This window comes from Bufo gargarizans, chromosome 3, assembly GCF_014858855.1.
Source record: "Bufo gargarizans isolate SCDJY-AF-19 chromosome 3, ASM1485885v1, whole genome shotgun sequence".
In the NCBI taxonomy this organism is placed as follows: Eukaryota; Metazoa; Chordata; class Amphibia; order Anura; family Bufonidae; genus Bufo; species Bufo gargarizans.
In genome coordinates, this window is record NC_058082.1 from 1,996,994 (window position 1) to 2,268,570 (window position 271,577).

The following is a 271,577-nucleotide window of genomic DNA, read 5'->3' on the forward strand; positions in this document are numbered from 1 at the left end:
ATCATTACCTCACTTGCGGTTCCACGGCCGATAGCGGAAGTGAGGTCCTCAGGGCAGAGACGCGGGCTGCCTTTAAATACCAGCTTATCCCTCCTCCAGCTAGCGCCACTCTCACCAGCGGTACTTCCGCAACATACTTCTACAGAGCGCCAGTCTACTCTACTTCTCTCCATCACCAGCGGCATTACGTAAGCGCGTTCCGGACGCCGGTAGGTCATACAGACCTCAGGACAGCATGCCATAGTAATACTTTATCTGCGCTAGAGAGTAATAGTCTGCCTATACCTACTACGCTGTATCCACATTATTTTCCTTAAAACTGTATATTTTACCCCAGGCGATGGACGTGATATGGTGATGACCAGTTTAATGTATTGCGGTACCAGGACCATTTAATTCACTCTGCAAGGACTGATCTGTGATATTTATTTATTAACCCTTATCATGACGACCACTGTGGAACATGGTATGGGGTCTCTTGTTTTTGAGATTTCCCCTTGATTGGTTTGAGATGAATGTTTGACCAATATGTAAAATATATAGATGAAATTCTATGATATATATATATACTCCTGTATGTGAAAATATGATATATATGTTCCCCCGATGATATGTAATGTATACTGAAACAATGTATCTTATGCTTACGGCAGTCTGAAGAAGGCCAATAGGCCGAAACGTTACAACATTGAAGCCGCAAAATCTACTCAATAAAAAGTAACACAAACTTGCAAAATACGCTGGAGTTTGTCTATTTATGTTTAATTGGGGCGGCAATCCTTCTCCAAGCTACAACAGAGGGCGACAAGGTTACAACCAAGAGCAACTCAGAAGAGAGAGGACGGTATTACTCACCCCGGCCCCAGTAAGACCAAATAAATAGGCAGATCCCCTACCTGATACCCATACCTATATCTGGGGACTCTACAGAAGAGCGATCCTGGAGACGGTAAGGCCTGTAAGTACCCGTGGCACCAGTGGGCAGCTGAATGAGGATACAAAACACTCAGTGATAAGTGATAGACAACGGCCATGCAGCAGGTCGCTATAGGAAAGCATAGTCCTGTGATTAAGGACCCGACAAGTTATAGTCCTTCATGTACAGGAGGAATTATGGTAAATCTCTCACCACGAAGCCCAGCACATGCGCAATAGAGGACATATATGGCTGCCCTAATACACTGAGTAAGTGCAGTAAACTATGATACCTGGAGGAAAATAGCATCAAATATCCAGACATGTGCGTCGATGAAAGATATGCAGCGAATGGATAAGTATAAAGTATCAGAATGCGCAATTCGTAACCTGACGCATGCGTACTAACAGCAGGAGAGCGCGAAACTGGAGCAATGAGAGACTATGCAGCATAAAGTCTGCGCGCTGAATGGTGACGGCCCACTCGCTAAGTGCGCCATGAGAAGCGAATAGTGATTGGCTGGCCAGCCGGACCTAAAAGTAAAATAGACACATACTAGCTAGCGCAACAGTGACGCGAGCAGGGAGGTTTTAAAAGCCCGTTCCTGCCCCCAACACATTCACTGCCCATACCCCTGAAGACGCCAAGGCATTTGGTGAAACATGTCGGGGGCAGAGTGTAAATAGCCAGCGAGAGCCATGCTAAGCAAAGAAATGTGATCTATGAATCACTAAACACGAGAGGAGCAGTCGCTGTTAGGAGGCAGCGCGCTGTGGAATTAACAGTGCAAATAGACGCACAGTCCTAACTGAAGGGCGCCCTCTAGTGGCATTACTTTAGTATAACACCCTAACTACAGATGGATGATAGCCGGTGACGGAGCAGCACAGCTCATCATTTTAATTCAGTTCCAGTTAATTTTATGGACAAGTAATAAATGTTAAATTTTAGTATTAAAATAACACGTCTTAACCTAGAGACATTAATGGTCCAGTGACCAATTGTAAATAATTAGATGTTAGCTTCTCTCTCTATCAGACTGGGTATATGGAGGCTAGCTTCTCTCTCTATCAGACTGGGTATATGGAGGCTAGCTTCTCTCTCTATCAGACTGGGTATATGGAGGCTAGCTTCTCTCTCTATCAGACTGGTTATATGGAAGCTAGCTTCTCTCTCTATCAGACTGGGTATATGGAGGCTAGCTTCTCTCTCTATCAGACTGGGTATATGGAGGCTAGCTTCTCTCTCTATCAGACTGGTTATATGGAAGCTAGCTTCTCTCTCTATCAGACTGGGTATATGGAGGCTAGCTTCTCTCTCTATCAGACTGGGTATATGGAGGCTAGCTTCTCTCTCTATCAGGCCCCATGCACACTGCCGTGTTTCACAGCCGTGTGCGGGCCGTGGAACCGCGGCCTGGATCCCTCCTGAGAGCAGGAGCGCACGGCGTCATTGGTTGCTATGACGCCGTGCGCTCCCTGCTGCCGGCACAGTACAGTAATACACTGGTATGATCTATACCAGTGTATTACTGTACTGTGCCGGCAGCAGGGAGCGCACGGCGTCATAGCAACCAGTGACGCCGTGCGCTCCTGCTCTCAGGAGGGATCCAGGCCGCGGTTCCACGGCCCGCACACGGCTGTGAAACACGGCAGTGTGCATGGGGCCTCAGACTGAGCATATAGAGGCTAGCTTCTCTTTATCAGACTGTGTAAAAGGAGGCTAGCTTCTCTTTTTATAAAACTGGTTATATGAAGGCTAGCTTCTCTCTTCATCAGACTGGGTGTCTGGAGGCTAGCTTCCCTCTCTATCAGACTAGATATATGGAGGCTAGCTTCTCTATTAGACTGGGGATATGGATGCTATTGTCTCTCTCTCTGACTGGGTATATGAAGGCTAGCCTCTCTTTCTACCAGACTGGGTATATGGAGGCTAGCTTCTCTCGATCAGACTGGGTATATGGAGGCTAGCTTCTCTCTCTGTATCAGACTGGGTATATGGAGGTTAGCCTCTCTCTATAGGACTGGTATAGTAAGGCTCGCTTCTCTCTCTATCAGATTCGCCATATGGAGGCTTGCTTCTCTCTATCAGACTGGGTATACGGAGGCTAGCTTCTCTCTCTGTATCAGACTGGGTATATGGAGGTTAGCCTCTCTCTTTCAGACTAGGTATATGGAGGCTAGCTTCTCTCTCTATTAGACTTGGAATATGGAAGCTATTGTCTCTCTCTCTGTCTGTGTATATGGAGGCTAACTTCTCTACCAGACTGGGTATATGGAGGCTATCAGTTTTTCTCTATCAGACTGGGTGTATAAAGACTATCTTCTCTCTCTATTAGTCTGGGTATATGGAGGCAATTTTTCCCTCTATCAGACTAGGTTTATGCAGGCTAGCTTTTATCTCTATCAGTCTGGGTATATGGAGGCTAGCTTCTCTTTTTATAAAACTGTTTTATGGAGGCTAGCTTCTCTTTTCATCACACTGGTTATATGGAGGCTAGCTTTTTTTCTCTACCAGACTGGGTATCTGGAGGCTAGCTTCTCTATCAGACAAGATACTGTATATGGAGGCTAGCTTCTCTATTAGACTGGGAATATGGAGGCTATTGTCTCTCTCTCTGACTGGGTACATGGAGGCTAGCTTCTCTTTCTATGAGACTGGGTATATGGAGGGTAGCTTCTCTTTCTATGAGACTGGGTATATGGAGGCTAGCTTCTCTTTCTATAAGACTGGGTATATGGAGGCTAGCTTCTCTATTAGACTGGGTATATGGAGGCTAGCTTCTCTATCAGACTAGATACTGTATATGGAGGCTATCTTCTCTATTAGACTGGGAATATGGAGGCTATTGTCTCTCTCTCTCTCTCTCTGACTGGGTATATGGAAGCTAGCTTCTCTTTCTATGAGACTGGGTATATGGAGGCTAACTTCTCTATCAGACTGAGTATATGGAGGCTAACTTCTCTATCAGACTGAGTATATGGAGGCTATCAGTGTCTCTCTCTCTCTCTCTCTCTCTCTCTCTATCAGACTAGGTATATGGAAGCTAGCTTCTCTCTCTATCAGACTGGGTATATGGAGGCTAGCTTCTCTCTTTATTAGACTAGGTATATGGAGGCTAGCTTCTCTCTCTATAGGACTGGTATATTAAGGCTTGTGTTTCTCTCTATGAGACTGGGTATATAGAGGCTAGCTCCTCTTTCTATGAGACTGGGTATATGGAGGCTAGCTTCTCTATCAGACTGGGTATATGGAGGCTATCAGTGTCTCTCTCTCTCTCTCTCTCTCTATCAGACTAGGTATATGGAGGCTAGCTTCTCTCTCTATAGGACTGGTATATTAAGGCTTGCGTCTCTATCAGACTGGGTATTTGGAGGCTAGCTTCTCTCTCTATCAGACTGGGTATATGGAGGCTAACTTCTCTATCAGACTGGGTATATGGAGGCTATCAGTGTCTCTCTCTCTCTCTTTCAGACTAGGTATATGGAGGCTAGCTTCTCTTTCTATCAGACTGGGTATATGGAGGTCACCTTCTCTCTATCAGACTGGGTATATGGAGGCTAGCTTCTCTGTCTATCAGACTGGGTATATGGAGGCTAGCTTCTCTTTTTATAAAACTGTTTTATGGAGGCTAGCTTCTCTTTTCATCACACTGGTTATATGGAGGCTAGCTTTTTTTCTCTACCAGACTGGGTATCTGGAGGCTAGCTTCTCTATCAGACAAGATACTGTATATGGAGGCTAGCTTCTCTATTAGACTGGGAATATGGAGGCTATTGTCTCTCTCTCTCTCTGACTGGGTACATGGAGGCTAGCTTCTCTTTCTATGAGACTGGGTATATGGAGGCTAGCTTCTCTTTCTATGAGACTGGGTATATGGAGGCTAGCTTCTCTTTCTATAAGACTGGGTATATGGAGGCTAGCTTCTCTATTAGACTGGGTATATGGAGGCTAGCTTCTCTATCAGACTAGATACTGTATATGGAGGCTATCTTCTCTATTAGACTGGGAATATGGAGGCTATTGTCTCTCTCTCTCTCTCTGACTGGGTATATGGAAGCTAGCTTCTCTTTCTATGAGACTGGGTATATGGAGGCTAACTTCTCTATCAGACTGAGTATATGGAGGCTAACTTCTCTATCAGACTGAGTATATGGAGGCTATCAGTGTCTCTCTCTCTCTCTATCAGACTAGGTATATGGAAGCTAGCTTCTCTCTCTATCAGACTGCGTATATGGAGGCTAGGTTCTCTCTTTATTAGACTAGGTATATGGAGGCTAGCTTCTCTCTCTATAGGACTGGTATATTAAGGCTTGTGTTTCTCTCTATGAGACTGGGTATATAGAGGCTAGCTCCTCTTTCTATGAGACTGGGTATATGGAGGCTAGCTTCTCTATCAGACTGGGTATATGGAGGCTATCAGTGTCTCTCTCTCTCTCTCTCTCTCTCTTTCAGACTAGGTATATGGAGGCTAGCTTCTCTCTCTATAGGACTGGTATATTAAGGCTTGCGTCTCTATCAGACTGGGTATTTGGAGGCTAGCTTCTCTCTCTATCAGACTGGGTATATGGAGGCTAGCTTCTCTATCAGACTGGGTATATGGAGGCTATCAGTGTCTCTCTCTCTCTCTCTTTCAGACTAGGTATATGGAGGCTAGCTTCTCTTTCTATCAGACTGGGTATATGGAGGTCAGCTTCTCTCTATCAGACTGGGTATATGGAGGCTAGCTTCTCTGTCTATCAGACTGGGTATATGGAGGCTAGCTTCTCTATTAGACTGGGAATATGGAGGCTATTGTCCCTCTCTCTGACTGGGTACATGGAGGCTAGCTTCTCTTTCTATGAGACTGTGTACATAGGGTCTCTCTCTCTCTATCAGACTGGGTATATGGAGGTTAGCTTCTCACTCTATCAGACTGGGTATATGGAGGCTAGGTTCTCTCTCTATCAGACTGGGTATATGGAGGCTAGTTTCTCTCTCTACAGGACTGGTATATTAAGGCTTGCGGCTCTATCAGACTGGGCATATGGAGGCTAGCTTCTCGCTCTATCAGACTGGGTATATGGAGGTTAGTCTCTCTTTCAGACTAGGTATATGGAGGCTAGCTTCTCTTTCTTTTAGACTGGGAATATGGAAGCTATTGTCTCTCTCTCTCTCTCTCTGTCTGGGTATATGGAGGCTAGCTTCTCTCTCTATCAGACTGGGTATATGGAGGCTAGCTTCTCTCTGTATCAGACTGGGTATATGGAGGCTAGCTTCTCTCTCTATTATACTGGTAATATGGATGCTAGCTTCTCTCTCTATTATACTGGTAATATGGAGGCTAGCTTCTCTCTCTACCAGACAGGGTATATGACGGCTAGTTTCATGGCTGTGTCATGGTCTGGTGTAGTGGACCATGACACTTTTGCCGTGCATGCTTGTTGCTGGTGGCAACATGTTGTTGTTTTGCATGTTTTGACACTTCCCCTTTAAGTTGTGTGTCCCTTCCCATCCCGGTGTGTTCGGGGTTAGGATGTGCGGTTGGTGGAGCTGGTGTGGCCTCTGGCTCTTCTTATACTGTGTTGTGAGCCTGAAGGTCTTATGGTTGTCTGCCTGTACATGTGTTGGAGCTCTGCTCCTCTCTTTGGATGTCTTCTTTCCAGTGTGAGGGCCTCCTAGTCTGACATCGTCTGTCTCCCTTGTCTCCTTTCCCTTCCTCACCTGTTATGTTGCTTGGTGTGGTTCATGTTGGGGTTTAGTTGTCTATGTCGTGTTCCATGTCAGGTCGGTTTGGTGTTGTGATCTGCATGGATGTTTGATATTTTCCCGTCTGTTGTAATTAAACCATAAGCCTGTATGCAGCGCTGCCTGGAGCTTCCATGCATCTGGCGTTCGCACGGAGGTCCGGGTAGATGTTTAGTGCCATCTTTCTATCTCTGCTGCGGCAGGTAAGTGTTGGTTGTTGCTAGTGTTCTGTTGTTGCACTGTGTACTTACCTGCCGTCCAGTTGCTGCATATGGTATTTTCCCTTCTGTTACTAGACCTGTGGGAGACTCCAATTTATCAGTGTCGTGGATGATTCGGCCGTCTTATTCCCGACTTCCATATTGCAGGGACCGATAGGGTCAATAAGGCCCAGGTTCGAGAGTATGAGCCCCCCTACCATCGAGGGCGGCTCATACAGTCAGGAGGTCAGGGATAGGATTAGGGCAGCTGTAAGAGGTGACCTGCTTCCTATGCCTGTTTTCAGGCTTAGTAACAATTCCCATTAAACGGTGGGGGTTCCCCCCACTCCCCATCGTGACAGCTAGCTTCTCTATCAGACTAGATATATGGAGGCTAGCTTTTTTTTCTCTATCACAGTGGGAATATGGAGGCTAGCTTCTCTTTCTATTAGACTGAGTATATGGAGGCTAGCTTCTCTCTCTACCAGACAGGGTAAATGGAGGCTATCATTCTCTCTCTATCAGACTGGGCATATGAAGGCTAGCTTTTTTTCTATCAGAGTATATGAAGGCTAGCTTCTCTCTCTATTACACTGGGTATATGGAAGCTGACTTCTCTCTCTATCAGACTGGGTGTATGGAGGCTAGCTTCTCTATCAGACTGATTATATGGAGGCTAGTTTCTCTGTATCAGAATGGGTATATGGAGGCTAGCTTCTCTATCAGGCTGGGTATATGGAGGCTAGATTCTTTCTCAATCAGACTCTCCTTTTCTGATAGAGAGAGAGAAGCTAGCCTCCATGTACCCAGTCTAAAGCGATGCACTTTCTCTATCATCAGATATATAGGTATATGATATCCATAGGATCCTCAGAGGAATATGGTCTCTGCACAGTGGACCTCCTGTCCTTTGGTTATGGTGGGCAGCTTGTAGCCAACAGTGTTCCCACCACACACAGAGGAGGCTATAGCCAGATTAGCGGCCATTACCTTCTTTGCTTCAGTGAGCAATCCCTTTCTGTTGGCTTAACCTTCTGTAGATCGTCTCCCTTCTGAGGGTGGCACATAAGATGCTTGTGGATTGTAGGGGGTTGGAGTCTTCAGGAGCTGCTCCTCGACAGGCAGCCATTAACTCCAGAAGCTTCCTCCTAGAGAAGACGGGTGGAGCCGGCCCTGACTAGCCTCATGGGACCTCCCACTCCCTATACAACCTGCTGGGATTTGAGTAAGGTCATGAGTAAGAATCTTGCTATAATGATCCGAAATGCGGAGATGAAAGTGTATCTATATATGGGAGTTTTATCACTTGAAAAATAAAGACTACTGTTTTTATTGGGAAGCAGAATTTTATATTTTCTTTGCATTTGCATAACCTTCTGGGATTTGTAGTACATGCACATAATACATATAATATACTGATATTAATACTTTCAGTTCTTTGCAGTGTAATTCAGGACTGGACATATGCAGGACCTCAGTCGGGACACTTTCTGGGGACTCTTTAGGGGATCTTACAGATAAAAGTTACTCACCATTAGTTCAGGTGACCATGAAGGCCACGCCCTTTTCTTACCGCCAGTCTTCTTTGAATGTCACATAAACTCAGGGACATACGGTGCCTATGTGCAACGTATGGAAAGTCACCCTGTTCTACCGAGAGAAGCAATCCCCCTGCTGGTGATCACTTACCTGTGGACAGAATTGATGAAAGATGTCCATGTTTGCGGTCATGTTCACATTGTCATCCCTAGACCCACAATCCAAGTTTTGGATCATGAATGGCTGTTGATATGGCTAATTTGAATTTTGTGTATGCCTATTGTTCTGCGGATTAACAGATTGCCAGACAGAACATTCATCTACATTTATATCCAATACACCACACACTCCTGTTTATTGCCTGCCTTTAAAGCGTCTCTGTCACCAGGATCAACCCTATTAAACCTGGCATACTGCCTGTTGGGGCTCATCATGCTGACTAAAACAATAACTCTCTTATGTCTGTATGACAAACAGCTGCAGAGATAGCTACATTTTTATTTATATGCAAATAAGAAGTATGAGCACCAGGAGGCAGGGCTGAATCCTTGGAGCACTGCTTTGTAATGCCCCCTGTGCTCTGCACACTCTCCATCCCCTTGCTTGACAGGGCTAGACATCAGCATGCTGAGGGCAGAGCTGTGTCCTAGCATCTACATATCATATGCACTATGTACTATAGCTTCACCACACTGAGATCTGCTCAGAAAGCTCATCTACATATCACTGCTTTATTCACAGACACAATATATGATCATACAGACACCAGTAATATGTGTTATCTTATAAGTATAGGAAAGACATGCTGAGGGCAGAGCTGTGTTCTAGCATCTACATATCATATACACTATGTACTATAGCTTCACCACACTGAGATCTGCTCAGAAAGCTCATCTACATATCACTGATTTATTCACAGGCACAATGTATGATTATACAGACACCAGTAATGTGTGTGATCTTATAAGTATAGGAAAGACATGCTGAGGGCAGAGCTGTGTTCTAGCATCTACATATCATATACACTATGTACTATAGCTTCACCACACTGAGATCTGCTCAGAAAGCTCATCTACATATCACTGCTTTATTCACAGGCACAATGTATGATTATACAGACACCAGTAATATGTGTTATCTTATAAGTATAGGAAAGACATGCTGGGGCAGAGCTGTGTCCTAGTATCTACATATCATACACACTATGTACTATAGCTTCACCACACTGAGATCTGCTCAGAAAGCTCATCTACATATCACTGCTTTTTTCACAGACACAATGTATGATTATACAGACACCAGTAATATGTGTTATCTTATAAGTATAGGAAAGACATGCTGAGGGCAGAGCTGTGTCCTAGCATCTCCATATCATATACACTATGTACTATAGCTTCACTACACTGAGATCTGCTCAGAAAGCTCATCTACATATCACTGCTTTTTTCACAGACACAATGTATGATTATACAGACACCAGTAATATGTGTTATCTTATAAGTATAGGAAAGACATGCTGGGGCAGAGCTGTGTCCTAGTATCTCCACATAATATGCACTATGTACTATAGCTTCACCACACTGAGATCTGCTCAGAAAGCTCATCTACATATCACAGCTTTATTCACAGACACAATGTGTTATTATACAGACACCAGTAATATGTGTGATCTTAGAAGTATAGGTAAGACATGCTGGGGCAGAGCTGTGTCCTAGTATCTACATATCATATACACTATGTACTATAGCTTCACCACACTGAGATCTGCTCAGAAAGCTCATCTACATATCACTGCTTTATTCACAGACACAATGTGTTATTATACAGACACCAGTAATATGTGTGATCTTAGAAGTATAGGAAAGACATGCTGGGGCAGAGCTGTGTCCTAGTATCTACATATCATATACACTATGTACTATAGCTTCACCACACTGAGATCTGCTCAGAAAGCTCATCTACATATCACTGGTTTATTCACAGACACAATGTGTTATTATACAGACACCAGTAATATGTGTTATCTTATAAGCATAGAAAAAAACATCCTTCTCTATGTGGTAAGGCGATAGCTTGGTGGTAAATGGTCTTTCATGCATGTAGAAATCTTAAAGGGGTTGTCTCAATTCAGCAAGTGGCATTTATTATGCAGAGAAAGTTAATACCAGGCACTTACTAATGTATTGCTGTTCTCCATATTGCCTCCTTTGCTGTCTGGATTCACTTTTCATCACATTATGCACTGCTTGTTTCCATGGTTTTGACCACCCTGCAATCCAGTGGCAGTGGCCGTGCTTGCAAACTATAGGGAAAAGCACCAGCCTATGAGCAATCCCATGGTCCAGGCCACTTGAAAGTTTGGAGCTTTTTCTTATAATGTGCAAGCATGGCCACCGCTGCTGGTTTGCAGGGGGGTCGCTACCATGGAAAAGAGCAGTGTATAATGTGATGAAAAAAATAATCTAGCCAGCAAAGGAAGCAATACGGTGGATCACAATACATTAGTAAGTGCCTGGTATAAACATGTTCTACATAATAAATGCTATTTGCTGAAGTGACAAAACCCCTTTAAGTTCAAGACCCCAGAGAGACTTATATAAACTTTATATATTTTTTTCTTCTCTCATTTAACTCTTTATAAAACAGAAAGCTATAATTAATATCTAATAATAATATTATATTATTCTTATTATTAATAATTTTAAGGCATTACTATATTGAAAATAGTGTTTTTTTCTTAGAAACCCGAAACCTATTACTGGTTTATTCACATACATTATATGATAATAAAGAAATCAGTGATATTTATTAGCTTTCTAAAAAAAAAATGATTCTCAATATATTAAGGACATAGACTTTTCTTAGGAGTTAAGTGTGGAAGAAAAAAAAATTGTGAAGGAAAAAACCTGGTTTCTCCCAGGATTCAAACCTGGGATCTCTACATGCAAAACCAAATGCTTACCACAAAGCTAAAGCCTTACCAAATAAAGATTTTTCTATGCTTAGAAAGCTAACACATATTACCGGTATCTTTATAGTCATATATTGTGTCTGTGAATAGGGCCTCTTGTACACGACCGTATGTATTTTGCGGTCGGCAAAAAAAAGATCCACAAAAAATGCGGATGACATCCGTGTGCATTCTGTATTATGTGGAACGGAATAGCTGGGCCCTAATAGAATATTACTATACTTGTCTGTAATGCGGACAATAATAGGACATGTTCTATTTTTTTTTAGTACCTTCAGGTTTTTTTTCAGACCCATTGAAATGAATGGTGTGGCGAAACCAACCTCGCCACGGTGTTTTGGAGGGGGCTGTTTGAAGGCCTCTTGCCTCAGGATTATGGCCCATAGTAACTTTTGAACCCCTGAACCTATTCAAGTGAATTTTGGATAGGTTTGTCCCCCAAGTTATACTGTTTAAATTGATGTAAGTTATATGTATGGACAATTTAACCTCACAAAGTTGTAACCATTTATAATAAGTGTAACTTGTCAGCTTGGAAGGAATATGCTGGGTGTGGTTCTATTGTCCCATTGTGTGTTTGGGTGGTGATTCCTGTCCTGTTGTCTCCACATGTGTATTGGCGATCTCCCTTTGTCCTGAGAGATAATTGGATTGCCCTCGGTTCTCTCCGGGACAGAGAGGAGGAAACCATGATGCATTGTGGGGATGTGTTGTATCTGTTCTGTGTCGCAGTCTCCCTTCTGGTCCTCTAGGGGGCGTGAACGATTGGTTGCTGTACTTGCATTGTGTGTTGTAAGATATTGATTGGTTGGATTTCAAAACCCTGTGGGCAGTACTATGTTTGTTTTTTATGAATAAAAGAGGCTGTATCTGAAGTACAGTCAGACCACTGCTGACCCTCAACACGGAGCCTTGTCTCGTTATTGGGGGGATTCCCTGTATGCTGTTGGAGACTGATTGCCAGGAGTGTAAGCTGACTGTATGCTTTTCCTGTTCGTCTGCTGGCAGCTATTCGCGAGGTTCCAGTTTGGAGTGCTATTTTGTATCCAGTTCGGGAGGTTGGTGTTCTGCAGTAGCTGTGCCTGTCTCTCAGAAAGGGGCATATCGCCTGAAACGGATTTTAACCCCTTGTCTGCTGAAACGGTCCGTTACATTGGTGGCAAGCAGCGGGATCGTTCCTACAGCCAGAAGGACAGCTACAGGAGACACCATTTCTGTGGATTCTACAATTTAAGGGCAACGCATGTCCCAGTACAGCAACCCTAAAAGCAACAGGATGGAACCAGCAGTGTTATACGAGGAGGAGGACCTGGATGGCCGGGATGCATTAAGGAAAGGCATCTGGTACCAGGCCCTGGATAATGTACAATACCAGCGAGGTGAGAGTCTCCCCAGTGAAGAGCAGCGGTTGCAGAAGCAAGTGGCCCTGCGGATGCCCTTCCTGGGAGAGCAGCCCCTGGAGGAATGGGTGAAGGAACTAGAGCACCGGGTATGGCAGGAGCTATGGCTGGAGGATGCCTACCAGGCGCTTTGGTGGTATATGGCACAGTTTATACCCTGGACAGCTGAGCATGACAAGCCAGAGGGAGAGGAGTTTGATGGTCCTGGCTTGTTATGGGAGTCCTTTGCAGAGCCTGACTTCGGGAGCCCTGCACAGTCCAGACTTCAGGACATTTTCTAAGAGAGGGAGGCTAGGCAGAATTGGGATGACCCCCATGAGGTAGAGAAAGACCTGGCTCACCTAGCAACCCTGGAGTGGGAACTGGAGCAGGACTACCAAGATCTCTTCCACTCCATTGGGAAGGCTCAGCAGGACAGCAAGAAGTCAGACCCAGGTCCAGAGCCCTTCAGCTGGGAGGATATTGTGGATGTTTACTGGGAAGAACCCCAGGTGGCCGGTGGAGATGGGACCGAGGTCTCTCCACCGGTCCTGCAGGGAATTGGGAGCCTAGTCTCCATTCCCCAGCGGCAGGCTGAGTTACAGGGGGCAGAGGTAGTTGTTCCTGCCCCCCAGCAGCAGCATGATTTTTTGGGAATTGGGAGCCCAGTCTCCATTCCCCAGCGGCCGTGTGATGTACAGGGAATTGGGAGCCCAGTCTCCATTCCCCAGCGGCAGGCGGAGTTACAGGGGGCAGAGACAGTCGGTCCTGTCCCCCAGCTGGCAGAGTGTCCTACAGGGAATAGAGAGCCCAGTCTCCTTTCCCCAGCAGCAGGACACTGTATTGGGAGCGGAGGCGGTCGGTACGCCCTCCCCAGCGGCTGGAAGTATGTATGGGAGAGGAGCTCGTTACCCCCTCTCCCCAGCGGCAGCTTAACGCACCAGGGGGAGACAGTAAGCCCCACAACAGTGCAGATGGGACCGTGGTCTCTGCACTTACAGCACAGGGGGTAGGGACAGTTGTTCCTGTCCCCCAGCAACAGGGCTGTTTAGCCAAAGGGGAGACAGTCGGTTTCCCCCTCCAACAACCAGACTCCAACCAGGCTTCTTCCATGGTAGCGCTGGTACCAGGGCAGAGTCCCGCTGATCCCTGCCAACAAAGCAACCTCCACTCCAAGCCAGGGAGCAACTCAGAGACCGGGAGTACCAGCTACCAATATAACCTTGGTGGATTCACTGGACAGAGACAGCCTACTAAATTCAACAGGTCCAGTATTTGGTTGTGGGTGGGCTGCCAGACTAACTCAGGTACCGACCGGCGTGAGGTCAGGTATCTGGTTAGTCTTCCCTGGGGGGGGGGAGATTTGTGGCGAAACCAACCTCGCCACTGTGTTTTGGAGGGGCTGTTTGAAGGCCTCTTGCCTCAGGATTATGGCCCATGCTAACTTTTGAACCCCTGAACCTATTCAAGTGAATTTTGGATAGGTTTGTCCCCCAAGTTATACTGTTTAAATTGATGTAAGTTATATGTATGGACAATGTAACCTCACAAAGTTGTAACCATTTATAATAAGTGTAACTTGTCAGCTTGGGAGGAATATGCTGGGTGTGGTTCTATTGTCCCATTGTCCCATTGTGTGTTTAAATGGTGATGTCTGTCCTGTTGTCTCCACATGTGTATTGGTGATCTCCCCTTTGTCCTGAGAGATAATTGGATTGCCCTCGGTTGTCTCCGGGACAGAGAGGAGGAAACCATGATGCATTGTGGGGATGTGTTGTATCTGTTCTGTGTCGCAGTCTCCCTTCTGGTCCTCTAGGGGGCGTGAACGATTGGTTGCTGTACTTGCATTGTGTGTTGTAAGATATTGATTGGTTGGATTTCAAAACCCTGTGGGCAGTACTATGTTTGTTTTTTATGAATAAAAGAGGCTGTATCTGAAGTACAGGCAGACCAGTGCTAACCCTCAAAACGGAGCCTTGTCTCGTCATTGGGGGGATTCCCTGTATGCTGTTGGAGACTGATTGCCAGGAGTGTAAGCTGACTGAACGCTTTTCCTGTTCGTCTGCTGGCAGCTATTCGCGAGGTTCCAGTTTGGAGTGCTATTTTGTATCCAGTTCGGGAGTTTGGTGTTCTGCAGTAGCTGTGCCTGTCTCTCAGAAAGGGGCATATCGCCTGAACGGATTTTAACCCCTTGTCTGCTGAAACGGTCCGTTGCAAATGGTTCCATTTATGGTCCACAAAAATAATGGAACGGATATAGAAAGAAAATGCATTCGTGTACATGAGTCCTAAATCACTGAAATGTAGATGAGCTTTCTGAGTAGATCTCAGTGTGGTGAAGCTATAGTACATAGTGCATATGATATGGAGATGCTAGGACACACCTCTGCCCTCAGCATGTCTTTCCTATACTTATAAGATAACACACATTACTGGTGTCTGTATATTCATACATTGTGTCTGTAAATAAAGCAGTGATATGTAGATGAACTTTCTGAGCAGATCTCAGTGTGGTGAAGCTATAGTACATAGTGCATATGATATGTAGATGCTAGGACACAGCTCTGCCCTCAGAACGCTGTCAATGTGAGTGGGGAGTGTGCAAAGCACAGGGGTGTTACAAGGCAGTGCTCAAATGATTCCACCCTGTCTTTTGGTGCTCCAACTGCTCATTTCTTATTAATAGAAACATATATTTCTCTGCAGCTGTTTATCGTACAGACGAGACAGGCATGGCTTTAACCAGCACGATGAGCCCCGCCAGGCAGTATGTATATCTAATAGGGTTGATCCTGGTGACAGAGCTGCTTTAACTCTTGCCGGACTGCCACTCGGAATAGCTTCTGGTGAAGAGATTTTGGTATCTGCTGGGATAAATTTGTGTTGAGTTCGTTCTCATAATCATGTAAAATGCATTTGCTGAAACTGGAAGCTCTGTACATTAACCAGCAGAACAGTAGCATGCTTTTGTGAATGAGCCAGTGTGTACATGATTCATGGGGTCAGCCTGATTGTTCATCGATGCCTCATATGTCTTTGGTAATATTCTGTGCGTGAACACCAGGCTTCCTGTGTGTATCCTCATCTGTATGGGTTCTGCTTTATGCCTGGATCCTGAGAGTCCAATCTTGATTCTTTGTATTTGATCCGGTTTGCTTGTGACCCTGATTGTTGTCTGTTCGGTCTGCTTGGGTTCCAGTTTATACCTTGATGCTGATTCTGTGTTATTGTGACCCTGATTGTCTGATTGATCTACTTGGGTTCCAGCAGTGTGAACAGGTCCCTGCAGTGCTAACTGTTGGTGCTTGGACTAAGTCCCTGCACATAATCAGCATAGGGACGTCGTTTAGGATAGATCATCCAAGCAGGTAGTGACAGTGGTCGGGTGAGACTAGGGCTGCACTGTTCCCTGCCCTATGTCCAGTTTGATTCCGATTATCTTTGTGTTTTGCACCATATGTTTAGTCTTGTCGGTGAACGCTTCTCCAAATCCCTGAACATGACAATAGGCAGATACACTTGCCCCATTATAAGGACAACAAATCCCCCTCGACACAAATCTGACATTCAGATTAAATCTGGATCAATGTCCCATCTCAAGCGCCCTTTAACTTCAATATTTTCACATTCAAGAAAGGCCTAAAGTCCTTTTAACTTATACAATGAACTTGTACAATAAATCAGCTCACCACCTCGTAAGGCAGAGAATTCCATAGTCTCACTGCTCCTACAGTAAAGAGTCCATAGTCTCACTGCTCCTACAGTAAAGAGTCCATAGTCTCACTGCTCCTACAGTAAAGAGCCCATAGTCTCACTGCTCCTACAGTAAAGAGCCCATAGTCTCACTGCTCTTACAGTAAAGAGTCCATAGTCTCACTGCTCTTACAGTAAAGAGTCCATAGTCTCACTGCTCTTACAGTATAGAGTCCACAGTATCACTGCTCTTACAGTATAGAGTCCACAGTCTCACTGCTCTTACAGTAAAGAGTCCACAGTATCACTGCTCTTACAGTAAAGAGTCCACAGTCTCACTGCTCTTACAGTAAAGAGTCCATAGTCTCACTGCTCTTACAGTAAAGAGTCCATAGTCTCACTGCTCTTACAGTAAAGAGTCCATAGTCTCACTGCTCTTACAGTAAGAAGTCCATAGTCTCACCGCTCTTACAGTAAAGAGTCCATAGTCTCACTGCTCTTACAGTATAGAGTCCATAGTCTCACCGCTCTTACAGTAAAGAGTCCATAGTCTCACCGCTCTTACAGTATAGAGTCCATAGTCTCACCTGCTCTTACAGTATAGAGTCCATAGTCTCACTGCTCTTACAGTATAGAGTCCATAGTCTCACTGCTCTTACAGTACAGAGTCCATAGTCTCACTGCTCTTACAGTAAAGAGTCCACTAGTCTCACTGCTCTTACAGTAAGAGTCCACAGTCTCACTGCTCTTACAGTATAGAGTCCATAGTCTCACTGCTCTTACAGTATAGAGTCCATAGTCTCACTGCTCTTACAGTAAAGAGTCCATAGTCTCACTGCTCTTACAGTATAGAGTCCATAGTGTCCTGCTCTACAGTAAAGAGTCCATAGTCTCACTGCTCTTACAGTAAGAGTCCATAGTCTCACTGCTCTTACAGTACAGAGTCCATAGTCTCACTGCTCTTACAGTATAGAGTCCATAGTCTCACTGCTCTTACAGTAAAGAGTCCATAGTCTCACTGCTCTTACAGTATAAGAGTCCATAGTCTCACTGCTCTTACAGTAAAGAGTCCATAGTCTCACTGCTCTTACAGTATAGAGTCCATAGTCTCACTGCTCTTACAGTACAGAGTCCATAGTCTCACTGCTCTTACAGTAAAGAGTCCATAGTCCTCACTGACTCTTACAGTATAGAGTCCATAGTCTCACTGCTCTTACAGTATAAGAGTCCATAGTCTCACTGCTCTTACAGTAAAGAGTCCATAGTCTCACTGCTCTTACAGTAAAGAGTCCATAGTCTCACTGCTCTTACAGTACAGAGTCCATAGTCTCACTGCTCTTACAGTACAGAGTCCATAGTCTCACTGCTCTTACAGTATAGAGTCCATAGTCTCACTGCTCTTACAGTATAGAAGTCCATAGTCTCACTGCTCTTACAGTAAGAGTCCATAGTCTCACTGATCTTACAGTACAGAGTCCATAGTCTCACTGCTCCTTACAGTATAGAGTCCATAGTCTCACTGCTCTTACAGTATAGAGTCCATAGTCTCACTGCTCTTACAGTATAGAGTCCATAGTCTCACTGCTCTTACAGTACAGAGTCCATAGTCTCACTGCTCTTACAGTACAGAGTCCATAGTCTCACTGCTCCTACAGTAATAGAGTCCATAGTCTCCTGCTCTTACAGTATAGAGTCCATAGTCTCACTGCTCTTACAGTATAGAGTCCATAGTCTCACTGCTCTTACAGTAAGAGTCCATAGTCTCACTGCTCTTACAGTACAGAGTCCATAGTCTCACTGCTCTTACAGTAAAGAGTCCATAGTCTCACTGCTCTTACAGTATAGAGTCCATAGTCTCACTGCTCTTACAGTAAAGAGTCCATAGTCTCACTGCTCTTACAGTAGAGTCCATAGTCTCACCTGCTCTTACAGTATAGAGTCCATAGTCTCACCTGCTCTTACAGTATAGAGTCCATAGTCTCACTGCTCCTTACAGTATAGAGTCCATAGTCTCACTGCTCTTACAGTAAAGAGTCCATAGTCTCAGCTGCTCTTACAGTATAGAGTCCATAGTCTCACTGCTCCTTACAGTAAAGAGTCCATAGTCTCACTGCTCTTACAGTATAGAGTCCATAGTCTCACTGCTCTTACAGTACAGAAGTCCATAGTCTCACTGCTCTTACAGTATAGAGTCCATAGTCTCACTGCTCTTACAGTAAAGAGTCCATAGTTTCACCGCTCTTACAGTAAAGAGTCCATAGTCTCACTGCTCTTACAGTAAAGAGTCCATAGTCTCACCGCTCTTACAGTATAGAGTCCATAGTCTCACTGCTCTTACAGTAAAGAGTCCATAGTCTCACTGCTCTTACAGTAAAGAGTCCATAGTCTCACTGCTCTTACAGATAGAGTCCTAGTCCACTGCTCTTGACAGGTATAAGTCCATAGTCTCACTGCTCTTACAGTATAGAGTCCATAGTCTCACTGCTCTTACAGTAAAGAGTCCATAGTCTCACTGCTCTTACAGTATAGAGTCCATAGTGGTCACTGCTCTTACAGTAAAGAGTCCATAGTCTCACTGCTCTTACAGTAAAGAAGTCCATAGTCTCACTGCTCTTACAGTATATAGTCCATAGTCTCACTGCTCTTACAGTAAAGAGTCCATAGTCTCACTGCTCTTACAGTAAATAGTCCATAGTCTCACTGCTCTTACAGTATAGAGTCCATAGTCTCACTGCTCTTACAGTACAGAGTCCATAGTCTCACTGCTCTTACAGTATAGAGTCCATAGTCTCACTGCTCTTACAGTAAAGAGTCCATAGTCTCACTGCTCTTACAGTATAGAGTCCATAGTCTCACTGCTCTTACAGTAAAGAGTCCATAGTCTCACTGCTCTTACAGTATAGAGTCCATAGTCTCACTGCTCTTACAGTATAGAGTCCATAGTCTCACTGCTCTTACAGTATAGAGTCCATAGTCTCACTGCTCTTACAGTAAAGAGTCCATAGTCTCACCGCTCTTACAGTATAGAGTCCATAGTCTCTCCGCTCTTACAGTACAGAGTCCATAGTATCACTGCTCTTACAGTATAGAGTCCATTCTCACTGCTTCACGCTGGTTGCTATGAGTAGGAGTTAGTTTTGCTGTCAGTTCTGATAAGGACTATCCTGTGCAGGCCACAGAAGAGGAGGAGGTGAAATTACTGCTTCTTAACAGGGTTCTCCGAGCTACTCTCAGAGATTTCAGAAAAGCCAGGCAATAGTGTACGACAAAAAATCTCTTCAGCCCTGTCTCGAGCGCCTGTTTATAAACTGCACTTCTAGTATACTGCCGATGACTGCTGAGAACAGTCGTTGGTTGCAGCGGTTACGTGCCATCTGAAACAGAGAGCCGGTGTCCAGAATGTCACCACTGCAGCCAATCACCAGTCTCCTGCTCATGCGTGCTTGAACAGTGCATCATTGAATGGCCACTTCCGCTCCGGCAGGGACGCTAATCGGCTGGAGCTTGAGCCACATGGTGGAACGGCGGCACATGTTACTGGCTAGGTTCTGCGGCTCCTAGGCAGGAGAAGCCGTTTATCTCCCTGCAGCTGAGTGGACAGTTGTGGGTCATCACCTTCATAACACTTTACAAGAAGTGGAGCACGCACAGCTGACCGGGGTCGTGCACATCAGCTGGAAGGACGTCATTCAGGACATGATCTCTGGGTGGGGGTTGATATTGGGACTTTGTACCATGTTTTCTGGGCCATCTATTAGGTGTGACCCTTGTGCATCTACCAGAACGTCCAGTAGAAGTTTCCTTCTCTTTAGTGCTCCTCATGTTGCACCAGTTCCATGTCTGATGCTTTTTACTTCAAGCTCCTCCATCATCTCATCATCCAATTACAGAACATTTTTGGATTCTACGTGGTAGCTGTCAATTTGCGGCCACTGAACCCCCAGCACGCTGCCACGTGCAGTGGCTGGGATGTTGCTAGTAAATGATCCTGTGAGACCCACCTGATGGGGAGCGAGGTGCAGCAAGGCATCTGGTCTTCAGCTCCATATAATGCCCAAGACTTATCTCCAGTAAATTCTTATTTTCTAGTGAATCCCTTAAGGTTTAGTGCAAGACTGACAAAAAAAAAACGACACCAGGGCCGGACATGCCTTGTTGCAGCTTCACATATTCAGCCCTTGAGGGCGAGGATGTGCCGTCTCCATGCATGTCCCCACTGCCAGTAGAAATTACCAGTGTGGTCCAGAATGTTCCATATACTCATTCATTGACCTCTACAACATGAGGATCAAGGCACCTCATGGACCTCCTCGTGTTGCTGGAGAAGGTCAATAAATGAGTGTCTCAGAAGCTGGTGCAGAAAGGAAGGGTTTGGGTTCATGGAGAACTGGGCCGACTTCTCTGTCGGTTACAGAATCTACAGTAGGGACGGCTGCACCTCAATGGGGAGGGAGCAACTGCCCTGGGGGAAAAATGGTTAGATGGCTGGAGGAGCTGTTATACTAGGATGTGGGGGGTCATACTAATAAGGGGGTAGATAGTGTAGATAGAGAGTGGGTTATAGGAGGGGACAGTGGGGATTTAGTGGGGGGTCGGGGTTAGTGAGGAAAGTAAGGAGAAGACTGGGCAGAACTGTACACCGATATAACATAGAGCTGCTGGTAACAAGAACCTGTCACATACAAACATCAACCAAGGTAACCAAAAATCCCAGATATTCACTTTACAGGTAATAGTAATTTATAATGTATTTTCACAAATGCCAGAAGTCTAGCTAGAAAAATGGTGGCGCTCGAGGCTGTGGTACTAGAAGAGCACATGGATGTAGTTGGTGGGGCTGAGACGTGGTTGACTCCTCACATGACTGGGCTGTTAATATTGAAGGTTTCACACTATTTAGGAAAGACCGGGTCAATAGAAAAGGTGGTGGCGTCTGTGCCTGTGTGTGAGGAGTGAAGACAAGTGTGAAGGAGGCAATTGTGGGTGAAGATGTGGAAACCGTATGGGTGGAAGTTCATAGGGATAGAAATACAGAAAAAATAATACTTGGTGTAATCCATAGACCCCCTAACATCACAGAGGAGATAGAAGCTCAACTGTATAACCAAATAGAGCGGCTGCACAGGCGGGTACAGTGCTCATAATGGGAGATCTTACCTTCCCAGACATTGACCGGGGTCACGGTTCTGCCTCAACCGCAAAGGGGAGAAGATTCCTCAACTTGCTGCAGGACCACTTTATGGGCCAGTCTGTAGAAGCCCCCACTAGGTGCGATGCTCTGCTGGATCTGGGAATCTCCAATGACGCAGAGCTTGTTGGAAATGTTACTGTACAAGAAACACTAGGTAACAGTGACCACAATATAATTATATTCCCCCTAAACTATCAGAAGCAAACTCTGTCAGGCAGAGCAAAGACACTGGATTTCAAAAAGCCTAATTTCCCCGGGTTGAGGGCAGCATTTCAGGGCATAGACTGGGAGCAGCTCCTGTCACATAATAATACTAAGAAAAATGGGAGAGCTTCAAATCCACATTGAGGAATTGCACAGGGGCGGCTGTGGATGTAGTGAGGTGAGTAGTAGCCTGGACAGAGGGGTGGCTGTGGATGTAGTGAGGTGAGTAGTAACCTGGACAGAGGGGCGGCTGTGGGTGTAGTGAGGTGAGTAGAAGCCTGGACAGAGGGGCGGCTGTGGATGTAGTGAGGTGAGTAGTAGCCTGGACAGAGGGGCGGCTGTGGATGTAGTGAGGTGAGTAGAAGCCTGGACAGAGGGGTGGCTGTGGATGTAGTGAGGTGAGTAGTAGCCTGGACAGAGGGGCGGCTGTGGATGTAGTGAGGTGAGTAGTAGCCTGGACAGAGGGGCGGCTGTGGATGTAGTAAGGCGAGTAGTAGCCTGGACAGAGGGGAGGCTGTGGATGTAGTGAGGCGAGTAGAAGCCTGGACAGAGGGGCGGCTGTGGATGTAGTGAGGCGAGTAGAAGCCTGGACAGAGGGGCGGCTGTGGATGTAGTGAGGCGAGTAGAAGCCTGGACAGAGGGGAGGCTGTGGATGTAGTGAGGCGAGTAGTAGCCTGGACAGAGGGGCGGCTGTGGATGTAGTGAGGTGAGTAGTAGCTTGGACAGAGGGGAGGCTGTGGATGTAGTGAGGCGAGTAGAAGCCTGGACAGAGGGGCGGCTGTGGATGTAGTGAGGCGAGTAGAAGCCTGGACAGAGGGGAGGCTGTGGATGTAGTGAGGCGAGTAGTAGCCTGGACAGAGGGGAGGCTGTGGATGTAGTGAGGCGAGTAGTAGCCTGGACAGAGGGGCGGCTGTGGATGTAGTGAGGTGAGTAGTAGCTTGGACAGAGGGGTGGCTGTGGATGTAGTGAGGTAAGTAGTAGCCTGGACAGAGGGGCAGCTGTGGATGTAGTGAGGTGAGTAGTAGCCTGGACAGAGGGGAGCGGCTGTGGATGTAGTGAGGTAAGTAGAAGCCTGGACAGAGGGGCGGCTGTGGATGTAGTGAGGTAAGTAGAAGCCTGGACAGAGGGGCGGCTGTAGATGTAGTGAGGTAAGTAGAAGCCTGGACAGAGAGGCGGCTGTGGATGTAGTGAGGTGAGTAGAAGCCTGGACAGAGGGGCGGCTGTAGATGTACTGAGGTCAGTAGAAGCCTGGACAGAGGGGCGGCTGTGGATGTAGTGAGGTGAGTAGAAGCCTGGATAGTGGGACGGCTGTAGATGTAGTGAGGTAAGTAGTAGCCTGGACAGAGGGGTGGCTGTGGATGTAGTGAGGTGAGTAGTAGCCTGGACAGAGGGGCGGCTGTGGATGTAGTGAGGTGAGTAGTAGCCTGGACAGAGGGGTGGCTGTGGATGTAGTGAGGTAAGTAGAAGCCTGGATAGTGGGACGGCTGTGGATGTAGTGAGGTAAGTAGTAGCCTGGACAGAGGGGCGGCTGTGGATGTAGTGAGGTGAGTAGAAGCCTGGATAGTGGGACGGCTGTGGATGTAGTGAGGTAAGTAGTAGCCTGGACAGAGGGGCGGCTGTGGATGTAGTGAGGTGAGTAGTAGCCTGGACAGAGGGGCGGCTGTGGATGTAGTGAGGTGAGTAGTAGCCTGGACAGAGGGGTGGCTGTGGATGTAGTGAGGTGAGTAGTAGCCTGGACAGAGGGGCGGCTGTGGATGTAGTGAGGTGAGTAGTAGCCTGGACAGAGGGGCGGCTGTGGATGTAGTGAGGTGAGTAGTCGTCTGGACAGAGGGGCAGCTGTGGATGTAGTGAGGTGAGTAGAAGCCTGGACAGAGGGGCGGCTGTGGATGAAGTGAGGTGAGTAGAAGCCTGGACAGAGGGGCAGCTGTGGATGTAGTGAGGTGAGTAGAAGCCTGGATAGTGGGACGGCTGTAGATGTAGTGAGGTGAGTAGTAGCCTGGACAGAGGGGTGGCTGTGGATGTAGTGAGGTGAGTAGTAGTCTGGACAGAGGGGCGGCTGTGGATGTAGTGAGGTGAGTAGTAGCCTGGACAGAGGGGCAGCTGTGGATGTAGTGAGGTGAGTAGTAGCCTGGACAGAGGGGCGGCTGTGGATGTAGTGAGGTGAGTAGTAGCCTGGACATAGGGAAGGCTGTGGATGTAGTGAGGTGAGTAGAAGCCTGGACAGAGGGGCGGCTGTGGATGTAGTGAGGTGAGTAGTAGTCTGGACAGAGGGGAGGCTGTGGATGTAGTGAGGTAAGTAGAAGCCTGGACAGAGGGGCGGCTGTGGATGTAGTGAGGTGAGTAGTAGCCTGGACAGAGGGGCAGCTGTGGATGTAGTGAGGTGAGTAGTAGCCTGGACAGAGGGGTGGCTGTGGATGTAGTGAGGTTAGTAGTAGCCTGAACAGAGGGGCGGCTGTGGATGTAGTGAGGTGAGTAGTAGCCTGGACAGAGGGGCGGCTGTGGATGTAGTGAGGTGAGTAGAAGCCTGGACAGAGGGGCAGCTGTGGATGTAGTGAGGTGAGTAGAAGCCTGGACAGAGGGGCAGCTGTGGATGTAGTGAGGTGAGTAGAAGCCTGGACAGAGGGGCGGCTGTGGATGTAGTGAGGTGAGTAGAAGCCTGGACAGAGGGGCAGCTGTGGATATAGTGTTTCTGGATTTTACAGAGGCTTTTGATCCTGTCCCTCATAGACGCTTAATAAGTAAAGTAAGGTCAATAGGCTCGGAAAGTATAGTCTGTAATTGAATTGAAGACTGGCTGAAGGACCGTGTCCAGAGAGTTCTGGTCAATGATTCCTTTCAGAATGGTCCCGGGTTATAAGTGGTGACCCCAGGGTTCAGTGCTGGGTCCTCTATTATTTATTTGTTAATGATATCGAGGAGGGGATTATTAGCACCATCTCTATCTCTGCAGATGGCACTGAGCTGTGTAGAACTGTACAGTCTATGGAAGATGTCCACAAACTACAAGCTGACCAGGACACTGAGTGATTGGGCATCAACTTGGCAAATGAGGTTCAATGTGGACATAATGTAAAGTTCTGCATCTGGGTAGTGACAATCTCTGTGACCTTACAGGTGAAACTCGAAAAATTTGAATATCGTGCAAAAGTTCATTTATTTCAGTAATGCAGCTTAAAATTAGAATACTGTGAAAAGGTTGAATATTCTCGGCTCAAAGTGTCACCCTTTAGTCATTAATCCGTACCCCCTGAGCACAGGGGACCTGAGACTTTGGGGTTTTCATAAGGCTACTTTCACACTCGTGTTTTGTGCGGATCCGTTTGTATTACCTTTAACATAGCCAAGACAGATCCGTCTTGAACACCACTGAAAGTCAATGGAGGACGGATCCGTTTTCTATTGTGCCAGATTGTGTCATAGAAAACTGATCCGTCCCCATTTGACTCCGTTTCGTCAGTTGGACACCAAAACGCTGCAAGCAAAGCAGAATGCAAACTGAACTGAGGCGTTCTGAGCGGATCCTTTTCCATTCAGAATATATCAGAATGCAAACTGATCTGTTCTGGACGCTTGTGAGAGCCCGGAACAGATCTCGCAACCGGAAAGCCAAAACGCCAGTGTGAAAGTAGCCTAAGCTGTAGGCCATATTCATCCAGATCATAAGAAATAAAGGCCTGAAATATCTCGCTCTGCCAGTAATGAGTCTCATGTGTTAGTTTCATCTTTCAAGTTGCATTACTGAAATAAATGAACTTTCACAATATTCAAATTTTTCACGTTTCACCTGTATGTCCTAGGGGGGAGTAACACTGGAGAGTCACTTGTAGAGAAGGATCAGGTACTAATAATCTATATACATCACATGTCCTAGGAGGAGTAACACTGGAGAGTAACTTGTAGAGATGGATCAGGTACTAATAATCTACATACATCATAAGTCCTAGGAAAAGTAACACTGGAGAGTTACTTGTAGAGAAGGATCAGGTACTAATATTCTGCATACATAATATGTCCTAGGAGGAGTAACACTGGAGAGTCACTTGTACAGAAGGTTCAGGTACTAATATTCTGCATACATAATATGTCCTAGGAGGAGTAACACTGGAGAGTCACTTGTAGAGAAGGATAGGGTAGTAATAATCTACATACATCATATGTCCTAGGAGAAGTAACACTGGAGAGTCACTTGTAGAGAAGGATCAGGTACTAATAATCTACATACATCATATGTCCTAGGGGGACTAACACTGGAGAGTCACTTGTAGAGAAGGATCAGGTACTAATAATCTACATACATCATATGTCCTAGGAGGAGTAACACTGGAGAGTCACTTGTAGAGAAGGATAGGGTAGTAAAAATCTACATACATCATATGTCCTAGGAGGAGTAACACTGGAGAGTCAATTCTAGAGATGGATCAGGTACTAATAATCTACATGCATCATATGTCCTAGGAGGAGTAACACTGGAGAGTCACTTGTAGAGAAGGATAGGGTAGTAATAATCTACATATATCATATGTCCTAGGAGGAGTAACACTGGAAAGTCATTTGTAGAGAAGGATCAGGTACTAATAATCTACATACATCATATGTCCTAGGAGGAGTGACACTGGAGAGTCACTTGTAGAGAAGGATCAGGTACTAATAATCTACATACATCATATGTCCTAGGAGGAGTAACACTGGAGAGTCACTTGTAGAGAAGGATCAGGTACTAATAATCTACATACATCATATGTCCTAGGAGGAGTAACACTGGAGAGTCACTTGTTGAGAAGGATAGGGTAGTTATAATCTACATACATCATATGTCCTAGGAGGAGTAACACTGGAGAGTCACTTGTAGAGATGGATTCGGTACTAATAATCTACATACATCATATGTCCTAGGAGGAGTAACACTGGAGAGTCACTTGTAGAGAAGGACCAGGTACTAATAATCCCCATACATGATATGTCCTAGGAGGAGTAACACTGGAGAATCACTTGTAGAGAAGGATCAGGTACTAATAATCTACATACAGTCATGTGAAAAAATTAGGACACCCTTTGAAAGCATGTGGTTTTTTGTAACATTTTTAATAAAAGGTTATTTCATCTCCGTTTCAACAATACAGAGAGATTAAAGTAATCCAACTAAACAAAGAAAACTGAAGAAAAGTCTTTTCAAGATCTTCTGTAAATGTCATTCTACAAAAATGCCTATTCTAACTGAGGAAAAAGATAGGACACCCTCACATGTATTCCCTCTTAAATTGGCTCAGATCTCACACAGGTATATCACACCATGTGCACATAATTAGTAGATCGTTACTCTGCATGTTGAATGAGGCTTGCCCTATTTAAACCTCAGACATTTAGTTTGGTGTGCTCCTGACTGTTGAAGTGAGAGTGAGCACCATGGTGAGAGCAAAAGAGCTGTCAGAGGACTTCAGAAAAAAGATTGTAGCAGCCTATGAGTCTGGGAAGGGATTTAAAAAGATCTCAAAAGATTTTGAAATCAGCCATTCCACTGTCCGGAAGATAGTCTACAAGTGGAGGGCTTTCAAAACAACTGCCAACATGCCCAGGACTGGTCGCCCCAGCAAGTTCACCCCAAGAGCAGACCGCAAGATGCTAAAAGAGGTCTCCAAAAACCCTAAAGTGTCATCTCGAGAACTACAGCAGGCTCTGGCTACTGTTGATGTAGAAGTACATGCCTCTACAATCAGAAAGAGACTGTACAAGTTTAACTTGCATGGGAGGTGTGCAAGGAGGAAACCTTTGCTTTCCAAGAGAAACATCGAGGCCAGACTGACATTTGCCAGAGATAAAGTTGACAAAGACCAGGACTTCTGGAATAATGTTCTTTGGACAGATGAGTCCAAAATTGAATTATTTGGACACAACAGCAGAGGACATGTTTGGCGTAAACCAAACACAGCATTCCAAGAAAAGAACCTCATACCAACTGTGAAGCATGGAGGTGGAAGTGTCATGGTTTGGGGCTGCTTTGCTGCAGCAGGACCTGGTCAGCTCACCATCATAGAATCCACGATGAATTCTACTGTGTATCAGAAGGTGCTTGAAGAACATGTGAGACCATCAGTTAGAAAATTAAAGCTGAAGCGGAACTGGACCATGCAACATGACAATGACCCAAAACATACTAGTAAATCAACCAAAGATTGGCTGAAAAAGAAGAAATGGAGAGTCCTGGAATGGCCAAGTCAAAGTCCAGATTTGAATCCCATTGAGATGCTGTGGGGTGACTTGAAAAGGGCTGTACGTGCAAGAAACCCCTCAAACATCTCACAGCTGAAAAAGTTCTGCATTGAGGAGTGGGGTAAAATTTCCTCAGACCGATGTCGAAGACTGGTAGATGGCTACAAGAACCGTCTCACTGCAGTTATTTCAGCCAAAGGAGGTAACACTCGCTATTAGGGGCAAGGGTGTCCTATCTTTTTCCTCAGTTAGAATAGGCATTTTTGTAGAATGACATTTACAGAAGATCTTGAAAAGACTTTTCTTCAGTTTTCTTTGTTTAGTCGGATTACTTTAATCTCTCTGTATTGTTGAAACGGAGATGAAATAACCTTTTATTAAAAATGTTACAAAAAACCACATGCTTTCAAAGGGTGTCCTAATTTTTTCACATGACTGTACATCATATGTCCTAGGAGGAGTAACACTGGAGAAACACTTGTAGAGAAGGATCAGGTACTAATAATCTACATACATCATATGTCCTAGGAGGAGTAACACTGGAGAGTTACTTGTAGAGAAGGATCAGGTACTAATAATCTACATACATCATATGTCCTAGGAGGAGTAACACTGGAGAGTCACTTGTAGAGAAGGATCAGGTACTAATAATCTACATACATCATATGTCCTATGAGGAGTAACACTGGAGAATCACTTGTATCGAACGATTAGGTACTAATAATCTACATACATAATATGTCCTAGGAGGAGTAACATTGGAGAGTTACTTGTAGAGAAGAATCAGGTACTAATAATCTACATACATAATATGTCCTAGGAGGAGTAACACTGGAGAGTCACTTGTAGAGATGGATCAGGTACTAATAATCTACATACATCATATGTCCTAGGAGGAGTAACACTAGAGTCACTTGTACAGAAGGATCAGGTACTAATATTCTGCATACATAATATGTCCTAGGAGGAGTAACACTGGAGAGTCACTTGTAGAGAAGGATAGGGTAGTAATAATCTACATACATCATATGTCCTAGGAGAAGTAACACTGGAGAGTCACTTGTAGAGAAGGATCATGTACTAATAATCTACATACATCATATGTCCTAGGAGGAGTAACACTGGAGAGTCACTTGTATAGAAGGATCAGGTACTAATAATCTACATACATCATATGTCCTAGGAGGAGTAACACTGGAGAGTCACTTGTAGAGAAGGATAGGGTAGTAATAAGCTACATACATCATATGTCCTAGGAGAAGTAACACTGGAGAGTCACTTGTAGAGAAGGATCAGGTACTAATAATCTACATACATCATATGTCCTAGGAGGAGTAACACTGGAGAGTCACTTGTTGAGAAGGATAGGGTAGTCATAATCTACATCCATCATATGTCCTAGGAGGAGTAACACTGGAAAGTCACTAGTAGAGAAGGATCAGGTACTAATAATCTACATACATCATATGTCCTAGGAGGAGTAACACTGGAGAATCACTTGTAGAGAAGGATCAGGTACTAATAATCTACATACATAATATGTCCTAGGAGGAGTAAAACTGGAGAGTCACTTGTAGAGATGGATCAGGTACTAATAATCTACATACATCATATGTCCCGGAGGAGTAACACTAGAGAGTCACTTGTATAAAGGATCAGGTACTAATATTCTGCATACATAATATGTCCTAGGAGGAGTAACACTGGAGAGTCACTTGTAGAGATGGATTCGGTACTAATAATCTACATACATCATATGTCCTAGGAGGAGTAACACTGGAGAATCACTTGTAGAGAAGGATCAGGTACTAATAATCTACATACATCATATGTCCTAGGAGGAGTAACACTGGCGAATCACTTGTAAAGAAGGATCAGGTACTAATAATCTACATACATCATATGTCCTAGGAGGAGTAACACTGGAGAGATACTTGTAGAGAAGGATCAGGTACTAATAATCTACATACATCATATGTCCTAGGAGGAGTAACACTGGAGAATCACTTGTATCGAAGGATTAGGTACTAATAATCTACATACATCATATGTCCTAGGAGGAGTAACATTGGAGAGTTACTTGTAGAGAAGAATCAGGTACTAATAATCTACATACATAATATGTCCTAGGAGGAGTAACACTGGAGAGTCACTTGTAGAGATGAATCAGGTACTAATAATCTACATACATCATATGTCCTAGGAGGAGTAACACTAGAGTCACTTGTACAGAAGGATCAGGTACTAATATTCTGCATACATAATATGTCCTAGGAGGAGTAACACTGGAGAGTCACTTGTAGAGAAGGATAGGGTAGTAATAATCTACATACATCATATGTCCTAGGAGAAGTAACACTGGAGAGTCACTTGTAGAGAAGGATCAGGTACTAATAATCTACATACATCATATGTCCTAGGAGGAGTAATACTGGAGAGTTACTTGTACAGAAGGATCGGGTACTAATATTCTGCATACATAATATGTCCTAGGAGGAGTAACACTGGAGAGTCACTTGTAGAGAAGGATAGGGTAGTAATAATCTACATACATCATATGTCCTAGGAGTAGTAACACTGGAGAGTCACTTGTAGAGAAGGATTGGGTACTAATAATCTACATACATCATATGTCCTAGGAGGAGTAACACTGGAGAGTCACTTGTAGAGAAGGATCAGGTACTAATAATCTACATACATCATATGTCCTAGGAGGAGTAACACTGGAGAGTCACTTGTAGAGAAGGATAGGGTAGTAATAATCTACATACATCATATGTCCTAGGAGGAGTAACACTGGAACATCACTTGTAGAGATGGATCAGGTACTAATAATCTACATACATCATATGTCCTAGGAGGAGTAACACTGGAGGGTCACTGGTAGAGAAGGATAGGGTAGTAATAATCTACATACATCATTTGTCCTAGGAGGAGTAACACTGGAGAGTCACTTGTAGAAAAGGATCAGGTACTAATAATCTACATACATCATATGTCCTAGGGGGAGTAACACTGGAGAGTCACTTGTAGAGAAGGATCAGGTACTAATAATCTACATACATCATGTCCTAGGAGGAGTAACACTGGAGGGTCACTTGTAGAGAAGGATTTGGGTGTCCTTGTGGATGGTAGATTAAATACCAGCACAATGTCAATCAGCTGCTACTAAGGCCACCAGGATATTGTCATGCATGATACGAGGCATGGACTCGCGGGGCAGGGATGTAATATTACCACTTTACAAAGCGTTGGTCTTATCTGGAATATGCAACTAGAAAGGACGCCCTGGACCTGGAGAGAGTACAGAGGAGAGCAACTAAACTGATGAGGGGCCTGGAGGGTCTGAGTTATGGGGGGAGATTAAAAGGGTTTTCCGGGTTCAGAGCTGAACCCAGACATACCCATATTTTTACCCTGACAAGATGCTCTCCTTTGCCCTGTGCTGAATCGTGCAGGGCAAGGTCATTAAGGAGTTCTGGTGACTTACAGGCACTCCTTAGGGAAGGTCTGGAGCAAGTGTCATGACATGGGAAGTACTGGAGCTAGTGTCATGACATGGTAAGGTCTGGAGCTAGTGTCATGACATGGGAAGGTCTGGAGCTAGTGTCATGACATGGGAAGGTCTGGAGCTAGTGTCATGACATGGGAAGGTCTGGAGCTAGTGTCATGACATGGGAAGGTCTGGGGCTAGTGTCATGACATGGGAAGGTCTGGAGCTAGTGTCATGACATGGGAAGGTCTGGAGCTAGTGTCATGACATGGGAATGTCTGGGGCTAGTGTCATGACATGGGAAGGTCTGGAGCTAGTGTCATGACATGGGAAGGTCTGGGGCTAGTGTCATGACATGGGAAGGTCTGGAGCTAGTGTCATGACATGGGAAGGTCTGGAGCTAGTGTCATGACATGGGAAGGTCTGGGGCTAGTGTCATGACATGGGAAGGTCTGGAGCTAGTGTCATGACATGGGAAGGTCTGGGGCTAGTGTCATGACATGGGAAGGTCTGGGGCTAGTGTCATGACTGGGCCATACAAAAAATATGGCAAAAAGCTGTTCCATGTAAAATGTGCTCAAAAGATAAGGAGGCGCTGCCTTCGACTGGAGAAGAAAAAGTTCAGTCTCCAGAAGCGTCAAAGCTTATTTACTGTAAGAGCTGTGACTCTGTGGAATAGACTTCCTCAGGACGTGGTGACAGCAGGGACAGGGGACGAGTTTATACAAGGATTCTTTACTGTAAGAGCTGTGACTCTGTGGAATAGACTCCTCAGGACGTGGTCACAGCAGGAACAGGGGACGGGTTTATACAAGGATTCTTTACTGTAAGAGCTGTGACTCTGTGGAATAGACTTCCTCAGGACGTGGTGACAGCAGGGACAGGGGACGAGTTTATACAAGGATTCTTTACTGTAAGAGCTGTGACTCTGTGGAATAGACTCCTCAGGACGTGGTCACAGCAGGAACAGGGGACGGGTTTATACAAGGATACTTTACTGTAAGAGCTGTGACTCTGTGGAGCAGTCACCTCAGGACGTGGTCACAGCAGGAACAGGGGACGGGTTTATACAAGGATTATTTACTGTAACAGCTGTGACTCTGTGGAGCAGTCACCTCAGGACGTGGTCACAGCAGGAACAGGGGACGGGTTTATACAAGGATTATTTACTGTAACAGCTGTGACTCTGTGGAGCAGTCACCTCAGGACGTGGTCACAGCAGGAACAGGGGACGGGTTTATACAAGGATTCTTTACTGTAACAGCTGTGACTCTGTGGAGCAGTCACCTCAGGACGTGGTCACAGCAGGAACAGGGGACGGGTTTATACAAGGATTCTTTACTGTAACAGCTGTGACTCTGTGGAATAGACAGCTCAGGACGTGGTCACAGCAGGAACAGGGGACGGGTTTATACAAGGGTTCTTTACTGTAACAGCTGTGACTCTGTGGAGCAGTCACCTCAGGACGTGGTCACAGCAGGAACAGGGGACGGGTTTATACAAGGATTCTTTACTGTAACAGCTGTGACTCTGTGGAATAGACAGCTCAGGACGTGGTCACAGCAGGAACAGGGGACGGGTTTATACAAGGGTTCTTTACTGTAAGAGCTGTGACTCTGTGGAGCAGTCACCTCAGGACGTGGTCACAGCAGGAACAGGGGACGGGTTTATACAAGGGTTCTTTACTGTAAGAGCTGTGACTCTGTGGAGCAGTCCCCTCAGGACGTGGTCACAGCAGGAACAGGGGACGGGTTTATACAAGGATTCTTTACTGTAACAGCTGTGACTATGTGGAGCAGTTACCTCCGGACGTGGTCACAGCAGGAACAGCGGACGGGTTTATACAAGGATTCTTTACTGTAAGAGCTGTGACTATGTGGAGCAGTCACCTCAGGACGTGGTCACAGCAGGAACAGGGGACGGTTTATACAAGGATTCTTTACTGTAAGAGCTGTGAATCTGTGGAGCAGTCACCTCAGGACATGGTCACAGCAGGAACAGGGGACGGGTTTATACAAGGGTTCTTTACTGTAAGAGCTGTGACTCTGTGGAGCAGTCCCCTCAGGACGTGGTCACAGCAGGAACAGGGGACGGGTTTATACAAGGATTCTTTACTGTAAGAGCTGTGAATCTGTGGAATAGACAGCTCAGGACGTGGTCACAGCAGGAACAGGGGACAGGTTTATACAAGGATTCTTTACTGTAAGAGCTGTGACTCTGTTGAGTAGTCACCTCAAGACGTGGTCACAGCAGGAACAGGGGACGGGTTTATACAAGGATTCTTTACTGTAAGAGCTGTGACTCTGTTGAGCAGTCACCTCAGGACAATTGGTCACAGCAGGAACAGGGGACGGGTTTATACAAGGATTCTTTACTGTAAGAGCTGTGACTCTGTTGAGCAGTCACCTCAGGACGTGGTCACAGCAGGAACAGGAGACGGGTTTATACAAGGCTTCTTTACTGTAAGAGCTGGGAATCTGTGGAGCAGACTTCCTCAGGACGTGGTCACAGCAGGAACAGGGGACGGTTTATACAAGGGTTCTTTTCTGTAAGAGCTGGGAATCTGTGGAGCAGTCACCTCAGGACGTGGTCACAGCAGGAACAGGGGACGGGTTTATACAAGGCTTCTTTACTGTAAGAGCTGTGACTCTGTTGAGTAGTCTCCTCAGGACGTGGTCACAGCAGGAACAGGGGAAGGGTTTATACAAGGCTTCTTTACTGTAAGAGCTGGGAATCTGTTGAGCAGTCACCTCAGGACGTGGTCACAGCAGGAACAGGGGACGGGTTTATACAAGGCTTCTTTACTGTAAGAGCTGGGAATCTGTTGAGCAGACACCTCAGGACATGGTCACAGCAGGAACAGGTTTATACAAGGCTTCTTTACTGTAAGAGCTGGGAATCTGTGGAGCAGACTTCCTCAGGACGTGGTCACAGCAGGAACAGGGGACGGGTTTATACAAGGATTCTTTTCTGTAAGAGCTGGGAATCTGTGGAGCAGTCACCTCAGGACGTGGTCACAGCAGGAACAGGGGACGGTTTATACAAGGATACTTTACTGTAAGAGCTGTGACTCTGTGGAGCAGTCACCTCAGGACGTGGTCACAGCAGGAACAGGGGACGGGTTTATACAAGGATTCTTTACTGTAAGAGCTGTGACTCTGTGGAGCAGACACCTCAGGACGTGGTCACAGCAGGGACAGGGGACGGGTTTATACAAGGATTCTTTACAGTAAGAGCTGTGAATCTGTGGAGCAGTCACCTCAGGACGTGGTCACAGCAGGAACAGGGGACGGGTTTATACAAGGGTTCTTTACTGTAAGAGCTGGGAATCTGTGGAGCAGTCACCTCAGGACGTGGTCACAGCAGGAACAGGGGACGGGTTTATACAAGGGTTTAGATCAGGGATTCTCAACTCCGGTCCTCGGGGCCCACCTACCAGTCATGTTTCAGGATTTCCTTAGTATTGAGCAGGTGATACAATTAGTGTCCATGCATCAGGACTTACCACAGGTATTAATTCTGTGGGATATTCTCAAATCCTGACTGGTAGGCGAATCCCGAGGACTGCAGTTGAGAAAACCTGCTTTAGATGAATTCTTAAAAGTAAATGACATTAATATTTATGAAAACGTGTAGAAATCAGAGTCTCACTTCCTTCTGGGATTCGCGTCCGTATTAACTATGTCAGCATCTGGGTTCTGAGTAGATTTCGGATCCCAGCAAGACCAAAAGGGAACAGTTTTTCATCTGGTTCAGTTACAATCCCATTTTGTCCAAGTTCTGCCCCAAAGCATCAGAAAGGTGTCCACAACCCTGTTTGTACTCCAGGGGACAGAGATACAAGAGGCCATGGAGCCCGTTCTTCAGGACTTGTCCTCCCTATATGGACGGGACTGTGAGAACATCACTGCGCAGTGCAACCCGTCACATTACAATACAATGACCCCTCTATTGCTTCAGTGTGGCCCCTGTGCCGCCCTGCCTGCCACCTTCCCTGTATGAATATTGTATCTACTGTAGAAAATGAGACATTCATAGGAAACAATTCAAAGTCACCGCTTTATGGGAAAATTGGACTGAGCCTCAAAGGGGAGGGGTGCTGATGTGACGAATATCTCTCTACAGAGCTGCAGAACATATTGGCACGAAATCCATGTGGCAGCGCACAGCATCTCCACGCTTTGCTCTCCTCCAGGGATGAGGGCACTCCGCACATATTCTGGCTGAATATTAGCTGTAATTATCGCTTCAGACACAATGCTTTATAATAAAGAAGAAAGAGGTAACAATACAGAGACTGAGAATCCGAAGAGATCAGAGAGATACCATGGATGAAACCTCAGGAGGCTACTGCACACCTCCACACACCTACAGGTGGGCACCCCATTCCATTCACGACTACAATTCACAAGGTTAAGAGTCTACGTAACAAGATCCATCGGGGGTAATGAAGTCCGGCAGACAAGGAAAAGGCTGCTACTGATGCCCCCGTCCCCTCAGAGTCAGCACAGCTGAGCCTTTGAAGCAAGGCACTGAGAGGACGAGTAATCCTGCTGCAGTCATGATTGTGACGTCATGGGGGCCTTACAGTCAGAGATTTCTGTCAACACATTTTCAGCAAATCCTCTTCTGGGAGACAACAGTGTCAATGTATCACGACCAAAGGTGCGCAGGTATTGGCAAAGTGACCATTTCTGTTCCCAGGCACTGGAATTAAGAACATTTCTCCACCCAGCTACCGGCAATGTGACCATTTCACCACCCCGCTACCGGCATTGCGACCATTTCACCACCCCGCTACCGGCATTGTGACCATTTCACCACCCCGCTACCGGCATTGTGACCATTTCACCACCCCGCTACCGGCATTGTGACCATTTTCCCACCCACCTACCAACAAGGTGACCATTTCTCCACCCAGCTACCAGCGAGGTGACCATTTCTCCACCCAGCTACCAGCGAGGTGACCATTTCTCCACCCAGCTACCAGCGAGGTGACCATTTCTCCACCCAGCTACCAGCGAGGTGACCATTTCTCCACCCAGCTACCAGCGAGGTGACCATTTCTCCACCCAGCTACCAGCGAGGTGACCATTTCTCCACCCAGCTACCAGCGAGGTGACCATTTCTCCACCCAGCTACCAGCATTGTGACCATTTCTCCACCCAGCTACCAGCATTGTGACCATTTCTCCACGAGCTGCCAGCAACATGACTATTTCTCCACCCATCTACCGGCAATGTAACCACTTCTTCACCCACCTACTGGCAATCTAACCATTTCTACACCCAGCTACAAGCAACATGACCATTTCTCCTCCCAGCTACCAGCAATGTGACCACTTCTCCACCGAGCTACTGACATAGTGACAATTTCTACATCCACCTACCTGAAATGTGACCATTTCTCCACCCAGCTACCAGCAATGTGACCATTTGTCCACACAGTTACCGGCAATGTGACCATTTCTCCACACAGTTACCGGCAATGTGACCATTTCTCCACACAGTTACCAGCAATGTGACCATTTCTCCACCCAGCTACCAGTAATGTGACCATTTCTCCACACAGTTACCGGCAATGTGACCATTTATCCACCCAGCTACCAGCAATGTGACCATTTCTCCACACAGTTACCGGCAATGTGACCATTTCTCCACCCAGCTACCAGTAATGTGACCATTTCTCCACACAGTTACCGGCAATGTGACCATTTCTCCACCCAGCTACCAGTAATGTGACCATTTCTCCACACAGTTACCGGCAATGTGACCATTTCTCCACACAGTTACCAGCAATGTGACCATTTCTCCACCCAGCTACCAGTAATGTGACCATTTCTCCACACAGTTACCGGCAATGTGACCATTTGTCCACCCAGCTACCAGCAATGTGACCATTTCTCCACACAGTTACCGGCAATGTGACCATTTCTCCACCCAGCTACCAGTAATGTGACCATTTCTCCACACAGTTACCGGCAATGTGACCATTTCTCCACCCAGCTACCAGCAATGTGACCATTTCTCCACACAGTTACCGGCAATGTGACCATTTCTCCACACAGTTACCGGCAATGTGACCATTTCTCCACCCAGCTACCAGCAATGTGACCATTTCTCCACACAGTTACCGGCAATGTGACCATTTCTCCACCCAGCTACCAGCAATGTGACCATTTCTCCACACAGTTACCGGCAATGTGACCATTTCTCCACACAGTTACCAGCAATGTGACCATTTCTCCACACAGTTACCGGCAATGTGACCATTTCGCCATCTAGATACTGGCAATGTGAACATTTCTGCTGCAGGCACTGGAATCAAGATAATTTGCTCCATCAGGGCATCATCAATGTGATCATTTCTACTCCCAGCATTGTGATCACTTTTCCACACAGCTACCGACATTGTAACCATTTCTACACCCAGCTCCCGGCAATATGATTATTTCTCCAACCAGCTAGTGGCATTGTAACCATTTCTCAACCCAGGCACCGGCAATGTGATAATTTCTCCACCCAACTATCGGCACTGTGACCATTTCTCCACCCAGCTACTAGCAATGTGACCAATTTTACACTCGGCTCCTGGCAATATGATCATTTCCCTAACCTGCTCATGGCATTGTTAACATTTCTCCACCCAACTAATGGCACTGTGACCATTTCTCCACCCAGCTACCAGTAATGTCACAATTTCTCTACACAGCTACCGGCATTGTGACCACTATTCCACCCAGCTACCAAAATTGTGACCATTGCTTTACCCAGCTACTGGTATTGTGACCATTGCTTTACCCAGCTACTGGTATTGTGATCATTTCTTTACCCAGCTACTGGTATTGTGATCATTTCTTTACCCAGCTACTGGTATTGTGATCATTTCTCCACCCAGCTACTGGTATTGTGATCATTTCTCCACCCAGCTACCGGCATTGTGACCATTGCTTTACCCAGCTACTGGTATTGTGACCATTGCTTTACCCAGCTACTGGTATTGTGATCATTTCTTTACCCAGCTACTGGTATTGTGATCATTTCTTTACCCAGCTACTGGTATTGTGATCATTTCTCCACCCAGCTACCGGCATTGTGACCATTGCTTTACCCAGCTACTGGTATTGTGAACATTTCTCCACCCAACTACTGGTATTGTGAACATTTCTCCACCCAGCTACTGGTATTGTGATCATTTCTAGACCCAGCTACCGGCATTGTGACCACTTTTCCACCCAGCTACCAAAATTGTGACCATTTCTACATCCAACTACCAGCAACATGACCATTCCTGCCCCCAGACATTGGAATCAAGACCATTTCTCTACCCAGGCACCAGCATTTTGACCATTTCTCCACCCAGGCACCAGCATTTTGACCATTTCTCCAACTTGATATCGCCATTGTGACCATTACTCCCCCTAGCTACTGGAATTGCGACAATTTCTCCACTCAACTACCGACATTGTGACCATTTCTCCAACCAGCTCCCAACATCGTGACCATTTCTCCAACCAGCTACCGGTTTTGTGATCATATCTCCACCCAGCTACCAGCATTGTGACCACTTTTCCACACAGCTATAGACACTGTGGCCATTTCTCTACCCAGCTACCAACATTGTGACCATTTCTGCCCCCAGGCACTGGAATCAAGACCACTTCTATTCCCAGCTACTGGCATTGTGACCATTTCTCCAGTCAGCTACCGGCAACGTGATCATTTCGAAAACCCAGCTAACAACATTGTGACCATTTCTCCAGTCAGCTGCCGGCATTGTGACCATGTTTCACCCCAGGTACCACGTTGTCGCTATTTATCCCCTCCACGTACCACGTTGTCACTATTTCTCCCGCTCAGGTACCACATTGTCACCATTTCTCCCTCGGGTACCCATTTTCTGAAGATATTTTTATGGCTTCCATAAAAGTCATCAGTCTATAATATTTTGACCTGTAGTTTTTAGTTTGCACATGCCAAACCCTAAGCGGGTCAGTAAGTGGTGGGGGCAGGGGTCTACAGTAAAGGAATACAGCTGTGACATCTTGTACGTCAGCTTGATGCTAATGGCAGAAGGTCTGGAGTCTAAACTCCCAGTGATCCTTTCTCTACAGAAATCCATGTAGTCCTCAGGAGTCTATGACAATAAGAAGCTGCCGATCAGACGCCTACATACGGGATGCATGGACCGGGCGGCAGACACTAGATACCTGCTGCAGCACATTCCACTCCGCACAATACATCTACATGTAGGAGTTTTCCATGGAGTGAGTCTTTTGATGCGTCACTAGTTGGTAGCTCCAGCAGAAGCTGCGGCCACATTCGATGCAGGTGTATGGCTTCTCGCCGGTGTGAACTCGCTGGTGTCGGACCAGCTGATAGCTCCAGCTGAAGTTTTTCCCACACTGCATGCAGGAGTATGGCTTCTCCCCAGTGTGGGTTCTCTGGTGCTTGTTATAATCAGAGTTGCGGCTGAAGTTTTTGCCACACAGCAGGCACTGGAAGGGCTTCTCATTACTGTGGGTGACACGGTGCCGGTCACAGCCCACCTTATCAATGAAGCACTTGCCACATTCCGGGCAGGTGTATGGTTTCTCTCCTGTATGGATTCTCTGGTGGGTCACTAGCACTGACCTCTGGCTGAAGCTCTTCCCACAGGCGGTACATGTGTATGGTTTCTCTCCTGTGTGTATCCTTTGATGCATGACCAGCTTGGAGCTCTCGCTGAAGCTCTTGCCGCACTCGTTGCAGGTGTATGGGCGTTCCCCTGTGTGTGTTCTCTTATGTGTGATGAGATGGGAGCGCACACTGAAGCTCTTCCCGCAGTCACTACAGGAATATGGACGCTCTCCAGTGTGTGTTCTCTGGTGAATGACCAGCTTGGAGCTTTCACTAAAGCTTTTGCCACACTCGATACAGGTGTATGGCCGCTCACCCGTGTGGGTCCTCTGGTGGCGAACAAGTTGGGAGCTTTCGCTGAATCGCTTTCCACAGTCTGGGCAGGAAAAGGGCTTCTCTCCTGTGTGTATCTTATGGTGGCGAATGAGCAGGGAGCAGGAGGTGAACCCCTTGCCGCACTCCAGACATGGGTAGGGTCTCTCTCCTGTGTGGTTTCGGTGATGTTGGATGAGCAAGGATTTCTGGCTAAACCTTTTTCCACACACTGTGCACAGGAATGGCTTTGCCTTAGAACTACTTCTTTTTTGTGATCTTGGCGTCCTGTCTATGGAGTGTTTTTTCACATTTGATGCCATAGCAGACTCCTCATTGGCACCGTGGACCTCTGTTTTTATAGATATCGTAGTGTCACCCTTGGTGGCACCTATAGAGGGGTCATCAGCAGCAGCCACTTTGTCTGCAGCCAGCACAGAGCCTTCACTGCCAGAGTATAAGTCGCTGTCTTGCGGCCGGACAATAAATTCACTGCATTTCAATAGATTTGAAGACAGTCTTTCTGGGGAGCTGCTTGTCAGGCTGCGATGCGTTTTGGCTGGTTTTCGACGTCGTCTCTGTGGTTCTTTCTTCGGACACGTGCTGACGGTGCCATGTGCAGCATTTCTGTCTGTGGGATAATAATGAATCACATTTAGGTCAGGCTCATCTGTACAACTAGCTCTGTTACTGTGTGGAATGGACTGAGAGTATCCCGGAGATTCCCAACTGTGACTGCCACGTTACTGAGTCACCCCAGCACCGCGCCGCTACGTGGCCCTTATTAGCAGCTACAGCTTGTGGAATAGATTACACAGCACAAAGCTGCAGCACCATTGCCTGGGAAACCCATGAGCAACCATGAAAGATGCGTGTGCGAATGTGGAAGACAAGATGAATCCAATGGTGCCAGGAGGGGAAGTTATCACCAACATGTGGTTCTACGAGAAGCAGGTATTGTCCACCTACAGAGGTTTACTCGTCACTCGTCATGGAGTGGAGCGAACAGATTCCTAACGCTTGACCTTCTGATATGTATGTGACTGTGGATGGAAGAACGAGGTCTGGTTCACATGGATGAGCAGAGGTCCCTCAACACAATGCTGGCACCTACAGCCGTGATACCCACCGATGGATAAGGCCTGTGAGCGGCTCTTGGTCAGCTCTTCTGGGTCCTCCATGGTCCCTTCTCTTGTTTACGTGTCTGCTGGAAAAGTATAGAGGTTTATAGTGTTAATGAAAGTAGGAAAGTGAGATGAGAAGAAGAACAGTCACACAATATTATGTAGGTTACAGGCTGTGAAACCGATCCCCAAAACAAGGACAAGTCACTGGAAGATACCACGTCACCCCATCAAGTGGCTCTGTCACCAGGATCAATTCTATTCTGCCTGATGGAGGCTCATCATGCTGATTACTACTATACTGTATATTAAACAGCTTCAGAGATTTGTGTTTTCATTCATATGCAAATGAGCACATTGGAGCACCAGGGGGCAGGGCTGAACCCTTGGAGCAAAGCTTTTGTAACAGCCCTTGTGCACACTCCTCCCGCCTTTTGATTAAAGGGGTTGTCCGGGTTCAGAGTTGAACCCGGAAATACCCATAATTTCACCCAAGAAGCCCCCTGAGGCTAGCATTGGAGCATCTCATACTCTGATGCACTCCCTTGCCCTGCTCTGGATTGTACTCTTTTTTTTACAATAACACACTGTGGGCGGAAGCTTCCGCCCGGCAGTGTGTTCGGTGATGTTACCGGCCCTGATGGGCGGGCTTTAGTGCTACCCTAGCCATTTTACAGGCTAGGGCAGCACTCAAGCCTGCCCGTCAGTGCCGGTGAGGTCACCGGGCTTCTTGTCAGCCCCATGAGAGCCCGGTTCGTCACCGGAACTCCGGAAAATGCCTTTGCCCTGCGCGATTTAGCATCATAGCATTAACATCGGACACTATGTACTATAGCTTCACCACACTGAGATCTGCTCAGAAAGCTCCTCTACATATCACTGCTTTAGTCACAAACACAATATATGAAAACCACAAACAAAACTACACAGAGACACACATATACAGCACATACACACATATAGATACTCATTTAGGTCCAGAAGCAGTTATATAGATACATTGTACACATACAGGTCCAGACACAGTTATATAGATACATTGTACACAGACAGTTATATAGATACATTGTACACAGACAGTTATATAGATACATTGTACACATACAGGTCCAGACACAGTTATATAGATACATTGTGCACATACAGACAGTTATATAGATACATTGTACACATACAGACACTGTTATATAGATACATTGTACACATACAGGTCCAGACACAGTTATATAGATACATTGTACACAGACAGTTATATAGATACATTGTACACATACAGGTCCAGACACAGTTATATAGATACATTGTACACATACAGTTATATAGATACATTGTACACAGACAGTTATATAGATACATTGTACACATACAGGTCCAGACACAGTTATATAGATACATTGTACACAGACAGTTATATAGATACATTGTACACATACAGGTCCAGACACTGTTATATAGATACATTGTAAACATACAGGTCCAGACACAGTTATATAGATACATTGTACACAGACAGTTATATAGATACATTGTACACATACAGGTCCAGACACAGTTATATAGATACATTGTACACAGACAGTTATATAGATACATTGTACACATACAGGTCCAGACACAGTTATATAGATACATTGTACACATACAGTTATATAGATACATTGTACACATACAGTTATATAGATACATTGTACACATACAGTTATATAGATACATTGTACGCATACAGTTATATAGATACATTGTACGCAGACAGTTATATAGATACATTGTACGCAGACAGTTATATAGATACATTGTACACATACAGTTATATAGATACATTGTACACATACAGTTATATAGATACATTGTACGCATACAGTTATATAGATACATTGTACACATACAGTTATATAGATACATTGTACACATACAGTTATATAGATACATTGAATACATACAGGTCCAGACACAGTTATATAGATACATTGTACACAGACAGTTATATAGATACATTGTACACATACAGACACAGTTATATAGATACATTGTACACAGACAGTTATATAGATACATTGTACACATACAGGTCCAGACACAGTTATATAGATACATTGTACACATACAGACAGTTATATAGATACATTGTACACATACAGACACAGTTATATAGATACATTGTACACAGACAGTTATATAGATACATTGTACACATACAGGTCCAGACACAGTTATATAGATACATTGTACACAGTTATATAGATACATTGTGGACATACAGACAGTTATATAGATACATTGTACACATACAGACACTGTTATATAGATACATTGTACACATACAGGTCCAGACACAGTTATATAGATACATTGTACACAGACAGTTATATAGATACATTGTACACATACAGGTCCAGACACAGTTATATAGATACATTGTACACATACAGTTATATAGATACATTGTACACATACAGTTATATAGATACATTGTACACATACAGTTATATAGATACATTGTACGCATACAGTTATATAGATACATTGTACGCAGACAGTTATATAGATACATTGTACGCAGACAGTTATATAGATACATTGTACACATACAGTTATATAGATACATTGTACGCATACAGTTATATAGATACATTGTACACATACAGTTATATAGATACATTGTACACATACAGTTATATAGATACATTGAATACATACAGGTCCAGACACAGTTATATAGATACATTGTACACAGACAGTTATATAGATACATTGTACACATACAGACACAGTTATATAGATACATTGTACACAGACAGTTATATAGATACATTGTACACATACAGGTCCAGACACAGTTATATAGATACATTGTACACATACAGACAGTTATATAGATACATTGTACACATACAGACACAGTTATATAGATACATTGTACACAGACAGTTATATAGATACATTGTACACATACAGGTCCAGACACAGTTATATAGATACATTGTACACAGTTATATAGATACATTGTGCACATACAGACAGTTATATAGATACATTGTACACATACAGACACTGTTATATAGATACATTGTACACATACAGGTCCAGACACAGTTATATAGATACATTGTACACAGACAGTTATATAGATACATTGTACACATACAGGTCCAGACACAGTTATATAGATACATTGTACACAGACAGTTATATAGATACATTGTACACATACAGACACTGTTATATAGATACATTGTACACATACAGGTCCAGACGCTGTTATATAGATACATTGTACACATACAGGTCCAGACACAGTTATATAGATACATTGTACACAGACAGTTATATAGATACATTGTACACATACAGACACTGTTATATAGATACATTGTACACATACAGGTCCAGACGCTGTTATATAGATACATTGTACACATACAGGTCCAGACGCTGTTATATAGATACATTGTACACATACAGGTCCAGACGCTGTTATATAGATACATTGTACACATACAGGTCCAGACGCTGTTATATAGATACATTGTACACATACAGGTCCAGACGCTGTTATATAGATACATTGTACACATACAGGTCCAGACGCTGTTATATAGATACATTGTACACATACAGGTCCAGACGCTGTTATATAGATACATTGTACACAGACAGTTATATAGATACATTGTACACATACAGACACAGTTATATAGATACATTGTACACATACAGTTATATAGATACATTGTACACATACAGACACAGTTATATAGATACATTGTACACATACAGTTATATAGATACATTGTACGCATACAGTTATATAGATACATTGTACACAGACAGTTATATAGATACATTGTACACATACAGTTATATAGATACATTGTACACATACAGTTATATAGATACATTGTACACAGACATTGTTATATAGATACATTGTACACAGACATTGTTATATAGATACATTGTACACAGACAGTTATATAGATACATTGTACACATACAGTTATATAGATACATTGTACACATACAGTTATATAGATACATTGTACACAGACAGTTATATAGATACATTGTACACAGACAGTTATATAGATACATTGTACACAGACATTGTTATATAGATACATTGTACACATACAGACAGATATATAGATACATTGTACACATACAGACAGTTATATAGATACATTGTACACATACAGACTGTTATATAGATACACTGTACACACACAGTTATATAGATACATTGTACACATAGTTATATAGATACATTGTACACATACAGTTATATAGATACAATGTACACCGACAGACACAGATATATAGATACATTGTACACATACAGACTGTTATATAGATACATTGTACACAGACAGTTATATAGATACATTGTACACAGACAGTTATATAGATACATTGTACACAGACATTGTTATATAGATACATTGTACACATACAGACAGATATATAGATACATTGTACACATACAGACAGTTATATAGATACATTGTACACATACAGACACTGTTATATAGATACATTGTACACAGACTGTTATATAGATACATTGTACACAGACAGTTATATAGATACATTGTGCACACACAGTTATATAGATACATTGTACACATACAGTTATATAGATACAATGTACACCGACAGACACAGATATATAGATACATTGTACACAGACATTGTTATATAGATACATTGTACACAGACAGTTATATAGATACATTGTACACATACAGTTATATAGATACATTGTACACAGACATTGTTATATAGATACATTGTACACATACAGACAGTTATATAGATACATTGTGCACACACAGTTATATAGATACAATGTACACAGACAGTTATATAGATACATTGTACACATACAGTTATATAGATACATTGTACACATACAGTTATATAGATACATTGTACACATACAGTTATATAGATACATTGTACACATACAGTTATATAGATACATTGTACACAGACAGTTATATAGATACATTGTACACAGACAGTTATATAGATACATTGTACACAGACAGTTATATAGATACATTGTACACATACAGACAGTTATATAGATACATTGTACACATACAGTTATATAGATACACTGTACACATACAGACAGTTATATAGATACATTGTACACATACAGACAGTTATATAGATACATTGTACACATACAGACTGTTATATAGATACATTGTACACATACAGACTGTTATATAGATACACTGTACACACACAGTTATATAGATACATTGTACACATAGTTATATAGATACATTGTACACATACAGTTATATAGATACAATCTACACCGACAGACACAGATATATAGATACATTGTACACATACAGTTATATAGATACATTGTACACATACAGTTATATAGATACATTGTACACAGACAGTTATATAGATACATTGTACACAGACATTTATATAGATACATTGTACACATACAGTTATATAGATACATTGTACACAGACAGTTATATAGATACATTGTACACAGACATTGTTATATAGATACATTGTACACAGACACAGTTATATAGATACATTGTACACATACAGTTATATAGATACATTGTACGCATACAGTTATATAGATACATTGTACACAGACAGTTATATAGATACATTGTACACAGACAGTTATATAGATACATTGTACACAGACAGTTATATAGATACATTGTACACAGACAGTTATATAGATACATTGTACACAGACAGTTATATAGATACATTGTGCACACACAGTTATATAGATACATTGTACACAGACAGTTATATAGATACATTGTACACATACAGTTATATAGATACATTGTACACATACAGTTATATAGATACAATGTACACCGACAGACACAGATATATAGATACATTGTACACATACAGACTGTTATATAGATACATTGTATACATGTTACCTCTCTGCTGGCTCCTCCCCTCCGCCGCGCTCGGGTCACGTGACCTCTCCCGGCATCACTTCCGGCCCCCCCCTCACTGTGATAACTTTATTAGCACGGACAGCGAGCAGTGGAGCAGCGGTATCTCAGGGAAGAGCCGCATGATGTGTATTAATGTGTGCAGTGCGGAGTTTCCACCCGACACCCATAGCATTAATACCTCTTATACCTGCAGTGAATGGATCTGAATCCCGGCTCTAGAACTGACATTTATTGGCTGTTCTGTCTGAGGAGGCGGAAGAGCGGTGAGTGCAGGTAGGTGAGCGGTACCGAACCGGTACCAGACTGGTACCCGCAATACAGAACCAAGAAATACACCCCAGAACCGGACTGATACTGGAAATACAGCCCAGAACCGGACTGATACCGGAAATACAGCCCAGAACCGGACTGATACCGTAAATACAGCCCAGAACCGGACTGATACCGTAAATACGGCCCCAGAACCGGACTGATACCGGAAATACGGCCCCAGAACCGGACTGATACCGGAAATACAGCCCAGAACCGGACTGATACCGGAAATACAGCCCCAGAACCGGACTGATACCGGAAATACAGCCCCAGAACCGGACTGATACCGGAAATACGGCCCCAGAACCGGACTGATACCGGAAATACGGCCCCAGAACCGGACTGATACCGGAAATACAGCCCAGAACCGGACTGATACTGGAAATACAGCCCAGAACCGGACTGATACCGGAAATACAGCCCCAGAACCGGACTGATACCGGAAATACAGCCCAGAACCGGACTGATACCGGAAATACGGCCCCAGAACCGGACTGATACCGGAAATACAGCCCAGAACCGGACTGATACTGGAAATACAGCCCAGAACCGGACTGATACCGGAAATACAGCCCCAGAACCGGACTGATACCGGAAATACAGCCCAGAACCGGACTGATACCGGAAATACAGCCCCAGAACCGGACTGATACCGGAAATACAGCCCAGAACAGGACTGATACCGGAAATACAGCCCAGAACCGGACTGATACCGGAAATACAGCCCCAGAACCGGACTGATACCGGAAATACAGACCAGAACCGGACTGATACCGGAAATGCGGCCCCGGAACCGGACTGATACCGGAAATGCGGCCCCGGAACCGGACTGATACCGGAAATGCGGCCCCGGAACCGGACTGATACCGGAAATGCGGCCCCGGAACCGGACTGATACCGGAAATGCGGCCCCGGAACCGGACTGATACCGGAAATGCGGCCCCGGAACCGGACTGATACCGGAAATGCGGCCCCGGAACCGGACTGATACCGGAAATGCGGCCCCGGAACCGGACTGATACCGGAAATGCGGCCCCGGAACCGGACTGATACCGGAAATGCGGCCCCGGAACCGGACTGATACCGGAAATGCGGCCCCGGAACCGGACTGATACCGGAAATGCGGCCCCGGAACCGGACTGATACCGGAAATGCAGGACCTACTAAAAGGAATGACATTGTGGACGCCCATAGAGAATAAGGGAAATGTAATATTTGAATTAGAGAGAAAACCATGTGACAGATCTGATAATTATGTAGCGGCTTTTACTCTCCAAATTCAGTAGATTATTTCATGTTCAGATTAAGTGGAATTATCACTGTTTTCTGCAGAATGGCGAGGGTGACTGACACAAAGGACGCCCATAGACTGTAATGGGAAGTAAACTCTGAAGCCTTTACCGCCAGTGTTCCCGGGGTAGAGGAGCACAAGCCTTTACCGCCAGTGTTCCCGGGGCAGAGGAGCACAAGCCTTTACCGCCAGTGTTCCCGGGGTAGAGGAGGACAAGCCTTTACCGCCAGTGTTCCCGGGGTAGAGGAGCACAAGCCTTTACCGCCAGTGTTCCCGGGGTAGAGGAGCACAAGCCTTTACCGCCAGTGTTCCCGGGGTAGAGGAGCACAAGCCTTTAGTGCCAGTGTTCCCGGGGTAGAGGAGCACAAGCCTTTACCGCCAGTGTTCCCGGGGTAGAGGAGCACAAGCCTTTACCGCCAGTGTTCCCGGGGTAGAGGAGCACGAGCCTTTACCGCCAGTGTTTTTCCCGGGGTAGAGGAGCACGAGCCTTTAGCGCCAGTGTTCCCGGGGTAGAGGAGCACAAGCCTTTAGCGCCAGTGTTCCCGGGGCAGAGGAGCACAAGCCTTTAGCGCCAGTGTTCCCGGGGCAGAGGAGCACAAGCCTTTAGCGCCAGTGTTCCCGGGGCAGAGGAGCACAAGCCTTTAGCGCCAGTGTTCCCGGGGCAGAGGAGCACAAGCCTTTAGCGCCAGTGTTCCCGGGGCAGAGGAGCACAAGCCTTTAGCGCCAGTGTTCCCGGGGCAGAGGAGCACAAGCCTTTAGCGCCAGTGTTCCCGGGGCAGAGGAGCACAAGCCTTTAGCGCCAGTGTTCCCGGGGTAGAGGAGCACAAGCCTTTAGCGCCAGTGTTCCCGGGGCAGAGGAGCACAAGCCTTTAGCGCCAGTGTTCCCGGGGCAGAGGAGCACAAGCCTTTACCGCCAGTGTTCCCGGGGCAGAGGAGCACAAGCCTTTAGCGCCAGTGTTCCCGGGGCAGAGGAGCACAAGCCTTTAGCGCCAGTGTTCCCGGGGCAGAGGAGCACAAGCCTTTAGCGCCAGTGTTCCCGGGGCAGAGGAGCACAAGCCTTTAGCGCCAGTGTTCCCGGGGCAGAGGAGCACAAGCCTTTACCGCCAGTGTTCCCTGGGTAGAGGAGCAGATTGTAAAGTGAAAATTACCTTGGATTATAACCGCTTTCTATAGAATGCAAAGGTGATGGAATGCCTATAGGCTATAATGGGAAGTAAAACGGGACTTGGTGTCTGAACCATTCAACATATCAAATAAATCTTTTGCTCCTCTGCCCCGGGAACACTGGCGGTAAAGGCTTGTGCTCCTCTGCCCCGGGAACACTGGCGGTAAAGGCTTCTGCTGCTCTGCACAGGGAACACTGGCGGTAAAGGCTTCTGCTGCTCTGCACAGGGAACACTGGCGGTAAAGGCTTCTGCTGCTCTGCACAGGGAACACTGGCGGTAAAGGCTTCTGCTGCTCTGCACAGGGAACACTGGCGGTAAAGGCTTCTGCTGCTCTGCCCAGAGAACACTGGCGGTAAAGGCTTCTGCTCCTCTACCCCGGGAACACTGGCGGTAAAGGCTTCTGCTGCTCTGCCCAGGGAACACTGGCGGTAAAGGCTTCTGCTGCTCTGCCCAGGGAACACTGGCGGTAAAGGCTAATGTCCTACATAACAGATTTACCTGCAAATGAGCTCAGAGTTTACTTCCCATTACAGCCTATGGGCGTCCCTTGTGTCAGTCACCCTCGTCATTCTGCAGAAAACAGTGATAATTCCACGTAATCTGACCATTAAATAATCCACTGAATTTGGAGAGTAAAAGCTGCTACATAATTATCAGATCTGTCACATGGTTTTCTCTCTAATTCAAATGTTACATTTCCATTATTCTCTATGGGCGTCCGCTCCGGTCCGTTACTCTCTATGGGCATTCCGCTCTGGTCCGTTACTCTCTATGGGCATTCCGCTCTGGTCCGTTAATCTCTATGGGCATTCCGCTCTGGTCCATTACTCTCTATGGGCATTCCGCTCCGGTCCATTAATCTCTATGGGCATTCCGCTCCGGTCCATTACTCTCTATGGGCATTCCGCTCCGGTCCATTACTCTGTATGGGCATTCCACTCTGGTCCATTACTTTCTATGGGCATTCCTCTCTGGTCCATTACTCTCTATGGGCATTCCGCTCTGGTCCATTATAGTCTATGGGCATTCCTCTCTGGTCTATTACTCTCTATGGGCATTCCGCTCTGGTCCATTATTCTCTATGGGCATTCCGCTCTGGTCCATTATTCTCTATGGGCGTCCACTCCGGTCCGTTACTCTCTATGGGCATTCCGCTCCGGTCCATTACTCTCTATGGGCATTCCGCTCTGGTCCATTACTCTCTATGGGCATTCCGCTCTGGTCCATTATTCTCTATGGGCGTCCACTCCGGTCCATTACTCTGTATGGGCATTCCACTCTGGTCCATTATTCTCTATGGGCATTCCGCTCTGGTCCATTATTCTCTATGGGCATTCCGCTCTGGTCCATTATAGTCTATGGGCATTCCGCTCTGGTCCATTACTCTCTATGGGCATTCCACTCTGGTCCATTACTTTCTATGGGCATTCCGCTCCGGTCCGTTATTCTCTATGGGCATTCCACTCTGGTCCATTACTTTCTATGGGCATTCCGCTCCGGTCCGTTATTCTCTATGGGCATTCCGCTCTGGTCCATTATTCTCTATGGGCATTCCGCTCTGGTCCATTATTCTCTATGGGCATTCCGCTCTGGTCCATTATAGTCTATGGGCATTCCGCTCTGGTCCATTATTCTCTATGGGCATTCCGCTCTGGTCCATTATTCTCTATGGGCATTCCGCTCTGGTCCATTATAGTCTATGGGCATTCCTCTCTGGTCCATTACTCTCTATGGGCATTCCACTCTGGTCCATTACTTTCTATGGGCATTCCTCTCTGGTCCATTACTCTCTATGGGCATTCCGCTCTGGTCCATTATAGTCTATGGGCATTCCTCTCTGGTCTATTACTCTCTATGGGCATTCCGCTCTGGTCCATTATTCTCTATGGGCATTCCGCTCTGGTCCATTATTCTCTATGGGCATTCCGCTTTGGTCCGTTATTCTCTATGGGCATTCCGCTCTGGTCCATTATACTCTATGGGCATTCCGCTCCGGTCCATTATTCTCTATGGGCATTCCGCTCTGGTCCATTATAGTCTATGGGCATTCCGCTCCGGTCCATTACTCTCTATGGGCATTCCGCTCTGGTCCATTACTCTCTATGGGCATTCTGCTCTGGTGTATTATTCTCTATGGGCATTCCACTCCGGTCCATTACTCTCTATGGGCATTCCGCTCTGGTCCATTACTCTCTATGGGCATTCCGCTCGGGTCCATTACTCTCTATGGGCATTCCGCTCTGGTCCATTACTCTCTATGGGCATTCCGCTCTGGTCCATTACTCTCTATGGGCATTCCGCTCCCGTCCGTTACTCTCTATGGGCATTCCGCTCCCGTCCATTACTCTCTATGGGCATTCCGCTCCGGTCCATTACTCTCTATGGGCATTCCGCTCCGGTCCATTACTCTCTATGGGCATTCCGCTCTGGTCCGTTATTCTCTATGGGCATTCCGCTCCGGTCCGTTACTCTCTATGGGCATTCCGCTCCCGTCCATTACTCTCTATGGGCATTCCGCTCCGGTCCATTACTCTCTATGGGCATTCCGCTCCGGTCCATTACTCTCTATGGGCATTCCGCTCCGGTCCGTTACTCTCTATGGGCATTCTGCTCCGGTCCGTTACTCTCTATGGGCATTCTGCTCCGGTCCGTTACTCTCTATGGGCATTCTGCTCCGGTCCGTTACTCTCTATGGGCATTCTGCTCCGGTCCGTTACTCTCTATGGGCATTCCGCTCCGGTCCGTTACTCTCTATGGGCATTCCACTCTGGTCCATTATAGTCATATTTTTTTATTTTTTATTATTATTATTTTTTTAAATCTCTTTATTTCCATTTCGTAAAAACATATACCTTTGTACCCTAAACACATCAACTCAGCAATAGAAAATTCCATATTAACAATAAATAATAAAAATTTCAGTTTATCAAAACAACTGATTTTTCTATGCTTAAAATAATATATTTCCAATCCCCCATTTACCCACCCACCGCCCTTAGGGGGGGGACGTAGAAAGAAAAGAGAACCAATTATCCAGCCCTAAAGTAACCATTTTTTCCGTACTTCATCAACATTTAGTGATTTTTTTATTTTTTTTTTATTTTTTTTTTTGCTATGGCCCTCCATCACCCGTTCTTCTTTAACCACCTCCGGACCGCCGTACGCACGGATGCAAAAGAAGAGACCGGCACTCACTTATCTTCTGCTAATTCCATCGCTTTATTCGCCACATACAAGGTATTCTGTGACGCACGTTTCGGCTCTGATGCAAGCCTTTCTCAAATGGCATATGGTATGTGGCGAATAAAGCGATTGAATTAGCAGAAGATAAGTGAGTGCCGGTCTCTTCTTTTGCTTATATTGGTGGGACTTCTGTCTCGGACTCGTGCACCACGCTTCCTGAACGGAGTGCCAGCTGACCATTATTCGATTACTAACGCACGGATGCGTCCGGAAGGTGGTTGATTCATTCCTCCTGGACGCATCCGTGCGTCATCTTGCGATAGCCGAGATTTCCTGTGAACGCGCGCACACAGGAACGGAAGGTAAGCGAGTGGATCTCCAGCCTGCCAGCGGCGATCGCTCGCTGGCAGGCTGGAGATGTGATTATTTTTAACCCCTAACAGGTATATTAGATGCTGTTTTGATAACAGAGTCTAATATACCTCCTACCTGGTCCTCTGGTGTCCCTTTTGTTTGGATCGATCACCAGAGGACACAGGTAGCTCTGTAATAAGTAGCATCAAGCACCACTACACTACACTACACCCCCCTGTCACTAATTAACCCCTTATGTACCCCTGATCACCCCATATAGACTCCCTGATCACCCCCTGTCATTGATAACCCCCCTGTAAGACTCCATTCAGACGTCCGTATGCGTTTTGCGGATCCGATCCATGTATCCGTGGATCCGTAAAAAATCATGCGGATGTCTGAATGGAGCCTTACAGAGGGTGATCAATGACGGGGGGTGATCAATGACAGTGGGTGATCAGGAAGTCTATATGCGTGATCACCCCCCTGTCATTGATCACCCCCCTGTCATTGATCACCCCCCTGTCATTGATCACCCCCCTGTCACTGATCACCCCCCTGTCACTGATCACCCCCCTGTCACTGATCACCCCCCTGTCACTGATCACCCCCCTGTCACTGATCACCCCCCTGTCACTGATCACCCCCCTGTCATTGATCACCCCCCTGTCATTGATCACCCCCCCTGTAAGGCTCCATTCAGACATTTTTTTGGCCCAAGTTAGTGGAAATTGTTTTATTTTATTTTTTATTTTTTTTCTTACAAAGTCTCATATTCCACAAACTTGTGTCAAAAAATAAAATCTCCCATGCACTCGCCATACCCCTCACGGAATCCAAATGCGTAAAACTTTTTAGACATTTATATTCCAGACTTCTTCTCACGCTTTAGGGCCCCTAAAATGCCAGGGCAGTATAAATACCCCACATGTGACCCCATTTCGGAAAGAAGACACCCCAAGGTATTCCGTGAGGGGCATATTGAGTCCATGAAAGATTTAAATTTTTGTCCCAAGTTAGCGGAAAGGGAGACTTTGTGAGAAAATACAAAAAAAATAACAATTTCCGCTAACTTGTGCCCAAAAAAATAAATTCTATGAACTGGCCATGCCCCTCATTGAATACCTTGGGGTGTCTTCTTTCCAAAATGAGGTCACATGTGGGGTATTTATACTGCCCTGGCATCTTAGGGGCCCGAAAGTGTGAGAAGAAGTCTGGGATCCAAATGTCTAAAAATGCCCTCCTAAAAGGAATTTGGGCCGCTTTGCGCATCTAGGCTGCAAAAAAGTGTCACACATCTGGTATCGCCGTACTCAGGAGAAGTTGGGCAATGTGTTTTGGGGTGTCATTTTACATATACCCATGCTGGGTGAGAGAAATATCTTGGTCAAATGCCAACTTTGTATAAAAAAATGTGAAAAGTTGGCATTTGACCAAGATATTTTTCTCACCCAGCATGGGTATATGTAAAATGACACCGCAAAACACATTCCCCAACTTCTCCTGAGTACGGCGATACCACATGTGTGACACTTTTTTGCAGCCAAGGTGGGCAAAGGGGCACATATTCCAAAGTGCACCTTTAGGATTTCACAGGCCATTTTTTACAGATTTTGATTTCAAACTTCTTCTCACACATCTGGGCCCCTAAATTGCCAGGGCAGTATAACTACCCCACAAGTGACCCCATTTTGGAAAGAAGACACCCCAAGGTATTCCGTGAGGGGCATGGCGAGTTCCTAGAATTTTTTTATTTTCTGTCACAAGTAAGCGGAAAATGATGATTTTTTCTTTTTTTTTCTTTTTCTTACAAAGTCTCATATTCCACTAACTTGCGACAAAAAATAAAAAATTCTAGGAACTCGCCATGCCCCTCACAGAATACCTTGGGGTGTCTTCTTTCCAAAATGGGGTCACTTGAGGTTAGGGTTATACTGTAGAGCTGTGTGTGTACAGGCTTCATGCAGCAGTGTAGCAGAGCTGTGTGTGTGTACAGGGTGCTTGCAGCAATGTAGCAGAGCTGTGTGTGTACAGGGTACTTGCAGCAATGTAGCAGAGCTGTGTGTGTACAGGGTGCTTGCAGCAATGTAGCAGAGCTGTGTGTGTACAGGGTGCTTGCAGCAATGTAGCAGAGCTGTGTGTGTACAGGGGGCTTGCAGCAATGTAGCAGAGCTGTGTGTACAGGGGGCTTGCAGCAATGTAGCAGAGCTGTGTGTGTACAGGGTGCTTGCAGCAATGTAGCAGAGCTGTGTGTGTACAGGCTTCATGCAGCAGTGTAGCAGAGCTGTGTGTGTACAGGGTGCTTGCAGCAATGTAGCAGAGCTGTGTGTGTACAGGGTGCTTGCAGCAATGTAGCAGAGCTGTGTGTGTACAGGGTACTTGCAGCAATGTAGCAGAGCTGTGTGTACAGGGGGCTTGCAGCAATGTAGCAGAGCAGGAAGCCTGGCAGGGACTCGGTGACAGTCTCTGACTCATTTGATTCTTTTAACTAATAAACTCTTAGACCATTATCTAAATTCCTGCAATAGCTATACAGTGTAATGACATCAGTCTGCTCCACTGCAGCAGAGCTGTGTTTGCCAGGAGCCAGTCCCTCCTGACCTTCGGTTCACTTGAGAGCCGACTCAGCAAGTGAACCGAGGATTGGATGAGCTGCGCATGCGCATTGATCTTCAGTTCACTTGCCTCTGCCGGCTCAGGAAGTGAACCGAGGATTGGATGAGCTGAGCATGCGCATTGATCTTCAGTTCACTTGCCTCTGCCGACTCAGGAAGTGAACCGAGGATTGGATGAGCTGAGCATGCGCATTGATCTTCAGTTCACTTGCTTCTGCCGACTCAGGAAGTGAACCGAGGATTGGATGAGCTGAGCATGCGCATTGATCTTCAGTTCACTTGCTTCTGCCGGCTCAGGAAGTGAACCGAGGATTGGATGAGCTGAGCATGCGCATTGATCTTCAGTTCACTTGCCTCTGCCGCCTCAGGAAGTGAACCGAGGATTGGATGAGCTGAGCATGCGCATTGATCTTCAGTTCACTTGCCTCTGCCGGCTCAGGAAGTGAACCGAGGATTGGATGAGCTGAGCATGCGCATTGATCTTCAGTTCACTTGCTTCTGCCGGCTCAGGAAGTGAACCGAGGATTGGATGAGCTGAGCATGCGCATTGATCTTCAGTTCACTTGCCTCTGCCGGCTCAGGAAGTGAACCGAGGATTGGATGAGCTGAGCATGCGCATTGATCTTCAGTTCACTTGCTTCTGCCGCCTCAGGAAGTGAACCGAGGATTGGATGAGCTGAGCATGCGCATTGATCTTCAGTTCACTTGCTTCTGCCGGCTCAGGAAGTGAACCGAGGATTGGATGAGCTGAGCATGCGCATTGATCTTCAGTTCACTTGCCTCTGCCGCCTCAGGAAGTGAACCGAGGATTGGATGAGCTGAGCATGCGCATTGATCTTCAGTTCACTTGCCTCTGCCGCCTCAGGAAGTGAACCGAGGATTGGATGAGCTGAGCATGCGCATTGATCTTCAGTTCACTTGCCTCTGCCGGCTCAGGAAGTGAACCGAGGATTGGATGAGCTGAGCATGCGCATTGATCTTCAGTTCACTTGCCTCTGCCGGCTCATGAAGTGAACCGAGGATTGGATGAGCTGAGCATGCGCATTGATCTTCAGTTCACTTGCCTCTGCCGCCTCAGGAAGTGAACCGAGGATTGGATGAGCTGAGCATGCGCATTGATCTTCAGTTCACTTGCCTCTGCCGGCTCAGGAAGTGAACCGAGGATTGGATGAGCTGAGCATGCGCATTGATCTTCAGTTCACTTGCCTCTGCTGGCTCATGAAGTGAACCGAGGATTGGATGAGCTGAGCATGCGCATTGATCTTCAGTTCACTTGCCTCTGCCGGCTCAGGAAGTGAACCGAGGATTCGATGAGCTGAGCATGCGCATTGATCTTCAGTTCACTTGCCTCTGCCGCCTCAGGAAGTGAACCGAGGATTGGATGAGCTGAGGATGCGCATTGATCTTCAGTTCACTTGCCTCTGCCGCCTCAGGAAGTGAACCGAGGATTGGATGAGCTGAGCATGCGCATTGATCTTCAGTTCACTTGCTTCTGCCGAATCAGGAAGTGAACCGAGGATTGGATGAGCTGAGCATGCGCATTGATCTTCAGTTCACTTGCCTCTGCCGCCTCAGGAAGTGAACCGAGGATTGGATGAGCTGAGCATGCGCATTGATCTTCAGTTCACTTGCCTCTGCCGACTCATGAAGTGAACCGAGGATTGGATGAGCTGAGCATGCGCATTGATCTTCAGTTCACTTGCCTCTGCCGCCTCAGGAAGTGAACCGAGGATTGGATGAGCTGAGCATGCGCATTGATCTTCAGTTCACTTGCTTCTGCCGGCTCAGGAAGTGAACCGAGGATTCGATGAGCTGAGCATGCGCATTGATCTTCAGTTCACTTGCCTCTGCCGCCTCAGGAAGTGAACCGAGGATTGGATGAGCTGAGCATGCGCATTGATCTTCAGTTCACTTGCTTCTGCCGCCTCAGGAAGTGAACCGAGGATTGGATGAGCTGAGCATGCGCATTGATCTTCAGTTCACTTGCCTCTGCCGCCTCAGGAAGTGAACCGAGGATTGGATGAGCTGAGCATGCGCATTGATCTTCAGTTCACTTGCTTCTGCCGCCTCAGGAAGTGAACCGGCCGGCTCAGGAAGTGAACCGAGGATTGGATGAGCTGAGCATGCGCATTGATCTTCAGTTCACTTGCCTCTGCCGGCTCAGGAAGTGAACCGAGGATTGGATGAGCTGAGCATGCGCATTGATCTTCAGTTCACTTGCTTCTGCCGGCTCAGGAAGTGAACCAAGGATTGGATGAGCTGAGCATGCGCATTGATCTTCAGTTCACTTGCCTCTGCCGCCTCAGGAAGTGAACCGAGGATTTGATGAGCTGAGCATGCGCATTGATCTTCAGTTCACTTGCTTCTGCCGGCTCAGGAAGTGAACCGAGGATTGGATGAGCTGAGCATGCGCATTGATCTTCAGTTCACTTGCCTCTGCCGGCTCAGGAAGTGAACCGAGGATTCGATGAGCTGAGCATGCGCATTGATCTTCAGTTCACTTGCCTCTGCCGCCTCAGGAAGTGAACCGAGGATTGGATGAGCTGAGGATGCGCATTGATCTTCAGTTCACTTGCCTCTGCCGCCTCAGGAAGTGAACCGAGGATTGGATGAGCTGAGCATGCGCATTGATCTTCAGTTCACTTGCTTCTGCCGAATCAGGAAGTGAACCGAGGATTGGATGAGCTGAGCATGCGCATTGATCTTCAGTTCACTTGCCTCTGCCGCCTCAGGAAGTGAACCGAGGATTGGATGAGCTGAGCATGCGCATTGATCTTCAGTTCACTTGCCTCTGCCGACTCATGAAGTGAACCGAGGATTGGATGAGCTGAGCATGCGCATTGATCTTCAGTTCACTTGCCTCTGCCGCCTCAGGAAGTGAACCGAGGATTGGATGAGCTGAGCATGCGCATTGATCTTCAGTTCACTTGCTTCTGCCGCCTCAGGAAGTGAACCGAGGATTCGATGAGCTGAGCATGCGCATTGATCTTCAGTTCACTTGCCTCTGCCGCCTCAGGAAGTGAACCGAGGATTGGATGAGCTGAGCATGCGCATTGATCTTCAGTTCACTTGCTTCTGCCGCCTCAGGAAGTGAACCGAGGATTGGATGAGCTGAGCATGCGCATTGATCTTCAGTTCACTTGCCTCTGCCGCCTCAGGAAGTGAACCGAGGATTGGATGAGCTGAGCATGCGCATTGATCTTCAGTTCACTTGCTTCTGCCGCCTCAGGAAGTGAACCGGCCGGCTCAGGAAGTGAACCGAGGATTGGATGAGCTGAGCATGCGCATTGATCTTCAGTTCACTTGCCTCTGCCGGCTCAGGAAGTGAACCGAGGATTGGATGAGCTGAGCATGCGCATTGATCTTCAGTTCACTTGCTTCTGCCGGCTCAGGAAGTGAACCAAGGATTGGATGAGCTGAGCATGCGCATTGATCTTCAGTTCACTTGCCTCTGCCGCCTCAGGAAGTGAACCGAGGATTTGATGAGCTGAGCATGCGCATTGATCTTCAGTTCACTTGCTTCTGCCGCCTCAGGAAGTGAACAGAGGATTGGATGAGCTGAGCATGCGCATTGATCTTCAGTTCACTTGCCTCTGCCGGCTCAGGAAGTGAACCGAGGATTGGATGAGCTGAGCATGCGCATTGATCTTCAGTTCACTTGCTTCTGCCGGCTCAGGAAGTGAACCGAAGATCCGATTCATGAAAAAGATCCGAACTTCCCATCTCGAAAACTCAGTAGCAGCCGGGCGGCAGCGCAACTCCCTGACGTCACGCGTCTGCTCCGCCTGCTTCATTCATACAGCGGGAGGAGCGGTGACGTCAGAGAGTTGCGCTGCCGCCCGGCTGCTATGGAGTGTGTGAGTACAGAGAGGGAGAGGGTCGCAGGGGATTCCAAGTTGTCACATAGGAATATTAGTCTCCTGTCTTCAATTCAGTGGAATTTATTTCACCAGCAAAAAAAATGCGACGTTTCGACCGTAAAGGTCTTTCTCAAGCAACCTTTACGGTCGAACCGTCGCATTTTTTTTTGCCAGTGAAATAAATTCCACTGAATTGAAGACAGGAGAGTGCTGCGGTTTCTTCTATATGACGCATCCAAGGGGGAACTTCTGACTGGCTCCCAACATGGCTGGCACCACCACAAGATAAGACTTAAATTTTTCGTTGTGCTGCTATACGCATTTTTTCCTATAGGAATATTACTATTACAGTGAGCGGGCCCGGTGCAATAGAATACAGTGACTGCACCGGGCGCCGCTGCCATTACAGCACCAGATGCCGGTGTTCCGTTTACTTGACAGTATTATGTCTATATCGGGGGAGATAGTCTTACATGACCTCCAGCTTGAAGTGCTGACTAATATAACATTTAAAATCTTTATTTCTTTCCTTAAAACTATTTTCCACGATATAGACATAATACTGTCAATTAAACGCCTCCGGACCGCCTAACACAGGATCGTGGTCCGGAGGCGACAGCGCTGCGCAGTCACGCATATACGCGTCATCTCGCGAGAGGCGAGATTTCCTGTGCACGCGCGCACACAGGCGCGCGCGTTCACAGGAACTGCAAGTAAGAGACAGGATCTCCAGCCTGCCAGTAGCGATCGCTCGCTGGCAGGCTGGAGATGTGATTTTTTTTTTAACCCCTAACAGGTATATTAGACGCAGTTTTGATAACAGCGTCTGATATACCTGCTACCTGGTCCTCTGGTGTCCCTTTTGTTTGGATCGACCACCAGAGGACTCAGGTAGGTCAGTAATAAGTAGCACCAAGCACCACACTACACTACACCCCCCCTGTCACTTATTAACCCCTTATGTACCCCTGATCACCCCATATAGATTCCCTGATCACCCCCCTGTTATTAATCACCCCCCTGTAAGGCTCCATTCAGACATTTTTTGGGCCCAAGTTAGCGGAAATTTTTTTTAATTTATTTTTTTCTTACAAAGTCTCATATTCCACTAACTTGTGTCAAAAACTAAAATCTCCCATGCACTCGCCATACCCCTCACGGAATCCAAATGCGTAAAATTTTTTAGACATTTATATTCCAGGCTTCTTCTCACGCTTTAGGGCCCCTAAAATGCCAGGGCAGTATAAATACCCCACATGTGACCCCATTTCGGAAAGGCGGAAAAAAGTGTCACACATCTGGTATCGCCGTACTCAGGAGAAGTTGGGCAATGTGTTTTGGGGTGTCATTTTACATATACCCATGCTGGGTGAGAGAAATATCTTGGTCAAATGCCAACTTTGTATAAAAAAATGGGAAAAGTTGTCTTTTGCCGAGATATTTCTCTCCCACCCAGCATGGGTATATGTAAAATGACACCCCAAAACACATTGCCCGACTTCTCCTGAGTACGGCGATACCAGATGTGTGACACTTTTTTGCAGCCTAGGTGCGCCAGGGGCCCACATTCCAAAGTGCACCTTTAGGATTTACAGGCCATTTTTTACACATTTTTATTTCAAACTACTTCTCACGCATTTGGGCCCCTAAAATGCCAGGGCAGTATAACTACCCCACAAGTGAACCCCATTTTGGAAAGAAGACACCCCAAGGTATTTCATGATGGGTATGGTGAGTTCATGGAAGTTTTTATTTTTTGTCACAAGTTAGTGGAATATGAGACTTTGTAAGAAAAAAGAAAAGAAAAAAAGAAATCATTTTCCGCTAACGTGACAAAAAATAAAAAGTTCTATGAACTCACTATGCCCATCAGCGAATACCTTAGGGTGTCTACTTTCCGAAATGGGGTCATTTGTGGGGTGTTTCTACTGTCTGGGCATTGTAGAACCTCAGGAAACATGACAGGTGCTCAGAAAGTCAGAGCTGCTTCAAAATGCGGAAATTCACATTTTTGTACCAGTTTGTAAACGCTATAACTTTTACCCAAACCATTCTTTTGTTATCAAAGACATGTAGAACAATAAATTTAGCAAAAAATGTATATATGGATGTCATTTTTTTTGCAAAATTTTACAACTGAAAAATTTCATTTTTTTGCAAAAAAATCATTAAATTTCGATTAATAACAGAAAAATGTAAAATGTCAGCAGCAATGAAATACCACGAAATGAAAGCTCTATTAGTGAGGAGAAAAGGAGGTAAAATTCATTTGGGTGGTAAGTTGCATGACCGAGCGATAAACGGTAAAAGTAGTGCAGTGCCGAAGTGTAAAAAGTGGCCTGGTCATTAAGGGGGTATAAGCTAGGGGAGCTGAGGGGGTTAAACGTCACACAGGTGCTGAAGAGGTCTAGATATTTGCATTTTGTTAACCTTTATATTTTTTTGCGTTTTGTTAACCTCTACTGCGCCTGCGCCAGGTAGTCTTTTTCGCGCATGTGCAGTGTATTGGGGATCATTCACTCACAGGCACACTGTTATGGGGGGATCTGTGGATGACACATATATAGCATAAGGTGCTATATATGTGTCACCCACAGATCCCCCCCCACAACAGTGTCACCCACAGATCCCCCACAACAGTGTCACCCACAGAGCCCCCATAAGTGTGTCACCCACAGAGCCCCCATAAGTGTGTCACCCACAGAGCCCCCATAAGTGTGTCACCCACAGAGCCCCCATAAGTGTGTCACCCACAGAGCCCCCATAAGTGTGTCACCCACAGAGCCCCCATAAGTGTGTCACCCACAGAGCCCCCATAAGTGTGTCACCCACAGAGCCCCCATAAGTGTGTCACCCACAGAGCCCCCATAAGTGTGTCACCCACAGAGCCCCCATAAGTGTGTCACCCACAGAGCCCCCATAAGTGTGTCACCCACAGAGCCCCCATAAGTGTGTCACCCACAGAGCCCCCATAAGTGTGTCACCCACAGAGCCCCCATAAGTGTGTCACCCACAGAGCCCCCATAAGTGTGTCACCCACAGAGCCCCCATAAGTGTGTCACCCACAGAGCCCCCATAAGTGTGTCACCCACAGAGCCCCCATAAGTGTGTCACCCACAGAGCCCCCATAAGTGTGTCACCCACAGAGCCCCCATAAGTGTGTCACCCACAGAGCCCCCATAAGTGTGTCACCCACAGAGCCCCCATAAGTGTGTCACCCACAGAGCCCCCATAAGTGTGTCACCCACAGAGCCCCATAAGTGTGTCACCCACAGAGCCCCCATAAGTGTGTCACCCACAGAGCCCCCATAAGTGTGTCACCCACAGAGCCCCCATAAGTGTGTCACCCACAGAGCCCCCATAAGTGTGTCACCCACAGAGCCCCCATAAGTGTGTCACCCACAGAGCCCCCATAAGTGTGTCACCCACAGAGCCCCCATAAGTGTGTCACCCACAGAGCCCCCATAAGTGTGTCACCCACAGAGCCCCCATAAGTGTGTCACCCACAGAGCCCCCATAAGTGTGTCACCCACAGAGCCCCCATAACAGTGTGTCACCCACAGAGCCCCCATAACAGTGTGTCACCCACAGAGCCCCCATAACAGTGTGTCACCCACAGAGCCCCCATAACAGTGTGTCATCCACAGAGCCCCCATAACAGTGTGTCATCCACAGATCCCCCATAACAGTGTGTCATCCACAGATCCCCCATAACAGTGTGTCATCCACAGATCCCCCATAACAGTGCCATCCACAGATGCCCCCATAACAGTGCCATCCACAGATGCCCCCCCATAACAGTGCCATCCACAGATCCCCCATAACAGTGCCATCCACAGATCCCCCCATAACAGTGCCATCCACAGATCCCCCCACAACAGTGTCACCCACAGATCCCCCCACAACAGTGTCACCCACAGATCCCCCCCCACAACAGTGTCACCCACAGATCCCCCCCACAACAGTGTCACCCACAGATCCCCCCACAACAGTGTCACCCACAGAGCCCCCATAACAGTGTGTCATCCACAGAGCCCCCATAACAGTGTGTCATCCACAGATCCCCCATAAGTGTGTCATCCACAGATCCCCCATAAGTGTGTCATCCACAGATGCCCCCATAACAGTGTGTCTTCCACAGATGCCCCATAACAGTGTGTCATCCACAGATGCCCCATAACAGTGTGTCATCCACAGATCCCCCCATAACAGTGTGTCATCCACAGAGCCCCCATAACAGTGTCATCCACAGATCCCCCCATAACAGTGTGTCATCCAAAGATGCCCCCACAACAGTGCCATCCACAGATCCCCCCACAACAGTGCCATCCACAGATCCCCCCACAACAGTGCCATCCACAGATCCCCCCACAACAGTGCCATCCACAGATCCCCCCACAACAGTGCCATCCACAGATCCCCCCACAACAGTGCCATCCACAGACCCCCCCCCCCCCCCCAATGACAGTGTCATCCACAGAGCCCCCACCACACCTTTTCGTTCAAAATATTTTTTTATTTGGCTATTCCCCACCCCTCTTGTAATTGTTCCGCTACTTGTGGGCGCGCGGGAATGAGTTGATTCACTTCGGTGGGCAATCCCGTCCTTCAGCGCGTGATCCCGCAAGACCTGCCGCTGTAGGTCACGGGTCTCGCTGGGTCACGCGCCACAGGATGGGATCGCGCACCGAAGTGACTGAACTCATGCCCATGTAGCCCGCAAGTAGCGGATCAGTGGAACAAGTACTAGGTGGGAGGATGATCTGTGGGGTTGCCCAGACGGCTAGGCCCTTCACAGTAGTTATTAACCCCTTTCAGCAGTTCCCCATTCACTGAAGGGGAGACTGCTGAAAGGGATTAATAACTACTGTGAAGGGCCTCCCCCCCCCTTTCACAGTAGTTATGCCCAGATATGTGGCCCCTTCACAGTAGTTATGCCCAGATATGTGCCCCCTCACAGTAGTAATGCCCAGATATGTGCCCCCTCACAGTAGTAATGCCCAGATATGTGCCCCCTCACAGTAGTTATGCCCAGATATGTGCCCCCTTTACAGTAGTTATGCCCAGATATGTGCCCCCCTCACAGTAGCTATGCCCAGATATGTGCCCCCTTCACAGTAGTTATGCCCAGATATGTGCCCCCTTCACAGTAGTTATGCCCAGATATGTGCCCCCTCACAGTAGTTATGCCCAGATATGGTCTTCACTTCACAGGTGTGCCCTGTCAGGTGTAATAAGTGGGATTTCTGGCCTTATAAATGGGGTTGGGACCATCAGTTGCGTTGTGGAGAAGTCAGGTGGATGCACAGCTGATAGTCCTACTGAATAGACTGTTAGAATTTGTATTATGGCAAGAAAAAAGCAGCTAAGTAAAGAGAAACGAGTGGCCATCATTACTTTAAGAAATGAAGGTCAGTCAGTCCGAAAAATTGGGAAAACTTTGAAAGTTTCCCCAAGTGCAGTCACAAAAACCATCAAGCGCTACAAAGAAACTGGCTCACATGCGGACCGCCCCAGGAAAGGAAGACCAAGAGTCACCTCTGCTGCGGAGGAGAAGTTCATCCGAGTCACCAGCCTCAGAAATCGCAGGTTACAGCAGCTCAGATTAGAGACCAGGTCAATGCCACACAGAGTTCTAGCAGCAGACACATCTCTAGAACAACTGCTAAGAGGAGACTGTGTGAATCAGGCCTTCATGGTAGAAGATCTGCTAGGAAACCACTGCTAAGGACAGGCAACAAGCAGAAGAGACTTGTTTGGGCTAAAGAACACAAGGAATGGACATTAGACCAGTGGAAATCTGTGCTTTGGTCTGATGAGTCCAAATTTGAGATCTTTGGTTCCAACCACCGTGTCTTTGTGCGACACAGAACAGGTGAACGGATGGACTCTACATGCCTGGTTCCCACCGTGAAGCATGGAGGAGGAGGTGTGATGGTGTGGGGGGGGCTTTGCTGGTGACACGGGTGGGGATTTATTCTAAATTGAAGGCATACTGAACCAGCATGGCTACCACAGCATCTTGCAGCGGCATGCTATTCCATCCGGTTTGCGTTTAGTTGGACCATCATTTATTTTTCAACAGGACAATGACCCCAAACGCACCTCCAGGCTGTGTAAGGGCTATGTGACCATGAAGGAGAGTGATGGGGTGCTGCGCCAGATGACCTGGCCTCCACAGTCACCGGACCTGAACCCAATCGAGATGGTTTGGGGTGAGCTTGACCGCAGAGTGAAGGCAAAAGGGCCAACAAGTGCTAAGCATCTCTGGGAACTCCTTCAAGACTGTTGGAAGACCATTTCAGGTGACTACCTCTTGGAGCTCATCAAGAGAATGCCAAGAGTGTGCAAAGCAGTGATCAAAGCAAAAGGCGGCTACTGTGAAGAACCTAGAATATGACATATTTTCTGTTGTTTCACACTTGTTTGTTATGTATATAATTCCACATGTGATAATTCATAGTTTTGATGCCTTCAGTGTGAATCTACAATTGTCATAGTCATGAAAATAAAGAAAACTCTTTGAATGAGAAGGTGCGTCCAAACTTTTGGTCTGTCCTATGTAGTATATATATATACAGTATACTGTCTTTTGTAGTTTTTATATACATTGTACAGTCCTCTGTAGTGTGTGTGTATATATATATGTGTGTATATATATATATATAATGGAAAAAATTGGACAGCACTCCAGACGGTTTCTTCAGTAAAACAGGTAGTGTTTATTCACCCATGTGGTGGCAGCAAAAAAGCAACGTTTCTGCTCTACATGAGCCTTTCTCAAGCATGAGAAACACTGCACAGGGGAAATAAAGCGGGTCATTTTTTCACTTTATCTTGGAGTGCTGCCTCTTCTTTGAGACATCTATATATATATATAACAAAAAATAGATGAGCAGCACACAATTTTTCAATAGGTGCAAATCCTTGGAGCAGACCACGGACTTGATCCAAATTAGATATGTGTAGTAAAAAATCCAAGGCAGCGCACAAATATCCGTAAAAATCAGAGGAGAGTATACTGTATATATCTACTACAGAGTACAGTATACTGTAAATATACACTAGAGGACAGTATACTGTATATATACTACAGAGTACAGTATACTCTATATATACTACAAAGGAGAGTATACTGTATATATACTACAGAGTACAGTATACTGTAAATATACACTAGAGGACAGTATACTGTATATATACTACAGAGGACAGTATACTCTATATATACTACAAAGGAGAGTATACTGTATATATACTACAGAGGACAGTATACTGTATATAAACTACACAGGACAGTATACTGTATATACACTACAGAGGACAGTATACTGTATATATACTACAGAGGACAGTATACTGTATATATACTACAGAGGACAGTATACTCTATATATACTACAAAGGAGAGTATACTGTATATATACTACAGAGGACAGTATACTATATATACACTACAGAGGACAGTATACTGTATATATACTACAGAGGACAGTATACTGTATATACACTACAGAGGACAGTATACTGTATATATACTACAGAGGACAGTATACTGTATATATACTACAGAGGACAGTATACTGTATATATACTACAGAGGACAGTATACTGTATATATACTACAAAGGAGAGTATACTGTATATATACTACAGAGGACAGTATACTGTATATATACTACAGAGGACAGTATACTGTATATATACTACAAAGGAGAGTATACTGTATATATACTACAGAGGACAGTATACTGTATATATACTACAGAGGACAGTATACTGTATATATACTACAAAGGAGAGTATACTGTATATATACTACAGAGTACAGTATACTGTAAATATACACTAGAGGACAGTATACTGTATATATACTACAGAGGGCAGTATACTATATATATACTACAGAGGACAGTATACTGTATATATACTACAGAGGACAGTATACTGTATATATACTACAAAGGAGAGTATACTGTATATATACTACAGAGGACAGTATACTGTATATATACTACAGAGGACAGTATACTGTATATATACTACAGAGGACAGTATACTGTATATATACTACAGAGGAGAGTATACTGTATATATACTACAGAGGACAGTATACTGTAAATATACTACAGAGGACAGTATACTCTATATATACTACAAAGGAGAGTATACTGTATATATACTACAGAGGACAGTATACTATATATACACTACAGAGGACAGTATACTGTATATATACTACAGAGGACAGTATACTGTATATACACTACAGAGGACAGTATACTGTATATATACTACAGAGGACAGTATACTGTATATATACTACAGAGGACAGTATACTGTATATATACTACAGAGGACAGTATACTGTATATATACTACAAGGAGAGTATACTGTATATATACTACAGAGGACAGTATACTGTATATATACTACAGAGGACAGTATACTGTATATATACTACAAAGGAGAGTATACTGTATATATACTACAGAGGACAGTATACTGTATATATACTACAGAGGACAGTATACTGTATATATACTACAAAGGAGAGTATACTGTATATATACTACAGAGTACAGTATACTGTAATATACACTAGAGGACAGTATACTGTATATATACTACAGAGGGCAGTATACTATATATATACTACAGAGGACAGTATACTGTATATATACTACAGAGGACAGTATACTGTATATATACTACAAAGGAGAGTATACTGTATATATACTACAGAGGACAGTATACTGTATATATACTACAGAGGACAGTATACTGTATATATATACTACAGAGGACAGTATACTGTATATATACTACAGAGGAGAGTATACTGTATATATACTACAGAGGACAGTATACTGTAAATATACTACAGAGGACAGTACACTGTATATATACTACAGAGGGCAGTATACTATATATATACTACAGAGGACAGTATACTGTATATATACCACAGAGGACAGTATACTGTATATATACTACAGAGGACAGTACACTGTATATATACTACAGAGGGCAGTATACTATATATATACTACAGAGGACAGTATACTGTATATATACCAGAGGACAGTATACTGTATATATACTACAGAGGACAGTATACTGTATATACTACAGAGGACAGTATACTGTATATATACACTACAGAGGACAGTATACTGTATATACACTACAGAGGACAGTATACTGTATATACACTACAGAGGACAGTATACTGTATATATACTACAGAGGACAGTATACTGTATATATACTACAGAGGACAGTATACTGTATATATATACTACAGAGGACAGTATACTGTATATATACTACAGAGGACAGTATACTGTATATACACTACAGAGGACAGTATACTGTATATAACTACAGAGGACAGTATACTGTATATACACTCAGAGGACAGTATACTATATATACTACAGAGGACAGTATACTGTATATACTACAGAGGACAGTATACTGTATATACTACAGAGGACAGTATACTGTATATATACTACAGAGGACAGTATACTGTATATATACTACAGAGGACAGTATATATATATATATACTACAGAGGACAGTATACTGTATATATACTACAGAGGACAGTACTGTATATATACTACAGAGGACAGTATATATATACTACAGAGGACAGTTACTGTATATATACTACAGAGGACAGTATACTGTATATATACAGAGGACAGTATACTGTATATACACTACAGAGGACAGTATACTGTATATACTACAGAGGACAGTATACTGTATATATACTACAGAGGACAGTATACTGTATATATACTACAGAGGACAGTATACTGTATATACTACAGAGGACAGTATACTGTATATACTACAGAGGACAGTATACTGTATATATACTACAGAGGACAGTATACTGTATATATACTACAGAGGACAGTATACTGTATATATACTACAGAGGACAGTATACTGTATATATACAGAGGACAGTATACTGTATATATACTACAGAGGACAGTATACTGTATATATATACTACAGAGGACAGTGTACTGTATATATACTACAGAGGACAGTATACTGTATATACACTACAGAGGACAGTATACTGTATATACACCACAGAGGACAGTATACTGTATATATACCACAGAGGACAGTATACTGTATATATACTACAGAGGACAGTATACTGTATATATACTACAGAGGAAAGTATACTGTATATATACTACAGAGGACATGATACTGTATATATACTACAGAGGAAAGTATACTGGATATATACCACAGAGGAACAGTATACTGTTATACCTACAGAGGACAGTATACTGTATATACACTACAGAGGACAGTATACTGTATATACTACAGAGGACAGTATACTGTATATATACTACAGAGGACAGTGATACTGTATATATACTACAGAGGAAAGTATACTGTATATATACTACAGAGGAGAGTATACTGTATATATACTACAAAGGAGCAGTATACTGTATATAGACTACAGAGGACAGTATACTGTATATATACCTACAGAGGACAGTATACTGTATATACACTACAGAGGACAGTATACTGTATATACACTACAGAGGGACAGTATGCTGTATAATAGACTACAGAGGACAGTATACTGTATATATACTACAGAGGACAGGATACTGTGTATATACACTACAGAGGACAGTATACTGTATATATACTACAGCGGACCGTATACTGTATATATACTACAGAGGACAATATACTGTATATATACTACAGAGGACGATACTGTATATACACTACAGAGGACAGTATACTATATTACACACTACAGAGGACAGTATACTGTATATATACTACAGAGGACCATATACTGTATATATACTACAGAGGACAGTATACTGTATATATACTACAGAGGACAGTATACTGTATATACACTACAGAGGACAGATACTGTATATACACTACAGAGGACAGTATACTGTATATATACTACAGAGGACAGTATACTGTATATATACTACAGAGGACAGTATACTGTATATACACTGCAGAGGACAGTACACTATATATACTACAGAGGGACAGATAACTGTATATATACTACAGAGGACAGTATACTGTATATACACTACAAAGGAGAGTATACTGTATATATACTACAGAGGACAGTGTACTGTATATATACTACAGAGGACTGTATATATATATATATACTACAGAGGAGAGTATACTGTATATATACTACAGAGGACAGTGTACTGTATATATACTACAGAGGACTGTGTATATATATATATACTACAGAGGACAGTGTACTGTATATATACACTACAGAGGACAGTGTACTGTATATATACCACCAGATGGACAGTATACTGTTATACACTACAGAGGACAGTATACTGTATATATACTACAGGGAAGTATCTATATATAGTATACTACAGAGGACAGGGTACTGTATATATACTTATCAGAGGACAGTATACTGTATATACACTACAGAGGACAGGATACTGTATATAGGGGGGGGGTACTGTATATATACCTACAGAGGACAGTATACTGTATATATACCTACAGAGGACAGTATACTGTATATATCCACAGAGGACAGTATACTGTATATATACTACAGAGGAGACAGTATACTGTATATATACTACAGAGGACAGTATACTGTATATATACTACAGAGGACAGTATACTGTATATATACTACAGAGGACAGTATACTGTATATACACTACAGAGGACGTATACTGTATATACACCACAGAGGACAGTATACTGTAATATACACCCAGAGGACAGTATACTGTATATATACTCACAGAGGACAGTATACTGTATATATACTACAGAGGACAGTATACTGTATATTACTACAGAGGACATAGTATACTGTATATATACTACAGAGGACAGTATACTGTATATATACTCACAGAGGACAGTATACTGTATATATACCACAGAGGACAGTATACTGTATATATACTACAGAGGACAGTATACTGTATATATACTACAGAGGACATGATACTGTATATATACTACAGAGGAAAGTATACTGTATATATACTACAGAGGAGAGTATACTGTATATATACTACAAAGGAGAGTATACTGTATATACACTACAGAGGACAGTATACTGTATATATAGACTACAGAGGACAGTATACTGTATATATAGACTACAGAGGACAGTATACTGTATATACACTACAGAGGACAGTATGCTGTATATATAGACTACAGAGGACAGTATACTGTATATATACTACAGAGGACAGTATACTGTGTATATACACTACAGAGGACAGTATACTGTATATATACTACAGAGGACCATATACTGTATATATACTACAGAGGACAATATACTGTATATATACTACAGAGGACAGTATACTGTATATACACTACAGAGGACAGTATACTATATACACACTACAGAGGACAGTATACTGTATATATACTACAGAGGACCATATACTGTATATATACTACAGAGGACAGTATACTGTATATATACTACAGAGGACAGTATACTGTATATACACTACAGAGGACAGTATACTGTATATACACTACAGAGGACAGTATACTGTATATATACTACAGAGGACAGTATACTGTATATATACTACAGAGGACAGTATACTGTATATATATATATATATATATGTGTAGTAAAAAATCCAATGCAGCGCACAAATATCCGTAAAAAGCAGAAGGGTATTTTATTCCCCATGTGAAAACAGCCACGTTTCGTCTCTCTGTGGAGCCTTTGCCAAGCCATAGCATTCAGTGCAAACACAGCTGCTTATAAAGCTTACAGATTACTGTGTAATTTACACGATTACATTCCAATTAGTACAGAAAATCATAAAAAAATGAATATTAATTGTACAAATTCATAATATACATGTAGTAATCAAACCTTATAATATATCAACATCAGTGTCAAAATTGTGATCTATATAAAATCCATAATCCCGGTAGTGATAGTGCATAAACCTGATTATTGCTCACATGCTGTTGAAGATTGCAGGATTCACTCGGCGTCCGGAACTTGACACTGCGCATGCGCGGGACACAGGTCATACCGCGAGACTATCTATAATGAGCAGAGACAGAGGCCCACAACCAAGATGGCCGCGTGACAACAGAAGCGCACTGAGCATGCTCACTCCCAAACAAGGGGCGGACACGGATCGGCAGGCATAACAGTCACATGATGCACACACATCACGTCACGGACTTGTCTTAACATCAATTCATGGGTTACATTATCGTAGAGAAAAGGGGGTCCAGCGTTTTTTTTCAAAACGGTGGCAAAAGCCACTCTCATATTTCACCACCTCTCCCCATATTTAAATATTTGAAATTATTACCCTCCAAGTCCGTGCATCACATACATTCACACTTATGTCTCCTATACAGGTAACCTCCAACTGGGGACCAATCGGAGGCTACAAGCCTTAGAGGCACCAGCAGACAAAGATGTCACCGTAAGATGACTCCACATCCCAGTTACCTCATTAGGAGAACAAACAATTATAGTCATTCTACACATGTGTCGTGCACCTAATCTCCGTCCAGCCACATGTATATCTGGAAGAACGATGTCCCAGACCGCAATTGGTGCCTAGTTCCATCCATATTACCGGGCCCCAGGTAACTGCCCATGAAAAACACATTATTTGCAAAAATATATCAATGATATCAACTATTTAATGCCGGTAAGGTCCTGCCATCTTCCAGTATTCACAGAGATGATCCAATTGTAAGATGTGACTTCACGTTCATCTACAGAAAATATATAGAAACAGTATTAATTATCAACTTGTAATATAACGATTGCACTTGTAGACAACCTTGCACGGGGGACAAGTAGAATTTCCCAGAACCCCACATATAACTCTCAACACAGGGCAAACTAGACAATACAGGACCACCTACATTAATAACAAACATACAGGAAAAGGGAACAATTAGACAAGACTAAGAGACTCAGACCACCCTAAAATCAACATTGAGACCCCTTGGTTTTAGAGTCTTAAGCTCGAAAATCCAATAGAGCTCCCTTCTTTTGAGACGTATCGTCCTGTCCCCAGCACGTCTGGGTAAGGGCACTTGTTCAAGTATCCTAAACTTTAAATCCCGTTCTTGATGTCCTGCTTCTGTAAAGTGCTTAGGCACAGGTAAATCCAGCCTCTTTTTTCTTATAGTATATCTGTGCTGATTTAGCCTTGTTTTGACATCCCAGTTGTTTCCCCAACGTACCATAGTCCACAAGGACAAGATAACATATAAATTGCATAAGTTGAATCACATGTCAAATACTGCTTAATTCGAACTGTCTTCCCAGAGGCTGGATTTACAAATGAATCACCCCTAAGCATATACGGGCAATTCACACAATTGCAGCATGGATAGCAGCCCTTGCGAGTAGAGCCAAAATACATGCTGCAATCGACCCTCGCAGACCCAACGTCTGACTTGACTAGTTTGTCTCCTAAATTCCAGGTTCTCCGAAAGGAGCATAGTGAAGGAACTTTAAATTCTTCTATATTGTCGAAACCACTAGCTAGAATCGACCAGTGTTTCCTAACAATAGAGGAAACCTGAGGGCTACTGGTACAGTAATCGGTCACCAACAGTATCCTTTGTATTGACTCTTTAGATCTCACAAGGTCTCCATCTCTCATCTTAACTTTAGTTTTATGAATACTCTCTGAAACCAGTTTTTTGGGATAACCCCTAGCCCTAAATTTTCCAGCCATTTCTGTTAATCCTTGGTCCCTCACCGGGCCCTCACCAACTATCCTGGCCACTCGTAGCATCTGACTCAGGGGAAGAGACTTAATCATCGGCCGCGGGTGGTGGCTCTCATATCTGACAAGGGTACTTTTGTCCGTAGGCTTCACAAAGAGGTCAGTGGCCAGAGTATCACCCTGAATCACTACCTCTGTGTCAAGAAATTGTAATTTGTCATGAGAATGCATCAAGGTAAACTTGACACTAGGGTCAATCCCATTCAAGAACAAGTGGAAAGCCATGAGGTCATCTGTGGCGCCCACCCATATCAAAAAAACATTATCTATGTAGCGCCACCACCCCAGCACATGGCTGAAGTGGGGGCACCCATAGATATAGGAATCCTCCAAATACGTCATATATATATTTGCATAGGTAGGGCGCCACATTGGACCCCATCGCGGTCCCTCTTAACTGTACATAGTAATCATCCTGGAATAAGAAATAATTCCTACATAAAATAAATCTCAATAAGCCAAGTAGGAACATTCTGCACTCCTCTGGAGGAGACATAATTCCACTGCATGGAGACCTAATTCATGCTCCATTGACGTGTATAAGCTACACACGTCAAAAGAAGCAAGAATGGCGCCATCTGGGACCCTCAGATCCTTGATCTTCATCGAAAAATCATTTGTATCTCTGATATAGGATCTAGCGGATACCTCAAAAGGCCGCAAGATCCTGTCCAGAAAAATCGCCGGATTGCAAAACAGAGACCCCCTGCCGGATACAATAGGCCGGCCCGGGGGAGTCCGCAGATTCTTGTGTATTTTTGGATGAGTATATAATATTGGAGTTATCGGTTTTTCACATAAATAACTACACAATTTCTCGTCTATGATGCCACCAGATTTAGCCTGTAACAACATATCTCTAAGTTCCCTCAGTAAGTTAAATTTAGGGTCATTAGAGACCCGCTGATTTGTATCGGCTAACTGTGATAACATTTCTTGCACGTAATGATCCGTGTCCATTACCACAACCCCACCACCTTTGTCCGCAGACTTGATGGTGAGGCTGTGGTCCGCAGACAGATCATTAACGGCTCAAAGAATTCACCACCATTTCTTGTTTTAATTTTTCTATGTCTCGCCCTACCGCTAGAGGAAAAGCCTCAATAGCAGGATGGTGTGACACAGGATTGAAATCACTCTTCAAAAACAGTCCCGTACCCTGCAAACTTAATTCACTGGTTCTCATATTGTCAATCGGGGTCTGTCCTGTTGCTCAGAGGCCCACACCTTCAATCTGATCATACGATAAAACCTTTGTAGGTCTAAGACGTTGGGTCTGCGAGGGTCGATTGCAGCACGTATTTTGGCTCTACTCGTAAGGGCTGCTATCCATGCTGCAATTGTGTGAATTGCCTGTATATGCTTAGGGGTGATTCATTTGTAAATCCAGCCTCTGGGAAGACAGTGCGGATTAAGCAGTATTTGACATGCGATTCAACTTCTGCAATCTATATGTTATCTTGTCCTTGTGGACTATGGTACGTTGGGGAAACGACCTGGGATGTCAAAACAAGGCTAAATCGGCACAGATACACCATAAGAAGAAAGAGGCTGGATTTACCTGTAGCCTCCGATTGGTCCCCAGTTGGAGGTTACCTGTATAGGAGACATAAGTGTGAATGTATGTGATGCACGGACTTGGAGGGTAATCATTTCAAATATTTAAATATGGGAATGAGGTGGTGAAATATGAGAGTGGCTTTTGCCACCAGTTTGAAAAAAAAACGCTGGACCCCCTTTTCTCTACGATAATGTAACCCATGAATTGATATTAACCACTTAAGGACCACAGGTTTATACCCCCTTAGTGACCAGGCCCTTTTTTTACAAATCGGCACTCCACAACTTTAGCGGTTTATTGCTTGGTCATGCAACTTACCACAGCCTGATGAACGTTTAAAATAAAAAAACAAAGCTTTATTTAAAGTCTGTTTAAAAAGAGGGTGGGGAAACCCATATGTCACAATCTGTGACCATCAGGCAACTAATCTTAGAAATGTATACAGAGAGGGGAGCAAATATCTCTGCACATTAAGAAGATTAGGGTAAGACCCGACTTGCTAGCTGGAATAGCTATGTATCTGCAGGTCGGGATAAATGGACACTAAAGTCAGTGTGAATGGATGCACTATGTGTGTATCATCGGTGATCCTGTAGGATGTATATACACAGATAAGGTTGTGCCACCTGGTATATGTAACCAGGAATGTTCAATACATTAGATCGCACTGCCTCTGTCATATAACAGTCTCAAAGGACTTGCAGCCACTAACTGTAGTGCAGATGACAGATCAGTCTTTAATGTGTATTGCTGATGGTAAATACCTAGGTCACAGCCTTATATCCGCAGCCAGTATTGGCTAAATACAACCACTCAGAGCCAATTGATTAAGCTCCATTCACACACATAAAAGCCAGTATATTTTGGCTCATCCATCCATCACATGCATACTCCAAGGCTGACTAAAGGGTTAAATGCATCTAGTGCAGTCCTGCCTAAAGAGCTGTATCCTGATACAATGTATTAGCTCTACGCGTTTCCACGTGACCTGTTATTATCACGCATCTTCAGGAGCTTATTGTTTGCTAATGTCAAAACAGTAGAGCCGCACTGTGGTGTGCTATGGCTAATGGCGCTGTAATGGCCGCACGCGGCCGATAGAACGCCGAGTTCATATGGACGAGGCCCCGCCCACCAGGAGGCGTGTCCCAGTACCGTATCCAATCAGAAGTAGGGGCGGGCTCTCTAGCTCCGCCCCCTGACCGGCCGATGCCGAAATTGATTCCAACACTTCCTGACATGAATTGCGTTATACGCAGTGACAGGGGGAGTGAGATTCGCGGCCCATATACTGTCATTCCAGACCGGAGCAAATCCACACAAGGGGTGCCCTCATGATTCATAACCAGAAAAAAGACAGGTACCGCTCACACCCATGTCGTATGACATCAAAGGGGAGGGGTAAATTACAGCACTGATAGATTCAAAAGAAGCATCACTGTTGCACGCAGCTCAGGTTGGACATGCACATATACTATACATCCAGATTGTATAGATGCACATCGATATGTACATATACAGACCCTATTATACCAAAAATGGAAAAAACAAGATGCAACTTACATCATGTTATGTTATATTTATTAAAGATTTTTTTCTTCCTTTTGTTATTATTAAATTTCAAAGGGCAGCATATACATGTGTGCAGAGCAACTCCAAGGTTTAAATGTAAAAGGCAGCATATAGGTATATGCGACTCCAAAATCAGACATGCTCCAATATCAGACGTCCAGCTCTAATGTAGACCATCCCATGTATAATGGGGCTACTGTATTAGATGAAACTGGCGAAAGATATGGACTCGTTGAGCCCTAATGGTTGAACTGTCTGCAACTTGTATGTCCACATCGCTTCTTTTCTTAATAGGGGTATATCAATATCCCCTCCACGGACTGACATCTTTACTAATTCAATCCCTTGTACTTTTAACACATCAGGGTCACCGTCATGCATTTCACATACATGACGTGCCACTGATGTGTCCCGTTTGTTACGGATGTCCGACATGTGTTCGCCGAATCTGCGTCTCAACTCACGTCTTGTTTTGCCGACGTATTGTGACCCACATTGGCAACTGATTAAATACACAACACCCGCAGAAGTACACCTGATAAACGCCCGTATCTTGTACCTTTTATTTGTTATGTGGCTGGTGAAGAATTCTCCTCTCAGGATATTCCTGCAGATGATACACGAGCCACAGGGGAAGGTACCTTTGAGGGTATTTTTTAACCAGGTCTCAGGTTTGGGTTGTGTATATAAACTCTTCACCAAGTGGTCACGTAGATTTGAACTACGTCGGTACGTGATTGAGGGAAACTCTGGAATAAGCTTCCCAATATCTGGGTCAGATTGCAGAATAGACCAGTGATTTTGTAAAATGTCACGAACATTTTTGTGGGCCTTATCAAAAGTTGCGACAATTCTGGGCGTAGAGTCCGCAGTGTTTCTTGGTTTTGGAACCAGCAATTGGGTACGGTCTGTGCTCATGGAGTGATGGAACGCTTGTTTCAAAGCATATTGTGGGTATCCCCGATTGATAAATCGGCCTCTAAGGTCAGATGCAGCAGCCCTAAAATCACCTAGGCCTGAACAGTTCCTCCTGGCCCTGAGGTATTGTCCCTTCGGGATACCTCTTTTCAGGGCCAGGGGATGACCACTCTGCCAGTGTAGAAGGCTGTTAGTCGAGGTTTTTTTCCTAAACAGATTTGTGGTTATCTTTCTGTCAGTGCCGATGGTGATCATCAGGTCCAGAAATGCTATCTGTTGTTCTTGTACCTCAGATGTAAAAAATAAACCCATCTGATTCACATTTAATGCTGCCACAAATGCCGCAAATTGTTCTTGTGTCCCCTTCCACAGGATCAGCACATCATCGATGTACCTGATCCATAGTTGCACCTTCGATGTGTGCTGTTCCATCTCGTCGCCGAACACAACTTCCTTCTCCCACCAGCCCAGGTACAAGTTGGCAAAAGTCGGGGCACAGGGACTGCCCATCGCGACACCCCTGAGCTGGTGGTAGAAGCGTTGGTCGAAGATGAAGACATTGTGGGTGAGGACGAATTCCAGCAGCTGTAGCAAGAAGATGTTGTGCCGGCGACATTGTTCACCTCTCTGTTGGATGAAGGCCTCGACAGCCCTACACCCAAGATCATGGGGTATAGAGCTGTCCAAGGCCTCAACATCCAAACTAGTGAGGAGGACACCTTCCTCACACTGTATTCCATCCAGGCGTTGTAGCACATCCATTGTGTCTCGGGCATAGGATGGCAACGACATCACGAATGGACGCAAAATTGCGTCCAAATACGTGCTTACGTTGGCAGTAAGGCCACCTATGCCCGAGACAATGGGTCTGCCCTTCAGTACCGATCCTGCTTTGTGCAGTTTCGGCAGACTGTAAAATGTTGCCACAACCGGGGATTTAGGAAGAAGATAGTCCAATTCATTTTTGCTGATGAGTTTGTCTCCAAAAGCACTATTTAACAAACTCGCCAGCTCATGTCTGAATATGGAGGTAGGGTTAGTTGGAAGACGCTTGTATGTTTTGGGATCCTCAAGCAGGCGGAGACACATTAAACGATAATCCCCCTGCTCCATCACGACAATATTGCCTCCTTTGTCGGAGGGCTTAATAACAATGGACGTGTCCGTCTCCAGTGCTTCCAAGGCCTGTCTTTCAGCTGATGTAAGGTTATCCCTTCCCAGAGGTATATCCTCTAATTTTTGGAGGTCCTGTGTGACTACATACAGAAAAGTATCGATAGGGGTGGTATCACTAACCGGGGGAAATATTTTAGATGGATTTCTCAACTCCGTAAATGGACCATCTCCTATCATTTTGTCACCCTCTTCCGATAGACCTGCCAATAGCAGAACGTCTTGCAAATCCTCCACCTCAATACCCAGTTCATGACATCTTCTCCTGTCATGGATTTTAAAAAACTTTTTCCATTTTAATCTGCGTGCAAACAACTGTAAATCTTTAACCCAATTAAATAAGTTAAACTTCTGCAGGGGTACAAACGAGAGTCCTTTCTTCAAAAGACTCATCTCTGTGGTTGAAAGTGTACGTTTGGACAGATTGACAACTTGTAGTTCATCTACTTGGGGAGCTAAGGTAGTTTCTTGTGGCGCAGTAGGTAGTCGGACACTGGAGGGAAGTCTAAAAAACCTCCACGGGAACCTCTCCCTGATCTACCTCCTTGTTGAGAGCCACGTGCTCTACGATTTCCTCGTCTATAACTACCTCGTCCTCTTGTAGATCCACTATTCTGTTCGGCATCCGTGTCACATTCAGAGGACGATACTTCTGTATCCACCTCAGCCGCAACAGGACGTCTAGGTCCAAAATCAAAAATACGGCCCTCCCTAAAGTCACTAATATCTCTATTAAATAGATTATGTTTCCTCTCTTTCACTTGAGAGGTAAAGCGTTCGATGTTCTGCTGTAATAGAGATTCCTTCTTTGTGAAGTCAGTGTGATCCTTGAATTTCTGAGCCTGTGCTACAGCCTCTTTCAATTCAACCTCACTATTAGATAGATGTTTGCGCTCTTCCTCAGCCAATAATTTCATCAAACGAATGGAGCCCGCTATAGACTCCTGTTCCCACCTTTTGAGAAATTCGGGAGAGCGCAATCTTGTGACCGGAAGAATGGTATTTCTCAGGCCCCTTGGCACTATATTATTTTTCAGATAAGTGTCAAGTGTCTGTACTTCCCACCAACATTTAACATGGTTTTTGTACACCCTATTCAAATTCTTAAAAGAAGCAGTGATGCTAGTCTGAATAGACTGTGTGGGTAACTCTTTTTCTGAGAACACCTCACTAGGGTCCCCTAGCCAGGATTCAGAACTCAGGTCATGGGACAAAAAGCCTGCCATTTCCCAGACTAGAATTAATTCGAGTTAAATACAATACACACAAAAACAATTGGATTGATAGACGTTTCTATAATACTTAGATAATCACAGCCTGATGAACGTTTAAAATAAAAAAACAAAGCTTTATTTAAAGTCTGTTTAAAAAGAGGGTGGGGAAACCCATATGTCACAATCTGTGACCATCAGGCAACTAATCTTAGAAATGTATACAGAGAGGGGAGCAAATATCTCTGCACATTAAGAAGATTAGGGTAAGACCCGACTTGCTAGCTGGAATAGCTATGTATCTGCAGGTCGGGGATAAATGGACACTAAAGTCAGTGTGAATGGATGCACTATGTGTGTATCATCGGTGATCCTGTAGGATGTATATACACAGATAAGGTTGTGCCACCTGGTATATGTAACCAGGAATGTTCAATACATTAGATCGCACTGCCTCTGTCATATAACAGTCTCAAAGGACTTGCAGCCACTAACTGTAGTGCAGATGACAGATCAGTCTTTAATGTGTATGGCTGATGGTAAATACCTAGGTCACAGCCTTATATCCGCAGCCAGTATTGGCTAAATACAACCACTCAGAGCCAATTGATTAAGCTCCATTCACACACATAAAAGCCAGTATATTTTGGCTCATCCATCCATCACATGCATACTCCAAGGCTGACTAAAGGGTTAAATGCATCTAGTGCAGTCCTGCCTAAAGAGCTGTATCCTGATACAATGTATTAGCTCTACGCGTTTCCACGTGACCTGTTATTATCACGCATCTTCAGGAGCTTATTGTTTGCTAATGTCAAAACAGTAGAGCCGCACTGTGGTGTGCTATGGCTAATGGCGCTGTAATGGCCGCATGCGGCCGATAGAACGCCGAGTTCATATGGACGAGGCCCCGCCCACCAGGAGGCGTGTCCCGGTACCGTATCCAATCATACGGTACCGGGACACGCCTCCTGGTGGGCGGGGCCTCGTCCATATGAACTCGGCGTTCTATCGGCCGCATGCGGCCATTACAGCGCCATTAGCCATAGCACACCACAGTGCGGCTCTACTGTTTTGACATTAGCAAACAATAAGCTCCTGAAGATGCGTGATAATAACAGGTCACGTGGAAACGCGTAGAGCTAATACATTGTATCAGGATACAGCTCTTTAGGCAGGACTGCACTAGATGCATTTAACCCTTTAGTCAGCCTTGGAGTATGCATGTGATGGATGGATGAGCCAAAATATACTGGCTTTTATGTGTGTGAATGGAGCTTAATCAATTGGCTCTGAGTGGTTGTATTTAGCCAATACTGGCTGCGGATATAAGGCTGTGACCTAGGTATTTACCATCAGCCATACACATTAAAGACTGATCTGTCATCTGCACTACAGTTAGTGGCTGCAAGTCCTTTGAGACTGTTATATGACAGAGGCAGTGCGATCTAATGTATTGAACATTCCTGGTTACATATACCAGGTGGCACAACCTTATCTGTGTATATACATCCTACAGGATCACCGATGATACACACATAGTGCATCCATTCACACTGACTTTAGTGTCCATTTATCCCGACCTGCAGATACATAGCTATTCCAGCTAGCAAGTCGGGTCTTACCCTAATCTTCTTAATGTGCAGAGATATTTGCTCCCCTCTCTGTATACATTTCTAAGATTAGTTGCCTGATGGTCACAGATTGTGACATATGGGTTTCCCCACCCTCTTTTTAAACAGACTTTAAATAAAGCTTTGTTTTTTTATTTTAAACGTTCATCAGGCTGTGATTATCTAAGTATTATAGAAACGTCTATCAATCCAATTGTTTTTGTGTGTATTGTATTTAACTCGAATTAATTCTAGTCTGGGGAATGGCAGGCTTTTTGTCCCATGACCTGAGTTCTGAATCCTGGCTAGGGGACCCTAGTGAGGTGTTCTCAGAAAAAGAGTTACCCACACAGTCTATTCAGACTAGCATCACTGCTTCTTTTAAGAATTTGAATAGGGTGTACAAAAACCATGTTAAATGTTGGTGGGAAGTACAGACACTTGACACTTATCTGAAAAATAATATAGTGCCAAGGGGCCTGAGAAATACCATTCTTCCGGTCACAAGATTGCGCTCTCCCGAATTTCTCAAAAGGTGGGAACAGGAGTCTATAGCGGGCTCCATTCGTTTGATGAAATTATTGGCTGAGGAAGAGCGCAAACATCTATCTAATAGTGAGGTTGAATTGAAAGAGGCTGTAGCACAGGCTCAGAAATTCAAGGATCACACTGACTTCACAAAGAAGGAATCTCTATTACAGCAGAACATCGAACGCTTTACCTCTCAAGTGAAAGAGAGGAAACATAATCTATTTAATAGAGATATTAGTGACTTTAGGGAGGGCCGTATTTTTGATTTTGGACCTAGACGTCCTGTTGCGGCTGAGGTGGATACAGAAGTATCGTCCTCTGAATGTGACACGGATGCCGAACAGAATAGTGGATCTACAAGAGGACGAGGTAGTTATAGACGAGGAAATCGTAGAGCACGTGGCTCTCAACAAGGAGGTAGATCAGGGAGAGGTTCCCGTGGAGGTTTTTTAGACTTTCCTCCAGTGTCCGACTACCTACTGCGCCACAAGAAACTACCTTAGCTCCCCAAGTAGATGAACTACAAGTTGTCAATCTGTCCAAACGTACACTTTCCACCACAGAGATGAGTCTTTTGAAGAAAGGACTCTCGTTTGTACCCCTGCAGAAGTTTAACTTATTTAATTGGGTTAAAGATTTACAGTTGTTTGCACGCAGATTAAAATGGAAAAAGTTTTTTAAAATCCATGACAGGAGAAGATGTCATGAACTGGGTATTGAGGTGGAGGATTTGCAAGACGTTCTGCTATTGGCAGGTCTATCGGAAGAGGGTGACAAAATGATAGGAGATGGTCCATTTACGGAGTTGAGAAATCCATCTAAAATATTTCCCCCGGTTAGTGATACCACCCCTATCGATACTTTTCTGTATGTAGTCACACAGGACCTCCAAAAATTAGAGGATATACCTCTGGGCAGGGATAACCTTACATCAGCTGAAAGACAGGCCTTGGAAGCACTGGAGACGGACACGTCCATTGTTATTAAGCCCTCCGACAAAGGAGGCAATATTGTCGTGATGGAGCAGGGGGATTATCGTTTAATGTGTCTCCGCCTGCTTGAGGATCCCAAAACATACAAGCGTCTTCCAACTAACCCTACCTCCATATTCAGACATGAGCTGGCGAGTTTGTTAAATAGTGCTTTTGGAGACAAACTCATCAGCAAAAATGAATTGGACTATCTTCTTCCTAAATCCCCGGTTGTGGCAACATTTTACAGTCTGCCGAAACTGCACAAAGCAGGATCGGTACTGAAGGGCAGGCCCATTGTCTCGGGCATAGGTGGCCTTACTGCCAACGTAAGCACGTATTTGGACACAATTTTGCGTCCATTCGTGATGTCGTTGCCATCCTATGCCCGAGACACAATGGATGTGCTACAACGCCTGGATGGAATACAGTGTGAGGAAGGTGTCCTCCTCACTAGTTTGGATGTTGAGGCCTTGTACAGCTCTATACCCCATGATCTTGGGTGTAGGGCTGTCGAGGCCTTCATCCAACAGAGAGGTGAACAATGTCGCCGGCACAACATCTTCTTGCTACAGCTGCTGGAATTCGTCCTCACCCACAATGTCTTCATCTTCGACCAACGCTTCTACCACCAGCTCAGGGGTGTCGCGATGGGCAGTCCCTGTGCCCCGACTTTTGCCAACTTGTACCTGGGCTGGTGGGAGAAGGAAGTTGTGTTCGGCGACGAGATGGAGCAGCACACATCGAAGGTGCAACTATGGATCAGGTACATCGATGATGTGCTGATCCTGTGGAAGGGGACACAAGAACAATTTGCGGCATTTGTGGCAGCATTAAATGTGAATCAGATGGGTTTATTTTTTACATCTGAGGTACAAGAACAACAGATAGCATTTCTGGACCTGATGATCACCATCGGCACTGACAGAAAGATAACCACAAATCTGTTTAGGAAAAAAACCTCGACTAACAGCCTTCTACACTGGCAGAGTGGTCATCCCCTGGCCCTGAAAAGAGGTATCCCGAAGGGACAATACCTCAGGGCCAGGAGGAACTGTTCAGGCCTAGGTGATTTTAGGGCTGCTGCATCTGACCTTAGAGGCCGATTTATCAATCGGGGATACCCACAATATGCTTTGAAACAAGCGTTCCATCACTCCATGAGCACAGACCGTACCCAATTGCTGGTTCCAAAACCAAGAAACACTGCGGACTCTACGCCCAGAATTGTCGCAACTTTTGATAAGGCCCACAAAAATGTTCGTGACATTTTACAAAATCACTGGTCTATTCTGCAATCTGACCCAGATATTGGGAAGCTTATTCCAGAGTTTCCCTCAATCACGTACCGACGTAGTTCAAATCTACGTGACCACTTGGTGAAGAGTTTATATACACAACCCAAACCTGAGACCTGGTTAAAAAATACCCTCAAAGGTACCTTCCCCTGTGGCTCGTGTATCATCTGCAGGAATATCCTGAGAGGAGAATTCTTTACCAGCCACATAACAAATAAAAGGTACAAGATACGGGCGTTTATCAGGTGTACTTCTGCGGGTGTTGTGTATTTAATCAGTTGCCAATGTGGGTCACAATACGTCGGCAAAACAAGACGTGAGTTGAGACGCAGATTCGGCGAACACATGTCGGACATCCGTAACAAACGGGACACATCAGTGGCACGTCATGTATGTGAAATGCATGACGGTGACCCTGATGTGTTAAAAGTACAAGGGATTGAATTAGTAAAGATGTCAATCCGTGGAGGGGATATTGATATACCCCTATTACGAAAAGAAGCGATGTGGACATACAAGTTGCAGACAGTTCAACCATTAGGGCTCAACGAGTCCATATCTTTCGCCAGTTTCATCTAATACAGTAGCCCCATTATACATGGGATGGTCTACATTAGAGCTGGACGTCTGATATTGGAGCACGTCTGATTTTGGAGTCGCATATACCTATATGCTGCCCTTTATATTTAAACCTTGGAGTTGATCTGCACACATGTATATGCTGCCCTTTGAAATTTAATAATAACAAAAGGAAGAAAAAAAATCTTTAATAAATATAACATAACATGATGTAAGTTGCATCTTGTTTTTTCCATTTTTGGTATAATAGGGTCTGTATATGTACATATCGATGTGCATCTATACAATCTGGATGTATAGTATATGTGCATGTCCAACCTGAGCTGCGTGCAACAGTGATGCTTCTTTTGAATCTATCAGTGTTGTAATTTACCCCTCCCCTTTGATGTCACACGACATGGGTGTGAGCGGTACCTGTCTTTTTTCTGGTTATGAATCATGAGGGCACCCCTTGTGTGGATTTGCTCCGGTCTGGAATGACAGTATATGGGCCGCGAATCTCACTCCCCCTGTCACTGCGTATAACGCAATTCATGTCAGGAAGTGTTGGAATCAATTTCGGCATCGGCCGGTCAGGGGGCGGAGCTAGAGAGCCCGCCCCTACTTCTGATTGGATACGGTACCGGGACACGCCTCCTGGTGGGCGGGGCCTCGTCCATATGAACTCGGCGTTCTATCGGCCGCGTGCGGCCATTACAGCGCCATTAGCCATAGCACACCACAGTGCGGCTCTACTGTTTTGACATTAGCAAACAATAAGCTCCTGAAGATGCGTGATAATAACAGGTCACGTGGAAACGCGTAGAGCTAATACATTGTATCAGGATACAGCTCTTTAGGCAGGACTGCACTAGATGCATTTAACCCTTTAGTCAGCCTTGGAGTATGCATGTGATGGATGGATGAGCCAAAATATACTGGCTTTTATGTGTGTGAATGGAGCTTAATCAATTGGCTCTGAGTGGTTGTATTTAGCCAATACTGGCTGCGGATATAAGGCTGTGACCTAGGTATTTACCATCAGCAATACACATTAAAGACTGATCTGTCATCTGCACTACAGTTAGTGGCTGCAAGTCCTTTGAGACTGTTATATGACAGAGGCAGTGCGATCTAATGTATTGAACATTCCTGGTTACATATACCAGGTGGCACAACCTTATCTGTGTATATACATCCTACAGGATCACCGATGATACACACATAGTGCATCCATTCACACTGACTTTAGTGTCCATTTATCCCGACCTGCAGATACATAGCTATTCCAGCTAGCAAGTCGGGTCTTACCCTAATCTTCTTAATGTGCAGAGATATTTGCTCCCCTCTCTGTATACATTTCTAAGATTAGTTGCCTGATGGTCACAGATTGTGACATATGGGTTTCCCCACCCTCTTTTTAAACAGACTTTAAATAAAGCTTTGTTTTTTTATTTTAAACGTTCATCAGGCTGTGATTATCTAAGTATTATAGAAACGTCTATCAATCCAATTGTTTTTGTGTGTATTGCATGCAACTTACCACCCAAATAAATTTTACCTCCTTTTCTTCTCACTAATAGAGCTTTCATTTGGTGGTATTTCATTGCTGCTGACATTTTTACTTTTTTTGTTATTAATCGAAATGTAACGATTTTTTTGCAAAAAAATGACATTTTTCACTTTCAGTTGTAAAATTTTGCAAAAAAAAACCACATCCATATATAAATTTTTCGCTAAATTTATTGTTCTACATGTCTTTGATAAAAAAAAATGTTTGGGTAAAAAAAAAATGGTTTGGGTAAAAGTTATAGCGTTTACAAACTATGGTACAAAAATGTGAATCTCCGCTTTTTGAAGCAGCTCTGACTTTCTGAGCACCTGTCATGATTCCTGAGGTTCTACAATGCCCAGACAGTAGAAACACCCCACAAGTGACCCCATTTCGGAAAGTAGACACCCTAAGGTATTCGCTGATGGGCATAGTGAGTTCATAGAACTTTTTATTTTTTGTCACAAGTTAGCGGAAAATGAGGATTTTTTTTTTTTTTTCTTACAAAGTCTCATATTCCACTAACTTGTGACAAAAAATAAAAACTTCCATGAACTCACTATGCCCATCACGAAATACCTTGGGGTGTCTTCTTTCCAAAATGGGGTCACTTGTGGGGTAGTTATACTGCCCTGGCATTCTAGGGGCCCTAATGTGTGGTAAGTAGTTTGAAATCAAAATGTGTAAAAAATGGCCTGCGAAATCCGAAAGGTGCACTTTGGAATATGTGCCCCTTTGCCCACCTTGGCAGCAAAAAAGTGACACACATGTGGTATCGCCGTACTCAGGAGAAGTTGGGGAATGTGTTTTGGGGTGTCAATTTACATATACCTATGCTGGGTGAGAGAAATATCTTGGCAAAAGACAACTTTTCCCATTTTTTTATACAAAGTTGGCATTTGACCAAGATATTTCTCTCACCCAGCATGGGTATATGTAAAATGACACCCCAAAACACATTCCCCAACTTCTCCTGAGTACGGCGATACCAGATGTGTGACACTTTTTTGCAGCCTAGATGCGCAAAGGGGCCCAAATTCCTTCTAAGGGGGCATTTTTAGACATTTGGATCCCAGACTTCTTCTCACGGTTTCTGGCCCCTAAAAAGCCAGGGCAGTATAAATACCCCACATGTGACCCCACTTTGGAAAGAAGACACCCCAAGGTATTCAATGAGGGGCCTGGCGAGTTCATAGAATTTTTTTTTTTTGGCACAAGTTAGCGGAAATTTATTTATTATTTTTTTTTCTCACAAAGTCTCCCTTTCCGCTAACTTGGGACAAAAATGTCAATCTTTCATGGACTCAATATGCCCCTCACGGAATACCTTGGGGTGTCTTCTTTCCGAAATGGGGTCACATGTGGGGTATTTATACTGCCCTGGCATTTTAGGGGCCCTAAAGAGTGAGAAGAAGTCTGGAATATAAATGTCTAAAAAATGTTACGCATTTGGATTCCGTGAGGGGTCTGGCGAGTTCATGTGAGATTTTATTTTTTGACACAAGTTAGTGGAATATGAGACTTTGTAAGAAAAAATAAAATTATAATAATATTTCCGCTAACTTGGGCCAAAAAAATGTCTGAATGGAGCCTTACAGGGGGGGGGGGTGATCAATGACAGGGGGGCGATCAATGACAGGGGGGTGATCAATGACAGGGGGTGATCAGGGAGTGTATATGAGGTGATCACCCCCCTGTCACTGATCTCCCCCCTGTAAGGCTCCATTCAGACGTCCGTATGCGTTTTGCGGATCCGATCCATGGATCGGATCCGTAAAACACATGCAGACGTCTGAATGGAGCCTTACAGGGGGGTGATCAATGACAGAGGGGTGATCATCCCATATAGACTCCCTGATCACCCCCCTGTCATTGATCACCCCCCTGTCATTGATCACCCCCCTGTCATTGATCACCCCCCTGTCATTGATCACCCCTCTGTCATTGATCACCCCCCTGTAAGGCTCCATTCAGACGTCCGCATGTGTTTTGCGGATCCGATCCATGTATCCGTGGATCCGTAAAAATCATACGGACGTCTGAATGGAGCCTTACAGGGGGGTGATCAGGGAGTCTATATGGGGTGATCAGTGGTTCATAAAGGGTTAATAAGTGACAGGGGGGGGTGTAGTGTAGTAGTGATTGATGCTACTTATTACACAGCTACCTGAGTCCTCTGGTGGTCGATCCTAACAAAAGGGACACCAGAGGACCAGGTAGCAGGTATATTAGACGCTGTTATCAAAACGGCGTCTAATATACCTGTTAGGGGTTAAAAAAATCACATCTCCAGCCTGCCAGCGAACGATCGCCGCTGGCAGGCTGGAGATCCACTCGCTTACCTTCCGTTCCTGTGAGCGCGCGCGTGCATTCACAGGAAATCTCGGCTCACGCGAGATGACGCCTATTGGCGTTAGCGTAGCCTGGGAGAGCCGCCGCAATGACCCCTTTTGGCGTTAGCGTGGCGGCAAGCGGTTAAGACAAGTCCGTGACGTGATGTGTGTGCATCATGTGACTGTTATGCCTGCCGATCCGTGTCCGCCCATGTCTGGGAGTGAGCATGCTCAGTGCGCTTCTGTTGTCACGCGGCCATCTTGGTTGTGGGCCGCCGGTCTCTGCTCATTATAGATAGTCTCGCGGTATGACCTGTGTCCCGCGCATGCGCAGTGTCAAGTTCCGGACGCCGAGTGAATCCTGCAATCTTCAACAGTATGTGGGCGCCTGTAACCAATGAGCAATAATCAGGTTTATGCACTATCACTACCTGGATTATGGATTTTATATAGATCACAATTTTGACACTGATGTTGATAAATTATAAGGTTTGATTACTACATGTATATTATGAATTTGTACAATTAATATTCATTTTTTTATGATTTTCTGTACTAATTGGAATGTAATCGTGTAAATTACACAGTAATCTGTAAGCTTTATAAGCAGCTGTGTTTGCACTGAATGCTATGGCTTGGCAAAGGCTCCACAGAGAGACGAAACGTGGCTGTTTTCACATGGGGAATAAAATACCCTTCTGCTTTTTACGGATATTTGTGCGCTGCATTGGATTTTTTACTACACATATATATATATATATATATACAGTCCTCTGTAGTATATATACACTATACTGTCCTCTGTAGTATATATACAGTATACTGTCCTCTGTAGTATATATACAGTATACTGTCCTCTGTAGTGTATATACAGTATACTGTCCTCTGTAGTGTATATACAGTATACTGTCCTCTGTAGTCTATATATACAGCATACTGTCCTCTGTAGTGTATATACAGTATACTGTCCTCTGTAGTCTATATATACAGTATACAGTCCTCTGTAGTATATATACAGTATACTGTCCTCTGTAGTATATATATACAGTATACTGTCCTCTGTAGTGTATATACAGTATACTGTCCTCTGTAGTCTATATATACAGTATACTGTCCTCTGTAGTATATACAGTATACTGTCCTCTGTAGTGTATATACAGTATACTCTCCTTTGTAGTATATATACAGTATACTCTCCTTTGTAGTATATATACCGTATACTGTCCTCTGTAGTGTATATACAGTATTCTGTCCTCTGTAGTGTATATATACAGTATACTGTCCTCTGTAGTGTATATATACAGTATACTCTCCTTTGTAGTATATATACCGTATTCTGTCCTCTGTAGTGTATATACAGTATACTGTCCTCTGTAGTGTATATATACAGTATACTGTCCTCTGTAGTGTATATATACAGTATACTGTCCTCTGTAGTGTATATAATGTATACTGTCCTCTGTAGTGTATATATACAGTATACTGTCCTCTGTAGTGTGTATATATACAGTATAGTGTCCTATGTAGTGTATATATACAGTATACTGTCCTCTGTAGTGTATATATACAGTATACTCTCCTTTGTAGTATATATACCGTATTCTGTCCTCTGTAGTGTATATACAGTATACTGTCCTCTGTAGTGTATATATACAGTATACTGTCCTCTGTAGTGTATATATACAGTATACTGTCCTCTGTAGTGTATATAACGTATACTGTCCTCTGTAGTGTATATATACAGTATACTGTCCTCTGTAGTGTGTATATATACAGTATAGTGTCCTCTGTAGTGTATATATACAGTATACTGTCCTCTGTAGTGTATATATAGTATACTGTCCTCTGTAGTATATATACAGTATACTCTCCTTTGTAGTATATATACAGTATACTGTCCTCTGTAGTATATATAGTATACTGTCCTCTGTAGTATATATACAGTGTACTGTCCTCTGTAGTATATATATAGTGTACTGTCCTCTGTAGTATATATACAGTATACTGTCCTCTGTAGTATATATATATATACAGTATAATGTCCTCTGTAGTATATATACAGTATACTGTCCTCTGTAGTATTTATACAGTATACTGTCCTCTGTAGTGTGTATATAGTATACTGTCCTCTGTAGTGTATATACAGTATACTGTCCTCTGTAGTGTATATACAGTATACTGTCCTCTGTAGTGTGTATATATAGTATACTATCCTCTGTAGTATATATACAGTATGCTGTCCTCTGTAGTGTATATACAGTATACTGTCCTCTGTAGTATATATACAGTATACTGTCCTCTGTAGTGTGTATATAGTATACTGTCCTCTGTAGTGTATATATAGTATACTATCCTCTGTAGTGTATATACCGTATACTATCATCCTTTGTGCTAATTACTTTACAGTTTAGTGTCATCTGCTGACTCTGCATGAATATTTTTCTGTATAAGGCTTCTACCAATAAGCCGGTGCACTAGCTTGATTCCCACCCTGACAAGTTGCTGGTGGTGCAGTCGCTGCCATACCATGTAGTTGTGTCTGCTGGCTTTAGGGAACTGATGGCTTGCGCTCAGCCTCACTGTAAGATACTTAGCCGCCATTATTTCTCACAAAAAGTCCTCCCTGCCTGGTACTCTCACTTAGCCGAGAACGTGAGCTGCTCCTTGCAATTCTCACTGTGCAGCAATGTTCACACCTCGGTGGACACCTGGAGCAGCTGACACGGCAGGGACAGTACATGTCTCTCACAGCCCACTGGGTCAGTGTTTTTCATGGTGAGACAGCATTGCAACAGGTAGGCTGGATCTTATTGACACCGCCATATTTGTGAAGGTCTTATTCCCACTAGGATTGCACCGAGTATTGAATTATCGATACCCAATCGATACTTTTGTACCCGGATTGATTCGATAGTGGGATTTGCCTTTTGCTGATACTAGGCTGCGCTACTGCAGTCTCTCCCTCCCTCCCCACTGTGACGTGGCTGCCGCTGCCACCAGTGACGAGAGGGAGGGGAGGGGCTGTGGCCACTGTGCCACCAGTGAAGATAACTAACCCATTAATACAAATACAGGCGGCGGGTGCTGGATGCCAAATCACATAGCTGACACCTGTGGCACCTGAGGGGTTAGGCTACTTTCACACTGGCGTTTTGGCTTTCCGTTTGTGAGATCCGTTCAGGGCTCAGCGTCCAATACGGATCAGTTTTGCACTAATGTATTCTGAATGGAAAAATATGCTGCTTGCAGCGTTGTGCCGTCCACCTGACGAAGCGGAGTCACACAATGTAAGTCAATGGGGACGGATCCGTTTTCTCTGACACAATCTGGCACAATAGAAAACTGATCCGTCCTCCATTGACTTTCAGTGGAGATCAAGACGGATCCGTCATAAGACATAATACAACCGGATCCGTTCATGACGGATGCAGGCGGTTGTATTTTTGTAACAGAAGCATTTTTGCAGATCCATAACGAATCCGCAAAATACGCTAGTGTGAAAGTAGCCTTAACTGCTGCGGATGGCAGCGCCCTGTGATAGAGGCCGGGTGCTATGTGATTCTGCAGCCAGCACCCGCCTCCTGTATCTGTATTAATGGGTTCGTTATCTTCATTGGTGGCTCAGTGCACCCCCTCCCAGTATTAAAGTCATTGGTGGCAGTGGAAGCTTCTGATCGGAGCCCCAGCAGTGTAATCCTGGGGCTCCGATCGGTTACCATGGCAGCCAAGATGCTACTGAAGCCGCCCATGGTAATCTCCCTGCTGCTGTGTGCACAAAGCCCAGGGCAGCAGGGACAGTGTGAGCTCAGAGTGCTTAGGACAAGGGATGAATCCCAGGCTCTAGCCCCTCAGGGGGGAAATCGTTATTAAATAAAAAGTAAAAAAATAATAAAAAATATTAAGTATAAATCACCCCCTTTCCCAATTTTACATATAAAACATACAAAAAATAAATAAACATATTACATATCGCCACGCCCCAAAAAGTGCTAACTATTAAAATATAAAAAAATCTCCTATGTGGTGAACGCCGTAACAGAAAAAAAACTGCGCGATTCAAATTTTTTTTGTCACCTTGTTCCCCCAAAAGACAGGAAAGGACTGTTCTATTATGTGCCGGACCTTCCATAAAATGCAGAAGGCACGCGGCTTTTTATGGTATCGAAATCGAATCAAAATTTTGGTATGGTGACAACCCTAGTTCCCACACCATGTGCTCATCCGCCTCCTTCATCTCCTCCTTCATGGACGCCCTCCTATCCCCAATAGAAGCAGGGCAGAGCATTGCTTCCACTCTCTGTCATGGCTTCCCTGGCTGCTGCTTCCTCCGTGTAGCAGCAATGTCCGGGTGCAGACCGGCCCTCAGAGCCCAGGGCCAATGAGGAAGTCCACCCTGGCTCCCGAGCATCAGGGCACATGGGCGGCAGCTCCACCCGTTTTACATGCAAGCTTGTGTGAGTAGCCTCTCCCCAGTATAAAGGCAGTGTACAGATGCCGGTGAACTTTGCGGCGTCTGGATCCCCCTGATGGTGATTATTGTTGCAGACTCCCCTGGCTTTGATTTCTGGATAGGACTTGGGACTACGAATTTGGCTCCAGGCGTTCTGGTACGGTATTTGATGTCCCAGTTCTGACTCTTTGCCTCTGGCGTATCTGTACTGTGTTGACTGACTGACATTTGACCCTTGTTCCGTATGACGACTCTTACTGTGTTTCTGCCTCGGTCCCTGTTTGTGTGTCGCCCGTCACTTTCTAGGGTGATCATGCGGGTAGGTAGGGATAGTGGGTGTAACGGAGGTTGCTGACCGCCAATGTTCCCCTACTCACCGCTGCAGTCCTGGGCTCCGTGTTTGGGAAGCAATGTTCTTCTTGGCTGGCTCCGTCATTGTCTACTTCTGGCTGCATTATGGGGCAGGTAGCTGCAGTGATGTTTCCCATGTCTTCCCATTCACCGTTGCGATCCTGGGTTCTGTCCTTGCAGTCATTGTCCTTCCTGGAATCCGCTCCATGGTTTCCTTCCAGCCCTGCACACTGCATGCCTTCAAGCCTGTTCTTTAAAGGTTTGCACATGTGAACTGTGTGACCAATCCCAGCCCTCCTGCACCTATATACGTTAGTGGTCAAGCCCCCTTCCCATGGTGCCTGAGCATCAAAGGTCCTTGTGTCCTGCAAAGGTGGAATTTGTCTGTGCCTGAGTTCCTGTGTTCCTGACCTGTGCTTCTTCTGGATTCCTCTTCCTGTCTAACCCTTGCCTGCTATGTCTCCACTTTCCTGTTGCTGACCCAGATTGCTTGACCTGTATCTGTGCCGCCTGCCCTGACACATTGCTTTTACGACTACGCCTCTACCTCATCCTTGGTCTTGCTTTGCCTCGGCCTGTTGACTAAATCCTTACCTCTGATACCGCCTGGTCTGTCTGGACTAACTGCTTTGTGTGCCAATCCTCCTCAAGAGCTAGCAACCTGGTGGTCCTCTCGGGAAGGTTTATCCCCATCATCTGAGGTCCTGTGAAGAGCATGGGGTTCATTTAGACAATACCCTTAGAGGAGGTTGGTCACGTGGCAGAGTGGGGCTGGGCGGTTTACGGCTGCACTATCCCTGGTAATTGTTACCCTGACAATCCCTTTCCCTTTTATTATATGTGTAAAGTCAAGTGTTGCCAGGCGGTGTTGGAGCTGAGTAGCCGCACAGTCGATCACCTGCTAAAGTACATCAGCCAGTAATCCCACTAGCAGTCATCCCGCCAACTCCAACTGGTCAAGGTGGTCAGTGAAAACGACCAGAACATTGTGGCCATGCTGCATTTAGGGAGATAACACATGCTTCCTGCATGATGCATGGGATATCTCTAGTCATGACGCTTTTTGAAAATGTGCACTGGCTTGCAGAAGGTGTTGGCGATGTTTAGGAGACTGTCTTCACATTTCAACCATTCTTAATGTGGCGGGGAATGGTCTCCTGGACTTGGATCGACAGAACGGTCTAACCTTACACTGCTTAATCTGCAACTTGCTGAATTATGCTTAGCAGACGGTAGAGCGTCCGTAGGAGCAGTGTAAAGCGGTGCGTGATTTTGTCTCAGCAGGGAGCAGATGTTTCGAGGTCTGTTACCTGCTTAAGCCATTTGCAGAGACTACAAATTTGTTAGTAGGAAAAACTGTGACATAAAGAGGACCTTTCACTACTCTACAAACGAAAAACTAACTATATACCTGTGGGCAGAGCGGCGCCCAGGGGTCCCCCTGCACTTACTAGCAAGTCTGGGCGCCGCTCCGTTCGCCCGGTATAGGCTCCGGTGTCTGCGCTCCCTCTGACTGTTTTCTTGTAGGAGGCGTGTCCCTTGCTGCACTGCTGGCCAATCGCAGCGCACAGCTCATAGCCAGGCTATGAGCTGTGCGCTGCGATTGGCCAGCAGTGCAGCAAGGGACACGCCTCCTACAAGAAAACAGTCAGAGGGAGCGCAGGCACCGGAGCCTATACCGGGCGAACGGAGCAGCGCCCAGACTTACTAGTAAGTGCAGGGGGACCCCTGGGCGCCGCTCTGCCCACAGGTATAGTTAGTTTTTCGTTTGTAGAGTAGTGAAAGGTCCTCTTTAAATGATTCCATTCCCACATTGATGCAAGGGACGATGATGGAAGAAGGGTAGCTAACACATCTTGCTGTGCGCCCTGTCGTTGTTGGGGACCCACAAGGAAAAAGTTCAGAGGAGGAGGAGGAGTTGTTGATGGAGGAAGAGCAGGAAGCTTAATGTGACAATAAGACACCCAGTCATCGCAGCGGCAGAGCTGGAAAGAATTGGATCCTTGGGTACGCTGGCCAAAATGGCAATCTGCATGCATGCTTGCTTATGTACTGACAGGCATATCATTCACATGAAGCAGTGATGATTACTAGATAGCCATGCTTTTAGACCCTCGCTATCAAAGCAAAATGGAGGAATGTTTTACTCCCTTCGAAAGGCAGGCTAAATTACATTATTGCCAGGAAACACTGTGTACGCAGCTTGCTGCAGCTTTCAGCATGCAGACACTTGCCACCTTCATGTCTAAAAGGAAGGCCACCCTGCAGAATCATCCGCATCCCATCCTCTCTGCAGGCACAAGCATGTTGGAGCAATTGTTTCATGTGCCAAGTGGAGACCTACTACCTTTAGCACCTAGATTCAGTCCTACCTGGACTTTCTTCTGTGCATACTGTGTTCTCTAACCCTATTGACTACTGGGCAGTTATACTGGAACAGTGGCCCAAACTGGCCTGCTATGTTCTGTTTGTTTTCTCTAGCCCAGCCTCCAGTGTCATCTCAGAGAATGTTTTCATTGTGGTGGAGGCGTTGTGACACCCAAATGGACCAAGTTGTCCTCCACCAGTGTCCAAAGCATGGATCCGAGAGGATTTTCAGACTCCTCCAGCTGAGGCCAATTAATAGCTCTACCCTTGCTGACTGTGCCCTATCATGCCACTGGCACTGTGCTCTCTGCCTGCCTACCATCATGTTCTGTACCGTTTGGCCGCTGCTGCCTCCACTGGCACTGTGCTCTTTGCCTGCCTACCATCATGTTCTGTACTGTTTGGCTGCTGCTGCTGCCTCCTCTGGCACTGTGCTCTCTGCCTGCCTACCATAATGTTCTGTACCGTTTGGCTGCTGATGCCTCCACTGGCACTGTGCTCCCTGCCTGCCTACCATCATGTTATGTACCATTTGGCTGCTGCTGCCTCCTCTGGCACTGTGCTCTCTGCCTGCCTACCATCATGTTATGTACCATTTGGCTGCTGCTGCCTCCTCTGGCACTGTGCTCTCTGCCTGCCTACCATCATGTTCTGTACCGTTTGGCTGCTGCTGCCTCCACTGGAACTGTGCTCTCTGCCTGCCTACCATCATGTTCTGTACCGTTTGGCTGCTGCTGCCTCCTCTGGCACTGTGCTCGCTGCCTGCCTACCATCATGTTCTGTACCATTTGGCTGCTGCTGCCTCCACTGGCACTCTGCTCTCTGCCTGCCTACCATCATGTTCTGTACCGTTTGGCTGCTGCTGCCTCCACTGGAACTGTGCTCCCTGCCTACCATCATGTTCTGTACCGTTTGGCTGCTGCTGCCTCCACTGGAACTGTGCTCTCTGCCTACCTACCATCATGTTCTGTACTTCTTGGCTGCTGCTGCCTCCTCTGGCACTGTGCTCTCTGCCTGCCTACTATCATGTTCTGTACCGTTTGGCTGCTGCCTCCACTGGCACTGTGCTCTCTGCCTGCCTACCATCATGTTCTGTACCGTTTGGCTGCTGCTGCCTCCACTGGCACTGTGCTCCCTGCCTACCATCATGTTCTGTACCGTTTGGCTGCTGCTGCCTCCACTGGAACTGTGCTCTCTGCCTGCCTACCATCATGTTCTGTACCTCTTGGCTGCTGCTGCCTCCACTGGCACTGTGCTCTCTGCCTGCCTACCATCATGTTCTGTACCGTTTGGCTGCTGCTGCTGCCACTGCCATTCCCTTCCTGCTAATACTTATCTTACAGTTGCCAGTACTACTAATACCATCCCAGCTGCGCACACATCTACTGCCTTGTCTGTTCCATGTACATTAAATAGCACATAGGCCAGCACTACTCACTGTTGTTACAGTAGTTCCAATATGTGGTGGTGCCCGTAGCGTTGGATCCTGGTCCAGGGGTTCCTGTAATAGCCAAAAAATAAGTAGAATAAGCCACGGCACTCCAAATGGATCCAACTTCTTTATTGCACCTTGTGCAGCAACGTTTCAACCAAACGGTCTTTATCAAGCTCCCAGTACACAAATGACATAGTGACCATTAAATACTATCCCATGGCCTCGCATTGGTTACAGCTGAGCCCTACCCATTAACCCCCTACATACTTCCTAGAATCTTATACATATTATAGCATCACCATTATCCTTCCCCTATAACATACTTTTGCATGCCGCGCCGCCATGCTGCAGGAGACTCCGTCTGACCCTCTTCACTCAGGTGTGTCCAAATATTCAGTGATCAGTGAAACCTCGGCTTCTCTAGGTTCAATCTGCGCGTGCGCGATGTCCTCACTTCCGCCCTTCTATGCGCACTTCCGCCAGGTTATGCGCTTTTATGCGCCGAAATTCCGGTTCACATGACTCTACCGCTCCAGTGACGTAATGTCACCTGATCCTGCATCGGTCTCACGGCAACACCTATGTAGTAGCATAGCATCACCTGACCTTCCGTTATCATGCTGCAGGACGCTAAAGCGCAGTGACGTCAGATATAGAGACAACCTCTAGGCGGGGTCTCGGTTAAAGGGATTCTGTCACCTCCCCTAACCCAAAAAACGATTTTAAAGCAGCCATGAAGCACAGCTTACCTGGATTAGGCTGTGCTCTTTTATCTTGCAATCCGTCCAGCAGTTACTGCAAAAAACGACTTTTATTGATAAGGAAATGTGTCCTGAAGGTGCCCAGAGGGGCGTTTTGTTCCTCTTAGAGAGCCCAGTACCGCCCCTCTTTCAGTGCCCAGCCCGCCTTCCTTGCACTGTCTAACCGCCCCCAGCCTGCCACAGCCTCTCCTCCTCCTCCCCCTCCCTCACGCCGAACGAACTCTCGCACAGGCGCAGTACCCACTGAGGGCAGAGCGAGCATCGGACGTCACTGGGCTCGGCGCATGCCCAGTGACGAGGATGAAGCTCCTGCCCTCAGTCTCCTGCTGATCGCACAGGCGCAGCCCTCAGTGGGTACTGCGCCTGTGCGAGAGTTTGTTCGGCGTGAGGGAGGGGGAGGAGAGGGAGGAGAGGCTGTGGCAGGCTGGGGGCGGCGGTTAGACAGTACAAGGAAGGCGGGCTGGGCACTGAAAGAGGGGCGGTACTGGGCTCACTAAGGCCTCGTTCACACTTCAGTGTTTGGTCAGTGATTTCCATCAGTGATTTGTAAGCCAAAACCACAAGTGGAGCCTCCACAGACATGAGGTAGAAGGGAAAGATCTGCTCCTGTTCTGTGTTTAGAGTTGCACCTGGTTTTGGCTCACAAATCACTGATGGAAATCACTGGCCGAACACTGACGTGTGAACGAGGCCTAAGAGGAACAAAATGCCCCTCTGGGCACCTTCAGGACTCATTTGCATATCAATAAAAGTCGTTTTTTGCAGAAACTGCTGGACGGATTACAAGATAAAAGAGCACAGCTTAATCCAGGTAAGCTGTGCTGCATGGCTGCTTTAAAATCGTTTTTTGGGTTAGGGGAGGTGACAGAATCCCTTTAAGTGATGTAGGCGGCCTGGTGCACACCATAGAAGGACATTTAGAGTTAGACAACCATATATTAGATGCATCACCTGACCTTCCGTTATCATGCTGCAGGACACTAAAGCGCAGTGACGTCAGATATTGAGACAACCTCTAGGCGGAGTCTCTCGGTTAAGTGATGTAGGCGGCCTGGTGCACACCATAGAAGGACATTTAGATTTAGACAACCATATATTAGATATAAATTGTATAATGTAGAGAGAATCTGAATCGCACCTCCTCATTCCTATACTGATGACCACTGTACGTAATTTGCAGCATTTCGTTTGATAAAACATGGCTATACAGCACAAGTATCAATCATTTGCTGTGCACTAAAAGAGGCATTAGTATACAGTTTGATCAAGGAGCATAGGCCCACCTACCGCGACAAGGTGCTCTTTGATCAAACTGTATACTAATGCCTCTTCATAGTGCACAGCAAATGTTTGATACTTGTGCTGTATAGCCATGTTTTATCAAACGAAATGCTGCAAATTACGTACAGTAGTCATTAGTATAGGAATGAGGAGGTGCGATTCAGATTCTCTCTCTACATTATACAACATATATTAGATATATTCAATGTTATTCACAAGCCAATTCTTATGGGCAAGAAGAATAGTGTCAGAAGAAAACTTGGTAGATGATAGATTGAAAAAAATGGGACAAAGATTTAGGGATAGGAAGTATCCCAAAAAATTGGTAGACCGACATCTAGAAAAAGCTAGGAATAGCGATCGACAGCAACTACTAACAACAAAGAGGGAGGAACACAAGGCAAGTAGGAGACATACACAAGAATGAGCAATCGCATCTCTGACATATTGAGGCATAATTGGCACCTACTGACACAATCCTTCCCAAAGGTAATTGAATTCCACCCCCCCCCCCCACTGATGTCATATAAAAGACCTAGAAATATTAAAGCGAACCTTTCACCAGGATTTCACTTAATAAACTATTACCAGTACCTTATAGATCATCCTCATTGTGTTTCAATGCATTCTTGTGCCGCTTTCCTGGGATGGATATTCCTGAAAAAAACGACTTATAAAGTCCTCGTCTCCAGCTCCTGAAGTCAAGGGGGTAGCCCTCCCCTCACTCGGGGCTGTACCTCCCCTGCCCTAACCCCGCCTCTAAGCAGTGTAACTGACACCCGGCTCAGTCGCTGGGACCGCGCTTGTACAGGTGGCGCATGCGCCGTCGGACTCAAACGCGATCCTGTAACTAAATCTCGCGTGAGGAAGAGAAGACAGGCAGGCATCGGGGACGGCGCATGTGCGATTCAGTTACAGGATCGCGCTCGAGTCCGACTGAGCCGGGTGTCAGTTACACTACTTAGAGGCGGGGTTAGGGCAGGGGAGGTACAGCCCGGAGTGAGGGGAGGGCTACCCCCTTGACTTCAGGAGCTGGAGACGAGGACTTTATAAGTCGTTTTCAGGAATATCCATCCCAGGAAAGCGGCACAAGAATGCATTGAAACACAATGAGGATCATCTATAAGGTACTGGTAATAGTTTATTAAGTGAAATCCTGGTGAAAGGTTCGCTTTAAGGATAGTCTGACATCAGCTGAGGTTGGTAGAAGGGGCTGTTACCCTTGCTTGGGCTGCTGCAATTGCGGCGGCCTAATCAAGGGTGACTCCTTCTGCCACCCTAGAACGGGGAAAGAATACGACATCAGAGGACACTACACGTGCACTACGGATTTTGTCATCTACAGTTTGCAGTGCCCGTGTGGCCTTCTCTATATTGGAGAGACGACTCAGCCCTGTAAACCAGCACAGGTACACAATATGGAAGCTGTTAGCTAAAACCAGGAAAGTGAGGAAGAGGCGGAGGTGCCGCCGGTACCGGAACACGTTTGGAGACATAAACACAATGGGCCAGATTTATCATTAGCTCAGGTCAGAATAATGGAGGGAAAAAGTCCCAATCGCTTAAACTGCGCACAGATTTGCGACTTTTTTCTGCTCTGCACTGTGCTCGCCAGTTTTCTGAAAGTGGGCGTGTTTTCTTATGTAAATTAATCTCTAGACAGATTTACTATTGGGACTATTTAAAAAGTCGCAAAAAAGTCGCAATTTCACTCCAGTGAGGACCATGCTTATCTTATGAGACTTTTTAATAGAACATGCGACTTTTTCATAAAAACATGCGACTTTTGTAAAGCTGCTTACTGACGGATAAACTGCTACCGTCAAACCACATTTATTACAGTCTTAAAGGGCCGATCATAAATCTGACTTGGCTAAAACTGACATTAGCCATATGTGAAAGTGGAGTGAGCGTCAGAGTCGTGACAAATCTGGCCCAATGTCTCTCAGCTAAGGTATAGGATCATCGATGGTGTCCCCGTGTTGAGGAGGATGGAGACAGGGAAAAGCTGTTAGAAAGAGCTGAGGTGGATCTATGAGCTGGAGACCATGGAGCCAAAGCGCCTGAACAAGGAACTCAAGGTTGGCTCCCTCTTCTGAACCCGAGATATGCGTTTATATAACCTAAACACTAGGCTAAGTAGCCCTGTTTTTTATATATAAAACACCAAAAAACAACTATCTCATAAATATCTCGCATGGAGTTATTCGCATTATCACCTACACAGCTCAAGGAGCAGCCACACAGAGAGCAATTATTAATTAATTATTTCCTTTATTGGATATCCAAAAACATTGAATGGTATATCAATTAAAACATATACAAAAACAGCACATAATGGGAACACTACGGTGTTACAAATAATTTGTATAAAAACAGAGTAAGCTCCAAAGCAATAAGGGACTAGTATCCCCCCATACACAAATATAGAGCAGTATCCGCCCAGTGGGGCACCTATAGTGGTAATAGCACCCAGGACATGAACACTCCAAACATTAAAGGAGTGTGAGCCTGGGTGCAGCCAACACTGGGCAGGGACTGCAAAAGGAACGGGGGAAAAAGATCACAATTTAAAGTGCAAGTGCAATTTATACCTACTGACCCTGGTCTGAAGCAGCCGCCCGACGATCGTTTCGCTGAATTGCTTCCTCTTGGGGCATACTGACTTCCTCCATACTGGCCTCCTATATACCCCTGACATCTAGGTTCAGCCAATCCGAACACATCCATTAAGCTTTCCCTAATTGAGCCGATCAACTACTCCTTGCATAGGGGGGCGTGCCCAGTCAGTACCCGGCCAATAGTCAGTCATGTTCCGTCGCGTCATCGGTCACCTGATCTCAAAGTATTGGCACCGCCCACCTACCTCTCCGGACCCTAGCGCCGCATCGTTCAATCCTATGCATCAACCATTGCTAGTCCTCCCCTTCTATTAACCCTGTTTTTTATATATGTATAATATTTAACCCTCCAGTTTATTTTTGGCATCTCCATTTTTATGTAATCAGTTTATCTTTTTATCTTTTTTCCTTGTCCCTAGATGCAGCAGCACATACTGTGGGAGAACCGTATCTGGGAGATCTACAGCTAATCAGCGGAGTAGGAGAACCTACCATGTAAGTCTCTGGATGGTGATGAGAGGTTGCCGAGGTCCGCACCAGAAACAATACAGATAGTGCATGGAGACTGTAATCATAGGGATCTAGTTCTCATATCTTGGGGATAAGACTAATGTCAATGCAGTGAAATGGAGCTGGATACTGATATAGCGGCTCTAACCACAAGTGTTAGGAGGGTATGGGGGAATGAGGAGGACCTATCCAGTCAGAGGAGGGTAACCCCACACACTCCCCCTGGATGGGCTTGTGGACTGAGGGCTCACTACCCCCGGAACGCTTGCTCTATACACCAGCCACTGGATGAATGGTGGAGGACCTGCTAGAACAGCCTTTTGAATAAACACCATGCAATTCACTCTATGGCTCCACTGAAGCTGTGATGGATGTACCCCTAAAAGGATGTCACGTTGGATCCCTTCGTTGCAGTATCTTGTGAATAATATTGTATATATATAATATATGGCTGTCTAACTCTAAATGTCCTTCTATGGTGTGCACCAGGCCGCCTACATCACTTAACCGAGACCCCACCTAGAGGTTGTCTCTATATCTGACGTCACTGCGCTTTAGCATCCTGCAGCATGATAACGGAAGGTCAGGTGATGCATCTAATATATGGCTGTCTAACTCTAAATGTCCTTCTATGGTGTGCACCAGGCCGCCTACATCACTTAACCGAGAGACCCCGCCTAGAGGTTGTCTCTATATCTGACGTCACTGCGCTTTAGCGTCCTGCAGCATGATAACGGAAGGTCAGGTGATGCATCTAATATATGGCTGTCTAACTCTAAATGTCCTTCTATGGTGTGCACCAGGCCGCCTACATCACTTAACCGAGAGACTCCGTCTAGAGGTTGTCTCAATATCTGACGTCACTGCGCTTTAGCGTCCTGCAGCATGATAACGGAAGGTCAGGTGATGCTATGCTACTACATAGGTGTTGCCGTGAGACCGATGCAGGATCAGGTGACATTACGTCACTGGAGCGGTAGAGTCATGTGAACCGGAATTTCGGGGCATAAAAGCGCATAACCTGGCGGAAGTGCGCATAGAAGGGCGGAAGTGAGGACATCGCGCACGCGCAGATTGAACCTAGGGACGCCGAGGTTTCACTGATCAGCGCGCGAATATTTGGACACACCTGAGCGAAGAGGGTCAGACGGAGTCTCCTGCAGCATGGCGGCGCAGCATGCAAAAGTATGTTATAGGGGAAGGATAATGGTGATGCTATAATATGTATAAGATTCTAGGAAGTATGTAGGGGGTTAATGGGTAGGGCTCAGCTGTAACCAATGCGAGGCCATGGGATAGTATTTAATGGTCACTATGTCATTTGTGTACTGGGAGCTTGATAAAGACCTTTGGTTGGAACGTTGCTGCACAAGGTGTAATAAAGAAGTTAATTGGATCCATTTGGAGTGCCGTGGCTTATTCTACTTATTTTTTGGCTGCTACTGCTGCAGCCACATGCCACTATTACCCTACCCTTTCCACATCCACACTGTACTGCTACTTTAAACTGAAAGGGAGAATTCTTCAAGGCTTGTTCAGAACAAGACACTGTTTCTTCTGACAACGCTTGTGCGTGTATAAATACAGGCAGTCATCCTGCCCCCATTAAGGCTTTATTTTTTGATGCTTGTGCAGAACAAGCCGCTTTTTCTTGTGAGATTAACGTGTGTGTATAAAGAGGATTCTGCCCTCGTTGAGGCCTAATTTTTGGACACTTGGTCCCAACAATCCAGTTTTTTTGCATAACACCGTGTGTTTAAACACCATTTGCCCCATATAATGAAATATGAAGAAGCAGAGCACGTGTGATGTCGCAGCAGGATATTAAACACGCTATTCGTTAATGCAGTCACCCCTGTGTTTACCCATGGCTCTGTATGTAAGTGTCATTGCATTCAGGAGTTTAAAAGGGAAGGGTAGAGAGAAAAAGCACAAAAATCTGTAAACAATTTACAAAAAAAGATGACATGTTTTCATAAAAAGGAGACCAGAAGGAGGTTTATACCAAGTTTCAGGGCAATTGGATTAACTTCGATTTACATAGAATCAATTCAGATATAAAGCTAAGGTTTTCAAAAATTTGACAAATTGGACATGAAACGAATTTCAAGAATTTCACTCTTCCCCATTACAGCCTACTCTAGTATTATAATACTGGGAGGACTGGTCATGTCTTGTAACACTACAAATGTACTGGGGGGGGTCACAATGTTCTGGGGGGGTCACAAAGATTTGCCACACAAAAAACCACCCTGTTATTATATGTGGCACATGGTGGGTGGCCTCCTTTTGTTTATTCTGACTCTACATGTGATGGTGGTCATTACTTCCCACCATTGTGTTATAATACTGGGATTCTTTGAGTGGAAGGTTGTGGTATCATCACGCCACTAGAGAACTGTCCGGGTCTACATTTTCCAGTAGGTTCTGTCTCTTTTCTTCAGATGAGCGAGTCTATGGCCGATTGTGTTTGTAGCAGGAGGGTTCAGTGCTGGTCATTTCTTAAGGTGACGGCAGCTTCTCCTGTGATCTTTAGTCTTTGTGGTTCCTTTAGGTTTCCTGTAAGTGCAGCTATGGGTCTTTTTGGTTCTTTGGCCGCTTGTGTCCTCAGTCCCTGATTCACTTTGTGTTCAGGCTATAATTGAGGTGCCCATAAGTTCTGAGAGGGACTGACTTGTCACTCAGTAGTGAGCGTTCAGATGCTCTGCTGTCCTCTGAAGGATCTCCTTCTCGTTGGCATATAGGGGGATCTTGTGGTCCAGGAGCTGCCACCGGAGTGACACCTCAAAATCAGACTCTTTTAAGTTCTACAACAAAACAAATGTCATTAGTGGAAAGTACTCCGATCCGAAGAGCAGCTGATAAATGAGAGCAATACTGAAGTATTAAAACGTCCCAAGTGTATTTTCCATAAACAGTTTGCAGAATTATAGAATGACTTAGAACCTCTATAGACCCAACCATATGCTAGGACAGGCATCCTCAAACTGCAGTCCTCCAGCTGTTGCAAATCTACAACTCCCAGCATGCCCGAACAGCCTACAGGTATCAGCCTACAGCAGGGCATTGTGGGAGTTGTAGTTTTACAACAGCTGGAGGGCCGCAGGTTGAGCATGCCTGTGCTAGGACATCCGGGTGGGGTGGGAACTCCAGAGGACTACCACAGCCACATTATATTGTCTTTCCTTTTTGGTTGGTGGTGTAGCTGTATAATGAAGAGCTCAGGGATAACTCAATAGACAAATATAGAGACTAGAAGAAAGTGATTTGACCCATAGACGCGCTCCACCATTTCCCCCCACACATTCTGTCAGCCATTCTCTGCAGCAGGTGGGCATTTCATAGGGAAGTTCCATAGGGACCCAGCAAGGACTGAGCTGAGGAGTTTTCATGGATCAGTGGTGGAATGTTAAGGACACAAAGAGGGGCTCTATGCTGAGACAGTAGGCACAAGTGGCCCATATACCGGCTCTTGCCCAGGGGCCTCTGCGTTGTTGACTGTGGACCTAATTTCAGCTCTACTACAAAGTACTTTATATAAAATGTCCTGCAGCAGGAGAGGAGGAGTCATGGAAGTCGATAAAGACAATCGTGCAGAAGAGGGAATTGGTTCTCCATTATGCTTTGGTTTTTGTCGATTACCTGAATAAATCTGTTGTTAGATTCTTGAGTGTCAAAGTGAATATTAATGGCCAAGGTCTCGATCCAAGCATTATCCGTGTTTCGTGGATCATCCAGGTAACCATGGAAAATCTGAGGTAAATCCACATCACATTGGTCATATAAATTGTCAGACACCATATTGTCTTATATTTCCCACAAAGTTGTAAACTCTGGAAGCCCCATTCAAACCAATATACTAACCTCCGTCCCAGCACCAAGCAAGGCCAAGAACTCACTCAGATATCCACGATTGAGGAGGACTTGGAACTTAAGCGGAACCTGTTCCCCAGGTTCAAGAGTCCCCTGTGATGCAACATATAGAGTTACCCAGAATCCTAGGCAATCTTATACAGAGCTAGTCTTCCTCCTTAGCAAATAGTACATTCATCCTTGGCAGATCCCCACAGCTTACCCCTGGCAGTGCCCACAGCTCATTACCCCTCATCTTCACAACCAGGACCTCCAGCGTTCTCCGGGACATCTTCTTATTAAGACCACCCTCTTTGTTTCTACTCCACCTGTAGATGAAGGATAGAGACGCATGACGATCTGGCTAACACAATCCACAATCAGCAGCAGTACTGATGGGAATGATAGGACGATATTCTCTACAGACCGCCTATATGTCCCTATGGAGCATTCAGTTATGTGTATATCTGCCCCCTCCTTCATATACTGTCAGGGATCTAACATGTACCACTCATTTCTCCTCACCGGGTCAGTACTGGGTGCAGGGAGTGATTAGGTCCAAACCAGCGCAGACTCCCAACTCCTCTCAGTCCGGTTCTTCCCATTGGATTCCTGGGGGTTTGAGAATGAGATGAGAATGTTACCACAGCTTCTATCTTCATGAGGTTAATGTGGGATCCACAAAGAGAAAGTCAACATTGACCAGTGGATGAGGAGTAATCAGTCAGTGATGTTTGGAGTCTACACATCACCAGTCACACGTTATATGGAATAGCTGAGTTCCGTGATATGTGAGAAGGTGGAGTGGCGTGACCCTGGGCGGTGGAGTGGCGTGATACTGGGCGGTGGAGTGCCGTGATAGAGGGCGGTGGAGTGCCGTGATACTGGGCGGTGGAGTGCCGTGATAGAGGGTGGTGGAGTGGCGTGATAGAGGGCGGTGGAGTGCCGTGATAGAGGGCGGTGGAGTGCCGTGATAGAGGGCGGTGGAGTGGCGTGATAGAGGGCGGTGGAGTGCCATGATAGAGGGCGGTGGAGTGCCGTGATGCAGGGCGGTGGAGTGCCGTGATGCAGGGCGGTGGAGTGCCGTGATAGAGGGCGGTGGAGTGCGGTGATACAGGGCGGTGGAGTGCCGTGATGCAAGGCGGTGGAGTGGCGTGATGCAGGGCGGTGGAGTGGCGTGATGCAGGGCGGTGGAGTGCCGTGATAGAGGGCGGTGGAGTGCCGTGATGCAGGGCGGTGGAGTGCCGTGATACAGGGCGGTGGAGTGCCGTGATACAGGGCGGTGGAGTGCCGTGATACAGGGCGGTGGAGTGGCGTGATACAGGGCGGTGGAGTGGCGTGATAGAGGACTGGTGGAGTGCGGTGATACAGGGCGGTGGAGTGCCGTGATAGAGGGCGGTGGAGTGGCGTGATACAGGGCGGTGGAGTGCCGTGATAGAGGGCGGTGGAGTGGCGTGATACAGGGCGGTGGAGTGCCGTGATACAGGGCGGTTGAGTGCCGTGATACAGGGCGGTGGAGTGCCGTGATACAGGGCGGTGGAGTGCCGTGATACAGGGCGGTGGAGTGCCGTGATACAGGGCGGTGGAGTGCCGTGATACAGGGCGGTGGAGTGCCGTGATACAGGGCGGTGGAGTGCCGTGATACAGGGCGGTGGAGTGCCGTGATGCAGGGCGGTGGAGTGCCGTGATGCAGGGCGGTGGAGTGCCGTGATGGAGGGCGGTGGAGTGCCGTGATGCAGGGCGGTGGAGTGCGGTGATACAGGGCGGTGGAGTGCCGTGATAGAGGGCGGTGGAGTGCCGTGATACAGGGCGGTGGAGTGCCGTGATACAGGGCGGTGGAGTGCAGTGATACAGGGCGGTGGAGTGCAGTGATACAGGGCGGTGGAGTGCCGTGATAGAGGGCGGTGGAGTGCGGTGATACAGGGCGGTGGAGTGCCGTGATGCAGGGCGGTGGAGTGCGGTGATACAGGGCGGTGGAGTGCAGTGATACAGGGCGGTGGAGTGCCGTGATACAGGGCGGTGGAGTGCCGTGATAGAGGGCGGTGGAGTGCCGTGATGCAGGGCGGTGGAGTGCGGTGATACAGGGCGGTGGAGTGCCGTGATGCAGGGCGGTGGAGTGCCGTGATACAGGGCGGTGGAGTGGCGTGATACAGGGCGGTGGAGTGGCGTGATACAGGGCGGTGGAGTGCCGTGATACAGGGCGGTGGAGTGGCGTGATACAGGGTGGTGGAGTGCAGTGACGCAGGGCGGTGGAGTGCCGTGACGCAGGGCGGTGGAGTGGCGTGACAGAGGGCGGTGGAGTGGCGTGATACAGGGTGGTGGAGTGCAGTGACGCAGGGTGGTGGAGTCCCGTGACGCAGGGCGGTGGAGTGCCGTGACGCAGGGCGGTGGAGTGGCGTGACGCAGGGCGGTGGAGTGGCGTGACGCAGGGCGGTGGAGTGCCGTGACGCAGGGCGGTGGAGTGGCGTGACGCAGGGCGGTGGAGTGCCGTGACGCAGGGCGGTGGAGTGCAGTGAATATGTTCATTCTCCAGGCCCCTCCACACCGGCCCTGTCTTCTACCCGGTCACCACTGGGCACTTACAGGGGGAGTCCGTTCTCCACTTGATATGTTCCCAGGCAGCTGCGGAAATCCAGTAGTCCGTCCACACCATTGTATTTCCTCTTCTGCTGCTGCATTCTGTGGAGACATCACAAATATTATTGACCACCTGCCATTGCTCACTACACATCTATCTACTGATACTGACAACCAATGTCCTGCATGAGTTGTCACCCCCCCCCCCCCCCCCCCCATCTGCCGCTTCGCTGGATTATGGTTTTGTTTTTCCCTTTTCATAATCTTTGGATAGTTAAGCAATGACTCCACACTGCTCTCATCATGGCCACTCAGCTGGAGCATTGGCTCACTTCACTTACAGTGCCTTTGGAAAATCCTCACACCCTCTCAGTGTCCTCCCGCTCCTTGTGCTGTTAGTCCCCCATCGTTCTGCCCTCAGTCCTCAGAATGAGAAAGTGAATAGAGAAGGTGAGAAATATTTGCTGAGAGGGGAAAACTAACACCTCACACGGGCATAAGGCTTCGTTCACATCACCGTTCAGCCTTTCCGTTCTCCTGCTCTGTTTAGGAGAAGGCACATAACTGAGCCAAACAGAGCATAAGGACCCCATAGACTATAATGTGGTCCGTTATGTTTCCGCTCAGAAGATGATTTTCAAGCAAGAGACAAAAGTCCTACATGCACAACTTTTGTCTCCAGACAATAAGTCTTCAGACCCTTTACTCGGGACATAAGTCTTCAGACCCTTTACTCGGGACATAAGTCTGCAGCCCCTTTACTCGGGACATAAGTCTGCAGCCCCTTTACTCGGGACATAAGTCTGCAGCGCCTTTACTCGGGACATAAGTCTGCAGCCCCTTTCCTCAGGACTTAGTTGATGCCCCTTTGGCAGTGATTCCAGCCCCCAGTCTTCTTGGAGATTATGCCACAAGGTTTACACCTGGATTTTGGGATTGTCATTCACTTATATCTGCAGATCCTCTCCAGCTCAGTCAGATTGGATGAATGCCATCGGTGGACAGTCATTTTCAGGTCTCTCCAGAGATGTTCCATTGGGTTCAAGGCTCTGGCTGGGCCACCCAAGGACATTTTCTCTCCCAGAGTTGTTCCTAAGCCGCTCCTATGTTGTCCTGGCCGTGTGCTTAAGGTCATTGTCTTGTTGGAAGGTGAACCTTCGGCTCAGTCTGAGATCCAGAGTGCTTTGGATCAGGTCTTTATTTAAGAGTATCTATGTATTTTGCTCCATTCAGCTTTCCATCCGCCCTGACCAGTCTCCCTGTCCCCCCAGCATGATGCTACCACCACCATGCTTCACTGTAGGGATGGTATTGGGCAGGTGCTGAGCGGCACCTGGTGTCCTCCAGACATGACGCTTAGAATTGAGGCCACAAAGTTCAATCTTAATTTCATCAGAGCAGAGAATCTTGTTTCTCACAGTCTGACAGTCCTTTGGGTGCTTTTGTACAAACTCCAGGTGGCTTTTATGTGTCTTTCACTGAGGAGAGGCACTCTGCCATAAAGCCCAGATTGGCTGAGGCTTCAATGATGGTTGACCTTCTGGATCTGTCTCCCATCTGCAAACAGGATCTTTGAAGTTCAGCCAGAGTGACCACTGGGTTCATGGTCACCTCTCTTACCAAGGTCCTTGTCTCAGATTACTTATTTTGGGGGTAGCTCTAGGAAGAGTACTGGTTGTTCTTCCATGTAATAATTATAGAGGCCACTGTGACCTTGGTAACTTTCAATGCAGCAGAAATCCCCTTTGCCCCTTCTACAGATCTGTGCCTCCACACAAACCTGTCTGAGCTCTACAGGCAGTTCTTTTCTCGTTATAGCTTGGTTTTTGCTCTGTTCTGCATTGTCAATTTACAACAGGTGACTCCAATGAATGTGTAGAACATCTCAGAGATGATCCAGAGAAATAGGAGGCCCCAGAGCTAAATATCAAGTGTCATAACAAAGGGGCTAAAGACTTATGTCCTGAGTAAAGAGGCTGAATACGTATGTCCTGAGTAAAGAGGCTGAAGACTTATGTCATTGTGAGGTATTCGTTTTTATGGGATCGAGGGTAGAATGATGGAGGAACTGATAGCACAAGGAGCGAGTGAGGACAGTGAGAGGGTGTGAGGACTTTCTGAAATATCTAATAAAGATAGATCGTGTCTTACTCTTGTGCTGGGTTGTATGTTCCCCGGTCATATCTCTCTGCATTATAGAGTGGAGGATTGTAGTCAGGGAACTCCACCTGCAGGAAGAACATCACGTGAGAAAAGCCACCAATTTCCTCCATAGATGAGAAATAAAACAGAAGTCTGTGTAACATAAGTAACCACACGAATATATAGACACACGTGAACACACTTTTTGGTAGCCTTCCTTTAAAAGAAAGAAAACCCCACAATCGTCACCAAAATAACAAACTGACGAAAGTAATAAACAAAAATGTACTCCCAATCAGCAAATGAAAATCAGACATTGCTTTTCAATTGTGGTTCAACAGAATAATTTATAAAACAGACTGATGACCCTGGACAGAAATGATGGTTCCCCTAGAAAAGATTGAATATAATTTGACCATAGGGACATGTTAAACTAAGGTATGTGCTGTAATTAGCATCACAGGTTCTTGAGTTGTATTCAGTCCGTCTGCCTATTTAAAGGGTGAAAAGTGGTCACTGTGCTGTCTGGTATCATGGTGGATACCACACTGAACATGGACCAAAGAAAGCAAAGGAGAGAGTTGTCTCAGGAGATAAGAACATTCTAGACAAATATTTTATAGGTGAAGGCTATAAGACCATCTCCAAACAGCCTGATGTTCCTGTTACTACAGTTGCACTTGTTATTCAGAAGTTTAAGGTCTACAGGACTGTAGCCAACCTCCCTGGACTTGGCCGCATGATGACAAATTGAGGAGGTGGATAATATGAATGGTAATCAAAGAGCCCAGAACAACTTCCAAAGAGGTAAGAGGTGAACTCCAAGGTCAAGGTACATCATCGTGAGATTGCAAAATCTGACACAGTCAACGACCAAAGAGGAAACCCTGTTGAGAGCAAATCATAAAAGAGCAAGACCGAATTTGCCAAAATGCATATTGACAAGTCACAAAGGCTCTGGGAGAATGTCCTTTGGACAGATGAGACAACATTGGAGCTTTTTGGCGAGTCACATCAGCTCTATGTTCAGACACAACATGAATACTGTAAAAAGTGTGAAACATGGAGGCGGCTCAGGGATTTTTTTGGGGGTGCTTTGCTGCATCTGGCACAGGGTGTCTTGAATCTGTGCAGGGTACAATTAAATCTCAAGACTACCAAGGCATTCTGGAGCACAATGTGCTGCCCAGTGTCAGAAAGCTTGGTCTCAGTCACAGATCGTTGGTCGTCCAACAGCATAATGACCCAAAACACATCCAAGAATGGCTAAGAGCAAAGCATTGGACTACTATGAAGTGGCCTTTGTGAGCCCTTATCCTACTGAACCTCTGTGGAAGGAGCTGAAACCAGAAGTCTGGAGATGGCTCCTTCACACCTCAGACAGCTGGAAGAGTGTCCTCATGAGGAGTGGCCAAAATACCTGTGGACAGGAAGAGAAGTCTCATCGAGAGTTACAGAAACCTCTAAAGACTGTCGAGGAGAGTATTAAGGTAAGAGGCCCATCATCTCCAGGCCGGGGTCATTATTTAGTTTTAGAAATGATTCTGTTGAACCACAATTCAGAAGTTATTTCAGTGACCATTGTGGGTTTTTCTTTCTTTAACAGAAGGAACCACATTTTTGTGTACATGAAGATGACTCATGCCTGCAGCCATACATACACCTACATAACTCACATGTACAGATATATGGCCAAAAGTATGTGAACCCCTAATTATCTAATTCATGTGTTTAAACCACATTCATTGCAAGAAGCTGCTCCAGCACACGGGTAGAGCTCAGTGACTGTAAACCTGCCTCTGTCATATGATGCCACAAGTCAGTGTACATGGGAAGTACCCTAGGGTTAAAGGATAGGTGCCTAACTGTCAGCTACTGTCACGGCCATGGTCGTGACTCCTGAACCGCATGCGGTTGTCAGCGGTTTGGTCTGTTGTCAATCACAGGTGAGGGCTGTGGTATTTGCCTCACCTGTGGTTGCCGCTGGCAACAGTATTTATGTGGCAGCATAGCAGCCTGAGCTGTATCCTTGCAGCTGGCTATGTTGTGCATGCGGTTGCACTTTGCTTGTGTGTGTATGTTATGCACTCTGTATGTCTGGTGTGCATGAGGTCTTATGTTAGGTGTGCACTGTGACATCTTCCCTTCACTGTAGCTGCCCGTGGCAACGTTTGGTGTATGTACATGTGGTGGCAGTGTCTCGGCCTTTTGGCCGGCTCCCAGGACACGTTTGCCACACATGTCGTTGTCAACGGTAACAGCTGCAGTGAGTATTGCAGTGTGTTGTGCATTTGGACACTTCCCCTTTAAGTGGTTTCACTCCCTGGTTAGTGTTGGAAGGGTTAATTCCCTCTCCTTGTGTGTCTGTCTGGGTGTGGCCACTTTGGGCTATAAAGCCTCTTTGGAGATCAGAAGCTGAGGGGTTCTTCAGCCATGCTTTGCTGGAGATACCCTCCTGGTTATTCCATCTGCCAGTGGGGGCCACCCTTGTGGTCATAAGGTCACGGCTGAGGACGGGGAAAGCCCTCAGCCGTGCGATGCCAGAAGTAATTTTATATGTAATCTTGTTATATGTAATTTTGATGTCTTTTTATGATATAATAAAATATTTACAATAATTTCTATTTTGGCGTTTTGAGCTCCATTTCTTCTTCTTCTTCTGATCCATGCTGCTGATGTTGAGTGTGCCAGTGCCACCAATCATATTCCCCTCCCCCCAGCACATCAGTTACCTTTAGGAGGGGGGGGGGGATATGATTGGTGGCTATGTGCACACTCCACATCATCCAACCCCTAATGCCCCCCAAAATGCCCGGTGGGGGGGTGGTATGACAGGCAGGAGGAGCAATGTGTATGCGGGCCCTTGTCCTGCACTCGCTCAGCTGTGCTTGCATACATATCGTGCCCTGTGTCCACTGTCCTGTGCCCACTCTGCTAAAGCCTGGCATAGCCCAGCTATGCCCTGCTTTACCAGTGCAGACAGGCAGGAGCCATGTGGTGATCATATTTATTGTATGTATGTGTGTGTGTGTCCGTCCCTGTGTGTGTGTGTGTGAGACTGTCTGTGTGTGAGAGACTGTGTGTGTCCGTCCCTGTGTGTGTGTCCGTCCCTGTGTGTGTGTGTGTGAGACTGTCTGTGTGTGAGAGACTGTCTCCGTCCCTGTGTGTGTGTGTGTGTGTGTCCGTCCCTGTGTGTCCATCCCTGTGTGTCCGTCTCTGTGTGTGTGTGTCCGTCTCTGTGTGTGTGCTCGTCCCTGTGTGTGTGTGTGTCCGTCTCTGTGTGTGTGTGTGTGTGAGAGACTGTCTGTGTGTGAGAGACTGTCTCCGTCCCTGTGTGTGTGTGTGTGTCCGTCCCTGTGTGTCCGTCTCTGTGTGTGTGTGTCCGTCTCTGTGTGTGTGTGTCCGTCTCTGTGTGTGTGTGTCCGTCTCTGTGTGTGTGTCCGTCTCTGTGTGTGTGTTCGTCCCTGTTTGTGTGTTTCCGTCTCTGTGTGTGTGTTCGTCCCTGTGTGTGTGTGTCCGTCTCTGTGTGTGTGTTCGTCACTGTGTGTGTGTGTCCGTCTCTGTGTGTGTGTTCGTCACTGTGTGTGTGTGTCCGTCTCTGTGTGTGTGTCCGTCTCTGTGTGTGTGTCCGTCTCTGTGTGTGTGTCCGTCCCTGTGTGTGTGTTCGTCCCTGTGTGTGTGTTCGTCCCTGTGTGTGTGTTCGTCACTGTGTGTGTGTGTCCGTCTCTGTGTGTGTGTCCGTCTCTGTGTGTGTGTCCGTCTCTGTGTGTGTGTTCGTCCCTGTGTGTGTGTTCGTCTCTGTGTGTGTGTTCGTCCCTGTGTGTGTGTTCGTCCCTGTGTGTGTGTTCGTCCCTGTGTGTGTGTCCGTCCCTGTGTGTGTGTGTGTCCGTCTCTGTGTGTGTGTTCGTCCCTGTGTGTGTGTGTCCGTCCCTGTGTGTGTGTCCGTCCCTGTGTGTGTGTGTGTCCGTCCCTGTGTGTGTGTCCGTCTCTGTGTGTGTGTTCGTCCCTGTGTGTGTGTGTCCGTCTCTGTGTGTGTGTCCGTCTCTGTGTGTGTGTTCGTCCCTGTGTGTGTGTGTGTGTCCGTCTATGTGTGTGTGTTCGTCCCTGTGTGTGTGTGTGTCCGTCTGTGTGTGTGTGTCCGTCTATGTGTGTGTGTTCGTCCCTGTGTGTGTGTGTGTCCGTCTGTGTGTGTTCGTCCCTGTGTGTGTTCGTCCCTGTTTGTGTGTGTTCGTCCCTGTGTGTGTCCGTCTCTGTGTGTGTGTCCGTCCCTGTGTGTGTGTTCGTCCCTGTGTGTGTGTTCGTCCCTGTGTGTGTGTTCGTCCCTGTTTGTGTGTGTTCGTCCCTGTGTGTGTCCGTCCCTGTGTGTGTGTGTTCGTCCCTGTGTGTGTGTGTTCGTCCCTGTTTGTGTGTGTTCGTCCCTGTGTGTGTGTGTGTTCGTCCCTGTGTGTGTGTGTTCGTCCCTGTGTGTGTGTGTTCGTCCCTGTGTGTGTGTGTCCGTCTGTGTGTGTGTCCGTCTGTGTGTGTTCGTCCCTGTGTGTGTGTGTGTGTGTGTTCGTCCCTGTTTGTGTGTGTTCGTCCCTGTGTGTGTGTGTCCGTCCCTGTGTGTGTGTGTCCGTCCCTGTGTGTGTGTCCGTCTCTGTGTGTGTGTTCGTCCCTGTGTGTGTGTGTTCGTCCCTGTGTGTGTGTGTTCGTCCCTGTGTGTGTGTGTCCGTCTGTGTGTGTGTCCGTCTGTGTGTGTTCATCCCTGTGTGTGTGTGTGTTCGTCCCTGTGTGTGCGTGTCCGTCCCTGTGTGTGCGTGTCCGTCCCTGTGTGTGTGTGTGTGTCCGTCCCTGTGTGTGTGTGTGTCCGTCCCTGTGTGTGTTCGTCCCTGTGTGTGTGTGTTCGTCCCTGTGTGTGTGTGTCCGTCCCTGTGTGTGTGTGTGTTCGTCCCTGTTTGTGTGTGTTCGTCCCTGTGTGTGTGTGTCCGTCCCTGTGTGTGCGTGTCCGTCCCTGTGTGTGCGTGTCCGTCCCTGTGTGTGTGTGTCCGTCCCTGTGTGTGTGTGTGTCCGTCCCTGTGTGTGTGTGTTCGTCCCTGTGTGTGTGTGTTCGTCCCTGTGTGTGTGTGTTCGTCCCTGTTTGTGTGTGTTCGTCCCTGTGTGTGTGTGTCCGTCCCTGTGTGTGCGTGTCCGTCCCTGTGTGTGCGTGTCCGTCCCTGTGTGTGCGTGTCCGTCCCTGTGTGTGTGTGTTCGTCCCTGTGTGTGTGTCCGTCCCTGTGTGTGCGTGTCCGTCCCTGTGTGTGTGTGTCCGTCCCTGTGTGTGTGTGCGTGTCCGTCCCTGTGTGTGTGTGTCCGTCCCTGTGTGTGTGTCCGTCCCTGTGTGTGTGTCCGTCCCTGTGTGTGCGTGTCCGTCCCTGTGTGTGCGTGTCTGTCCCTGTGTGTGCGTGTCCGTCCCTGTATATGTGTGTCTCTTCCTGTGTGTCACCATGGCCACGGTGTTCCTATGTCTTGACGCAGCTGCTTCAGAACATTCTGTGCAAGAGAAGAAGAAGAAGAAGGAAGAGGAGGCAGCGCCGCCAGCATGAAGTCCGTGCGATAGACACAGGGAGGCACACTAAGGACTGCAGGTAACACTTCCACATGATCGACACTGGTGTTATCTGTGGTTTTACATAGGACTGCAGGTAACACTACCACATTATCAGCTCCAGTGTTATCTGTGGTTTTACATAGGACTGCAGGTAACATTACCACATTATCAGCTCTAGTGTTATCTGTGGTTTTACACAGGACTGCAGGTAACATTACCACATTATCAGCACTAGTGTTATCTGTGGTTTTACATAGGACTGCAGGTAACATTACCACATTATCAGCACTAGTGTTATCTGTGGTTTTACATAGGACTGCAGGTAACATTACCACATTATCAGCACTAGTGTTATCTGTGGTTTTACACAGGACTGCAGGTAACACTACCACATTATCAGCTCTAGTGTTATCTGTGGTTTTACACAGGACTGCAGGTAACACTACCACATTATCAGCTCTAGTGTTATCTGTGGTTTTACACAGGACTGCAGGTAACACTACTACATTATCAGCACTAGTGTTATCTGTGGTTTTACATAGGACTGCAGGTAACACTACCACATTATCAGCTCTAGTGTTATCTGTGGTTTTACACAGGACTGCAGGTAACACTACCACATTATCAGCACTAGTGTTATCTGTGGTTTTACACAGGACTGCAGGTAACACTACTACAGTATCAGCACTAGAGTTATCTGTGGTTTTACACAGGACTGCAGGTAACACTACTACATTATCAGCACTAGTGTTATCTGTGGTTTAACATAGGACTGCAGGTAACACTACCACATTATCAGCTCTAGTGTTATCTGTGGTTTTACACAGGACTGCAGGTAACATTACCACATTATCATTACTAGTGTTATCTGTGGTTTTACATAGGACTGCAGGTAACATTACCACATTATCAGCACTAGTGTTATCTGTGGTTTTACACAGGACTGCAGGTAACACTACTACATTATCAGCACTAGTGTTATCTGTGGTTTTACACAGGACTGCAGGTAACACTACTACAGTATCAGCACTAGAGTTATCTGTGGTTTTACACAGGACTGCAGGTAACACTACTACATTATCAGCTCTAGTGTTATCTGTGGTTTTACACAGGACTGCAGGTAACACTACCACATTATCAGCACTAGTGTTATCTGTGGTTTTACATAGGACTGCAGGTAACACTACTACATTATCTGTAGACTGTACTCAGAGATTTTTTTCCTCTTTGTGTATGTTTATGTGACCAGGGGTAAGGGGGGGGGGGGGGGAGCACCACAAGGTTAGCTCGCACCTAAGGCCGGCCCTGGCTACAGCAACACTTGGGGGGTTTAAGGGGAGACATGTAAATGTGATGGAACGGCCGAGTCACAGCCCAGATCTCAGTCCAATAGAAGATCTGAGGTCAGACGTAAAGATCGCTGTTCACAAGCGCAAACATCCGACCTGAAGGAGCCGGAGCCGTTCTGCAAGGAGGAACGGGCAACAATCCCAGCGGTCAGATGTGGCAACTGCTCCTAGAGACTTATCCAAAGAGACTTGGAGCTGTGATTGCCGCAAAAGGGTCTCTACAGAGTACTGACTTTAGGGGGTGAATAGTTATGCACATTGACTGTAGGGGGTGAATAGTTCTGCACACTGACTGTAGGGGGTGAATAGTTCTGCACATTGACTGTAGGTGGTGAATAGTTCTGCACACTGACTGTAGGGGGTGAATAGTTCTGCACATTGACTGTAGGGGGTGAATAGTTCTGCACACTGACTGTAGGGGGTGACTAGTTCTGCACACTGACTGTAGGGGGTGACTAGTTCTGCACATTGACTGTAGGGGGTGAATAGTTCTGCACACTGACTGTAGGGGGTGAATAGTTCTGCACATTGACTGTAGGGGGTGACTAGTTCTGCACATTGACTGTAGGGGGTGAATAGTTCTGCACACTGACTGTAGGGGGTGAATAGTTCTGCACATTGACTGTAGGGGGTGAATAGTTCTGCACACTGACTGTAGGGGGTGACTAGTTCTGCACACTGACTGTAGGGGGTGACTAGTTCTGCACACTGACTGTAGGGGGTGACTAGTTCTGCACACTGACTGTAGGGGGTGACTAGTTCTGCACATTGACTGTAGGGGGTGAATAGTTCTGCACATTGACTGTAGGGGGTGACTAGTTCTGCACATTGACTGTAGGGGGTGACTAGTTCTGCACATTGACTGTAGGGGGTGACTAGTTCTGCACATTGACTGTAGGGGGTGAATAGTTCTGCACATTGACTGTAGGGGGTGACTAGTTCTGCACATTGACTGTAGGGGGTGAATAGTTCTGCACATTGACTGTAGGGGGTGAATAGTTCTGCACACTGACTGTAGGGGGTGAATAGTTCTGCACATTGACTGTAGGGGGTGACTAGTTCTGCACATTGACTGTAGGGGGTGACTAGTTCTGCACATTGACTGTAGGGGGTGAATAGTTCTGCACACTGACTGTAGGGGGTGAATAGTTCTGCACATTGACTGTAGGGGGTGAATAGTTCTGCACACTGACTGTAGGGGGTGACTAGTTCTGCACACTGACTGTAGGGGGTGACTAGTTCTGCACACTGACTGTAGGGGGTGAATAGTTCTGCACACTGACTGTAGGGGGTGACTAGTTCTGCACATTGACTGTAGGGGGTGACTAGTTCTGCACATTGACTGTAGGGGGTGAATAGTTCTGCACACTGACTGTAGGGGGTGAATAGTTCTGCACATTGACTGTAGGGGGTGAATAGTTCTGCACACTGACTGTAGGGGGTGACTAGTTCTGCACATTGACTGTAGGGGGTGAATAGTTCTGCACATTGACTGTAGGGGGTGAATAGTTCTGCACATTGACTGTAGGGGGTGAATAGTTCTGCACACTGACTGTAGGGGGTGAATAGTTCTGCACATTGACTGTAGGGGGTGACTAGTTCTGCACATTGACTGTAGGGGGTGACTAGTTCTGCACATTGACTGTAGGGGGTGAATAGTTCTGCACACTGACTGTAGGGGGTGAATAGTTCTGCACACTGACTGTAGGGGGTGAATAGTTCTGCACACTGACTGTAGGGGGTGAATAGTTCTGCACATTGACTGTAGGGGGTGAATAGTTCTGCACACTGACTGTAGGGGGTGAATAGTTCTGCACATTGACTGTAGGGGGTGACTAGTTCTGCACATTGACTGTAGGGGGTGAATAGTTCTGCACACTGACTGTAGGGGGTGAATAGTTCTGCACACTGACTGTAGGGGGTGACTAGTTCTGCACACTGACTGTAGGGGGTGACTAGTTCTGCACACTGACTGTAGGGGGTGACTAGTTCTGCACACTGACTGTAGGGGGTGACTAGTTCTGCACACTGACTGTAGGGGGTGACTAGTTCTGCACACTGACTGTAGGGGGTGAATAGTTCTGCACACTGACTGTAGGGGGTGAATAGTTCTGCACATTGACTGTAGGGGGTGAATAGTTCTGCACACTGACTGTAGGGGGTGAATAGTTCTGCACATTGACTGTAGGGGGTGACTAGTTCTGCACATTGACTGTAGGGGGTGACTAGTTCTGCACATTGACTGTAGGGGGTGAATAGTTCTGCACACTGACTGTAGGGGGTGACTAGTTCTGCACACTGACTGTAGGGGGTGAATAGTTCTGCACATTGACTGTAGGGGGTGACTAGTTCTGCACACTGACTGTAGGGGGTGACTAGTTCTGCACACTGACTGTAGGGGGTGACTAGTTCTGCACACTGACTGTAGGGGGTGAATAGTTCTGCACATTGACTGTAGGGGGTGAATAGTTCTGCACATTGACTGTAGGGGGTGACTAGTTCTGCACACTGACTGTAGGGGGTGAATAGTTCTGCACACTGACTGTAGGGGGTGAATAGTTCTGCACATTGACTGTAGGGGGTGACTAGTTCTGCACACTGACTGTAGGGGGTGACTAGTTCTGCACACTGACTGTAGGGGGTGACTAGTTCTGCACACTGACTGTAGGGGGTGACTAGTTCTGCACACTGACTGTAGGGGTGACTAGTTCTGCACACTGACTGTAGGGGGTGACTAGTTCTGCACACTGACTGTAGGGGGTGACTAGTTCTGCATACTGACTGTAGGGGGTGACTAGTTCTGCACACTGACTGTAGGGGGTGAATAGTTCTGCACACTGACTGTAGGGGGTGAATAGTTCTGCACATTGACTGTAGGGGGTGACTAGTTCTGCACACTGACTGTAGGGGTGACTAGTTCTGCACACTGACTGTAGGGGGTGACTAGTTCTGCACACTGACTGTAGGGGGTGACTAGTTCTGCACATTGACTGTAGGGGGTGACTAGTTCTGCACACTGACTGTAGGGGGTGACTAGTTCTGCACACTGACTGTAGGGGGGACTAGTTATGCACACTGACTGTAGGGGGTGACTAGTTCTGCACACTGACTGTAGGGGGTGACTAGTTCTGCACACTGACTGTAGGGGGTGACTAGTTCTGCACACTGACTGTAGGGGGTGACTAGTTCTGCACACTGACTGTAGGGGGTGACTAGTTCTGCACACTGACTGTAGGGGGTGACTAGTTCTGCACACTGACTGTAGGCGGTGACTAGTTCTGCACACTGACTGTAGGGGGTGACTAGTTCTGCACACTGACTGTAGGGGGTGACTAGTTCTGCACACTGACTGTAGGGGGTGACTAGTTCTGCACACTGACTGTAGGGGGTGACTAGTTCTGCACACTGACTGTAGGGGGTGACTAGTTCTGCATACTGACTGTAGGGGGTGACTAGTTCTGCACACTGACTGTAGGGGGTGAATAGTTCTGCACATTGACTGTAGGGGTGACTAGTTCTGCACACTGACTGTAGGGGGTGACTAGTTCTGCACACTGACTGTAGGGGGTGAATAGTTCTGCACACTGACTGTAGGGGGTGAATAGTTCTGCACACTGACTGTAGGGGGTGAATAGTTCTGCACACTGACTGTAGGGGGTGACTAGTTCTGCACACTGACTGTAGGGGGTGACTAGTTCTGCACACTGACTGTAGGGGGTGACTAGTTCTGCACACTGACTGTAGGGGGTGACTAGTTCTGCACACTGACTGTAGGGGGTGACTAGTTCTGCACACTGACTGTAGGGGGTGACTAGTTCTGCACACTGACTGTAGGGGGTGACTAGTTCTGCACACTGACTGTAGGGGGTGACTAGTTCTGCACACTGACTGTAGGGGGTGACTAGTTCTGCACACTGACTGTAGGGGGTGACTAGTTCTGCACACTGACTGTAGGGGGTGACTAGTTCTGCACACTGACTGTAGGGGGTGACTAGTTCTGCACACTGACTGTAGGGGTGACTAGTTCTGCACACTGACTGTAGGGGTGACTAGTTCTGCACACTGACTGTAGGGGGTGGGGTGACTAGTTCTGCACACTGACTGTAGGGGGTGACTAGTTCTGCACACTGACTGTAGGGGTGACTAGTTCTGCACACTGACTGTAGGGGGTGACTAGTTCTGCACACTGACTGTAGGGGGTGACTAGTTCTGCACACGGACTGTAGGGGTGACTAGTTCTGCACACTGACTGTAGGGGGTGACTAGTTCTGCACACTGACTGTAGGGGGTGACTAGTTCTGCACACTGACTGTAGGGGTGACTAGTTCTGCACACTGACTGTAGGGGGTGACTAGTTCTGCACACTGACTGTAGGGGGTGACTAGTTCTGCACACTGACTGTAGGGGGTGACTAGTTCTGCACACTGACTGTAGGGGGTGACTAGTTCTGCACACTGACTGTAGGGGGTGAATAGTTCTGCACACTGACTGTAGGGGGTGACTAGTTCTGCACACTGACTGTAGGGGTGACTAGTTCTGCACACTGACTGTAGGGGGTGACTAGTTCTGCACACTGACTGTAGGGGGTGACTAGTTCTGCACACTGACTGTAGGGGGTGACTAGTTCTGCACACTGACTGTAGGGGGTGACTAGTTCTGCACACTGACTGTAGGGGGTGACTAGTTCTGCACACTGACTGTAGGGGGTGACTAGTTCTGCACACTGACTGTAGGGGTGACTAGTTCTGCACACTGACTGTAGGGGGTGACTAGTTCTGCACACTGACTGTAGGGGGTGACTAGTTCTGCACACTGACTGTAGGGGGTGACTAGTTCTGCACACTGACTGTAGGGGGTGACTAGTTCTGCACACTGACTGTAGGGGGTGACTAGTTCTGCACACTGACTGTAGGGGGTGACTAGTTCTGCACACTGACTGTAGGGGGTGACTAGTTCTGCACACTGACTGTAGGGGGTGACTAGTTCTGCACACTGACTGTAGGGGGTGACTAGTTCTGCACACTGACTGTAGGGGGTGACTAGTTCTGCACACTGACTGTAGGGGGTGACTAGTTCTGCACACTGACTGTAGGGGGTGACTAGTTCTGCACACTGACTGTAGGGGTTGACTAGTTCTGCACATGACTGTAGGGGGTGACTAGTTCTGCACATTGACTGTAGGGGGTGACTAGTTCTGCACACTGACTGTAGGGGGTGACTAGTTCTGCACACTGACTGTAGGGGGTGACTAGTTCTGCACACTGACTGTAGGGGGTGACTAGTTCTGCACACTGACTGTAGGGGGTGACTGGTTATGCACACTGACTGTAGGGGGTGACTAGTTCTGCACACTGACTGTAGGGGGTGAATAGTTCTGCACATTGACTGTAGGGGGTGACTAGTTCTGCACATTGACTGTAGGGGGTGACTAGTTCTGCACACTGACTGTAGGGGGTGACTAGTTCTGCACACTGACTGTAGGGGGTGACTAGTTCTGCACACTGACTGTAGGGGGTGAATAGTTCTGCACACTGACTGTAGGGGGTGACTAGTTCTGCACACTGACTGTAGGGGGTGACTAGTTCTGCACATTGACCTTGTCTGTTATTTTGTCCTATTTGTTGTATTTGTATCTTCGCGGTTGTCGGCAGGTGCTGTAATTACATGATGCAGATCCTCATACAATCCATGTTAGTTCCAGGTTTCAGACTGAGTCTCAGCTCTCTTCTAGAATGTACCTACCGTTCCTAAGATATTCCCCAAAAATGTATTAGCCAATAGGAGCTTGCAGGTTGACTCACATTCTAACTGACATTCACACAGTCACATGACTCTTATTATCCAATAGAAACTCGCAGGTCCTTCAGTCCTTGACATGCACAGTTACACCAGGTTTCCATAACAACTCAGCCATTTTTCTTCACTGTTAGAGGTCACTCTTAAGGGAGTGTGGTGCAGTGGAGGTCACTATTAAAGGGTCGTGGTGCTGTAGAGGTCAATGTTAAGGGGGCGAGGTGATGTGGATGTCATTGTTAAGGGGGAAGACTGCTGTGGAGGTCAATGTTAAGGGAATAGGAGAACACTTATGGGGGCTGTGGAGATCACTATTAAGGTAGAGGGTGCTGTGGAGATCACTATTAAGGGGGAGGGTGCTGTGGAGATCACTATTAAGGGGGAGGGTGCTGTGGAGATCACTATTAAGGGGGAGGGTGCTGTGGAGATCACTATTAAGGTAGAGGGTTCTGTGGAGATCACTATCAAGGGGGAGGGGTGCTGTGGAGATCACTATTAAGGTAGAGGGTGCTGTGGAGATCACTATCAAGGGGGAGGGGTGCTGTGAGATCACTATTAAGGTAGAGGGTGCTGTGGAGATCACTATTAAGGTAGAGGGTTCTGTGGAGATCACTATCAAGGGGGAGGGGTGCTGTGGAGATCACTATCAAGGGGGAGGGTGCTGTGGAGATCACTATTAAGGTAGAGGGTGCTGTGGAGATCACTATTAAGGGGAGGGGTGCTGTACAGGTCACTGTTACGGAGAACACCATGGATCTGCACCAAATTTGGCACATAGGGACATCAGGTGTCCAGGAAGGTTTTAGACCCGGTCTCAGCTCTCTAGGATTCACATCTCCCGAGATAGAGGTGTTGTGATGATCTCCTTGACTGTGGAGGTGGGAGGAAGGTGTTGAGGCCATGTGTGATGGTCTCCTAGTTGGGAGGTGGGAGGAAGGTGTTGAGGCCATGTGTGATGGTCTCCTAGTTGGGAGGTGAGAGGAAGGTGTTGAGGCCATGTGTGATGGTATTCTTGTTGGGAGTGGTAAAGGAAGGTGTTGAAGCCATGTGTGATAAACTCCGGGTCAGGGGAGGTGGGAGGAAGGTGTTGAGGCCATGTGTGATGGTCTCCTGGTTGGGAGGTGAGAGGAAGGTGTTGAGGCCATGTGTGATGGTATCCTTGTTGGGAGTGGTGAGGGAAGGTGTTGAAGCAATGTGTGATAAACTCCGGGTCAGGGGAGGTGGGAGGAAGGTGTTGAGGCCATGTGTGATGGTCTCCTGGTTGGGAGATGGGAGAAAGGTGTTGAGGCCACGTGTGATGGTCTCCTGGTTGGGAGGTGGGAGGAAGGTGTTGAGGCCATGTGTGATGGTCTCCTGGTTGGGAGGGGTGAAGGAAGGTGTTGAGGCCATGTGTGATGGTCTCCTGGTTTTGGAGATGGGAGGAAGGTGTTGAGGCCATGTATGATGGTCTCCTGGTTGGGAGATGGGAGGAAGGTGTTGAGGCCACGTGTGATGGTCTCCTGGTTGAGAGGGGTGAAGGAAGGTGTTGAGGCCATGTGTGATGATCTCCTGGTCGGGGGAGGTAGGAGGAAGGTGTTGAGGCCATGTGTGATGGTCTCCTGGTTGGAAGGTGGGAGGAAGGTGTTGAGGCCATGTGTGATGGTCTCCTGGTTGGGAGGGGTGAAGGAAGGTGTTGAGGCCATGTGTGATGATCTCCTGGTTTTGGAGATGGGAGGAAGGTGTTGAGGCCGTGTGTGATGGTCTCCTGGTTGAGAGGGGTGAAGGAAGGTGTTGAGGCCATGTGTGATGATCTCCTGGTCGGGGGAGGAAGGTGTTGAGGACATGTGTGATGGTCTCCTGGTTGGAAGGAAGGTGTTGAGGCCATGTGTGATGATCTCCTGGTCGGGGGAGGAAGGTGTTGAGGACATGTGTGATGGTCTCCTGGTTGGAAGGAAGGTGTTGAGGCCATGTGTGATGGTCTCCTGGTTGGGAGGAAGGTGTTGAGGCCATGTGTGATGGTCTCCTGGTTGGGAGGGGTGAAGGAAGGTGTTGAGGCCATGTGTGATGGTTTCCTGGTCGGGGGAGGCCATTCCTGAGAACTGCTATTTTGGATTATAAGTAGTTCTCCACCTGGATCTTTGCTGTATATGGCATCCTTTAGTTGTCTCCAGTCACACGGGGACAGGTAAATAAAAGTGGCATGTATATAACGCATACACACGGCTAGCTCATACATGTAGGGAAATCAGAAATGCAAACATATACATGTGTATAAGTCATACATGCAGATGTACATACATAGGTGACTCGTACATGCATGCACATCCTACATACCTCCCATGGCACAAGTTCATCTGGCACCGGCTGACGAGCTGCTCCAAAGTCGGGATACTGCAGGATCCTGGAGTTCACGTGGTACAGACACTTCTTCTCTCCATTGGTGGCCGGTGTTGTCTTCACCTCAGACTCTGTAGAGTTGCTGTGCACTGCCGAGAGGAGACAGGTGACAACTATGTCATCTACAGGAAAGTGTGGGTGGTCATGTGGACCTGTGATGTCTGGTCACACTGCTCTACTATAATACGATAATTTTCACCTCAATGGAAGGGGAGCTTCTGTGTTGGGGGAGAGAATTCATTCTCAGGTGGCAATGCATTAAAACTAGGGACGGGGGGAGGGGGCTATAAATATGGAGGTAGACAGGTTAGAGAGGGGTCAGAATACATTGGTAGTCGAGGATTAGAATGGATAAGGAGATCCGTCAGTTACAAACCAACTCTGAAGAAAGAAAAAAAGTATATAAAAAAATAAAAAATACATTTCCTAAAAGCATAAAATTTGATGCAAACAGAAAGGGAGAGCCGGAGGCCGTGGTACTGTTGTGGCTGAGACAGTGCTGGATGCTTCTCATGATGGGAGAGCTAGAGGCCATGGTACTGGTGTGGCTGAGACAGGGCTGGATGCTTTTCATGATGGGAGAGCTGCAGGCCTTGGTACTGGTGTGGCTGAGACATGGCTGGATGTGTCTCATGATGGAAGAGCTGATGGGCTTGGTATTGGTGTGGCTGAGATGTAACTGGACGCTTCTCATGATGGGAGAGCTGCAGGCCTCGGTACTGCTGTGGCTGGATTCTTCTCATGATGGGAGATCTGGAGGCCTTGGTACTGGTGTGGCTGGATGGTTCACATGATGGAAGAGCTAGAGGCCTTGGTACTGGTGTGGCTAAGATGTGGCTGGATGGTTCACATGATGGGAGATCTGGAGGCCTTGGTACTGGTGTGGCTGGAAGCTTCTCATGATCGGAGAGTTGGAGGTCTTGGTACTGGTGTGGCTGAGATGTGGCTGGATGTTTCTCATGATGGGAGAGCTGAAGGCCTTGGTACTGGTGTGGCTGGATGCTTCTCATGATGGGAGAGCTGAAGGCCTTGGTACTGGTGTGGCTGGATGCTTCTCATGATGGGAGAGTTGGAGGCCTTGGTACTGGTGTGGCTGAGATAGGGCTATATGCTTCTCATGATGGGAGAGCTGGAGGCCTTGGTACTGGTGTGGCTGAGACATGGCTGGATGCGTCTCATGATGGGAAAGCTAGAGGCCTTGTTACTGGTGTGGCTGGATGGTTCTCATAATGGGAGAGCTGAAGGCCTTGGTACTGGTGTGGCTGAGACATGGCTGGATGCTTCTCATGATGGAAGAGTTGGAGGCCTTGGTACTGGTGTGGCTGAGACGGCTGGATGCTTCACATGATGGGAGAGCTAAAGGCCTTGGTACTGGTGTGGCTGAGACAGGGCTGGACGCTTCTCATGATGGTAGAGCTGGAGGCCTTGATACTGGTGTGGCTGAGACAGGGCTGGATGCTTCTCATGATGGAAGAGCTGAAGGCCTTGGTACTGGTGTGGCTCAGACATGGCTGGATGCTTCTCATGATGGTAGAGCTGGAGGCTCTGGTACTGTTGTGGCTGAGACATGATTAGGCTGTAAGTTTTCAAGGTTTTACATTCTTTAGAAATGACAGGGCTGTCAAGGAGGGTGTATTACAGAGCATACAGGGATGAAGAATGGGGCACTGATCCAGAGGACTTTATTGTATCATAGGGAAATCACTCCACAGAACAAGGCGGAGCACTAACTCACATGGCTTACTCTGAAGCAACAATGACTGAATCCCGGGCTGCCACCTGCTACTCCGACGCCCGCAATTTATCCCCCAGTCATCCTGGGTACTCTGTTACTTGAAGGACAGCTCCCTTCAGCCAAGGGTGGATGGTAGACGATCCCCAGTCTCTTCTTGTGGCATCAGGTCCTAGTCCATTCAAAGCTCCCTGTACACTACAACAACCCCCAACCTCCTCATAATTCCACCCTGGCTGATCAGCCTAGGGCAGACAAGGGGCGTGAATAATTACCAGCCCCCAATATCCCCTCTACTGACCAGTCCAGCACCTTATAGAAGATTCCTAGGCAATAGCCTTCCTCCCTCCTCTTTCAAGAGGTCCTGTCTCCGGACCGTCCGTCTAATGTTGATTTATTGAAGCCCCCGGTAACACACCTCGGTGACAGCGACCACAATATAATTATATTCACACTAAACTGTAAAATAACAAACTCGGGTCAGTGGGGCAAAAATACTTAATTTTAAAAAGGTGAATTTCCCAGGGTTGGGCGCAGCACTTCAGGACATAGACTCATAAGGACACTGATACTAAAGGCTTAGGCCTCCCCTGTCACATCCTCAAGGCTTCGAAGGGATCTTGACATAGGGACCACTTAATATGGTGGCTCTGGTGATCTCTAGAGTGGGCACACCCTTTGCTTGGTTTTCCTTCAGATGGAGAGATTTCTGGCTTTCACTGTGTTGAAGACCCAAAACTTGGACTTCTTGGTTATTTTGCATATTACTGATGCTAAATTCGAGTGCTGCTTTACATCTACTGTGGAGAAGTATATTGTTAAATACATTCCTACAGGTAACAAGTAAGAGAAAAAAATGAAACCCTGCGTGACTTACAAATAGTGTAAAAAGGGCAATAAATGAGAAAAAGAGGGACTTCAAGAAATACAAATCGGAGAGGAAAGCTGCAGCCTTTACAACATATAAAGAAAGAAAGAAAATCTGTAAGGGGGTAATAAAATCCGTGAAAATACACAATGAAATGCAGGTGGCCAAAGAAAGTAAGAACACAAATACATAAATGCAAAAAACCAAGGTCAGAACACGTCGGCCCCCTAAATGATGGCATCATATGTCCTAGGAGGAGTAACACTGGAGAGTCACTTGTAGAGAAGGATCATGTACTAATAATCTACATGCATCATATGTCCTAGGAGGAGTAACACTGGAGAGTTACTTGTAGAGAAGGATCAGGTACTAACAATCTACATACATCATATGTCCTAGGAGGAGTAACACTGGAGAGTCACTTGTAGAGAAGGGTCAGGTACTAATAATCTACATGCATCATATGTCCTAGGAGGAGTAACACTGGAGAATCACTTGTAAAGAAGGATCAGGAACTAATAATCTACATACATCATATGTCCTAGGGGGATAAACACTGGAGAGTCACTTGTAGAGAAGGATCAGGTACTAACAATCTACATACATCATATGTCCTAGGAGGAGTAACACTGGAGAATCACTTGTAAAGAAGGATCAGGTACTAACAATCTACATACATCATATGTCCTAGGAGGAGTAACACTGGAGAGTCACTTGTAGAGAAGGGTCAGGTACTAATAATCTACATGCATCATATGTTCTAGGAGGAGAAACACTGGAGAGTTACTTGTAGAGAAGGATCAGGTACTAATAATCTACATACATCATATGTCCAAGGGGGAGTAACACTGGAGAGTCACTTGTAGGGAAGGATTGGGTACTAATAATCTACATACATCATATGTCCTAGGAGGAGTAACACTGGAGAGTTACTTGTAGAGAAGGATCAGGTACTAATAATCTACATACATCATATGTCCAAGGGGGAGTAACACTGGAGAGTCACTTGTAGGGAAGGATTGGGTACTAATAATCTATATACATATGTCCTAGGAGGAGTAACACTGGAGAGTCACTTGTAGAGAAGGATCAGTCATAAGAGGTGAGAAGCATTCTTTACAGTTAGAGCGGTGAATCTCTGCAGGAGCGGCTGATAGCACATACAGTAGAAGCTTCAGAGAAGGGTTTATGACTTTCTATCTCACGTATAGAAATCACCTTCTACACAGAAACGCCCCGTTACTATTTATGTATGTAACTATATACTACTGTATGTGATTATATACTATGTAACTATATACTACTGTATGTAACTATATACTATGTAACTATATACTACTGTATGTAACTATATACTACTGTATGTGATTATATACTATGTAACTATATACTACTGTATGTAACTCTATACTATGTAACTATATACTACTGTATGTAACTATATACTATGTAACTATATACTACTGTATGTAACTATATACTATGTAACTATATACTACTGTATGTAACTATATACTATGTAACTATATACTACTGTATGTAACTATATACTACTGTATGTGATTATATACTATGTAACTATATACTACTGTATGTAACTATATACTATGTAACTATATACTACTGTATGTAACTATATACTACTGTATGTGATTATATACTATGTAACTATATACTACTGTATGTAACTATATACTATGTAACTATATACTACTGTATGTAACTATATACTACTGTATGTGATTATATACTATGTAACTATATACTACTGTATGTGATTATATACTATGTAACTATATACTACTGTAACTATATACTACTGTATGTAACTATATACTATGTAACTATATACTACTGTATGTAACTATATACTATGTAACTATATACTACTGTATGTGATTATATACTATGTAACTATATACTACTGTATGTAACTATATACTATATAACTATATACTACTGTATGTAACTATATACTATATAACTATATACTACTGTATGTAACTCTATACTATGTAACTATATACTACTGTATGTAACTATATACTATGTAGCTATATACTACTGTATGTAACTATATACTACTGTATGTAACTATATACTACTGTAACTATATACTACTGTATGTAACTATATACTATGTAGCTATATACTACTGTATGTAACTATATACTACTGTATGTAACTATATACTATGCAACTATATACTACTGTATGTGATTATATACTATGTAACTATATACTACTGTATGTAACTATATACTACTGTATGTAACTATATACTACTGTATGTAACTATATACTATGTAACTATATACTACTGTATGTAACTATATACTACTGTATGTAACTATATACTATGTAACTATATACTACTGTATGTAACTATATACTATGTAACTATATACTACTGTATGTAACTATAAACTATATACTACTGTATGTAACTATATACTATGTAACTATATACTACTGTAACTATATACTATGTAACTATATACTACTGTATGTAACTATATACTATGTAACTATATACTACTGTATGTGATTATATGCTATGTAACTATATACTACTGTATGTAACTATATACTATATAACTATATACTACTGTATGTAACTCTATACTATGTAACTATATACTACTGTATGTAACTATATACTATGTAACTATATACTACTGTATATAACTATATACTACTGTATGTAACTATATACTATGTAACTATATACTACTGTAACTATATACTATGTAACTATATACTATGTAACTATATACTACTGTATATAACTATATACTACTGTATGTAACTATATACTATGTAACTATATACTACTGTAACTATATACTACTGTATGTAACTATGTACTATGTAACTATATACTATGTAACTATATACTACTGTAACTATATACTACTGTATATAACTATATACCATGTAACTATATACTACTGTATGTAACTATATACTATTTAACTATATACTACTGTATATATAACTATATACTACTGTATGTAACTATATACTATGTAACTATATACTACTGTATGTAACTATATACTATGTAACTATATTTTACTGTATGTAACTATATACTATGTAACTATATACTACTGTAACTATATACTACTGTATGTAACTATATACTACTGTATGTGATTATATACTATGTAACTATATACTACTGTATGTAACTATATACTATGTAACTATATACTACTGTAACTATATACTACTGTATGTAACTATATACTACTGTATGTAACTCTATACTATGTAACTATATACTACTGTATGTAACTATATACTATGTAACTATATACTACTGTATATAACTATATACTACTGTATGTAACTATATACTACTGTATGTAACTATATACTATGTAACTATATACTACTGTATATAACTATATACTACTGTATGTAACTATATACTACTGTATGTGACTATATACTATGTAACTATATACTACTGTATGTAACTATATACTATGTAACTATTTCTGTATGTAAAGCATTACAATGTAACAATTACCTAAAATCCGGGTTTTACTGCTGAAACCTTTCTCAGTCAGGGCAGCAATAATCCAGTGGAGGTACTGTGCGGACTTATCCATCTGTGGGAGAGAGGGGGCGTTACCACTTAAAAATACATGCCCTCAGCAGCACAGAGGATATCAGGATAAGGGTGTGCTGTTCTTGTGGAGGTCACAGGATGAGAGTTACATAGTGGAAGGAGCAGGGTCCCAGCAGCACAGAGGATTTCAGGAAAAGGGTGTGCTGTTCTTGTGGAGGTCACAGGATGAGAGATGCATAGTGGAAGGAGCAGGGTCCCAGCAGCACAGAGGATTTCAGCAGAGGAGTGTGCTGATCTTGTCGAGGTCACAGGATGAGAGTTACATAGTGGGAGGAACAGGGTCCCAGCAGCACAGAGGATTTCAGGAAAAGGGTGTGCTGATCATGTTTATATATAAACCGAACCCATAAAATTTAGGGACCGCCCCCTCCAATGCAAACCTGCATATCCCCTGAGGACGCCGAAGGCTCGGCGAAACATGTAGGGAAGCGGGAGCATACATTTTACAATCAGATTGAGCGGAGTGAGCCCTCATAGCAGAGATTTAGCTGCAACTAAATATAAAGTTGCCATAAAGATTTAGGGATTTGGGCAAGCCCTGAGAAGTGTATCAGGAGCTATCCCATCCAGTGACATATACCAAGAGGGGTATATAAACATATACAATAGTCTCACCGCTCATTCTGAGGACTTTTAATCAAATCTAGAGTTCAACTTTTAAATAGTAACAATAAAGATATAAGTTTTATGCACTTAAAATAAAAAATTAGTCAGTGGGTGGTTCAAGCCACGCTTAGGTCGTACGACCCTTGAAAAATTTAGCTGATCATGTTTAGATCACAGGATGAGAGTTACATAGTGGAAGGAGCAGGGTCCTCCCAGCAGCACAGAGGATATCAGGAGAGGAGTGTGCTGATCTTGTCGAGGTCACAGGGGCAGAGGTACATAGTGGAAGGAGCAGGGTCCCAGCAGCACAGATGATTTCAGCAGAGGAGTGTGCTGATCTTGTAGAGGTTCCAGGATAAGAGTTACATAGTGGAAGGAGCAGGGTCCCCAGCAGCACAGAGGATTTCAGGAGAGGAGTGTGCTGATCTTGTGGAGGTCACAGGATGAGAGTTACATAGTGGAAGGAGCAGGGTCCTCCCAGCAGCACAGATGATTTCAGGAGAGGAGTGTGCTGATCTTGTGGAGGTCACAGGATGAGAGTTACATAGTGGAAGGAGCACGGTCCCCAGCAGCACAGATGATTTCAGGAGAGGAGTGTGCTGATCTTGTGGAGGTCACAGGATGAGAGTTACATAGTGGAAGGAGCAGGGTCCCCAGCAGCACAGATGATTTCAGGAGAGCAGTGCGCTGATCCTGTGGAGGTGACAGGATGAGTTACATAGTGGAAGGAGCAGGATCCCAGCAGCACAGAGGATTTCAGGAGAGGAGTGTGCTGATCCTGTGGGGGTCACAGGGGGAGAGTTACATAGTGGAAGGAGCAGGATCCCAGCAGCACAGAGGATTTCAGGAGAGGAGTGTGCTGATCCTGTGGGGGTCACAGGGGGAGAGTTACATAGTGGAAGGAGCAGGGTCCCAGCAGCACAGAGTGTGGCGAAACCAACCTCGCCACTGGGTTTTGGAGGGGGCTGTTTAAAAGCCTCTTGCCTCAGGATTATGGCCCATACTAACTTTTAAACCCCTGAACCTATTCCAGGGAATTTTGGATAGGTTTGTCCCCAAGTTATACTGTTTAAATTGATGTAAGTTATATGTATGGACAATGTAACCTCACAAAGTTATAACAACTTATAATAAGTGTAACTTGTCAGCTTGGGAGGAATATGCTGGGTGTGGTTCTATTGTCCCATTGTCCCATTGTGTGTTTAAATGGTGATGTCTGTCCTGTTGTCCCCACATGTGTATTGGTGATCTCCCCTTTGTCCTGAGAGATAATTAGATTGTCTTCGGTCGTCTCCCAGGCAGAGAGGAGGAAACCATGATGCATTGTGGGGATGTGTTGTATCTGTTCTGTGTCGCAGTCTCCCTTCTGGTCCTCTAGGGGGCGGGAACGATTGGTTGCTGTATTTACATTGTGTGTGTTGTGAATTACTGATTGGTTGGATTTCAAAACCCTGTGGGCAGTACTATGTTTGGTTTTTATCAATAAAAGAGGCTGTACTTGAAGTACAGTCAGATCACTGCTGACCCTCAAGACGGAGCCTTGTCTCGTTATTGGGGGGATTCCCTGTATGCTGTTAGTGACTGATTGCCAGGAGTGTAAGCCGACTGAATGCTTTTCCTGTTCGTCTGCTGACAGCTATTCGCGAGGTTCCAGTTTGGAGTGCTATTTTGTATCCAGTTCGGGAGGTTGGTGTTCTGCAGTAGCTGTGCCTGTCTCTCGGAAAGGGGCATATCGTCTAAATGGATTTTAACCCCTTGTCTGCTGAAACGGTGCCGTTACATTGGTGGCAAGCAGAGGGATCGTTCCTACAGCCAGAAGGACAGCTACAGGAGACACCATTTCTGTGGATTCTACAATGTAAGGGCAACGCATGTCTCAGTACAGTGACCCTAAAAGCACCAGGATGGAACCAGCAGTGGAGTACAGATACTCTGTGGAGGAATTTGACCGTATGATGTGGTTGCGGCTGAACTTCTTCGGACCCAATCCAGCTGAGAAATACGTGAAGTTCGTGAGGAGTCTAGTGTCTAAGACCCTACTATACCGGGCAGAAGGTGACGGTCAGCTGCCACGTTGGGTGGACCTCCATCGGAAGTTACAGTTGCGGGACAGAGGGAGCCCAGTCTCCATTCCCCAGCGGCAGTGTGAAGTGCAGGGAGGGGAGAGCAGCGGCCTCCCTCCCCAGCGGCAGGCTGAGTTACAGGGGGCAGAGGTAGTTGTTCCTGCCCCCCAGCAGCAGCATGATTTTTTGGGAATTGGGAGCCGAGTCTCCATTCCCCAGCGGCAGGCGGAGTTACAGGGGGCAGAGACAGTCGGTCCTGTCCCCCAGCGGCAGTGTGAACTGCAGAGAGGGGAGAGCAGCGGCCTCCCTCCCCAGCGGCAGGCTGAGTTACAGGGGGCAGAGACAGTCGGTCCTGTCCCCCAGCGGCAGAGTGTCCTACAGGGAATAGAGAGCCCAGTCTCCTTTCCCCAGCAGCAGGACACTGTATTGGGAGCGGAGACGGTCGGTCGCCCTCCCCAGCGGCTGGAAGTATGTATGGGAGAGGAGCTCGATACCCCCTCTTCCCAGCGGCAGCTTAACGCACCAGGGGGAGACAGTAAGCCCCACAACAGTGCAGATGGGACCGCGGTCTCTGCACTTACAGCACAGGGGGTAGGGACAGTCGGTCCTGCCCCCCAGCAACAGGGCTGTTTAGCCAAAGGGGAGACAGTCGGTTTCCCCCTCCAACAACCAGACTCCAACCAGGCTTCTTCCATGGTAGCGCTGGTACCAAGGCAGAGTCCCGCTGATCCCTGCCCACAAAGCAACCTCCACTCCAAGCCAGGAAGCAACTTAGAGACCGGGAGTACCAGCTACAAATATAATCTTGGTGGATTCACTGGACAGACAGGCTACGAAATTCAGCAGGTCCAGTATTGGGTTGTGGGTGGGCTGCCAGACTAACTCAGGTACCGACCGGCGTAAGGTCAGGTATCTGGTTAGTCTTCCCTGGGGGGGGGGGGAGATGTGTGGCGAAACCAACCTCGCCACTGGGTTTTGGAGGGGGCTGTTTAAAAGCCTCTTGCCTCAGGATTATGGCCCATAGTAACTTTTAAACCCCTGAACCTATTCCCGGGAATTTTGGATAGGTTTGTCCCCCAAGTTATACTGTTTAAATTGATGTAAGTTATATGTATGGACAATGTAACCTCACAAAGTTGTAACAACTTATAATAAGTGTAACTTGTCAGCTTGGGAGGAATATGCTGGGTGTGGTTCTATTGTCCCATTGTGTGTTTAAATGGTGATGTCTGTCCTGGTGTCTCCACATGTGTATTGGCGATCTCCCTTTGTCCTGAGAGATAATTGGATTGCCTTCGGTTGTCTCTGGGACGGAGAGGAGGAAACCATGATGCATTGTGGGGATATGTTGTATCTGTCCTGTGTCGCAGTCTCCCTTCTGGTCCTCTAGGGGGCGGGAACGATTGGTTGCTGTATTTACATTGTGTGTGTTGTGAATTACTGATTGGTTGGATTTCAAAACCCTGTGGGCAGTACTATGTTTGGTTTTTATCAATAAAAGAGGCTGTACTTGAAGTACAGTCAGACTACTGCTAGACCTTCAACACGGAGCCTTGTCTCGTTATTGGGGGGATTCCCTGTATGCTGTTGGAGACTGATTGCCAGGAGTGTAAGCTGACTGTACGCCTTTTCCTGTTCGTCTGCTGACAGCTATTTGCGAGGTTCCAGTTTGGAGTGCTATTTTGTATCCAGTTCGGGAGGTTGGTGTTCTGCAGTAGCTGTGCCTGTCTCTCAGAAAGGGGCATATCGCCTAAACGGATTTTAACCCCTTGTCTCCTGAAATGGTCCGTTACACAGAGGATTTCAGGAGAGCAGTGCGCTGATCCTGTGGGGGTCACAGGGTGAGAGTTACATAGTGGAAGGAGCAGGGTCCCCAGCAGCACAGATGATTTCAGGAGAGGAGTGTGCTGATCTTGTGGAGGTCACAGGATGAGAGTTACATAGTGGAAGGAGCAGGGTCCCAGCAGCACAGAGGATTTCAGGAGAGGAGTGTGCTGATCTTGTGGAGGTCACAGGATGAGAGTTACATAGTGGAAGGAGCAGGGTCCCAGCAGCACAGATGATTTCAGCACAGGAGTGTGCTGATCTTATGGTCACAGGCTGAGAGTTATATAGTGGAAGGAGCAGGGTCCCAGCAGCACAGAGGATTTCAGGAGAGCAGTGTGCTGATCCTGTGGGGGTCACAGGGTGAGAGTTACATAGTGGAAGGAGCAGGGTCCCCAGCAGCACAGATGATTTCAGGAGAGGAGTGTGCTGATCTTGTGGAGGTCACAGGATGAGAGTTACATAGTGGAAGGAGCAGGGTCCCAGCAGCACAGAGGATTTCAGGAGAGGAGTGTGCTGATCTTGTGGAGGTCACAGGATGAGAGTTACATAGTGGAAGGAGCAGGGTCCCAGCAGCACAGATGATTTCAGCAGAGGAGTGTGCTGATCTTATGGTCACAGGCTGAGAGTTATATAGTGGAGGAGCAGGGTCCCAGCAGCACAGATGATTTCAGCAGAGGAGTGTGCTGATCTTATGGTCACAGGCTGAGAGTTATATAGTGGAGGAGCAGGGTCCCAGCAGCACAGAGGATTTCAGGAGATTAGTGTAGTGATCTTGTGGAGGTTACAGGGTGAGAGTTACATATTTGGGAGGAGGGAGATATTACCACAATAAACAGCTTTTTTGCGCTGACTGCGCATCTACAGGAGGTGGTCGGGGAAGCCGCCCTTACCTGCTCCTCCAGCATGGACAGCCTTTTTTCCAGCTGGTGGCCCACACTTCCTTTCTCCACATTAAATAGGCGTACCATCGCAGAGACACTGCAGAGACAGAACAGAAGCCTTAGAAAGAGACATGGAGATAGAAGAGCAGAGCAGCACTGAACAACCCGTATAAACTGTGTGCACAGCGCTGTGCAACCCGTATAACCCGTATAAACTGTGTGTACAGCGCTGTGCAACCCGTATAACCGGTATAAACTGTGTGTACAGCGCTGTGCAACCCGTATAACCCGTATAAACTGTGTGTACAGCGATGTGCAACCCGTATAACCCGTATAAACTGTGTGCACAGCGCTGTGCAACCCGTATAACCCGTATAAACTGTGTGTACAGCGCTGTGCAACCCGTATAACCCGTATAAACTGTGTGTACAGCGCTGTGCAACCCGTATAACCGGTATAAACTGTGTGTACAGCGCTGTGCAACCCGTATAACCCGTATAAACTGTGTGTACAGCGCTGTGCAACCCGTATAACCCGTATAAACTGTGCGTACAGCGCTGTGCAACCCGTATAACCCGTATAAACTGTGTGTACAGCGCTGTGCAACCTGCATAACCGGTATAAACTGTGTGTACAGCGCTGTGCAACCCGTATAAACTGTGTGTACAGCGCTGTGCAACCTGCATAACCGGTATAACCTGTGCGTACAGCGCTGTGCAACCCGTATAACCGGTATAAACTGTGTGTACAGCGCTGTGCAACCTGCATAACCGGTATAAACTGTGTGTACAGCGCTGTGCAACCTGCATAACCGGTATAACCTGTGTGTACAGCGCTGTGCATCCCGTGTAACCCGTATAAACTGTGTGTACAGCGCTGTGCATCCCGTATAACCCATATAAACTGTGTGTACAGCGCTGTGCAACCTGCATAACCGGTATAACCGGTATAAACTGTGTGTACAGCGCTGTGCAACCCGTATAACCCGTATAAACTGTGTGTACAGCGCTGTGCAACCCGTATAACCGGTATAACCTGTGTGTACAGCGCTGTGCAACCCGTATAACCCGTATAAACTGTGTGTACAGCGCTGTGCAACCTGCATAACCGGTATAACCGGTATAAACTGTGTGTACAGCGCTGTGCAACCCGTATAACCCGTATAAACTGTGTGTACAGCGCTGTGCAACCCGTATAACTGGTATAAACTGTGTGTACAGCGCTGTGCAACCCGTATAACTGGTATAAACTGTGTGTACAGCGCTGTGCAACCCGTATAAACTGTGTGTACAGCGCTGTGCAACCCGTATAACTGGTATAAACTGTGTGTACAGCGCTGTGCAACCCGTATCACCGGTATAAACTGTGTGTACAGCGCTGTGCAACCCGTATAACCGGTATAAACTGTGTGTACAGCGCTGTGCAACCTGTATAAACTGTGTGTACAGCGCTGTGCAACCTGTATAACCGGTATAAACTGTGTGTACAGCGCTGTGCAACCCGTATAACCCATATAAACTGTGTGTACAGCGCTGTGCAACCCGCATAACCGGTATAACCGGTATAAACTGTGTGTACAGCGCTGTGCAACCCGTATAACCGGTATAACCTGTGTGTACAGCGCTGTGCAACCCGTATCACCGGTATAAACTGTGTGTACAGCGCTGTGCAACCCGTATAACCCGTATAAACTGTGTGTACAGCGCTGTGCAACCCGTATAACCGGTATAAACTGTGTGTACAGCGCTGTGCAACCTGTATAACCGGTATAAACTGTGTGTACAGCGCTGTGCAACCTGTATAACCGGTATAAACTGTGTGTACAGCGCTGTGCAACCCGTATAACCCGTATAAACTGTGTGTACAGCGCTGTGCAACCCGTATAACCCGTATAAACTGTATGTACAGCGCTGTGCAACCCGTATAACTGGTATAAACTGTGTGTACAGCGCTGTGCAACCCGTATAACCCGTATAAACTGTGTGTACAGCGCTGTGCAACCCGTATAACCGGTATAAACTGTGTGTACAGCGCTGTGCAACCCGTATAACTGGTATAAACTGTGTGTACAGCGCTGTGCAACCCGTATAACCCGTATAAACTGTGTGTGCAGCGCTGTGCAACCCGTATAACCGGTATAAACTGTGTGTACAGCGCTGTGCAACCTGTATAACCGGTATAAACTGTGTGTACAGCGCTGTGCAACCTGTATAACCGGTATAAACTGTGTGTACAGCGCTGTGCAACCCGTATAACCCGTATAAACTGTGTGTACAGCGCTGTGCAACCCGTATAACCCGTATAAACTGTATGTACAGCGCTGTGCAACCCGTATAACTGGTATAAACTGTGTGTACAGCGCTGTGCAACCCGTATAACCCGTATAAACTGTGTGTACAGCGCTGTGCAACCCGTATAACCGGTATAAACTGTGTGTACAGCGCTGTGCAACCCGTATAACTGGTATAAACTGTGTGTACAGCGCTGTGCTGTGCAACCCGTATAACTGGTATAAACTCTGAGTACAGTGCTGTGCAACCCGTATAACCCGTATAAACTGTGTGTACAGCGCTGTGCAACCCGTATAACCGGTATAAACTGTGTGTACAGCGCTGTGCAACCCGTATAACCGGTATAAACTGTGTGTACAGCGCTGTGCAACCCGTATAACCGGTATAAACTGTGTGTACAGTGCTGTCCAACCCGTATAACCGGTATAAACTGTGTGTACAGCGCTGTGCAACCCGTATAACCGGTATAAACTGTGTGTACAGCGCTGTGCAACCCGTATAACCGGTATAAACTGTGTGTTCAGCGCTGTGCAACCCGTATAACCGGTATAAACTGTGTGCACAGCGCTGTGCAACCCGTATAACCGGTATAAACTGTGTGCACAGCGCTGTGCAACCCGTGTAACCAGTATAAACTGTGTGTACGGCGCTGTGCAACCCGTATAACCAGTATAACCTGTGTGTACAGCGCTGTGCAACCTGTATAACCGGTATAAACTGTGTGTACAGCGCTGTGCAACCCGTATAACCCGTATAAACTGTGTGTACAGCGCTGTGCAACCCGTATAACCGGTATAAACTGTGTGTACAGCGGTGTGCAACCCGTATAACCGGTATAAACTGTGTGTACAGCGCTGTGCAACCCGTATAACCCGTATAAACTGTGTGTACAGCGCTGTGCAACCCGTATAACCCGTATAAACTGTGCGTACAGCGCTGTGCAACCCGTATAACCCGTATAAACTGTGTGTACAGCGCTGTGCAACCCGTATAACCCGTATAAACTGTGTGTACAGTGCTGTGCAACCCGTATAACCGGTATAAACTGTGTGTACAGCGCTGTGCAACCCGTATAACCGGTATAAACTGTGTGTACAGCGCTGTGCAACCCGTATAACCAGTATAAACTGTGTGTACAGCGCTGTGCAACCCGTATAACCAGTATAAACTGTGTGTACAGCGCTGTGCAACCCGTATAACCCGTATAAACTGTGTGTACAGCGCTGTGCAACCTGTATAACCGGTATAAACTGTGTGTACAGCGCTGTGCAACCCGTATAACCGGTATAAACTGTGTGTACAGCGCTGTGCAACCCGTATAACTGGTATAAACTGTGTGTACAGCGTTGTGCAACCAGTATAAACTGTGTGTACAGCGCTGTGCAACCCGTATAACCCGTATAAACTGTGTGTACAGCGCTGTGCAACCCGTATAACCGGTATAAACTGTGTGTACAGCGCTGTGCAACCCGTATAACCCGTATAAACTGTGTGTACAGCGCTGTGCAACCCGTATAACTGGTATAAACTGTGTGTACAGCGCTGTGCAACCCGTATAAACTGTGTGTACAGCGCTGTGCAACCCGTATAACCAGTATAAACTGTGTGTACAGCGCTGTGCAACCCGTACAACCAGTATAAACTGTGTGTACAGCGCTGTGCAACCCGTATAACCCGTATAAACTGTGTGTACAGCGCTGTGCAACCCGTATAACCGGTATAAACTGTGTGTACAGCGCTGTGCAACCCGTATAACCCGTATAAACTGTGTGTACAGCGCTGTGCAACCCGTATAACCCGTATAAACTGTGTGTACAGCGCAGTGCAACCCGTATAAACTGTGTGTACAGCGCTGTGCAACCCGTATAACCCGTATAAACTGTGTGTACAGCGCTGTGCAACCCGTATAACCGGTATAAACTGTGTGTACAGCGCTGTGCAACCCGTATAACCGGTATAAACTGTGTGTACAGCGCTGTGCAACCCGTATAACCGGTATAAACTGTGTGTACAGCGCTGTGCAACCCGTATAACCGGTATAAACTGTGTGTACAGCGCTGTGCAACCCGTATAAACTGTGTGTACAGCGCTGTGCAACCCGTATAACCGGTATAAACTGTGTGTACAGCGCTGTGCAACCTGTATAACCGGTATAAACTGTGTGTACAGCGCTGTGCAACCCGTATAAACTGTGTGTACAGCGCTGTGCAACCCGTATAACCAGTATAAACTGTGTGTACAGCGCTGTGCAACCCGTATAACCAGTATAAACTGTGTGTACAGCGCTGTGCAACCCGTATAACCGGTATAAACTGTGTGTACAGCGCTGTGCAACCCGTATAACCGGTATAAACTGTGTGTACAGCGCTGTGCAACCCGTATAACTGGTATAAACTGTGTGTACAGCGCTGTGCAACCCGTATAACCGGTATAAACTGTGTGTACAGCGCTGTGCAACCCGTATAACTGGTATAAACTGTGTGTACAGCGCTGTGCAACCCGTATAACCGGTATAAACTGTGAGTACAGCGCTGTGCAACCCGTATAACTGGTATAAACTGTGTGTACAGCGCTGTGCAACCCGTATAACCGGTATAAACTGTGTGTACAGCGCTGTGCAACCCGTATAACCGGTATAAACTGTGTGTACAGCGCTGTGCAACCCGTATAACCAGTATAAACTGTGTGTACAGCGCTGTGCAACCCGTATAACCGGTATAAACTGTGTGTACAGCGCTGTGCAACCCGTATAACCGGTATAAACTGTGTGTACAGCGCTGTGCAACCAGTATAACCGGTATAAACTGTGTGTACAGCGCTGTGCAACCCGTATAACCGGTATAAACTGTGTGTACAGCGCTGTGCAACCCGTATAACCGGTATAAACTGTGTGTACAGCGCTGTGCAACCCGTATAACCGGTATAAACTGTGTGTACAGCGCTGTGCAACCCGTATAACCGGTATAAACTGTGTGTACAGCGCTGTGCAACCCGTATAACCGGTATAAACTGTGTGTACAGCGCTGTGCAACCCGTATAACCGGTATAAACTGTGTGTACAGCGCTGTGCAACCCGTATAACCGGTATAAACTGTGTGTACAGCGCTGTGCAACCCGTATAACCGGTATAAACTGTGTGTACAGCGCTGTGCAACCCGTATAACCGGTATAAACTGTGTGTACAGCGCTGTGCAACCCGTATAACCCGTATAAACTGTGTGTACAGCGCTGTGCAACCTGCATAACCGGTATAAACTGTGTGCACAGCGCTGTGCAACCCGTATAACCGGTATAAACTGTGTGTACAGCGCTGTGCAACCCGTATAACCGGTATAAACTGTGTGTACAGCGCTGTGCAACCCGTATAACCGGTATAAACTGTGAGTACAGCGCTGTGCAACCCGTATAACCGGTATAAACTGTGTGTACAGCGCTGTGCAACCCGTATAACCGGTATAAACTGTGTGTACAGCGCTGTGCAACCCATATAACCGGTATAAACTGTGTGTACAGCGCTGTGCAACCCGTATAACGGGTATAAACTGTGTGTACAGCGCTGTGCAACCCGTATAACCGGTATAAACTGTGTGTACAGCGCTGTGCAACCCGTATAACCGGTATAAACTGTGTGTACAGCGCTGTGCAACCCGTATAACCGGTATAAACTGTGTGTACAGCGCTGTGCAACCCGTATAACCCGTATAAACTGTGTGTACAGCGCTGTGCAACCCGTATAACCGGTATAAACTGTGTGTACAGCGCTGTGCAACCTGCATAACCGGTATAACCTGTGCGTACAGCGCTGTGCAACCCGTATAACCGGTATAAACTGTGTGTACAGCGCTGTGCAACCCGTATAACCGGTATAAACTGTGTGTACAGCGCTGTGCAACCCGTATAACCGGTATAAACTGTGTGTACAGCGCTGTGCAACCCGTATAACCCGTATAAACTGTGTGTACAGCGCTGTGCAACCCGTATAACTGGTATAAACTGTGTGTACAGCGCTGTGCAACCCGTATAACCGGTATAAACTGTGTGTACAGCGCTGTGCAACCCGTATAAACAGTGTGTACAGCGCTTTGTACTCCGTATGACTGTATATAACACACCGTGTACTCCGTATGACTGTATATAACACACCGTGTACTCCGTATGACTGTATATAACACCGTGTACTCTGTATGACTGTATATAACACACCGTGTACTCTGTATGACTGTATATAACACACTGTGTACTCTGTATGACTGTATATAACACACTGTGTACTCTGTATGACTGTATATAACACACTGTGTACTCTGTATGACTGTATATAACACACTGTGTACTCCGTATGACTGTGTATAATACACTGTGTACTCTGTATGACTGTATATAACACACTGTGTACTCTGTATGACTGTATATAACACACTGTGTACTCCGTATGACTGTGTATAATACACTGTGTACTCTGTATGACTGTATATAACACACCGTGTACTCTGTATGACTGTATATAACACACCGTGTACTCCGTATGACTGTATATAACACCGTGTACTCTGTATGACTGTATATAACACACTGTGTACTCCGTATGACTGTATATAACACCGTGTACTCTGTATGACTGTATATAACACACTGTGTACTCTGTATGACTGTATATAACACACCGTGTACTCTGTATGACTGTATATAACACACCGTGTACTCTGTATGACTGTATATAACACACTGTGTACTCTGTATGACTGTATATAACACACTGTGTACTCTGTATGACTGTATATAACACACTGTGTACTCTGTATGACTGTATATAACACACTGTGTACTCCGTATGACTGTGTATAATACACTGTGTACTCTGTATGACTGTATATAACACACCGTGTACTCTGTATGACTGTATATAACACACCGTGTACTCTGTATGACTGTATATAACACACCGTGTACTCCGTATGACTGTGTATAATACACTGTGTACTCTGTATGACTGTATATAACACACCGTGTACTCCGTATGACTGTATATAACACACCGTGTACTCTGTATGACTGTATATAACACACCGTGTACTCTGTATGACTGTATATAACACACCGTGTACTCCGTATGACTGTATATAACACACTGTGTACTCTGTATGACTGTATATAACACACCGTGTACTCTGTATGACTGTATATAACACACCGTGTACTCTGTATGACTGTATATAACACACCCTGTTCTCCGTATGACTGTATATAACACACAATTCCAATTATTTACGGCACAGACGCGCCCCTCACCTCTCTGCAGTTTTCTTCACCAGTTGCTCTTGGCTCTGACCACTTTGCTGTTGATGCATTTGCTGATAACTGTCCTTCATGTAGGATTCCCAGGAGATCAGTGTTAAATCTTGGTCTTCATCTACCAAACATCCTGCAAAGATTTATGGTTTTCATAGATGCATGCAGTGTGGAAAAGTGATCCTGTGCTCAGTGTAGGCGTCACTCCGGGATACTCTTCTAGAAAACCAGCTAGTATGACATTAATGTATATTACTGATCCTGAGTTACATCCTGTATTATACTCCAGAGCTGCACTCACTATTCTGCTGGTGCAGTCACTGTGTACATACATTACTTATCCTGTACTGATCCTGAGTTACATCCTGTATTATACTCCAGAGCTGCACTCACTATTCTGCTGGTGCAGTCACTGTGTACATACATTACTTATCCTGTACTGATCCTGAGTTACATCCTGTATTATACTCCAGAGCTGCACTCACTATTCTGCTGGTGCAGTCACTGTGTACATACATTACTTATCCTGTACTGATTCAGAGTTACATCCTGTATTATACTCCAGAGCTGCACTCACTATTCTGCTGGTGCAGTCACTGTGTACATACATTACTTATCCTGTACTGATCCTGAGTTACATCCTGTATTATACTCCAGAGCTGCACTCACTATTCTGCTGGTGCAGTCACTGTGTACATACATTACTTATCCTGCACTGATCCTGAGTTACATCCTGTATTATACTCCAGAGCTGCACTCACTATTCTGCTGGTGCAGTCACTGTGTACATACATTACTTATCCTGTACTGATCCTGAGTTACATCCTGTATTATACTCCAGAGCTGCACTCACTATTCTGCTGGTGCAGTCACTGTGTACATACATTACTTATCCTGTACTGATCCTGAGTTACAGCCTGTATTATACTCCAGAGCTGCACTCACTATTCTGCTGGTGCAGTCACTGTGTACATACATTACTTATCCTGTACTGATCCTGAGTTACAGCCTGTATTATACTCCAGAGCTGCACTCACTATTCTGCTGGTGCAGTCACTGTGTACATACATTACTTATCCTGTACTGATCCTGAGTTACATCCTGTATTATACCCCAGAGCTGCACTCACTATTCTGCTGGTGCAGTCACTGTGTACATACATTACTTATCCTGTACTGATCCTGAGTTACATCCTGTATTATACTCCAGAGCTGCACTCACTATTCTGCTGGTGCAGTCACTGTGTACATACATTACTTATCCTGTACTGATCCTGAGTTACATCCTGTATTATACTCCAGAGCTGCACTCACTATTCTGCTGGTGCAGTCACTGTGTACATACATTACTTATCCTGTACTGATCCTGAGTTACCTCCTGTATTATACTCCAGAGCTGCACTCACTATTCTGCTGGTGCAGTCACTGTGTACATACATTACTTATCCTGTACTGATCCTGAGTTACATCCTGTATTATACTCCAGAGCTGCACTCACTATTCTGCTGGTGCAGTCACTGTGTACATACATTACTTATCCTGTACAGATCCTGAGTTACATCCTGTATTACACTCCAGAGCTGCACTCACTATTCTGCTGGTGCAGTCACTGTGTACATACATTACTTATCCTGTACAGATCCTGAGTTACATCCTGTATTACACTCCAGAGCTGCACTCACTATTCTGCTGGTGCAGTCACTGTGTACATACATTACTTATCCTGTACAGATCCTGAGTTACATCCTGTATTACACTCCAGAGCTGCACTCACTATTCTGCTGGTGCAGTCACTGTGTACATACATTACTTATCCTGCACTGATCCTGAGTTACATCCTGTATTACACTCCAGAGCTGCACTCACTATTCTGCTGGTGCAGTCACTGTGTACATACATTACTTATCCTGTACAGATCCTGAGTTACATCCTGTATTACACTCCAGAGCTGCACTCACTATTCTGCTGGTGCAGTCACTGTGTACATACATTACTTATCCTGTACAGATCCTGAGTTACATCCTGTATTACACTCCAGAGCTGCACTCACTATTCTGCTGGTGCAGTCACTGTGTACATACATTACTTATCCTGTACTGATTCTGAGTTACATCCTGTATTATACTCCAGAGCTGCACTCACTATTCTGCTGGTGCAGTCACTGTGTACATACATTACTTATCCTGTACTGATCCTGAGTTACATCCTGTATTATACTCCAGAGCTGCACTCACTATTCTGCTGGTGCAGTCACTGTGTACATACATTACTTATCCTGTACTGATCCTCAGTTACCTCCTGTATTATACTCCAGAGCTGCACTCACTATTCTGCTGGTGCAGTCACTGTGTACATACATTACTTATCCTGTACTGATCCTGAGTTACATCCTGTATTATACTCCAGAGCTGCACTCACTATTCTGCTGGTGCAGTCACTGTGTACATACATTACTTATCCTGTACAGATCCTGAGTTACATCCTGTATTACACTCCAGAGCTGCACTCACTATTCTGCTGGTGCAGTCACTGTGTACATACATTACTTATCCTGTACAGATCCTGAGTTACATCCTGTATTACACTCCAGAGCTGCACTCACTATTCTGCTGGTGCAGTCACTGTGTACATACATTACTTATCCTGTACAGATCCTGAGTTACATCCTGTATTACACTCCAGAGCTGCACTCACTATTCTGCTGGTGCAGTCACTGTGTACATACATTACTTATCCTGCACTGATCCTGAGTTACATCCTGTATTACACTCCAGAGCTGCACTCACTATTCTGCTGGTGCAGTCACTGTGTACATACATTACTTATCCTGTACAGATCCTGAGTTACATCCTGTATTACACTCCAGAGCTGCACTCACTATTCTGCTGGTGCAGTCACTGTGTACATACATTACTTATCCTGTACAGATCCTGAGTTACATCCTGTATTACACTCCAGAGCTGCACTCACTATTCTGCTGGTGCAGTCACTGTGTACATACATTACTTATCCTGTACTGATTCCTGAGTTACATCCTGTATTATACTCCAGAGCTGCACTCACTATTCTGCTGGTGCAGTCACTGTGTACATACATTACTTATCCTGTACTGATCCTGAGTTACATCCTGTATTATACTCCAGAGCTGCACTCACTATTCTGCTGGTGCAGTCACTGTGTACATACATTACTTATCCTGTACTGATCCTCGAGTTACATCCTGTATTATACTCCAGAGCTGCACTCACTATTCTGCTGGTGCAGTCACTGTGTACATACATTACTTATCCTGTACTGATCCTGAGTTACATCCTGCATTATACTCCAGAGCTGCACTCACTATTCTGCTGGTGCAGTCACTGTGTACATACATTACTTATCCTGTACTGATCCTGAGTTACATCCTGTATTATACTCCAGAGCTGCACTCACTATTCTGCTGGTGCAGTCACTGTGTACATACATTACTTATCCTGTACTGATCCTGAGTTACATCCTGTATTATACTCCAGAGCTGCACTCACTATTCTGCTGGTACAGTCACTGTGTATATACATTACTTATCCTGTACTGATCCTGATTTACATCCTGTATTATACTGCAGAGCTGCACTCACTATTCTGCTGGTACAGTCACTGTGTACATACATTACTTATCCTGTACTGATCCTAAGTTACATGCTGTATTATACCCCAGAGCTGCACTCACTATTCTGCTGGTGCAGTCACTGTGTACATACATTACTTATCCTGTACTGACCCTGAGTTACATCCTGCATTATACTCCAGAGCTGCACTCACTATTCTGCTGGTACAGTCACTGTGTACATACATTACTTATCCTGTACTGATCCTGAGTTACATCCTGTATTATACTCCAGAGCTGCACTCACTATTCTGCTGGTGCAGTCACTGTGTACACTACATTACTTATCCTGTACTGATCCTGAGTTACATCCTGTATTATACTCCAGAGCTGCACTCACTATTCTGCTGGTGCAGTCACTGTGTACATACATTACTTATCCTGTACTGATCCTGAGTTACATCCTGTATTATACTCCAGAGCTGCACTCACTATTCTGCTGGTGCAGTCACTGTGTACATACATTACTTATCCTGTACTGATCCTGAGTTACATCCTGTATTATACTCCAGAGCTGCACTCACTATTCTGCTGGTGCAGTCACTGTGTACATACATTACTTATCCTGTACTGATCCTGAGTTACATCCTGTATTATACTCCAGAGCTGCACTCACTATTCTGCTGGTGCAGTCACTGTGTACATACATTACTTATCCTGTACTGATCCTGAGTTACATCCTGTATTATACTCCAGAGCTGCACTCACTATTCTGCTGGTGCAGTCACTGTGTACATACATTACTTATCCTGTACTGATCCTGAGTTACATCCTGTATTATACTCCAGAGCTGCACTCACTATTCTGCTGGTGCAGTCACTGTGTACATACATTACTTATCCTGTACTGATCCTGAGTTACATCCTGTATTATACTCCAGAGCTGCACTCACTATTCTGCTGGTGCAGTCACTGTGTACATACATTACTTATCCTGTACTGATCCTGAGTTACATCCTGTATTATACTCCAGAGCTGCACTCACTATTCTGCTGGTGGAGTCACTGTGTACATACATTACTTATCCTGTACTGATCCTGAGTTACATCCTGTATTATACTCCAGAGCTGCACTCACTATTCTGCTGGTGCAGTCACTGTGTACATACATTACTTATCCTGTACTGATCCTGATTTACATCCTGTATTATACTCCAGAGCTGCACTCACTATTCTGCTGGTGCAGTCACTGTGTACATACATTACTTATCCTGTACTGATCCTCAGTTACATCCTGTATTATACTCCAGAGCTGCACTCACTATTCTGCTGGTACAGTCACTGTGTACATACATTACTTATCCTGTACTGATCCTGAGTTACATCCTGTATTATACTCCAGAGCTGCACTCACTATTCTGCTGGTGCAGTCACTGTGTACATACATTACTTATCCTGTACTGATCCTGAGTTACATCCTGTATTATACTCCAGAGCTGCACTCACTATTCTGCTGGTGCAGTCACTGTGTACATACATTACTTATCCTGTACTGATCCTGAGTTACATCCTGTATTATACTCCAGAGCTGCACTCACTATTCTGCTGGTGCAGTCACTGTGTACATACATTACTTATCCTGTACTGATCCTGAGTTACATCCTGTATTATACTCCAGAGCTGCACTCACTATTCTGCTGGTGCAGTCACTGTGTACATACATTACTTATCCTGTACTGATCCTGAGTTACATCCTGTATTATACTCCAGAGCTGCACTCACTATTCTGCTGGTGCAGTCACTGTGTACATACATTACTTATCCTGTACTGATCCTCAGTTACATCCTGTATTATACTCCAGAGCTGCACTCACTATTCTGCTGGTACAGTCACTGTGTACATACATTACTTATCCTGTACTGATCATGAGTTACATCCTGTATTATACTCCAGAGCTGCACTCACTATTCTGCTGGTGCAGTCACTGTGTACATACATTACTTATCCTGTACTGATCCTGAGTTACATGCTGTATTATACTCCAGAGCTGCACTCACTATTCTGCTGGTGCAGTCACTGTGTACATACATTACTTATCCTGTACTGATCCTGAGTTACATCCTGTATTATACTCCAGAAGCTGCACTCACTATTCTGCTGGTGCAGTCACTGTGTACATACATTACTTATCCTGTACTGATCCTGAGTTACATCCTGTATTATACTCCAGAGCTGCACTCACTATTCTGCTGGTGCAGGCACTGTCTACATACATTACTTATCCTGTACTGATCCTCAGTTACATCCTGTATTATACTCCAGAGCTGCACTCACTATTCTGCTGGTGCAGTCACTGTGTACATACATTACTTATCCTGTACTGATCCTGAGTTACATCCTGTATTATACTCCAGAGCTGCACTCACTATTCTGCTGGTGCAGGCACTGTGCTACATACATTACTTATCCTGTACTGATCCTCAGTTACATCCTGTATTATACTCCAGAGCTGCACTCACTATTCTGCTGGTGCAGTCACTGTGTACATACATTACTTATCCTGTACTGATCCTGAGTTACATCCTGTATTATACTCCAGAGCTGCACTCACTATTCTGCTGGTGCAGTCACTGTGTACATACATTACTTATCCTGTACTGATCCTGAGTTACATCCTGTATTATACTCCAGAGCTGCACTCACTATTCTGCTGGTGCAGTCACTGTGTACATACATTACTTATCCTGTACTGATCCTGAGTTACATCCTGTATTATACCCCAGAGCTGTACTCACTATTCTGCTGGTGCAGTCCCTGTGTACATACATTACTTATCCTGTACTGATCCTGAGTTACATCCTGTATTATACCCCAGAGCTGCACTCACTATTCTGCTGGTGCAGTCCCTGTGTACATACATTACTTATCCTGTATTATACTCCAGAGCTGCACTCACTATTCTGCTGGTGCAGTCACTGTGTACATACATTACTTATCCTGTACTGTTCCTGAGTTACATCCTGTATTATACTCCAGAGCTGCACTCACTATTCTGCTGGTGCAGTCACTGTGTACATACATTACTTATCCTGTACTGATCCTGAGTTACATCCTGTATTATACCCCAGAGCTGTACTCACTATTCTGCTGGTGCAGTCCCTGTGTACATACATTACTTATCCTGTACTGATCCTGAGTTACATCCTGTATTATACTCCAGAGCTGCACTCACTATTCTGCTGGTGCAGTCCCTGTGTACATACATTACTTATCCTGTATTATACTCCAGAGCTGCACTCACTATTCTGCTGGTGCAGTCCCTGTGTACATACATTACTTATCCTGTATTATACTCCAGAGCTGCACTCACTATTCTGCTGGTGCAGCCATGGTGACTATCACTTACTCAGCACCTTGTGGCTCCGCGCTGGACGTCTGCAGATGAGATACTTGATGAGCATGTAGATGTGGGAGAAGATGATGAGCGGGGGAGGAGCTGCTGGTCGTTCATTATATTCTTTTATCAGACCGAAGCGCTGGAACCTCCAGACCTGATCCGCATGACTTTCAATCTCTGCGAAGGTGAAGCTGTGGGAGAAAAGTCAATCAGAAGGATGAGCTCCTGAAGATGGCAGGCCACCAAGTGGAGAGGGACGAGGAGGACTACATCCATGATGTCCCCACCACTGCAGCCAGCAGCACCCACTACAGGACTGCCAGCTACTGCTCCCTGTTATCAGCCACATCAGGCTAGATAAGGGCTGATGCAGCTAGCCTGTGAGGAGTCGGTGTAGAAGATGGGAGTGGTAGTGGCCCTGATAAAGTGTTATGTCACAGGCAGGCTCGGACTGGTACACAGGGGTACAGGGGAATACCCCGGTGGGCCCCTGAGCAAGGTGGGCCCCTAGTCTCCCACCCCCTGCACAAGTGGCACATAACACATTAGACTTACTGCACTACATACATATATTCAATGTACAGCACCTCAACCAGCCGGTGTTCATATAGAAAAACTTGTTTGAGTATTTATTGTATTTGAATGTATCCGTTCAGTGGGACCCCAAAATAAATTTTACTGGTGGACCCTAGGTACCCCAGTCCGACATTGGTCACAGGCCATTGCTCCCTGGCGATTAGTGCAGTGGAAATGCAATATTGGAGAAGGAAGCCAGAAATAAATACACTCAGGAGCAGCTGATTTTAAGTGCAATCTTCCCTGGCACCAGGATATGGAGGATGGCCAAACAGTAGTCTGGTGATGGGTGTCTTGGCTGTGATCCCTCACCTTACATCAGTGTCTTCAATGCTGGTGGTAGCAGTTCACTGTGCTGTTTGGAGTCTCCTAACTTTACTTGAGGCAAATTTGAATACTTCTGGAATACTTATCGCTGAGATGAAGGTTATGTTTCCTGTCTTTTCTCTGAGGTGAGGGTTATGTCTCCCGTCTTATCTCTGAGCTGAGGATTATGTCTCCCATCTTATCTCTGAGGTGAGGGTTATGTCTCCCGTCTTATCTCTGAGGTGAGGATTAAGTCTCCCGTCTTATCTCTGAGGTGAAGGTTATGTTTCCTGTCTTTTCTCTGAGGTGAGGGTTATATCTCTATTTTATCGCTGAGGTGAGGGTTGTTTCTCCCGTCTTATCTCTGAGGTGAGGGTTATGTCTCCCGTTTTATCTCTGAGGTGAGGGTTGTTTCTCCCGTCTTATCTCTGAGGTGAGGGTTGTTTCTCCCGTCTTATCTCTGAGGTGAGGGTTATGTCTCCCGTCTTATCTCTGAGGTGAGGGTTATGTCTCCCGTCTTATCTCTGAGCTGAGGATTATGTCTCCCATCTTATCTCTGAGGTGAGGGTTATGTCTCCCATCTTATCTCTGAGGTGAGGGTTATGTCTCCCGTCTTATCTCTGAGGTGAGGATTATGTCTCCCGTCTTATCTCTGAGGTGAAGGTTATGTTTCCTGTCTTTTCTCTGAGGTGAAGGTTATGTCTCCCATCTTATCTCTGAGGTGAGGGTTATGTCTCCCGTCTTATCTCTGAGGTGAGGGTTATGTCTCCCGTCTTATCTCTGAGGTGAGGGTTATATCTCCGTTTTATCTCTGAGGTGAGGGTTATGTCTCCCGTCTTATCTCTGAGGTGAGGGTTATGTCTCCCGTCTTATCTCTGAGGTGAGGATTATGTCTCCCGTCTTATCTCTGAGGTGAGGGTTATGTCTCCCGTCTTATCTCTGAGGTGAGGGTTATGTCTCCCGTCTTATCTCTGAGGTGAGGGTTATGTCTCCCGTCTTATCTCTGAGGTGAGGGTTGTTTCTCCCGTCTTATCTCTGAGGTGAGGGTTATATCTCCCGTCTTATCTCTCAGGTGAGGGTTATATCTCCGTTTTATCTCTGAGGTGAGGGTTATGTCTCCCGTCTTATCTCTGAGGTGAGGGTTGTTTCTCCCGTCTTATCTCTGAGGTGAGGGTTATATCTCCCGTCTTATCTCTGAGGTGAGGGTTATGTCTCCCGTCTTATCTCTGAGGTGAGGGTTATATCTCCGTTTTATCTCTGAGGTGAGGGTTATGTCTCCCGTCTTATCTCTGAGGTGAGGGTTATGTCTCCCGTCTTATCTCTGAGGTGAGGGTTATGTCTCCCGTCTTATCTCTGAGGTGAGGGTTATGTCTCCCGTCTTATCTCTGAGGTGAAGGTCATGTCTCCCGTCTTTTCTCTGAGGTGAAGGTCATGTCTCCCGTCTTATCTCTGAGGTGAAGGTCATGTCTCCCGTCTTTTCTCTGAGGTGAGGGTTACGTGGCGAAACCAACCTCGCCACTGGGTTTTGGAGGGGGCTGGTTGCTAGCCTCTTGCCTCAGGATTATGGCCCATAGTAACTTTTGAACCCCTGAACCTATTCCAGGGAATTTTGGATAGGTTTGTCCCCCAAGTTACACTGTTTAAGTTGATGTAAGTTATATGTATGGACAATGTAACCTCACAAAGTTATAACAACTTATAATAAGTGTAACTTGTCAGCTTGGGAGGAATATGCTGGGTGTGGTTCTATTGTCCCATTGTCCCATTGTGTGTTTAAATGGTGATGTCTGTCCTGTTGTCCCCACATGTGTATTGGTGATCTCCCCTTTGTCCTGAGAGATAATTGGATTGTCTTCGGTCGTCTCCCAGGCAGAGAGGAGGAAACCATGATGCATTGTGGGGATATGTTGTATCTGTTCTGTGTCGCAGTCTCCCTTCTGGTCCTCTAGGGGGCGGGAACGATTGGTTGCTGTATTTACATTGTGTGTGTTGTGAGTTACTGATTGGTTGGATTTCAAAACCCTGTGGGCAGTACTATGTTTGGTTTTTATCAATAAAAGAGGCTGTACTTGAAGTACAGTCAGACCACTGCTTGACCCTCAACACGGAGCCTTGTCTCATTATTGGGGGGATTCCATGTATGCTGTTAGAGACTGATTGCCAGGAGTGTAAGCTGACTGTACGCTTTTCCTGTTCGTCTGCCGGCAGTTATTTGCGAGGTTCCAGTTTGGAGTGCTATTTTGTATCCAGTTCGGGAGGTTGGTGTTCTGCAGTAGCTGTGCCTGTGTCTCGGAAAGAGGCTTATCGCCTAAACGGATCTTAACCCCTTGTCTGCTGAAACGGTCCGTTACAGGTTATATCTCCGTTTTATCTCTGAGGTGAGGGTTATGTCTCCCGTCTTATCTCTGAGGTGAGGATTATGTCTCCCGTCTTATCTCTGAGGTGAGGATTATGTCTCCCGTCTTATCTCTGAGGTGAGGGTTATGTCTCCCGTCTTATCTCTGAGGTGAGGGTTATGTCTCCCGTCTTATCTCTGAGGTGAGGATTATGTCTCCCGTCTTATCTCTGAGGTGAGGATTATGTCTCCCGTCTTATCTCTCAGGTGAGGGTTATGTCTCCCGTCTTATCTCTGAAGTGAGGGTTGTTTCTCCGTTTTATCTCTGAGGTGAGGGTTATGTCTCACGTCTTATCTCTGAGGTGAGGGTTATGTCTCCCGTCTTATCTCTGAGGTGAGGGTTATGTCTCCCGTCTTATCTCTGAGGTGAGGATTATGTCTCCCGTCTTATCTCTCATGTGAGGGTTATGTCTCCCGTCTTATCTCTGAAGTGAGGGTTGTTTCTCCGTTTTATCTCTGAGGTGAGGGTTATGTCTCACGTCTTATCTCTGAGGTGAGGGTTATGTCTCCCGTCTTATCTCTGAGGTGAGGGTTATGTCTCCCGTCTTATCTCTCAGGTGAGGGTTATGTCTCCCGTCTTATCTCTCAGGTGAGGGTTATTTCTCCCGTCTTATCTCTCAGGTGAAGGTTATGTCTCCCGTCTTATCTCTCAGGTGAGGGTTATTTCTCCCGTCTTATCTCTCAGGTGAAGGTTATGTCTCCCGTCTTATCTCTCAGGTGAGGGTTATTTCTCCCGTCTTATCTCTCAGGTGAAGGTTATGTCTGCCGTCTTATCTCTCAGGTGAGGGTTATTTCTCCCGTCTTATCTCTCAGGTGAAGGTTATGTCTGCCGTCTTATCTCTCAGGTGAAGGTTATGTCTGCCGTCTTTCCGCTGAGGTGAGGGTTATGTCTCCCGTCTTATCTCTGAGCTGAGGGTTATGTCTCCCGTCTTATCTCTGAGCTGAGGGTTATGTCTCCCGTCTTATCTCTCAGGTGAGGGTCATTTCTCCCGTCTCACCGCTGAGGTGAGGGTTATGTCTCCTGTCTTATCTCTCAGGTGAGGGTCATGTCTCCTGTATTTTCTCTGAGGTGAGGGTTATGTCTCCTGTCTTATCTCTGAGGTGAGGGTTATGTCTCCTGTCTTATCTCTGAGGTGAGGATTATGTCTCCCGTCTTATCTCTCATGTGAGGGTTATGTCTCCCGTCTTATCTCTGAAGTGAGGGTTGTTTCTCCGTTTTATCTCTGAGGTGAGGGTTATGTCTCACGTCTTATCTCTGAGGTGAGGGTTATGTCTCCCGTCTTATCTCTGAGGTGAGGGTTATGTCTCCCGTCTTATCTCTCAGGTGAGGGTTATGTCTCCCGTCTTATCTCTCAGGTGAGGGTTATTTCTCCCGTCTTATCTCTCAGGTGAAGGTTATGTCTCCCGTCTTATCTCTGAGGTGAGGGTTGTTTCTCCCGTCTTATCTCTGAGGTGAGGGTTATATCTCCCGTCTTATCTCTGAGGTGAGGGTTATGTCTCCCGTCTTATCTCTGAGGTGAGGGTTATATCTCTGTTTTATCTCTGAGGTGAGGGTTATGTCTCCCGTCTTATCTCTGAGGTGAGGGTTATGTCTCCCGTCTTATCTCTGAGGTGAGGGTTATGTCTCCCGTCTTATCTCTGAGGTGAGGGTTATGTCTCCCGTCTTATCTCTGAGGTGAAGGTCATGTCTCCCGTCTTTTCTCTGAGGTGAAGGTCATGTCTCCCGTCTTATCTCTGAGGTGAAGGTCATGTCTCCCGTCTTTTCTCTGAGGTGAGGGTTACGTGGCGAAACCAACCTCGCCACTGGGTTTTGGAGGGGGCTGGTTGCTAGCCTCTTGCCTCAGGATTATGGCCCATAGTAACTTTTGAACCCCTGAACCTATTCCAGGGAATTTTGGATAGGTTTGTCCCCCAAGTTACACTGTTTAAGTTGATGTAAGTTATATGTATGGACAATGTAACCTCACAAAGTTATAACAACTTATAATAAGTGTAACTTGTCAGCTTGGGAGGAATATGCTGGGTGTGGTTCTATTGTCCCATTGTCCCATTGTGTGTTTAAATGGTGATGTCTGTCCTGTTGTCCCCACATGTGTATTGGCGATCTCCCCTTTGTCCTGAGAGATAATTGGATTGTCTTCGGTCGTCTCCCAGGCAGAGAGGAGGAAACCATGATGCATTGTGGGGATATGTTGTATCTGTTCTGTGTCGCAGTCTCCCTTCTGGTCCTCTAGGGGGCGGGAACGATTGGTTGCTGTATTTACATTGTGTGTGTTGTGAGTTACTGATTGGTTGGATTTCAAAACCCTGTGGGCAGTACTATGTTTGGTTTTTATCAATAAAAGAGGCTGTACTTGAAGTACAGTCAGACCACTGCTGACCCTCAACACGGAGCCTTGTCTCATTATTGGGGGGATTCCATGTATGCTGTTAGAGACTGATTGCCAGGAGTGTAAGCTGACTGTACGCTTTTCCTGTTCGTCTGCCGGCAGTTATTTGCGAGGTTCCAGTTTGGAGTGCTATTTTGTATCCAGTTCGGGAGGTTGGTGTTCTGCAGTAGCTGTGCCTGTGTCTCGGAAAGAGGCTTATCGCCTAAACGGATCTTAACCCCTTGTCTGCTGAAACGGTCCGTTACAGGTTATATCTCCGTTTTATCTCTGAGGTGAGGGTTATGTCTCCCGTCTTATCTCTGAGGTGAGGGTTATGTCTCCCGTCTTATCTCTGAGGTGAGGGTTATGTCTCCCGTCTTATCTCTGAGGTGAGGATTATGTCTCCCGTCTTATCTCTGAGGTGAGGGTCATGTCTCCTGTATTTTCTCTGAGGTGAGGGTTATGTCTCCCGTCTTATCTCTGAGGTGAGGATTATGTCTCCCGTCTTATCTCTGAGGTGAGGATTATGTCTCCCGTCTTATCTCTGAGGTGAGGGTTATGTCTCCCGTCTTATCTCTGAGGTGAGGGTTATGTCTCCCGTCTTATCTCTGAGGTGAGGATTATGTCTCCCGTCTTATCTCTGAGGTGAGGATTATGTCTCCCGTCTTATCTCTCAGGTGAGGGTTATGTCTCCCGTCTTATCTCTGAAGTGAGGGTTGTTTCTCCGTTTTATCTCTGAGGTGAGGGTTATGTCTCACGTCTTATCTCTGAGGTGAGGGTTATGTCTCCCGTCTTATCTCTGAGGTGAGGGTTATGTCTCCCGTCTTATCTCTGAGGTGAGGATTATGTCTCCCGTATTATCTCTCATGTGAGGGTTATGTCTCCCGTCTTATCTCTGAAGTGAGGGTTGTTTCTCCGTTTTATCTCTGAGGTGAGGGTTATGTCTCACGTCTTATCTCTGAGGTGAGGGTTATGTCTCCCGTCTTATCTCTGAGGTGAGGGTTATGTCTCCCGTCTTATCTCTCAGGTGAGGGTTATGTCTCCCGTCTTATCTCTCAGGTGAGGGTTATTTCTCCCGTCTTATCTCTCAGGTGAAGGTTATGTCTCCCGTCTTATCTCTCAGGTGAGGGTTATTTCTCCCGTCTTATCTCTCAGGTGAAGGTTATGTCTCCCGTCTTATCTCTCAGGTGAGGGTTATTTCTCCCGTCTTATCTCTCAGGTGAAGGTTATGTCTGCCGTCTTATCTCTCAGGTGAGGGTTATTTCTCCCGTCTTATCTCTCAGGTGAAGGTTATGTCTGCCGTCTTATCTCTCAGGTGAAGGTTATGTCTGCCGTCTTTCCGCTGAGGTGAGGGTTATGTCTCCCGTCTTATCTCTGAGCTGAGGGTTATGTCTCCCGTCTTATCTCTGAGCTGAGGGTTATGTCTCCCGTCTTATCTCTCAGGTGAGGGTCATTTCTCCCGTCTCACCGCTGAGGTGAGGGTTATGTCTCCTGTCTTATCTCTCAGGTGAGGGTCATGTCTCCTGTATTTTCTCTGAGGTGAGGGTTATGTCTCCTGTCTTATCTCTGAGGTGAGGGTTATGTCTCCTGTCTTATCTCTGAGGTGAGGATTATGTCTCCCGTCTTATCTCTCATGTGAGGGTTATGTCTCCCGTCTTATCTCTGAAGTGAGGGTTGTTTCTCCGTTTTATCTCTGAGGTGAGGGTTATGTCTCACGTCTTATCTCTGAGGTGAGGGTTATGTCTCCCGTCTTATCTCTGAGGTGAGGGTTATGTCTCCCGTCTTATCTCTCAGGTGAGGGTTATGTCTCCCGTCTTATCTCTCAGGTGAGGGTTATTTCTCCCGTCTTATCTCTCAGGTGAAGGTTATGTCTCCCGTCTTATCTCTCAGGTGAGGGTTATTTCTCCCGTCTTATCTCTCAGGTGAAGGTTATGTCTCCCGTCTTATCTCTCAGGTGAGGGTTATTTCTCCCGTCTTATCTCTCAGGTGAAGGTTATGTCTGCCGTCTTATCTCTCAGGTGAGGGTTATTTCTCCCGTCTTATCTCTCAGGTGAAGGTTATGTCTGCCGTCTTATCTCTCAGGTGAAGGTTATGTCTGCCGTCTTTCCGCTGAGGTGAGGGTTATGTCTCCCGTCTTATCTCTGAGCTGAGGGTTATGTCTCCCGTCTTATCTCTCAGGTGAGGGTCATTTCTCCCGTCTCACCGCTGAGGTGAGGGTTATGTCTCCTGTCTTATCTCTCAGGTGAGGGTCATGTCTCCTGTATTTTCTCTGAGGTGAGGGTTATGTCTCCTGTCTTATCTCTGAGGTGAGGGTTATGTCTCCTGTCTTATCTCTCAGGTGAGGGTTATGTCTCCCGTCTTATCTCTGAGATGAAGGTTATGTCTCCCGTCTTATCTCTGAGGTGAGGGTTGTTTCTCCCGTCTTATCTCTCAGGTGAAGGTTATGTCTCCCGTCTTATCTCTGAGGTGAGGGTTATGTCTCCCGTCTTATCTCTCAGGTGAAGGTTATGTCTCCCGTCTTATCTCTGAGGTGAGGGTTGTTTCTCCCGTCTTATCTCTCAGGTGAAGGTTATGTCTCCCGTCTTATCTCTGAGGTGAGGGTTATGTCTCCCGTCTTATCTCTCAGGTGAAGGTTATGTCTCCTGTCTTATCTCTGAGGTGAGGGTTATGTCTCCCGTCTTATCTCTGAGATGAAGGTTATGTCTCCCGTCTTATCTCTGAGGTGAGGGTTGTTTCTCCCGTCTTATCTCTCAGGTGAAGGTTATGTCTCCCGTCTTATCTCTGAGGTGAGGGTTATGTCTCCCGTCTTATCTCTCAGGTGAAGGTTATGTCTCCCGTCTTATCTCTGAGGTGAGGGTTATGTCTCCCGTCTTATCTCTCAGGTGAAGGTTATGTCTGCCGTCTTATCTCTGAGGTGAGGGTTATGTCTCCCGTCTTATCTCTCAGGTGAAGGTTATGTCTCCCGTCTTATCTCTGAGGTGAGGGTTATGTCTCCCGTCTTATCTCTCAGGTGAAGGTTATGTCTCCCGTCTTATCTCTGAGGTGAGGGTTATGTCTCCCGTCTTATCTCTCAGGTGAAGGTTATGTCTCCCGTCTTATCTCTCAGGTGAAGGTTATGTCTCCCGTCTTATCTCTGAGGTGAGGGTTGTTTCTCCCGTCTTATCTCTCAGGTGAAGGTTATGTCTCCCGTCTTATCTCTGAGGTGAGGGTTATGTCTGCCGTCTTATCTCTCAGGTGAGGGTTATGTCTCCCGTCTTATCTCTCAGGTGAAGGTTATGTCTCCCGTCTTATCTCTGAGGTGAGGGTTGTTTCTCCCGTCTTATCTCTCAGGTGAAGGTTATGTCTCCCGTCTTATCTCTGAGGTGAGGGTTATGTCTCCCGTCTTATCTCTCAGGTGAAGGTTATGTCTCCCGTCTTATCTCTGAGGTGAGGGTTATGTCTCCCGTCTTATCTCTCAGGTGAAGGTTATGTCTGCCGTCTTTCCGCTGAGGTGAGGGTATGTCTCCTGTATTTTCTCCATGTCTCCTGTTATTTATCCCGTCTTATCTCTGAGGTAAGTGTTATGTCTCCCGTCTTATCTCTCAGGTGAGGGTTATTTCTCCCGTCTCACCGCTGAGGTGAGGGTTATGTCTGCCGTCATGGCATGCTATCATGGCATGTGCTCCCAATTACTGGATGCCAACTGGAGTACCAGCATGCTACTTTACTCTGTCCAGGGTATTGAAGCCAGTAGAGCAAACAAATCCTTTGTCCCGGATGAAAGTCCACCCACCTACAGTCCTTCCCTCTCTACCCCCTGTCACACGATACAATGCCCTCTTTAGGCTGTGATGTTCCTACCTGAACATGGCAATGAGAAGATTGAGCAGAAGAACATTTGCCAGCAGCAGATACAAGCACAACAGTATGATGGTCAGCCACTCCGGGAACACAGGATTGCCATTTCCATCATTGTCGACACATTTCGGCAAGGTGTAGTTAGTGCCGTCCTCGGTACATTTACTTGGGTCAAAGTTTAAACCTGAAAGTAAAATTATAGCAGTTACTGTATCCTCTCTGCAGATGGACCTATCTGATCATTTCCCTCAACCAGCTAACTTACTGTCCACATCGGTTGGAATTTGTCCAAACAGGGTGAGGTATGGCTCATAGACAACATTTCGAAAGATCCAGTGCAAGCGTTCTTCATTGTGGATCAGAATTGCCTGTTTAGCAACTCCATAGGATACGATCCAGATAGCCAAAAGAAAGAGGAAGAAGAAGATGTCCATTACCTGTGGAGGACAAACGAGTCAATTCTGGAATATAATTGTGCACAGTGGAAAGCATACTGCCCCGTAGATAACTTACCATTCGACGAAGAATAATGATCTTTGGACCTAGAACTTTGCTGACAATGAATATGTGCATGAATCGAATGCAGAATATCATGAAGTCCAGAGCCAGGAATACACGACCCAAGTAGACGGTGTTTAGGCTAACTAATCTAGAAGAAGGATAGATTTTCCGTTAATCATAGCGTATCTCCATGTGTTCAGCGTTATCATGAGGCCAAAGGGTTCTAGTGTTACATAACCGATGGCATTGCGGTCCCAAAGCCTCCTACCTGCTGATCAGCCCTACGATAAATAACAGCAATGCCACTGTGTCCACCTGGTTCCAAAACTCGGAGATGTACTGGATAGATTTTAACACAAATCCGTGGTGATTTGGATCATAAAGTAACTGCAAAACAGAGAAATCCAAAGAGAGAATGGTAGAAAATGTGGGGAAAGAAACATGGAGGGTGAACAAGCTGTTGGAAGGAGAAGAAACAGACAACCACATGTAGAGTAGGTCTCTACTATGCTGGGGAGGAGAACAGGGTCCATGTATGGACGGATATGGTCTGAGCAAAAACACAGAGTAAATGATCAGCAGGATGGCCAGTATTCACTATGTTCCCATGCTGGTCATCTCTGTGATGTTCTAGGGGTTTTATTTGGTCTTCTCTGGAGCACTAAGGAGGAGGATGACCTGGCTGTGGGTCTCTAGTATTTTGTAACCAGATGCATGCTACACAAGGACCATACCTGCCGCAACTCCTCAGTCAAGATGGTGAAAACCCAGGCATACAATATGTACTCCCTCCAGGATGGTGTGTCCTGGAAATCAATCATCAAGACATAAGCAAAAAGCCAAAGGAAGCCAATGTATGATACCACGTTGTAGTAGAACTTGACTATTGGGGCGTTAAAGAAAGCCATGAATTTCCAGAGACAGCTGTACGGTTTAGGTCTGTAAGGGACAGAAGGAAAAACCCAATAAGAACAATTTCCTTCAATACTTGGACCATGAGCATCATATGCACACCAGAATAGATGTTTCTATCAGATCTTGTGGATAGAAGGTTCTTACTGTTAGTACCTACCCCCGTGCTTCAATCTCCTTATAATATCTACAACAACCTGCATTAAGTGAAGGTGTTTGCCACCAGCCTTGTCCTTATCTAGGGAGCCTTCATATTCTCAAGTACAGGCATGAAAGCTGCATGAGCACATGGACAGCAGTCTTGGATGTAGTAATGAGACTCCTTTTATTTTTTTTATTCCTTTCATAATACAAAATTAAAATTAGGTTTGACAATACAAAATCTGAGTTCAACAATACATAATCTGCTAAGACATCCCTGTCAACCTGCGGCCCTCCAGCTGTTATAAAACTACAACTCCCATAATGCCCTTCTGTAAGATGATAGCTGTAGGCTGTCAGGGAATGATGGGAGTTGTAGTTTTACAACAGTGGGAGGGCCGCAGGTTGAGCATGCCTGTGCTAAGACATTCAATGTAACAGGTAGTATACCATAATTAGCACAAACTAACTAATCTGTTCCATCTTGGGGGTTCCACGACTCCCCATTGGACTCCACAGTACATTTAGACCACGTATTGTCTGTCTAACATAGCTTACCCCCCACCCCCCCAATCGCCCCCCATGCTGGTTGTCTCGGTAGGCGCCGTAGATGATCCCCCAAAGGTGTATGCGTTATCTTCATCTCGCCCCGCACCCGGACAATGGCCCTGCTCGACAGCCGCTAGTTACTACTTATTGCATACTCCTCAAACCTCTCAATCTTTACTAATGCATTTTTCGACTCCATAATATTGGGCGCTCTACCAGAACCCCACTCTCTTGCGATAATGACTCTCGCCACCATAGGACCTCTTGTCCAGACCCTTTTTTTCTTTTTTCCCTAACGAATAGCGGAATACGGCCCAACAGCTCCACCTCCAATTCAAGCGGAAGGGATACCGAGGACTCCGGTAAAACCTCTCTCCGGTAAGATTGCACATCTGGACAACTCCATATCATATGTGTATAGTCGGCAGCCTCTTCTCTTCGTTTCCAACAGTTAGATTTTTGTTCTTTGTAAACCTTACTTAACAATAATGGAGTCCTACATATTCTATGATTATTACTAAAATAAATAATCCTGAAGTTACTAGAAATCGTTGCCCTTTTTTATATATTTTTATATATATTCCCCCAATCTAATCTGTTTGATCCTTTGCCCATTTTCTCTCGCTTTTGAACTTTACGTTTTTCCCAACCCCTTCCTTATTATTCTGTAACTTGAGAAATAGTCTCCCTCTTGTCGTATATTGATAACAAAGTCTATAAACCCTTACTCTGCTGGCGTTAAATGTGTGTTTTAGTTGGCGATACCGAAACCGACTCATTGAGTCCAAATCTATTCCGGTACATACCTCTTTTAGTGCTCTTATGTCCCCATTCGTGACTTACTGTGACGCATAAATAATGCTATACTTTTCCCAGAACTTCTACTCCGCAGTTAGTTGAAATTCTCTAACATTACTATTACACCACAGAGGTGAGAGGTGAGAGGTGTTCACGATTCCTAGTATTCTTTTAATTTTTCCCCAGGACAAGTCGACCATTCGACATATTGGACACTTTTTCCCTTTCTTTTTGATAAATCCCGTCTATAATATACTAAATATGTTATATTTTGGGCCAATAAAACCCTTTTCCAGATATTGATTTATAGTATTTTCTCCAGATTTTAACCACTGGACTTGAGAGGCCAAACAGTATCCCTGAAGGAAGGGACCGATAGTCCTCCATCCTCTTCCGCTAACCAAAGGGATTTCTGCTTTAGTTTCTCCTTTTTCTTCCCCAGATCATTCAGCAGCCGTTCCAGATGGTTGAAGTAATGATCCTCTATCCAAACTGGACAAGCTGCCAAAATATACAAAATCCGGGGAAGTTACACCATTTTTATTAATGCGATTCTGTCCGCCTGCCCGAGCGAGAGCTTCTGCCAAACAGTTTACTTTTACATTTAGTCAACAAAGGAGAAACATTTGAAATTGGTAAAATCAAGGATTCCAAAGGTTTCAATACCCTAATTTCTAGGGGGTTCGGTGGAGTTGCGGTAGTAATACTGCGGTAGGAATACTGACTTGGCCCAATTCATTTAATATCCCGAAATATCACTTATTTATTAGTTCCATAAGGTGAGGCAACTGTAATGTGGGATTCTTCAAAAAAATTAGGATGTCCTCTGCATACATACTCATCTTGTCAGATGCCCCCTTCATGCCAAAGCCTTTAATCCTTTCATCTCATGGGCGTAGGGATCAGCATAGCAGCCATAGCAATGGCTATGGGGCCCTACGCCATTGGGGGCCCGGGCCGCCGGCTGAGGATTTTTTTTTTTAAATTCATGTGGCGTAGCTACAGGGGTCGCAGGCCCCTCCGGGAGAGACAGAGAAAGAATTGCCTGCCTGCAGGCTGTGGGCGGTGTGATAGGGCGCGGCCGGAGGCAGAGAGGCGTACCTGCAGTGAGGAGAGGGAGTGGTCCCGCTCCCAGTCTGGGCAGCAGTCCTACTGGCCGGAAGTGGAGGAGGCGGAGCATACAGCGAAGCTACGTGCTGCTGGGCCTGGCAGCGCTGCTGGAGTGTGGGCGCACAGACGTTCAATTGGCTGTGAGGTGAGGGCTGGCTGACTCTGGGACTGGTAAAACTTACTCTGGAGTCCTGGACCATTATATCTGGGGAGGAGGGGGGAGCAGGACCCTGGAGGTCTGGACCAGTACATTTAAGGAGAAGGGGGGAGCAGGACCCTGGAGGTCTGGACCAGTACATTTAAGGAGAAGGGGGAGCAGGACCATGGAGATCTGGTCTGGACCATTATATAGGAGGGAACAGGACACGAGGTCTGGATCATTATATCTGGGGAGGAGGGGGGAGCAGGACCCTGGAGGTCTGGACCATTACATTTAAGGAGAAGGGGGGAGCAGGACCCTGGAGGTCTGGACCATTATATTTAAGAAGGGGGGGGCAGGACCCTAGAGGTCTGGACCATTATATAGGGGGGAACAGGACACTGGAAGTCTGGACCATTATATTTAGGGAGGAGGGGGAAGCAGGACCCTGGAGGTCTGGACCATTATATTTAGGGAGGAGGGGGAAGCAGGACCCTGGAGGTCTGGACCATTATATATGAGGAGTAGGGGGAAGCAGGAACCTGGAGGTCTGGACCAATATATAGAGCAGGAGGGGGGAGCAGGACACTTGATGTCTGGACCATTATATCTGGGGACTGGCAGTGGGAGATTTAGGATGGGTGTGGGGGTGGGAGGTCTAGGAGGGGTGTGGGGATGTTGGGGTGGGAAGTCCTGGAGGGGTGTTTGGATGGGAGCTCTGGAAGGGGTGGGAGGTCTGAGAGGTATGTGGAGGTGGGAGATCCGGGAGGGGGGGGCCCATAAATTTTATTTTTTGCTATGGGGCCCAGTCATTTCTAGCTACGCCCCTGTTTCATCTGATCTCCTTTTAGCTGCCAGCGGTTCTATAAATAATGCAAACAGCAAAGGGGAAAGAGGACATCCCTGTCTTGTTCCTCTATGCAACTCTATTTTCTCAGACTATACTCCATTAATGTTAATTCTAGGGGCTGATTATATAAAATTTGGACCCACTTAATAAAATATTGGCCCAAATTCATCCGATACATTATTTTGCACAGGTATTCCCACTCCACCCTGTCAAACGCTTTCTCGGCATCTAATGACAGGATGGAGTGGGAACCTCCGCCCTCCCCCACCTGCATATTCAAAAAGTCTCTGCGTATACTAGATTGTACTAGTCTCTTGGGTATAAACCCGGTCTGATCTGGGTGAATTAACCTGTCAATAACTCCCTTTATCTATTAGCAAATATTTTTGCACAGATTTTATAATCTGTACTTAGCAGAGAGATTGGGCGATACGCCCCGATCTCTTTCACCCTTTTTCAGAATAAGTGGAATCACAGCTTCAGGTAGAGATGAAGGGAGTTCACCGGAACCCTAAGACCCGTAACAGCATTGGCAGGATTAAGTCCATACTGCCGATAAATCTCAAACGGGAGTCCGTCAGTCCCTGGGGAAGAGTTTCCCCGACAGCCTCAAATAGTTCCTTTAAATCTAAAGGTTGGTTTAGTATTTTACTTTCCTCCTCTGTTAATTTAGGAAGGTTGATGTTCTCTAAGAACATTTCAGCGTCTCCATCCTGCAGACTTTTGTTGTTTGTGTATAAGGTTGTATAATACTAAAGCATATAATACGGAGCATTTAATAGCCAAAATTCTTGGATCTCCTTTGTTATTCGTTCCTGATCCTTAACCAGATTAATCCAATGGGGATTTAGTCTAAAACTTCTTCTTTTCTTCTTATCGTACCCCATTCTCGTTGTTACTACTATTGGAGAGGGATCTGAAATCGTATGTGTTTCATACTTCATTTTTATTACTAAATCCAAAATAATCTGTGTTAGCAAGGGCAAGGTCTATTCTAGACATAACTGCACTCGCCCGGCTAAAACAAGGGAATATTCTCCATACAGATATCGCCAAATGTCTGTCAATGCCATTTCCCGCAGACTCTTCTTAGCAATGTTGGTTTATCTGCATTTACTTTGTGCACCTGATCCTTGGAGAATCTATCTTTCTCTAGGTTCATTACATCATTAAAGTCCCCGGTAACCAAGACCGGGCACCTTGTTCTAGAGCCAATAAAGTCCGCCAGGTATGACATGAGACTCTAAATGTGAAAGAATCTGCTTGTATATAAGGAACATGGTCAACAACCCCCCAATCTCACTGAATACCAATGCTTTAGTTCTTCCTGAGGGAAGGTAACTATAGAAGGCACCAGTGAGCAGGTGGAAGTAACGCAAGTCAGAGCCTATGAGCCCATGATGAAGCACACATGGTGTGAGAGATTGTACTGCAAGAAGGGTAGGCCTGGATTCTGACCTTCAAGGGTGAAGCTGGTGGAAAGAAGTGATTGACTACTTCCCAGAGAGACAAGGGAGTTATTGGAGAGGGGAGCCTCTGAAACTATCATGTGAAGATGACCCACCCTAGGGTGCAAAAAAGGATCATTGAACTGGGGGCCCTTAGAAAGTCACTCGTGGAAGGACAGGGAGCCACAAAGGTATCTGGTGGACAAAGGGACTGGTTACTCAAAACCTGGTGAAAAGCCATTCTGGTTCAAACTGGGAAAGAGTACATGTGCTGGGAGTGGAGGAGGAAAGGATCACGTCTACTGGTAACCCCATCATGGAATCAGCATCTGTAGTCTTCGGCCTCCTGCATGTGAGAAATGGTGTGAGCTGTGCCAGTGAGGAGTGTAAGCTGAACAGCACCCTGTTGTCTAAGTGCTGCCCAACCATTAGACCCCTACTGATCTCTGTCCGCCAAGTGTGAGAGTGCCCTTTAAGCTGTATCCACTACCCTGGTGGGCCAAGTGACTGCACCCAAAAAGAGTCTTCTGCCTCTATATGAGAAAATAAAGTTTATACCAAAAAGTGTCATTTTGGGGGCCCCAACACCCCACATTCAACCGCTTCTTGTCTCACACTCCCCCTTCTACATGCTTTTATATAATCAAGGTGATTCAATGGGATTATAGGAAACATGCAGCCAGAAGTGCTACCACCTCCTCTGCCCTCACCCATAGCTATGACGTGCTCTGTTGTTCCTCTGCTCAGGCCGGAGTCTCATGCTCTGACGCTCACTTATGCCTCCTTCAATCCCAGAGGAGCCCGACACATATCCTCTCCTGTAATGCAGAGCACTCCATTATAAGGTGTTCTTGTTGAGAGGAGCAGGGAGCAGGGATGTCCTCAGACCTACCTGAATGTGACGAGACCACTGTAGATGAGTGGGAATAGTAACATACATAGAATTATCTGGATAAAACCATTGTCCACCGACAGCCGCCCCCACCACGTCTTCATGAGGAACATCTGGTGGAAGAGAAAAACTCTGGGGGTCAATTATCAAACTGGTGTAAAGCAGAACTGGCTTAGTCGCCCACAGCAACCAATCAGATTTCACCTTTCATTTTTGACAGCTCCTTTGGAAATGAAAGGTGGAATCTGATTGGTTGCTATGGGCAACCAAGCCAGTTCTACTTTACACCAGTTTGATAAATGACCCCCTCTGTGTCCACATTATACAACCTAAGCACCCCCGCCGATGTCACATATCATCTGTGTATATGACTCAGAGGAGACTGTCCACCCTTTCAGATGTCCTAACCAACTCGCATATCATCCACCTGTAAAAATAACTGCCGTCTGTCCATTGCTGGCTGCAGCTCATTCATCACAAACATGTCCTCCAAGCACAGCGCCACACATCGTATAGTGGCAGTGCCTGGTATTGCAGCTCAGCCCCATTGACATCAATGGGGCTGAGCTACAACTAGCCATGTGACCAATACACAGTGATGTCACTGTCCTAGGGTGAGGCTCGATCGGCAGGGGTTTCCAGGTGTCGCCCCCCCGGATATCTGAGACTGATGACCTATCCTGTTCTTGCCATGTTCTCCAAGTGATCTGCACTCTGCATCCCACAGACGCCTTCACTCTCCCATCATCATCCACAGCGACCACTGATGGCTACGGCTCCATCTACCACCCGAGCATTTAAAGGATAACTGTCATGTTTTCATCAAAAAGCCAGCTGTAGCCAGCAGCTTCCTGCCAGCCAATCAGATTGGATTACTGAGAGACACGCCCCCTCACTCTGAAGCCTAATGCAGGCCTGCAGTGTGGAGGACCGCCCCTCCGTCTTCTTTGCTAGAGGCAGACAAGCCCTAGCAATGGTCTTTTAAGGGCGCAGTGGAAAGGGACATTAATGAAAGCTGTTATTATAAGGTGATTACAGATCTTTTGGAAATCATTGACAGACTCTCTCAGGTCTACATGCCGAGCTCTAATAGACTGGCAAATAAAAAAAAATGACAGTTATCCTTTAAAGGGACTCTGTCACCTGATCTCGGACTCTTATCTGGAGTAATACTTCTGCAGTACAGCAGTGAAGGGTCCGGATCACTCCCTGCTGCTTCCTGTTTCCTTGCTGAAATCCAATGTCAGGACTGCTGTGTATGCGCACAGGACTCCTCTCCATTATGTCAGCACTGTGCATGCGCACAGGAGTCCTCTCCATTATGTCAGCACTGTGCATGCGCACAGGACTCCTCTCCATTATGTCAGCACTGTGCATGCGCACAGGAGTCCTCTCCATTATGTCAGCACTGTGCATGCGCACAGGACTCCTCTCCATTATGTCAGCACTGTGCATGCGCACAGGAGTCCTCTCCATTATGTCAGCACTGTGCATGCACACAGGAGTCCTCTCCATTATGTCAGCACTGTGCATGCGCCCAGAAGTCCTCTCCATTATGTCAGCACTGTGTATGCACACAGGACTCCTCTCCATTATGTCAGCACTGTGCATGCGCACAGGACTCCTGTCCATTATGTCAGCACTGTGCATATGCACAGAAGTCCTCTCTATTATGTCAGCACTGTGCATGCGCACAGAAGTCCTCTCCATTATGTCAGCACTGTGCATGTGCACAGGAGTCCTCTCCATTATGTCAGCACTGTGCATGCACACAGGCGTCCTCTCCATTATGTCAGCACTGTGCATGCACACAGGCGTCCTCTCCATTATGTCCGCACTGTGCATGCACACAGGAGTCCTCTCCATTATGTCAGCACTGTGCATGCGCACAGGAGTCCTCTCCATTATGTCAGCACTGTGCATGCACACAGGCGTCCTCTCCATTATGTCAGCACTGTGTATGCACACAGGAATCCTCTCTATTACGGTATGTCAGCACTGTGCATGCGCACAGACGTCCTCTCTATTATGTCAGCACTGTGCATGCGCCCAGAAGTCCTCTCCATTATGTCAGCACTGTGTATGCACACAGGAGTCCTCTCTATTACGGTATGTCAGCACTGTGCATGCACACAGAAGTCCTCTCTATTATGTTAGCACTGTGCATGCGCACAGAAGTCCTCTCTATTATGTCAGCACTGTGTATGCGCACAGGAGTCCTCTCCATTATGTCAGCACTGTGTATGCACACAGGAGTCCTCTCTATTACGGTATGTCAGCACTGTGCATGCGCACAGAAGTCCTCTCCATTATGTCAGCACTGTGTATGAACACAGGAGTCCTCTCTATTACGGTATGTCAGCACTGTGCATGCACACAGGAGTCCTCTCCATTATGTCAGCACTGTGTATGCGCACAGGAGTCCTCTCTATTATGTCAGCACTGTGTATGCGCACAGGAGTCCTCTCTATTATGTCAGCACTGTGCATGCACACAGGAGTCCTCTCCATTATGTCAGCACTGTGTATGCGCACAGGAGTCCTCTCTATTATGTCAGCACTGTGCATGCGCACAGAAGTCCTCTCTATTATGTCAGCACTGTGTATGCGCACAGGAGTCCTCTCCATTATGTCAGCACTGTGCATGCACACAGAAGTCCTCTCTATTATGTCAGCACTGTGCATGCGCACAGGACTCCTGTCCATTATGTCAGCACTGTGCATATGCACAGAAGTCCTCTCCATTATGTCAGCACTGTGCATGCGCACAGGAGTCCTCTCCATTATGTCAGCACTGTGCATGCACACAGAAGTCCTCTCCATTATGTCAGCACTGTGCATATGCACAGAAGTCCTCTCTATTATGTCAGCACTGTGCATGCGCACAGAAGTCCTCTCTATTATGTCAGCACTGTGCATATGCACAGAAGTCCTCTCTATTATGTCAGCACTGTGCATGCACACAGGAGTCCTCTCTCTTATGTCAGCACTGTGCATGCGCACAGAAGTCCTCTCTATTATGTTAGCACTGTGTATGCACACAGGAGTCCTCTCTCTTATGTCAGCACTGTGTATGCACACAGGAGTCCTCTCCATTATGTCAGCACTGTGTATGCACACAGGAGTCCTCTCTCTTATGTCAGCACTGTGTATGCACACAGGAGTCCTCTCTCTTATGTCAGCACTGTGCATGCACACAGGAGTCCTCTCCATTATGTCAGCACTGTGTATGCGCACAGGAGTCCTCTCTATTATGTCAGCACTGTGCATGCACACAGGAGTCCTCTCCATTATGTCAGCACTGTGTATGCGCACAGGAGTCCTCTCTATTATGTCAGCACTGTGCATGCACACAGGAGTCCTCTCTATTATGTCAGCACTGTGTATATGCACAGAAGTCCTCTCTATTATGTCAGCACTGTGCATGCACACAGAAGTCCTCTCTATTATGTCAGCACTGTGCATGCACGCAGGAGTCCTCTCCATTGCATGCACACAGGAGTCCTCTCCATTATGTCAGCACTGTGCATGCACACAGAAGTCCTCTCTATTATGTCAGCACTGTGCATGCGCACAGGAGTCCTCTCCATTATGTCAGCACTGTGCATGCTCACAGAAGTCCTCTCCATTATGTCAGCACTGTGCATGCGCACAGGAGTCCTCTCCATTATGTCAGCACTGTGCATGCACACAGGAGTCCTCTCCATTATGTCAGCACTGTGCATGCGCACAGGAGTCCTCTCCATTATGTCAGCACTGTGTATATGCACATTAGTCCTCTCTATTATGTCAGCACTGTGCATGCACACAGAAGTCCTCTCCATTATGTCAGCACTGTGCATGCACACAGGAGTCCTCTCCATTATGTCAGCACTGTGCATGCACACAGGAGTCCTCTCCATTATGTCAGCACTGTGTATATGCACAGAAGTCCTCTCTATTATGTCAGCACTGTGTATGCGCACAGGAGTCCTCTCCATTATGTCAGCACTGTGCATGCACACAGGAGTCCTCTCCATTATGTCAGCACTGTGCATGCACACAGGAGTCCTCTCCATTATGTCAGCACTGTGCATGCGCACAGGAGTCCTCTCCATTATGTCAGCACTGTGCATGCGCACAGGAGTCCTCTCCATTATGTCAGCACTGTGCATGCGCACAGGAGTCCTCTCTATTATGTCAGCACTGTGCATGCGCACAGGAGTCCTCTCCATTATGTCAGCACTGTGCATGCGCACAGGAGTCCTCTCCATTATGTCAGCACTGTGCATGCACACAGGAGTCCTCTCCATTATGTCAGCACTGTGTATGCACACAGGCGTCCTCTCCATTATGTCAGCACTGTGCATGCACACAGAAGTCCTCTCCATTATGTCAGCACTGTGCATGCACACAGAAGTCCTCTCCATTATGTCAGCACTGTGTATGCGCACAGGACTCCTCTCCATTATGTCAGCACTGTGCATGCGCACAGGAGTCCTCTCCATTATGTCAGCACTGTGCATGCACACAGGAGTCCTCTCCATTATGTCAGCACTGTGCATGCACACAGGAGTCCTCTCCATTATGTCAGCACTGTGCATGCGCACAGGAGTCCTCTCCATTATGTCAGCACTGCACAGCAGTCTGGACTGTGTATTTCAGCGCAGTTTTGAGCACTAACAGTGGAAGAACTGGATCTGTCTCCTTGTCGGCAGTACCACATAAATGATGACAGATTCCCTTCAAGGTGGCCATATATATCAGATTCCTATGGCACCAGCCAGCCATCTACTGTGCATGCGGGTGTCCAACTCTCCCCTGTCAGCAAATGTCAGAGATAAAAAAGGATGGGGATGTTGGATTTAAACATGTCCAATACATGGACAGCAACTTATTCCACCCTCTCCTCTGAGAACATGTGCAGGCTTGGCTGAATTGAGCATGCATGTGTGTGGGAAGGTCGAGCAGAATCACTGTAGTCTCAATAAGCTTTGCCTGGCAGTTGTCTAAGATGTATGGCCTACTTTACAGTCATGACCATTACTACCAAGTCCTCCACTTAAAACCATTATCTTCTTGTAGGTGGAGGTCCACTTTATACCTGCACTCCTCCAAGAGACATGAAGTTCTGAGCTTTGGATTCCTGAGCAAGTTCTAGGGCGGTGGTTTTACCCCATTGTGAAGACATTCGGATCAAGAGAAGTTCTGCTCGCTTTTCATCATATCGAGAACATTCAGAAAAGATTCCTGCTCAAAAACACAGGGTCTCTTAGTGATTGGGGACAGATGGCAGAGGAAACAATGTAATGGTTCTCAACTCACCTCCAGCCCGCTCCTCATAGACATCGGCCAAGACATTCAACTGTCCTCTGGTCTCAGGATCCTCCTCTTCTTTAGAAAGGGCCTTCAGGATCTTGGTGCAAGCCAAAGCCCCAGCTACACAGTCCTGACACTGCAGGGTAAAAAGACAGGGGTGATTCTGAAACCACAAATGTCTTCAGATGCCTGAAGCTGCAGAAGGAATTTGTCAGCTATAGACCTTTAATTACTGTATGGCATCATGGAATATTCAATACAAGGAAACAGTTTGTCATGGGAGGAGAGTGTAGTTAGGGAGACTCGTGTGTCATGCGGCCAGAGTGCTAAGGACCTGGAGGGCGCCAAGTCCCAGGTAACTAGACATTAGAATCTTTGCTCAGGGCAGCATGGGACAAGAGATGAGGATAGTGATAGCCGGGGCGAGTGTGATATAGGACAGGAAAACATGGGAGCTTTAGAAGAAATTACCAAGCTCCAGATTATATCTGCAAGTTCTGCCCGATTCTGAACAATGCACCATATAAGAAGATCGCGCACAGGATGCTTCAGCTGATGAGTCTTCTTGAGTTTTCTCATCACAGACACTTTGCCATTCATCTGAAATGTAAGACAAAATGTGACTCTCCTACTAGCGTAGCATAATGGACCGCATTGAAGCAGAACATATTCTGGTGGACTGGACACAGATCCATGGCCCATAAAAGGTAGGAACTAGTGTTAGGGACCACTCATGAAGGCGGCCTTGACGCGGCGAGTGGCTTATTACGCTTTGGCCAAAATGTACACCAATGCCTTATTCAACATCCAGCATAAAGGCAAGGCAGAGTGCTGGTTGCAGTGTGCGATTGCATTCTGTGTTTTTACATTTATATTTCTATTTCGCCATAGCAATCTGCACCTGCTAGGGGTTGTGCGGGCTGAAATTTTCCATACAGATCCAGAGCTCACCATCTCCTGGACATAGACCAATCTGTACCTAGTGTACAGTGGGAGGGAGATGTGAGGAGGACAACACTATGATGGTGACTGAGGCAGCATAGCCCTACTTCTCTATATCATACACAATAACTAGTCTAAACATTTACCTTCATGTTTACATGACCTCGGATTTTGGGATGCTTTTCTTCACGATACAAGAGTTCAGTAATGTCTCCTAGAAGCTCTTGCAGGACAAGGGACACATGGTGCATGCTAATGGTGGTTTCAACTTGTTGCCTTGATACTTCCCCAGTTGCCATTTTCTCCAGCTTGCTGTGAATCAGACTGGAAGGGTCCGTGTTATTGTACAAGTATGTTAGAGTTTCCCAAGTGACGTATTCTAACAAACTGACTCCACGCTCCAAGAAAAGGCGGACAAAGAGAGGTTTATCCTCAATTAAGGACACCGTCAGGCAAGGGTACAGATCTGAGGGCTGAAACACAGAACAGGTGTCCTAAGATATCACTGGTCGCACACAAACCTCCAATCCTGATTTGGTTCCAGCTGGACTGAGGTTTAGGCAATTTTCAGGCCTTTTGAGGCTAAATTAAATTTCCAAGCTTCTCGCAATAACTTTACATCTCCAGAGGATTTCTAACAGACTCCCTGAAACTTATGACATCTTACAAATGAATGAAGAACTTTGATTAACGGGTACATTACAAGGTTGGAGAGACGAGACACAAGAGCACAATAGATGGTTCCTGGAATAAGAGCAGATAAGAGTAGATAGGTAAATAATGGGTGAGAATGTGAAGGGGAAGATGGAGGAGTCAGACAAGCAGGACATTATGAGAGGAGACAGGACATTGTAAATGGAAGACCACTGCTTGACGATGACCTTACTTTCCAAGTCCAGTCATCAGTAAAGATCTGTGTCTCAGCAATATCTGGCCGATTCCAGGACACAGCGAGCCTCAGCTGATGGTACCAGTTTTCTTGTCCAAAGTTGTCAGCACTGTGAGATGCTGAAAGACACGGGCACCAGTAAGATTCAAGTTCATGATACTGGTATACAAAATGCTCATCAGTGGAGTATGAGTAATGACAGAGCTACTACCAAGGACCACACATTACCTGAGCTCCTATGATACTCTACTGGCCAGAAATGTCCTATCATTATGAATCCAGAGGGAAAAAAAGCAGTCTGGTTTTAGAGCTGCATTTATACAAGCAGGTAAATAACGCGAGTTTGTGAGCTTTCGCGTGTTTGAGTTCAAGTGTGTGTTTGTACTAAGTGTGTGACTTTAGATTGCGTGACTTCAGATGCAGGGACTTTAGGAGGGGACTGCAGCAAGTTAGATTCCTATCACTGCACTGTATTGTATTTTCTCTTTTCTTGTGTAATCCCCATTTAGTATGTGTCCATCACTGACAGCGCCGTCCAGTGCACGTCTTGTCTGATGTCTGCAGTCCTGGAACAGATGTTTTCTTATCTGTGTTCAAAATGTGAGCAAATTGCCAGTTTGGAATCGCACATCGAGTATCTAACGGGAGAGTTTCTACACTGAGAAGCGTTGACAATTTAGAAAAAAGTTTGCTGCTCACTGAGAAAGCATTCTATGGGGTAGATGTGGGGGAGGGCGGTAGTATGGCGGATCAGGAAAGTGAGGTAGCTAGCTGGGTAACAGTTAGAAAGCGGGGTAGAGGGAAGAGTGCAGGGAGGCTAGCCCTGATCTGTCACAAGGTTGTCAGATGAGGGGGATGTCAGTCCAGGGACGGCACTGCTGCAGCCGGACCCTTCCTCTGCCGGTCAGGGGAATGTCAGCTCCAGTAATCAGGGGACCAGGAGAGCAGGGCAGACGGGTGCTGGTAGTGGGGACTCCATTATTAGGGGAACAGATAGGGAGATCTGTCACAAAGACCGAGATCGTCCAACGCTGTGCTGTCTTCCTGGCGCTCGAGTTCTACACATCGCGGATCGGGTTGACAGATTACTGGGAGGGGCTGGAGAAGACCCAGTGGTCATGGTCCATATCGGAACCAATGACAAAGTTAGAGTAAGGTGGAGAGTCCTTAAAAATGATTTTAGGGATTTAGTTCAAAGCTTAGGGCAGGGACCTTAACAGGTAGTGTTTTCCGAAATACGACCGATACCACGAGCCACACAAGAAAGGCAGCGGGAGATTAGGGAGATTAACAAGTGGCTCCAGAACTGGTGTAAGAAGGAGGGGTTTGGGTTCCTGGAGAACTGGGCCGACTTCTCTGTCACCTACAAGCTCTATAGTAGGGACGGGCTGCACCTCAATGGGGAAGGGGCAGCTGTGCTGGGGAAGAAGACGGCTAGAAGGTTTGAGGATAGTGCAGATAGAGACCGGGGGGGGAGGTAATGGGACTGGGGGATAATTACATTATAGGAGGAGAGGGTAGTGCAGATAGAGACCGGGGGGGGGGGGGTAATGGGACTGGGGGGTAATTACATTATAGGAGGGGGAGATAGTGCAGATAGAGACAGGGGGGTAATGGGACTGGGGGGATAATTACATTATAGGAGGGGAGGATAGTGCAGATAGAGACCGGCGGGGGGGGGTAATGGGACTGGGGGGTAATTACATTATAGGAGGGGGAGATAGTGCAGATAGAGACGGGGGGGTAATGGGACTGGGGGATAATTACATTATAGGAGGGGAGGGGAGTGCAGATAGAGACCTGGGGGGGGTAATGGGACTGGGGGGATAATTACATTATAGGAGGGGAGGATAGTGCAGATAGAGACCGGGGGGGGGGGGGGGGGTAATGGGACTGGGGGGTAATTACATTATAGGAGGGGGAGATAGTGCAGATAGAGACGGGGGGGTAATGGGACTGGGGGATAATTACATTATAGGAGGGGAGGGGAGTGCAGATAGAGACCTGGGGGGGGTAATGGGACTGGGGGGATAATTACATTATAGGAGGAGAGGGGAGTGCAGATAGAGACCTGGGGGGGTAATGGGACTGGGGGGATAATTACATTAAAGGAGGAGAGGGTAGTGCAGATAGAGACCTGGGGGGGTAATGGGACTGGGGGGATAATTACATTATAGGAGGAGAGGGTAGTGCAGATAGAGACCGGGGGGGGGGGGGGTAATGGGACTGGGGGGATAATTACATTATAGGAGGGGAGGATAGTGCAGATAGAGACCGGGGGGGGGGGGGTAATGGGACTGGGGGGTAATTACATTATAGGAGGGGGAGATAGTGCAGATAGAGATGGGGGGGTAATGGGACAGGGGGGATAATTACATTATAGGAGGGGAGGGGAGTGCAGATAGAGACCTGGGGGGGTAATGGGACTGGGGGGATAATTACATTAAAGGAGGAGAGGGTAGTGCAGATAGAGACCGGGGGGGGGTAATGGGACTGGGGGGTAATTACATTATAGGAGGGGGAGATAGTGCAGATAGAGACGGGGGGGTAATGGGACTGGGGGGATAATTACATTATAGGAGGGGAGGGGAGTGCAGATAGAGACCTGGGGGGGGGGTAATGGGACTGGGGGGTAATTACATTATAGGAGGGGGAGATAGTGCAGATATAGACCTGGGGGAGGCAATGGGACTGGGAGGGTAATTACATTATAGGAGGGGGAGATAGTGCAGATAGAGACGGGTGGGTAATGGGACTGGGGGGGGTGATTACATTATAGGAGGGGAGGATAGTGCAGATAGAGACGGGGGGAGGTAATGGGACTGGAGGGGAGGTAATTACATTATAGGAGGGGAGGATAGTACAGATAGAGACGGGGGGGAGGTAATTACATTATAGGAGGGGAAGATAGTGCAGATAGAGACCGGGGGGAGGTAATGGGAATTGGGGGGGTAATTACATTATAGAACGGGAGGATAGTGCAGATAGAGACCGGGGGGAGGTAGCGGGGCTGGGGGGTAATTACATTATAGGAGGGGAAGATAGTGCAGATAGAGACCAGGGGGGAGGTAATTACATTATAGGAGGGGAAGATAGTGCAGATAGAGACGGGGGGCGAGGTAGTACGACTGGGGGGGGGATGGAAGAAGGGATTACAACAGTTCAGAAGGAATGGTGTAGCGTAAAAAAATATAGTGACTAGTGGGGTATCACAGGGGTCAGTACTGGAGGGGTCACTGTCACTAGTGGGGAACCACAGGGGTCGGGACTGGAGGGGTCACTGTCACTAGTGGAGTATCACAGGGGTTAGTACTGGAGGGGTCACTGTCACTAGTGGAGTATCACAGGGGTCAGTACTGGAGTGGTCACTGTAACGGACCGTTTCAGCAGACAAGGGGTTAAAATCCGTTTAGGCGATATGCCCCTTTCTGAGAGACAGGCACAGCTACTGCAGAACACCAACCTCCCGAACTGGATACAAAATAGCACTCCAAACTGGAACCTAAAGAATAGCTGCCAGCAGACGAACAGGAAAAGCATACAATCGGCTTACACTCCTGGCAATCAGTCTCTAACAGCATACAGGGAATCCCCCCAATAACAAGACAAGGCTCCGTGTTGAGGGTCAGCAGTGGTCTGACTGTACTTCAGATACAGCCTCTTTTATTCATAAAAAACAAACATAGTACTGCCCACAGGGTTTTGAAATCCTACCAATCAGTATCTTACAACACACACAATGCAAGTACAGCAACCAATCGTTCCCGCCCCCTAGAGGACCAGAAGGGAGACTGCGACACAGAACAGATACAACACATCCCCACAATGCATCATGGTTTCCTCCTCTCTGTCCCGGAGAGAACCGAGGGCAATCCAATTATCTCTCAGGACAAAGGGAGATCGCCAATGCACATGTGGAGACAACAGGACAGACATCACCATTTAAACACACAATGGGACAATGGCACAATGGGACAATAGAAACACACCCAGCATATTCCTCCCAAGCTGACAAGTTACACTTATTATAAATTGTTACAACTTTGTGAGGTTAGGGTTAGGGTTACCCCCCAGGGAAGATTAACCAGATACCTGACCTCACGCCGGTCGGTACCTGAGTTAGTCTGGCAGCCCACCCACAACCAAATACTGGACCTGTTGAATTTAGTAGCCTGTCTCTGTCCAGTGAATCCACCAAGGTTATATTGGTGTCACAACCAGACAGCTGAGAAGCTCTGACAGAGGCCTTTCAGAACCTCCTCCTTGAGTTTCTGTGTTGTGGTATTCAGTTCCTCATCTCATTAGCCTCTCTCAGCTGTCATGTGTTGGACTAATTGCTTCCCTTTAAATTCCTCCCCAGAATGCTTTTCTGGGCGGCTTATACTTCTTCCTGGAGTGTGTGTGCATGCTGATCTTGTTCTCCTGTCTGCTACAAAAGCTAAGTGTTGAACATTTATCTGTTATTTTCTGTTTGCTGGATCCCAGGTGACCCTGACTCCCTCCGTATCTTGTGTAGGGAGCCGGTGGTCGTGTCCCCTCACTATTGTAGGGTGCTCAGGGGTTATATAGTCAAGGTACGTGGATATGCAAACTTCCACCATTCGGATCTTTGCATAGGCTGAGCAGCCAGGGAAAGTGCCAGGTCTTCTGCAGGGGTCTCCCTTGGTTCCTTAGTTTTTGGATCCAGCGAGTCGTTTATACATGTTGCTTTGCCTTGTTTCCTGTACACCGTCCGTGACATTATAAGCCGCCAAAACCGTCTCAAGCATGGATCTGGTTTCACTTTTGGCTGAACGCTTCCAGGGTCTTTCATTGGAGGTAGCTGATCTCCGTAAGACTTTTTCTCAGCTTCAAGTGACCGGTTCAGCTTGCGTTCATGGAGTTTGTTCTGAGCCTAAGATCTCGCTCCCGGATACGTTCTCCGGGGGTAGTGAGAATTTTGTGCGTTTTAGAGAGGCTTGCAAACTCCATTTTCGCCTTCTTCCCCATTCCTCTGGTGATGAGGAACGGAGGGTGGGGATCATTATATCGCTGCTCAGAGGTAACGCTCAGTCCTGGGCCTTTTCGCTGCCGGAGGGGGCACGGCCTCTCCGTTCAGGGGATGAATTCTTTTAAGCCCTGGGTCAGATATATGATGATCCGGATCGTATTGCTCTGGCGGAGTCTAAACTACGTCTATTATGCCAGGGTAAACAATCCGCAGAGATATACTGCTCAGAATTTCGGAGATGGGCAGTTGATACTGGTTGGAATGATGCTGCGCTCCGAAGTCAATTTTGCCATGGTCTTTCAGAGGGATTAAAAGATGCATTTGCCTTTCATGAGAGGCCTATCTCCTTGGACTCTGCTATGTCTCAGGCCGTTCGTATTGACAGGCGTCTTAGAGAGAGAGGAGAGATGTCCCCTTCCTGTCATACTCAGTCCCAGGACAGTGCAGCGGTCTCATTATATGCGCAGGGGTCTCAGTCGCCGTCAGCCCCTTCTGAGCAGGAGCCCATGCAGCTGGGGTTGATTGCTTCTGACAATAGAAGATTCAGCTCGCATGGGAGGGTTTGTTTTTGTTGTGGAGGTATAAATCATTTGGCAAATATTTGTCCCTCTAGGAGATTCAGGCAGTTTTCTGGGAGTAATAAAGAAACAAACAGGAAAAAATCTTTTAAAAATGTTCCGTCTGTTACTATTGGCAAGGTTGAGGCGGAAATTGAAGGTTTTCCGTTTGCTTGTAGTTCCCGTTTTGTCCTGCCTGCTAGGGTGGCGCTAGAGAGCAAGAACATTTTTTGTGAGATTTTTGTGGATAGTGGAGCAGCTGTCAATCTCATTGATAATCAATTTGCGATAACTCATGGTTTCCAGGTATGCACTTTGGGAAAGGATATTCCTGTTTTTGCTATTGATTCCGCTCCACTTTCTCAGAAATCATTAAAGGGCATAGTTCACGATATCCGTTTAATTGTGAGTGATGCTCATGTTGAGGATGTGTCATGTTTCGTTCTTAGCGGTTTACCTACTCCTCTAGTGTTGGGGCTACCCTGGCTCACTAAGCATAACCCCACCATTGATTGGCAAGCGAGGCAAATAAATGGTTGGAGTGACTTTTGCAAAGAGAATTGCCTCACGACATCTGTTTCTGAGGTTGCTACTAAGACTGTACCATCTTTTCTCTCTGAATTTTCGGATGTCTTCTCTGAGAGTGGAGTTCAGGACTTGCCCCCGCACAGGGAGTACGATTGCCCTATTAATCTCATCCCAGACGCCAAACTGCCTAAATCTCGTTTATACAATCTTTCCCAACCTGAGAGGATCGCTATGCGTGCTTATATCTCTGAGAGTCTGAGAAAGGGACACATACGACCCTCGAAGTCACCTGTTGCCGCTGGTTTTTTCTTTGTTAAGAGAAAAGATGGTTCTTTAAGACCTTGTCTGGATTTCAGAGAGCTGAACAGTATCACGATTCGTGACCCTTATCCGCTTCCTCTGATCCCGGACCTATTTAACCAGATTGTTGGGGCTAAAGTCTTTTCCAAATTAGATTTAAGAGGGGCATACAACCTGGTCAGGGTCAGAGAAGGGGACGAATGGAAGACGGCCTTCAATACCCCTGAGGGCCATTTTGAGAATTTGGTTATGCCTTTTGGTTTGATGAATGCTCCAGCCGTTTTTCAGCATTTCGTGAACAGCATTTTTTATCATTTGATGGGAAAATTTGTATTAGTGTATTTGGATGACATTTTGATTTTTTCTCCCGATTTCAAAACTCATAAGGAACATTTACGTCAAGTCTTGCTCATCCTGCGGGAGAATAAATGATATGCGAAACTGGAAAAATGTGTGTTTGCGGTTCCAGAAATTCAATTTCTGGTGTTTCTTCTCTCCGCTTCTGGTTTTCGCATGGACCCCGAGAAGGTCCACGCTGTGCTTGAGTGGGAGCTTCCTGAGAATCAGAAGGCGCTGATGCGGTTTTTGGGTTTTGCCAATTATTACAGGAAGTTCATTTTGAATTATTCTTCTATTGTTAAACCACTCACTGATATGACCAGAAAGGGGGTAGATTTTTCTTCTTGGTCAGTAGAGGCGCGTAAGGCTTTTTCTGATATCAAGGAGAGTTTTGCTTCCGCTCCCATCTTGGTGCAACCTGATGTTTCTTTACCCTTCATAGTTGAGGTTGATGCTTCTGAGGTGGGTGTGGGGGCGGTCTTGTCTCAGGGTTCCTCTCCTGCCAATTGGCGACCGTGTGCCTTTTTCTCAAGAAAACTCTCCTCCGCAGAGAGAAATTACGATGTGGGAGATAGGGAATTGTTGGCCATCAAGTTGGCTTTTGAGGAATGGCGCCATTGGCTAGAGAGAGCCAGACACCCTATTACTGTATTTACTGACCATAAAAATCTGGCCTACTTGGAGTCAGCCAAGCGTCTGAACCCGAGACAGGCCAGATGGTCTTTGTTCTTTTCTAGGTTTAATTTTGTTGTCACGTTCCGCCCTGGAGTTAAGAATGTGAAGGCAGATGCCCTGTCACGTTGTTTTCTGGGAGGCGGGAATTTTGAAGACCCGGGTCCCATTTTGGCTGAAGGTGTGGTGGTCTCTGCTCTTTTTCCTGAATTGGAGGCAGAGGTGCAGGCAGCTCAGTCAGAGGCTCCTGATCTTTGTCCTCCTGGGAGGTTGTTTGTGCCTCTCGCTTTAAGACACAAGATTTTTAAAGAACACCATGATACGGTCCTTGCTGGGCACCCGGGGGTTAGTGATGAGCGGGAGGTGCCATATTCGATTTCGCAATATTTCGCGAATATTCAAATGAATATTCGTGTTATATTCGTCGAAATCGAATATTCGTAATTATTCCAATTATCACGAATAATATACAATTTTTTTTTTCGCGTATTGCGATTATTTATCTTGATAGTATAAGGCAACGTTCCTATGCTAATTGACAATGGCTAGGCTAATATGTGTATTTTACGAAATTTCGTGATTTGCTCTAACTTCGTCTCTTAGAATATTACGAATATTCTAAAAGACGAAGTTAGAGCAATATTACGAAATTTCGTAAAATACACATATAGATTGTAATTTAGCTAATATAGTGCTATAATCCCTTTTTTTTCCTCAAATTTTTTTTTGCCTCTTCTGAACTTAAGTTTTGTAAAATATGTACACTATTAAAAAATATTACTATAGCAGTATATTAGCTTAAATACAATCTATGTGTATTTTACAAAATTTCGTAATATTGCTCTAACTTCGTCTTTTAGAATTCGTAATATTCTAAAAGACGAAGTTAGAGCAATATTAAGAACATTTGCAAAAGCCGAAATTGCGATGCGAGTAATATAATACGAAATAATCGCATGAAGATTTCAACTTAGCACTGCTATATTCCATATTAGGCTAGAATATGGAATATAGCAGTGCTAAGTTGAAATCTTCATGCGATTATTTCGTGTTATATTACTCGCATCGCAATTTCGACTATTGCGAAATTTCGTAAAATACACATATAGATTAGATTGTAATTTAGCTAATATGAAATATAGCAGTAAGTTGAAAACGCCACAGACTGGAGCAGCCAGGAAGCCAGGAATCCAAAGGACAGGTAAGAACAACTTTAGAGAAGTGGGAAAGAAAAAAATATAATAATAAAAAAAAAAAAACGAATATTCGAATTCGCGAATATATAGAACGATATTCTAAATATTCGCGAAATCTCGAAATTGCGCTATTCGAGAAAAAAATTCGCAATTCGAATAATCGCGCTCAACACTACCGGGGGTAAGAGCCACACTGGATTTCATCGCTCGGAGATTCTGGTGGCCTGCGCTTCGTAAGTCGGTTGAGGGTTTTGTGGCAGCCTGCGAGACTTGCGCTCGTGCCAAAGTCCCTCATTCACGGCCATCAGGTCCTCTCCTTCCCTTACCCATTCCTTCCCGTCCTTGGACACATCTGTCCATGGACTTCATAACGGACCTGCCTCGTTCCTCGGGGAAGACTGTGATTCTGGTGGTGGTGGACCGTTTTAGCAAAATGGTGCATTTCATCCCTTTTCCTGGTTTGCCCAATGCTAAGACGCTGGCGCAGGCATTTATTGATCACATTGTCAAATTGCACGGTATTCCTTCAGACATAGTCTCTGATAGGGGCACGCAGTTTGTTTCCAGATTCTGGAAGGCTTTCTGTTCTCGCTTGGGGGTTCGGTTGTCATTCTCTTCTGCTTTCCACCCGCAGTCGAATGGCCAGACAGAGCGCGTCAATCAGAATCTGGAGACATATCTGCGCTGTTTTGTGGCGGAGAATCAAGAGGATTGGTGTTCTTTTTTGTCCCTTGCTGAGTTTGCTTTAAATAACCGTCGTCAGGAGTCCTCTGATAAGTCACCATTTTTTGGTGCATATGGGTTTCATCCGCAGTTTGGGACTTTCTCGGGAGAGGGGTCTTCTGGTTTACCTGATGAGGACAGATTCTCCTCCTCTTTGTCATCTATTTGGCAAAAGATTCCGGATAATCTAAAGAGCATGAGTGAGAGATATAAGCGTGTGGCAGATAAGAGACGTGTGCTTGGTCCGGACCTGAATGTTGGTGATCTGGTGTGGTTGTCTACCAAGAATATCAAATTGAAGGTTCCCTCCTGGAAGTTGGGTCCTAGGTTTATTGGGCCTTACAAAATCCTGTCTGTCATCAATCCTGTTGCATACCGTCTTGATCTTCCTCAAACTTGGAAGATCCATAATGTTTTTCATAAGTCCTTATTGAAACCTTATGTTCAACCCATTGTACCCTCGCCTTTGCCTCCTCCTCCGATTATGGTTGATGGGAATCTTGAATTTCAGGTCTCTAGGATTGTGGATTCTCGTCTTGTCCGCGGTTCTCTTCAGTACCTTGTTCATTGGGAGGGGTATGGTCCTGAGGAGAGGATGTGGGTCCCAGTGACGGACATTAAGGCCTCTCGTCTCATCAGGGCTTTCCATAGGTCCCATCCTGAGAAGGTGGGCTCTGAGTGTCCGGAGTCCACTCGTAGAGGGAGGGGTACTGTCACAACCAGACAGCTGAGAAGCTCTGACAGAGGCCTTTCAGAACCTCCTCCTTGACTTTCTTTGTTGTGGTATTCAGTTCCTCATCTCTTTAGCCTCTCTCAGCTGTCATGTGTTGGACTAATTGCTTCCCTTTAAATTCCTCCCCAGAATGCTTTTCTGGGCGGCTTATACTTCTTCCTGGAGTGTGTGTGCATGCTGATCTTGTTCTCCTGTCTGCTACAAAAGCTAAGTGTTGAACATTTATCTGTTATTTTCTGTTTGCTGGATCCCAGGTGACCCTGACTCCCTCCGTATCTTGTGTAGGGAGCCGGTGGTCGTGTCCCCTCACTATTGTAGGGTGCTCAGGGGTTATATAGTCAAGGTACGTGGATATGCAAACTTCCACCATTCGGATCTTTGCATAGGCCTAGCAGCCAGGGAAAGTGCCAGGTCTTCTGCAGGGGTCTCCCCTTGGTTCCTTAGCTTTTGGATCCAGCGAGTCATTTATGCATGTTGCTTTGCCTTGTTTCCTGTACACCGTCCGTGACAATTGGTAGCTGGTACTCCCGGTCTCTGAGTTGCTCCCTGGCTTGGAGTGGAGGTTGCTTTGTGGGCAGGGATCAGCGGGACTCTGCCCTGGTACCAGCGCTACCATGGAAGAAGCCTGGTTGGAGTCTGGTTGTTGGAGGGGGAAACCGACTGTCTCCCCTTTGGCTAAACAGCCCTGTTGCTGGGGGACAGGAACAACTGTCCCTACCCCCTGTGCTGTAAGTGCAGAGACCACGGTCCCATCTGCACTGTTGTGGGGCTTACTGTCTCCCCCTGGTGCGTTAAGCTGCCGCTGGGGAGAGGGGGTAACGAGCTCCTCTCCCATACATACTTCCAGCCGCTGGGGAGGGCGATCGACCGCCTCCGCTCCCAATACAGTGTCCTGCTGCTGGGGAAAGGACACTGGGCTCTCTATTCCCTGTAGGACACTCTGCCGCTGGGGGACAGGACCGACTGTCTCTGCCCGCTGTAACTCCGCCTGCCGCTGGGGAATGGAGAATGGGCTCCCAATTCCCTGTACATCACACGGCTGCTGGGGAATGGAGACTGGGCTCCCAATTCCCAAAAAATCATGCTGCTGCTGGGGGGCAGGAACAACTACCTCTGCCCCCTGTAACTCAGCCTGCCGCTGGGGAATGGAGACTAGGCTCTCAATTCCCTGCAGGACCGGTGGAGAGACCTCGGTCCCATCTCCACCGGCCACCTGGGGTTCTTCCCAGTAAACATCCACAATATCCTCCCAGCTGAAGGGCTCTGGACCTGGGTCTGACTTCTTGCTGTCCTGCTGAGCCTTCCCAATGGAGTGGAAGAGATCTTGGTAGTCCTGCTCCAGTTCCCACTCCAGGGTTGCTAGGTGAGCCAGGTCTTTCTCTACCTCATGGGGGTCATCCCAATTCTGCCTAGCCTCCCTCTCGTAGAAAATGTCCTGAAGTCTGGACTGTGCAGGGCTCCTGAAGTCAGGCTCTGCAAAGGACTCCCATAACAAGCCAGGACCATCAAACTCCTCCCCCTCTGGCTTGTCATGCTCAGCTGTCCAGGGTATAAACTGTGCCACATGCCACCAAAGCGCCTGGTAGGCATCCTCCAGCCATAGCTCCTGCCATACCCGGTGCTCTAGTTCCTTCACCCATTCCTCCAGGAACTGGTCTCCCAGGAAGGGCATCCGCAGGGCCACTTGCTTCTGCAACCGCTGCTCTTCACTGGAGAGACTCTCACCTCGATGGTATTGTACATTATCCAGGGCCTGGTACCAGATGCCTTTCCTTAATGCATCCCGGCCATCCAGGTCCTCCTCCTCGTATAACACTGCTGGTTCCATCCTGTTGCTTTTAGGGTTGCTGTACTGGGACATGCGTTGCCCTTAAATTGTAGAATCCACAGAAATGGTGTCTCCTGTAGCTGTCCTTCTGGCTGTAGGAACGATCCCGCTGCTTGCCACCATTTGTAACGGACCGTTTCAGCAGACAAGGGGTTAAAATCCGTTTAGGCGATATGCCCCTTTCTGAGAGACCGGCACAGCTACTGCAGAACACCAACCTCCCGAACTGGATACAAAATAGCACTCCAAACTGGAACCTCGCGAATAGCTGCTGGCAGACGAACAGGAAAAGCATACAATCAGCTTACACTCCTGGCAATCAATCTCTAACAGCATACAGGGAATCCCCCCAATAACGAGACAAGGCTCCGTGTTGAGGGTCAGCAGTGGTCTGACTGTACTTCAGATACAGCCTCTTTTATTCATAAAAAACAAACATAGTACTGCCCACAGGGTTTTGAAATCCAACCAATCAGTATCTTACAACACACACAATGCAAGTACAGCAACCAATCGTTCCCGACCCCTAGAGGACCAGAAGAGAGACTGCGACACAGAACAGATAAAACACATCCCCACAATGCATCATGGTTTCTTCCTCTCTGTCCCAGAGACAACCGAGGGCAATCCAATTATCTCTCAGGACAAAGGGGAGATCGCCAATACGCATGTGGAGACAACAGGACAGACATCACCATTTAAATACACAATGGGACAATAGAACCACACCCAGCATATTCCTCCCAAGCTGACAAGTTACACTTATTATAAATTGTTACAACTTTGTGAGGTTACATTGTCCATACATATAACTTACATCAATTTAAACAGTATAACTTGGGGACAAACCTATCCAAAATTCACTTGAATAGGTTCAGGGGTTCAAAAGTTAGCATGGGTCATAATCCTTAGGCAAGAGGCCTTCAAACAGCCCCCTCCAAAACACCGTGGCGAGGTTGGTTTCGCCACAGTCACTGTCACTAGTGGGGTACCACAGGGGTCAGTACTGGAGGGGTCACTGTCACTAGTGGGGTACCACAGGGGTCAGTACTGGAGGGGTCACTGTCACTAGTGGGGTACCTCAGGGCTCAGTATTGGAGGGGTCACTATGATTAGTGGGGTACCACAGGGGTCAGTACAGGAGGGATCACTGTCACTAGTGGGGTACCTCAGGGGTCAGTACTGGAGGGGTCACTGTCACTAGTGGGGTACCACAGGGGTCAGTACTGGAGGGGTCACTGTCACTAGTGGGGTACCTCAGGGGTCAGTACAGGAGGGGTCACTGTCACTATTGGGGTACCTCAGGGGTCAGTACTGGAGGGGTCACTGTCACTAGTGGGGTACCTCAGGGGTCAGTACTGGAGGGGTCACTGTCACTAGTGGGGTACCTCAGGGGGTCAGTACTGGAGAAGTCACTGTCACTAGTGGGGTACCTCAGGGGTCAGTACAGGAGGGGTCACTGTCACTAGTGGGGTACCTCAGGGGTCAGTACTGGAGGGGTCACTGTCACTAGTCGGGTACCACAGGGGTCAGTACTGGAGGGGTCACTGTCACTAGTGCGGTACCTCAGGGGTCAGTACTGGAGGGGTCACTGTCACTAGTGGGGTACCTCAGGGGGTCAGTACTGGAGAAGTCACTGTCACTAGTGGGGTACCACAGGGTACAGTACTAGAGGGGTCACTGTCACTAGTGGGGTACCACAGGGGTCAGTACTGGAGGGGTCACTGTCACTAGTGGGGTACCACAGGGGTCAGTACTAGAGGGGTCACTGTCACTAGTGGGGTACCTCAGTGGTCAGTATTGGAGGGGTCACTGTCACTAGTGGGGTACCTCAGGGGTCAGTATTGGAGGGGTCACTGTCACTAGTGGGGTACCTCACGAGTCAGTATTGGAGGGGTCACTGTCACTAGTGGGGTACCACAGGGGTCAGGACTGGAGGGGTCACTGTCACTAGTGGGGTACCACAGGGGTCAGTACTGGAGGGGTCACTGTCACTAGTTGGGTACCTCAGGGGTCAGTACTGGAGGGGTCACTGTCACTAGTGGGGTGCCTAGAGGTCTGGACAGAGGGACGGCTGTGGATGTAGTGAGGCGAGTAGTAGTCTGGACAGAGGAACGGCTGTGGATGTAGTGAGGTGAGTATTAGCCTGGACAGAGGGGCGGCTGTGGATGTAGTGAGGTGAGTAGTAGCCTGGACAGAGGGACAGTTATGAATATTGTGAGGTGAGCAGAAGCCTGGACAGAGAGGCAACTGTGGATGTAGTGAGGTGAGTAGTAGCCTGGACAGAGGGGCGGCTGTGGATGTAGTGAGGTGAGTAGTAGCCTGGACAGAGGGGCGGCTGTGGATGTAGTGAGGTGAGTAGTCGTCTGGACAGAGGGGCGGCTGTGGATGTAGTGAGGTAAGTAGAAGCCTGGACAGAGGGGCAGCTATGGATGTAGTGAGGTGAGTAGTAGCCTGGACAGAGGGGCAGCTGTGGATGTAGTGAGGTGAGTAGTAGTCTGGACAGAGGGACAGCTGTGGGTGTAGTGAGGTAAGTAGAAGCCTGGACAGAGGGGCGGCTGTGGATGTAGTGAGGTGAGTAGTAGTCTGGACAGAGGCGCGGCTGTGGATGTAGTGAGGTAAGTAGAAGCCTGGACAGAGGGGAGGCTGTGGATGTAGTGAGGTGAGTAGTAGTCTGGACAGAGGCGCGGCTGTGGATGTAGTGAGGTAAGTAGAAGCCTGGACAGAGGGGAGGCTGTGGATGTAGTGAGGTGAGTAGAAGCCTGGACAGAGGGGCGGCTCTGGATATAGTGAGGTTAGTAGTAGCCTGGACAGAGGGGCGGCTGTGGATGTAGTGAGCTGAGTAGTAGCCTGGACAGAGGGGCGGATGTGGATGTAGTGAGGTAAGTAGTAGCCTGGACAGAGGGGCGGCTGTCGATGTAGTGAGGTAAGTAGAAGCCTGGACAGAGGGGCGGCTGTGGATGTAGTGAGGTGAGTAGAAGCCTGGACAGAGGGGCGGCTGTGGATGTAGTGAGGTAAGTAGAAGCCTGGACAGAGGGGCGGCTGTGGATGTAGTGAGGTGAGTAGTAGTCTGGACAGAGGGGCGGCTGTGGATGTAGTGAGGTGAGTAGTAGTCTGGACAGAGGCGCGGCTGTGGATGTAGTGAGGTAAGTAGAAGCCTGGACAGAGGGGAGGCTGTGGATGTAGTGAGGTGAGTAGAAGCCTGGACAGAGGGGCGGCTCTGGATATAGTGAGGTTAGTAGTAGCCTGGACAGAGGGGCGGCTGTGGATGTAGTGAGGTAAGTAGAAGCCTGGACAGAGGGGCGGCTGTGGATGTAGTGAGGTGAGTAGAAGCCTGGACAGAGGGGCGGCTGTGGATGTAGTGAGGTGAGTAGAAGCCTCAGAGGGGCGACTGTGGATGTAGTGAGGTAAGTAGTACTGGAGGGGTCACTGTCACTAGTGGGGTACCACAGGGGTCAGTACTAGAGGGGTCACTGTCACTAGTGGGGTACCTCAGTGGTCAGTATTGGAGGGGTCACTGTCACTAGTGGGGTACCTCAGGGGTCAGTATTGGAGGGGTCACTGTCACTAGTGGGGTACCTCACGAGTCAGTATTGGAGGGGTCACTGTCACTAGTGGGGTACCACAGGGGTCAGGACTGGAGGGGTCACTGTCACTAGTGGGGTACCACAGGGGTCAGTACTGGAGGGGTCACTGTCACTAGTTGGGTACCTCAGGGGTCAGTACTGGAGGGGTCACTGTCACTAGTGGGGTACCTCAGGGGTCAGTACTGGAGGGGTCACTGTCACTAGTGGAGTACCTCAGGGGTCAGTACTGGAGGGGTCACTGTCACTAGTGGGGTGCCTAGAGGTCTGGACAGAGGGACGGCTGTGGATGTAGTGAGGCGAGTAGTAGTCTGGACAGAGGAACGGCTGTGGATGTAGTGAGGTGAGTATTAGCCTGGACAGAGGGGCGGCTGTGGATGTAGTGAGGTGAGTAGTAGCCTGGACAGAGGGACAGTTATGAATATTGTGAGGTGAGCAGAAGCCTGGACAGAGAGGCAACTGTGGATGTAGTGAGGTGAGTAGTAGCCTGGACAGAGGGGCGGCTGTGGATGTAGTGAGGTGAGTAGTAGCCTGGACAGAGGGGCGGCTGTGGATGTAGTGAGGTGATTAGTCGTCTGGACAGAGGGGCGGCTGTGGATGTAGTGAGGTAAGTAGAAGCCTGGACAGAGGGGCAGCTATGGATGTAGTGAGGTGAGTAGTAGCCTGGACAGAGGGGCAGCTGTGGATGTAGTGAGGTGAGTAGTAGTCTGGACAGAGGGACAGCTGTGGGTGTAGTGAGGTAAGTAGAAGCCTGGACAGAGGGGCGGCTGTGGATGTAGTGAGGTGAGTAGTAGTCTGGACAGAGGCGCGGCTGTGGATGTAGTGAGGTAAGTAGAAGCCTGGACAGAGGGGAGGCTGTGGATGTAGTGAGGTGAGTAGTAGTCTGGACAGAGGCGCGGCTGTGGATGTAGTGAGGTAAGTAGAAGCCTGGACAGAGGGGAGGCTGTGGATGTAGTGAGGTGAGTAGAAGCCTGGACAGAGGGGCGGCTCTGGATATAGTGAGGTTAGTAGTAGCCTGGACAGAGGGGAGGCTGTGGATGTAGTGAGCTGAGTAGTAGCCTGGACAGAGGGGCGGATGTGGATGTAGTGAGGTAAGTAGTAGCCTGGACAGAGGGGCGGCTGTCGATGTAGTGAGGTAAGTAGAAGCCTGGACAGAGGGGCGGCTGTGGATGTAGTGAGGTGAGTAGAAGCCTGGACAGAGGGGCGGCTGTGGATGTAGTGAGGTAAGTAGAAGCCTGGACAGAGGGGCGGCTGTGGATGTAGTGAGGTGAGTAGTAGTCTGGACAGAGGGGCGGCTGTGGATGTAGTGAGGTGAGTAGAAGCCTGGACAGAGGGGCGGCTCTGGATATAGTGAGGTTAGTAGTAGCCTGGACAGAGGGGCGGCTGTGGATGAAGTGAGGTAAGTAGAAGCCTGGACAGAGGGGCGGCTGTGGATGTAGTGAGGTGAGTAGAAGCCTGGACAGAGGGGCGGCTGTGGATGTAGTGAGGTGAGTAGAAGCCTCAGAGGGGCGACTGTGGATGTAGCGAGGTAAGTAGTAGTCTGGACAGAGGGGCGGCTGTGGATGTAGTGAGGTGAGTAGTAGTCTGGACAGAGGGGCGGCTGTGGATGTAGTGAGGTGAGTAGAGGTCTGGACAGAGGGGCGGCTGTGGATGTAGTGAGGTGAGTAGAAGGCTGGACAGAGGGACAGTTATGGATATTGTGAGGTAAGTAGTAGCCTGGATAGAGGGGTGGCTATGGATGTAGTGAGGTGAGTAGAAGGCTGGACCGAGGGACAGTTATGGATATTGTGAGGTAAGTAGTAGCCTGGACAGAGGGGCGGCTGTGGATGTAGTGAGGTGAGTAGAAGCCTGGATAGAGGTGCGGCTGTGGATGTAGTGAGATTAGTAGACGCCTGGACAGAGGGGCGGCTGTGGATGTAGTAAGTGGAGTAGAAGCCTGGACAGCGGGGCGGCTGTGGATGTAGTGAGGCGAGTAGAAGCCTGAACAGAGGGGCGGCTGTGGATGTAGTGAGATGAGTAGACGCCTGGACAGAGGGGCAGCTGTGGATGTAGTGAGGTGAGTAGTAGCCCGGACAGAGGGGCGGCTGTGGATGTAGTGAGGTGAGTAGTAGTCTGGACAGAGGGGCGGCTGTGGATATAGTGAGGTGAGTAGTAGTCTGGACAGAGTGGCGGCTGTGGATGTAGTGAGGTGAGTAGTAGCCTGGACAGAGGGGCGGCTCTGGATATAGTGAGGGGAGTAGAAGCCTGGACAGAGGGGCGGCTCTGGATATAGTGAGGGGAGTAGAAGCCTGGACAGAGGGGCGGCTGTGGATGTAGTGAGGTGAGTAGAAGCCTGGACAGAGGGGCGGCTGTGGATGTAGTGAGGTGAGTAGAAGGCTGGACAGAAGGGCGGCTGTGGATGTAGTGAGATGAGTAGAAGCCTGGACAGAGGGGCGGCTGTGGATGTAGTGAGGTGAGTAGAAGCCTGGACAGAGGGGCGGCTGTGGATGTAGTGAGATGAGTAGAAGCCTGGACAGAAGGGCGGCTGTGGATATAGTGAGGGGAGTAGAAGCCTGGACAGAGGGGCGGCTGTGGATGTAGTGAGGTGAGTAGAAGGCTGGACAGAGGGGCAGCTGTGGATGTAGTGAGATGAGTAGACGCCTGGACAAAGGGAAGGCTGTGGATCTAGTGAGGTGAGTAGCATCCTGGACAGAGGGGCAGCTGTGGATGTAGTGAGGTGAGTAGAAGCCTGGACAGAGGGGCAGCTGTGGATGTAGTGAGGTGAGTAGAAGGCTGGACAGAGGGGCAGCTGTAGATGTAGTGAGGTGAGTAGAAGGCTGGACAGAGGGGCAGCTGTGGATGTAGTGAGATGAGTAGACGCCTGGACAAAGGGGTGGCTGTGGAGACTGTTGGTAGTCACTCTCAGGAAAGGAGAAGGGGGGAGGGGAACCATCTAACCCCTGGCCCCGACATGCCAACCCACCACAAATGACACAGACAACCTTGTCAAGTTTATAACTTTTATTTAACGATTTTGTTGGGTGGTAGTCGGCCACAGCTAATTCTTTTAACGGCATAACCATAGCTGAGCCTGTGCGATCCGCCAGCCGCTGAACTCCCAGCGGGCGGATTACGCCAGTTCACCTGCTCAGTATCCAACTTCTCTTTACCAGCCGCCAGCTGTGACTTAGTAGGATGCCCCAATTAACATGAACCATCGGTCCAGACTTCACAAGACCTACATGACCAAAACCCACACCAAAATAACCCTCGTACCCCAACAATATGGAGGGAGGAAGGGACACAGCGCTTCTGCAAAGAGGAAGAGGGAGGGGACGCAGAGCCTTATAAAGGGGCATCATGCAGCACGCCCCTTCCTGCCGGCAGGATGATACCATTAACCCCCAATGCACCAAACCCTGACCCAAAACGAGTGGGGCCCTAGAACAAGGATAGGGAACCTAGGAAAAGGGGGGAGGGGGACCCCCAGTCCCTGTACACCCTCCCAATATGGTCAGGTGTCCACCATATAGTGAGGTGAGTAGAAGGCTGGACAGAGGGGCAGCTTTGGATGTAGTGAGGTGAGTAGAAGCTTGGACAGATGGGCAGCTGTGGATACAGTGAAGTAAGTAGAAGCCTGAACCAAGAGGAAACTGTGAATTTAGTGAGGTAAGTAGAAGCCTGGACATAGGGGCGGCTGTGGATATAGGCAAGTAGTTGTCTGGACAGAGGAGCGGCTGTGGATGAACTGTAGTGAGGTAAGTAGAAGCCTGGACATTGGGGCAGCTGTGGATGTAGTGTTTCTGGATTTTGCAGAGGCTTTTGATCCTGTCCCTCATAGACGCTTAATAGGTAAAGTAAGGTCTATAGGCTCGGAAAGTATAGTCTGTAATTGGATTGGAAACTGTCTGAAGGACCGTGTCCAGAGAGTTGTACTCAATGATTCCTTTTTAGAATGGTCCTGGGTTAAGTGGTGACCCCAAGGTTCAGTGCTGGGTCTCTTATTATTTAACATATTCATCAATAATATAGAGAATGAGGGAAAGACGTACTATTTCTATTTTTGCAGATGACAAAGCTAAACTACCAGCTCCCTGGACATCAACCTGGAAAATGAGGTTCAATATAAAAAATATGTAAAGACATGTATTATATGTCCTAGGAGGATTAACACTGGAGAGTCACTTGTAGAGAAGGATCAGGTACTATAATCTACATACATCATATGTCCTAGGAGGGGAAACACTGGAGAGTCACTTGTAGAGAAGCATCAGGTACTATTAATCTACATACATCATGTCCTAGAGGGAGTAACCCTGGAGAGTCACTTGTGGAGAGGGATCAGGTACTAATAATCTACATACATCATATGTCCTATGAGGAGTAACACTGGAGAGTCACTTGTAGAGAAGAATCAGGTACTAATAATCTACATACATCATATGTCCTAGGAGAAGTAACACTGGAGAGTCACTTGTAGAGGAGGATCAGGTTCTAATAATCCACATACATCATATGTCCTAGGAGGAGTAACACTGGAGAGTCACTTGTAGAGAAGGATCAGGTACTAATAATCTACAAACATCATATGTCCTAGGAGGAGTAACACTGGAGAGTCACTTGTACAGAAGGATCAGGTACTAATCTACATACATCATGTCCTAGGGGGAGTAAACCTGGAGAGTCACTTGTGGAGAAGGATCAGGTTCTAATAATCTACAAACTTCATATGTCCTAGGGGGGTTAACACTAGAGAGTCACTTGTAGAGAAGGATCAGGTACTTGTCACGGCGGACAGGAACTCAGATACACAGACAACCAAATACACAAGTGTCTAGGCTAGAAGGGGAAGAAGACACACAGATAGCCTAGACCACAAACAACACAAACAGAAATCAAACTTATCTGAGCTGGAACAGACAATCCTTCCTTCCTTGAATCCAAGGCCAGACTGAAATCTATAACCCGCACGGCCCTCTGGGATTGAAGGCAATTTAAGCCAATGGCCCCACCCAGAGCACCTGAAGGAAGGCGGATCCAGCATGATTCCAAAACAAACAAAACGTTAGACACGTGCTGCCAATCTGACAGACCTCCGCACACCGTCTGAGCAGGGCATGACAGTACCCCCCCTTCTACGGGTGACCTCCGGGCACCCCGGACCAACCTTATCCGGGTGGGCTCTGTGAAAAGCCCTAACCAGTCGGCTGGCGTTGACCTCCAGTGCCAGAACCCACATCCTCTCCTCGGGGCCGTATCCCCTCCAGTGTACCAAATACTGAAGGGAACCCCGAAGAACTCTAGAGTCAAGAATCCTGGAGATCTCGAACTCTAAATTCCCATCGACCAGAACAGGAGGAGGAGGCAATGGCGATGGTTGCACTGGTCTCACATATTTTTTCAATAAAAATCTATGGAACACATCATGGATCCTCCAAGTTTGCGGAAGATCCAGTCGAAACGCTACTGGATTGATCAGCGCAGATATTTTCTACTGGCCGATAAATCTTGGACCCAGTTTCCAAGATGGCACTCTCAATTTAATGTTTTTAGTGGACAACCACACCAGATCACCCACACACAGGTCCGGACCAGTCACATATCTCCTGTCAGCCATTCGCTTATATCTCTCAAATTCACTTGAATTGTTACAACTTTGTGAGGTTACATTGTCCATACATATAACTTACATCAATTTAAACAGTATAACTTGGGGACAAACCGTTTATGTATCCATTTGAATCGTAATATCAGCTAGTAGCAACACAAAGTCACAGGTGATTCCGAATCCCCAAAAAATATCAGATATGTATAATACCACTTCTGGCTTTCTATGCCAGCATAAACAAATGGCAATAGCAGCACAAAGATGCATACAGAAAAATAAAAATATAATATTGTACTGTATAGCAGAGCCATATAAGCTGCATCATAAATCAATTGGATTTTATATCTATAACTCTGATTGAGTAACAATTGCGCCATTCCTGGCTATTTTACAGATGAAATGGGTATTTTTGTATAATTGTACACACTTTTACCACATAAAATGATGTTTTTATTATCTATTGTAGTGGTATCTAACAAATCGTATATTTTTAAATATTTATTGTATTTTTAATGCATGCAAGCAGCTTATATATAGAAAACGCACCTTGATAAGATAAACCGCTTAGGAAACGCATAAAAAAACGCATTTCAACAAATCCGGGTTTTATATCCACCTATGAAGTACTGTGATTCCGGTCCGGTCTTTGATATCCATCCCAGTATAAAAGGGGAAAGGCTGCAAGGTTACCACTGATGAAGGGGCACACCCCCGAAACGCGTATGGGCTACACCTTGCACCGGCATGCTGGCAAATAGTCTCCCCCAGACTTGAATTAAACTTCGGAACTTCAAAAACAACTCTGACGACGCATGGTCTCACGGAGCGCATAACTCGCTGATGATACAAGGTACAGTCAGCTGATATCCACCAGACCATCACATCAGCGTCCAGAGGAGCGGAACGACCAGACTAAGGTAATAGTGCAACAGCAATTACAAATAGGTGGGACGCCACCATGAATGCTTACTACAGCAACCTGCTGGTCTTCCTGTCATATTGAAAAGACTGGGAATTCATCTGTCTACACTGGCATAGTAAGCCATAAGCGGAATCACGCATATCTAATAATCTTTAGATTCGGAATCACTTGTGACTTTGTGCTGCTATTGCCATTTGTTTATGCTGGCATAGAAAGCCAGAAGTGGTATTATACATATCTGATATTTTTTGGGGATTCGGAATCACCTGTGACTTTGTGTTGCTACTAGCTGATATTACGATTCAAATGGATACATAAACGCTTGCGGTTTCCTGTTGGACTTTAATAGAGGTACCGCTGGATTATTGTTTGAACTTCTATTGTTGCGGTTTTGTTCACACTGCTGCTACATTGGACACTTAGACCATTGCTGCTACTTATCATATTTTTCCTTTTAATACTGCTGTTCATACTTTATGCTGATTTTAACAATTGATTTTATATGTGTATCAAATAAAAATCTCACTTTTGACAATATATAGAGTACCTGGTCTACTTCTCTCTATTTGTATCCATTTATTTGTGGCTGGGTGGGCCACTTAGACCAAGAGCACCTGATCCACATTGCCTAGCCGAAGTGATCCACAGAATTTTTCTCCAATCTCAGGATATTGTCAACAAAAATTTGCGCAAGAGTCTTGGCATTAGGCAGACTAGTTAACGATATAAAATGAGTCATCTTGCTAAAACGATCAACTACCGCCAAAATTACTGTTTTCCCCGAGGAACTCGGCAGATCCGTAATAAAGTCCATGGACAAGTGCGTCCAAGGACTAGATGGAATAGATAAAGGAAGGAGTGAACCAGCCGGTCGAGTATGAGCAACCTTATATCGTGCACAGGTCTCCCAAGCTGCCACGTAATCCTCAATGCTCCTACGTAACCCGGGCCACCAGAACCTCCAGGACACAAGGTCACAGGTAGACTTACCACCAGGATGTCCGGCAAGGACAGTATTGTGATGTTCCTTGAAAACCTTGTATCGCAGTTCTTCGGGAACAAATAACCTCCCTGGGGGACAGGAACCAGGAGCCCCCTCCTGGGCTCCCAACACCTCCATCTCCAATTCGGTATACAGAGCGGAAACCACAACCCCGTCAGCCAAAATCGGAGCAGGATCCTCTGAATCACCTCCCCCAGGAAAACTGCGAGACAACGCATCTGCCTTGATATTTTTGACCCCCGGACGAAAAGTGACAACAAAATTGAACCTGGTAAAAAACAGTGACCATCTGGCCTATCTAGGGTTCAGACACTGGGCAGATTGCAGGTAAGCCAAATTCTTATGATCCGTATAAACAGTAACTGGGTGAGAAGCCCCCTCCAACCAGTGACGCCATTCCTCAAAGGCCAATTTTATAGCCAGCAACTCTCTATCTCCCACATCATAGTTCCTCTCGGCGACAGAGAGCTTCTTGGAAAAGAAAGCACACGGGACCCATTTGCCAGGAGAAGAACCCTGCGACAGCACCGCTCCCACCCCCACTTCTGATGCATCGACCTCCACCACGAATGGTTGAGACACATCAGGCTGCACCAGAATGGGAGCAGACGCAAAACACTCCTTAATAGTCGAAAAGGCCTGCAATTCCTCCTCCGACCAAACAGAGACGTCAGTGGCCTTCTTTGTCATATCAGTCAGAGGTTTAACAATGGTGGAATAGTTTAGAATACATTTTCTATAATAGTTAGTAAACCCCAAAAATCGCATCAAAGCTTTCTGATTCTCTGGTTTGTCCCATTCCAGAACCGCCCGGACTTTTTTGGGGTCTGTAACGGATGTCCTGGCACCCCGACCGGGTACCTCTGTCGATAGATGCGCCTAGTGCTTTCCGAGGACTCCAAGCACTCCACTTGACACTGTATGCACTGCAGACCCCACAAACCGCCGAAGCTTGGTTAAGGTCTCTCCGTCTCTTACCCCCCCTGGACCTACGACAATGCTCCAGGCTCCAGTTGGGGAACCTCTCCTAAAACCAGAGAGCAGGAATAGCTCTTACAAGAGCTAGTAGTTATGCCAGGGGAGTATAGTAAATCTTCAGCGTATAGCAATCCCCCAGTGTTGATCAGTTACCCAAACACCAGTCTCAACATGATGAAGGATAAAACAGGCACACTTTATTGAGGGCTACCCGCCCGTATTTATGCAGGTCCCCATCTGGTGGACACGCCCCTAGGGGACCAGATGGAAGACTGTGACACAGGACAGATATGCAGCAATTCAGGATACACAGACACAATACATCCCCACAATGCATCATGGTTTCCTCCTCTCTGCCCTGGAGACACACGAGGAGTAATTCAATTATCTCTCAGGACAAAGGGAAATCGCCAAATACACATGTGGGGACAACAGGACAGAAATCACCATTTAAACAGACAATGTCACAACCCTTACAGTAAACACAGACATTTAACATATCCCCAGATAGCTCAAGTCTGAGTGCATATCATTAGGTAAATGGCACTCAGACTACACAAATACAATAAAATGAGCTATCTGGGTACCCTCACATGACATAAAATACAATTCCAAAGACAGATTTAAGCTGTGCGGCCGGTCTGTCTTCTCCTTTAAAGTTAGTATAGGCCATAATCCTGCGGCAAAAGCCTGGTATCCAGGCCCCTCCAAAACCCAGTGGCGAGGTTGGTTTTGCCACACATCTCCCCCTCCCAGGGAAGACTAACCAGATACCTGACCTCATGCCGGTCGGTATCTGAGTTAGTCTGGCAGTCCACCCACAACCCAATACTGGACCTGTTGGATTTTGGGGCCTGGCTCTGTTCTGTATGTCCCCAGCTGTTGAGGGGGCATCTGCTACTCCTTGCTTCCTTGTTGCTCTCTAGCTTGGAGCTGTAGGTACTTGGTGGGCAGAGGCTGACTGCGCTCTGCCCCGTTGCCAGCTCTTCCGCTGGGGTAGCCTGTGGGAAGTCCGGCTCTGGAGAAGAGGATAGGGGAGGGCAGAGGCCAACTGCGCTCTGCCCAGATGCCAGCTCTTCCTATCCCCAGGACCATGTTGCAGATCAGCTGTGGAGAGGAGGAATCGCTTACCTCCTCCTCCTGGCATTCCTGCAGGGTTGGTGGGGGTTCTGAACCGGCCGTCCAGTGTCCCGGTAGGCCTGGTGCAGAGACCACGGTCCCATCTGCACCATCGGAGTTAGGGGTGCTGTCCCCCTGTGGTTGGGGAGAGAGATCGGTTGTCTCTTCTCTCTTTACAACACACTGCTGCTGGGGAGTCAGACCAACTGTCTCATCTCCCTGAAACGCCGGCTGCCGTTGGGGATCTGGGCCGACTGCCCAGCATCTCTGTAGGGCCAGTGGAGAGACCTCGGTCCCATCTCCACCTGCCATCGGGAGATCTTCCCAGAACCAGTCGATGAAGTTCCCTACTTTGGGAGTTGGTAGGGAAGCAGGGGGTATCGCCGGCAAGTCTTCCCAGTTGTAGGAGGGCAGATCTGGCTCTGCTTGTCGAGTAGGTTGGGGATGAACGGAGCTAAGTAGGTGTTGGTAGGTCTGCTTCAGCTCCCACTCCGTTGTTACCAGGTGGGTCATGTCTTTGCTCACCTCCCTTCCATCAGCATAAACATGCATGCCCATCCGGTAGTCGTAGATGTCCCAAAACCTAGACTCCTCCATGCTGCCAAGATCAATGTCCTCCTCCAAGGCATCCCATAGTAACCCAGGTCCATCATAATCCTCACCCTCGGGTCTGTCGTGCTCAGCCATCCAGGGGGAATGTTGAATGACATGCTACCTTAGGGCCTGGTAAGCGTCCTCTAGCCAAAGCTCCTTACATACCAGGTTCTGGAGCTCTGTTACCCAGTTATCCAGGGGTTGCTCTCCCAAGAGACCCATCCGCATCGCCACACGCTTCTGTAGCCGCTGCTCATAACTAGGGAGACTCTCACCTCGCCGCCGCTGGGCATTTTCCAGGGCATCATACCAGACTTCCTTTCTGTCTGCATCCCTGTAGTCTGCGGCTGCCTCCTCCTCCTCGTCATAGAACAGTGTCCGAAGACTAGCCAATTCCATACTGCTGTAGCCAGGGGCGCTGTACGGATACTAGCGTTGCCCTCAATGTGCTCCACGAACGGTGTCTCTGAGCTGCTTCTCCTCACACTAGGACGCCATCCCACTGCTGCCACCAAATGTAACGGATCTCCTGGCACCCCGACCGGGTACCTCCGTTGATAGATGCTCCTAGTGCTTTCCGAGGACTCCAAGCACTCCACTTGACACCGTACGCACTGCAGACCCCACGAACCGCCAAAGCTTGGTTGAGGTCTCACCGTCTCCTACCCACCCTGGACCTACGACAAGGCTCCAGGCTCCAGTGGGTGAAATTCTCCTAAAACCAAAGAGCAGAAACAGCTCTTACAAGAGCTAGTAGTTATGCCAGGGGAGTATAGCAAATCTCCAGCGTATAGCAATCCCCCAGTGTTGATCAGTTACCCAAACACCAGTCTCAACATGATGAAGGATAAAACAGGCACTCTTTATTGAGGGCTACCCGCCCGTATTTATGCAGGTCCCCATCTGGTGGACACACCCCTAGTGGACCAGAAGGAAGACACAAATACACAAATATAATAAAATGAGCTATCTGGGTACCCTCACATAACCTACAATAAAATTCCAAAGACAGATTTAAGCTGTGCGGCCGGTCTGTCTTCTCCTTTAAAGTTAGTATGGGCCATAATCCTGAGGCAAGAGGCTGGTATCCAGGCCCCTCCAAAACCCAGTGGCGAGGTTGGTTTCGCCACAGGGTCCATACGAAAACCAGAGTCGGAAAGCAGATATCCCAAAAACGGAAGCTCCTGCACAGAAAACACACATTTTTCCAATTTGGCATATAACTTATTCTCCTGAAGGATCGTCAAAACCTGTCTCACATGATCCTGATGAGTCTCCAGATCAGGAGAGTAAATTAAAATGTCATCCAAGTAAACCACCACGAACCTCCCACCAAGTGATGAAAAATGTCATTGACGATTCGCTGAAATACCGCTGGCGCGTTCGTCAACCCGAAAGGCATAACCAGATTCTCAAAATGACCCTCGTGCGTATTGAAGGCCGTATCCACTCATCCCCTTCCTTGATTCTGATCAGATTGTAGGCCCCTCTCAAATCCAACTTGGAGAACACCCTGGCACCAACAATCTGATCAAAAAGGTCGGAGATCAAATGAAGGGGATACGGATCCCGGACCGTAATACGGTTCAATTCCCGAAAATCCAAACACGGTCTCAGTGATCCATCCTTTTTCTTGACAAAGAAAAACCTACTGCCACCGGAGACTTAGATGGCCTAATATGACCTTTTGCCAAACTCTCGGCGATATACTTTCGCATGACCTCTCTTTCAGGTTGGGAAAGATTGTAAAGGCGAGACTTTGGCAACTTAGCTCCTGGGATGAGACTAACTGGACAATCATAGTCACGATGAGGGGGCAATTCCTGGGTCCCACCCTCCGAAAAGACATCCGCAAAGTCTGAGAGATATTGAGGTAGAACCGCAGTGGACACCCCAGAGATAGATGTGTCAGGACAATTCTCCGAACAAAACTCTCCCCAACCAATAATTTGTCTTGCCTGCCAATCAATAATTGGATTATGTTTTGTCAACCAAGGTAAACCTAGGACTAAAGGAGCAGGCAAATTCCTCATAACAACACAAGAAATAAGCTCTGCATGTGAATCACCCAACCTCAACTGAATACCATGTGCAATATGAGTGAGACTCCTTAGAGAAAGAGGTGAAGAATCTATTGCAAACACCGGAATCTCCCTTTCCAAAGTGCACGTACTTAGACCCAGATTTTGAAGGAAAAGAAAGTCAATAAGGTTTAGCCCAGCACCACAGTCAATGAGTCTAGCGCCACCATGGCAGGAAGGAGAAAACGAGAATTACAGGGAGCTTGCATATTTGCTTGTTCCACTACTCCATTCGCGCTACCAAGAGTCAGGACGTTTTTTTTTTCTTTCATATCATCACGCGGTTTAACAAAAGGACAAGCAAAAACAAAATGGTCACTTTTACCACAGTAGTAACATAATTTATGTAATCTCCTAAAGTTTCTCCTACCAGAACGAAAAGATATCTGACCCAACTGCATGGGTTCCTCCCCTACCCCAGAGTTATAAGTAATATCACCCTGGGCAGCAGCTGAGACGAAACCACACGCAAAAGGGATCCCTTGCACGGGGGGACCCTTACACCTCTCTCTGATACGTCTATCCAACCGTATAGCCAAAGACATTGCATTCTCTAGAGTATCCGGGTACTCATGAAAAGCCAGGGCATCGTTCAACCTCTCAGATAACCCTTGACAAAACTGACTACGTAACGCGGGGTCGCTCCACCCCGACTCAGTAGCCCATCTCCTAAACTCTATGCAGTAAACCTCTGCAGTATGTTCACCCTGTAATAAGTTACGCAATTTAGATTCTGCCACCGAGACCCGATCTGGGTCATCGTAAATCAATCCCAGGGCTTTGAGAAATTCCTCCACCGTCCGGAGGGCCAGAGAACCAGGCGGCAGAGAAAAAGCCCAGGATTGCACGTCCCCTTTAAGCAGAGACATGATGATACCAACCCTCTGATTTTCATCACCTGACGAAAATGGACGCAGTTGGAAATACAATTTGCATGACTCTTTAAAGCAGATAAAATCATCCGCACCCCCTGTAAATTTCTCGGGAAGAGCGACTTTAGGCTCCCCACCCCAATTTGACCTGCACCTGATGCCAGCACCTTCTGACACCGTGTGATCGAACTACGCAGATCCGCAACCTCTAGGGATAATCCCTGCATGCAGTCAACCAGTGCATCAATTGACGCCATCACAAAACTGCTGAGTAATGGCAGTCACAGTATGGCGGGTTATAATGTCACGGCGGACAGGAACTCAGATACACAGACAACCAAATACACAAGTGTCTAGGCTAGAGGCTGGGGACAGGTCACCTCCTAGCACATCCCTGACTTCTCTCCCTATGCTGCTAAGCCCACATTCAGACCTTGATGGTAGGAATGAAGTGTCCTAGTGCCTGGACTGCGAATACCCTAGAATCCCTGAGATGGTGAAAGGGGAGAAGGGGCAGAAGATACACAGATAGCCTAGACCACAAACAACACAAACCGAAATCAAACTTATCTGAGCTGGAACAGACAATCCTTCCTTCCTTGAATCCAAGGCCAGACTAAAATCTATAACCCGCACGGCCCTCTGGGATAGAAGACAATTTAAGCCAATGACCCCACCCAGAGCACCTGAAGGAAGGTGGATCCAGCACGATTCCAAAACAAACAAAAGGTTAGACACGTGCTGCCAATCTGACAGACCTCCGCACACCGTCTGAGCAGGGCATTACAGTACTATAATCTACATACATCATGTCCTAGGAGGGGTAACACTGGAGAGTCACTTGTGGAGAAGGATCAGGGACTAATAATCTACATACATCATATGTCCTAAGAGGAGTAACACTGGAGAGTGACTTGTAGAGAAGGATCAGGTACTAATAATCTACATACATCATATGTCCTAAGAGGAGTAACACTGGAGAGTCACTTGTAGAGGAGGATCAGGTACTAATAATCTACATACATCATATGTCCTAAGAGGAGTAACACTGGAGAGTCACTTGTAGAGGAGGATCAGGTACTAATAATCTACATACATCATATGTCCTAGGAGGAGTAACACTGGAGAGTCACTTGTAGAGAAGGATCAGGTACTAATAATCTACAAACATCATATGTCCTAGGAGGAGTAACACTGGAGAGTCACTTGTAGAGAAGGATCAGGTACTAATAATCTACATACATCATATGTCCTAGGAGGAGTAACACTGGAGAGTCACTTGTGGAGAAGGATCAGGTACTAATAATCTACATACATCATATGTCCTAGGAGGAGTAACACTGGAGAGTCACTTGTAGAGAAGGATCAGGTACTAATAATCCCCATACATGATATGTCCTAGGAGGAGTGACACTGGAGAGTGACTTGTAGAGAAGGATCAGGTACTAATAATCTACATACATCATATGTCCTAAGAGGAGTAACACTGGAGAGTCACTTGTGGAGAAGGATCAGGGACTAATAATCTACATACATCATATGTCCTAGGAGGAGTAACACTGGAGAGTGACTTGTAGAGAAGGATCAGGTACTAATAATCTACATACATCATATGTCCTAAGAGGAGTAACACTGGAGAGTCACTTGTAGAGGAGGATCAGGTACTAATAATCTACATACATCATATGTCCTAAGAGGAGTAACACTGGAGAGTCACTTGTAGAGGAGGATCAGGTACTAATAATCTACTTACATCATATGTCCTAGGAGGAGTAACACTGGAGAGTCACTTGTAGAGAAGGATCAGGTACTAATAATCTACATACATCATATGTCCTAGGGGGAGTAACACTGGAGAGTCACTTGTAGAGGAGGATCAGGTACTAATAATCTACATACATCATATGTCCTAAGAGGAGTAACACTGGAGAGTCACTTGTAGAGGAGGATCAGGTACTAATAATCTACATACATCATATGTCCTATGGGGAGTAACACTGGAGAGTCACTTGTAGAGAAGGATCAGGTACTAATAATCTACATACATCATATGTCCTATGGGGAGTAACACTGGAGAGTCACTTGTAGAGGAGGATCAGGTACTAATAATGTACATACATCATATGTCCTAGCGGGATTAACACTGGAGAGTAACTTTTAGAGAAGGATCAGGTACTAATAATCTACAATGAATGAGTCCTCAATCTGCAAGATACGAAGCAGAAGCCACAGTAACACTATGGAACATGTTCTATTCTTTGGTGATGCGGACTGAATTCAGGTGAAAGGGTCTGTACCCGTAAACGTCGGGCACACTGCTGGTGCCGGTGTATTGCGGACCGCTGTTTGTGCGCATGAGCCCTGAATCTGTATATGAAGGACACTGACCCTTTAGTAAAGCCTGCAGGATAGCTACGTCCATTCCTTCCTGATCTCCTACTTTCTCTTCCCTCAGGATGGTGAGCAGAGACTCCATTCGCACAATGTCTTGAATCTGTAGTAAGGAAATAAGGAAAGATCAATACAGAATTATTTTCACTGTAAAATGTCCTCTTCATTAGAGAATTGGTGTAGTGTCCATCACACAGACATGCGAGATATAAGTGCTGGGACCCAAGCTTCTCTAACCATGTCCCTCAGACTATTGGTTCTTGGTTCACTCAACATTGTGCTTCACCTTCTTGGTCCACGTGATGATCTGAGCTTCTGTGAAATTCTCATAAGTGTCCTGGAAGAGGTTCCTCAGCTTGTCCTTGATAAGAGATATGGTAATCTTCGAAGAACCAAGATTTGCCACTTGTGCGATGATGTCAGCAACACGCCCAGACCCCTCCACGATGACACATGGTGTGTTATTGCACATGGAATTGTAGATCGTCTGGAGAGAAATCAAAGCATTGACCTGACATACTGGTGGGGAATTATTAAGGGGTTATCGCTAAATGCAGAACCGCGCTAAATGCAGAACCGCGCTAAAGCTGCTATGACTTGGAAGAATTACAGCATAGAACTGAAAACGAACACTACTCCCTATTCATTGCCACTAAAACTCACATAACGTCCTTGTCCTGCACGATCCATACTGTCCTTGTCCTGCACTATCCATACTGTCTGTCCTTGCCCTGCACTATCCATACTGTCTGTCCTTGTCCTGCACTATCCATACTGTCTGTCCTTGCCCTGCACTATCCATACTGTCTGTCCTTGTCCTGCACTATCCATACTGTCTGTCCTTGTCCTGCACTATCCATACTGTCTGTCCTTGCCCTGCACTATCCATACTGTCTGTCCTTGTCCTGCACTATCCATACTGTCTGTCCTTGTCCTGCACTATCCATACTGTCTGTCCTTGCCCTGCACTATCCATACTGTCTGTCCTTGTCCTGCACTATCCATACTGTCTGTCCTTGTCCTGCACTATCCATACTGTCTGTCCTTGCCCTGCACTATCCATACTGTCTGTCCTTGTCCTGCACTATCCATGCTGTCTGTCCTTGTCCTGCACTATCCATACTGTCTGTCCTTGTCCTGCACTATCCGTACTTTCTGTCCTTGTCCTGCACTATCCATACTGTCTGTCCTTGCCCTGTGCTATCCATACTGTCTGTCCTTGTCCTGCACTATCCGTACTGTCTGTCCTTGTCCTGCACTATCCATAATGTCTGTCCTTGTCCTGCACTATCCATACTGTCTGTCCTTGTCCTGCACTGTCCGTGCTGTCTGTCCTTGCCTTGCACTATCCCTACTGTCTGTCCTTGTCCTGCACTATCCAAACTGTCTGTCCTTGTCCTGCGCTATCCATACTGTCTGTCCTTGCCCTGTGCTATCCATACTGTCCTTGTCCTGCACTGTCCGTGCTGTCTGTCCTTGCCTTGCACTATCCCTACGGTCTGTCCTTGTCCTGCACTATCCATACTGTCTGTCCTTGCCCTGTGCTATCCATACTGTCTGTCCTTGTCCTGCACTATCCGTACTGTCTGTCCTTGTCCTGCACTATCCATACTGTCTGTCCTTGTCCTGCACTATCCATACTGTCTGTCCTTGTCCTGCACTGTCCGTGCTGTCTGTCCTTGCCTTGCACTATCCCTACTGTCTGTCCTTGTCCTGCACTATCCATACTGTCTGTCCTTGTCCTGCACTATCCATGCTGTCTGTCCTTGTCCTGCGCTATCCATACTGTCTGTCCTTGCCCTGTGCTATCCATACTGTCCTTGTCCTGCACTGTCCGTGCTGTCTGTCCTTGCCTTGCACTATCCCTACTGTCTGTCCTTGTCCTGCACTATCCATACTGTCTGTCCTTGTCCTGCACTATCCATGCTGTCTGTCCTTGTCCTGCACTGTCCGTGCTGTCTGTCCTTGCCTTGCACTATCCCTACTGTCTGTCCTTGTCCTGCACTATCCATACTGTCTGTCCTTGTCCTGCACTATCCATGCTGTCTGTCCTTGTCCTGCGCTATCCATACTGTCTGTCCTTGCCCTGTGCTATCCATACTGTCCTTGTCCTGCACTGTCCGTGCTGTCTGTCCTTGCCTTGCACTATCCCTACTGTCTGTCCTTGTCCTGCACTATCCATACTGTCTGTCCTTGCCCTGTGCTATCCATACTGTCTGTCCTTGTCCTGCACTATCCGTACTGTCTGTCCTTGTCCTGCACTATCCATACTGTCTGTCCTTGTCCTGCACTATCCATACTGTCTGTCCTTGTCCTGCACTGTCCGTGCTGTCTGTCCTTGCCTTGCACTATCCCTACTGTCTGTCCTTGTCCTGCACTATCTATACTGTCTGTCCTTGTCCTGCGCTATCCATACTGTCCTTGTCCTGCACTATCCATACTGTCTGTCCTTGTCCTGCACTGTCCGTGCTGTCTGTCCTTGCCTTGCACTATCCCTACTGTCTGTCCTTGTCCTGCACTATCCATACTGTCTGTCCTTGTCCTGCACTATCCATACTGTCTGTCCTTGTCCTGCGCTATCCATGCTGTCTGTCCTTGTCCTGCACTGTCCATACTGTCTGTCCTTGTCCTGCACTATCCATACTGTCTGTCCTTGTCCTGCACTATCCATACTGTCTGTCCTTGTCCTGCACTGTCCGTACTGTCTGTCCTTGTCCTGCACTGTCCGTACTGTCTGTCCTTGTCCTGCACTATCCATGCTGTCTGTCCTTGTCCTGCACTGTCCGTACTGTCTGTCCTTGTCCTGCACTATCCACGCTGTCTGTCCTTGTCCTGCACTATCCATACTGTCTGTCCTTGTCCTGCACTATCTGTACTGTCCTTGTCCTGTGCTATCCATACTGTCTGTCCTTGTCCTGCACTATCCGTACTGTCTGTCCTTGTCCTGCACTATCCATACTGTCTGTCCTTGTCCTGCACTATCCATACTGTCTGTCCTTGTCCTGCACTATCCATACTGTCTGTCCTTGTCCTGCACTATCTATACTGTCTGTCCTTGTCCTGCACTATCCATACTGTCTGTCCTTGTCCTGCACTATCTATACTGTCTGTCCTTGTCCTGCACTATCCATGCTGTCTGTCCTTGTCCTGCACTGTCCGTACTGTCTGTCCTTGTCCTGCACTATCCATACTGTCTGTCCTTGTCCTGCACTATCCATGCTGTCTGTCCTTGTCCTGCACTATCCATACTGTCTGTCCTTGTCCTGCACTGTCCATACTGTCTGTCCTTGTCCTGCACTATCCATACTGTCTGTCCTTGTCCTGCACTATCCATACTGTCTGTCCTTGTCCTGCACTATCCATACTGTCTGTCCTTGTCCTGCACTATCCATACTGTCTGTCCTTGTCCTGCACTATCCATGCTGTCTGTCCTTGTCCTGCACTATCTATACTGTCTGTCCTTGTCCTGCACTATCCATGCTGTCTGTCCTTGTCCTGCACTATCCATGCTGTCTGTCCTTGTCCTGCACTATCCAAACTGTCTGTCCTTGTCCTGCACTATCCAAACTGTCTGTCCCGGTCCTGTTTTGTTTGCGCTTGTCAAGCAACTGCCAAATCAAATTCCTTGTAAGTGCAAACTTCTTTGGCCAAATAAATGATTCAGATTCTGGTTCCTTTTCTACGTCAGTGACCTTCAGATTGAAAGGCTCCACAGGGAGAACCTGGCACAACTTTCTCCATTCTGCTCGGCCTCTCAGCTGTTTGGGCAGCAGTTCTGGTTCTGAAGGTCTGACAGTAGGGTCTGAAGTGTGCAGGCTGGGCAGGGTCTGTTCTGGAGCCTTCATTCTGGAGATCAGACTCTGCTAATTCCACCTGTATCTAGGACATAGCAAACAATTGTTCTTACTGGAATTGACTACAGAGCCCAGAGACTGGCTCCAAACTTCTCAAGGACAGTAGAAGAAACGTCCATACATAAAGTGCTGTACGAAGTGCAGGTGACTGAGACCATGAGATATTTCCAAAAACAGACAGTAACAAAAGGTTCCAGACTAGCCGGGTGGAAGGTGTACTCACATCCAGGGTTCCAGGGCCTCCTTCCAGCACCACACACACATTCGGGATCTTTAATGCCTCACCTGAAAGACAAGAAGATCTTAGGGTGTCAAAAAGATAAGGAGGCCAAAAATCCAGACATGTCTGAATCTCATCATCTCACAGGGCGGCTGGTGTTCGGATCTGGCATAATAAGTACAGAGCAGGGCCAGTTTCTGATGGACATCAACTTGCATATTCCTACCCACCACTAGTCGTGCACATTATACTCTGTTCCTACAGATATTTCTATGTAAATGTCGGCAACTACAATGTGAAAAAGTATAACAAAAAGTATGGCCTGCTTCAAAAAATGCCATAGCTCTACATGTGAACCTAGCCTTGAGCGGTAGTGTTCCATATCCTGGTAGTGTTTCATACATATTTTTATTCCATCACAAAAGGCAATGAAGAATTCAGACTTGACACTGGTCTATCCATTTCTTGTTCTCTCACCTCCTTTATACATGGTTTGTTGGGAAACATATCTCTCCAGTCGAGTTCTCAGAGGAATTTCCACCCCGTACGTTCCATGTGTCCCATTGTCCACCAGGATGAAGTGTGTGTGGTTGTTATCCAGACAGCACAATGCTCCCTGAGATCCTTCATCCATTGGGTACATGGCTGGAGCTCCACCCTGCAGGAGGAAACACAAGTATAAATGTCCATCTAAAAAGTTCCTGGATTCCTCACTGGGCATCTGTGGACCACTATATGATGGAAACCAATGCATATACCTCCACCATGGCCAACAGGGACAGAATTAGAGGGGATCTAGTTACCCGTTCTCCTCATTGGTGTGCATCCTGGAAGATTGGTGGACAATGCAGTGATACCCAAGTGTGCCTCCTAGTGATTGGTGGGCCTATTAGTGACTGTGGTAGACAACTCCTCTGTTGTCAAGGCCCCCTTTTATTGCAAATATAAGGAATTTACATGTCATCTCCCATAAGTCAGCGACCGAGGAGGAGAAAGTCTAGGGTCAATTCATAGAAAACAAAATGCAGTACATCATGGTCTGGAGGGGCTGATAACGTAATCTGAGCTTCCATCTCTAAGGAGTATTTGGGGATCTCACCGCTTCACTCAGCAGGTATTCTCTGTTGTGGACAATGCCCCAGGTTGCAATTCCAATTAGGACAATCTCTTGATGGTTGCCACTGAAATCTCGTATGGCCTCTCCCACATGCTTCATGACCCCAGCATGAGACCCTCCAGTGATGATCCAGGCACCTGAACAGGGAAACAGCAGGAACGTGAGGACAACCAGTGGGTAGCTGCAACTTTAACCCCCATTTCTGATGCAATAAAGTTCCTGTGCGTTAATGTCACCTCTCCTGCTAAATAGGATTACTAACATCGAGATGACAGAAGTGGAAGCTGCATACAAGAATCCCAGACATGTCTCTCCTGGGCCTAACCTAAGCCTCCAATCAGAACCTGCTCCAGGTTCATGTGGGCCCTTGGGCGATAAAGTCTCAGGGGGCCCCTTGTGGCATTTTGCACGGCGCTTAGAGCAATGAAGCTGCATGTATTATAGATGAAATACCGTACACAGAGCGGATGTATGCCAATCAGTCCTTGTGTGCCTACTTTTATTTTCTACCCAGTGTTTCAGTCACTCAGGTCTATACACAGATATGTGCCCCCTCACAGTAGTTATACCCAGATATGTGCCCCCTCACAGTAGTTATGGCCAGATATGTGCCCCCTCACAGTAGTTATACCCAGATATGTGCCCCTCACAGTAGTTATACCCAGATATGTGCCCCTCACAGTAGTTATACCCAGATATGTGCCCCTCACAGTAGTTATACCCAGATATGTGCCCCTCACAGGAGTTATGGCCAGATATGTGTCCCCTCACAGTAGTTATACCCAGATATGTGCCCCTCACAGTAGTTATACCAGATATGTGCCCCTCACAGTAGTTATACCAGATATGTGCCCCTCACAGTAGTTATATCCAGATATGTGCCCCCTCACAGTAGTTATACCAGATATGTGCTCCCTCACAGTAATTATACCAGATATGTGCTCCCTCACAGTAATTATACCAGATATGTGCTCCCTCACAGTAATTATACCCAGATATGTGCCCCCTCACAGTAGTTATGCCAGATATGTGCCCCCTCACAGTAGTTATATCCAGATATGTGCCCCTCACAGTAGTTATAGCCAGATATCTGCCCCCTCACAGTAGTTATACCCAGATATGTGCCCCCTCACAGTAGTTATACCCAGATATGTGCCCCCTCACAGTAGTTATATCCAGATATGTGCCCCCTCACAGTAGTTATACCAGATATGTGCTCCCTCACAGTAATTATACCCAGATATGTGCCCCCTCACAGTAGTTATGCCAGATATGTGCCCCCTCACAGTAGTTATATCCAGATATGTGCCCCCTCACAGCAGTTATATCCAGATATGTGCCCCCTCACAGCAGTTCTACCAGATATGTGCTCCCTCACAGTAATTATACCCAGATATGTGCCCCCTCACAGTAGTTATGCCAGATATGTGCCCCCTCACAGTAGTTATATCCAGATATGTGCCCCCTCACAGTAGTTATAGCCAGATATGTGCCCCCTCACAGTAGTTATACCCAGATATGTGCCCCCTCACAGTAGTTATACCCAGATATGTGCCCCCTCACAGTAGTTATATCCAGATATGTGCCCCCTCACAGTAGTTATACCAGATATGTGCTCCCTCACAGTAATTATACCCAGATATGTGCCCCCTCACAGTAGTTATGCCAGATATGTGCCCCCTCACAGTAGTTATGCCATGGATGTATACATTATGGGGCTATGTGGGGTTTTGAGGTGTTTTTGGGGTTTTGGGAAAAATGTGTGTTTTCTGTCTGTGAGTTATTAAGTTAGCCCATTATGCTTGGTAATTGTATTTTGTTATTTGCATCTCAGACAATGCCAGTGTGTTAGTTAATTGCATATCAGACAATGCCAGTGTGTTAGTTAATTGCGTCTCAGACAATGCCAGTGTGTTAGTTAATTGCGTCTCAGACAATGCCAGTGTGTTAGTTAATTGCATCAAAGACAATGCTCATTGTATTTTGTTGATTGCATTACAGACAGAGGGATGTAATGCATGTGATTGGCTAAAATATAAACTGTCACAGTCTTCTACAAGGGCCCCAGGGGGAGTGTCCCTTGCTAAGAGACCTGCATAAAAGGCTGAAAAATAACCCATTAAAGAGTTGCTGTTTTACATTCAACATAGAGCCTCGTCTCATGTGTGTGGGGATTGCTATACGTGTATACTCCCCTCGCTATTACTCCTAGCTCTTGTAAGAGCTGTTCCTGTTCCTGGTTCCTGTGGTATCGGTGTCGAGCGGAGTGCTTGGAGTCCTCGGGAGCATCCATCAACGAAGGTACGCAGTTGGGGTGTCTGGAGTTCCTTTACAACACTAAACTGTATACAGTAATTAACACTGAAGAGGACAGTATACTGCATATATACTACAGAGGACAGTATACTGTATATGCTGCAGAGGACAGTATACTGCTACAGAGGGATCTGGATAGATTGGAGGCTTGGGCAGAGAAGTGGCAGATGAGGTTTAACACTGACAAATGTAAAGTTATGCACATGGGAAGGAATAATGCAAGTCACCCGTACATACTAAATGGTAAAACACTGGGTAACACTGACATGGAAAGGGATCTAGGATTTTACTGTAAGAGCAGTGAGACTATGGACTCTATACTGTAAGAGCAGTGAGACTATGGACTCTACTGTAAGAGCAGTAAGACTATGGACTCTTTACTGTAAGAGCAGTGAGACTATGGACTCTTTACTGTAAGAGCAGTGAGACTATGGACTCTTTACTGTAAGAGCAGTGAGACTATGGACTCTATACTGTAAGAGCAGTGAGACTATGGACTCTGTACTGTAAGAGCAGTGAGACTATGGACTCTGTACTGTAAGAGCAGTTAGACTATGGACTCTTTACTGTAAGAGCAGTGAGACTATGGACTCTATACTGTAAGAGCAGTGAGACTATGGACTCTTCACTGTAAGAGCAGTGAGACTGTGGACTCTTTACTGTAAGAGCAGTGAGACTATGGACTCTTTACTGTAAGAGCAGTAAGACTATGGACTCTTTACTGTAAGAGCAGTAAGACTATGGACTCTTTACTGTAAGAGCAGTGAGACTATGGACTCTTTACTGTAAGAGCGGTGAGACTATGGACTCTTTACTGTAAGAGCGGTGAGACTATGGACTCTTTACTGTAAGAACGGTTAGACTATGGACTCTTTACTGTAAGAGCAGTGAGACTATGGACTCTATACGGTAAGAGCAGTGAGACTATGGACTCTACTGTAAGAGCAGTGAGACTATGGACTCTTTACTGTAAGAGCAGTGAGACTATGGACTCTATACTGTAAGAGCAGTGAGACTATGGACTCTACTGTAAGAGCAGTGAGACTATGGACTCTATACTGTAAGAGCAGTGAGACTATGGACTCTTTACTGTAAGAGCAGTGAGACTATGGACTCTTTACTGTAAGAGCAGTGAGACTATGGACTCTTTACTGTAAGAGCAGTGAGACTATGGACTCTTTACTGTAAGAGCAGTGATACTGTGGACTCTTTACTGTAAGAGCAGTGAGACTATGGACTCTGTATTGTAAGAGCAGTGAGACTATGGACTCTGTACTGTAAGAGCAGTGAGACTATGGACTATACTGTAAGAGCAGTGAGACTATGGACTCTTTACTGTAAGAGCAGTGAGACTATGGACTCTTTACGGTAAGAGCAGTGAGACTATGGACTCTATACTGTAAGAGCAGTGAGACTATGGACTCTTTACTGTAAGAGCAGTGAGACTATGGACTCTTTACTGTAAGAGCAGTGAGACTATGGACTCTATACTGTAAGAGCAGTGAGACTATGGACTCTTTACAGTAAGAGCAGTGAGACTATGGACTCTTTACTGTAAGAGCAGTTAGACTATGGACTCTTTACTGTAAGAGCAGTGAGACTATAGACTCTTTACTGTAAGAGCAGTGAGACTATGGACTCTTTACTGTAAGAGCAGTGAGACTATGGACTCTATACGGTAAGAGCAGTGAGACTATGGACTCTGTACTGTAAGAGCAGTGAGACTATGGACTCTATACGGTAAGAGCAGTGAGACTATGGACTCTCTGCCTGAGGAGGTGGTGATGGTGAGTACAATAAAGGAATTCAGGAGGGGCCTGGATGTATTTCTGGAGTGTAATAATATTACAGGCTATAGCTACTAGAGAGGGGTCGTTGATCCAGGGAGTTATTCTGATTGGAGTCGGGAAGGAATTTTTTTATTAGTTATAGCCAGATATCTGCTCCCTCACAGTAGTTATACCAGATATGTGCCCCCTCACAGTAGTTATGCCAGATATGTGATCCCTCACAGTAATTTTACCCAGATATGTGCCCCCTCACAGTAGTTATAGCCAGATATGTGCCCCATCACAGTAATTATACCCAGATATGTGCCCCTCACAGTAGTTATGTCCAGATATTTGCCCCCTCACAGTAGTTATGCCAGATATGTGCCCCCTCACAGTAGTTATAGCCAGATATGTGCCCCCTCACAGTAATTATACCCAGATATGTGCCCCTCACAGTAGTTATGTCCAGATATGTGCCCCCTCACAGTAGTTATGCCAGATATGTGCCCCCTCACAGTAATTATACCCAGATATGTGCCCCCTCACACTAGTTATACCCAGATATGTGCCCCCTCACACTAGTTATGCCCAGATATGTGCCCCCTCACAGTAGTTATGCCCAGATATGTGCTCCCTCACACTAGTTATACCCAGATATGTGCTCCCTCACAGTAGTTATACCCAGATATGTTCCCCTCACAGTAGTTATACCCAGATATATGCTCCCTCACAGTAATTATACGCAGATATGTGTCCCCTCACAGTAGTTATGCCAGATATGTGCTCCCTCACAGTAAATATGTCCAGATATGTGCCCCCTCACAGTAGTTATATCCAGATATGTGCTCCCTTACAGTAATTATACCCAGATATGTGCCCCCTCACAGTAGTTATACCCAGATATGTGATCCCTCACAGTTATACCCAGATATGTGCCCCCTCACAGTAGATATGCCCAGATGTGCCCCCTCATAGTTGTTGTTCCTAGATATGTGCCCCCTCACAGTAGATATGCCAAAATATGTGCCCCCTCGCAGTTGATATGCCAATATATGTGCCCCCTCACAGTAGTTATACCCATATATGTGCCTCCTTACAGCAATTATGTCCAGATATGTGCCCCCTCACATTAGTTGTTGCCTGATATGTGCTCCCTCACAGTAGTTATGCCAAGACATGTACCCCTCACAGTAGTTATACCAGATATGTGCCCCCTGACAGTAGATATGTGCCCCTCACAGTAGTTATACCCAGATATGTGCCCCCTGACAGTAGATATGCCCAGATATGTGCCCCCTCGCAGTTGTTATTCCCAGATATGTGCCCCTCACAGTAGATATGCCAAAATATGTGTCCCCCCCACAGTAGATATGCCAGATATGTGCCACCTCACAGTAGATATGCCCAGATATGTGCTCCCTCACAGTAATTATACCAGATATGTGCTCCCTCACAGTAATTATACCCAGATATGTGCCCCCTCACAGTAGTTATGCCAGATATGTGCCCCCTCACAGTAGTTATATCCAGATATGTGCCCCTCACAGTAGTTATAGCCAGATATCTGCCCCCTCACAGTAGTTATACCCAGATATGTGCCCCCTCACAGTAGTTATACCCAGATATGTGCCCCCTCACAGTAGTTATATCCAGATATGTGCCCCCTCACAGTAGTTATACCAGATATGTGCTCCCTCACAGTAATTATACCCAGATATGTGCCCCCTCACAGTAGTTATGCCAGATATGTGCCCCCTCACAGTAGTTATATCCAGATATGTGCCCCCTCACAGCAGTTATATCCAGATATGTGCCCCCTCACAGCAGTTATACCAGATATGTGCTCCCTCACAGTAATTATACCCAGATATGTGCCCCCTCACAGTAGTTATGCCAGATATGTGCCCCCTCACAGTAGTTATATCCAGATATGTGCCCCCTCACAGTAGTTATAGCCAGATATGTGCCCCCTCACAGTAGTTATACCCAGATATGTGCCCCCTCACAGTAGTTATACCCAGATATGTGCCCCCTCACAGTAGTTATATCCAGATATGTGCCCCCTCACAGTAGTTATACCAGATATGTGCTCCCTCACAGTAATTATACCCAGATATGTGCCCCCTCACAGTAGTTATGCCAGATATGTGCCCCCTCACAGTAGTTATGCCATGGATGTATACATTATGGGGCTATGTGGGGTTTTGAGGTGTTTTTGGGGTTTTGGGAAAAATGTGTGTTTTCTGTCTGTGAGTTATTAAGTTAGCCCATTATGCTTGGTAATTGTATTTTGTTATTTGCATCTCAGACAATGCCAGTGTGTTAGTTAATTGCATATCAGACAATGCCAGTGTGTTAGTTAATTGCGTCTCAGACAATGCCAGTGTGTTAGTTAATTGCGTCTCAGACAATGCCAGTGTGTTAGTTAATTGCATCAAAGACAATGCTCATTGTATTTTGTTGATTGCATTACAGACAGAGGGATGTAATGCATGTGATTGGCTAAAATATAAACTGTCACAGTCTTCTACAAGGGCCCCAGGGGGAGTGTCCCTTGCTAAGAGACCTGCATAAAAGGCTGAAAAATAACCCATTAAAGAGTTGCTGTTTTACATTCAACATAGAGCCTCGTCTCATGTGTGTGGGGATTGCTATACGTGTATACTCCCCTCGCTATTACTCCTAGCTCTTGTAAGAGCTGTTCCTGTTCCTGGTTCCTGTGGTATCGGTGTCGAGCGGAGTGCTTGGAGTCCTCGGGAGCATCCATCAACGAAGGTACGCAGTTGGGGTGTCTGGAGTTCCTTTACAACACTAAACTGTATACAGTAATTAACACTGAAGAGGACAGTATACTGCATATATACTACAGAGGACAGTATACTGTATATGCTGCAGAGGACAGTATACTGCTACAGAGGGATCTGGATAGATTGGAGGCTTGGGCAGAGAAGTGGCAGATGAGGTTTAACACTGACAAATGTAAAGTTATGCACATGGGAAGGAATAATGCAAGTCACCCGTACATACTAAATGGTAAAACACTGGGTAACACTGACATGGAAAGGGATCTAGGATTTTACTGTAAGAGCAGTGAGACTATGGACTCTATACTGTAAGAGCAGTGAGACTATGGACTCTACTGTAAGAGCAGTAAGACTATGGACTCTTTACTGTAAGAGCAGTGAGACTATGGACTCTTTACTGTAAGAGCAGTGAGGACTATGGACTCTTTACTGTAAGAGCAGTGAGACTATGGACTCTATACTGTAAGAGCAGTGAGACTATGGACTCTGTACTGTAAGAGCAGTGAGACTATGGACTCTGTACTGTAAGAGCAGTTAGACTATGGACTCTTTACTGTAAGAGCAGTGAGGACTATGGACTCTATACTGTAAGAGCAGTGAGACTATGGACTCTTCACTGTAAGAGCAGTGAGACTGTGGACTCTTTACTGTAAGAGCAGTGAGACTATGGACTCTTTACTGTAAGAGCAGTAAGACTATGGACTCTTTACTGTAAGAGCAGTAAGACTATGGACTCTTTACTGTAAGAGCAGTGAGACTATGGACTCTTTACTGTAAGAGCGGTGAGACTATGGACTCTTTACTGTAAGAGCGGTGAGACTATGGACTCTTTACTGTAAGAACGGTTAGACTATGGACTCTTTACTGTAAGAGCAGTGAGACTATGGACTCTATACGGTAAGAGCAGTGAGACTATGGACTCTACTGTAAGAGCAGTGAGACTATGGACTCTTTACTGTAAGAGCAGTGAGACTATGGACTCTATACTGTAAGAGCAGTGAGACTATGGACTCTACTGTAAGAGCAGTGAGACTATGGACTCTATACTGTAAGAGCAGTGAGACTATGGACTCTTTACTGTAAGAGCAGTGAGACTATGGACTCTTTACTGTAAGAGCAGTGAGACTATGGACTCTTTACTGTAAGAGCAGTGAGACTATGGACTCTTTACTGTAAGAGCAGTGATACTGTGGACTCTTTACTGTAAGAGCAGTGAGACTATGGACTCTGTATTGTAAGAGCAGTGAGACTATGGACTCTGTACTGTAAGAGCAGTGAGACTATGGACTATACTGTAAGAGCAGTGAGACTATGGACTCTTTACTGTAAGAGCAGTGAGACTATGGACTCTTTACGGTAAGAGCAGTGAGACTATGGACTCTATACTGTAAGAGCAGTGAGACTATGGACTCTTTACTGTAAGAGCAGTGAGACTATGGACTCTTTACTGTAAGAGCAGTGAGACTATGGACTCTATACTGTAAGAGCAGTGAGACTATGGACTCTTTACAGTAAGAGCAGTGAGACTATGGACTCTTTACTGTAAGAGCAGTTAGACTATGGACTCTTTACTGTAAGAGCAGTGAGACTATAGACTCTTTACTGTAAGAGCAGTGAGACTATGGACTCTTTACTGTAAGAGCAGTGAGACTATGGACTCTATACGGTAAGAGCAGTGAGACTATGGACTCTGTACTGTAAGAGCAGTGAGACTATGGACTCTATACGGTAAGAGCAGTGAGACTATGGACTCTCTGCCTGAGGAGGTGGTGATGGTGAGTACAATAAAGGAATTCAGGAGGGGCCTGGATGTATTTCTGGAGTGTAATAATATTACAGGCTATAGCTACTAGAGAGGGGTCGTTGATCCAGGGAGTTATTCTGATTGGAGTCGGGAAGGAATTTTTTTATTAGTTATAGCCAGATATCTGCTCCCTCACAGTAGTTATACCAGATATGTGCCCCCTCACAGTAGTTATGCCAGATATGTGATCCCTCACAGTAATTTTACCCAGATATGTGCCCCCTCACAGTAGTTATAGCCAGATATGTGCCCCATCACAGTAATTATACCCAGATATGTGCCCCTCACAGTAGTTATGTCCAGATATTTGCCCCCTCACAGTAGTTATGCCAGATATGTGCCCCCTCACAGTAGTTATAGCCAGATATGTGCCCCCTCACAGTAATTATACCCAGATATGTGCCCCTCACAGTAGTTATGTCCAGATATGTGCCCCCTCACAGTAGTTATGCCAGATATGTGCCCCCTCACAGTAATTATACCCAGATATGTGCCCCCTCACACTAGTTATACCCAGATATGTGCCCCCTCACACTAGTTATGCCCAGATATGTGCCCCCTCACAGTAGTTATGCCCAGATATGTGCTCCCTCACACTAGTTATACCCAGATATGTGCTCCCTCACAGTAGTTATACCCAGATATGTTCCCCTCACAGTAGTTATACCCAGATATATGCTCCCTCACAGTAATTATACGCAGATATGTGTCCCCTCACAGTAGTTATGCCAGATATGTGCTCCCTCACAGTAAATATGTCCAGATATGTGCCCCCTCACAGTAGTTATATCCAGATATGTGCTCCCTTACAGTAATTATACCCAGATATGTGCCCCCTCACAGTAGTTATACCCAGATATGTGATCCCTCACAGTTATACCCAGATATGTGCCCCCTCACAGTAGATATGCCCAGATGTGCCCCCTCATAGTTGTTGTTCCTAGATATGTGCCCCCTCACAGTAGATATGCCAAAATATGTGCCCCCTCGCAGTTGATATGCCAATATATGTGCCCCCTCACAGTAGTTATACCCATATATGTGCCTCCTTACAGCAATTATGTCCAGATATGTGCCCCCTCACATTAGTTGTTGCCTGATATGTGCTCCCTCACAGTAGTTATGCCAAGACATGTACCCCTCACAGTAGTTATACCAGATATGTGCCCCCTGACAGTAGATATGTGCCCCTCACAGTAGTTATACCCAGATATGTGCCCCCTGACAGTAGATATGCCCAGATATGTGCCCCCTCGCAGTTGTTATTCCCAGATATGTGCCCCTCACAGTAGATATGCCAAAATATGTGTCCCCCCCACAGTAGATATGCCAGATATGTGCCACCTCACAGTAGATATGCCCAGATATGTGCTCCCTCACAGTAATTATACCAGATATGTGCTCCCTCACAGTAATTATACCCAGATATGTGCCCCCTCACAGTAGTTATGCCAGATATGTGCCCCCCTCACAGTAGTTATATCCAGATATGTGCCCCTCACAGTAGTTATAGCCAGATATCTGCCCCCTCACAGTAGTTATACCCAGATATGTGCCCCCTCACAGTAGTTATACCCAGATATGTGCCCCCTCACAGTAGTTATATCCAGATATGTGCCCCCTCACAGTAGTTATACCAGATATGTGCTCCCTCACAGTAATTATACCCAGATATGTGCCCCCTCACAGTAGTTATGCCAGATATGTGCCCCCTCACAGTAGTTATATCCAGATATGTGCCCCCTCACAGCAGTTATATCCAGATATGTGCCCCCTCACAGCAGTTATACCAGATATGTGCTCCCTCACAGTAATTATACCCAGATATGTGCCCCCTCACAGTAGTTATGCCAGATATGTGCCCCCTCACAGTAGTTATATCCAGATATGTGCCCCCTCACAGTAGTTATAGCCAGATATGTGCCCCCTCACAGTAGTTATACCCAGATATGTGCCCCCTCACAGTAGTTATACCCAGATATGTGCCCCCTCACAGTAGTTATATCCAGATATGTGCCCCCTCACAGTAGTTATACCAGATATGTGCTCCCTCACAGTAATTATACCCAGATATGTGCCCCCTCACAGTAGTTATGCCAGATATGTGCCCCCTCACAGTAGTTATGCCAGATATGTGCCCCCTCACAGTAGTTATATCCAGATATGTGCTCCCTCACAGTAATTATACCCAGATATGAGCCCCCCTCACAGTAGTTATATCCAGATATGTGCCCCCTCACAGTAATTATACCCAGATATGTGCCCCTCACAGTAGTTATGTCCAGATATGTGCCCCCTCACAGTAGTTATGCCAGATATGTGCCCCCTCACAGTAATTATACCCAGATATGTGCCCCCTCACACTAGTTATACCCAGATATGTGCCCCCTCACACTAGTTATGCCCAGATATGTGCCCCCTCACAGTAGTTATGCCCAGATATGTGCTCCCTCACACTAGTTATACCCAGATATGTGCTCCCTCACAGTAGTTATACCCAGATATGTTCCCCTCACAGTAGTTATACCCAGATATATGCTCCCTCACAGTAATTATACGCAGATATGTGTCCCCTCACAGTAGTTATGCCAGATATGTGCTCCCTCACAGTAAATATGTCCAGATATGTGCCCCCTCACAGTAGTTATATCCAGATATGTGCTCCCTTACAGTAATTATACCCAGATATGTGCCCCCTCACAGTAGTTATACCCAGATATGTGATCCCTCACAGTTATACCCAGATATGTGCCCCCTCACAGTAGATATGCCCAGATGTGCCCCCTCAAAGTTGTTGTTCCTAGATATGTGCCCCCTCACAGTAGATATGCCAAAATATGTGCCCCCTCGCAGTTGATATGCCAATATATGTGCCCCCTCACAGTAGTTATACCCATATATGTGCCTCCTTACAGCAATTATGTCCAGATATGTGCCCCCTCACATTAGTTGTTGCCTGATATGTGCTCCCTCACAGTAGTTATGCCAAGACATGTACCCCTCACAGTAGTTATACCAGATATGTACCCCCTGACAGTAGATATGTGCCCCTCACAGTAGTTATACCCAGATATGTGCCCCCTGACAGTAGATATGCCCAGATATGTGCCCCCTCGCAGTTGTTATTCCCAGATATGTGCCCCTCACAGTAGATATGCCAAAATATGTGTCCCCCCCACAGTAGATATGCCAGATATGTGCCACCTCACAGTAGATATGCCCAGATATGTGCTCCCTCACAGTAATTATACCAGATATGTGCTCCCTCACAGTAATTATACCCAGATATGTGCCCCCTCACAGTAGTTATGCCAGATATGTGCCCCCTCACAGTAGTTATATCCAGATATGTGCCCCTCACAGTAGTTATAGCCAGATATCTGCCCCCTCACAGTAGTTATACCCAGATATGTGCCCCCTCACAGTAGTTATACCCAGATATGTGCCCCCTCACAGTAGTTATATCCAGATATGTGCCCCCTCACAGTAGTTATACCAGATATGTGCTCCCTCACAGTAATTATACCCAGATATGTGCCCCCTCACAGTAGTTATGCCAGATATGTGCCCCCTCACAGTAGTTATATCCAGATATGTGCCCCCTCACAGCAGTTATATCCAGATATGTGCCCCCTCACAGCAGTTATACCAGATATGTGCTCCCTCACAGTAATTATACCCAGATATGTGCCCCCTCACAGTAGTTATGCCAGATATGTGCCCCCTCACAGTAGTTATATCCAGATATGTGCCCCCTCACAGTAGTTATAGCCAGATATGTGCCCCCTCACAGTAGTTATACCCAGATATGTGCCCCCTCACAGTAGTTATACCCAGATATGTGCCCCCTCACAGTAGTTATATCCAGATATGTGCCCCCTCACAGTAGTTATACCAGATATGTGCTCCCTCACAGTAATTATACCCAGATATGTGCCCCCTCACAGTAGTTATGCCAGATATGTGCCCCCTCACAGTAGTTATGCCAGATATGTGCCCCCTCACAGTAGTTATATCCAGATATGTGCTCCCTCACAGTAATTATACCCAGATATGAGCCCCCCTCACAGTAGTTATGCCAGATATGTACCTCCTCACACCAGTTATATCCAGATATGTGCCCCCTCACAGTAGTTATATCCAGATATGTGCCCCCTCACAGTAGTTATATCCAGATATGTGCCCCCTCATAGTAGTTATACCAGATATGTGCCCCCTCACAGTAGCTTGGACTGGGAGAAAACGTCTGTATGTGGGTAAGTAACTGGCTGAGGGATATAAAACAGAGGGTGGTTATTAGCTGTACACACTCAGATTGGGCCACTGTCACTAGTGGGGTACCTCAAGGCTCAGTATTGGGCCCTATTCTCTTTAATATATTTATTAATGATCTTGTAGAAGGCTTGCATAGTAAAATATCAATTTTCACAGATGACACTTGTGGCGAAACCAACCTCGCCACTGGGTTTTGGAGGGGCCTGTTTGCCAGCCTCTTGCCCCAGGATTATGGCGCATACTAACTTTGAAGGAGAAGACAGACCGGCCGCACAGCTTAAATCTGTGGAACTGTTTTGGGCAGGAAAGACATGCTTGCGGCCGGCCGAATGTGACTTCCATGGAATTCGGGAACCCCTGCTCAGATTTGGGTGATTTTTTGGATATGTTGTTCACCCAGATCAGAGCTATCCATGGATGTATACATTATGGGGCTATGTGGGGTTTTGAGGTGTTTTTGGGGTTTTGGGAAAAATGTGTGTTTTCTGTCTGTGAGTTATTAAGTTAGCCCATTATGCTTGGTAATTGTATTTTGTTATTTGCATCTCAGACAATGCCAGTGTGTTAGTTAATTGCATATCAGACAATGCCAGTGTGTTAGTTAATTGCGTCTCAGACAATGCCAGTGTGTTAGTTAATTGCGTCTCAGACAATGCCAGTGTGTTAGTTAATTGCATCAAAGACAATGCTCATTGTATTTTGTTGATTGCATTACAGACAGAGGGATGTAATGCATGTGATTGGCTAAAATATAAACTGTCACAGTCTTCTACAAGGGCCCCAGGGGGAGTGTCCCTTGCTAAGAGACCTGCATAAAAGGCTGAAAAATAACCCATTAAAGAGTTGCTGTTTTACATTCAACATAGAGCCTCGTCTCATGTGTGTGGGGATTGCTATACGTGTATACTCCCCTCGCTATTACTCCTAGCTCTTGTAAGAGCTGTTCCTGTTCCTGGTTCCTGTGGTATCGGTGTCGAGCGGAGTGCTTGGAGTCCTCGGGAGCATCCATCAACGAAGGTACGCAGTTGGGGTGTCTGGAGTTCCTTTACAACACTAAACTGTATACAGTAATTAACACTGAAGAGGACAGTATACTGCATATATACTACAGAGGACAGTATACTGCTACAGAGGGATCTGGATAGATTGGAGGCTTGGGCAGAGAAGTGGCAGATGAGGTTTAACACTGACAAATGTAAAGTTATGCACATGGGAAGGAATAATGCAAGTCACCCGTACATACTAAATGGTAAAACACTGGGTAACACTGACATGGAAAGGGATCTAGGATTTTACTGTAAGAGCAGTGAGACTATGGACTCTATACTGTAAGAGCAGTGAGACTATGGACTCTTTACTGTAAGAGCAGTGAGACTATGGACTCTATACTGTAAGAGCAGTGAGACTATGGACTCTTCACTGTAAGAGCAGTGAGACTGTGGACTCTTTACTGTAAGAGCAGTGAGACTATGGACTCTTTACTGTAAGAGCAGTAAGACTATGGACTCTTTACTGTAAGAGCAGTAAGACTATGGACTCTTTACTGTAAGAGCAGTGAGACTATGGACTCTTACTGTAAGAGCCGGTGAGACTATGGACTCTTTACTGTAAGAACGGTTAGATATGGACTCTTTACTGTAGAGCAGTGAGACTATGGGACTCTATACGGTAAGAGCAGTGAGACTAATGGACTCTACTGTAAGAGCAGTGAGATATGACTCTTTACTGTAAGAGCAGTGAGACTATGGACTCTATACTGTAAGAGCAGTGAGACTATGACTCTACTGTAAGAGCAGTGAGGACTATGGACTCTTTACTGTAAGAGCAGTGAGACTATGGACTCTTATACTGTAAGAGCAGTGAGACTATGGACTCTTTACTGTAAGAGCAGTGAGACTATGGACTCTTTACTGTAAGAGCAGTGAGACTATGGACTCTTTACTGTAAGAGCAGTGATACTATGGACTCTTTACTGTAAGAGCAGTGAGACTATGACTCTTTACTTGTAAGAGCAGTGAGACTATGGACTCTGTACTGTAAGAGCAGTGATGACTATGGACTATACTGTAAGAGCAGTGAGACTATGGACTCTTTACTGTAAGAGCAGTGAGACTATGGACTCTTTACGGTAAGAGCAGTGAGACTATGGACTCTATACTGTAAGAGCAGTGAGACTATGGACTCTTTACTGTAAGAGCAGTGAGACTATGGACTCTTTACTGTAAGAACGGTTAGACTATGGACTCTTTACTGTAAGAGCAGTGAGACTATGGACTCTATACGGTAAGAGCAGTGAGACTATGGACTCTACTGTAAGAGCAGTGAGACTATGGACTCTATACTGTAAGAGCAGTGAGACTATGGACTCTTTACAGTAAGAGCAGTGAGACTATGGACTCTTTACTGTAAGAGCAGTGAGACTATGGACTCTTTACTGTAAGAGCAGTGAGACTATAGACTCTTTACTGTAAGAGCAGTGAGACTATGGACTCTTTACTGTAAGAGCAGTGAGACTATGGACTCTATACGGTAAGAGCAGTGAGACTATGGACTCTGTACTGTAAGAGCAGTGAGACTATGGACTCTGTACTGTAAGAGCAGTGAGACTATGGACTCTGTACTGTAAGAGCAGTGAGACTATGGATTCTTTACTGTAAGAGCAGTGAGACTATGGACTCTGTACTGTAAGAGCAGTGAGACTATGGACTCTATACGGTAAGAGCAGTGAGACTATGGACTCTCTGCCTGAGGAGGTGGTGATGGTGAGTACAATAAAGGAATTCAGGAGGGGCCTGGATGTATTTCTGGAGTGTAATAATATTACAGGCTATAGCTACTAGAGAGGGGTCGTTGATCCAGGGAGTTATTCTGATTGGAGTCGGGAAGGAATTTTTTATTAGTTATAGCCAGATATCTGCTCCCTCACAGTAGTTATACCAGATATGTGCCCCCTCACAGTAGTTATGCCAGATATGTGATCCCTCACAGTAATTTTACCCAGATATGTGCCCCCTCACAGTAGTTATAGCCAGATATGTGCCCCATCACAGTAATTATACCCAGATATGTGCCCCTCACAGTAGTTATGTCCAGATATTTGCCCCCTCACAGTAGTTATGCCAGATATGTGCCCCCTCACAGTAGTTATAGCCAGATATGTGCCCCCTCACAGTAATTATACCCAGATATGTGCCCCTCACAGTAGTTATGTCCAGATATGTGCCCCCTCACAGTAGTTATGCCAGATATGTGCCCCCTCACAGTAATTATACCCAGATATGTGCCCCCTCACACTAGTTATACCCAGATATGTGCCCCCTCACACTAGTTATGCCCAGATATGTGCCCCCTCACAGTAGTTATGCCCAGATATGTGCTCCCTCACACTAGTTATACCCAGATATGTGCTCCCTCACAGTAGTTATACCCAGATATGTTCCCCTCACAGTAGTTATACCCAGATATATGCTCCCTCACAGTAATTATACGCAGATATGTGTCCCCTCACAGTAGTTATGCCAGATATGTGCTCCCTCACAGTAAATATGTCCAGATATGTGCCCCCTCACAGTAGTTATATCCAGATATGTGCTCCCTTACAGTAATTATACCCAGATATGTGCCCCCTCACAGTAGTTATACCCAGATATGTGATCCCTCACAGTTATACCCAGATATGTGCCCCCTCACAGTAGATATGCCCAGATGTGCCCCCTCATAGTTGTTGTTCCTAGATATGTGCCCCCTCACAGTAGATATGCCAAAATATGTGCCCCCTCGCAGTTGATATGCCAATATATGTGCCCCCTCACAGTAGTTATACCCATATATGTGCCTCCTTACAGCAATTATGTCCAGATATGTGCCCCCTCACATTAGTTGTTGCCTGATATGTGCTCCCTCACAGTAGTTATGCCAAGACATGTACCCCTCACAGTAGTTATACCAGATATGTGCCCCCTGACAGTAGATATGTGCCCCTCACAGTAGTTATACCCAGATATGTGCCCCCTGACAGTAGATATGCCCAGATATGTGCCCCCTCGCAGTTGTTATTCCCAGATATGTGCCCCTCACAGTAGATATGCCAAAATATGTGTCCCCCCCACAGTAGATATGCCAGATATGTGCCACCTCACAGTAGATATGCCAAGATATGTGCCCCTCACAGTAGTTATATCCAGATATGTGCCCCCTCACAGTAGTTATGCCCAGATATGTGCCCCCTCACAGTAGTTATGCCCAGATATGTGCCCCCTCACAGTAGTTATACCCAGATATGTGCTCCCTCACACTAGTTATACCCAGATATGTGCTCCCTCACACTAGTTATACCCAGATATGTTCCCCTCACAGTAGTTATACCAGATATGTGCCCCTCACAGTAGTTATGCCCAGATATGTGCCCCCTCACAGTAGTTATAACCAGATATGTGCCCCCTTACAGTAGTTATGCCCAGATATGTGCCCCCCACAGTAGTTATATCTAGATATGTGCCTCCTCACAGTAGTTATGCCCAGATATGTGCCCCCTCACAGTAGCTATGCCCAGTTATGTGCCCCCCTCACAGTAGTTATACCAGCTATGTGCCCCTCACAGTAATTATGCCCAGATATGTGTCATCATAGTAGTTATATCCAGATATGTGCCCCCTCACAGTAGCTATGCCCAGTTAGGTGCCCCCTCACAGTAGTTATACCAGATATGTGCCCCTTACAGTAATTATGCCCAGATATGTGTCATCACAGTAGTTATAACCAGATATGTGCCCCCCTCACAGTAGATAAGGAGTTTTTGGTCAGGTGACCATGGTTTGATTTTTGTTATAATCTCCTGAGGATCCTTTAGGGACAAAAATCCAGTTCCCCCTCACAGTAGATATGCCAAGATATGTGCCCCCCTCACAGTAGATATACCAAGATATGTGCCCCCTTACAGTGCATATGCCAAGGATGGAAACAAACAGATTCTACATTTGATCTTAGCCTAAAGGCTGAGAAGCTAGTTCTCTTTCTAGAAGTGCAGTGTCCCACTAGCCTACAGATTACAGCCTGTTTTGTCATCTGTAATATCATGCTGTATTGTATTATTATGTGAAATTCCTGTTACTAGGCTGTCGGTGCACTACATACATCCACCACTAGATGGGGGTAGCACCACAGTATAAATAGGGTAGTTGAGGCCTAATTAGTCAGTGGAGAGAAGGAGTAGGAGGTGAAGGAGTGAGAGTACCGTTACTAGCTGTGCTTAATGCAAGGCAGTTTAAGGGATACAGAGAGGATAAAGACACAAAGGACAACAGCCATTTATTCAGGCTTCAAGGACCTTTGGATTCAAGGTGAAGGACTTACTAGCTTCGGGCAGCCTCACCATTAAAGAGCTGGAGAAACAGAACTAGAATAAGGAGCTGAATATCAGTGAGTCCATAACTTACCACCCTAGCCTGACACATACCTACATGCACAGCCTGTTACTGGGCTTCATCACATCCAACCTGCATGTGTATCAGAGACTGGATGTAAGCTGTTATCAAGAACCTGGTTATAGTTAAGGTTACCGTTGTATTTAAACCTGCCTCATTCTTCTAACTTCATACTACTACCACTCTCAACATTTTGCACCATCAAGGTGCTGGCGTCATGACACTAATTAAGTCAGGGGCCCAGCCGCACAAGCACTCAGAAACCCAAGCACCACCTGGCCGGTGTCCCCTGCAACCGAGTGTGCCCCGGAGAATCCAGCGCTGCTCTCCCCTTCACTGCACTGCTGGCCCAGGGAGGCGTCCGCTAAACCGTGAGTAACCCATGAACTGTTGTATGCTTCAGCCCACTGTGAACCTCACGTGTTCTACCCCTGCGGACTGGCACGCTGCAGAAGTAAACAACAATGTCTCTTACTTAATTTTAATTTGGCTGACATGAGAGAAGATTAGCATTCATTTCTGTTTTGGAAGGAAAGCTAATTTGAATATCATTCCTAGAAAAGCCAAAGGTATGCAAATTAGCTACCTGACAAGAACAGAGGGGATATCCAACTAATGCCAGAAGAATTAAGATATGCAATTTACTCTTCCTAGAAACCAATAGTAGTGTTGTCAGGCATGTATGTTTTTTGGTCTCCCTAATGATAAAGAGCACTCCAAAGAGAACCCTCAAGGCAAGTCAGCCAAGTAGGACAAGTTTCTCTTGATTGATTCTGGTTCTCTTGTCAATTTGTCCTTCTAGAAAGAAGTCTAGCTTGCATGTTTCACTGAGAGATATAAGGTTTTGTGATGTTGTAATTCTCTTGTCTCACTTTTAGTTCAATGTTACTTTGGAGGTGTCTGTCATTCATCCAAAACTGTGAAATAAAATTGTTCAAGGTGTGGTTTGCTTTTGTTAAAGAGCTGATAGGCTCAGATGAACAGCAAGTAGGAAAACAGTAAGGAGAACACAGCAGCAATGAGCACTGCCTTACTTTCACACAGAGGATTGGCAAAGATGCCTTCCTGCCTTTTAAACAGGCTTATGTAGCAAAGCAGGAAAAATAGCTAAGTCAGCCTCACATCTGCAAGTAGTTCTTTACTGACAAAAGCACTTAAAGGAGTTGTCTCACTTCAGCAAATGGCATATATCATGTAGACCAAGTTTTAGCCACTTTCTAGTATATTATTATCCATATTGCATCCTTTGCTGGCTAGACTTATTTTTCCATCACAGTATAAACTTCTCATTTCCATGGTTATGACCACCCTTCAATCCAGCATCGGTAGCTGTGCTTGCACACTATAGGAAAAAGCACCAGCCTATGTATGCTCCTATGGTTCCAGCCACCAGAGATACTTGCGCTTTTTTCTATAGTGTGCAAGCATGACCACCACTGCTGGATTACAGTGTAGTTATAACCATGGAAATGTGAAGTACATGATGTAATGAAAAACTTAGTCTAGCCAGCAAAGTAAGCTATATTAATAATAAATATACCTTTGTAAATGCCTTGTGTTACTTTCTCTACATGATAAATGCCACTTGTGGATGTGAAGACAACCCCTTTAATTTGAAAAAGCAGATGAGAACAGCTTTTCTAGTTGCAAGGCCTTAGGAGGTACCTCTGGGTGGGTACTATTTCTATTATGGAGACCAGTTGATACATGTGATGACTATTGTAGGATAGACAATGCTCTTCTGGATTTCTGGGTGAGATAGATGCAAATTATCCTGTCTAATGTCTGCCAACATCAGATAGGTTTAGGAAACTCAATTTGAATATCTTTCCCAGAAACGCAGAGGGGCATCATCTGGTTTACAATACTGTGCACACATACTTGACGTATCAGGCGCATCACCTGGACTACAATACTGCTCACATGTACTCAGCTAATGGTCATAGTAGGGGCATCTCCTCAAGCATACTCTCTGTACCATGAGCTCCCCATAATGAAAAAGAGTACCCATTAGACAACGCATATATACTGTATTATTCAGAAACACACATTTCTATACCACTCTCTCGGTTTTAGTTTTTTAGTTTTTTTTGTGTGATACCTAGAAGTACTGTGATAATAGGAAGTTTCAATGCACCTCTATGGGGGAGCTCATGACCTGAGCCATCTCACCTGTACTCTGTGCTGCTTTCACCAGACCCCAGCTAAACTCGTTCTTCAGTCTTGGGCTTATGTTGAAGTTCTTCGCTCCTCCGGTCACAGATATCAGCAGGCTGGGCACGCTGAGCCCCCATTGCTGTGTCATAAGTTCAAATAACACACTGGGGTTCGTGTCACATGAGGCGCGCACATACTGGAAGGAATGCAGTTTAAGGCATCAGTAGTAGAAAAGTAGCTGTAAAAGTCCATTAATGTCAGGGAGGGTACACAAAAAGAACTAAAGCCAACCGTGGGTTAGTGACAGGCCCCAAACCCCAAATAATTTACCACATCGAGCACCACAGGGATTGATCCTTATAGGAAGACCTACTAGAACCTTACCTTTGCCCAGGTTCTTGTGGTTCCAGAGAAAGTCATGTCCCCGTGAGAATCACTAGGAAATTCTTTGACATGTTTCTGAGGGTCCCATGAGGTTCCAGGTGCCACTTTCATTTCCAAAACATGGAAATGCCGTTCTCTGGTGTGACCACAGCCACAGATGTCTCTGAGAGGGAAAACAGTGGTAACGAAAAACCTATTTCTTGATAGCTGTACCTCAACGATTCAAGACTTTACATAGCAGACTAGTGAATACTTGTTCAGCCAACAGCTATTCCTCCTGATCCCCCATACACATGGACGCAGGTTTCAGGCAATCATACATATATTAGAGAGATAAAAAAGGCCTAGCCAGAATCCCCTGCCCCTCCAAACTCCTCTATACCCCTGCTGACTCTTCTGTATTCCTCCAGAAGCCACTGTACCGCTGCAGACTTGTATGTCCTCTCGAATATTCTCTATCCCATCCAGACCCCTCTGTCCTCTCAAGTCTTCTCTGTCTCCTCCAAACCCCTCTGTCCTCTCAAATCCTCTCAGTCCCCCCAGACACCTTTGTCCTCTCCAAGCTTCTCTCTGTCCCCTCCCAGACATATCCTGGCCTCTCGGTACCGCTCTAGAACCCTCTGTCCTCTGGAGTCTTCTCTCTACCCTCCAGACACCTCTGCCCTATACAGACTTTTCTGTTGTCCTCCAGGCCTCTCACTCCCTCTCCAGACTCCTGTCTCCTCCAGATAACTCTGACCCCTCCAGACTCACCAGGCCCTTTCAGACTCTACTATTTTGCCCCAGACTCATGCATCCCCCTTAATCTTCGCAGTCCTCTCCAGACTAGTGTGTTCCTCTACAGGCACCTCAGACTCTTCTGTTTTCCTCAAAACACCTTTGTCCTCTTCAGACACCTTTGTCCTCTCCAGACTCTTCTGTCCTCTTAAATCTTCTCTGTCCCCTCCAGACTAGTCTGTCCTCCTCTGGACTTTTTTGTTCCACTCAATACTTCTCTGCCCTCACCAGATAACTCTGTTGCCTCCACATAACTCATTCCTCTCCAGACCCTTTTGTTGTCTCCTCTAGACCCCTTGTGTCTGCTACAGTTTTCTCTTCCCCTTCCTGACTCCTCTGTCTCCTCTAGATATCTTTATCGGGGTATGTCTTTAGTGTTTAACTGCCTGAATATACGCTTAAAAACAATTTTATTAGTGATATATTTAAAACTCGTGGCGAACCTGCCACACAAGGAAATCGTCAGGCTAAACCTGGACAGGTAGCTCACCCCACAATTGTATGGGTGCAGCCACTCACTCCACGTTTTCAAAAACGTGCAAGACTGGAATTATCAGTGTATTCCGCTTGGTATGCGTATCCTGATTATTAACCAGATGCACTGAACAGTTACTCACTTATGTGTGCTGGGGTTATCTATGCTTTATCAAGTAAACCAGCAATAACATTAGTGGCAGCTATAACAGTAAGCTGCAACAATGTTTCGCACTCAATGAGTAAAGGGCATAGTAAATGGGATAGAGATGTAGTGGGTGAGAGCTTTATATTTGAGCTCTACTTACAACCCTATTGTTTTTGATCTCTCTTCTCCCATTACTAGCTAAGGAAAGACCGTCTCTGCCTATTACAGCGTCTGCTCGACGCGTTTCTATGTCACTATGTAAGTAGTGACATGTCTTCAGGAACAGATTTTCGGCGGCATTAGTGTAGTATTCTTTATATCTTAGGTAACATACACTGTAGCCACTGATAGAGAGAACGCTGCACGCGTCTGTTTGCGCGCGTGCAGCTCAGATGAGATACAGCCTCCGGCACTCTTGTTTGCAGCCGTCTCGCGGCCGCTCAGCCGCCAGACTCATATCGAATTCGCCACTCCCACAGGGCGGAGCTTCATCGGCAGGCGGTGACGTCACCCTGAAGAGGTGAGACGTTCAGCTAGTCCGCTCTAACCAATCTCCTCTGCTAATCGCTGCTGTGGGTATATAATATCATGGGCATATATAGCTTACTATCAATGGGGAACATTGAGTGTTGGAGACATATATAAGGGGTCATAGTCGGACAGAAAAGACCAGCACCCAGTTAGTTATATATATAATTTATTATTGGTCCCATATTTTGGAAGCTGGGACTAAGATGGAGGTGACAGTGTGGACCAGCAACTGAATAATTATATATATATAGGTATATTACTGTTGGTCCCATATGTTGTATACTGGGACAGTTAGTGCATATAGAGGTTTCATTGCCACCCAGTCATGCATATAATCCCATACACAATAACTATATGGGATGATTTGCTGGGTATCTTCATATGTTCTGGTAGCCATGTAGTGTGTTGATTGCCACTATCCCATATTTTCCGTGGCATTGATTGTATACCTGGAACATTAGACGGGGTGGCGGTGAGGATTGCATCAGATGAAACAAGTATATGATATATGGTCATTAAGACCAAACGGTTTCACTGTGCGTAATGTGAAGGTCCATTGGGCCTCTTTTCTCAGTAGCAGGTTGTCTATATCTCCACCTCTTGGAGATGCTCTGACATGTTCTATGCCCTGGAAAGAGATACACTGTTTTGCTCCTGGGTGGCATTCCGCCACATGCTGGGCAATAGGCGTGTCATCTTCATTTGTGATGTTCAGCAAATGTTCGCCAATACGTCTCCTGAACTCCCTCTTCGTTTTGCCCACATACTGTTTGAGGCAAATACAAGTGGCCACATAGATCACTCCTACCGTCTTGCAATTTATGAACGATCTGATTGTGAACTCTCGGCCTGTGGTGGTGCATTTTACCACGTTGCCCTTTTTAATGGCTTTACAGGCAATGCACTTGCCACATTTGAATGTGCCGGGTGGTCTATTTGGAAGCCATGTAGATTGTATTGAAGGACTGTACAGGCTGTGCACCAGTTGATCTCGTAGGTTGCTTCCTCTTCTATATGTGATCAGTGGAGAATCACTTATGAGATGCCCCACTATCGGGTCAGATTTGAGGATACTCCAGTTCTCCCTAATGATGTTTCTCACCTCTTGATTGGCCTGATCGTAGGTGCCTATGATTCTTATTTTATTATCTTCAGTTCTTTTTTTGGGGGCCAGAAGGTCATCTCTGTTACTAGCCGACGCATGTTGATATGCCTCAGCGAGACAGGGGCCGGGGTATCCTCTCTGACTAAACCGTTTTTGTAGGTCGGAGGAAGCTCTCTTGAAATCAATCCACTCTGAGCAATTCCGTCGGGCTCTCAGATATTGCCCCTTCGGTATTCCGGATTTTAGTTTGGTGGGGTGTGCACTCTCCCATCTAAGTAGGGTGTTTGTGGACGTGGGTTTACGAAACATTTTCGTTACAATTTTTCTGGATTTGTCAATATTGATACATAGGTCCAGGAACGTTAATTGCATGTTGTTGATCTCGCTCGTGAAGAATAGACCCAGATCATTTTGATTGAGTTCGCTCACAAAGTTGTTGAAAGCCGTACTGGTACCATTCCACAGGATGAACACGTCATCTATATATCTTATCCATAAAGTAATAGATGACGTCCATTTTTCCATTGCGTCACTGAAATGTCTTTAGGACAAATGATTTGCAGGTTAATACCCAGCATTCACAATCTTTCTTTTTCCCAACATTGCAGGAGAGTTGGAACATAATTTTTAGATGGTTGGCCGTTCTGGCTGAGATCAGTGGAGTGGGCTGATATGATATTCATCTAATGTATATGGTCACCTTCAGGGATGTATGAAGCCCTCTCAGTGCTCCATCACTGTGAGGAAGAAACTCAACCATCAATGGTAAATTCTATGAAAATGAAGAAGCCTCTACAGTATATAGACAGAGAGTAATAAGAACATAAAAAAAAAAACATTCAGAGGCGAATCAAGGTTTCCACCACCAGAACTGTATACATCATTACTCACTCCTCTCCCGTTGACCTGGGGGTAAAAGCCACACATTCTTTCTTCTTAATATGCTTTGAAACCCATGAGTTGAGAACATCGACCTACAAAATAAGGTAAAGGTATAAGACAGTGAAGCCCAAGAGCCAGCAGTGACAATGAGGTCTCCAGTCTGACCAGAACAGAGGAGCTGAGAACAAACCAAAAATATCCAGAAAACTGAGAAGAGAGATTGAAAAGATCAGACAGTTCTCAAGGAAGACGTTCACATAAGAAGAGCTTAGGTCAGAAGATGGCAGAAGCCTCTAGAGCACTCTCCTGAGACATATTACAGTATGTCATGGATCATGTGAGGTATGGCAACTGGAAAAGAGCTTCACACATTGCTTCAGGGTGGTTATATACAAGAGGTCAATGGTCTACAATATGTATTGTCCTGATTATAGCCTTCTGTTAATAGGGGGGTTCAAGTGTGAGCAGCTGATAAGATGGATTGAGAGGCTGTTGTGACCAGGAAAATTATGAGCTCATATCATCCAGGGTGGCCAGGAGGCTCACCACTAGAGTGGGATAGGATGGCCACGAGGGCTGGGGCCGACATCCTTGTGGTGTCCAGATACCAGTGGGTACTAGTCTTGCACTTTATCGGACTCCTGCCAGTCCTGGGGGGTTTGGACACATATGATATTACACCCTATGTGCTTTGTTTGGATCATTCTAATCAGAATTTTCCCTTAGGATCCATAGGAGAACATTTCATTGCAGAAAGTTTCCGTCGCCTCCTGATGAGATCTGAGGACAGAAAGGAGAAGGGGTCACCAGGATCTCAGGATAAGTGCAGAGATGTGGGGCAAAGTTCTGAATCCTGACACCTCTGTATTTCATATAAGAATCCAACGTAGGGGTTCAGAGCTCCATATTTTGTCCCAGCTTCACCCTCTGACAATAAGGGAGCAGAGTAAGATTCTATGATAAATATTGTGGCTTTTATTGGAAACATTTCACCTTGGATCCATCCAGGAACTGTGGTGATGCCTTCTTCTTCTTCTTGGCATCAGCAGTAGCAGGACGATACGGAGACTGTAGGTTATTCCTCGTCTGCCGCAGCTCTGCCCCGTCCACCTGTTCTGTGCCTTTGATTTTAGTCTTTGTGTTCCCCATAATGTCTGAGGTCCATACGATGAGGAGACTACAACATAAGCAGGATACAACTAAGAAAATCTAGAACACTCTCCCATACAAGAAATCCACCAACCTCCAATTTGAGGTCCGCTGCACGGTGTATATAATGGGCTTTGCTGCTGCCGCCCAGGATACAAAATTGGTTAAATGTTAATTACCTTACGGTACAAACTTACACTGACGCTGGTCGGTAGAAATATAACAAATCGAGTGGAGTGGCTAGATGAATGTTCCGGGTTCCCGTTCCTGTGTGTAGGGAAGTGTAAGGAAAAGTAAATCTTCACTGCTCACCTACACACAGGAACGGGAACCCGGAACATTCATCTAGCCACTCCACTCGATTTGTTATATTTCTACCGACCAGCGCCAGTGTAAGTTTGTACCGTAAGGTAATTAACATTTAAGGATACAACTAAGACGACACAACATTCAGTATATGCAGCAGGTAAGTGACTCCACCAGTAAGTGACATCATACAGCACATCACATGCAGCCACAAACTCCATTCTTGGACGGGTGTTCAAAATGTCGCACAAAGGCATCTGGCGACTTATCTTTAAGCAAAAAACTGGCATAAAACTGTTTGTAAACGACCCTCAGAATCCTATAATACAGTGGCGTCACTATAACAGAGGGGGCCCTCAGCAGACTTTGGAAGGACTCCCCCCCCCCCCATGCAACCCTCACTCCTGTGGCTACTGAAGATCGCTGTCTAAGGCCAGGCCCGGCAGCCGCTCCGTCCTACACATATATACCGTATGTCTCCGGATCGGATCCTCAGCAGCTTCCATATATTATTGGGGGTCAATTGCTTACAGCAATACATCAGTGTTTTGCAGAAAATAAATCATGATTTTATGGCGTCTGTTGGGGCCAGACCGGGGGGGGGGGGCGCGGCATTGGGGATACAGCCCCCGCGCAATCACAACCACTGAAGCCATTTCACTGAGTAAATGGGGGTTCACTTTGTATCAGACTGGTCTCTGGGGGGTCACTTTGTATCAGACTGGTCTCTGGGGGGTCACTTTCTATCAGACTGGTCTCTGGGGGGTCACTTTCTATCAGACTGGTCTCTGGGGGGTCACTTTCTATCAGACTGGTCTCTGGGGGGTCACTTTCTATCAGACTGGTCTCTGGGGGGGTCACTTTCTATCAGACTGGTCTCTGGGGGGTCACTTTCTATCAGACTGGTCTCTGGGGGGTCGCTTTCTATCAGACTGGTCTCTGGGGGGTCACTTTCTATCAGACTGGTCTCTGGGGGGGTCACTTTCTATCAGACTGGTCTCTGGGGGGTCACTTTCTATCAGACTGGTCTCTGGGGGGTCACTTTCTATCAGACTGGTCTCTGGGGGGGTCACTTTCTATCAGACTGGTCTCTGGGGGGTCACTTTCTATCAGACTGGTCTCTGGGGGGTCACTTTCTATCAGACTGGTCTCTGGGGGGTCACTTTCTATCAGACTGGTCTCTGGGGGGTCACTTTCTATCAGACTGGTCTCTGGGGGGTCACTTTCTATCAGACTGGTCTCTGGGGGGTCACTTTCTATCAGACTGGTCTCTGGGGGGTCACTTTCTATCAGACTGGTCTCTGGGGGGTCACTTTCTATCAGACTGGTCTCTGGGGGGTCGCTTTCTATCAGACTGGTCTCTGGGGGGTCGCTTTCTATCAGACTGGTCTCTGGGGGGTCACTTTCTATCAGACTGGTCTCTGGGGGGGGTCACTTTCTATCAGACTGGTCTCTGGGGGGTCACTTTCTATCAGACTGGTCTCTGGGGGGTCACTTTCTATCAGACTGGTCTCTGGGGGGGTCACTTTCTATCAGACTGGTCTCTGGGGGGTCACTTTCTATCAGACTGGTCTCTGGGGGGTCACTTTCTATCAGACTGGTCTCTGGGGGGTCACTTTCTATCAGACTGGTCTCTGGGGGGTCACTTTCTATCAGACTGGTCTCTTGGGGTCACTTTCTATCAGACTGGTCTCTGGGGGGTCACTTTCTATCAGACTGGTCTCTGGGGGGTCACTTTCTATCAGACTGGTCTCTGGGGGGTCACTTTCTATCAGACTGGTCTCTGGGGGGTCACTTTCTATCAGACTGGTCTCTGGGGGGTCACTTTCTATCAGACTGGTCTCTGGGGGGGTCACTTTCTATCAGACTGGTCTCTGGGGGTCACTTTCTATCAGACTGGTCTCTGGGGGGTCACTTTCTATCAGACTGGTCTCTGGGGGGTCACTTTCTATCAGACTGGTCTCTGGGGGGTCACTTTCTATCAGACTGGTCTCTGGGGGGTCACTTTCTATCAGACTGGTCTCTGGGGGGTCACTTTCTATCAGGGGGGGGCGCGGCATTGGGGATACAGCCCCCGCGCAATCACAACCACTGAAGCCATTTCACTGAGTAAATGGGGGTTCACTTTGTATCAGACTGGTCTCTGGGGGGTCACTTTGTATCAGACTGGTCTCTGGGGGGTCACTTTCTATCAGACTGGTCTCTGGGGGGTCACTTTCTATCAGACTGGTCTCTGGGGGGTCACTTTCTATCAGACTGGTCTCTGGGGGGTCACTTTCTATCAGACTGGTCTCTGGGGGGTCACTTTCTATCAGACTGGTCTCTGGGGGGTCACTTTCTATCAGACTGGTCTCTGGGGGGTCACTTTCTATCAGACTGGTCTCTGGGGGGTCACTTTCTATCAGACTGGTCTCTGGGGGGTCACTTTCTATCAGACTGGTCTCTGGGGGTCACTTTCTATCAGACTGGTCTCTGGGGGTCACTTTCCATCAGACTGGTCTCTGGGGGTCACTTTCCATCAGACTGGTCTCTGGGGGTCACTTTCCATCTGTCACGGCTGAGGATGGGGGAAATCCTCAGCCGTGTGTTGTTAGAGGATGTCCGGTCGCTGCTTGGCCAGGACCACAGCATTAGGGAGCAGGTCACCTCCTATTGCGTCCCTAACGCTGACCCTGTCTCCTGTCAGTATGAGCCAACCTTGATAGTAGGAGGGCTCATACGCCGGAACCTAAAGTCCCTACAAGCCCTCAAGTCGGCCCTGACCTAAGTGACAGAGTAGGACAACCCACTCCTCCAAGACAGGGAGGATCAGGAGTCCCAAAGGCCAAGCTGTAGAGAAAAGGGGAACACCAATGCAAACCAATGTATATGGCAGGCGCTGCACTAGTTCCAGCCACCTGCCACAGCCCTGCTGACTGGACCAGTGTGCAGGAAATCTGAAGTCCACAAATACATCCACACACCGGAACCCAGATACATGGCAGCACAGAAATATACAAGAAAGCATAAACCGAACATCACACAGACAAAGACAAACTGAACATAAACTTAAACTTATACTTATACTTATGACCACAGTGGTGGCTCTCACAGGCAGATCAAATACACAGGCGGCTGCTCCAGCTAGCAGGGCTGAAGCAACCTACTGAAGCCTGCAAGAGACTCAGGCTATATAGGCCAAAATGCCACACCCACCGGTCAACCACACCCAGTGACATCACACACACTGGGAAGGAAGTTAACCCTTCCAGCACACAGAAGGGAAAACACACATATAAGGGGAAGTGCACACAAAACATAATACACCGTGCACACAACACACACACCTAACAAAAAGGGAGTCAGGTGAAACCGCATGCAACTGCAGCACGCTGCCTAGCCACGCTCAGACTGCTGCTGCACATACACATGAGACAACGGGTTGCCCGCAACAACCACAAGTTAAAACACACGCCAGCGGCCCTCACCTGTGGTTTTAACCCACACGAAACCGCAGGTAACCGCATGCGGATAGAGAGTCACGGTCATAGCCATGGCCGTGACACCATCAGACTGGTCTCTGGGGGTCACTTTCTATCAGACTGGTCTCTGGGGTTCACTTTCTATCAGACTGGTCTCTGCGGGTCACTTTCTATCAGACTAGTCTCTAGAGGTCACTTTCTAATAGACTGGTCTCTGGGGGTCACTTTCTATCAGACTGGTCTCTGGGGGTCACTTTCTATCAGACTGGTCTCTGGGGGTCACTTTCTAATAGACTGGTCTCTGGGGGTCACTTTCTATCAGACTGGTCTCTGGGGGGTCGCTTTCTATCAGACTGGTCTCTGGGGGGTCGCTTTCTATCAGACTGGTCTCTGGGGGGTCGCTTTCTATCAGACTGGTCTCTGGGGGGTCGCTTTCTATCAGACTGGTCTCTGGGGGGTCGCTTTCTATCAGACTGGTCTCTGGGGGGTCGCTTTCTATCAGACTGGTCTCTGGGGGGTCGCTTTCTATCAGACTGGTCTCTGGGGGGTCGCTTTCTATCAGACTGGTCTCTGGGGGGTCGCTTTCTATCAGACTGGTCTCTGGGGGGTCGCTTTCTATCAGACTGGTCTCTGGGGGGTCGCTTTCTATCAGACTGGTCTCTGGGGGGTCGCTTTCTATCAGACTGGTCTCTGGGGGGTCGCTTTCTATCAGACTGGTCTCTGGGGGGTCGCTTTCTATCAGACTGGTCTCTGGGGGGTCGCTTTCTATCAGACTGGTCTCTGGGGGGTCGCTTTCTATCAGACTGGTCTCTGGGGGGTCGCTTTCTATCAGACTGGTCTCTGGGGGTCGCTTTCTATCAGACTGGTCTCTGGGGGTCGCTTTCTATCAGACTGGTCTCTGGGGGTCGCTTTCTATCAGACTGGTCTCTGGGGGGTCGCTTTCTATCAGACTGGTCTCTGGGGGGTCGCTTTCTATCAGACTGGTCTCTGGGGGTCGCTTTCTATCAGACTGGTCTCTGGGGGTCGCTTTCTATCAGACTGGTCTCTGGGGGTCGCTTTCTATCAGACTGGTCTCTGGGGGTCGCTTTCTATCAGACTGGTCTCTGGGGGTCGCTTTCTATCAGACTGGTCTCTGGGGGTCGCTTTCTATCAGACTGGTCTCTGGGGGTCGCTTTCTATCAGACTGGTCTCTGGGGGTCGCTTTCTATCAGACTGGTCTCTGGGGGTCGCTTTCTATCAGACTGGTCTCTGGGGGTCGCTTTCTATCAGACTGGTCTCTGGGGGTCGCTTTCTATCAGACTGGTCTCTGGGGGTCGCTTTCTATCAGACTGGTCTCTGGGGGTCGCTTTCTATCAGACTGGTCTCTGGGGGTCGCTTTCTATCAGACTGGTCTCTGGGGGTCGCTTTCTATCAGACTGGTCTCTGGGGGTCGCTTTCTATCAGACTGGTCTCTGGGGGTCGCTTTCTATCAGACTGGTCTCTGGGGGTCGCTTTCTATCAGACTGGTCTCTGGGGGTCGCTTTCTATCAGACTGGTCTCTGGGGGTCGCTTTCTATCAGACTGGTCTCTGGGGGTCGCTTTCTATCAGACTGGTCTCTGGGGGTCGCTTTCTATCAGACTGGTCTCTGGGGGTCGCTTTCTATCAGACTGGTCTCTGGGGGTCGCTTTCTATCAGACTGGTCTCTGGGGGTCGCTTTCTATCAGACTGGTCTCTGGGGGTCGCTTTCTATCAGACTGGTCTCTGGGGGTCGCTTCTATCAGACTGGTCTCTGGGGGTCGCTTTCTATCAGACTGGTCTCTGGGGGTCGCTTTCTATCAGACTGGTCTCTGGGGGTCGCTTTCTATCAGACTGGTCTCTGGGGGTCGCTTTCTATCAGACTGGTCTCTGGGGTCACTTTCTATCAGACTGGTCTCTGGGGGTCACTTTCTATCAGACTGGTCTCTGGGGGTCACTTTCTATCAGACTGGTCTCTGGGGGTCACTTTCTATCAGACTGGTCTCTGGGGGTCACTTTCTATCAGACTGGTCTCTGGGGGTCACTTTCTATCAGACTGGTCTCTGGGGGTCACTTTCCATCAGACTGGTCTCTGGGGGTCACTTTCCATCAGACTGGTCTCTGGGGGTCACTTTCCATCAGACTGGTCTCTGGGGGTCACTTTCCATCAGACTGGTCTCTGGGGGTCACTTTCCATCAGACTGGTCTCTGGGGGTCACTTTCCATCAGACTGGTCTCTGGGGGTCACTTTCCATCAGACTGGTCTCTGGGGGTCACTTTCCATCTGTCACGGCTGAGGATGGGGGAAATCCTCAGCCGTGTGTTGTTAGAGGATGTCCGGTCGCTGCTTGGCCAGGACCACAGCATTAGGGAGCAGGTCACCTCCTATTGCGTCCCTAACGCTGACCCTGTCTCCTGTCAGTATGAGCCAACCTTGATGGTAGGAGGGCTCATACGCCGGAACCTAAAGTCCCTACAAGCCCTCAAGTCGGCCCTGACCTAAGTGACAGAGTAGGACAACCCACTCCTCCAAGACAGGGAGGATCAGGAGTCCCAAAGGCCAAGCTGTAGAGAAAAGGGGAACACCAATGCAAACCAATGTATATGGCAGGCGCTGCACTAGTTCCAGCCACCTGCCACAGCCCTGCTGACTGGACCAGTGTGCAGGAAATCTGAAGTCCACAAATACATCCACACACCGGAACCCAGATACATGGCAGCACAGAAATATACAAGAAAGCATAAACCGAACATCACACAGACAAAGACAAACTGAACATAAACTTAAACTTATACTTATACTTATGACCACAGTGGTGGCTCTCACAGGCAGATCAAATACACAGGCGGCTGCTCCAGCTAGCAGGGCTGAAGCAACCTACTGAAGCCTGCAAGAGACTCAGGCTATATAGGCCAAAAAGCCACACCCACCGGTCAACCACACCCAGTGACATCACACACACTGGGAAGGAAGTTAACCCTTCCAGCACACAGAAGGGAAAACACACATATAAGGGGAAGTGCACACAAAACATAATACACCGTGCACACAACACACACACCTAACAAAAAGGGAGTCAGCTGAAACTGCATGCAACTGCAGCACGCTGCCTAGCCACGCTCAGACTGCTGCTGCACATACACATGAGACAACGGGTTGCCCGCAACAACCACAAGTTAAAACACACGCCAGCGGCCCTCACCTGTGGTTTTAACCCACACAAAACCGCAGGCAACCGCATGCGGATAGAGAGTCACGGTCATAGCCATGGCCGTGACACCATCAGACTGGTCTCTGGGGGTTACTTTCTATCAGACTGGTCTCTGGGGGTCACTTTCTATTAGACTGGTCTCTGGGGGTCACTTTCTATCAGACTGGTCTCCGGGGGTCACTTTCTATCAGACTGGTCTCTGGGGGTCACTTTCTATTAGACTGGTCTCTGGGGGTCACTTTCTATCAGACTGGTCTCCGGGGGTCACTTTCTATCAGACTGGTCTCTGGGGGTCACTTTCTATCAGACTGGTCTCTGGGGGTCATTTTCTATCAGACTGGTCTCTGTGGGGGTCACTTTCTATTAGACTGTTCTCTGGTGGTCACTTTCTATTAGACTGGTCTCTGGGAGTTCGCTTTCCATTAGACTGGTCTCTGGGGGTTCGCTTTCTATTAGACTGGTCTCTGGGGGTTACTTTCTATTAGACTGGTCTCTGGGGGTCACTTTCTATTAGACTGGTCTCTGGGGGTCACTTTCTATCAGAATGGTCTCTGGGGGTCACTTTCTATTAGACTGGTCTCTGGGGGTCACTTTCTATTAGACTGGTCTCTGGGGGTCACTGTCTATCAGACTGGTCTCTGGGGGTTCGCTTTCTATTAGACTGTTCTCTGGGGGTCACTTTCTATTAGACTGGTCTCTGGGGGTCACTTTCTATTAGACTGGTCTCTGGGGGTCACTTTCTATCAGAATGGTCTCTGGGGGTCACTTTCTATTAGACTGGTCTCTGGGGGTCACTTTCTATTAGACTGGTCTCTGGGGGTCACTGTCTATCAGACTGGTCTCTGGGGGTTCGCTTTCTATTAGACTGTTCTCTGGGGGTCACTTTTTATTAGACTGGTCTCTGGGGGTCACTTTCTATTAGACTGGTCTCTGGGGGTCACTTTCTATTAGACTGTTCTCTGGGGGTCACTTTCTATTAGACTGGTCTCTGGGGGTCACTTTCTATCAGACTGGTCTCTGTGGCGGTCACTTTCTATTAGACTGTTCTCTGGGGGTCACTTTCTATTAGACTGGTTTCTGGGGGTCACTTTCAATTAGACTGGTCTCTGGGGGTCACTTTCTATTAGACTGGTCTCTGGGGGTCACTTTCAATTAGACTGGTCTCTGGGGATCACTTTCTATTAGACTGGTCTCTGGGGGTCACTTTCTATTAGGCTGGTCTCTGGGGGTCACTTTCTATCAGACTGGTCTCTGGGGGTCAAATTGTATCAGACTGGTCTCTGGGGGTCACTTTCTATCAGACTGGTCTCTGGGGGTCACTTTCTATTAGACTGGTCTCTGGGGGTCACTTTCTATTAGACTGGTTTCCGGGGGTCACTTTCTATTAGACTGGTTTCCGGGGGTCACTATCTATTAGACTGGTCTCCGGGGGTCACTTTCTATTAGACTGGTCTCTGGGGGTCACTTTCTATCAGACTGGTCTCTGGGGGTCACTTTCTATCAGACTGGTCTCAGTGGGGGTCACGTTCTATTAGACTGTTCTCTGGGGGTCACTTTCTATTAGACTGTTCTCTGGGGGTCACTTTCTATTAGACTGGTCTCCGGGGGTCACTTTCTATTAAACTGGTCTCTGGGGGTCACTTTCTATTAGACTGGTCTTTGGGGGTCACTTTCTATTAGACTGGTCTCTGGGGGTCACTTTCTATTAGACTGGTCTCTGGGGGTCACTTTCTATCAGACTGGTCTCTGGATGTCACTTTCTATCAGACTGGTCTCTGGGGGTCACTTTCTATCATACTGGTCTCTGTGGGGGTCACGTTCTATTAGACTGTTCTCTGGGGGGTCACGTTCTATTAGACTGTTCTCTGGGGGTCACTTTCTATCAGACTGGTCTCTGGGGGTCACTTTCTATTAGACAGATCTCTGGGGGTCACTTTCTATCAGAATGGTCTCTGGGGGTCACTTTCTATCAGAATGGTCTCTGGGGGTTCGCTTTCTATTAGACTGGTCTCTGGGGGTTCACTTTCTATTAGACTGGTCTCTGGGGGTCACTTTCTATCAGACTGGTCTCTGGGGGTCACTTTCTATCAGACTGGTCTCTGGGGGTCACTTTCTATCAGACTGGTCTCTGGGGGTTCGCTTTCTATTAGACTGTTCTCTGGGGGTCACTTTTTATTAGACTGGTCTCTGGGGGTCACTTTCTATTAGACTGGTCTCTGGGGGTCACTTTCTATTAGACTGTTCTCTGGGGGTCACTTTCTATTAGACTGGTCTCTGGGGGTCACTTTCTATCAGACTGGTCTCTGTGGCGGTCACTTTCTATTAGACTGTTCTCTGGGGGTCACTTTCTATTAGACTGGTTTCTGGGGGTCACTTTCAATTAGACTGGTCTCTGGGGATCACTTTCTATTAGACTGGTCTCTGGGGGTCACTTTCTATTAGGCTGGTCTCTGGGGGTCACTTTCTATCAGACTGGTCTCTGGGGGTCAAATTGTATCAGACTGGTCTCTGGGGGTCACTTTCTATCAGACTGGTCTCTGGGGGTCACTTTCTATTAGACTGGTCTCTGGGGGTCACTTTCTATTAGACTGGTTTCCGGGGGTCACTTTCTATTAGACTGGTTTCCGGGGGTCACTATCTATTAGACTGGTCTCCGGGGGTCACTTTCTATTAGACTGGTCTCTGGGGGTCACTTTCTATCAGACTGGTCTCTGGGGGTCACTTTCTATCAGACTGGTCTCAGTGGGGGTCACGTTCTATTAGACTGTTCTCTGGGGGTCACTTTCTATTAGACTGTTCTCTGGGGGTCACTTTCTATTAGACTGGTCTCCGGGGGTCACTTTCTATTAAACTGGTCTCTGGGGGTCACTTTCTATTAGACTGGTCTTTGGGGGTCACTTTCTATTAGACTGGTCTCTGGGGGTCACTTTCTATTAGACTGGTCTCTGGGGGTCACTTTCTATCAGACTGGTCTCTGGATGTCACTTTCTATCAGACTGGTCTCTGGGGGTCACTTTCTATCATACTGGTCTCTGTGGGGGTCACGTTCTATTAGACTGTTCTCTGGGGGGTCACGTTCTATTAGACTGTTCTCTGGGGGTCACTTTCTATCAGACTGGTCTCTGGGGGTCACTTTCTATTAGACAGATCTCTGGGGGTCACTTTCTATCAGAATGGTCTCTGGGGGTCACTTTCTATCAGAATGGTCTCTGGGGGTTCGCTTTCTATTAGACTGGTCTCTGGGGGTTCACTTTCTATTAGACTGGTCTCTGGGGGTCACTTTCTATCAGACTGGTCTCTGGGGGTCACTTTCTATCAGACTGGTCTCTGGGGGTCACTTTCTATCAGACTGGTCTCTGGGGGTCACTTTTTATCAGACTGGTCTCTGGGGGTCACTTTCTATTAGACTGGTCTCTGGGGGTCACTGTCTATCAGACTGGTCTCTGGGGATCACTTTCTATCAGACAGGTCTCTGGGGGTCACTTTCTATCAGACTGGTCTCTGGGGGTCACTTTCTATCAGACTGGTCTCTGTGGGGGTCACTTTCTATTAGACTGTTCTCTGGGGGTCACTTTCTATTAGACTGGTCTCTGGGGGTCACTTTCTATCAGACTGGTCTCTGGGGTCACTTTCTATCAGACTGGTCTCTGGGGGTCACTTTCTATCAGACTGGTCTCTGGTGGTCACTTTCTATCAGACTGGTCTCTGTGGGGGTCACTTTCTATTAGACTGTTCTCTGGGGGTCACTTTCTATTAGACTGGTCTCTGGGGGTTCGCTTTCTATTAGACTGGTCTCTGGGGGTTCGCTTTCTATCAGACTGGTCTCTGGTGGTCACTTTCTATCAGACTGGTCTCTGTGGGGGTTACTTTCTATTAGACAGGTCTCTGGGGGTCACTTTCTTTTAGACTGGTCTTTGGGGGTCACTTTCTATCAGACTGGTCTCTGGGGGTCACTTTCTATCAGACTAGTCTCTGGGGGTCACTTTCTATTAGACTGTTCTCTGGGGGTCACTTTCTATTAGACTGGTCTCTGGGGGTTCGCTTTCTATTAGACTGGTCTCTGGGGGTTCGCTTTCTATTAGACTGGTCTCTGGGGGTAACTTTCTATCAGACTGGTCTCTGGGGGTTACTTTCTATCAGACTGGTCTCTGGGGGTCACTTTCTATCAGACTGGTCTCTGTGGCGGTCACTTTCTATTAGACTGTTCTCTGGGGGTCACTTTCTATTAGACTGGTTTCTGGGGGTCACTTTCAATTAGACTGGTCTCTGGGGGTTCGCTTTCTATCAGACTGGTCTCTGGGGGTCACTTTCTATCAGACTGGTCTCTGGGGGTCACTTTCTATCAGACTGGTCTCTGGGGGTCACTTTCTATTAGACTGGTCTCTGGGGGTTACTTTCTATTAGACTGGTCTCTGGGGGTCACTTTCTATTAGACTGGTCTCTGGGGGTCACTTTCTATCAGACTGGTCTCTGGGGGTTGCTTTCTATCAGACTGGTCTCTGGGGGTCGCTTTCTATCAGACTGGTCTCTGGGGGTCGCTTTCTATCAGACTGGTCTCTGGGGGTCGCTTTCTATCAAACTGGTCTCTGGGGGTCGCTTTCTATCAGACTGGTCTCTGGGGGTCACTTTCTATCAGACTGGTCTCTGGGGGTCACTTTCTATCAGACTGGTCTCTGGGGGTCACTTTCTATCAGACTGGTCTCTGTGGGTCACTTTCTATCAGACTGGTCTCTGGGGGTCACTTTCTATCAGACTGGTCTCTGGGGGGTCACTTTCTATCAGACTGGTCTCTGGGGGTCACTTTCTATCAGACTGGTCTCTGGGGGTTACTTTCTATCAGACTGGTCTCTGGGGGTCACTTTCTATCAGACTGGTCTCTGGGGGGTCACTTTCCATCAGACTGGTCTCTGGGGGTCACTTTCCATCAGACTGGTCTCTGGGGGTCACTTTCCATCTGTCACGGCTGAGGATGGGGGAAATCCTCAGCCGTGTGTTGTTAGAGGATGTCCGGTCGCTGCTTGGCCAGGACCACAGCATTAGGGAGCAGGTCACCTCCTATTGCGTCCCTAACGCTGACCCTGTCTCCTGTCAGTATGAGCCAACCTTGATGGTAGGAGGGCTCATACGCCGGAACCTAAAGTCCCTACAAGCCCTCAAGTCGGCCCTGACCTAAGTGACAGAGTAGGACAACCCACTCCTCCAAGACAGGGAGGATCAGGAGTCCCAAAGGCCAAGCTGTAGAGAAAAGGGGAACACCAATGCAAACCAATGTATATGGCAGGCGCTGCACTAGTTCCAGCCACCTGCCACAGCCCTGCTGACTGGACCAGTGTGCAGGAAATCTGAAGTCCACAAATACATCCACACACCGGAACCCAGATACATGGCAGCACAGAAATATACAAGAAAGCATAAACCGAACATCACACAGACAAAGACAAACTGAACATAAACTTAAACTTATACTTATACTTATGACCACAGTGGTGGCTCTCACAGGCAGATCAAATACACAGGCGGCTGCTCCAGCTAGCAGGGCTGAAGCAACCTACTGAAGCCTGCAAGAGACTCAGGCTATATAGGCCAAAAAGCCACACCCACCGGTCAACCACACCCAGTGACATCACACACACTGGGAAGGAAGTTAACCCTTCCAGCACACAGAAGGGAAAACACACATATAAGGGGAAGTGCACACAAAACATAATACACCGTGCACACAACACACACACCTAACAAAAAGGGAGTCAGCTGAAACTGCATGCAACTGCAGCACGCTGCCTAGCCACGCTCAGACTGCTGCTGCACATACACATGAGACAACGGGTTGCCCGCAACAACCACAAGTTAAAACACACGCCAGCGGCCCTCACCTGTGGTTTTAACCCACACGAAACCGCAGGCAACCGCATGCGGATAGAGAGTCACGGTCATAGCCATGGCCGTGACACCATCAGACTGGTCTCTGGGGGTCACTTTCTATTAGACTGGTCTCTGGGGTTCACTTTCTATCAGACTGGTCTCCGGGGGTCACTTTCTATCAGACTGGTCTCTGGGGGTCACTTTCTATCAGACTGGTCTCTGGGGGTCACTTTCTATCAGACTGGTCTCTGGGGGTCATTTTCTATCAGACTGGTCTCTGTGGGGGTCACTTTCTATTAGACTGTTCTCTGGTGGTCACTTTCTATTAGACTGGTCTCTGGGAGTTCGCTTTCCATTAGACTGGTCTCTGGGGGTTCGCTTTCTATTAGACTGGTCTCTGGGGGTTACTTTCTATTAGACTGGTCTCTGGGGGTCACTTTCTATTAGACTGGTCTCTGGGGGTCACTTTCTATCAGAATGGTCTCTGGGGGTCACTTTCTATTAGACTGGTCTCTGGGGGTCACTTTCTATTAGACTGGTCTCTGGGGGTCACTGTCTATCAGACTGGTCTCTGGGGGTTCGCTTTCTATTAGACTGTTCTCTGGGGGTCACTTTCTATTAGACTGGTCTCTGGGGGTCACTTTCTATTAGACTGGTCTCTGGGGGTCACTTTCTATCAGAATGGTCTCTGGGGGTCACTTTCTATTAGACTGGTCTCTGGGGGTCACTTTCTATTAGACTGGTCTCTGGGGGTCACTGTCTATCAGACTGGTCTCTGGGGGTTCGCTTTCTATTAGACTGTTCTCTGGGGGTCACTTTTTATTAGACTGGTCTCTGGGGGTCACTTTCTATTAGACTGGTCTCTGGGGGTCACTTTCTATTAGACTGTTCTCTGGGGGTCACTTTCTATTAGACTGGTCTCTGGGGGTCACTTTCTATCAGACTGGTCTCTGTGGCGGTCACTTTCTATTAGACTGTTCTCTGGGGGTCACTTTCTATTAGACTGGTTTCTGGGGGTCACTTTCAATTAGACTGGTCTCTGGGGATCACTTTCTATTAGACTGGTCTCTGGGGGTCACTTTCTATTAGGCTGGTCTCTGGGGGTCACTTTCTATCAGACTGGTCTCTGGGGGTCACTTTCTATCAGACTGGTCTCTGGGGGTCAAATTGTATCAGACTGGTCTCTGGGGGTCACTTTCTATCAGACTGGTCTCTGGGGGTCACTTTCTATTAGACTGGTCTCTGGGGGTCACTTTCTATTAGACTGGTTTCCGGGGGTCACTTTCTATTAGACTGGTTTCCGGGGGTCACTATCTATTAGACTGGTCTCCGGGGGTCACTTTCTATTAGACTGGTCTCTGGGGGTCACTTTCTATCAGACTGGTCTCTGGGGGTCACTTTCTATCAGACTGGTCTCAGTGGGGGTCACGTTCTATTAGACTGTTCTCTGGGGGTCACTTTCTATTAGACTGTTCTCTGGGGGTCACTTTCTATTAGACTGGTCTCCGGGGGTCACTTTCTATTAAACTGGTCTCTGGGGGTCACTTTCTATTAGACTGGTCTTTGGGGGTCACTTTCTATTAGACTGGTCTCTGGGGGTCACTTTCTATTAGACTGGTCTCTGGGGGTCACTTTCTATCAGACTGGTCTCTGGATGTCACTTTCTATCAGACTGGTCTCTGGGGGTCACTTTCTATCATACTGGTCTCTGTGGGGGTCACGTTCTATTAGACTGTTCTCTGGGGGGTCACGTTCTATTAGACTGTTCTCTGGGGGTCACTTTCTATCAGACTGGTCCTCTGGGGTCACTTTCTATTAGACAGATCTCTGGGGGTCACTTTCTATCAGAATGGTCTCTGGGGGTCACTTTCTATCAGAATGGTCTCTGGGGGTTCGCTTTCTATTAGACTGGTCTCTGGGGGTTCACTTTCTATTAGACTGGTCTCTGGGGGTCACTTTCTATCAGACTGGTCTCTGGGGGTCACTTTCTATCACACTGGTCTCTGGGGGTCACTTTCTATCAGACTGGTCTCTGGGGGTCACTTTTTATCAGACTGGTCTCTGGGGGTCACTTTCTATTAGACTGGTCTCTGGGGGTCACTGTCTATCAGACTGGTCTCTGGGGATCACTTTCTATCAGACAGGTCTCTGGGGTCACTTTCTATCAGACTGGTCTCTGGGGGTCACTTTCTATCAGACTGGTCTCTGTGGGGGTCACTTTCTATTAGACTGTTCTCTGGGGGTCACTTTCTATTAGACTGGTCTCTGGGGGTCACTTTCTATCAGACTGGTCTCTGGGGGTCACTTTCTATCAGACTGGTCTCTGGGGGTCACTTTCTATCAGACTGGTCTCTGGTGGTCACTTTCTATCAGACTGGTCTCTGTGGGGGTCACTTTCTATTAGACTGTTCTCTGGGGGTCACTTTCTATTAGACTGGTCTCTAGGGGTTCGCTTTCTATTAGACTGGTCTCTGGGGGTTCGCTTTCTATCAGACTGGTCTCTGGTGGTCACTTTCTATCAGACTGGTCTCTGTGGGGGTTACTTTCTATTAGACAGGTCTCTGGGGGTCACTTTCTTTAGACTGGTCTTTGGGGGTCACTTTCTATCAGACTGGTCTCTGGGGGTCACTTTCTATCAGACTAGTCTCTGGGGGTCACTTTCTATTAGACTGTTCTCTGGGGGTCACTTTCTATTAGACTGGTCTCTGGGGGTTCGCTTTCTATTAGACTGGTCTCTGGGGGTTCGCTTTCTATTAGACTGGTCTCTGGGGGTCACTTTCTATCAGACTGGTCTCTGGGGGTTACTTTCTATCAGACTGGTCTCTGGGGGTCACTTTCTATCAGACTGGTCTCTGTGGCGGTCACTTTCTTTTAGACTGTTCTCTGGGGGTCACTTTCTATTAGACTGGTTTCTGGGGGTCACTTTCAATTAGACTGGTCTCTGGGGATCACTTTCTATTAGACTGGTCTCTGGGGGTCACTTTCTATTAGGCTGGTCTCTGCGGGTCACTTTCTATCAGACTGGTCTCTGGGGGTCAAATTGTATCAGACTGGTCTCTGGGGGTCACTTTCTATCAGACTGGTCTCTGGGGGTCACTTTCTATTAGACTGGTCTCTGGGGGTCACTTTCTATTAGACTGGTTTCCGGGGGTCACTTTCTATTAGACTGGTTTCCGGGGGTCACTATCTATTAGACTGGTCTCCGGGGGTCACTTTCTATTAGACTGGTCTCTGGGGGTCACTTTCTATCAGACTGGTTTTCTGGGGGTCACTTTCTATCAGACTGGTCTCAGTGGGGGTCACGTTCTATTAGACTGTTCTCTGGGGGTCACTTTCTATTAGACTGTTCTCTGGGGGTCACTTTCTATTAGACTGGTCTCCGGGGGTCACTTTCTATTAAACTGGTCTCTGGGGGTCACTTTCTATTAGACTGGTCTTTGGGGGTCACTTTCTATTAGACTGGTCTCTGGGGGTCACTTTCTATTAGACTGGTCTCTGGGGGTCACTTTCTATCAGACTGGTCTCTGGATGTCACTTTCTATCAGACTGGTCTCTGGGGGTCACTTTCTATCATACTGGTCTCTGTGGGGGTCACGTTCTATTAGACTGTTCTCTGGGGGGTCACGTTCTATTAGACTGTTCTCTGGGGGTCACTTTCTATCAGACTGGTCTCTGGGGGTCACTTTCTATTAGACAGATCTCTGGGGGTCACTTTCTATCAGAATGGTCTCTGGGGGTTCGCTTTCTATTAGACTGGTCTCTGGGGGTTCACTTTCTATTAGACTGGTCTCTGGGGGTCACTTTCTATCAGACTGGTCTCTGGGGGTCACTTTCTATCAGACTGGTCTCTGGGGGTCACTTTCTATCAGACTGGTCTCTGGGGGTCACTTTTTATCAGACTGGTCTCTGGGGGTCACTTTCTATTAGACTGGTCTCTGGGGGTCACTGTCTATCAGACTGGTCTCTGGGGGGTCACATTCTATCAGACTGGTCTCTGGGGGTCACTTTCTATCAGACTGGTCTCTGGGGGTCACTTTCTATCAGACTGGTCTCTGGGGGTCACTTTCTATCAGACTGGTCTCTGGGGGTCACTTTTTATCAGACTGGTCTCTGGGGGTCACTTTCTATTAGACTGGTCTCTGGGGGTCACTGTCTATCAGACTGGTCTCTGGGGGTCACTTTCTATCAGACTGGTCTCTGGGGATCACTTTCTATCAGACAGGTCTCTGGGGGTCACTTTCTATCAGACTGGTCTCTGGGGGTCACTTTCTATCAGACTGGTCTCTGTGGGGGTCACTTTCTATTAGACTGTTCTCTGGGGGTCACTTTCTATTAGACTGGTCTCTGGGGGTCACTTTCTATCAGACTGGTCTCTGGGGGTCACTTTCTATCAGACTGGTCTCTGGGGGTCACTTTCTATCAGACTGGTCTCTGGTGGTCACTTTCTATCAGACTGGTCTCTGTGGGGGTCACTTTCTATTAGACTGTTCTCTGGGGGTCACTTTCTATTAGACTGGTCTCTGGGGGTTCGCTTTCTATTAGACTGGTCTCTGGGGGTTCGCTTTCTATCAGACTGGTCTCTGGTGGTCACTTTCTATCAGACTGGTCTCTGTGGGGGTTACTTTCTATTAGACAGGTCTCTGGGGGTCACTTTCTTTTAGACTGGTCTCTGGGGGTCACTTTCTATCAGACTGGTCTCTGGGGGTCACTTTCTATCAGACTAGTCTCTGGGGGTCACTTTCTATTAGACTGTTCTCTGGGGGTCACTTTCTATTAGACTGGTCTCTGGGGGTTCGCTTTCTATTAGACTGGTCTCTGGGGGTCACTTTCTATCAGACTGGTCTCTGGGGGTTACTTTCTATCAGACTGGTCTCTGGGGGTCACTTTCTATCAGACTGGTCTCTGGGGGTCACTTTCTATTAGACTGGTCTCTGGAGGTCACTTTCTATTAGACTGGTCTCTGGGGGTCACTGTCTATCAGACTGGTCTCTGTGGGTTCGCTTTCTATTAGACTGTTCTCTGGGGGTCACTTTCTATTAGACTGGTCTCTGGGGGTCACTTTCTATTAGACTGGTCTCTGGGGGTCACTTTCTATTAGACTGGTCTCTGGGGGTCACATTCTATTAGACTGGTCTCTGGGGGTCATTTTGTATCAGACTGGTCTCTGGATGTCACTTTCTATCAGACTGGTCTCTGGGGGTCACGTTCTATTAGACTGTTCTCTGTGGGTCACTTTCTATTAGACTGGTCTCTGGGGGTCACTTTCTATCAGACTGGTCTCCGGGGGTCACTTTCTGTTAGACTGGTCTCTGGGGGTCACTTTCTATCAGACTGGTCTCTGGGGGTCACTTTCTATTAGACTGGTCTCTGGGGGTCACTTTCTATTAGACTGGTCTCTGGGGGTCACTTTCTATTAGACTGGTCTCTGGGGGTCACTTTCTATCAGACTGGTCTCTGGGGGTCACTTTCTATCAGACTGGTCTCTGGGGGTCATTTCTATTAGACTGGTCTCTGGGGGTCACTTTCTATCAGACTGGTCTCTGGGAGTCACTTTCTATCAGACTGGTCTCTGTGGGGGTCACTTTCTGTTACACTGGTCTGATTAGCGTGCGCGTGAAAAATTCGCCAATGTGCTGTGAGAAGATGCACGATTCCCCCGCTCAAAATGGACAAATAAAAACAAGGCCCCCGGGAAGTAAAATTACCCTTTTTTGTGCACATTTCAGTGATAAAAACGGCGCAACTACAGAAACAGATGGAAAATAGGTTGCAAAATGTAGAAAACAACTAAATTATTCTAAAATTTCTAAATAGTAGGCAGCACGGTGGCTCAGTGGTTAGAGGTGACTCATTGGTTAGTAGTGGCTAGTGGTGGCTCTGTGGATAGTAGTGGCTAGTGGTGGCTCCGTGGTTAGTAGTGGTTAGCGGTGGCTCAGTGGTTAGTGGTGGTTATCGGAGGCTCTATGGTTGACGGTGGCTCTGTGGTTAGTGATGGTTAGCAGTGGCTTAGTAGTTAGTGGTGGTTAGCGGTGGCTCAGTGGTAAGTGGTGGTTATCGGAGGCTCTATAGTTGGCGGTGGCTCTGTGGTTAGTAGTGGCTAGTGGTGGCTCCGTGGTTAGTAGTGGCTAGTGGTTAGTGATGGTTAGCAGTGGCTCAGTGGTTAGTGGTGGTTAGCGGTGGCTCAGTGGTTTGTAGTGGCTAGTGATGGCTCAGTGGTTAGTGGTGGTTAGCGGTGGCTCAGTGGTTTGTAGTGGCTAGTGATGGCTCAGTGGTTAGTGGTGGTTAGCGGTGGCTCAGTGGTTAGTGGTGGTTAGTGGAGGCTCTATGGTTGGCAGTGGCTCTGTGGTTAGTAGTGGCTAGTGGTGGCTCAGTGGTTAGCTCTTGTGCCTCGCAGCTCTATAGAAACATAGAAACCTAGAATGTGTCGGCAGATAAGAACCATGTGGCCCATCTAGTCTGCCCCATATACTGAATACTATGGATAGCCCCGGCCCTATCTTATATGGAGGATGGCCTTATGCCTATCCCATGCATGCTTAACCTCCTCCACTGTATTTGCAGCTACCACTTCTGCAGGAAGGCTATTCCCTGCATCCACTACTCTCTCAGTAAAGTAATACTTCCTGATATTACTGTTAACACTTTGCCCCTCTAATGTAACACTCTGTCCTCTTGTAGCAGTTTTCCTTCTTGTAAATCTTCTCTCCTCTTCTCCCTTGTTGATTCCCTTTATGTATTCAGCCGTCTCTCTCATCTCCCCTCTGTCTCGTCTATAGACCCTGGGGTCCTGGGCACAAATCCGGCCACAGCCGACATCTGCATGAAGTTGTATGCTCTCCCCGTGTTTGCAGGGGTCTCCTCCGGGTTCTCCCACACTCCTAAGACAGGCTGATAGGGACCTTAGATTGTAAGCTCCTGGGGACAGCGACTGATGCTGATGTCTGTAATGCGCTGCAGAATATAGTACCGCTATATAAATGCTGCAGAATATAGTACCGCTATATAAGTGCTGCGGAATATAGTGCCGCTGTATAAGTGCTGCGGGATATAATACCGCTATATAAGTGCTGCGGAATATAGTACCGCTATATAAGTGCTGCGGTATATAGTACCCCTATATAAGTGCTGCGGTATATAGTACCGCTATATAAGTGCTGCGGAATATAGTACCGCTATATAAGTGCTGCAGAATATAGTGCCGCTATATAAGTATATAAAATACATACATAAATAGTGTAAGAGATGAAAAAGCCTCCAACACAGGCGCACTTTCCTCAGTCTGTGACCCCCAAAATGAATCAGGTACTTACATGTGGTCTCAGGGTCAGGGTCCCGGCGTGTGCTCTCACAGGGACTCAGGTGTGTTGTCAGGTGTCAGGATTGTTGTGAGGAAGTTTTCCTTCCATTCATCAGTAACTAAGGAGTCGAGTTACAGAAAGGAACAAAAGCCCCTCCAGGCGACAACTAAATACCCTCTAACGACACACTGCACCACACCCTCAGCTGCATAACGTCTGACCGGTCCACTACTGCACCTCACCTGTGCACAGCCCCGTCCAATACACCTACCACTATACAACTCCTCTTACCTGTAACTACCACCATACATCCCCTCTCACCTGTACCTGCCACTACACAACTCCTCTTACCTGTAACTACCACCATACATCCCCTCTCACCTGTACCTGCCACTACACAACTCCTCTTACCTGTACCTACCACCATACATCCCCTCTCACCTGTACCTGCCACTATACTACTCCTCTTACCTGTACCTGCCACTACACAACTCCTCTTACCTGTACCTACCACCATACAACCCCTCTCACCTGTACCTACCACCATACAACCCCTCTCACCTGTACCTACCACTATACAATTCCTCTTACCTGTACCTACCACCATACATCCCCTCTCACCTGTACCTGCCACTATACAACTCCTCTTACCTGTACCTACCACCATACATCCCCTCTCACCTGTACCTGCCACTATAAAACTCCTCTTACCTGTACCTACCACCATACAACCCCTCTCACCTGTACCTACCACCATACAACCCCTCTCACCTGTACCTACCACTATACAACTCCTCTTACCTGTACCTACCACTATACATCCCCTCTCACCTGTACCTACCACTATACATCACCTCTCACCTGTACCTACCACCATACATCCCCTCTCACCTGTACCTACCACTATACATCCCCTCTCACCTGTACCTACCACTATACATCACCTCTCACCTGTACCTACCACCATACATCCCCTCTCACCTGTACCTACCACTCTACATCCCCTCTCACCTGTACCTACCACTATACATCCCCTCTCACCTGTACCTACCACCATACATCCCCTCTCACCTGTACCTACCACTATAAAACTCCTCTTACCTTTACCTACCACCATACATCACCTATCACCTGTACCTGCCACTATACATCACCTCTCACCTGTACCTACCACTATACAACTCCTCTCACCTGTAACTACCACTATACATCACCTCTCAGCTGTACCTACCACTATACATCCCCTATCACCTGTACCTACCACCATACATCACCTCTCACCTGTACCTACCACTATGCATCACCTCTCATCTGTACCTACCACTATACAACCCCTCTCACCTGTACCTGCCACTATACAACCCCTCTCACCTGTACCTACCACTATACATCCCCTCTCACCTGTACCTACCACTATACAACCCCTCTTACCTGTACCTACCACTATACATCCCCTCTCAGCTGTACCTGCCTCTATACAACCCCTCTCACGTGTACCTGCCACTATACAACCCCTCTCACCTGTACCTACCACTATACATCAATTCTCACCTGTACCTACCACTATACAACCCCTCTTACCTGTACCTACCACTATACATCCCCTCTCAGCTGTACCTGCCTCTATACAACCCCTCTCACCTGTACCTGCCACTATACAACCCCTCTCACCTGTACCTACCACTATACATCCCTTTTCACCTGTACCTACCACTATACAACCCCTCTTACCTGTACCTACCACTATACATCCCCTCTCAGCTGTACCTGCCACTATACATCACCTCTCACCTGTACCTAACACTATACAACCCCTCTCACCTGTACCTACCACTATACATCACCTCTCACCTGTACCTACCACTATACATCCCCTCTCACCTGTACCTACCACCATACATCACCTCTCACCTGTACCTACCACTATACATCCCCTCTCACCTGTAACAACCACCATACATCACCTCTCACCTGTACCTACCACTATACATCACCTCTCATCTGTACCTACCACTATACAACCCCTCTCACCTGTACCTACCACTATACAACCCCTCTCACCTGTACCTGCCACTATACAACCCCTCTCACCTGTACCTACCACTATACAACCCCTCTCACCTGTACCTGCCACTATACATCCCCTCTCACCTGTACCTGCCACTTTACAACCCCTCTCACCTGTACCTACCACTATACATCCCCTCTCATCTGCACCTACCATTATACAACCCCTCTTACTTGTACCTACTACTATACAACCCCTCTCACCTGTAAATGCGACTATACATCCCCTCTCACCTTTACCTACCACTATACAACCCCTCTTACCTGTACCTACCACTATAAATCCCCTCTCAGCTGTACCTGCCACTATACAACCCCTCTCACCTGTACCTGCCACTATACAACCCCTCTCACCTGTACCTACCACTATACATCCCCTCTCACCTGTACCTACCACTATACAACCCCTCTCACCTGTACCTACCACTATACAACCCCTCTCACCTGTACCTGCCACTATACAACCCCTCTCACCTGTAGCTGCCACTATACATCACCTCTCACCAGTATCTACCACTATACATCCCCTCTCACCTGTATCTACCACTATACATCACCTATCACCTGCACCTGCCACTATATATCCCCTCTTACCGGTACCTACCACTATACATCATCTATCACCTGTACCTGCCACTATACATCCCCTCTCACCTTTACCTACCACTATACAACTCCTCTTACCTGTACCTACCACTATACATCCCCTCTCACCTGTACCTACCACTATACAACTCCTCTTACCTGTACCTACCACTATACATCCCCTCTCACCTGTACCTACCACTATGCAACCCCTCTCACCTGTACCTGCCACTATACATCCCCTCTCACCTGTAACTACCACTATACAACCCCTCTCACCTGTACCTACCAATATACATCACCTCTCACCTGTACCTACCACTATACATCCCCTCTCACCTGTACCTACCACTATACAACCCCTCTCACCTGTAATTGCCACTATACATCCCCTCTCACCTGTACCTACCACTATACAACCCCTCTCACCTGTACCTGCCACTATACATCACCTCTCACCAGTATCTACCACTATACATCCCCTCTCACCTGTACATACAACTATACATCACCTGTACCTGCCACTATACATCACCTCTCACCTGTACCTACCACTATACAACTCCTCTCACCTGTACCTACCACTATACATCACTTATCAACTGTACCTACCACTATACATCCCCTATCACCTGTACCTACCACCATACATCACCTCTCACCTGTACCTACCACTATGCATCACCTCTCATCTGTACCTACCACTATACAACCCCTCTCACCTGTACCTACCACTATACAACCTCTCTTACCTGTACCTACCACTATACATAACCTCTCACCTGTACCTTCAACTATACAACCCCTCTCACCTGTACCTGCCACTATACATTCTCTCTCACCTGTACCTACCACTATACATCACCTCTCACCTGAACCTACCACTATACATCCCCTCTCACCTGAACCTACCACTATACATCCCCTCTCACCTGTACCTGAGACTATACATCCCCTCTCACCTGTACCTACCACTATACATCCCCTCTCACCTGTACCAACCACTATACATGCCCTCTCACCTGTATGTACCACTATACATCCCCTCTCACCTTTACCTACCACTATACATCCCCTCTCACCTGTACCTGCGACTATACATCCCCTCTCACCTGTACCTACCACTATACATCCCCTCACACCTGTACCTACAAATATACATCCCCTCTCATGTGTACCTGTGACTATACATCCCCTCTCACCTGTACCTACCACTATACATCCCCTCACACCTGTACCTACAAATATACAAACCCTCTCATGTGTACCTGTGACTATACATCCCCTCTCACCTGTACCTACAACTGTATATCACTTATCACCTGTACCTACCACAGTACATCCCCTCTCACCTGTACCTACCACTATACAACCTCTCTTACCTGTACCTACCACGATACATCCCCTCTCACCTATACCTACCACTATACATCACCTCTCACCTGTACCTGCCACTATACAACCCCTCTCACCTGTACCTACCACTATACATCCCCTCTCACCCGTATCTACCACTATACAACCCCTCTTACCTGTACCTACCACTATACATCCCCTCTCAGCTGTACCTGCCACTATGCAACCCCTCTCACCTGTACCTGCCACTATAAAACCCCTCTCACCTGTACCTACCACTATACATCCCCTCTCACCTGTACCTACCAGTATACAACCCCTATTACCTGTACCTATCACTATACATCCCCTCTCACCTGTACCTGCCACTATACAACCCCTCTCACCTGTACCTGCCACTATACATCCTCTCTCACCTGTACCTACAACTTTACAACCCCTCTCATCTGTACCTGCCACTATATATCCCCTCTCACCTGTACCTACCACTCTACAACTCCTCTTACCTGTACCTACTACTATACATCCCCTCTCACCTGTACCTACCACTATGCAACCCCTTTCACCTGTACCAACCACTATACATCCCCTCTCACCTGTACCTACCACTATACATCACCTCTAACCTGTACCTACCACTATACTACTCCTCTTACCCGTAACTACCACTATACATCACCTATCACCATTATTTACCACTATACATCTCTTCTCACCTGTACCAATCACTATACATGCCCTCTCACCTGTACGTACCACTATACTGTCCTCTGTAGTATATATACAGTATACTCTCCTCTGTAGTAGATATATATACAGTATACTGTCCTCTGTAGTGTATATACGGTACAGACCAAAAGTTTGGACGCACCTTCTCATTCAAAGAGTTTTCTTTATTTTCATGACTATGAAAATTGTAGATTCACACTGAAGGCATCAAAACTATGAATTATCACATGTGGAATTATATACATAACAAAAAAGTGTGAAACAACTGAAAATATGTCATATTCTAGGTTCTTCACAGTAGCCATCTTTTGCTTTGATTACTGCTTTGCACACTCTTGGCATTCTCTTGATGAGCTTCAAGAGGTAGTCACCTGAAATGGTCTTCACTTCACAGGTGTGCCCTGTCAGGTGTAATAAGTGGGATTTCTTGCCTTATAAATGGGGTTGGGACCATCAGTTGCGTTGTGGAGAAGTCAGGTGGATACACAGCTGATAGTCCTACTGAATAGACTGTTAGAATTTGTATTATGGCAAGAAAAAAGCAGCTAAGTAAAGAAAAACGAGTGGCCATCATTACTTTAAGAAATGGTCAGTCAGTCCGAAAAATTGGGAAAACTTTGAAAGTGTCCCCAAGTGCACTCACAAAAACTATCAAGCGCTACAAAGAAACTGGCTCACATGCGGACCGCCCCAGGAAAGGAAGACCAAGAGTCACCTCTGCTGCGGAGGATAAGTTCCTCCGAGTCACCAGCCTCAGAAATCGCAGGTTAACAGCAGCTCAGATTAGAGACCAGGTCAATGCCACCCAAAGTTCTAGCAGCAGACACATCTCTAGAACAACTGTTAAGAGGAGACTGTGTGAATCAGGCCTTCATGGTAGAAGATCTGCTAGGAAACCACTGCTAAGGACAGGCAACAAGCAGAAGAGACTTGTTTGGGCTAAAGAACACAAGGAATGGACATTAGACCAGTATAAATCTGTGCTTTGGTCGGATGAGTCCAAATGTGAGATCTTTGGTTCCAACCACCGTGTCTTTGTGCGACGCAGAAAAGGTGAACGGATGGACTCTACATGCCTGGTTCCCACCGTGAAGCATGGAGGAGGAGGTGTGATGGTGTGGGGGGGCTTTGCTGGTGACACTGTTGGGGATTTATTCAAAATTGAAGGCATACTGAACCAGCATGGCGACCACAGCATCTTGCAGCGGCGTGCTATTCCACCCGGTTTGCGTTTAGTTGGACCATCATTTATTTTTCAACAGGACAATGACCCCAAACACACCTCCAGGCTGTGTAAGGGCTATTTGACCATGAAGGAGAGTGATGGGGTGCTGCGCCAGATGACCTGGCCTCCACAGTCACCGGTCCTGAACCCAATCGAGATGGTTTGGGGTGAGCTGGACGCAGAGTGAAGGCAAAAGGGCCAACAAGTGCCAAGCATCTCTGGGAACTCCTTCAAGACTGTTGGAAGACCATTTCAGGGGACTACCTCTAGAAGCTCATCAAGAGAATGCCAAGAGTGTGCAAAGCAGTAATCAAAGCAAAAGGTGGCTACTTTGAAGAACCTAGAATATGACATATTTTCAGTTGTTTCACACTTTTATGTTATGTATATAATTCCACATGTGATAATTCATAGTTTTGATGCCTTCAGTGCGAATCTACAATTGTCATAGTCATGAAAATAAAGAAAACTTTTTGAATGAGAAGGTGTGTCCAAACTTTTGGTCTGTACTGTATATGTAGGTAAGGCTGCCGTGCAGCCTGTATTTGTGGGAGGGGCATAGGCCCCACCCCTTGGGTATAAAATCCCACCGATTGCAAGGGACGGGCCATGCAGCCAGGTACCTGGTACTTCCGGTTTACGTCTGGTTCCTACACGTACCGCTCCTTTAAGCCTCGGTCTGGGTAAGTATTTGGTCGGCGTTTTCTGAGACTCGTGCGGCTCAGGTAAGCAGGGAATCCGGTGCCGGGCATCGGCAGCGGTGGCGAGCGCGCGGCTGGTCGGGTCCTTACCCCGGTGCGGGGGAGGCGTATGTACGTTGGGGGGAGTGCCGTGGGCCCTGCTCACTTCCACGGGGCAGGCCGGGCGGCGGGCGTGTGTTCCGGGGGCGGCCGAGTGTGCCGGTTGCTAGGCATGCTTGGCGGCTCCGCCCCCAGCAACGCTCGCGCCGTACATGAGGACCCGGCCTGCAGCCGGGGGATCTGCGGGCATGCTTGTCAGAGGCACATTGTTACTAGCACGTACACATTATCAGGCGCGTTACTGGGTTTCATTGGGGAGCATTGATTCAGTTGTCCTCCATTTTTTCTCTCACTCTGTTCCACAATATATATATATTGGTTGCTCTTGAATACAATGACAGATTAACTCATGCCTGCATAGTTGTATCTGAGGCCATGTTTATATCTTCTGCACAAACTCCGGTGGTCTGTTGGGCAGAGGAGCACACTACCGGAGTTTACCATATCAGGCATGTCTAGAAACGACCGCACCATGTGGTCCCATTCAGTACAGTATAAGAGGATCCAACAGGTATTCATCCGGTGGGTTTCTAGCATAAATGCTGTGGCGAAACCAACCTCGCCACTGGGTTTTGGAGAGGGCTGTTTAAAAGCCTCTTGCCTCAGGATTATGGCCCATAGTAACTGTAAAGGAGAAGACAGACCGGCCGCACAGCTTAAATCTGTCTGTAGAATTGTATTTTATGTTATTATGCGTTGGGTTAAATTGTATGTTATGTGAGGGCACCCAGATAGCTAATATTATTGATTTGTGTATTCTGAGTGCCATTCACCTAATGATATGCTCTCAGACTTGAGCTATCTGGGGATATGTTAAATGTCTGTGGTTGCTGGAGGGTGTGACATTGTGTGTTTGGGTGGTGATGTCTGTCCTGTTGTCTCCACATGTGTATTGGTGATTTCCCTTTTTCCTGAGAGATAATTGGATTGCTCCTCGGGTGTCGCCAGGCAGAGAGGAGGAAACCATGATGCATTGTGGGGATGTGTTGTATCTGTCCTGTGTCGCAGTCTCCCTTCTGGTCCTCTGGAGGCGTGACGATTGGTTGCTGTACTTACATTGTATGTGTTGTAATATACTGATTGGTTGTATTTCAAAACCCTGTGGGCAGTACTATGTTTGTGGTTTGTGAATAAAAGAGACTGTTCTTGAAGTACAGTCCGACCACTGCTTGACCCTCAACACGGAGCCTTGTCTCGTTATTGGGGGATTCCCTGTATGCTGTTAGAGACTGATTGCCAGGAGTGTAAGCTGATTGTATGCTTTTCCTGTTCGTCTGCTAGCAGCTATTCGCGAGGTTCCAGTTTGGAGTGCTATTTTGTATCCAGTTCGGGAGTTTGGTGTTCTGCAGTAGCTGTGCCTGTCTCTCACAAAGGGGCATATCGCCTAAATGGATTTTAACCCCTTGTCTGCTGAAACGGTCCGTTACAGTGTTCTACAACGCTATACAGGCACAGTGTTCTACACCGATATACAGGCACAGTGCTCTACACCACTGTACAGGCACAGTGTTCTACACCGCTATACAGGCACAGTGTTCTACACCGCTATACAGGCACAGTGCTCTACACCGCTATACTGTCACGGACGGTGTACAGGAAACAAGGCAAAGCAACATGTATAAATGACTCTCTGGATCCAAAAGCTAAGGAACCAAGGGAGACCCCTGCAGAAGACCTGGCACTTTCCCTGGCTGCTCAGCCTATGCAAAGATCCTAATGGTGGAGGTTTGCATATCCAGGAACCTTGACTATAAAGCCCTGAGCACCCTACAATAGTGAGGGGACACGACCACCGGCTCCCTACACAAGATACGGAGGGAGTCAGGGTCACCTGGGATCCAGCAAACAGAAAATAACAGATAAAGGTACAACACTTAGCTTTGAAGCAAACAGGAGAACAAGTCAGCATGCACACACACTCCAGGAAGTAGTATAAGCCGCCCAGAAAAGCATTCTGGGGAGGAATTTAAAGGGAAGCAATTAGTCCAACATGACAGCTGAGAGAGGCTAACGAGAGAGGAGCTGAATACCACAACACAGAAACTCAAGGAGGAGGTTCTGAAAGGCCTCTGTCAGAGCTTCTCAGCTGTCTGGTTGTGACAGTACCCCTCCCTCTACAGTGGACTCCGGACACTCAGAACCCACCTTCTCAGGATGGGACCTATGGAAAGCCCTGATGAGACGAGAGGCCTTAATGTCCGTCACTGGGACCCACATCCTCTCCTCAGGACCATACCCCTCCCAATGAACAAGGTACTGAAGAGAACCGCGGACAAGACGAGAATCCACAATCCTAGAGACCTGAAATTCAAGATTCCCATCAACCATAATCGGAGGAGGCAAAGGCGAGGGTACAATGGGTTGAACATAAGGTTTCAATAAGGACTTATGAAAAACATTATGGATCTTCCAAGTCTGAGGAAGATCAAGACGGTATGCAACAGGATTGATGACAGACAGGATTTTGTAAGGCCCAATAAACCTAGGACCCAACTTCCAGGAGGGAACCTTCAATTTGATATTCTTGGTAGACAACCACACCAGATCACCAACATTCAGGTCCGGACCAAGCACACGTCTCTTATCTGCCACACGCTTATATCTCTCACTCATGCTCTTTAGATTATCCTGAATCTTTTGCCAAATAGATGACAAAGAGGAGAATCTGTCCTCATCAGGTAAACCAGAAGACCCCTCTCCCGAGAAAGTCCCAAACTGTGGATGAAACCCATATGCACCAAAAAATGGTGACTTATCAGAGGACTCCTGACGACGGTTATTTAAAGCAAACTCAGCAAGGGACAAAAAAGAACACCAATCCTCTTGATTCTCCGCCACAAAACAACGCAGATATGTCTCCAGATTCTGATTGACGCGCTCTGTCTGGCCATTCGACTGCGGGTGGAAAGCAGAAGAGAATGACAACCGAACCCCCAAGCGAGAACAGAAAGCCTTCCAGAATCTGGAAACAAACTGCGTGCCCCTATCAGAGACTATGTCTGAAGGAATACCGTGCAATTTGACAATGTGATCAATAAATGCCTGCGCCAGCGTCTTAGCATTGGGCAAACCAGGAAAAGGGATGAAATGCACCATTTTGCTAAAACGGTCCACCACCACCAGAATCACAGTCTTCCCCGAGGAACGAGGCAGGTCCGTTATAAGTCCATGGACAGATGTGTCCAAGGACGGGAAGGAATGGGTAAGGGAAGGAGAGGACCTGATGGCCGTGAATGAGGGACTTTGGCACGAGCGCAAGTCTCGCAGGCTGCCACAAAACCCTCAACCGACTTACGAAGCGCAGGCCACCAGAATCTCCGAGCGATGAGATCCAGTGTGGCTCTTACCCCCGGGTGCCCAGCAAGGACCGTATCGTGGTGTTCTTTAAAAATCTTGTGTCTTAAAGCGAGAGGCACAAACAACCTCCCAGGAGGACAAAGATCAGGAGCCTCTGACTGGGCTGCCTGCACCTCTGCCTCCAATTCAGGAAAAAGAGCAGAGACCACCACACCTTCAGCCAAAATGGGACCCGGGTCTTCAAAATTCCCGCCTCCCGGAAAACAACGTGACAGGGCATCTGCCTTCACATTCTTAACTCCAGGGCGGAACGTGACAACAAAATTAAACCTAGAAAAGAACAAAGACCATCTGGCCTGTCTCGGGTTCAGACGCTTGGCTGACTCCAAGTAGGCCAGATTTTTATGGTCAGTAAATACGGTAATAGGGTGTCTGGCTCCCTCTAGCCAATGGCGCCATTCCTCAAAAGCCAACTTGATGGCCAACAATTCCCTATCTCCCACATCGTAATTTCTCTCTGCGGAGGAGAGTTTTCTTGAGAAAAAGGCACACGGTCGCCAATTGGCAGGAGAGGAACCCTGAGACAAGACCGCCCCCACACCCACCTCAGAAGCATCAACCTCAACTATGAAGGGTAAAGAAACATCAGGTTGCACCAAGATGGGAGCGGAAGCAAAACTCTCCTTGATATCAGAAAAAGCCTTACGCGCCTCTACTGACCAAGAAGAAAAATCTACCCCCTTTCTGGTCATATCAGTGAGTGGTTTAACAATAGAAGAATAATTCAAAATGAACTTCCTGTAATAATTGGCAAAGCCCAAAAAACGCATCAGCGCCTTTGATTCTCAGGAAGCTCCCACTCAAGCACAGCGCGGACCTTCTCGGGGTCCATGCGAAAACCAGAAGCGGAGAGAAGAAACCCCAGAAATTGAATTTCTGGAACCGCAAACACACATTTTTCCAGTTTCGCATATAATTTATTCTCCCGCAGGATGAGCAAGACCTGACGTAAATGTTCCTTATGAGTTTTGAAATCGGGAGAAAAAATCAAAATGTCATCCAAATACACCAATACAAATTTTCCCATCAAATGAAAAAAATGCGTTCACGAAATGCTGAAAACAACGGCTGGGGCATTCATCAAAACCAAAAGGCATACAACCAACTCCCCTCC

The 271,577-nt window shown here is 46.6% G+C and overlaps 2 protein-coding genes across 2 annotated transcripts; both read right to left on the reverse strand.

Annotated features, from left to right (window-relative positions):
- Positions 1-39,762: 39,762 nt before the first annotated feature.
- Positions 39,763-47,575, reverse strand: LOC122930495 (gastrula zinc finger protein XlCGF57.1-like). Its single transcript, XM_044283943.1, has 3 exons — positions 47,526-47,575; positions 41,580-41,657; positions 39,763-41,081 (listed from the first exon to the last, which is right to left on the reverse strand). The coding sequence occupies exons 2-3, from the start codon at positions 41,629-41,631 to the stop codon at positions 39,763-39,765; spliced, it is 1,371 nt and encodes a 456-aa protein (XP_044139878.1). The 5' UTR covers positions 41,632-41,657; positions 47,526-47,575.
- A 55,786-nt stretch (positions 47,576-103,361) lies between these two features.
- On the reverse strand, positions 103,362-240,245 carry LOC122931297 (transient receptor potential cation channel subfamily M member 2-like). Its single transcript, XM_044285362.1, has 33 exons — positions 240,055-240,245; positions 239,071-239,153; positions 235,145-235,307; positions 234,776-234,956; positions 214,192-214,346; positions 213,570-213,750; positions 213,096-213,157; positions 209,305-209,505; positions 209,016-209,121; positions 178,019-178,140; positions 177,279-177,605; positions 176,662-176,790; positions 176,197-176,326; positions 175,976-176,121; positions 170,894-171,006; positions 170,712-170,819; positions 164,789-164,993; positions 164,323-164,441; positions 164,067-164,202; positions 163,819-163,990; positions 163,557-163,737; positions 154,080-154,261; positions 147,091-147,223; positions 139,520-139,607; positions 134,032-134,113; positions 127,831-127,982; positions 112,819-112,895; positions 110,674-110,769; positions 108,616-108,702; positions 108,314-108,419; positions 108,103-108,204; positions 107,881-107,991; positions 103,362-107,045 (listed from the first exon to the last, which is right to left on the reverse strand). Exons 1-33 carry the CDS (start codon positions 240,208-240,210, stop codon positions 106,920-106,922), a joined length of 4,518 nt encoding a protein of 1,505 aa, XP_044141297.1. The 5' UTR covers positions 240,211-240,245; the 3' UTR covers positions 103,362-106,919.
- Positions 240,246-271,577: the final 31,332 nt, after the last annotated feature.

Coding starts and splice junctions, on each gene's coding strand:
- LOC122930495 (XM_044283943.1), bottom strand. CDS start 41,631: ATGGAGGACCCAGAAGAGCTGACCAAGAGCCGCTCACAGGCCTTATCC. Junction 41,082..41,579: donor CTCACAGGCCTTATCCATCG/GTGGGTATCACG, acceptor ATTATCCCACAG/ACAGAAATGCTGCACATGGC.
- LOC122931297 (XM_044285362.1), bottom strand. CDS start 240,210: ATGGGGAACACAAAGACTAAAATCAAAGGCACAGAACAGGTGGACGGG. Junction 176,791..177,278: donor GAGGTCATGTAAACATGAAG/GTAAATGTTTAG, acceptor CTTACATTTCAG/ATGAATGGCAAAGTGTCTGT. Junction 163,738..163,818: donor AATTCCAACCGATGTGGACA/GTAAGTTAGCTG, acceptor TTTTACTTTCAG/GTTTAAACTTTGACCCAAGT.